The sequence below is a fragment of the Excalfactoria chinensis genome, chromosome 15 (genome assembly GCF_039878825.1).
Source record: "Excalfactoria chinensis isolate bCotChi1 chromosome 15, bCotChi1.hap2, whole genome shotgun sequence".
In the NCBI taxonomy this organism is placed as follows: domain Eukaryota; kingdom Metazoa; phylum Chordata; class Aves; order Galliformes; family Phasianidae; genus Excalfactoria; species Excalfactoria chinensis.
The window spans coordinates 9,420,158-9,654,612 of NC_092839.1; the positions used below are offsets into that span (position 1 = coordinate 9,420,158).

Consider the following 234,455-nt stretch of genomic DNA (forward strand, 5'->3'; position numbering starts at 1 on the left):
GCGGAGCCGTGCCCAGGGGCCGTCTGGTTCCCACACCACGCAGCCCAGCCGCCCGCTGGGCTGTGCCTGGGAACGCAGCACCAGCCCGGGGAGCAGTAAGGAACCCAACCCATCGCTGCCCCACAGCACAGACCCCGGCATGGAAACCTCATCCCCGATGCAGCCAGCCTGCTTGGTGTTCCGCTGGCATGCAGAGGGATGGGTGCCCCCGTGCAGGAAGGAAGCAGCAGGGCTGTGTGGGAGCATGGCCCTGAGGGTGATCCAGACTCAGCGATGAAGGCTGCACCCTCAGCATCGCTGTTCCCCACTGGGATGGGATGGGGCAGAGCTCTGGCCGTGGCCCTTTTCTCTCCCTGCCCTTCCTCCCCCCGCTCACTGCCGGCTCACTGGGTGGCCTGGCCCCGGCCCACTCATGGCTGGGACCACACTGCAGCGGGTGCTGGCGTGGGAGCACAGACCCCTAGCTCTGGGCAGTGCTGCATCACCATGTGCTGCTGCATTGCCATGTGCTGCTGCATCGCCCTGCTCACTCTCCTTCCCCTCCGGGGCTACCAAAGGGGTCACAGCACCAAGAGACCCCCACAGGAGGGGAGACTCACGGATGCTGACTGCAATGAGAGCACACCAGATTAGGACCCTCTCCATTGCTGTGGTGTGACGATGACCCACGTGCCTAGGAAGGCTGCAGGGTGGGGGTCTCCATCACTTCACGCTGAGTCTGTCCACCCCGCATCATCCTGCTCTGGGGCAGCCACGGCCTGGCTGTGCTCATCTCCGGGTGCTACCACGGTAGGCAGGCTCTGTGCCACCCCCATGCTGCTGCGGCTGAGAACTGGCACCCACAGCACTCGTGGGCACCCGGGGCTGCCCTGCAGCTCACCCTGCAGCCCCCGTGGCCCAGGGCAATGCACGGCTCCTGGGGCCCAGACAGGAAGGAGACGTCACCACCGCGGAGCGTAACTCAAACCAGATGGGGCCGCGCTGTTCTCCAGGACCGCAGGGTGGTCACCGGCAGGAACTGGTCAAAGGCTGCCGGCAGGAAGCGGGCTGGGAGGGACGCCCTGGGCCCAGCAGCAACCCTGCCTGCTCTGCCTTAACCGCTTCAGGGCCGGCTATGGACGGAGGGTGCGGAATCCCACAGGTGTGAGGTGGGGAGCAGTGGGACTGCAGGAGCCTTTGCTTGGGCAAAGCATTGGCCGTGGGGCTGCTCTCAGACCTGTACATTTATTTACAAGAAGCCAAACGCGCCGGTGTGGGCTCTCCTGCGTCACAGCCCTCACCCCACGGCAAAACCCAAAGCTGCAGGGATGGGGAGCGCGGTGCCAGTGCTGCACAACTGAGGCTCATCATGAGGGTGATGGAGGGGACGAGGGTTGGGTGGGAAGGGGAGCAGCACCCGCAGCCCCAACACGGCCATGGTGGCGGCGGGGGGGACGCTGGCGGGCGGCAGTTCCTGTGTGTTGGTGGTCAGAGCTGAAGCAATCCTCCGTTGCGGGGGGAGCGCGGCCAGCTGCTCTGCATTAGGACGCCTTTATCTGGCGGGGACGTGTGAAGGAGCGGCCGTGCTGCTCCCCCGCTGGCAGAGCGGAGGGCAAGGGTGAGCAGCAACACAAAGGCTCCTTCTTCGCTTGCCGGCTCCCAGCTGGGGATGGATGCTCCTGGAAGAGAGCTCGGCGCTTCCTCCCTTCCTGTGCAGCCCTCCCGGCGAGCAGCAGCGCGGGGCCAAGTCCGGCTTCCTCCGGCGGGGAGGAGCGGCCGCAGCACCGGTCCTGTGCCAAGCGCCGGGGTGTGGGTCCCGGCCCGCTTTTGCATCCCCACATCGCGGCACCGGCATCGCTGCAGGAGAGGAGCCCGGCACTGCACAAGAGCGTCCAACGAAGCGATCACGGGGCAATGCTGCAGCATTTACAGGCGGAGCTGAGTGTCAAGCGTGGGTCCGAGGTGGTGGGGAGCGCACGGGCTGCCCGTGCAGCGGGGCTCATCCCGGGCTGCCCCAAAGGCAAAGGAAAGAAGCGCGAGCAGGGAGCGCTGAGATGGAGTGGGTGGGACATCGACGGGTGTGGGAACGGTGGCTGCACAGCCGTGGGAATGCAGGGGGAAGCATTGTGGGGATGGGGATGGCTCAGGCCATAAGGGTGGGAGCAGGCAGGGAGCACACAGAACCTGTGCTCCGAGCAGCCCCGCAGCACCCGGTACCAGCGCAGCGGCCACGAGGGATGCGGCAGAGCTGGAGCAGGGCCGGGGATAGAGCAGAGTCGGTGCCAGCCCTCTGCCCCACAGTGGGATGGATGCAGGTGGGGCCACCTCCATACAGATCCTGCTGTGTCCAGGAGCTGGACGCGGGCACGGCCCCAATCTCATAGTCTGGCCCGAGCTCACAGTGCTCAGCCCACACCCGCAATCAGACACCCAGCGCCGTCAGCGAGCCTGAGCTGGTGATCTTCTTGAAGCGGTTGGCAGCACAAACCCCAATGAAGTTTTTCTGCAAAGGAGAAGAAGAAGAGAGGCACCAGTCCCACTTGTGGCTGCATCCTGAGGGGCTCCCAGGGCTGGCCCAGGAACAACCCCCATGCACATGGGGGGAAACAGCCTGGGGACCCCCAAGCCTTCCCAGGCAGCACAGCGGGGTGACCTCAGCCCCATCCCCTCCCATCCCTGCTCACCTTCCAGCGCCGTCGCATGACGTATTTCTTGAGCAGCACCTGCGACTTGAGGCGGCGGTTGCAGCGCTTGGCCTTCTCTGCCAGGTTGGTGAGCCAGGGGTGCTGCAGGCACTGCCCTGCACTCATCCTGGCACTGTGGGGTGAGAGAGCAGCTGTCAGCCCACGGCCCCATCCCACAGACAGCCCCTTCTCGTGCTCCATCCACCAGCCCTGGTGTAGGCTGTACTCCAGCCACCAGCCCCGAGGACCAATGGGAAAAGGGGACCACCAATGGTCCCACTCATCTCACATGGTGACCCTGACAGGGACGCTGGTGGCTTTGGGGATGCTGATGGCCCCAGCACAAAGAGTAGCATGTGGGTAGAGATGAGAGCACACAGGTGGGGGGTTGCAGTGGCTGCTGCCAGCTCCGCACCTCTTCTCTTTGATGATGAGGTTGGAGACAAAGTCCTTGGCCTCATCTGAAACGCTCTCGAAGGTCTCCTCATCAAAGTACCAGTTGGCTGCCAGGACGTTGTTGAGTGTTTCGGTGTCGTTGTCACCCAAAAAGGGGGAGAGGCCACTGAGGCTGGGGGATTGGAGGGATGGTGAGCAGGGGGTCGTGTGCTGGGGCACCTCAAATCCCCTGCATGGAGCAGAGCCAGTGTGGGAACCACTTTGTGCCCAGGGGAGCAGGGGGGGTTCAGCCCAACATACAGCATGTAGGTGATGACGCCCATGCTCCACATGTCTGTGGAGTAGGAGACCTGCTCGTAGTTGACGACCTCAGGGGAGAGGAACTCGGGAGTGCCAAAGTTCACTTTCAGCTTCTCCTCGGGGTTGTACCTATGGATGGGGAGTGATTCAGCAGGGGGTGTCAGGCTGCTCCCAAAGCAATGTCCCCCCAGGAAAGGATGAGCCCTCTCTCACCAGGCTCTGCCCTTCCCATCCCTGTACCATCAGCCAGCGATCCCAAACCCAGTCCCACCCTGAAGGGTGGGAGCAGGCATGGAAGGAAGAAAGGAGCCGAGGGAAGAAGGGGAGCACAGCACCTTCGAGCCAGCCCAAAGTCGATGATCTTCACCATGTGCCCAGTGGAAGCAACGCAGAGGATGTTCTCAGGCTGTGGGGACAAGGACAAGGGGTCAGCGGGGGGTGATGGGGACATGCCACCCACACCCAGGGCACAGCAGTGCTCCATGTCAGAGCTGCCCAGAGCCCTCTGAGCCCCATCCTCTCCAAAAGCCTCGAGTGAACTCACCTTGAGGTCGAGGTGGAGGACGTGCATGTGGTGCATGAAGCGGATGCCCTCGCAGATCTGCCGCACGAACACCATGCAGTCCACCTCAGTCAGGTGATAGTCGTCATCAATGATCCGCTCAAAGAGCTCCCCACCTTCCACGCTGTGTGGGCACAGGTTGGTCCCTGGGTCACCCGGGGCTCCATGTCCTCCTGCAGAGCCCCCGGCCCCCAGCACCGTGAGCACAGCTGAGGTGGCACATTTGCATGCTGGGGTCACCCCCACCCCAACACAGCCATACACAGCGCTGCCCCAAGACAGAGGTTGTCCCCAACCCGAAAGCAAGAAGGAAGGTGGGACAAGCAATGCTGGGGCCATCCCTTGGTGCTGACCAGCTCTGCTTGGTGTGAGGCTGGCACATCTGCTCCATCCCCATGCATGGGCACAGCCTCCCTGCTATGCTGCCCCTCACCTGGGCATCAGGCACCGTGCAGCACAGCCCCAGAACTCACAACTCCATGAAGAGGATGATCTCCCGGGGCGTCTCGATGGCATCATAGAGCTGGATGAGGTTGCGGTGGTTCAGCTGGTTCATCACGTCGATCTCCAACAGCACCATTTCCTGTAGCAAGACCCCCAATAATAGAACTGCTTCAGACCCAGCTGATCCCCAGCTCCACCTGCCCAAAGCCCAGCTCCCATCACAGACCTTGTCCTTGGCTCCCTGCTTCCGGATGACTTTGGCAGCCAACTTGAGCCCCGTCTGCTTCTCTGTGCACGTGTGCACCTCACCGAATTTTCCCCTGAGGAGAGAGAGGTGTTGATGGCATCACGGCTTCATCCCGCTCCCTGCACCCATCCTGCAGGGCTCAGAGCCACCCCTGGGAGCTGAGGGACCCCTCAGCCCTCCCATCGCACTCCCTCTTACCCCCCCAGGATTTCCTTGGAGCTGAGGTTGTACTGGGAGCTGACGCTGCCCGTCCGCAGCGTGATGATGCGGTGCGCAAAGGGTGCGGGCGGAGGGGGAACATCGTCTGCCGAGAGAGGAGGGGAGTGAGAGCAACGCGACCGGGAGCATCACTGCTGGGACGCCCCGGCTGTGAGCATCCCGGCTGCTGCAAAAAGCACGGTCTGCCAGAGCCTGCCAGCAACCGCCCCAGCACCTGCAGCATCGCCCTGCTGCGTATCACCTCGCATCATCTCACCCTGCCGCATGCCACCCTGCCATGTGTCCTCTCACCGTGCGCCTGGCCACCATCCCACGCGTCACGCTCGCCCTCTCCAGGCCACGCAGCTCTGCGTCACCCTCAGCGGACCTCTCTCCTTCACGTCCCCCCTCTATGCCATCCTATCACTCGCTTCCCTCGCTGCCTCCGTGCCACCATTTCTGTGCCACGCTGCCCCTTCTGTGCCACCACGTCCCACTCGCCCACCCAGGACAGACCCCACTCGTGGAACCCCCTACGCTCCACCACAACGGGAGCCCCTTGAGCAGCCCCCACCCAGGGCTCAGTGCAGCCCCCGACCCTGCTGCGCCCCCAAGGACGCGGCGCAGGACATCAGGACACTCTGTCCCCCGCCAGCAGCCAGGCGGTGGCTGTCACTCCGGCCATGGGGACGGCTCCTGTCCCTCTGGGCAGCCCCGGGCAGCACGATGTGTGCCAGACTGCGGACGGGAGAAGCCTGAGGAGGGGACACGCCGCATTTAGCCCTGTTTACAGTGAAACTGGAGCTTGAAGACTGCAGAGCGGGCCAGGAGCCAGCAGCATGAGCTGGCAGCCCAGGAGGGCGGCAGCAGAGGTGTGAATACACCCCAGGGCTGCTCTGCACCACGGAGGGCATAGCACGGATCTGTGGCATGGCCTTACCCAGTATCTCAAAAGGGTCTTCCTTCCCAAAATCAGGGGTGAGGTAGGGGCTGGGTGGTGGCTCTGCCACTGTCACATCGAGCTGCCCCGTGGCCCCAGGGCCTGGCTGCTCTGCGTGCCCAGGGGGCTCTGAGCCGAGCTGGGGCTGCTCCTCGGCACCAGGCAATGTCCTCTCCTGTGGGGTGGCAGTGCTGCCTTCAGGGACGGGCTGCTCTGGGGGCTGCATGTCCTGCTGGGCTGAGGTGGGCTCTGCCAGACCCTCTCCTGCCAGTGCCATTGGGGTTTCCTCTGGGATTGTCTCCATCGCAGCCACCTCCAGCCCGGGCTGCTCCTCTCTGCAAGCAGGAGCAGGAGATGAGCATCACCCTGAGCCCAGCCCCCAACCCTGCCCCAGGAGGGGACCCATTCTAGGAGGACCCATCTCAGGAGGGTCCCCCCAAAGGCAGCAGGTACCTCTGGCAGGTGGCCGGGCAGCTCAGGCTCTGCATCAGAGCTGGACGTGTGGGCTCGGGCCCCTTCAGTGGTTGCTCCTTGTTTGTCTGCTCTGCGTTGGCCTCTTTCACCCCTTCACCCTGAGCTCCTGCAGCAGCTGGGGCCTTCTCCATGTGCTCCTTCCCTCCATCCTCAGCCTTCACTGCAGCTGGGGGCTTCTGTACAGTATCTGTAGCCTTCTCCTTTGCAGGAGCTGTGGCTTTCTCCTTTGCAGTCACTTTGCCTCCATCCTGAGCCTTTATCACTGTTTTACTCTTTTCCACCTTTGTGGGTTTCTTCCCTCCATCCTTTGCAGCAGCAGCAGGGGTCTTCTCCTTTGCAGGCTGTTTTGCAGCCGGGCTTTTCTTTGCTTTTGCAACATTTTTACCTCCATCCTCAGCCTTCACAGCAGCTGGTTGCTCCTTCTCAGGCTCTCCCTTAGCATGGGCTGGCGCTGCAGCTGAGGCTGTCCCTGCAGGCTCTGCCTTCCCTCCTTCAGCCTCTGTTGCAGCCGAAGCCTTCTTTGTGGGCTCTGCTTCTCCTCCAGCCTCAGCTCCTGGAGCACTCAGGGCATTCTCCTTTGGAGGTTCTTTCTGAGCCCCTGCTACAGCTGAGCTCTTCCCCTGTGCAGGCTCTACCATCTCTCCTTGGGACTCTCCCATTGGGGTTTTATCCTTTGCAGGCTCTTCCTTCCCCCTGTTGGTCTCTGCAGCCAAAGCCTCCTCCTTGGCAGCCTTCTTTTCCCCACCATCCGAATGCTGTGCAGCATTTGGGACTTTCTCCTGCTCAGGACCTGCCTTCCCTCCTTTGGTCTCAGCCTTCTCCCTCACTGCACCCTGAGCCCCAACAGCAGCATCCAGAGCCACCTCCTTCCCAGGCTCTTCTTTCTCTGCAGCACTTGGCACTTTCTCCTTCACAGGCTCCTCTGTCCCTCCATGGTTCTCTCCTGCAGCACCCACAGCCTTCTCCTCGGGCTCTTCTTTCCCTCCGTTCTGAGTCTGGACAGCATTGGTGGCAGCAGTGGGGTCAGGCTGTGCTGCGCTGGTCTCTGTTCCAGGGGGGGCCACACTTCCAGATCCCACCATGTCGGCAGTGCTGCCCTGCACCTCGTGCTGCTCCATGGGCGTGGGCTGCTGCCCCAGGTCGGCGAGGCTCCTGTGGGAAGAAGGCATGAGTTGGGGGCACCGGGGAGCAGCGGGATGCACGTGGCTGCCACACTGCCATTGTGCTCTGCTATCTGCCCCACAGTGACTGATCAGCAGCCTGACACCGGCACCTGTTGTGGTCATGGTGCCATGCGGGCGGCTGGGGCAGCTGGGGGCCCGTGGTTGTACATGTCCTGGTGTGACTGTCAGGTTGGCACTCTATGAGCCCCCAGCCCAGCACTACAAACTCCCAGCCCGGCAGCATATTTCTTCTTCCTACAGCCCTGACCATGCTTAACCACAAGCCCCATTCTCCCAGACCCAAAGTGCAGCTCCCCTGCAAGCTCTCTCAGGCAAGGGTGGCCCATCCCAGGAACAACAACCCTCCCCAGCAAACCCTTCAGGCACAGGGCTACTTTTACAGGGCTTCCCCCAGCCTCTGCAGTGCCTTGTGATCAGCTCCGTGCCTTTGTGGTTTGGGTGAACCCATGGCCACCATGGAGCTGGTGACCTCAGGGACTGCACAGACCACTCCATTCACCCCATAGCCCACGTCCCCCTTACCTGGGGTCCCCGGAGCAGATGGCAGTCAGGAGAGCAGCATCCGCAGTGTGGCAGAGCCTGGATGGAGCAGCCCCTTCTATACTGGGTGTAACGGAGCCGGATTAGTGCAGAGAGAGAGAGGGGTATCCTTTACATCAGCAGGAGCCGTCCCGCTTCGCCTTTCCCAGCACCTGTTGCTGCTGGAGCCCGTTCAAAGGACACGCCACTCTTCCATGTGTTCCCACCGGGCAGAACGCACACAAACAGCGAGCAGGAGCCGGCACTCGGCCCCCAGAGAGGGAGGGAGGGAGGGAGGGCTGGAGGTGGCCCCGTGCAGGGACTGCGCTGTGCCTCACCGCTGGGGACAGCCCTTGGCCAGGGTGTGCTGGATGCTGCCCAAAGGACCAAGAGCTTCCAAGGCACCCACAGGGAACACGGGGCTGTCACTGCATGGGGACGGCACTTGAGAACCATCCATGATATTGCCAAGGAGCTGCCGGTGGCTTTGCCCATTGGTGCCAGTCCTCAGGGCGAGCGGCTCTGGAGTGATGCCATGAGGTACCACGGGCATGGCCAGCTCTGGGCATTCTGCTGGGGACTGAGAAGGAAAGGGGGTATCTGCTGGGAGCTGCAGCCCACGTCCCTGCCCTTGGGAAGGAGGCAGAAGGCACCAACTGGATTCAAGTGCACGTCCGGAGCTCAGGGGCAGAAACAAAGACACCGGGGCTGCCGCTGGGTGCACCACGAACCCACGGTGCACAAAAGGGCTTTGGGGCTGATGGAGTCCCCAGGGCTACGCCAGCTCCCTGCCCCGCTCCCAGCAGAGCCTTGTTTACTTTAAACCTCTCTACCTAAGGTGAGGAAAGCTCTGCTCACAAGGGCACAGACATCCCCTGTCGCTCGGGTTTCTGCAGGGGGCGGAGGCGGTCACTTGAGGCTTTCAGGAGGAATCCCCGGTAACCGAACCCGGCCCTCCCCGCTGGGTTGAGAGCGCTCCAATTATAACAGCTCCTAAAGCCCGGAGCGCTGATTTATCACGCGGTGGCAGCAGGAGCATCAGCGCCCTGAGGAGGAAGGGCTCGGCCTTTTGCCTGCATTGCTTCTTTGAGAGGGGACAGCAGAGCTCTTGGCTTGGTGACATCATTAAGCGGAGGGAAGAGGGGAAGGAGCCGCCCCAAGGCACACGGGGCCGAGGATCTGCGCCTGGCCCCGCTCCAGCCACCCTGCTCCGTCCCCAGGAGCACCACTGCTGCTGCTCGGGCATTGCATGCAGTGCGGGTAGGGGATGGCCCAGTGCTGGTCCTGGGGGTCCCCTCGGAGCTGTGGGGTTGCCCTGGCATAATGCACACAAAGAGATGGGAAGGGGCTTCAGGACCATCAACACTGCTGTGCTTTTCCTCCTGTGGGCATCACAGGGCAAGAGAGCTCTGTTACACAGCAGTTTCTGCTCTCAGCACAAACCCTGCTGACAAAAAGAGCCCTACAACCAACCTGGGTGGGGAAAGCTCCAGGATAAGCCCTTAAGAGGAGCCCTGGGCCATGCTCTTTTTCTTAACCAACCTCAGTGGAAAGTGTAGAGTGAAGCACAACTTCTGCTGGTGCCAACGGCCTCATGTCCCACTGCTGAATATAGGAGCCCCACGGTGGGGCCAGCACTACTCTTCTTCCTGCCCCCGCTGCCAGGAGGATGCAACGCTGAAGGTGGGAGCAAAGGTTAATGCCAAGCACTGGCTGCCAAGGCTTTCCTCACCCTTCACATACAGAGGAGATGCTCCCAGTGAGCTGGCTGCTTGCAGGGCTGTGGGCTGGGGTCAGCCATGGTCTGTGCAGGGCATTCAGAGCAGGAAGACAGGTGAGAATACGGCCACTGCTAGAAGAAACCCAAAGGCCCAGGGTAGGATCAGGCAGGAAGAGCTGTGACCACCTTTGCTCCTGCAGAAGAGAACAGCAATGAAAATGCCCCTGCACCCTGCTGCCCACCCCACATGGAAGAGATGGGGAAAGAAGCAGTTTCTTCTTCCCCTTCACTGCTCAGCCCTGGGGTTGGGGGCTCAGGATGAGGTTTAAACAAAGAACGTGGGGCTGTGAGCTGCTTTGCAGGGGAGCTTGGCTCATTCTGACAGCTCTGTGTGATGCCAGAAGAACCTCAGGCATCTCCTACCACAACCACAATGCAAACAGCAATGACTGCTCCAAAGGATGCAGCCTCAGTGCAGCTCTGGCAGTGCAGGTTCAGGGCTGCAGGCAGCCAGGCTACGCTCACATGGCCGAGCTCCCCTCCTCCAGAGATCAAAGGCAGCGTCTGGTATTCAGCAGGGCACCAATGGGGTCACACAGGAGCGGATACGGCTCTTCCGCCACCCCATAAACGCATGACGGGCATGCTGGGACAGCGTGGGCACGCAGGGCTTTGGGCATCACTGGTATCCATGGCTCTCAGGGAGCGCAGCGGGGACAGAGCTGTCATTGCCAACCGATGGCCTGGCCTCCACACATTGGGCACAGGCACCTGGAGGCACCTCCTTGCAGCCACAGGCTCACAGCAGGTGCCACCTCTTCATGGCACAGCTGAGAAATGAGGGCAAAGGAAGGGAGCTGTGTCCCAACTCTGCAGGCCAAGAGCAGCACCCGGAGCACAGCAAGCAGCCGGTTCTTCCAATCTTCATCTCACATAAGAAACTGCTGGAGTGTGGGGAGGAAACTCTTCAGGACAAGGTGAGGAGTGAAGCTCTTGGAGAGTCCACTGTGAAGCCACAAACATGGTTGTCTAAAGGAAGAGTGTGCTGTGATTTGTGTTGGTGCCCCTAAATTTTGCAGGCACTGGAGCTGGATGAAGATGGCCATCTCACAAGGAAGATATGGAGTGCTGTAGGGAGGGCACAGCTGCTGCACACCAGGTTTGGGGCACAGTGCTCCAATCTCCGTGGCTCATAGAAGACAAACCAACCACCACTGGTGGTTCTCAGGCTGTAGGTGTTTTTTGCCTCCCCATTCAAGAACTCAAGCTATAGTCTACATTGACTGCAGCTGGAACACAGGCTGGCCCAGCACCAAGCACAGCCGTTCCCTAGCGACGCGGTTGTCACAACTCTGGCAGCATACTTTAACCTTTATGCTTTCCATGGGTGAGGAAGGCTCTTTGCACAGCCAAGCCCCATCCGTGCTCCAGGAAACCCAACACCTCAGCTAAATGGAGCAGCAGGGCCACAAACAGAGCCCACCCCACCTGAGTGCTGGCTGCACCGCAGTAACACAAGTCAGCCTGTCTGTCCCCACGGGGAGCAGCCCAGACATGTGGTCAACAGCTTCACTGCCTCTATCTGCACTGTGGGCTTCCCTGGGCGAGCCACAACCCTATCACATCAGGTCAGATGGAGGTGATAGGGGAAGACAGGGAAAAATCACAGCATCATCAAGAGATGCTTCACAAAGCTTCCAGCAGCTGAGAGCAGGCAGACAGAATCCAGGCCGGGGGTCTGACAGCGTAACAAAGCCATTTAGTCAGGATCCTCTTTGCCAGCTGATAAAATCCTCCCACTCTCAGCTACCCTTCAACATAAAGCCCAGGAAAACTTGGCCTTTAGTTCCAGTTCTAGCGTGAGTTCAGCAAATTACTCCACAGAAACAACAGGACTTGGAAAAACATCAAGATTCTGTACTAGAATTTCACCCCACTCCAGCTCTCCATCATCCCAGTCCAACTCACCCTGGTGAGCTTTGAGTTGTGTTTCTGCCTCTTCCTCCCCCCAGAGCACCCAGCAATTACTGCCTTCAAGCCAGAAGTGTTTTTCCAGCAGGTGGATGCTTTCCTCATAATTAAGAGAGCAGCTTAGGCTTCTACACCTCATCCAGCAGCACTGCCTGCTGCCCCACACCCTGTGCAGCATGGCTGCTCGGGGCCCTCTTTCACCAAGTTTGCAGTATATGGGGAATATAAGAGGCCATATCTCCAGGAAGAGGTAATGTCTTTTATTAGCCCCAGTGATATAGTTGGAAAAAACTGACAAGCTGTTGGGCATACGAACCCTTTCTCAAGTCCGAAGCAGAAGCCATGTAAGGCCGTCACGGAAGCGCAGTTGCTCCATCATTCATGGATTGATGTCTGCTGCAGCTCACAGCCTCGTTATCCTGCTTGCCTCTACATTCTTCCACAGCTCATCAGCATTCAGGTTTCCCTCTGCCTTGCCACGAATATTTACAGCTCCAGCAGCCCACACGCTGCCTGCTTCACAGGAACTGGCACTGGAGACTGGAAGAGTTTCTTGGTGGCACATTTTAAGTCCCAATTTCTCTGTCTGGCAGCTCAGATGGAACAGCTCCACTGCGACAGCAAGAAGCTTATGGCACAAGGAGAAATGTCTGCACACCTTTGGTCAGGTAGATCCATGCAGGTCTGGGCATTTTCAGGAAGATCTGATGAAGAGAACACTTAACACGTTCCTCTTGCTCCTACAGACCACGTGGCAACGTCATTCACCCCCACAAACAAACTCTTCTCACGTCCCTCAGTCACTTTCTAACTGCACAGTACTTAACAGAACACAGACCCACATCCAAATGACAATCTCCAGGTAGGGTGAAGGTTCAGCTTTCAGTTTAGCTCTCATATGATTTCCTGCCCCATCATCTCTCAAGAGAAAGGAAAAGCCTCCAGTCTTACATGCCTTGAACGCCTATCATGATGCTAAGGGATCATTCTCAGCAAACCTTAATCTGGATTTGATCATCTCTTTACAATGCTGGAATTTTTGTCCTCGAGCACCTGAGACCATTTGGTCTATATTTAGCTCTGCAGGCCGTGCTACACTGGCCAGGAGACAATGCATCTTTAGCCAACATAGCTGAGCTGGCACAAGCCAGGGAGGCAGCAAAACAGCAAGAGTCATTTGCCAGTTAACTGGTTCCCCAAATAGAACTTCAGCTACAAAACAGCAGGTTTAATGCTCTGAAACACACAGAACTACCTTAAAGCAAGACAAGACAAATATCAGCATTCAACTAAACATCAAGACAGACCTACAACACGCCGGCTTGTGGAAGTCTTGTATTATTCAACACAACTCAAACTTAACATATTGTAAAAGCCTAAGAGACGACAAACTGAAATCAATACTTCGGTGTACAAAGACAAGGCAGCTCTCCCAAACATGCACATCCCTGCTGGTTCAGTGTCCCTTCAGAAAAGCTCTCTTGCAGGAATGAGACTGAGCCTGCTAGCAAGAGACAGCGGTCAGATTATCATTTTTTTTTATTTAGTTAAAGTACACAATGTTCATATACAATATAAAAACCTGGTTTAGTCCTTGGAGACTAAGATGTCTAGATATAAAAAATGAGGCCACAGAGACCGTATGGCTCTCAGTATGCCGTGCCACTGCCACCTGCCTCAAATAGAGTTAAACCACTCAATAAACGATAACGGAGCCAAGTATAGGTGTTGAGACTGAGGGGAACCACATACATAAAGCTGCTCCTTCTCTGCATGTCAAGGGTGCAGAGCAGGATATGCTCTCCTCCTCCTATCGCATGGATGCATGTTAGCATCGGAATCTGTCCGAGAAGTTTGGAGATTTTGGCATAGTCAGTGGCTGTTCACTGGGTTTCACTTCTACGCTGCGGTATCGGCGTATTGGGTTTGCCTTGTGAACCTGGAAAAACCAACATCAATGTGAAGAAAGCGGTCGCATTTATAACAAAGCTGAAACATGCAGGCCAGATGTCAGTGGGATGCAGGCAGACACCTGTCTGCAGGATCACCACACTGCCTTGGTCACTGGAGTGAGCCACAAGGAACACACAAGACACCAAGGCTGGGGCTTTCACTAGGATTATTCCACTCCACACACGTACAGCTCCAGAAGCCATCAGTTATCTCAGCCACCTTTCTTATTTTTAGTTTCAATGACCAGCTGGGACATAGTGAGGGGTCAGTTTGTGACAGAGAAACTTGAAAATGCAGTCTTAAAGCATCTCAACATCGACATTAGCTCATTTAGTACGTTCACACATTCCTTTGGGCTTAGAATGAGCTCACTTACCAGTTCTTGCCTTAGCTTAGCAATTTCTTCCTTTTCACGTTCCTCTTCTTGCTGTCTGACCTGTTCTTGAATCTTCTCTCTTCTGGCTTCTAGGTTTGCCAATCGTTTTTCAAATTCCTGTCGTTCTTTAGCTCTTTTTTCTGTTGCCAGCTCAAAGCTTTCAGGAACTACAGAACCAGAAAGGCTCTCTAAGTTTAGAAATAGAGGGAATAACATTGGTGCAAAGGCAGTCCAGGTAAAGCAGAGCAGTACTAATATCAAAAAGAAGCCTCCCTCTGTGGAGTGCTTCGTACTGTGAGGGCAGTTAGTAGACACCACTGGGGTTCCAGGGAAAAGCTTACGGTTAAACATGAGTAGTACTAATGCAGACGTTAGCCATGCCACAGGTGTTCTCATAGGAGGGAGCAAACACAACTGTTAGTACAAACAAGTTTCTGACTCCCGTACCCTATGAAGTTTCTAGCTCCACATAAACTAAACTGTAGATGCATTCATCTCATTACGGATGGGAAGAAAAGACTGACAGCTGCTGCAGAAATGCCATCTGTCTCTACAGGGAGCTCCTTGCATACTATTTACCCTTATCCCAAGCTAGCATACACATCAATCATCCGCCAATTGTAGCATAGCTGTTAAATACAGCTGCCGTGTTAGTGTGGGCCAGGGGGGCAGCAAGGAGGAAACTCCCCCTCTCCCTAGGGAGGCAAGCTGTTAGGGAATTAGTTAAGTGCACAGCACTATTGGCCGCACCGATGAAGAATGAGGCATCAGCCAGCTTAAGCATCATTTCATTGCATCAGTTCTGAGTTACCAACCAAGCCTATGTAGCAAGTACTCTACCTGATAACACCTTATTTTCCTTTTTAGGTACAAAAGGCTCCTGGTACATCACTACATTGGGACGAGCTTTAAAGCATGCTGCCTCCTTCTGCTTTTTCAAGTCTTCTTTAAGCTGCGTGAGAAGAGAGCCCATCAAGTGCCAGGAATAACAAAAACACCATCTTTCCCCCACACAGAATCCAGAACTGCAGACACTGGAAAAGCCAGGTCGACTTCAGATTGGATCACTTGCACAGAAAACATGATTAAAGCCAAGAAGATGCATCACTTGTTGCCTGCCAGTTACTTTTGGAATTAAAAAAAAAACAACTTGAACAGTTTCAGATCACAGACCAGGATAATCTTCAAGTTTCCACTGCAAACTTGACATGAGAAAAGCAATATATTACTCACATGTCAATAAATCCTTCAGCACAGAGATGGTCAAAGGGATTCAGCAGCACATAGTTGCTGCTTAGCAAATACCCCACAGCTGTTCATGCAGTCATGGTAAGTCCCATCACCCACTGTAACGGGTGAAAGAAACCCAAATCACCAGTCCCTTCCTCATAGCACAAGTCTCATGCCAAGTACAGAACAACCCATTAAACTTAGATCCTGATCTCAGATGCTGAAGTTAAGCTCAACTCCAACTACTTTAAGCCTGTTCATGTCTGTTATCTTTGTTATCCTACCTGCTGCTTCCAGCTCTGTTGCTTGGCAGCTCCTCGTTCATCAATCTGTAGATTGAATGGCTCAGGCTGAGTTGGGTTTTTGACCTTCTTTTCTGGCAGCTTCACATGGTCAAAATAAGGTAGAGGTAGCGCCTTGAATTTTGGCACCTGAAAGAAATAGCTTGAAATGTTCCTTGCCCTTTCTGCAAATGCCTGAAGCTTTGGACGCTTAACAGCCAAAAGCAAGAAGCAAGTCCTGCAACAACCTTTTTACTCATGGGGTGGAATACAAGATAATTTTTAGCTCTTACCTCTTCCTTCTGCAATTCTTCTATTTTTTTCTCTTTTTGCATTAGCCGCTCTTTGTCACGGGAATCAAAAGAGAAGGGGCAAACTTCCACATGCCTCTGTTCTGGCATTTTAGGTTTGAAAGGCACTCCGTAGTGTGGCATAGGGTTAGCTTTGATCACAGGGGCAGCCTCCTTTTCCTAAAGGGATGGTAGTGTTAGCATCTGACACACAGCACTTTGCAGAAAGACTACAACTCAGGCCCCAAATTCCCTGTTGTAAGGCTCAGAATAACATCAAGAAAACACTTCTGATACTACTGGAAAACAAAAAACCAAGTAACACCAATTTACAAGCATCGTGAACCACAGGCATGGCTGGACAATATTTGATGCCTCATTTGGTTCTTAATCTCACTCTGGGCACATAATTGGAACCATCTCCTTCAGTAATTGGAGTGAGACAGTGACTAAGCTGCAAGGGAAGTTCAAGTGCAATATCTGTCCTTCTCAATCAAGTTGAGAAGGCCAATATCCTTTGTGCTCTAGAAGTGTAAGCAGTTTACTTTCCTCATTTGTAGAGGCAATGCATCAAACAGCCTAAACAGTGCCCTCATGTTTTAAAAATTATTCTGTTCTTCTGTAAGACAATCCATTCCCTGTAAAATGAGCAGCAGTAACTAAATCTTTAGCAAAGAATGGCACTAAAAGAGGTGCCCGCTGGGGGACTGTCTAGCAGGAGGAAAAGAGCTAGCCAAACCAGAGCATCACACCAATGAGCAAATGTATGACAGGATGGCTGAGGCAGCCACCACAGTGGGAGAGGAAAGCTTGACAACAGCACATCCACAATCACCTTTTCTTCATTTTTGCTAGTCGTTCGGGTTCTGCATTTCAAGGCAAAGACTGGAGACTTGGGAACAGTAACAGGAAGCACTTTCTTCTCTGGAACACCCTGTTCAAGAAAGACAGTCAACTCCAATCAACAAAAAAATGTCACAGATAAGTAGTCTGACATCTTGCACGTATCACACCATGCATTAATTGCTGTTCTTACTTAATGATAGGCATCACTTACTGAAGACAACCAAATATACAAAGAAACACAGCTAAGGACACTTGAAAGCTAGTTGTCACCTCAGTCATAATTCCTGGTTATTGCTAAACTTACCACAACATCCTCCAGGATTTTAGTTGGACAAGGCCTGGAATGGAATGTGAAGTGCTCTTCTTCCTGCTGTTTTTTATTTTCACGGTCCTGAATCCTCTTCTCTATTTCCAACTCAAAGCCAATTGGCTGTGTGAGTTCCTTCACAGGGGGTTTCTTGGGCAGGATTGGCCCACCCTCCAAAATCTTGTGATTGAGCTCTCGTGCCTTAAATTTGTGCCTACACAGGAATGACAGATAGTCACCTACACATCATATGAGGAAATACACAGCTTCTAGCAAATGGCTTTTCATGGCATAAGTCAGCAATATTTGGGTATGTCAGCAGTTGTGCCACACGTATACATTGCTTTGTGTGCAGCTTTAGTTAGCAACTCCTTTGCATTTTGAAAAAGCAAGATTTCAAGGACCACTGGATGGATTGCATTCTTAGAAATCCAAAACTTAGTTTACAGGGGAGCTTTCAGCTGCATGCAGATCATACTGGTTTTGCTTTATTAATCACAAACTGAATTCAACAATCATCTCTTTTTGAAGACTATCTCCTTCAAAATAAGTTGGCTGCTTTAACATCCTTACATTCACTACCATAGGATTGTGCATGACACCCAGAAAAAGCAGAAACGTTGTTTTATGCTACTCATTCTCTTACAGATATACACATAAAAAGGGGTCTTAAGACATAGTACTTTGTTCCAGAGACAAGCAGTTCTCTCTGAGGATCAGAACCAGTCTTTACTTACTGCTGAATTTTCTCAATTTCCTCTGCTTCTAACTCTGCTGCACTCTTGCAGGCAACAGGTCTGAAGCGGTGCTTCGTTTTAAGCACTGGTGTTTTAGGGTTGGTAAGTCGAGCTTTCACTGGTTTTGCTGGAGCTGGGCCTAAAACACAAGTAACAGAGCTGAGCAGTTAATGGCAAGGCCTGCAACAGAGAGACTGCTTGCCCAGCAGAGTAAGCAGAGCATCTCTGTGCAGCTTCCTGGCTGTACATGTATAGGTTTATTTACCTTCATCAGATTTCCTGCTTCTCAAATGGTAACGAGAGGGAGTGCGTTTCTGGAACGCTTCAACCTGCTCAGCAAGGGACACATACTCTGATGAGGTATCTTCGAGTTTCCTTTTGCTTCCCGTGGACAGATTGAAGGGTTTGGGCACAGTGGGTCCCTTTGGCATTCGCATCTGGAGACAAAAACAAATGGCACTTAATGACTGCAGTCTAACAGAAAGATATTGTGAATCAGAGAGCGAAGGAAGCTTCCATTCCTTCCCCTTATTTAAAAAGAGGACAACACAATATTGCACAAATCTCTGAGCATGCATGCTAGTCACATCAATAAACTGTACAAGGTAGAAGACTGAAGCACAACATATAGCAGCTCACGGATCTAACATGAAAGGTTCAGCTTTTCAAAAGCATTCTTGCGCAGTGCAAGGCATGCAGTAAGCTAACAGTTACGTATGCACAACTCTCACCTCTCAAGAATTTACCAGCTGAGAGATACCAGCAACACGTGTTGCAAAAGCACAACAAAGAAAAAAGTGGGGTGCAGAACTAGTCAGCTGAGTGCTGGCAATACTCAGGTTCTTACTGGAGAAGGAGGATGCTTTCTCAGTACTGCTGCAAAATCCACTTCCTTGTACTCCTTCTCAGGCTGGTTTTCCGCATGTTGTTTAATTCTATTCTCTGTGCAGAAATGGAAGTCAACTGGCTTCGTTACTTGACCAATAGTTCTCTTCACAGGTTGGCCTAAGGAAGAAGAGCGTGTAAGGACAGGAAACCTTTTGGGGTGCGATCAGAGGAAGAATTTTTTGGGGGGGAAGGGTAAAAAAAAAGAAAACATTTCTAATAGTTTTTGCAGTTTTTAAAGAACTCATCCATTACCCTTCAAACATCACAAAATAAAACCTTGTTTCCGAGAAGCTTAGGGGCAAATTTACATTAAAAGCCACCTAAACCATAACATGTAGCACAAAGTCTGGAATGTTTGCTTTCCAAAATACACTTGCACAGCTTCATGCAGCACTCTCCTAACGAGCCCAGAACAGGCTCAGCTTGCAATTTAGCTGGAGCTCACCTGCTCCAGCAATAGCTGCCTTCAGGGACTCCTCATTCTTCCTTCGTAGCTCCATGACCTCCCGCTGCAGCTGCTGCATCTTTTCCAGCTCCTGCTCCTCTGTACTCTTCAGCTTGCCAGCAGTATTGGTCCTCCTGCAGAAGCACATCAAAGACTGAGATCATACATCAATTGTCATCAGCAAAGACAAGCTTCAGCCACAGAAAATGACATACTTTAGCATTGTTGGCGTGGAGGGCATGGTCAGTTTGTTTTTCCCTCTTGCTGGGGACACATCAGGATGATGCAAAAGCTCTTTCTTCGGGGATGCATCTGTCAGCTTCTCCTTGCTGCTAGAACTGAAGTAACAAGTTGTTAGGGCAAATCACTGACTACTGTGCTCTAAATAAAAGATCACATGCAGCTCTCACCACATAACATCCCAACACCTGGTGAGTTAAGGTATGCCAGATGGGCCTTACCTCACCATGGGCCCAGGTACAGATTGTCTAGTTTTCCCTGGTACACTATGGCTGTAGAAGGGAAGATTATTTACTGAGTTTTGGAACTTAAGCTTTTCCTTCTGAGGAGGTAAACATACTGTAGTTCATCTAACTACGACTGTTGCAAAATTGGCTTTGGAAAAAAAAGTTGCATGGCCCCAAGTTTATCAGTAAGTACCATCTTAGCAGCTAAGCAAACCTGAGAAATATTCTAGCTGTGACTCTTCCAACACTTATTGGTGACCTCCTGTCAGACAAGTTAAGCCAAATTTCAGTTAGCTGACAGATACTAAGTAATAAAAAGCTTCAGAAATCCAAGTTTATTTCATTCACACCCCCACTTGCAAACAGAGCACTGCATTCATGTCTTACAGACATTTCTTCTCATCTACAAAACCACTATCTGAAAATCATGTTTTGGTCTCCTGTCCTTAATCTCCAGAACAGCTCTCTGTGAGAACCTAAGAACCCTTTCAGCCAAGTGGAAATGCTTTCAAAGGGAAATAGTTTCAATCCCCTTCTTAACCCCAAACAGAAGAACTCTGATGACGTACAGTCTCATTTTTTTCAGGGGTGGAGCCTCTTCCCTGTTAGCCAATGTAGCATCACTCTTCTCCACTTTGACTCGAGCTGGCTGCTTGTGCTGCTGTGCTTTTCTTTGCTTTGTAGCTGGTCTTCTACCCGCTCTACAGTGGAACAGAAAGTACAGGTTAGCTTTCCCATGGTGACCAAGAAGACACATGATCAGTACAACACCATGTCAGTGCATTACCAACTCTCATATGCTGTGTGCTTAATATAACAAGCCAAATGCAGCATAAATGACTTAAGTTTTACAATCCATAAATGTAATATTCTTTGGTGTATGCAAGTATACAGAACCCCTTGATTCATACCAAAAAGTTCTGCCCAGCTCAGGCAGATATAAACAAAGAAACTTTATAAGTCACCTCAGTTTCAGATATCCTCACATTCCAGAAGCTCCCAGTGCCATAGAGTCTCATTTGACAAGTATGAGAGACACTGCATTACATTTCCACCCCTAGAGATTACTCCTCCAGCTTAGCAAGCAGATCAGCTATCCCAAAACACAATCTTTGAGCTGGAGAGCATTAGTCCCTCAGGACAACCCTGAAACAGCTAGAACTGCAAACACAGAGTAAGGACCTGCTTAATCACACTGCTATCAATCTTCACACAAACTAAGTACTGATATTTCACCTTTGAGGGGCCTCATCAGGAGCACTAGCCCTCCATGTTGTCAGGGGTCCAACAGTACTCTGAGGAACCACATCAGTCTCTGCTACTTCTGCTTCATCCTTTCCACAGCTTTCACCTGAGAACAGCGACAAAGATCAACTTAGATATCTATCTATACACGCACACACACACACACACAATGGAGTGAAGATGGTCCCAAAATAGCTAGACTGAGGCTTTTTCATTCCCATACTGAAAAATAGGGGAAATTTATCAACCCCCCCCCATCCTGTGCCAACTTACTCTTTGTTATTCCTTGTGATGTGGCAGAAGGAAGAATGAGAGCAGGTTTTGAAAATGCAGGACTGCTCTGCAAGAAATTTGCCAGATTTTCTACAGGAGAGATATTCTCCTGGTTGGCTTGTTGGTCTGTGAAAAAAGGAAAGACTTTCACTATACACACTACACTTGAAGTTCATAGCAATACCTCTGAATAGCATTATGATGTTAACAAGTCACAGTTCATGAACAAATTTTGAATAAAAATAAAACAGAAAAATCCTAGTTTGATGAATAATGCAGTCAACAATACGACTCATCCGCTGGCACAGAAGCCAAACAAGCATCGCAGCAAGCCCTCACCCAAAGAGAAAACAGATCAAGGAGTTGGAAACAACTTACCAAACCAGGAGTCTGCATTGTGTACATCATCATCGTTTAAAGTTGCAAAGTTGATGTAGGGGTTTGGGACATCGAAGGAATAGCGAGATCCTGAGCGAGACATCTTCACACTGTCCTCGGGAGTCCTGCACCTGCACTTCTACAACCCTTCAGACAAGAAGCGGTCACCTGTTACACCAGACCCCAGCACAGGTGTCTGTTCCTGCATTGTTTTACAGTCAGATACTAGAGGTGTCCTTGGTACATTTTCCCATCTTGTAATTCACAGCCTTAGGACAGGAGGGCTCATAAGCAGCACAGGTTTAAAAACATCAAGACCAAGCTGCAAAAACTTTCTTTGTACCTGTCAGGGCTAGAAATGAATTTCCACAAGGAAGTAAAGCACAAAGGTTTTTCAGACAGTGACCAATTTGCTCTTTCCTCCATCAGAACACATGGCAAAGGGACTTCTTACGGTTACCAGATACCGATAATCAAATGTCAGAAGAGCCTGACAACGAGGTGGATTCCAGAATACAGCAAAGCTCTGCCTTTCTCCCTCTGAAACGCTACAAGCAAGAACTAATAACACAAAGAAGCTCCAATGCTAAGAATATTGATTTCCAAACCAGAAGAGAGTTCTGCAAAGTACTGCCATAGAGCAATAGGCAGGAAGAAGTCAGAACTGGGTTGCTGGCAAGTCCCACAGAACTCTGCTGAGAGGCTGGCCAGGCTATAAACAAACCAAGTAGTAGGAGAGTGTCAAGATCAGTCCCTGCAGTTAATTAGGAGAGCAATGACAGCAGGAGGAGTCCTTATGTCAACAAGTGTTATTAAACGCAAGGCAACAGGAATAAAGACAGCAACCAAGTCATAAATCTGCAAATTGGAACAACACCACCTTTCTGCAAAGGCCTTTTTTTAACTGATTTTATAACGTCTCAGTGAGCCACAAGGAACAGCCCTGGAGGATATGTTATAAAACACTCCCGAAGGAAATTCCCCGAACATTGCTTTTGGAGCCCAACCAACTCTAAAGCAAAATATTCATGTTCCACATGTCCAAGCAGAGCCCGCATAGCTCCCCCTAGGCAATAAGCTGCAGAAACAGGAGCTGAAGAGTAAATTAAGGCAGCATCTGGGAGGTATCGCTGCTTCCTCTAACCCACAGCCCTACACCTTCTGAAGGAGCTGCACCAAGAAGCCTGCAGTGCCCCGGCACAGCTATTGTAAGGGTAAGAATGCCATCAAAGAAGCAACACCTCCACAACTGAAGATGTCAAGGTAAGATCCAAAGAAGGGAAATGGAAGAATCTGAGCCAAAACCAACTGTAATCGAGCTCAAGCCATGGCTGGAATTGAATGCTTTCCTACCACCCTTAATCAAGATAGGGTTTCTGTCAACACTACCCACTTTTTTAAAAATCAAATGCGTCATCTGCATTCTCCCCTCACCCTCTGGTCATTCTACCAAGCTGGAGCTGCAGGGATCGTGTTTCACAGCTACTTGTTTCCACTGCTCACTGCTGCAGGGCTGCAACACCTCCCACAAGCCAAATTTTTACCAGTTTTTTGCTGCATGAAGCCCATATTCTTCCACAGCTCAAGCAATGCGGGATTGCCTCATCACTGAGCCCTTTTCCTTCCCTATCCCAGTCCGAACTGAATCATCAGCCATGAAAACAAGAGTGCACCAATACCGCAGTTTCATACTCCAAAGTCTCTTGCACGGGAGGAAAAGTTATTCTGAACTCTGAAGAGCCTGTGCTTCAGTCAGGTGAACTCACAGCATCCTCCTCACAACTCCCTGCACACCCCCCAGGTCTGAGGATGAGGAATTGCCATTACAGGGTGGCTCACAGCACAGTCTGTGCCTGGTTCATACCACCCTACCTCAAGAACAGCAGCACAAAGTGAGGCTCCAGTCCCCTTGCTTTCAAGAACAGCCCAAATTCACTTGGTAAAAGTGACTGCATAACTCAAATCTTAGTTCTCTTGCACTGTCCTGACTGACGTAAATAAGCTACACATAGACATGACCCCATACAGCTTCTGTGCAGAGCAGCAAAGCCATCTCTGAGATGAAGACCACAGGCTTCTATACACATCAGGTTTCTTTTGAGTAACTACACTTCAGCACGTTCCAAAAGAGTGCCTCGGCCTGGTTTGGATTAGTTGGCTTTGATAAAGGATTAAGCTAAATTGGAACAAGCATTCCTATCCCAGAATAAGCCTGATCCAACAGCAAGTGCAATGGGTGTTTTAGAATAACTTCACACCTCGCTCTAATCCAAATTAGCTTTAAAACGCTGACGTGGTTCCATCACAGATGTGCTCCGTGTCTTTATCTCATTGCAGTTGTGAATTCCTTGCCAGAAACGTTTTGGCTGGATGAGGCCAGAGAGGAGCAACTCGGGTGACACCTGCACAGCACTAGCTGCAGTACAGCACTAAGCATGTGCTAAGGGGATGCTTCAGCTACACAGCTGTGATCTAACCACAAGAGCCCCCCCTGTTTGGAGGGGTTCAGCACTGAGAGAAGGAGGGTGCAGGAAAAAATCTCTTCTTTCCTGCTGTCTTGTTCTCTGGGCCATTTGGAACACCACCATAAAACAGTTCACCACTAGAGCTTCATAAGCTCCAGATGTTTCTTCCTCTTAGATCCTACTAGGTTTGGAAAGACAAAAAGAACCCAACGCAGTACCAACATGTGAAAAGGACACCCTGAATAGCACCAGCAGCCAAACAGATTCAATGCATTCAAAGGGGAGTAAGCAGAAGAAGCCCCCTCAGGGCTGAGACCACCACACAGCACTTTGCTGCAGTGATTCCAGTGCCTTTTGCCATCCAACTCAATGCTGACTGCCATTTAACCACAGAACGCTGCACTAAAAGGGCAACTCCTTTAATTCAGCCTGGCAGCTTCTTCATTCTCCTAAAGGACAAACAGCTCCCCATGCTGTCGCATAGGATTGATAACCCAAAGTTCCCAGCTGCTTTTCACTGTCTAATATATAAAGAGGAGGGAGGAGAACAAGCCTTTCTGCAGCACAACCGGCACTGAACTCACCACCCTATAACCACAGCACAGAGCAGCATTAGCACCCATCATGTAACGCTGGTATGGAAGCAGAGAGCCCGGCTGGAGGCAGGAGGAGCCACATCCATCACCCCGAGGGGAACGAGGTGCCAGCAGCCCTTGCCCTTAAGCTGCCCCCTTTCCAACAGCCCAAAATAGAGCCCGGACACCTCACGCTCCCTAAATGAGGTCTAAGAGGAATGGAGATGGCACGGCCTAAGAATAGCCGCTCAAGGAACCAAGTGTTATTTTTAGGCAGGTAACCTCTGCTTATTATTAGATAAACTGACATTCAAACAACAAAGAACACAGAATAACGAGAGCAGACGGGACAGCACCGCCCTCAGGGACACCAACGGCCTGTCCTGATCCTTGCTTTTCTCAGCGAGGCCTCAATAGAGAAGCAGCAAAGCCCGTTCCTTTCCCCCATTAAGAAGCGGGTTTCTCCGCCTTTCCCCTATGGAGCCGTTCCTGCAGGCCGGGGCCTACTCCCAATAAGCGGACCAAGGGGCCCAAAGGAGAAGAGCGACCCGGGACGCCGTAACCGAGATACACTCAGGCAGCGGGGATAACGTGAGGAGGGGCAGCGGGCAGCCCCGGTTGCCGCCGATCCCCGGTAACCCCTCCGCTCAACTCACCTCAGCGCCGCAGCCGCCGAGCGCGGGGCTTCTGCCCGCCGCCGTTAGAGGATTTCAAACGGGACTCGTGTTGTCCGAATGGACCAATCAACGCTCAGCGCACGCCCCCGCTGTGTGCTGATTGGACGGGCTGCCCAGAGGCTAAAGAACCCGGATGAGCACTCCCGCCCCTCCCCCGGAGGCTGACGGGAAATGTAGGATCCGGACGCAGAGGAAACGCCAGCCTCAACGTCAGAAACAAACCGCAACTCCCAGAATGCACAGGGAGGGAAGGGCTTGGCCAATCAGATGAGACGGGGCTCTGAAACAGCCTATCAGCTGTTGGGGGGCGGGTCTCCCAGACAGGGCCGGTTCCGCACACGGCGCCCATGTCTGCCCTCTGCCGAGGCTGCCAGGAAGGCTCCCACCGCCCAGCCCCCCACGGCCCGAAGAAGTCAAGACCCCGCTCCAACCCCCCACACCGCCCTCCACGGCCATTCATTCATAGCAGCCCATCCATCCCTGTGTCACATCAACCTCAGGCCTCGGCTTCACCTCACCTCCGCGGGCACAGCACGGAGTGCTGCGGGGACACAACGTGCGGGCACAGGAGGAGCGATGCGGGCACAGGAGGAGCGATGCGGCCGAGAGCTGCCAGCAGAGAAGAGGCGGCAGCCGCCAGGAGGCGCCCTGCCCCAACCGTCCTCGGCGTCGTTGCGCTTGCGCACTGGCACGGCCGCCCAACGCACTCTCGCCCCGCCGTTTTCGCGCATGCGCACCGCACCTCAGGCAGGCGGCGCTGCACGCATGCGCGCTGCCCCCTCCCGCCCTCCCGCACCCCCCGGCTCGGCCCAGGAGCGCGGCGGCCGCTCGGTGGTGATGCGGCAGGACGCCGGGGACTGCTGAGAGGGCCGAGGGCCGCCGGGGCTCCCGGCCGTGCCCTGCGTCGTTGCCGGTTGCGCCCGCGGAGCGGGGTCGGTAACGGCCCGGACCCTCCACCGACCGCTGAGGTGAGGGGCGGAGCGGGGCAGGCCGTGAGCGACGCGCGGTTCCGCCAATGAAAACAGGCCGTTCGCTGGCTCCGCCCTCGCGGAGCTCTCGTGGCGCGTGATTGGCTGATGGCGAGGGGCGGGCCGCGTGCCCTGTGGCGGCCCTCGTGTGCGGGCCCCGTGCGGGCCGCCCCGCCTCTCCGCGCGTGTGGACGGCGGCCGCGAGGGGCCGGGGCGGCGCTGGGACCGGGCCGACACTCCCGCAGCCCCCCCGTGTCCGTGTCCGCTGCCCCCGCGGGTACCGGAGTCACTGCCCTGAGGACGCCGGGCTGCGGGCAGGCTGCGTGCCGAGCACCTCCCCTTAGGAGTCTTTGTTCACCCGCCGTGGGGGTGCAGCAGCCCGGGCGCTCCATCCTACCGCCAGCAGTTCAGTGCTTCATGCACTGCATTGCATTGCACTGCATTACATTGCACTGCATTGCACTGCCCTGCGGCCCTTGCCCTTACCTGTGACCCAGTCCTGCACCGCACTCTGACTCACTGACAGGCTTTGGCACGAACAGGAGGTTACAGCGAAACGCCATTTGCACAGCACATCAATTACTCAGAGCTTAACGCCATCGCTGCGAGCAGAGGAGCGGCCCCTGCTTCCTTCATAGATCCTACGCTTCATTGTCTGCCTTTCGGAGCAGGAAAAACTAAATTCGGTTCTGCTGGAAGCCCTCCACAACCGTGGGACCTCCCAGGCTGCTGGGGTTGGCAGGGCTGGGGGCACCAGGGGGGCACGGAGCCTTGGCACTGAACGGGAGGGAGGGCAGGAGGGGTGGAGTGGGATGAGAGCACCGTGGGAGGGCTGGGAGTTGCCTCCTCTCAGCGTCAAATTACTTGAATCCAACACTCTCAGCCAGAAGCCGGAGTGAGCTGCTATTTCCCAGCCCAGAGCTTTTTCTCTGCCCTATTTCTCAGGGGAGGGGGGGATGTGGGTGAGTATAGAACAACGACTCTGTGCTTTGTGCAGCCCTGCCTGCCCACCCTTATGGCTCTTCGGGAGGAGCAGCCCCCCTCCGTGCTCTCCTTGCAGACCCCAGGGTGGGATGCAGGCTGGCAAGGGATGCATTGCATGAAGGGTGCTGGGGTGCATGCAGGGACGGCAGTGCCTCGTGGGGAGGAGGGGCAGCAGGGGCTGCGAAGAGGAAACAGCATTCAAACGACTGCAGGGGCCACAGTTTAAATAACGTTACAAACGCCGTTTATTTTCACAGCAGCGATGGTTTCATCTGTGTGTAGTTGCTGGAAGTCTTTAGTTAAAGCTTCTCCTGGGGCTGTTTCTGTTCCTACCTTATTTCCAGCCATGCTCCTCTTACCGTGACAGCTCAGTGCTGCACCGAGCCCTGCGATTCCCTTCTCCCTCTGCGGTCGCGGGGAGAAACCTCCAAAGGAGACCCCCGCACCTCTTACCTGCTGCTTTTAAAGGGCACTCGGAGCCTTTCTCCCTCCCATTTCCCCACGCTGGGGGCCGTTCCGAGGGGCACGGGGCCGGGGTTAGCCACCGGGGATGGGAACGGGAAGCGGAGCCTGCAGCCCCGGCTCGGACACCGGCGGTCCCGTTGGGCAATGCCGGCGGGGGGCGCGGCCGGGCCCTTTAACGGGAGGGGCCGGGCGGGGGCGGTGCTGCCTCCGCCTCCGTGGCTCTCCGGGACTGACGGAGCGGAGCGGGGCCGGGCCGCCCGCAGCACCCGCAGCTCTCAGCCTCCGCCCGGTGAGCCCCGGCTCTGCCTGAGCCCGGTGAGCCCCGGGGCTGCGGGAGGGCTGAGGGTGACCCCGAAGGGGGGGATCCTTGTTCCGTGTGCGGCGTCGGTTCCCAGAGAAGCTGGGTGATGAGCTCAGTGTAACGTTAAGCTATTGATGTGCACGGCGCAGCAAGCTGTCGTGTTAACCGTTTCCTTGCCTCTCTTTTCCTCTCTGTCTGTCTGTGCAAAGGTCGGATGTGTTCGCCGGTCGTGAGGGAGCGCGGAGCCAGGAGCTGCTAAGTGTGCTTATCTGCTCGTGCACTGGACCATGGACTCATTGAGGGCGTTGCAGGTGTGAAAATGTCCAGCAGTAACCGGGAGTTAGTGATTGACTTTGTTTCCTACAAGCTCTCGCAGAAGGGGCACTGCTGGAGCGAGCTGGAGGAAGAGGATGAGAACAGGACTGACACTGCAGCAGAGGCAGAGATGGACGGTGTCCTCAACGGGAGCCCATCCTGGCACCCGCCTGCCGGCCACGTAGTGAATGGAGCCACCGTGCACCGGAGCAGCCTGGAAGTTCATGGAATCGTTGGAGCATCTGACGTGAGGCAGGCGCTGAGAGAAGCAGGGGATGAGTTTGAGCTGAGGTACCGGAGGGCTTTCAGCGACCTCACCTCCCAGCTCCACATCACCCCTGGCACGGCGTACCAGAGCTTTGAGCAGGTAGTGAATGAACTCTTCCACGATGGTGTGAACTGGGGGCGCATTGTGGCTTTCTTCTCCTTCGGAGGGGCTTTGTGCGTGGAGAGCGTGGACAAGGAGATGCGGGTACTGGTGGGACGCATTGTGTCTTGGATGACCACGTACTTGACCGACCATCTAGATCCCTGGATCCAGGAGAATGGCGGCTGGGTAAGAACTGCTCTCCCATAGGGATGGCTCCCTGCATCCTAGTTCAAGGCCAGCAGCGATGCTGGCCAGATCAAGCTGCCTGCAGTGATTGTGCTTGTGCTCGGTCTAGACCTTGCAGGGCAAGAAATTGGTATGTGGCCCTTCCCTCTGCGTTCTTAATGCTCTGCTGCAAGAGGGTCAGTCCGCTGCGTTGAAACAAAGAGTTAATGTTCTGATTTGTCCTCCTGCATCCCTTTTTCTCCTCCTTCTCCCTGGCTGTTACATAAGAGACCCATTTTCCAAGAGCCTGTGGAAATGTAATGTCAACCAAGCTTGTTCTTCAAATGGGAGCCCTTGCTCTTGGGCATGTTCCTCATGTCATTTAACAGCAGGGAGTGGAGCTTCCTCCTCTCTGTGCTCAGCAGTGTTCCAGCCTGGCCCTGTGATCTGGTGGGGTAACAGCTACTTCTTCATTCTAGAGATGGGACGATGTCTGCCTCTGCCATCGCAGTGCAGTGAATCCTGCAGCCTCTCTCTGTGGGTGGGCTGCTGGGAGCAGCCCCTCACAGCACGGTGCGGAGCAGCTCCGTGCCAGGGAGCTGCTGTGTCTTCAGCTGCTCCTTGCTTGGCTTGGAGCTGTATTCCCAGCCTCCCTGAGCAGCACACTGAGTGCTTTCAGTGGTTAGGTATTAACATGAATAAGCATTTCTTCAGGAAGCATTCTTTAAATGCTTGGTCTGTCTGTGCAGGACGGCATGGGATTGCCAGCGGGAGGTATATAGCCTGCAGATGTTTGAGTTTTTCTCTTTGCTTCTACTTCTGCATCTTAGTGATTCCCTGCTGATGTAACCTTTACTGGTGCCCACTGGAAGGAGTTCATGCTATCAATCCTTTGGCATTTAAACAGTGGGGTACTGCCTCCTTTGCATGCATGCTGTGGCCTTTTAGCCTTATACATCCCAAGCTCCCAGCAGCCCACCACAGGGCCGCAGGGCAGGATCCTGAAGGCCAGCTCTACACCTTCCTGGCAGCTGGGACACACTGGACCCCTCGGGGCCCCTCAGCCCCTTATGCTGGGCTGGCAGCACCAGGACCATGGGGAGTAGGTGCACCCAGGGAGGGAGCGGTGCACCCAGCGTGCAGGAATTCCTGGAATGTGGCCGCCCTGGGGCACTGCCTGGGTGGGGCTGCTCTGAAGCTTGGTTTCGATTAATAACCTGGGATCTGCTGGCTATTTTGGCTGGCTTTGTCTAGCCCATTAGCTCTCTCATCGCGCAGATAACACTGGCCAAATGCTGAGTTCCTAACCTCCCCCCCCCCACCCCCCTTCCCTTCTGCCTTTGGCTTTTAAAGCCACAGATTAGTCTTGGAATTGAGTGATCAAATTGAGGTTTCCAAGCTAGTGTGGCTGTTGCTGTTAGTGACGGATTGGGTTGTATCCTGGAGACCTAGGCGATAATGCAATCTGATTTTTTGTAAATGAACTCTCTGGGGGATTTAGATTAAATCACTGGTGGAAAATCACTGGTCTCTGCTTGTAGGGAATGAAATACCTCCTCCCTCTCTTCCCCACCCCCAGTCCACTATCACAGTTAAGACTCTTCAATTTTTTTGTGCGTCTGTCTCTAAATTCGTTGTTTGTAGCAAATATTTGTTCAAATAGATTGCAGAAGGGCCAGGACTGCCCTATCTGACCCACCCACCCGCTCTGCCTTTGAAGATCTCTGTTAGCCTGCTCCTCTCCCAGGGGAGCAGCCTTGCTCTCTCCTCCCAACCTTGACTGGGGTTCCTGACCTTGCTGTTGTGTGTGAAACAGAGCTGGGTGCTGCGTGGGGGCCGTAGCAAGGGGATCCAACCCAGCAGCCTTCAAAAAGCAATCTTATAAGCTCCCCTCAAGTATTGGAAAGCCACAGTGAGATCTCCCCGGAGCCTTCTTCAGGCTGAGCACCCCCAGCTCCCTCAGCCTTTCATCATCAGATGCTGTGCAGTGGTGCTAGGGCCACAGGGGCTCCTGAGTGCCTGCAGGGTGGTGCATCCATGGGGATGCTCCCTGGGCCCTAATGTGACTCCTGCTACAGGGAGCAAACTGCCCAGGGCAGAGCAGCCCCTCTTCTGCTGCCCTGTTTGCTGCAGGTCTGCTCCCAGCTTTCCCAAGAGGTGCAGTGGGTAAATACCAGGGTGGGGGATCAGCTGAGCAGAGGAGAGCAGAGGATGGCAGTGGGGGTGCAGGTTCACCTTCAGAGAGGACTGCTCAGGCTGCTGAGTGCTGGACTATAACCATTTTCTGGGCAGAAAGTAACAATAAATCTTGCTGTGTGATACCAACGTGGGTAGATTTTGTCATGTTTACTGGCCCTGCTTTGGCTTCTCCATCATTCCACAATCTGCTACTAGGAAAACAAACACACAAGAAGAACTTTAGGGGATTTTAATAGCCAATCCTGAGCTGAAGAGAACTGCTTCCTCTGTGACCCATCAAAACCAACCAGCGTGTGTTCTGGAAGTAGATGCTTTGACCAGGACTGAATCCCCCTGGCTGTGAACTTTAAACAGTGAGGCCAGTGGTGATCAGTGGCATCAGTGGGGTGTGGAGAAATGTGGTGAGAGGTCAGACACAGGAGGAGGAAACGCAAGGTGAATGAAAAAGTGCCTGACATGCAGAGATGCATTGGCCAACTCCATGATGTGTTAAGAGGAAGGGAGCTGAGCAGTGACAATGGTGGGTGTATTGGTTATTAACATACAGATGGTAACAAATGTACAGAAGGTATAAGTAAATATAAGTAAAGGAAAACTCACCAATGGTGGTGCCTTGGCTGAAGAAGCTGGGGCAGTCCTCCCTGGTGAGCGATCTCCAAGAGATGCTGCTTCAGTGGGAGTCAGCCCTTAAATGAGGTCTCCAGGGAGCACAGCTCCATCACTCTCACCTGTGCTCCCATAGCTGACCCCATACTTGCCTCAGCTGATTAATCAGAGGTTCAGGCTGTGATTACCAATCTCCCATACAGTGGGTGACTGTGTTTCCTTTGAGGTTCAATATATGGATCTGGGCCTACATCCAGTGTCATGAGGAGCCTGGGGGTAGGTCTGTGGACAGAGAGGCAAGGACAAGATACGTGGTGGAGGCCAGGGCTGAAAGCACGCAGGGTCTCTGTTATCAGTCTGTAATGTCTGACAGTCCAGGCTGGTCTGGAGCGGACTGTTCCCTGTGAGTCCCAGGCTATCAGTGCACTGTAGCCATCAGGGTTCCATGTGCTGAGATAGACACGTTGTGCTGCTCTGCAGTTGGACTGGAAGCTTATGGTTCTCTTTGGGGAAAACCCTTGGAAGATGTCAGAGTAGCAAACTCATTTTCTATTTTCTCTCTTTTTTTTTTTTCTTGAATGGTAGGAAATGACTCAGAGCGTGTCATATGACAGATTGCAGCTGGGATTTCATCCTGTGCTCTTGCTCCAACCTTCTCAATGGTTTCAGATTGAGAGCTAGGCTCCCATTCAGCTCTTCAGAAATGCTGTTTGGCTTCGTGCTGCTTGCCCGGGTAAACTGCACACATTTTCCCCCTGCACCCAGTGATGCTGGCTGCCCCATTCTGCTGCTGTGCCGCGAGATATTTGGGGGAGCAGCATGAGGTGTGCATGGCACGTGTAGAGGGGCCCAGCTGCATGTCGTGCTCTGTGGGGAATGCAGCCACCTCTGGGAGAGCACTGCTTTCCATAGTTCTGCTGTTTTGACACTGCCTGAATGAATGACTCTTAGTACACAAGGTTTTGGGATGCCCAGGCACTGCTGATCTTGTTTGAGCTCTCAGCTCAGCTCTGTGCATTGGCAGAGCTGGCTGCAGGATGTGACCAAGCAATAACCAAGGATACTCTCTGCTTTGCCTTCAGTGATTGTTCTGTGCTCTGGGACCCATTGCAGCTGAGGTGATGATCCCACTGTCACCTGCTTGGGGTGAAGAAGTGCTGTCCCCAGCCAAGTCCCTGCTATCCCTCACCAGTACCAGGTGCTGCTGAGGCAGGATGGCAGCACACCTCAGGTAGCTGGATCTGGAGCTCTGGGCTCTGCAGCACTGGCAGCTCCTCCAGCTGGCTGGGAACTGGGGAGTCTTTTCTGCAGTGCTCTCCAGGAAATGCCATTGGAATGACTTCCACTGCCGCTTCCTGCCCGGCCACAGCAGCATTCCTGCCGCTAGACCGTGAAAGATGCAAAGACGTGCTTCCAGAGCTCTGCTTTTCACCCCTTTTTGCTCTCCTTCTCTGGGGCCCAGGCCTGTTTTCCTTCTGCCCCTGGGCGTGTGGTGCAGTTTGATTACGTTCCTTAGATCTGTGATTACAGCAGGCGCCTGCAAGGCAGAGCTGCCATCTCTGGGGCTGGCACTGGCTGTGACTCGGGGCAGCCGCTTAACCCCGAGAGCTGCAGCACAAGGGGATAGCATTTCCTCCCCTCCCAGGGGAGCCTGTGGGAACTCACACTCGTAAAGCTCTCTGAGATGCTTTAATCCAAAGAGCCGCGGCTTTTAAAAAGCACCTGTGAAATGATTAACAAACTGTTTCTCACTGCTCTGTGTTCACAGCTGCTCTGGATAATGCCGGTCATCTTGATCATCCCACCCTTGTGTAGGAGGGATCTCTGTCCTTCCCTCTGCACAGCCCATTGTAGCTGCTGTGGGGCAGGAGGGCTGGGAAGGAGCAGCTCCTGTGGAGGCTGCAGCATTCTGAATGTGTCCAGAGTGCTCAGCTGGTAGCAGCGTGGTGTTCCTGTGTGTGTTGTCCACCTCCTGCAGCACTGATGCTCATACAGCCCACACCAGGCATTAGCATGGTGCTGTCCTCCAAGGCCTCTGCTCAAGCTTCTCTCATTTCTACCTACCTGCTGCAGGCTACAAGCATAGCCCCTTCCTGACAGCACAAGAAGTATTCCTCCAGCAGCTATTTCCCCACTAGGTGTGAAGCCAGAGCATTCCCAGAGGGAAGGGGAGGGATGGGTATCACTTGTAGAAGTGCAGCTGAGCCTCTGAACTGAGAGCCAAGGGGATTGATGGTGGTTTCTGACATGGCAGTGGGAAAAGGGGTGGGAGAGGCTGCCCTTCCCCTCTGGTGATCCCAGAAGGGGAGTCTCGGAGGTGCTGCCTTTCTTCCTGGATAATTCAGGGTGAAAGTACACTCACTGCAGGGCGACTGCTGGCTCAGAGTGGCAGGAAAGCAGCCACGTTCCTGCCCTTCTGAGGGGGATGTTGCCCTCAACCACTATTGTTCTGAATGACTAAAGATGAAGGATGATAAGAGGCATGAAAGGGAAGCAGTGTTCCTCTGTGCCAGGACACTCCTCGGCTGGCTGTTCTGCCCTCGGACAGGGAAAGCCAGTCCCTCCTCCCTGTCTCCACCTGGGAGGGCATGCAGAGAGGTGGTTGCTGCTGCAAGGTCTCTGAAGTTGTGTTTCAGGATATCCTGGGGACACCGAGGGTTTAATTAGAGGAAGCACTGCCGTGGCCCATGAAAGGTTCCCCTGCATGGGCTCGGCTGGTGCCCGTGTGTGGGGGGGCTTAGCTTGGGCTTGGGGGTTGTTGGCAGCCTCCAGGTGGGACATAGCACGCTCTGCAGCACAGTGAGGTCGTGGGGGCCGGCGGGGGCCAAGCCGTTAGCAGATGGCCCCAGCTGGGGTTACCAGGGAGCAGGTGTGGGTTTCGGGAGGCAGTGTTTGAAGAGAGATGTCAGTTGTGAACCCGGGGGGGGGGGCGCTGAGCCGCGGCTTGCACACCAGGGAGCTGTGACCTACTTGTGCTGTCAAAACGTTCCTTTTAGGGTTGTTGTTGTTTTTATGTGGGTTTTTTCTTTCCCCCCCCCCTTTATTTTTAGGTATTTTACTTATTTTATCTTCATGTTTAATTTAGTTAAGAGAAAATTCAAAATAAAAGCCAAAAATCCGAGGGCTGAGCGGTGCAGGGAAGGACTGAAGGACTGCCTCCAGGAGGGAACGCCTGCTGCAGCTCCGTGCAGCCAGCATCCCTCCTCCGCCCGTGCCTTCCCTCGGACACGTGCGCACGTGTACCAGCCCAGTGCTGTCTCTCAGGATCTCTTTAATGGGAAACCCAGTGCACTCAGCACGGCTGTGTGCCTCCGGGGTAGCGAGGGAGGGAGGAGCGGCCGCGATTCAGAGCATTAACCAGAGCTGTTCCTGCGGGACTGCGTGAGCATTGTGCTGTCCTGCTCTGCCCCCACTGCCAATGGAAGCTGGGGCAGCACGGTGTGGGATCTGCTACCAGCATGGCAGCAGTGGTTGTACTGGCTGCTGTCTTGATAGCCGTTAACACCTCGGGTACAAGGAAGGGCAGCGAGCTGTGTTCGAGCAAGGGGAACGTTCAGGGGTCTGTGATTCCCCTGGGGAGAGCTGCTTGAATTTATTGCATTATCCTCCTTCCTGCTCAAGCCTGCATTTCAGCTGTGTCTGCAGACATCGCTCTTGATTTAAGTAGATCCAATTAGCAGCTGGCTGCTGGCATTGGTTCAGGGCTGTCACCCTTGGGGTCAGGAGCCCAGGGCATGTAGGCCAGGCTCACCTACGGGCACAAGGCTGCCTGAGCTGTGCTGGGAGTAGAGCTGCCCCGCTGGCTTCTTGCTGCTGGAGCTGCTTCCAGCCCGGGGCTCTCACAGCTACCATCAAACACTCCAAAATGCAGCTGCCTGGCAGCACGCAGGGCTCAGAGCAGGAGCTTGCACCAAAAGGGAGACAAAAGCTGCTGAACGGTTCTGCAGGGCCACCCGGTGACACGATGCGTGCTGCCCATACCCCGTCCTGTCCTGCAGCTGGACTGCGTGCCCAAGGAGAGGTGGCTGCTGCTCAAAGGAGGATGGAGCTTTCCTCCCTGCTGCAGGGTGAAGGGCTCTTTGGACAGCCAAGAGAAGAGGCTATCGTGTAGCTGGCTGTGTTTGTGAGCAGCTAATGCTGTGCTCCAGCGGAGCAGGGCAGCTGTTGGTCCCATCTGCACATCGCTATGCTTTTATTACAACTTAAGCTGCAGAAGGTCAGGGACCTCATGAGCGTTGTGCAAGAGGAATGGCGGGTGGCAGGACGTGGCACTGCTGTGCATAAAGCTCATGGCCTGGGCTGGGACGTGCAGGCAAGGGGTGTGTGTGTGGCCTCAGGCAGTTCCAGGTGATATAAGGCTGATGTGCTGAGAAAATGAGGGGTTGCTACCTGTAAGTGGACAACCACAGTGGTGCTGTAAGTGCTTCCATCCTGGAATGCTATGGCTCAGGAGCGTATTACACTTGTCAGAGAGCTAATGTCTTTTATTAGAGCAACTGACCTCATTTAGAAGCTTCCAGTGCACCAGCCAGTGATTATTTCATGCAACAGCACATATGGAGGAGCCCAGAGCAGAACATAAAGTCCCCTTCTCCTGCTGCACTGTTCTCATACATTTGCTGCATCAGCTCTGTTCTCTGCTTCCTCCCCTCAAGTCGATGAGGATTTTGCTATAAGTGACTCCAAGGCCGGAATCATTTGAGATTTCATGTGGACTAACAGGAAGTGAAAACAGAATGAGCACATCTTCCTCCTCTTCCTGCTCCTCCACCCTTTCCCCTTTTACATTCAAGTGCCGTGTAAAGAATGCTGCAGCCCTGTGAGGCGCTCAGACTGCAGAGGGAAGCTCAGTGTGCCGCTGGGATGCTGGGGACAGGTGACTGCAGGCAGGACAGCCAGGGAGCAGGCAGTGTGGGGAGCAATGCGGCACTACTGAGAAGGGACCCTGGCTGGGGGTAGGGCTTATAGTGAGGTTAGTTGCTGGGGGGAGCTTTGAGGATCACACAACACCCCAGGGTGAGGAGAGCGTGGCTCTGCACCTGGGCACACGTGAGCACATTGTTGGCACAGGTTTCCACCCGTGCTATTTGGAAGAAGCAGTGACAAAGTGAAAATGGAGCTTTGTTCCCTGGGCACTGCGGGACCACTGAGGTGCTCTCCCTGTGTTCCAGGCTCACTCTCAGGATTCGCCATGAAATTAAAGCAGGAGCATCCCCTGCCCCCGGAGCGTGCCCCTCGCACAAAAGGCAGGCAGGCTGCTGTGCCTGCCGGGGCTCAGACACCATCTGTCTGCTGGGGAGAAGCATCAGAGAGAGACCGTCTTTCCTTGGACTGTTCTGCTTAATGCTCTTCGGAAAACAATCCCATTCCCAGCAGGTGCTAATCTCTTGAGTGGATCCGGCTCAGCCCATGTGCTCTTGGCTGTGCCTTTGTGCCGTGGGCTCCTGGCTCCCTGTGCCCTGTGCCCCGCTGCTGGCCTGGGCTCCTGCACCCTTGGGAGCCCTCAGCCCGGTGAGTTGTGGGAGAAGCAGTGATGAAAGATGGATGCAAGTAGATTAGTCACTCGCACCGTCTCCTGCTTTAATACACATTAATGTTTCAGCAGATTTCTGATATGGGAGAGCGCAATTCCCTCCCCTGCATCTCTTGCTGTGCGCAGCAGTCTCTGGGGCAGGGAAAGGGGTTACAGCTGTCTTATGAGCCCCTTTCATGTATTTGGAAAACGCTAAAATCGTGCTGAATGGTGTGGGGTTATTGCAGGTTCCCTGGAGCTGGTGATGAAACCAGTTTGACAGGAGGCTGCCGCGGCAAGGATTAGGGCTGGAATGTACTGCTGAGGGTTTGTTTCTGCTTAGGGGAGAGCTGGCCCCAGCTCCTGCGTGCGCTGAAGCCCTGCAGGTCCTTCGGGGCAGGGCTTGGTGTGGGGCTGAGCTCCTTGCCCCGCGGAGCTGCGGGTCCCTCCGCACGCACAGCCCCGCAGCTCCGCACCCCGAGCGGGTGGGTGGCATTCCCGGCCATTGTCATGGAGATCTGCTGCTGCTTCCTTGGAGGTCGGCATTTGCATAACACAGCCCCGGCCCTGGGGCGTGCAGCTGCGGTGTGTCCGTCCCCACGGCCCTTCCCCACCCCGTGTCCCATCCCCAGCCCGAAGCTGAGGGTCTGGAGGAGCTCAGAGCAGTGCCAGGATGGCAGATCTCCTTGGCAGGATGCGCTCTGGCCAGGGGACTCAGGCTGTGCTCCTGTGCTTCAGACAGGGCTGTGCCCCGTGGCACCGCTGCCCTCCTTTGCATCCTGGGCTGGAGATGGGGCAGGTCGGGGGCATCCCTGCTTGCTGGGAGCCTGGGGTTGAACCTTCTTGGATAGCGGGGCGCTGAGGACCTCCGGATGGCTTTGGCACATTCAGAGCTGCACAGGGACCTGCTGAGCTGTGTTTACAGGATCCCAGTGGCAGCCTTTGGGAATACTCATGTTTTCCTTTTTTCTGAACGATCTACACAGCCCTACCCCCCCCCCCCCCCCTCCCCAACCCCTCATGCTTCACCTACAGGTTTGCACATGCCAGTCCCATGCGGTGAGCTGGCAGCCCACAGGGGCTCTGGGAACAGGTTGCTGCCGACGCGGGGCTTTGTTCTGCTCTGCACTGAGCTGCTGCCTTTCTTTCTGCACGCCTGTCTCCTTTCTGAGCACAAAACTGTTCCCAGCATCTCATTAACGAATGTCTGTTTGCCCAGATGACTCCGCTCCTGGCCGTAACCTCTTAGCAGTAACACAGCTGTACTTACAGCTAAGGTACAACAGAAACAGAGCGCCTTGTTTGCAAGTGAAACATTGCCTCGTGATGAGGATGTGTGGATCGGGAGTCAGACGCTGTGGGTCACGCTGCTGGCTCATATGCAACCCCAAGCAGAGCACTTAACCTCGCTGCGCCGCTTTCAATCTGTCTGGGAGCAGCGTGGGTTTATCCCACAGGAGGTTTCAGAGAGCCTGCTCATTTTTCATAAAGCACAATAAGGATCTGGGCTGGGAAAGCCTTTTGTGTGTGCCGAGCTGGTTGCGTGGGGCTGTCTTAATAGGTGCAGTGCTTATGGGATGGAGCGCAGGTGGGAGCTGGGACATGCAGCTGGTGCTGGCAGCCGGGCTCTGGTCTGCTCCCTGCACACAAAGCACAGCCCTGGTGGGAAAGAGAGACCCCATCAGCTCTCCATCAGTGTTCAGGGCATGGGGAAGCCCTCTGCCTGCTGCCAGCATCCCTGTGTCAAAGCTGCCCCACGTGGCCCTGGCTCACTATGAGCAGGATCCTGGGCTCGTTGCTGCTGCTTCTCAGCACCTCAGTGCCTGCCTGCCACAAAAGGAAGCCTGGGATACCCAAGGTGCAGCTGCCCCTTCCCCTCCTTGCAGGGGAGCAGATGGGGATTAATTGCTGGCATCTGCTGCCTTCACCTCACTTCACAGCTCAATGTTACTGAATCCTCTTTCCCAAAGTGTTGCAGCTTATCTTGAAAGAGGAACCTGGTCTGTTTTGCTCACCATGAATGGGATCCAGTGAGCGTGGTCCCTGCTGTTCATCCTGTGCTGCTGAATGAAGGCAGCTGGCCTGGCATGTGGAGCAGCAGGAGTCTGAAACTCGGGCTCTTCCCCATTTTCAGGCCTGTCCTGAATGCTGTCTCAGCTCAGCCTTGAGTCTCCTTAACACGCTGGCAGACCCAAGACAGGGAGAGGTTTGAGTTGGACCCATTTGTGTTTCCCATTTGCTGCAGCCTGCTGGTCTGTGTGTGAAGGGCTGCTGCACCCTTCTTGGGGGCAGCATTTTGAGGTGGGTGGGTGGCAGTTTGGGTCACTCCATGAGGTCCTGTGAGCCCTCCGGCTGCTGGCCCAGGAGAGGCTCTGCGTGGGGCAGCACCGGGGTGCATGCATGCAGCAGGAAGCTGCAGCAAGAGAACAACAGGGCGTCCTTCCCCAGAGCTTCACAACTGGGGATTGCTTCACCAAGGTAAAACACGATGCTGTTTCCTCACCGCCTGGGCCAGAGCATCCCCTCCCTGCTGTGTGTGTCAGTGGGGCAGGGACAGGGATGTGATGGGGGTTGGGACAGTGGAACAGCCTGTCCTGGGACACAGGAGGCCTGAGATTGTGACACAACGTGCTGTTGCTACCATAGTCCTCCTTCTGAGCAACTCAGGAATTCCAAATATTTCCTCTCAGATAAAGGTGACTGGGGGAGGCCAGAATTATCTGGACGTGTCTGGACAAGCCTCAAAGTCCAAACACCGGGTCAGGATGGTCAGAATTGGTGCTGGGAGTGCTGGCCTTCAGGTGCGGAGTGGAGGAGGTGTGGGGCGGGGTGGGAACCCAGCAAGATGCCTTTCCTTAACCTTCAACCCGCCCCCAGGCTGGGAGAGATGAAGCTTCTACCTGCTTTTTCCACTGCCCTTGCTCCAGGATGGCTGTTCCCAGAGCTCACATCTGGGATCACAGCTGTGCTCAGTGGTAGGATGGGTCCCCAGGCCCCTTGCCCCATGCTTGTTCCCAGGGGAAGGAGAAGGGTTCTGCCCTCCCCCCCTCCCTTCCACACTCAGCTCCTGTCCCGCTCTTCTCCTCCTGTGGCACCCGATAGTTCACCATATGCATTTATCTCTTCTTCAGCAAACGCTTCCTTTTCTTAGAAACAGGCTCTCCAAAACGTGCTTCTTGGAACTGCCTTTCCCCAAGCTGCAAGGCATGTACCAAAGAAAAGGGAGCACCAAGCAATGAGACACCATCCTGTCCCTCTCTGCCCTGGGGAACCTCTCCCTGTGCCTCTTTTTCTCCCACCCTTATAGGAGGCTCTGCCTCAGAGGTGCTACCATCTGCCTAGCCCCTGGTACTGTACTGGGTACATTGGGGTCATCTCTGTGCCCCAGGAAGACCCCGAGGATCAGGGATGGAAGCATTTGGCACTGGGCTCATTGGGATCAGCCTTAAGGAACACCTGAGCAATAAGGCTTTTTTTTTTTCTAGGGAAAATACCTTGTTGTGCACAGCATCTTTGATCTGAGAGCAGCTGCAGCATTCAGTGCTTTGTGTGCAGCTGGGACACGACTCAGGGGATGGAGCTGGGGGCCCCCGTGCAGTGGGGCTGGTGGGGCTACTCTGTGTTTGCTGCCCTGCTCCCCTGTGCCCCCTGGTTTCCCATCAGTTCTGCTGCTTGCCATGTTCTGTCACCACTCCTCTGCTTGTCACCACCTATCAGCAGAAGGATTTCCTATGCTGTAATTAAAAATAGCCCCTCCATTGGTTTAGGCTCCCATCCATCGCTGTCTGTTTTCACAGCCTTCCTCCTGAGACTGCTGAGCAGAGCTGGGAGCAGCTGCTTTGGGCAGCACTTGCATGAACTGGTGGCTGTGGGCTGCTGAGTGGGAGAGCTGTGTGGCCAAGCAGGGGAAACAAGACAAGCTGCATGCCTTACAGTGCAGCACTTTGATGTGCAAGAGCTTGCTGTGCAATGCACACACGTGGCAAGGTGAAAGACCAGGCAGGAATGCTGTCCCAGCCTTGGAACGCTATGGTGAGGCGTGACAGCAGCACAGAACCAGCCAGGCTTATCTCTGCTTTTCCAGAGCAGCTGCTTACTGGAACTGCGTTCACTTATCAGGGAGCAGGGACCTTGCTGGGAAGATGGCTCAAGGTACAGCACTGCCAGCCCCTGGTCCCAAGGCAAGAGGGCGGCCTGCAGCCCTGGGGCTCCTGCTCAGCTCTGATAAACCAGGGCAGTGAAGCTCCCTGCAGCCTGCCTTGTCGCTGGCCACAGGGCCCTGCACTCGTCCTTGGTCTTGCAGAGGGATATCCAGGAATCTGGATATTCTGTTTCCTCTTGGCTTTGCAGGATCAGAGGGACAGCAGCACTTTGCTGCACGGTGACATCTGCCCGGTTCTGGCTGTGGCTGGGGATGCAGGGCTGGAGAGGCTGGCTTGGCTGGGCCAGGCTGGAGCAGCTGCATTCCTGGGCTGGTGCTTGGCCACGCTCCCACAGCCTGGGGGAAGGCAGGGCTTCTTGTCCAGCTTTGCAGCAGCAACTTGCAGAACCCAAGTGCAAAATGCAGAGTGTTGTGAGGTGACCCGGACAGGGGAGCAGAGACATCGCGAGGCCCTGAACGCAGTGATGCTTGCACTGGGACTATGGGCTGCAGCCGTGCTGCTGCTCCTCAGACCTCAGCAGCAGTGCAGCCTGATGCTGGCTCAGTTTTTCTCCTGCAACGATCACGCTTCAGTGCTAATTATAGAGCTTTGTGGTATTCTCCTTGCAAATCTTTCCTGGCATCGACTTCTCTCATGGCCAGTCCTGTGCTTCCCCCCCTGCCCTGCGTGCGTAATTCAGAGCAAGGAAGCACACGGCGTCCGTCATCCGCTCTGTCCCCACCAGTGCTTTCCTGCCTGTGGGAGCCTGGCAGCCTTTTCTGCTCCTTCCACCGTCAGGGCACTGAGGCCCTGCTACTGCTGCCCAGAGACCTGTGGGTGCCCCCATGGTTGGAGGATGGGGACCTGGGCAGCCTGAGCTGGGGAGGGGGCAGCCGACCCATGGCAGGGGTTTGGAACTGGATGGAGCTCTCCAGAGCCCCAGCCGCCCTGCTGCTCGCTGCTGGCACTGCAGCCTCACGCCTCCCCCCTTCTCACCTCTCTCTTCTGCCTGCAGGAGCGCTTTGTGGACCTGTATGGGAATAATGCTGCTGCCGAGCTGAGGAAGGGCCAGGAGACCTTCAACAAATGGCTCCTGACCGGGGCGACCGTGGCCGGAGTTCTTCTGCTGGGATCCCTGCTGAGCCGCAAGTGATCCGTGGTTGTGTCCCCTGGCACCACGATGGCTGCGCCTTCACCATCACATCCCGAGCACCATCACCATCACGGGGCACTCACCCAGCTCCACGGAGCTTCCTTCCTCGCTCCTCCAGCTCCTTTCCTTGTAGCCCCTCTCATTTACCGTTCCGTTGTGTTTTAAAGGCGCTGAGAGCGATGCAGCACTTCAGCCAACAGCTCCCAGCGCTGGGTAGATCCCGGCAGGTGGGAGGAATAGTGGCTAGAAGGTGTCCCAGCCCTGCAGGATCCTTTAGATCACTTGGAAAAAATAATAAACAGACTTATTTTTGCATGTGTGAGTGCGTGCGTGTGTGTAGATGTGTCACTAATATAAAGTTCCCCAGTCAGAGCAAGGATCTGGGCTCCAGCCTCAAGCAGGGCTCCCCCTACCAGCCCTGCCCCGCTGCAGCAGCCTGGCTGCCATGGGGACAGGGCTGAGCTTTGCCATCCCTGCCACGTCTCTTGATTGTCCCCTGCTCGCCTGGCACTGCAGGAGGCACCTGGGAGAAGGTTGATGGTGAGCAGCCCCAAACTTGCCCTGCAGCCCCAGAGTCTCTGTCCCCTGCACCTCCAGCAGGCACAGGGCTGTACCTCCTCCTCTTAACCCCCCCTTCCTCACCCCCCTCCCTCTGCTCTGAGTTGCTGTGTGGCACTGCATGCCCTCCTTTGTGCCCCATGTCCGTCCCTTCCCACACAACCCACGCCAGGATCCCGCTTTGCTGTTGGATCGGGGCCGGGATGGAGGCAGGGGAGTTAAGGAGCACTTCCCCTTCCCTCAGACACAGACAGGGTAGGGGTGGCACAAGGGGCTCTCCTGTGGGACCGCAGCATCCCAGCAAGTGCAGGAGCAGGGAGTGAGTGTGAAACAGGGATCGGGACCCCATGGGCAGCTGCTAGCACAGAACGAGGCTCTTCTACATCCCCAGGACCACAGTAGGGGAACAGCTGGGGTAGGCGAGAGCCTATGGGACCAATGTAATGTAGAAGCCAACCCCAGGGGGAGGAGCAGGGCCGAGCCGGTGGCAGGAGCTGATGGCTGGCGGCCACCCTCCCCCAGCTGCTGCTGGTCCCCATAGCGCAGGCAGAGGGGGGTCCCTGTCCTGCGGTGTGGCTGCGATGGGTGTGTGAAGTGATGGAGGTGACCGTGCTGCTTCCTCAGGAGCAAATCCTCATCCCTAGGAGACCAGCAGGGCTCCCCCCCAGCTGTCCCGGCGGGTTGGGCTGTGTAGGCAGCGCCCGCGCTCTGCTGTACATATCCGAGTAGTTTTTAATTCATATGTGAATACTCTAATGCTATTTTTGTTATCTGTATGTCTGTATTTATGTGCGGTGCCACGCTCTGCTGAGGGCTGGGGCCGGGCTCTGCTGCAAACGGAGCACTCGAGAGAGTGGGGTGTGAGTGGGGCTGTTCACCTACACACAGCCCCCTCCCACCCCTCCACCCCCCGGTCCCCGGCCCTGCGGAGTGAGCCCCGAACGCTTTGGTTTGCAGGTGGAGGTGAGCCCACAAATAAACTCTGTGATTGGAGCTGCTGCTGTGGTTTTTGACAGGCCGCACCGCGGGGCTTTACACAGGGCTGCCCCCTTTGGGAGGAGGGGAGGGGGGGATGACAGAGCAGGAGCTCTGCCCCCATTGGGGTCGGGGTTACAGCTGCCCTCGGGAGTGTTGGAGCGCACATAGGGCCGAGGCCGTGGGGATCCCACCTCGTCCTGCATCCCGTCCCTCCTTTGGCTTTGCTGAACCCCGTGCACGGCGCTGCGGATGGCGGCTGTAAGCCCGGCGCTGAGCGCTCGCTGCTCCCGGAGCCACGGGCACGGGCTCCCTCACGTGGGCGAACCGGGAGCTGCGCGGCCACATCGCGACACGAGAAGGGCTGAGGGACCCCCCGAGCACCGCCCCGTGCCGCTGCGACCGGGGGGGCCCGAAGGGGCCGGGGGGCACAGAGACCCATCCCCAGAAACGGGTGCAGGCGGCCCCGCGGAGCCCCGCGCGGTAACACGGTGCTGATATCCCGGTACGGGGCTGGCAGAGGGACCTCGTAGGGATAAGGCGCACACAGCCGGGCTGAGCCACGCTACCAGCTTTAATCCCAGCCGAGGGGATATGAGACCCCATCCTCAGCCGGGCTGTGAGGGGACGAGGTGCCGGTGGGATGGGGACAGGGATAGGGATGCAACACAGCACACATGGCCAGCATCTTCCCATGCAGATGAAGGTCTCAGGGCTCGTACCGCAGGTCGGTGGTGATGAGCATGAAGCCCTGCATGGAGAGAGGGGTAAGAGAAAGGCATAGTGGCACAGGGACAGGGCTGAGGGGACAGGGGTGTCACCCACCTCGTGCAGTGACAAGCGTGGGTGCAGCAGGGCGATGCCATGGGGGGTGGGCAGAGGGATGCCAGGACGGAGCCGCTCTGTAGGGAGAGCAGAGCTGTGAGTGGAGCGGAACAGGGATAGTGGGGGCTCAGGGGGATGGGGACACAGCACTCACTGTTGGCCCAGGGCACCCCAAACAGCCACAGCCCAAACTTCAGCGTGTTCTCCAGCTTCTCCACCTGTAAGACACCCATGAGCCCAGCTGGAATCTCACCCTCAGCCCCCAGCCCCATGTAGGATGTTGTCCTTAACCCCCTCCTCATCCAATTGTGGCCCCCTCACCACCATTCACCTGCAGTGGCCCCACGTGCGACATCACCTGCACCACTCTGAGGCTGAGGGGAGAGAGAGGAGTCAGCGTCAAGCACAGGGACAGGGCTGTCCCTTCCATGAGGCAGGGATGGGCTGAGGACTGGGACAGAGTTTGGACAGCAGGGCAGCTGGCACAGATGAGAATTGGGGGCAGGATGGTGTCTGAGCGGATGATGGACCCAGGGATGGAAATGGCCAGAGGTTGGAGTGGGGGGGCAGCTTCCTGGGGACAGCTGAGGGAGCCTGGACACAGCACGGGGCTGAGGACTCACCTCTTCAGCCCCACTGTGCCCCCCAGCTTGTTCCCAGCAATGGTTGGCTTCCCTGTCACATTGGCATCCTGCAACAAGAGGAGAGAGTCAGAGAGACTGGAGCAGCACCAGCATCACCACGCACGGCCCCTACATCACTTTGTGTCACCCAGCACAGCCCCAGCACACACAGATGCCCCAGCTCAGCTACCAGGCCCAGCCCCCAGCCCCAGTGCTGTGGCATCCTGGCACTCACAATGTTCAGCAGAAAAGCAGAGACTCGGGTGGCGTTGGGCAGCACCACGAAGGCTTCAGCAGAGCCGAAGAGAGCCCCGTGCAGGGCGTTGGGATGGCAGGAGAGCAGGGGCTGCCGGCGGGCCCAGAGGTGCAGCTCCATAGGATGACTGGGGAAGTGCTGCTGCAGCTGGTAGAGTGAGAGCAGAGCTGGCACCGAGCTGCCATGGCACTGCCAGCACCCAGCAGCTCCAGCAGTGCTGCAGCCAGGGAGTGACAACGCATCCCATCCTGCCCTCATCCCAGCTGCATCCCATCCTATGTCTCATCTTCCTGCAGCACAACACAGCTGTGTCCTGTCCCAGCTGCATCTCATCTTGAATCCCATCCCTCCCACATCCCACCCTATGCCTCATCCTGCCTGCACTCCATCCCAAGTGTCCCATGCCTCCCCCATGGCCGCATCACCCCATGCCCACCTGTGGGGCAAAGTTCCCCATGCTCTTTGTGTTCAGCTTCAGGGGAAAGCACCGTGGGAGCTGGAAGGCAACAGAGATTGATTGGGGTGCTGGGGGCACAGGGGCACCGTGGTCAGGACCCCATGGGATAGCAGCTCTGCCCCCATCCGTACCGTCTCAGCAGTGATGTTCCTGCGCAGAGCTCCAGCTGTGAAGTACGCAAAGGCTGCAGTGTTGGCGACGAACTCGGTGACGGCCACCAGCAACATGGGCTCCTGCAGCTCAGGCAGCCCCACAGGCTGCGCTGAGAAAGGGCTCTGCCACCGCCTGTGCACCCCAAAGAACTCTCCCTGCGTGGCCAAACAGATGGATGTTGGATGGACTGATGAATGTGAGGCTCAGCCCAGTTCCCTTTGTGCCAGCTCTACCTTGAGGTCAACGTCCCCGTGCTGCTTAGTGATCACTGGCTGTCCCACCAAGGAGAGGTCAATGGCAGCAAAGGTGTCAAGCTGAGCGGACACTGCAGAGAAGTTGGGGCACCACAGAATGAGCCTGAGCTTTGTGCCCCACCAGCCCCCAGCCCCACTGCCCCATCTCCCCACCTCGAACATTCTTCAGGCCGTCCTGCAGCCTGCTGATGCCCTTCTGGATCTCAACGCAGAGCTGGAAGTAGAGCAGGGCGTCAGGGAGACTCGGGGTGGGGGTCCCCAAACTCCTCACTGGGCACAGGGGCAGAGCTGGCATCACCAGCTGAGCTCACCTGCTTGTTGAGCTGCTGCCTCAGGGTTCTCTGGAGCAGCGGCACCAGGAGGTTGTACAGCCAGCTGTGGGGCACAGAGCAGGTGCTCAGCTCACCTCCCCAACCCACCCTTAGCAACAGGGGGAGCAATGGGATGATGGTCACCTCTGTCCCTGATGGAACTCCAGGTGCAGGTCGGTGCCACGGGCATCACAGCCGGCAGCCCACATGGAGGGATGGCCGTGCTCATCAGCTCCCAGCCCCAGCAGCACAGCCACCGCCAGGTCCCTGATACGCAGCTGTAGTGAGCCGCTGTCCTGCCTGGGGATGGCATGGCTGAGCACAAGGACAGAGGTGGCCCTGGCCCCTGTCCCCGAGCCCCAGCCCAGTGAGGGCTCACCATGCACCCAGCTGTGCTTGCCAGGTGGCATTGAGCTGGATCTGGGCACGATGCACTGTCAGCTGCACGCCCACGTCCTCAGCAAAGTCCACGGTGGAGTCATTCATCTGCAGCTCGTAGATGTGGATCCTGAACACAGCAGACAGCCAAGGCTCACAGCAGTGCCCCAGGGATGGGGAACAGGATAGGGATAGGGATGGGCACGGAGATGGGAAGGGGCACGGAGATGGGAAGGGGCACGGAGATGGGAAGGGGCACGGAGATGGGAAGGGGCACGGAGATGGGAAGGGGCACGGAGATGGGAAGGGGCACGGAGATGGGAAGGGGCACGGAGATGGGAAGGGGCACGGAGATGGGAAGGGGCACGGAGATGGGAAGGGGCACGGAGATGGGAAGGGGCACGGAGATGGGAAGGGGCACGGAGATGGGAAGGGGCACGGAGATGGGAAGGGGCACGGAGATGGGAAGGGGCACGGAGATGGGAAGGGGCACGGAGATGGGAAGGGGCACGGAGATGGGAAGGGGCACGGAGATGGGAAGGGGCACGGAGATGGGAAGGGGCACGGAGATGGGAAGGGGCACGGAGATGGGGATAGAGACGAGCACACATTGGCAGCTCTTACAGAGGCACGGTGTAGTTGAGTCTCCCCAGAAGCGGGGCCTGGTAGGAGCCCTGTAGGTTCACCTGATGCTCCTTCTGCAGCAGCGAGCGGAGCATCTCCAGCCCAAAGCGCCGTCCTGGTGCAGAGCAGAGGGCTCAGGGCTGGCACAAGGACACCCAGAGTCCCTCCAACACCCACCCTCAGGATCTGCACATGGTTCCTGGGGTCCCTCCCCACCAGCACAGCCTGAGCAGGATCAGACACCTACCGTACTCCAGAGCACTCCGGGTCACCCGGCCCTTGATGCCGGGGCTGGAGGTGGTGGCAGGCACACAGGCAGCCATCAGGAGCAGGAGGCACAGCCACGTCCCCAGGGTTGCACTGCTCAGCAGGTGGACACGGGCTGGGAGGCTCCCATTGGCACCAGGACATCTGCAGGACCCCGGGGCTGGAGCAGAGCACATGGCTGAGGGCACACAGCCGATGCAGAACCCCCAGCATCCCCATCAGCTCAGGCCTTATATCGGGGCACACCGTCTGACATCAGCTCCCGTGCGCACATCGGGGCCACCATGGTGTTCCAGCCACCAAAAGCCCGGCCTTGCCCAATGCGTGAGTCAGAGGGGAAGGCAGTTCCCCCACTGTTCCCCGTTTGTGCCTCTCCTGGGAGTGCAGGAAGGAGAAGGTCCCACGCGGCGTCACTGCCGGCTGTGGGCTGTGTGGGGATGGGGACACCACCACAGCACTGCCCTCATGTCCCAGCAGGAGAGGACAGCACATAGGGATGTGCAGGGACCCAACAGTGCTGCTGTGCCCTGCCTGGGGACAACTGGGGAGCAGGAGGGTGGGACAACTCAGGCAGGGGGATGCGGTGGGGTTGTGCCAGGGGATGGGTTCAGCCTTCGCTCAACCAGTCCCACCTCGAGGAAGGCTCTGGGTCACACAGGGTCACAGAACCCCAGCACCCTCTGGCAGCCCCAGGCGCAGGGTGACGGGAAGGCAGAGACAGTCAGAGCGAGAGCAGAACTCTGTGGTCCCACAGAAAGCCCCGGTGGATGGCGAGGAGCTGAGCTCTGAACCCACTGCAGGCGGGGAACAGCCCACCAAGGAAATAGCCCACAGCTGTCCAAGGAAACCCCCAGCAGGGATGGGGCAGGGGGCTGCATGGAGGGCGGTGCTGCTGGCCTGGAGACAGCAAGAAGCCAGGAGTGTGGACACACATCCACAGCCCAGCTGTAGCACACCCTCCTTGGGTCTGGGGTCCCGCTCTGGCACTGTATGGGATGCAGACCCCTGGCCGACCCCTGCCACAGCCCCACACAGTGTGCCTTAAAAACCTCTGCCCACTTCCTCTGGGCTCCTGTAGCTGCGTCCCCAAGGCCAACCCAGCCACCAGCACCATCCCAGCACCTCAGCTCAGCACCACTCTGCCCTTCTGACCCTACATGCCCCATGCCCAGCCTCACCGTGGCCAACAGCAGCAGCGGGTCCCATGGTGGGTCCACTTCCCATGTGAGTGGCAGCGGGCAGCAGGGCCCTGTGACGCCAATGTCCATCCTGGGGTGGACGGGCTGGTTGGACCGGAACATCACCCATGTCCTTGTGTCCCTAATCCCTTCCGGGATGAGTCAGGCTCCCACCGCAGCACCCAGGACCTGTTGGGTGCCCGCAGGGGCCAGGCCCTCCCTGGGGCTTTCCCACAGATGCCAGCTTGGATGCATCTGGCACAGCGGCACGTGGCAGCGCTCAGCCCAGCCCTGCCGGCCTCATCCCTGCCCTCTGTCTCTCCCCACGGCCGCCCGCCCCGTGTCCCTGCCGCACCGTGTCCCCAAGCCAGGAGGATGCCACGTGGCAATGGCACCGAGCGGGGTGGGAGCAGAGGTTTGGGGCAGTGGGACGAGGAGACACGCAGAGCTCTGCTCCCCACCGTGACATACAGAGAGATTACGGCCAGTCCTCCCCATCGGGCAGCACTAAACCCCTCCGGGCAGCCCCCGCGGGTTGGGCCGTGCAGTGCGAGCGGACACCGGGAGAGGGACCCAGCGCTGCGGGAAAGAAGCTCTGGAAAGGGGAGGCGCTGGATGGGGGCCGGGACAACGGGTGGCTGCCATCCCGGGGACCCGCATCCCCCGCTGCTGGCACCAGGTGGGCTCGGTCGGGCCACTCCCCGGTTCCCTGCGTTCCCCCCTGCGCTGAGAGGGGCTGGTTGTGCTGGAAGAGCGCACACTGTGAACGTGGCACTGTGCAACAGCACAGGGATGGGGCTGCAGGAGTGATGTGGGTCCCACATTCCCACTCCATTCCAGCCAGAGCGGGACACGCAGCCACCCCCTCCTCAGGGCAACACCACTGTACTGTGGGCAGGAACACCTGGAGCCAGCCCGGGGGATGCAGCCGGAGCCCCCAGAGCCCAGGTTGTCCCCCAGCCTGCTCTGGGATACACCGGACCCAGTGTGAGCACACAAGCCTCTTCAGTGCCACCACAGCCCTGAGGTTGCACAACCGTGTCCGATGCAATTTCCCTCACCAGGAATGTTGCTCACGTCCTGGCCCTGATCCTCGCGCTGAGCAGCAGCTGCACGGGCAGCACCACAGCATCCCGGGCACAACAGCTGCTGCAGCAGCTCCAGGCAGCACATGGGGGACTGTCCCACTCAGTGTCCCCTGCGCAGCTGCCGCAGTGACTCACAGGTGACGGTACGTGAGTCATGGGGGAGCCACGGGCATCCCTGTGGGGAAGCGGGCCGAGGGCAGGCCCAGGAGTTGCCCGATGATGGCCCAGCTGCAGCTCAGCCCTGCCCCGAGGTGTAGAACCCAGGTGGGCACGGAGCCCTGAGCCCGGCACCCACCTGCAGGGGGCAGCTCCAGGCCTTACTGCTGTTTCCCACGGCAGGAACGAGTCTCTTTCCCTCCAGCCCAGTCTCAAACCATGGCAGAACTCAGGGCAGATTGAGCAAGACGTGGTGATCTCAGGGCAAAGCAGCGGGCTCCACTAGCACGGTGCTGGGACAGGGATGTAACAACTACAGCCCCAGCCAGCACCCCAAACCCCCCCACCGGGAAGGCATATCTGCCCCGGGGGAAGCAAGGAGCCAGCCCAGAGCCTCCAGCCTTGCCAGGGGCACAGGAAAACCCATGGGCAGCTCAGGACCTGGATCCAGGTGAACCCAATGTGCTCCCTGCTCCATCCCAGGGTTCCCACTCCCCCAGCCTGCCCCAGGACAGCCCAGCACCAACACCAGCACCCAGCCCCAGTGCTCCCACACCACATGCACACAGCCCACACCAATAGGGTTTGATGCTCCGTGCCTAGACACCCCCGCAGTCCCATGCAGTGCAGCCACGAGGAAGAAACTCGCCTGGTAATCAGGGCTTGTTTAATAACAAAACTCCAGCTATTGTAGAACAATATTCTCCAGCATCATTGTAATATACAATACAGGGAATGCTCTCAGCAATCTGAGAAGGTTACGAGCCGCGGCCGTCGGCTCCGCGGGGGCGTCCATCCCGTGCACTTGGGCACGGCCCGCAGCTGCGGGTCCCGTCCGTGTCCGGGGGGCTCCGTTCGGCTCCGTGGAGGTCTCTCTCAGCGGCACAGTATGCGGTCGGCAGCGGCCATGCACGGAGCCTGCGGGAGGGGAAGAAGCGAGAGGTCAGCGGGGACAGGGCTGGCACGGCGGGAGGGGGCACAAACCGGAGGAGGAGCGGGACGGGCGCACGGAGAACGGGAACGAGCCGCGGGGTCGGGAAGGGCTCGGAGGGGCCGCGCTCACCTCCGGAGGCTCAGCAGCAGACGGGGGCCGAGGAGGGCCGGGCTGCAGCGCCAGCTGCAGGTCCCAGATGTAGTCGATCACGTGCTGCAGAAGCTCCACTTTAGAGACCCTCCGGTGCCGCGGCAACGTGGGCACCAGCGCCCGGAGCCGCGAGTAGCAGCCCTTCATGTCATACAGCAGCGCGGCGGCCGCCTGTTCAGCAGCGACGGCTCCCGGGCCCGGCCCGCAGCGAGCGGCTTCCCCGGGCCGTACGGCCTTCAGCGCCCCACCGGGACCGGCGGGCAGCGGCGACGGGGCGGCGGCGGCGACCTTCATCACGAGCGGCGGCGGTGGGACCCTGCGGGCGGCCGTGGGAGCTTCGCGCCGCGCCGCGCCAATTATAGAGCGCCGCCGACGGGGGGCGGGGCCTCCTGGAGAGCGGAGACCAATAGCAGCGCAGGGAGGGCGGGGCCAGTAGCGCCAGCCCCATTCATAGAGCGCCCCGACGGGCAGCGCCTTAAAGGGACCGCAGTCCGGAGAGTGGAGTGGGGAGGGGGCTCAGGAATGCGAGGGGGGCTGCAGGGGGTGCGGATGTTCTGGAGGTGCGGGATACAAGCTGGCAGCGCCCGACCCGACCCCGTCCCTTAATGTCGGCAATGGCCCCGCGGGCTCCCGCCGCTCTCTCCGCACCCCCCGGGATCCCCGCACCCCCCGGGGCCCCGCGTAGCCCCCCCCCCCCTCCTCCCGCCTCCCCAGACCGTTAGACGCCAGTGCCGTGACGTCACCCATTCATAAAACTCCGCGCGCTGTCAGCGCGGCGCCGTGCGGGCGGTGCCCATGGAGACGGGGGCGGAGTGGGGCGGGGGGGGGGGGGCACCTGCAGCCCGGCCCGGGAACGGGATACGGCCCCCCCCGTGGGGACTCGGAGACACCCAGCTCGGGGAGCCGGTGAGCGGCACCTGGGGCCGGTTGGGTGGCGGCAAACCTTCGTGCGGTCTGAAGACGAAACAGAAACCCGGTCCCTGCCCTAAAGGGCTTCCGATCTAAGCGTTAATTAGCGTTAATGATCGCTACCTTTAGCCCGCACCTGCAGGGAGGTGCGGTCACGGTTCAGCGGGGGCCGGGCAGCATCGAACGGGGCTGCCGCTCGGGGACCCCCCCGGCACAGCTGCGACCCCTCCGGGCACCGTGCGGGCAGCGCGGACACGTAGGTGTGAGCACACACGTCCACCAGAGGTTCACACGCACAGAACCTTGTAGGTGCACAGCCATGCACAGCACACACACACACACACAGATGCAGAAACATGCAGGGGCAGATGCACGTGCATCCAGCAGGGACGCAGCGCCGGGGGTCGGTGTGCAGGGATTGCTGTGGCTGCAGGGAGCCGTCCTGCCTCATGCAGGGGTTTGTTGGAGGTCACACCCCCCCACCCCACCCCCGGTTTCCATCCCTGGCTCCGTGTGGAGCAGCAGCAGCCTCCTCTGGCACGCAGTGAGCCGAAGGCCTCCCCTCATCCTCCCTCTCTGCAAAGAGGGGCAGTCCTGAAGAGCTCCGCACACGGTGGGCCTTTAACCCCATCACCTCCGGCTCTACCCTGCCAGCCTGGCTGGGGGAGCCGCATCCCCCAGTCCCTCCATCCCTCTGCCCCCCCACCCCCACCCCTCTGCCTTTGTGAGCACCTCCAGCCCCTCTGTCACCATCCCTCTGTCCCAATGAGGTTCCCAGGGTGGGCACAGCTCTGGGGTCACCCCCTCCATTCAGAGCCCCGCGGAGGGCCTGGTGCTGCCCGGTTCCCACCACGGCTCTCAAAGCCACTAATTAGCCCCCATCTGGCGGCGCTGGCCTGGCCGCGGCGGGGAGGCCGAGGGCATTGTGCACAGGAATGCCTTTCAGCGGAGCCGGGCGCCCGCCAGCTGCGCCGCCAACAATACGGCACGGCTGGGATGAGCCGGCCCGGAGCATCGGCCACCCCGGGTGGTGCGGGGACAGCGATGGGTGTCACACGGCCGCCCCATCGCACAAGGTGGCTCCGAAGGGACCCCCTCGGCACTTCGGAGTGCTGGAGATGCCAGCCCTTTGCCGCTGCTTTGGCCGCAGTTGGGAGCGGTTGTGCCGGTGTGTCTGCGGGGCAAGACGGATGGCTTCATTTCCATCTCAATTCTGGGAAAGGGGCACACGGTTCGGTAACAGCGGCCTCGGCCATATGGTGCTGGCGGGGCGCAGCCTGGCCGGGATTGCGGCTGCTTTGCGCCGTGTAGGGGTTGCCCAGCAGCAGAGCATATCAAAGGCTCCGGCCGTTCCCCCCCAACGCGGCACCGGAGGGACCACACAGGGCACAGCTGCACCGCCTGCGCCGTGGGGACGATGGGGACACTGCCACAGCCCCGCGGCAGCACCCAGCCCTGCGCAGGGCTCAGCAGCTGGGCTGCGTTTAGTGGGGTGGGGCTTAGGATGGGCTTTGCAGCCCCCAGCCCAAGCAGCAACGGCAGCACGACGGGCTCAGGAAGGACGATGGGCTCAGGAAGGACGAGACGACTTATCCTGGTAGCATGGATGGGGATGCAGATAACGTGGCTGAGCAGCACGGACCTGCATGGATGCACAGAGCTGCAGGCACTGGGATTCAGGCTGGGTGTCCTCCAAGCTAACGGAGGCCTCCAGCTGTGAATATACACCTCAAAACCCAGACCGGGGCTGTGCACTGCCTTCAGCTTAACCAGCCCAACACCTAGACCCCAGCATCCCGCTCTACCCTGAATCAGGCTCCTGGCAGAGCAAGGCGCTGTGGAGCCCCAACCTTTCCTCGGGGCCACCCGTTACACAGCTGGAGAAGGGCTGAGGCCTGAGAAAAGCTCCCCATGCGTTCCCCTCCCGCCTTCTCCCTTCCCGTTCCCGGCTCCATCCGCTGCAGCCCAGACCAGCTGGAGCCAGGCGGCCCTTCCTGGGATTTATTCCAGCTTCCTGCCCCTCCTCGCCAGCAGCCCGGGGATGGGGCTGCTCTCTCCTGCTTCCTCTCCCTGCTCCCAGCCGACGGTCAGGCGCCGACACTCCGTGGGACCCCGGCTCTCATCAGCAGCACCCCCCCAGTCAGCAGGCATCCCAATCCCCCAGTGCTGCAGCTGGGCTGGAGGGATGCTTGGACAAAGCAGATGCAGTGGGGTGCTGCATCCGGCACACATCCCCACATCCCAGCTGGGGAAGACACAAGGGTGCGAGCAGCAGCACTTCTTAACTCCATGTTTGGCATCTGAACCCCCTTTGCACCCACAGCCCACCCCACTGGGGCACAGGGCTGAGCAGCAACTGCTGGCAAAAGGAGCGGGTACCCATGGGCATCTGCACAGCTTTCCAACCCCAAGCAGCTCCACAGCTGCAGCGGGCTGGCTCTGTTCTGTCCCCCAGCTTCGCAGATGGAGGTTTCACACTGGAGCCGTTTGCATTTCCGTGTCCTCCCCCTAAGCCGGAGGGACCCTGCGGTGAAGGGAAGGTGGCCCAGACAGAGCGGAGCCGTGCAGCCGCTGCAGGACCCAGGTGCAGCTTGAACGGGTGAGCCCGGGGCCGCCCAGGCGCCAGCTTTGCTCCCAGCTCCTTGCAAGGCCTGAGCGCTTCCTTCCTCTGGGCCCTGCCCAGCTTATCGGCCGGGCAGGGCTGGGGTGACCCCAAACTCTTCCCCTCTCAGTGCCTTCCGCTCCCCGTGGGCCCTTAGAGAGCTCTCAGCAACCTGCTGTGCTCCTGCTGCCCTCAGCTCTGCAAGCAGGAGCAGGGAGCAAAGAGACAGCAGGCAATGCAAGGGCACGGCCTGGGGTACAGCATGCACCCCAACGTGATCCCACACACTTCGCTACCCTGAAAACTGAACGGAGACGAGCACAAAAGCATTGTGGTCCTATGACACCCCTGGTCAAAGCTTGGGAGGATGCAGGGCCCTATAGGACACGGTGCTGGACCCAGAGCCCCAGGCAGGGCGCTGCGCCCCGCAGCACAGCCCGTGTCATTTTCCATGGGACGCTGGAGGCTGCTGAAATCACATCTGGAGTCTAGACTCAGCGACTCCATGGGCCGGGCCTGTCGGCCGCACGGTGCCCAGGCCCTGCTGCACACTGTTTGCTTAGCTGGAGGTATTTAATTGGAATTAAAGTGGCCCCTCTTGTTTTTGCGGACGGGACTGTTGGAAAAGGAGCTGTAAGTCATAGAAAACATCTGTAGGAGGCTGCGAAGGGTCATTAGATGGCAGAACGCAAGGCGCCACTTTTAGTGCTCGCAGCCGACGTGGGGAATAATAGCTCAATATGGCTTTTGTGGAGGGGCTGCCAAGCCAGAGAGCACTTTCTATTTATTCTGGCAGAGGAGACGGTAAGAGATGCGGGATCCTTGCAGGCCCCAAGGCAGCCAGGGATGACACTGTGTGCTGTGAGTTGCCCACAGCTCCCTCCTACCTACAGGGCTCAGCACAGCAGCCGTGGCCCTAAACCTGGGCCTGTGGCAAGAGGCCAGGGAAGGGCAGAGCACTGCAAGGGCCCAGACCCCATAGGAAGAATAAGGCTGCTGGAGGGGTCGGGACTCCCATCCGTGGCTTATGCACCAGGTTCCAGCGGCCAAAAATGACCACCCCGTCCCCTGTCCTTCCTTTGAGATGGTTTAATATGAGAGAAAGCAAATGCACGATACAAAATTTAAAAACCGGCCTGTGGTTTGTCCCCTGCCTGCTCTGCACTCACCGAGGAGACAAAGCAAAGGGGAACGTGGCTGCACGGCCCCGGGGGGCAGCAGGAGGGGTGGATATGTGGTGTACATCAATACCCCACCTGGGCGGGCTGCTCCAACACACACAACACGATGCTCTGGCACAACTGCTTCGTCTGTCACTTGCAAAGGGTCTGGAAGGGCCCCAACCTGGCAGCACCAGGGCTGGTCCCTATGGGCAAGGTCACTTCTCTTTCTTGTCAGCTTCTGTCATCTCCTCTTTGGAGGCCCTCGGCACCTCCTTGGGGGTAGAGCTCTCCTCATAGCTGGGGACAGAGAGATGAGAGCAGAGAGGTTAGCGGGGTCAGACCGCCTCTGGGGATGGGCCTGCATCAGCACCCAGCCCAGAGCCTGGTGCATCCAGGAGCCCAGCACTGTGTGTTTTGTGTGTTTGGGTTTGTCTCACTATGGTGACCGAGGGGGGGGTGGGCTCGTGCCCCTGGACACAGGGAGATGAGTGCTGCCCCACTGCAACCATCCACAGCCATGGAGGGGAGGGGACACAGAGGGGCCAGGCCAGCTCTGCAACTGGGCCCTAATGGAAGAAACCCGGGAGCACACCAGGGCAGAGATTTCAGCCTTTCCTTTTTCATGATTTCCTCCCCCCCCCCCCACGACAAAGGAGGGGCAGCCAGCCCACAGCAGTGAGGTGACAGCTGCAGCATGGGGAAAGGGCAGAGCTGGAACAAGCCCCTACCTGGCCAGAGCGACAGACAAAGAAAGGGCACCACGTGCAATTGCTACATGGCACTGGGGCTTTGCTGCCGGCGTCGGCGGGGACAGGACAGATTCTGCTGCATGGAATCAGCAAGGCTGGCTGGCGAGCCGGACACGGTGGGGAAGTGGGTAAGCCTTGGTGTGTGTGGCAAGATTTCAGCAGAGGATTCATAGCTGCAGGAGACAGGAAGCAGGAAGGGAAAGGGGGAAGGACAGGACAGAAAGGAGAGGGGGGGAGAGAGAAAGAAAAAGCAGAAGAGTTTCTGAGTGAGACAGCTGCAAACCCTGTGAGGGCAGCACAGGATCCCCTCCGTCTGCTGGTACCTCCAGGCTGGCCCAGTGCCATGCTGCGAGGGCTGAGACTCAGGGAAGAGGCAGCTCCTGCTGGCATGAATGGAACTGGACAGCTGGAATCTGTGGGGGTATGAGCCTGGGTGCTGTGCTGGCAACAAGAGCAGCACAGGGGCTGTGTGGGAAGCAGACCCTGTACCTCATGTGGGGCTGGAGGACAGAGAAATCTTCCCACACCTGCCATCTGAAGACTGCAGAGCAGATGGGAGTGGGAGGCTCAGAAGGCTGAAAGCTTGAAGCTTAGTGCCAGCCAGCTCTGCTCCACTGGGACCCCTTCCCCAGGGCTGCGGCACAGAGCCACCTGCTCCACCTACCCTGCAGCATAGCCTGCACAGAGCCTCGCTGCCCTCTCCCAGCCACTTCATGCATGGCTGAGACCCCAGGGACTGACTCAGTGGAGCTGGTGTAGCACAAAGGTGTAGGAGAAGTACACCTGGGTGGGGGGGATTCCTGCAGCAGGGGCTTCTGATCTGCAGGTAGCAGCCTTGCCACATCCTGCTTTCTCTGACAGCAACTGGAGTGACTTCAGTGGGGAGCAGGCAGCTTTGTTGCTGGTGCAGCCTGTGCTCAGTGCTCTACGTGTCCTTATTCCCCCACAGGCAGCTGCCAGGTTCCCTGAGCACCGCGCTGACCCAGGGGCCAGCCCTGCAGCTTGTCTCTCCCATGCGTTTCCTGGCACAGAGAGGAGGTGCTGCTGCGAGCAGCTGAGTCACCACACACAGGGAGAGCGGCTGCAGGATCCCAGGTGCACAGGAAGGACGATCCCAGGACACTCAGTGCCTGCAGCAGCGTCAGAAGTAAACATCAAAGCAGAGGCAGGTGCTGCAGGGCTGTGGAGCCAGCCCAGCTGACAGCCCGGTGGGAACACGCATACCTGTGTCTCCCAGGGGAGGGGAAGGAGGCCGGGGGCAGCCCCGCTCCCCACTGTGCAGCTGCTACAGCCCAGGCCCCACTCAGGCACTGTTTTCCCTCTGAGCAGGGTGGGGGTCCTCCCCAAGCACAGGAACCCCAGCAGCCCTGGTGGGATGCTCCCTTCTCTACTTCAGGTGTCCTCAGGCAAGCAGCTGTGCTGGGGCTACCACAGAGCCCCAGGCACACAAAAGCCAAGCACAGTGGATAAAAACAGCTCTCTGTCAGCCTGGGGTGGGATTTGCTCTGCCCGGAGCAAGGGAACAGCATGCAGGAGACCAAAGCTGGCCTGTCTGCCGTCAGTGAGAAGCAGCTGGATTAAAACTGGGGAAGAGAAAGGCTGCAGCCAAGACCCCTTTTTATAGACCCCTTTTTACAGACCCCTTTCTCCATTTCTGCAGGCCCAGGGCTGCGAAGTGTCTCCTTTATCCAAGCAGAGAGGCTGGGATGTGCTTGAACCAGCCCTGGCTGCTCTCGCAGCTGGATCCAATTCCATTCTCCCCCACCCACGGGCCCTGGGACACAATGACCAAGTATCTCCGCACCAGGTGTGCGGTCCCACCCTCCCCTGCCTGCCAGCGCATGGGAAGAGCTTGTCACCAGAGCGTAAAGCAATACCAGATGCTGCCTGCCTGTTGGTACGGCACCAAGGCTCCCACACGGCTACGAGGAGGTGGCTGGAGCCAGGGCCAGCGTGTAGAAACACAGACCCACTCCCTCCGCCTACACACATGCACTCACACACCCAGAGCATGCCCAGATGAACCCGTCCCTCCAGCTGTGCCCAGGCATGGGAACATCTGCATGCTTCATGTGCTCCCAGTGCCACAGGCAAAACAGCTCCGTCCCCAGCTGAGGCTCACCTGAACATTTCAGTTACTTCTCCTTTTGCCAAGGCCACAAGAAGCGGGAATCCGATGCACGCGGGGACCAGGTACAGAAGAGCAGGCTGCCAGGAAGGAAAACAATTGTGAAACCAAACCACAAATTAACCCAATCCTCAGTAGGAGGGCAGGGAATGCTGGCCTTCTCCCTCTGCACCTGTGGCATCTGTCACAGTGGTTAAAGCTCCGGAAAGCTGCTTCAGGAGCAGCTCATTTCATCTTCTAACTTGGCCCTCACGCAGACCAGCAAAAGCACCCGCAGTGTGCACGCTCCCAGAACCTCCCTTGCTCTGCAGTTCAAGGCAGCTCGGCTGCAAAGAGCCCCCAAAGCACCAACCCAGATGAGTGACCCTGACTGCTTCAGCTGGGCTCAGTTCCAGAGCTCTGAGCAGGGAAAAGGCACAGGAAAAGCAAAGCCAAGAGAAGGAATGCATCTACTTTTTCCTGGCACGATGTGGGACACTTGTGGCCAGGCTGGCGTGTCAGACTGCATGCATCTGTGCGAGGCAGCAAAGCAGAGCTTACCTGAGCATGCTTGAAGATGTGCATGATGAATATGGTCAGGCCCAGCCCAAAGATGTAGGCCACAAAGCTGGTGTAGAAATACGTGTGCGTGTTCTTCTTTAAGCTGTAGGGAAGGGAACAGAGAACCTTGGGCTGGGGCTCTGGGGTGCCAGAGGCTGAAAATGAACCAGCCCAGCTATGCTATGCTATGCTGGGCACCTCCTGTCATGCTCTGTCCCTGCTCATGGGCCAGAACAGACACTGCCACCAGCACAGTCCCCAGTCCCATGAATGCAGCACAGGCCTGGATGGGTTAACACCAATGCATGGTGGTGGGAAAGGGAAGGAGATGCACGATCCTGCTGCTGGATGGCTGCAGGGCACAGGGGTCAGGGCTGGGACCCAGGAGGGGTCCCACAGCTGCTTTCCTCTGGCAACCCACTCCAGCACAGTGTTTTATCACAGGCAGGCTGCAGGAGCTGGTGCAAGCAGGATGTGGGTGGAAACACCTGGAAACACTGGCACAGACTGGGAGGGTCTATGCAACAACAACAGGAACGAGGCCACACCACGGCAGTGGCACAAAGCTGCCCATTCTCAGCTGCTCCTGAGCAGGAGACTTTCGGTGTGGGGTAACTGCTGAAAGCTACACCCTGGTGGCAGGTGCAGCTCCCTGCGTAGGAAGGAGCTGCGTTCCCCAGCATCTGCCCAGAGGCAGTGAGCACTGCCAGGCCTTGACTGGCACCCGTGTGAGCAGCGCGTCCCAGCTGCCAGCACCTCAGTTCTTTCCCACGCTGCCTCCTCTCTGCAAAGCTCCTGCACTTTGGCGTGTGAGCCAGTGAGGCCCCACAATGCTGCTGACCTGGCCCCTTCCCAAGGCTTGTCCTTCTGCCCCATGCACAGCAATGATCACCCCAACATTCAGGACTTACCCACGCCCCAGCCCTGCTCATCTCCACTTTTCCAAGAGCTTCCTCTTGCACCTCCTCTCCCACATCCCCACCCCAAGCCCCAGACGAGAGCACACAACTGTGCTCCCAGCTTCTCCTTTTCCTTTACAACAAACAGCTCACGAGGCTGCAAGATTCAACCTGTCGGGTCCCTTCCCGACCACCCACTCACCTGATGTCAAAGCGCAGCAGCAAGGCGATGAAGATCCCTGCAGGGAGAAGGGGAAATGGAGCCTGACAAAAGGCTGAGCAACCCCACTGCCCCCACGCGGCCATCCCTGGGCTCACAGTGCCCTCTCGTGGCACAAGGCATAGAGAAAGCATGGGGACAGCACTGCACAGTGCCTGGCCGTGGTGGGACACCTATAGGGCTCTAGCACCCATGCAGCATACAGCCCAGGTGGAAGACTGTGGGGCTCAGGCAGGACAGAAGGAAAGGTGAGGTGAGGAAGCCTCCTGCTCAGCTCCCCATGGCCAATTCAGATGCAATCCCGACCTCTTCCTCCCTCTTGTGTCCTTACCTGGAATGACAATGTCTCCCAGCCCCAGCATGGCAAAGTTGTCAGCCTCCAGGCCCTTCTCCAGCAGGTCCTGAGGGAAAACCACTACAAGCAGAGAGAAACAGTGAAGGAGAGAATGGGCTGAGCAAACTCAGCACTGCTGAGCCTGGCACAAAAGGGACAAAGGCAGGTCAGGTCCTCTAGCCCTACCCCAGGCCCTGCAGCTCCAACCCTGGGCACTGGAGTGGGAAACTGAAGGATTCAGGACCTGCCCCACATGCAGGTTTCAACCACAACTCCCAGGACCAAAGTCACTGCCCACCCCCAACCCATCAGTTCACCCCTCCGGTGCAGTTGTTGGGTTTGGGGTAACCACCACCCCTGGCAGTGATGGTGAATCCAGCCAGCTAAGGCCTTTGCAGTCTCTCCCCACTACCTGGCTGATGCAAAGGGCTGCTGACAGGGAGTCTTCTAGCAGCCCTTCCTGCCTATATCTTGCCTTCCAAACCAAATGCCTGGGGCAGAGCTGGGGGTAGAGCATGAAGCTGCTGCTCCTGCACACAAGGAACAGCTACTTACGTTTTATTGGGGCCTCAAACGATTTGGCAACTGTCACCATCACATTGGTACCAAAAACCTAAGGGGAAGCAGAGGAGTCCAGGGTGACCATGGCTGCATGGGGACAGGCACACAATGAGTGTCACAAAGCATTCCCACCAGCAGCACCAAGTGGATACAGATTGGGTATCCCAGCTCCTGGGGTGAGGGCACACAGAGCAAAACCCACTGGGCCTGAAGCATTGACCAGGCTGCATTCAGCCCCAGTGAGCCACTGTGATACAACATGCGAAACAATGCAGGGTGTTACCTTCAACAGCGACCAGAGCCCTTGTCAGATGAGCAACATTTTGCTCTGAGGTCATTTATCAGTATTGCACTGTCAGCTTTAAATGTTGGCATCTTTTGGAGAAAGGACCGTAAGCACACAGGTCAACCACCCCTACTTCTATTCCTTTCCAGCTCCCAGCCTCCAGTCTTGGCTACACCAGCAGTAAGCAAATAAAGCACATGCTGGTTAATGCTAGAGCTAGTGATTAATGAGAAGTCTGAAAGCAAGCACTCCCTTAAGGTGCAGCATGCTCTGCACATTGCCAGGAAGTGACAGGACTCTACACTGGGACCAGGAAAAAGCGTCATATGCAAGTTCTCCTCAGGGTTATGCAGGGACACCTTATCATTGGTTGACTGATTCCTCTTCCTTCTTGAAACCCTCCTTGGATCTCACTGCAATTAAATCCATGCCAAGATCCAAATGCCCATTCCCTGAAGGAGGGCACAGCAAGGGGTTCTCCACTTCAGAGAGACTGATCTGCTGGTGAAGCAGACCTCAATGGGCAGCAACAGGAAGCTAAGAACATGGAGCATGGTGTTTTCCATGAGGATGCTCACACCCCAAGCAGAGCACAAGGCATTGGTAAGGCTGACTGCTCCCAGTCCACACCGCTGGAGGAAGCAGCACGCAGACCAAGAAGCCGCACAGCTGACTCCTCTGACACAGGCAGCACTGGCCAAGTACAAAATAAGACACAGTAGCCAGGCTTAAACAGCAAGGGATTACTCAGGCAGCTGTAGCACTGCTGGACAGACCTCAAGGTATGCAAGTTTTAAGACTTTTGGAAACAGAGTAATTCAGAAAGTGGAGGCAGACAGGAAAAACTGAGGAATACAGACAGTAAACGGGACTCTGGAGAAAGGGATTCAGAACCATTGCAGAAAGATAAGGAAAAGCTCAGAATAAAGCCACTGGAGTGCTGCACTGGCTGAGGGAAAATGCCTGGAAGCATTCCAGTATTTAGTTCTCTGTGCAAGAGAACAGAAGGATGCTAACAATGCTGCCAGATGACAGGGCTGAGGAACTAATACAAGCAGGATCAGCGTATCCCAGAGCAGTCTCATCTTCCAGCCAGGCACAGGGCAGACCTTAGTTATAAATGCAGGTCACCAGGATGGGACATGCTCAACACATGGGCAGCCTACAACAGCCAGACTCCCAGATGAGATCCCTGCCCGCCCTGGGTTCTCCAAGCCAAATATTTTTTAAGATACACTTGCTGATCCACATTCTGTCATCACTTGATTCTGTCATCATCCCCACCACACCCTTTTGGGTTGAGGAGGTGGAAATCCAGAGCAAAAGTGTGTGTCCAGCCAGTATGCTGCCTCTGAAGAGGCACAAGGCCACACACGCCTTCTGCCAATGGCTGCAACTCGCATCTGTCCCATTTACCCAGAAGACGTCGTAGATGAAGAGGCCCCCAAGCAAGATGCAGCCAGTGCTGACGTTGTTCAAGTGAAGCAGCTCCACTCCATTGAGGGAAAATGCCAGCCCAAAGAGATTGTTGGCAATCCAGTGCTGAAAACAACAGGAAAAGGAGATATGGGTTTCACATCATGTGCAGAGCCACAGCCTTGCATCGCAGACCCCAGTCTGAGGCCAGTTCCCCCCAAGGAGAGTTGAGGCTTACTCACCTTCCTCAGCAGGTACCAGACCCCGACAACACTGCTCAGGGCCAGGCATACAAGATCCTTGGTATCAAACTCGTAATTCACTATTTCTGCAATAAAACAGAGAAGTCACACTTGAGGCAGTCCTGGCAGCTCTCCTTCCTGCGCAAGGTAGAGAAGGCCAAGTTCACAGCAGGGCACTAACACAGACCACAGCACTCCAACCCCAAAAGGGGACTCTCTCCTGGCCCACAGCCACACTCACAGTCATCACGTCCAACCTGCACATAAGCATGCAGCCCGCACTGGCAAGTCCAGACCTTCCTGTCAGACTCTGCCACATGGACAGCATCTGTGATGCTTCTGTCAGTAAGGAAATTGGATTCAGGCACCTCCTATGGCAGATCTTCTCACTCTTCCTGCACCCAGTTAACTCCTGCTGGTATCATTAGAAGTGTTCCTTTACCAATAAAGCTACTGGGCAGATACCTACCAAATCAGTCTACCAGTGCAGGGACTTGAGCCATCAGTACTACATTACCCAATGAGCTTAAAATGTGGTGCATTTAACATCAGCTCTCCTCTGTAACACTGTTTCTGGGGCTTCCCTGCCAGCCAGAGATAATCAACAGGGAGAGTGCCAGCCAGTGTAAGATCATGCACATGTCCGTGCAGAGCTGGCAGGGCTTACAGCAAGACACACAAAGCACAGCAAGGAGCAAGAGGCAAGTCTCTGAGGTTGTTTTAAAGGGCTGTATGTTGAAACAAGTGAGCAAGAAACAGAAAGAGAGTGGCAAGCTGGCGTACCTTCCTTGCTCTCCCCGGAGCCCTGGGTGAAGAGGAGCTGGTATTGTTTGTTGGGGAAATTTGCAGGGAAGAATCTGTTCATCATGGGGCTGAAATGAGAGTTGGAGAAAAAGGAAAGTTCTACAGAAATCCCACACGGGGCTTTGCCTTCACCTCTGCATGACAGCAGTGCAGCGTGAAGCGTCAGCCTCCCTGCAGGACAAGGAAGTCCCAAGTTTTGCCACGTCAGGGACCAGTGTAAGCCCCACCTTGTCACCAAGCATGGCAGCTCATCCTCCCCAGAGGTCTGACTTGCCTGCATGTGGCTGTCCCTAGAAACGCTCTAAGGAAACAGGCACAAAGTATCATGTGCAGGAAGCGAGAACCCATCCTTGGTGTGCACGCACTGGAGACAAACAGTCCCCAGGTACTGTACAGGTCTGCTCACCCAGAACTGACTACACCACTAAAAGACAGCTCTGCTACTGAGCTGAGAGCAAAGATGAAGCCTGAGCAGAACAGAAGCACTGCTCTAAGGAAAGCATCTGATCCCCAATGTCCCACAGCTCAGGAAACAGGAAACAGATTTTAGTTTATCTGTTACTGAAACAGCATGAGGTTTCAGCACTTTGCACCAAACACTACTGCAAGACACCAAGGATGGTGCCACAAAATCCAGCTGCCAGTTTCAACTGATCCAGAAAAGGGAACAAAGGTGTTGAGGAGCTCTGTCCTCCACAGAGCAGTGAGGACGGTTCCAGGCCAAAGCAGTTCCTCGGTGTGTGATGTTGGTGGGACCCACACCTCCAGGAGCTCAAGGCAGGTGGGACTCCTGAGCCTTTGGGATCACCTGGCTCCCCTAGGAAGGGATCACAACACACTCCAGACCTGCCTCTCCAAAAAGCTGTCCAGATCCACCAAGAGAAAACAGGCAGCAAGGCAGGACTCGGCTCTGCCACAAAACATCAATGCTCCAAAACATCCAAATCAGCCCAACACTCCACAGCCTTGTGACTGCACCCTACCTGATGGTGTGGGACAGGGCGAGGATCCCCAGCACAAAGAAATACATAGAAAGCAGAAGATTGATGTACTCTTGAGAGAATATCTGCAAGACAAAAACCACAAAGAGGTTACAACTGCATTCTCCCAGCATGAAGCATAAGAAAGTGCTTAATGTGGTAACTGGCAGCTGTTCTGTCCGTGCCCCAGGGAAACAGGAAGAAGAGTTGGAATAACCCAAATTCTCGCATTGCTGATATAAAATAAATTGGAAAGAGCAAAACAAGCACAACAGGCCTGTGAGCTGTTACATACCTATGAGATACTCAATAAAAAACGTCCTGTGCTGCAGAAAGGAGGGCAGAGCCTCCCCACTGCATCCCCACAGGGCAGCTGGAGCAGGGAGTGAGGCAGCACGCCACTCCCAGGGCAGCACTGTCTTCCCTGCCCCACTTTAGCAGGGTATTATTAGATCTCCTGCCCTCCAACACACACACACTCCCTTTCCTCAGGATCACATCCCTAATTCAGAACGTGCTAAAGCCCGCGTGTTCTCATAGGAGGAAGAACACTGGAGCATCAGAGCTTAGGGCAGGATGCAAATATTACATGGAGAAACCACAGATCACATAATGGTTTCCAGAACGTCATGCTACATATTCAGCGTGTCCTTTCCTGGTGTTTGCAGAAGAGGGTAGAGGCTGGGAGGGTCTGTGGATCTGGGAGCTGCTTTATTACCCCACCACCACCAGAAGCTTGGCTGATGCTCTGCTTTACTGCCCTAAAGGAGGAGCTAGCATGAGCTGGGAACCAGAGGTGCTTGAAGGCACCTTTTCCATATGGCCTAAAGCACCTGCTGCTGGTATTGCTTCCCTGTGATTCAAGAACTCATTAATTCATCCTGCTGGATCTGCACATCTAAGAGGCTTCAGCTGGACGCACACGGGTTCACTCATGAACTCATCTTCACCAGCAATTAGCCAGGACCACAGCTGAGATGTCTTCAGAAGCACAGCAAGAAACACAACAGACAACAGCATTTGCAATTCAAAAGTGCTTGACCCCCTTCGGTTTTGGTCTGTGCACCTCCAGATCACCCAAGGAGGCAAAAAAAATCCAGGGGTGAGCTCAGCTCTTAGCAGCTCTGAATTACCCCAATGCTACAAAGCCTGGGAAGAACTCTTGAGAACAGCCACAGCATGGAGGAGGCAGGCAGCAGGTTCATGGCACATCAACACTGTTTGCTCACTTACTTTAAAGAAGAGGTAGAGGCCCAGAAGGGTGCAACTGGCAACAATGGGAAAACGAGCAGCATCTCGGCTGGTAATGGTCTCTGGCATCTCTGAGGAGTTCTATGGAAGGAAGGAGAGGACAGAAGTGGATCACCTGGTGGCCCACGCTCTGGCTTTGTACCTGAGCAGTCAGTCAGGGGCTCTCAGGGCTGCAACTGGGTCACAGGCGGAGCCCAAGATGGAAGAAAGCAGAACTGTCTGCATTTGTCCTTCCAAGAGCTGTCACAATTCACTGCATTTTTCCTCTTGAGAAAGGAGAAACCCGGCCTCCCACACTGACATTTTTCCTTCTTTGCTTAGAACAACACTGCGCACCTTGCTGCTCGTGCCTGGCCATTCCCACAGCCTCCCCATCTGTGCACACCATATGTTGCTCACCCTCCGAACGCCATTTCTCTCCAATCACCTTCTCATTCCTCACCTCACTTCTGGGCCACTCCTTGTGCTCAGAAAACCCAGATTCCTCAAACCACTTCAGTTCCTGAAATAGCTCTGCACCAACACAGCCAATCTCCCCGAGCCACTTCCCAGGAGAGACCCTCCCCAGCTCTTTACCCATCACAAGGCACAGGGGCTGCGCTCTCGGTGCTCGAGGCTGCAATCTCTGGCAGCAGACACCCCTGTCCGTAGCTGCCCAAAGCATTTTGGCAGGAGCCGCTGTGCAAAGCGACTGTGAACGAACAGCAGCGTGGCAAAGGCAACAGCTGCTGCCCGAGGAGACGCAGCTCCCTGCGGTGTGCAGGAGGAGAAACCCCCGCAAAACCACAGCCAGTAACAACAGCTGACACCATTAAACTAAGGCACAGCGGCAGGAACGGCGGTTCAGAACAACAGCTCGGAGCGGGCTGTGTGCGTGTCCCCGAAGGTGTGGGCCCAGCTGCCGGGCTCCGAGCACCAGCGGTGGGACACGAACCGCAGCGCCGGAGCCCCGGGCCCAGCCGGGGTCGGGCAGGAAGCGGTGAGCGGCGGGAGGTTCCACCGCGAGGGGGGGGCGGGGACAGCCGCGCGCCGGGGGAGCTCCGGGGCCCAGCAGAGCCGTCCCGGGGCGCCCGGCCGTGAGGGGGCCGCGTTCCCGGGGGCGGGAGGCCCGGGGGTACCTTGCTCTTGGCGCAGCTGACGGAGCGCAGCGCCCCGAAGAAGATGGGCAGCAGCGCCATGAGGACGAGGCTGCCGTAGGCCAGGGCAATGCCCTCGGGGGTGGCGGGAGGCCGGGCGCTGGCGGCGGGCACGGCCTGAGGCCCGGCGCTGCCGTTCTGCGCCTCCGCCATGGCGCCTGCTCCCGCCGCGCGCCAGGGACACGTCCCCCCTACCGGCCGGAAGTGCGTCACACGGCGCCGCGCGTCAGCGTCCGGCAACAGGGGGCGCGTTGCTAGGAGACAGAGCTGCTCCCCCCCACAGCCCGGGCCTAGGCCTCAGCCCGACTCTGCGCCCCCAGGGCCGGGCCCGGAGCTCCTGCTTTCACCCCCCAAGGCCCCACTCCGTGTCTGGATCCCTCCAATGAGAGCCTTAATCCCCCCCCCAGTACCGTAGAAGGATGTCACGCTGTGTCCCTTAGCGGCTGTCCCTTTGGAGAGCACGGGGCAGCACGGCAGGGGGCTGTGGTGGGGTGTGCAGATGGAGGGTTCGCCTCCTGGTTGAGACCAGTGAGACCACTGCAGGCCGAAGGGATGGAGAGCAAAGGGAGGTGGATTCGTGCAGCAGGGTCTGGGGGATCCCGATGCCCTCCAGGCAGGGGGAGCGGATCGCCCTGAGGTTGGTGGGATGGAAGACTTTGATCCAATGATCCTCATGGATCCCTTCCAACTCGGGACACCCAATGGCTGCAGATCCCATGGCATGAGGTTGGTCCCGCTGATGGATTGCAGCGCTGGGACACTGCGCTGTGTCAGCTCGGACATGTTTACCCCACTGCGAGGATCTGAGCTGACATCCTGCCTGAGAGGGGAACACGGCGGCGGTTGCCTAAGTATGGACAGCATTTTGTGAAGGGAGACAGAAGACGGGACGCAGGACAGAGCTGAGCCCATACCACGTGTGAGACAGGTCTGGGAGTCCCGAGCTTCTCCTCCAGCCCTGGGCTGGTTGTGTGCTCTGCCCTGCTGCACTGTCCCCTGCACACCCTCAGCCCACCTGTTGTGCTCAGCAGAAACCTCTCTTAGAGAAATGCCTTGTCAGTGGAATCAAACTTCCTGTGCTGCTGGACAAAGGCCAGAGTTCTGATGGAAAACTGGCCAAAACTGTGTTTTCTTTGTGAATATTCCCTCCCTCTGAGCTGCTGGCAGCCCGGCCATGTCACTAAGCCACCTCCTTCTTCTCAGTGCCATCATGTCCTCCTCTCCATGGCTGGGATGTCCCACGGTCCCTGGTGCTGCCCGCACCCATCACCACAGCCCTGGCTTGGCAGCCGCTTGCTCTAAAGCTCAGCAGGGAAATCTCTTCTGTCCTGTTGTGGAAAAGAAGGATTCACCCAGCGTAAACCAGCTCTGCACATTGTTATGGGGTGAAATCAGCCTCCAGAGCCTGTGGTGTATCCCAGCCTCCGTGATGCCGCTGTAGTCCCACCACATCCCCTCCCCAGCATCTGGTTTGGGGTTCACAGGTGGCAGTGAGGGCTCCAGCGCGAGGAGAGCCCAGAACAAAGGCCACAGGGCTGTGATCCACTGCTGACCCTTCAGCATGTGCTGTTAGTCCTGCACCCAAAATAGCAGCAGAAATGCTACCACTCCCGCGTATCCCACTGCCGAGTCTTTTATCAAAAAAACCTTCAAAAGACCTTTACAGCCCTTCTCCAAAGCAGCCCAGTGGGTGTGAAACTCCACTGTGAACCCCCCAACCCCCCATTTTGCTCTGGCACTGGGCCAGGATCCCACCACAGTAGCATCTTAGCAATCCTAAGAGCGCTTCCTAGTGCTGCCGAGCCCTGGCTACACCTGGCCCAGGTGAGCCCCCAGCTGGGGACCACAGGCAGCCCCTGTCCCCCAACAGCACCTCCTCCCTCTGTCCTTCCCTTTCCCAGCGCCTCTCTGCAGCCCCCCCCCGGCCTCTCCTCCCACCCTCCAGCTCAGCTGCATTTTTCTGTGTTTGAGCTCATTCTTTCCACTCCCCTCACTGCTGGCTGCCAACTTTCCATCCCGCCGCCCTCCCCTCCTTCCCCCCCCCCGCCTCCCGCTGCAGGGAAGCATTGGCCACAGCTGCAGGACAGACTCACAGCATCATGTCCAGCAGCACCAAGAACTGGGGCACGGAGCAGCACCCGGAGCCAAAGCAGCAATAAGGAAAGCACAGCAACTCTGCAAACATTGACAAGATGGGGAGCGCCGAGTGATGCAGGAGAGCCCAGCTTTCAACAGAGATGGGAAAACATCCCCTTGGGCCCTTCTTGGCTGCACGATGCTGGCTGCTGGTAGCTCCCCGTGCTCAGGATGCAGAGCAAATGGAAACTCCTGACCTGTACAGGGTAGGAGGGCACCGTGGAGCCTCCCTGGCACTGGGCCCAGGCCTGCCGAGCAGGCTCCCCCACCACATCCCAGCCACTCGCCAGCAGCACAGCCCAGAAACAACTGACAGAGCCCACACGGCCCCAGCGTCACCTTCCTGTGTGCCTGGGGTCACTTGCTGCTCGCTGCAGCCCGGCACGTCCTTTCCTGCTGTCGCTGTCCCTTCCCAGGGCACCCAGGGGCCGGCTCCTGGCTCAGGCTGCGTCTCCCAAGAGGGTCCCAAATCTTGCACGGAGGCTTTAAATCTGCACCATAGTAACTGGAAGTGGTGCCAAGCCCTTCTCTGAGGACTTTCTGGGAAGAAAATGGTGCGGAGGGCTTCTGCCATTGCAGGAGATGATGCTGCGGCTGCTGGGTAAGGAACTGATGCTTCAGCCAAGGGTGGCTGAAGAAAAGTGGCCAGAGGCGAAGGCTGCTCCTGCCCTGGGGTGTTCAGGCTGATGAAGCTGCAAGCTCATGCAGTCTGGCTGCAATAGAACATCTGCCCCGGTCAAGGAACCTGGCTCCCTGTAGCAGGGACCCAGCAGAGACCAGCATGTCCCAGACGTGGTTTATTCTGCAGATCGAGGGGTTCCCCCATTGTACCAGTACAGAGACAGCAGAAAAACCTCAGGCAATGCTGGTTTCAGGGAGACATGGCATGAAGCTCTGGCATGGAGGGGCTGGGGGTGCCAGATGATGTTACCAGAGCTCCCCCCAGCCCCTCCTCCAGCCAGGCTCCTGTCCTTGAGGTGGGCACTCACTGCTCTCTGCTGCCCTATGTAGGATGGGAGCCACGAGCAGCACCAGCCTCACTGCCAGCAGCCCCGCAGGGCCACAGCCTCACCTCCATCCCCACAGGAGCCAGGCAGCCACCCTGATACCCACCCCACACATGCAGCTCAAGGGACCCAGCCCCATTCATCCCCCTTCTGGAGGAGAAGCAGCCAGATCCAAAGTACCCTGGGTGTCCCCCAGCAGCTCCATGTCCTCAGCATCACACTGGCCCCATTTGTGCTCTGCTGACACCACGCTGCTGCTGGCAGAGGGCAGTCCCCAGCCTCCATGTCCAGTGGGATGGGCTTGTGGCGGCTCTCAGAGCACAGACAGATCGTGGCACGACTTGGAGCGGGCTTTGAGGGTCACCTTGCTGCTGTTCCTGGCCACCAGCCTGTCGAGGAAGCGCCGGGCCTTCCTGCTGAGGCTCTCCTTGCGCCGGTGGCTGGACGCAGGATCTTTGCCCTCACGACGCAGGCGCAGCTGCCTCACCACCCCCTCGAACAGCTCATCCACGTTGTGCTGCAGGGCTGCCGACGTCTCGATGAACTTGCAGTCAAACACTACGGCACAGGCACGGCCCTCTGCAAGGGGGAAGCATGGAGGGGGTACGGCCCTGCTGGCACCCTCTGTACTGAGGGATGTAGCAGAAGCCGTAGCGCAGGGTATGGGGACAGACATGGACATGCTCACCTTCGATGGAGACCTCGCGGCAGCGCACCAGGTCGGATTTGTTCCCCACTAGGATAATGGGGATGTCCTCGGCCTGCCGGGCACGGCGCAGATGGATACGCAGCTCCGAGGCGCTCTCAAAGCTGCTGCGGTCCGTGATGGAGTAGACGATGACGTAGGCATTGCCCATCTGCAGGCACTGGCTGCGGCGCCAGCTCTCACCCTGCCAACACATGGGAAATGGCACATCACTGCACTGCAAGGGCTGGGGGCACATCCAGTGGCTCCTGGTTTGTCCCAGCACGGTGCTGGGGGTCTCCCAGCATGTCCCACCAGCACCAGCACTGTAGGCAGCACATGCACGGCTCCATCAGTAAAATACAGCTTCTGGTTCTGGGGCACGTTTCATTTCCCTCCTCTATCAGCAACAAATTAAGGCTGTGGGCTCAGCCTGGGCACACAGTCACTCCTAAAGCACCTTTTGGCCACGCAGTGCCAGCATGGTGGGCACAGCATTGTGAGCTACACAATGCTCCCAGCTGGGCAAAGTGGGATTAATCAACCATGAACATAAAGGGCTGTTCTCAGGGCAATGCAGTGCTGCAGCACCTCTGGACAACACGGGCATTTGCACAGAATGCAGCCCCAGCCCATAGTGTTACTGTGCCTGTGTGCAGCCTGGGGGCCAGCTCCGTCCTCGCTCCCAGGGACCCATCGTGACACTCATGGAACCCCAGCACAGCCAGAGGGAAGGGTGGCACAGGGGGAGGGAGGCAGCAATGCTGCACTGGGATCTCTGGCAGAAAGAAGCCTCCACTGCATGGGGCAGAGGGAGTGCCCCACGCCACGCTCTTGGTGCCACAGCTCTGCTGAGAGCACGTGCCCTGGCTGCCAGCGCTGCCTCACGTGGGTTTGCTCCTTTTAGACCCACTCCCGAGCCACTGGCTCGCACCACACTCCATCCTGCAGCCCCTTTGTCCCCCTGCACGAGGGACATCCCATGGGATGAGGGACACCCTCACAGTCCTGCTATGCAAGGCTGTTCCTGCACTGACGGGGCCTTGCTGTGGGAGCCCCATCAGAGAGGCACCTCTCAGCCTCCAGCACAGCAAGCAAAGAGTGTCAGAGAGGCTGCTCCAGGCCAGAGGTCTGACCTCGGGATTCATCATTCCTCAGCACTGCCAGCCCTAAAGGCAGCTGGGACTCATGCAGCACCCAGCCCAGGTTCACAGCCCCACGTACCCTCCGCTCTGGCTCCCAGGTGTCCATCACCAGCAGCGTGGTCTCCTCACCATCCACCAGCAACGTGCGTTCATAGGCAGCTTCTGCAAGACACCGGGAGAGCTCGGTTGGTGCAGCCAAGACCCGGAGACAGTCCCCTCACCCCAACGTGCTCCTTTCTGCATTGCTTATGACTTTGTCCAAGCACGAGGTGCGTGCTGCACCTCAACACACCCCACTGCCTCCTCCTGGCCTTGCAGGAGGTGACGCTGCTGCAGAAAGCCCCCGCCGCCACGCAGCACCCACCTCCGTGCTGCTCCAGCACGTCCCGCTCCTGGATGCCCGCAAAGGCATTGGCCAAGCTGGTCTTGCCCACGCCGGGGTCTCCCAGCAGCACCACGCGGTGCTCCCAGCAGCTGGAGGAGGCCGAGGACTCGGAGGACCAACTGCCCCGCGGTGCCGCGGCTCTGGCACCCGGTTCGGACGAGGACTGCCCGAGTTGGGGGTGGCCGAGCTCAGCCCGCGGCGCGGCAGCCGGTACCCGCGGCAGAGGGGTGCTGGCCCTCCTCCGCAGAGGGCTCTTGTTCCCGGGCTGCGTGTTCAGGGTCATCTGGTGCTCGGCGGGCAGCGGGGCTCGGAGAGGCAGCCCTGATGGGACGCGGTTCCCTGCAGCCCCCCGGCCTTGCAGCCCCGAGGCCACGAGCGCGGTCCCGCACCGGACGGCTGAAACTTTCCCCAGGCCGGGCTGACGTCCGCCGCCCAACCCCGGAGCTGCGAGGCTTTAAAGCCCAGGAGGTGGAGCCCCCGCCGCCGCCGGTCCCTCCCCCGCTTCCCTGCCCGATCCCCCCCGCCCGCCCGTAGCGGCCCCCGCCGCCCGGCTCCGCGCACCCCCGGGGCTCCGTCCGGTCCCCGAGGCTCCCACGGGGCTCCCGGTGCCCCCGCTATGGGATTCGGAGACATTCCCCTCCCAGGGCTCCCCGGGTGCCCGCTCCCGTCCCGTCCCGGGATGCCATCACCGGAGCAGCGCTGGGGCGGCCCAGGGGCTCCGCCGCGCTCCTGTCCCGCGTAGGGTCGGACCCCCGCGCCCACCGCCCGGCCCCGCCCGGCCTCATGGCGCTCCGGGGCAGAGCGCGGCTCCGCCGCTTCGCCAAGTAAGGAGCGAGCCGTGCCGAGCCGCGCCGTGCCCGGTGCTGCCCGGAGGGGCGGCGGGGCTGGGATCGGCGGGGCTGCGATGCCCCTGTTTGGCAGCGCCGGCTCCAGAACCGGTAACAGCGCGGGGCAGAGGCGCGTTTTGAATAGGGCTGTTTTTATTTGAACCTGTGTGCGTGCTCCGGCCCACGAGAACAGCTGGAACAGCAGCCCGGTCCACAGCGAGATGTGCTCACCTCGGGGCACCCCTGGGGTACCGCAATGGAGTCTTGGATCTGCCTTTGGCTGCAGCCCCGCTGGGGGCAGGTGATGCTGCGGGTGTGAGGTCAGGTGGCACAGATATCACGGGGCTTACATCGTGCTTCTTACAACTCAGTGCAGCTCTATCACCAAAGACCCTCCTGCCCCTTCTAATTGTGTCCTCACAGCGGCTGAGTGGGGCCGGGAGGAAGGAGTGCTGCATTGGTCGGCTCCTCATCTGAGCACTGCGGGCACCGGGGGAGCGGAGTCTCCTCTGTGGGGCTGAAGAGGACAACCTCGGTGTCTGGTGTGCACCTGAGCAGAGAAGGGAGGCACAAGGGACAAAGGAAAGAGCAGTAATCAGCAGCTGCGCTGAAGGAGCAGTGGACAAAAGCCCTTTAAAAGCAGATGTGGGGTTCTGGGGCACAGCACGAAGCAGAGCGCAGCACAACTGCCCAGCAATCCCCATCCGGGACTCTGAGGGAGAAGAACAAAATCAGCTGCCCCTCTGCCCATCCCAAAGGACAAACAAAAGCAGAGAAAGCACATCAGAGCAGCCGGTTCCATCTGCTTTCTCACCCAGAAAGGACAAACACAGCAAGCTGGCCTTGCTCAGAGGTGTGCTCATCTGTGTGTGTGTCAGGCCAGGATAAAAGGCACTAAGAGTGCCTCCAATGCAGGACTCCACGCTGCCAGCAAAACCCACCTGGGATCCCTTGAAGGAAGGGGGTTTTTAAAGAGGGAAGACTGAAATGCAGACACAAGTGGGTACACGGGGGCTTACAGCTCCTCCAGGCTTCATAGGTGTTGCCAGCAGCACGCAGGGAACCCAAGGAGAGCCAGCAACAGTCCTGCTTTGCTGGGCACCCTTGCGCTTCCAGGCTGAGCACAGCTTACACCCGATTTTACTCTTTCAAGAAGCAAAGCCAATGTCTGGAAGAAAAGGGTTAATTGGAAACACAGCCGGCTGGGGGAGTCGTGTGAAAAGTTGCAGGGAGGTCAGTGGGAATCAGAGGGGAGATGGCTGAGAGGGCTCTGGCACGGAGTGCAGCCTGTCAGGGCGGGTAAGCACCGAATGCCTGACTTGTGATATTACACAAACTTTCCACTTGGGCCTTCCTGCTATTTTTAAACTTTTCTCCCAGCCACCCTCAGTAACTCCAACCCCAGCAGCTGCCGAGTCCAACTCGTTCCTTCTGGGTTCTTTTATCATCCTTTTATCGGAAAAAAAAACCACATATTGAAGTTGTCCTCATCCATCACGCAGCCGCTCGCCTCTCCCACAGCCTCCTGACACGTTCCAGCCTTCCCTCCTGCTTCACATCACGCCCTTGCAGCCATACCTGGTGCACTGTTAGAAACCAGCACGGGAGATCCAGCCCCGCTGGAGAGGAGAGCCTCCCTTAACAGGTATCTCTGTGCTGTGAGCAACGTGTTTAGCTGCTGCAAATAAACACATGCGTGCACGAAGTACTGCACGAGGCTGCAGGTTGCAGGTTATGTCACAGTCGAGATTTAAACTTATCTGACTGGTTTTTGGACAAGTTTATAACCCCGATCAGCTGACAACATAGAAAGCTGAGGCACTCCACTGCTCTAAATCCTCTGTGCTCCGAGCAGGACCCCAGCACTGCGGAGCAAGGTGCAGCATCAGCCCTCCAGCTCGCTGTTTGCTGGGATGGACTCCCACCATGGCTATGATGGAAAATAACCTGTCACAGCGGGCTGCTGGTATAGCTCAGCATACAGACTTGGCCAGCCTGTCCCTCGGCCCTGGAGAGGATAGCCCCGTGGTCCCGTGAGCCATCTGGCAGAGCCTTCTCCCCATCAACAAACAGCAAGGATTCTCCTTGCCCTTCATAACTGTAATATCCAGCATAAACACTGTGCACGCTGGTAGGAGGGAGTGGAGATTAACCACAGCCTCCGTTCTGCAAGTAATCAGCTACCAATGAACAAGGGCAGGGGAAAGAGCGCTGGGAAAGACAACAAAGTGTTGCCTTCTTGCTGCCAATGAATGCCTCAGACATCTTTGTTTTTAACACATTAGGGAAATGGCTGCCCATCTTTGTTCCCACAGAGCGCTCGTGCCATTTCACACAGCCAGCAAAGTGACTTGAGATGGGTAAGTCCTGCCCTCCGCAGGAGCTTGGCCACCTCCCTTTAGTTTTGCTTCCCAAACACAGAGAGAAAAGAACAATAAAGTAAGAACTGATGTAATCACGAGGGCCTTGAAAAGCTCTGCTGCTCCTGCCTGTTCCTGCAGTCAATAATTATCGCCACTTACAGGATGGACAAAAGGAAGCCTAGAAGTGAGGTGAGACGTGAAGAAAGCTGACAGCACACTGCTGTTATTTTGGCTGCTTCCTAGCTGCTATTAGGCAAGACATGAGACCCGGCAGCAACCTTTCCCAGCAGGACAACTGTAAGCTGTGAGTTTATATCCCAGACTGCGTGTAGGTTTGACAGTGGTACCTGTGGCAGTTGCACTAAGGCTCAGCACCACAGACTCTTGCTACCCGAGGCCACAGACGTGCGTGCCCATTGACCAGCCTTACTTCTCTGGGAATTCACTGGCTTACTTTGGTCTGTGGAGAAAAACATCAGCAAAGATCATCTCTCTTGGGTCTCTTGCACTCTGGCGGAGTGTCTGGACGTTTCTTTTCAGCTCGCTGATCTCCTCTTCCAGGTCTTTAATAATCTGAATGAATGACATTCCAAAGAGTTCTTTATTTTTACAATAGAAGCAGTAATTAAAGTTCTAGAGATTACAAAAAGCAGAGCTAGAAAACATCCCTCCTGCAAATGAGTCCCCTAAGAGGACATCCTGAGGGTGAGCAGTCCAGCAGGCACTGCAGGCAGTCTAACAGCCTGCTGGCTCCAGTGGAAGCAGAAAGCAACAGACCCCACCAGGGCGCACAAAAACCCTCATAAAGGGCAAGGACTGAGGGTGGCTGGCTCTGCCTTACTGCGCTGGCTCTCCCCCAACTCACTCACCTCTTTTTGTCTTTTTATTTCACGTCGAAGAACGTGATTGTTGATGACCATCTGCTTCAGCCCATCCTGGTGCAGCAACACCTCCTGTGTGGGAGAAGAGAAGAAACTCACAGGAAGTACAGCATGGGACCCTGCCATGGTCAGATGCCAACCCTGGCTGCATTTAGATGCATTATTCTTCTTCAAGGAAATATTTTCTGCTTGAATAAGGTTTTGGTCCCAGATCTACAATGAGGTCCCATTGGGCTGATCATAGAACAAGACTGAGCAACTCAGGAAATCTGGTTCAGTTTCCCAGGGAAAGCTTATTAATACTGCTTGGGTTACTTGTATAACCTGTACGTACAAAGTCACCTGTAAAAGCAGACAGTGGTCCTGCATCAGAGCAAGCTGAAAAGGGACTCAGTGATCGATGTTTTCTCAGTGCCCTCAAGCTGCTAATCCAGAAAAAGTGCTAAGCAAACCATCCATGCAAGCAGAAACTGTACAAAAGGAACTCCTCCTGTTCTGAGGTGAGCTGCCGCAGCAGTGTCCCCACCAAGCAGTTAGGCAGCTGCCTAAGTAACGTAATAAAGCAGGGTGAACGTTGGCTCACGTGGCAAACTCTCAGGGACGAGCCTGAGGTTATTTCATCACATGAGAGTGGCAACTCAGAAGTGCTTGTCGTGGACACTCCCAGCTGACAGACAGCTCCAGTTTGGAGCGGAGCAGCAATGTTCTGCTGTTCTTTGTGTGCCAGCTAATGTCCTATTGCTAATGGGCGACACCTAGAAACCCCTCAGCTCCCACAAACTGATCCCCTCTGCCAAGGCATCGCGTGAATTGCACAAACCTCCACGACTTTCTGTAATATCTCCTCTTGTTCTAGTTGTGTTTTCTCTTCCACTTCATCCAGGATGGCCTTTCCCTTTTTTTCTGCCTCATCTATCTCATCCTGAGAGTGGCAGGAGGCAGCACACAGAAACAACAAGAGCATTAATTAAGACAAGCACTGCATTCCTTCCACCCTTGCCCTCTCCTGCCTCCCTAGCGATGGTGAAGGGTAGAAGAGGTCTCAGCACCTGCTGTTTCTTCTTCAGGTTCTGGATGTCGGACAGCAGAAGGACTATCTGCATAGCTTGACTTAGATAATTCACCTCTGTGTAGTTCCGAAGGCTGATGAGCTCATCCTGGAGATCCTGTACTTTTGATGTGACTTCACCCAGTTGCTGCTGTAGCTCTAATTGGAAGTCAAAGCAGAGAATGTCATTTCAGGGGTTCCAGAGGCTGTCCTGCATCCACCTGAGTCAGATGCCACACCATGTGGGAAGCAATCTGGATTAGAGAGAGTGCACTGGGAATGAATGGCCACTCCAAATCAGACCACCTTGACCAGATCCTGCCCCAGTGGAATGGTGCAAACAGTTGCCGAGGAGGTGACTCTCCCCACCCCCTTACACACAGGCTGATGGGTGCCACAGAGCTCTGCCCCTCCTGACAGGAACATTTCCCCCTCACAACAACTGGAAGATTCATGTTCAGGAAGTGAACAGTTTGACATTTATAACATCAGCGCGGTGTCTTAGGCCTAACAAGATGGAAAGCAAAGGTAACACGGTTACATAAACCGTATTTCACAGTAACGAGAGCAACTCACTTCCCAGATTCTTTTCCATTGTTTTTTCCATTTCCTGGAGCTCTGCCCTTGCCATATCCAGCTGGTTCTGACTGATGGCCTGTGTCATTGCCTCGATCATCTGCACAGAGAAATCCAGACACTGACCATTCCCCAGAACTATCAAATGCTCCCATGCAGCATCCCTAATGTTCCCCTCATGCTATTGCATGTTCTAGCAGCACAGATGAATCTGCCACCATGGTTAGTGCCAGCTTGTGCAAGGCACATGTGCTGGGGATTGTCCTGGGGCTTCCAGGAGCCACCTTCCTCCACAGAAGGATGTATTTGGGTTGTTAGAGGGCTGACTACTCTTGCTTGGGACAGTAACCCATTAGGAAGCTCTTGTGGCTTTAAAACACAGGCACAAAACAAGAGCATCTCACAGAATCTTTGGGCATTGGAGAGCTCCTCCTAGCTCTGGGGATGCTCCAGTCTGTGAAAGTGATCATGCAGAGTCTGGCCATTCTTAAGTACTAACAGGAGCAGTGGCAGATTTCTTGTTCTGCTCATGCTGGGCCGTTGGCCAACTCTAAAACCTCACCTGATACAATTCATACTGATGTAGCAAGTCTCTGGCTTGCTTGGCAGTGCTATCGTCAGTGTGCTGGATGTCCTTCATCAGCCAGCAGTTGGTCTTTGCCAGGTGGTCACTGCATTGCTTCAGCTCCTCTATGGCTTTTGTCTTCAGCTTGGTCAGGTGCTACAGGAGTTTGTGAATTAAAGGACTGCAGATTCCATCAGTACCACCTGCCCCAAGTTTGCTCACTATCACCTGTCACCCCTAGGATACTCCTATCCCATGCAACGCCCTGACCAGCTGGGTATCATGCAGCAAGCTTCAGCCTCATTGCCAAGGCACTGACTTCTCCCACCCAGTCAAGTCCTGCTTCCACATTCCTTACTGCCTGCTGCATGATGGGCCGTGTCCCCCACCTCAACCTTCTCTTTGCTAGACTAAGAAATTCTGGCACCAACAGTCCTTCCTAACAGGTCACATTCCCTAAACCTCACCCCCATCCACTGCTACAGCCTGGACTCTCTGGTTTTATCTCCAGTTTTCCTTAGCAGACATCAAGGTTAGATTAGACCAGCACCAAGCGTAGCACCATAATTACCTCCAGTGTATTAATAAATAAATACGTGGCCATTTTGCCACAGGGAGTCAGACTGCTAGACTTTCCTCCACAAATACAACCTGGGTAACTGCATGGATTGGCTCCCCACATTCCGGATACCTGTCACACGTACCGTTGTCATTTTGATCTCTTCCAACATTTCAGCTAATTCAGCTTCCTTGAGCGCCGCTTTCTTCTCACTGACCGTTCCGTATTTCTCTTGGGACGATGCCTTCAACGCCAGCGGGCTTGTTTTACTCGACACAAACGCAGCTGTGGAGACAAGCAAAAAACCCCACGTGTGTTTACACCCGTCTCACAGCCACCCCCTCCTGTCACATGTGGCTGAAGGAAAGAAGATCAACTATAAGGCTGATATGAGGCCTCCTGCAGCCCCTCTGAAGTAGCTCACATTCACAGCCCAGGAGCAGAGCCCACAGAGCCTACAGAGCCCACAGAGCCTATAGAACCTACAGAGCCCACAAAGCCTACAGAGCCCACAGAGCCCTACAGAGCCCACAGAGCCCTACAGAGCCCATAGAACCCACAGAGCCCATAGAACCCACAGAGCCCATAGAACCCACAGAGCCCATAGAACCCACAGAGCCTACAGAGCCCTACAGAGCCCACAGAGCCTATAGAACCTACAGAGCCCACAGAGCCCTACAGAGCCCACAGAGCTTACAGGGCCTACAGAGCCCACAGGGCCTATAGAACCTACAGAGCCCACAGAGCCTACAGAACCCACAGAGCCCACAGGGCCTACAGAGCCCACAGAGCCCACAGAGCCTATAGAACCTACAGAGCCCACAGAGCCTACAGAGCCCACAGGGCCTACAGAGCCTACAGAGCCCACAGGGTCTACAGGGCCTACAGAGCCCACAGGGTCTACAGGGCCTACAGAGCCCACAGGGTCTACAGGGCCTACAGAGCCCACAGAGCCTATAGAACCTACAGAGCCTATAGAACCTACAGAGCCCACAGAGCCTACAGAGACCACAGAGCCCACAGAGCCCACAGAGCCTACAGGGCCCACAGAGCCATTCCTGGTCTTTCCCAGTCCTCCCTCTTTATTCTCAGCCTCTTTTTGTGCCTTTTGATGGATGTCTCCTGGTACGAAGCACAGGGTGGATGCAGAAGTGGCCCCACGGGGTGGCAGTGACGGGAAGGCAGCAGATAAAAGGAGATCTCTCCTAACCTGGCTTGTTCTTCTGCCCTTTCTTCTTGTCTCTGTCGGTGATCGGTGGCAAAGCCAACTCGTGGGCCGCAAGTTTCTTCTTCTGCCACGCGCTGCCAACCTGAACTCAACACAACACAAAGGATGAGGAGCCAGAAACACCTCCAAGGCCTTGCTGCCCTTCACCAGCACCCACCTGACAGGGCCGCGGCACTCCAAGCGCCACAGCCCCGTCACGAACACCACACTTACTCTTCCCTTCGCCTCCCCCGCAGCACTCACGCCCTTCGCTTCCATCCCGCAGCCCCACGTGTCCCGCTGCCGTCCCGGCGCCGCTCACGGGCCGCCTCAGGCCTCGGGCCGGCCGGGCCGCGCTCGGTCCTCTGTCACCACGGCAACCGGCGGCGGGCAGCCAATGGGAGCGCACCCTGAGGCCTCAGCCAATGGGCGCGGCCCCCGCCGGGCAGCCCGCGGTCTCCGGGGCAACAGCGCCGCTGCGCTCCGCCATTGGCGCGGGGTGGGCGGCAGCGGGGAGCGGCGAGACGGGACGGGCGTGAGGGCGGCGGGAGCGACGGGTTATGGAGCATGTCGGAATGCGATGGGAACACATAGAGCTACGGCTCGACAGCTGATGGACCCCGAAACGTTGTTGTGCGCTCAGCAGCGCGGGGACGGAGCCGTCCAAGTGATGGAGGAACGCAATGGACGGCAGCGAACCGGGAGCGGGGGGTCGTGGGGATGGAGAGCTCGGGGCGGGGGGAGCCCGCAGTGCTCGGAGCGGCACCGCACGGAGCGTCCCCGTGGGCAGAAAGTAAAGGGGCTGATGGAGCAGGAACGGGGGGGTGACCGTCCGAGGGGGCTGGAGAACGGCGGAGGTGCGGCACTGAGCACGGACGGGCTGCGGCCGGTGTCGGGATCTTAGAGGGTATTTCCGACCGCAATGACCCCATGTGTCTAATGGGGCGCGGGGGGGGTTGTGGTACCCGGGAGGGAAGCGGGATCCCGGTGCTGGGGTGACGCGGGGCTACGGCGATGCTCGTGCCGGGAGTTGCCCCCCTCCCCCCCCGCCCCGGGTGCGGATAACGGGGCGCGCCTCGGTGCCGTTCTCTCCAGCAACCTCTCTCCGGTGGTCGCCCATTGGCAGCGGGGGAAATTCCCCCCCGCCCCGCGTCCAATGGGCCGGGGGGGGGCGGCGCCTCCCATTGACAGAACCGGCGCGGCCGTGTTTACCGGGGGCGGGGCGGGGCGGCGGCGGCTGCTGCTATAAGAGCGGTACCGGCGGGCGAAAGGGGCGTGTGGCTTTAAGACTGCCCGCATCGCCCCGGAGCCGTAACCCCGCTCGAAGCGAGCGCATCCCCGGACCGAGCGCATCCGCGGTGCGGAGCCGACCCGGAGCATCCCCGGAGCATCCCCGGAGCCGGAGCATCCCCGGAGCGCTGCAGCGCCATCCCCGAGCCGCCGCATCCCGGGGTCCCGCCGGAGCCGCCCCGCAGCCACCGCCCCGGCGGAGCCGTGCCCCCCCGGGTCCCTCCGCGGCCCCCCGCGCCCCGCCCCGCCGCCGCCGCCCGTTCCGCACAATGGGGGCGGCGCGGCGCGGCGCGTAGCGGCCGGCGGGGAGGGAGAGGCGGCGGTAACGGGGGCGACATGGTGCAACGAGCCACGCGGGGAAGGGGCTCGGAGGGGCGGCGGGAGCCCTGCGCCCCTCTGGCCGCCCACGACGCGGAGCCCGCCTGGTGCAAAACGCCCAGCGGGCACATCAAGCGGCCCATGAACGCCTTCATGGTGTGGTCGCAGCACGAGCGCCGCAAGATCATGGACCAGTGGCCCGACATGCACAACGCCGAGATCTCCAAGCGCCTGGGTCGGCGCTGGCAGCTCCTGCACGACTCCGAGAAGATCCCCTTTGTGAAGGAGGCCGAGCGGCTGCGCCTCAAGCACATGGCCGACTACCCCGACTACAAATACCGCCCTCGGAAAAAGGGCAAAGTGGGCACCGCCACCGCCCGCCCGCGCCTCCCGGTGAAGATCAAACCCTCGGTGCTGGGCCGCGGCCCCGCCGCCCGCAGGCAGCCCAACAAGCCGCCCCCCGAGCCGGGCACCGCGCAGCGCCCCCCGGAGCCGCCCGCCGAGGAGCGCCCCGGCACGGCCACGTGGAACGCGGTGCCCACCGGCGAGCGCGGCCCCGCGGCCGCCACCGACCCCGAGCCGTGCCCGGAGAGCGCGTCCCCGTCTCCCGCACCCGCCGGTTCGCCCCCGTCCTCCTTGGGTTCCTCGGACGAGGAGCTGGACGAGGAGCTGCTGGGCGCGCTGCCCCCTCGGGCGCCGGGTGGTGCGACGTGCGGGGCGCTGGACTGGTCCGTCCTGGACAAGGACCTCGATCTCTTCCCGCGGGGCGCGTCCTCGCACTTCGAGTTCCCGGACTATTGCACGCCCGAGGTGACGGAGATGATCGCTGGGGACTGGCTCATGTCCAGCATCTCGGACTTGGTCTTTACCTACTGAGTGCCGCGCTCTGCAGGTAACTCTCTTCTTTTCTCACAATCAGGTCGCCTCAAAAAAAGAAACAAAACAAAACAGAAAACAAAACAAACCAGCTGTTTACATGCAGGAATCAGGTATTTAGCCTTGAAGCCGCTGGAAGGCAGAGCTCCCTGCTCCCCCCCATCCCCCCCCCCCCCGGGCACACACCCACTCCTCCTCCATCCATCCATCCGCCCATGGCGGTGCGGGGCTCAGCCCTCCCCTCCGCATGGCACGCTCCGTTCGCTGCCGTTTCTTCACCCATGAAAGGCGGCCGCCCGGCGGGGTCCCATTGTCGGCACCCCCCGACCCAACCCCTCCCCATCCCACAGCTCCATCCCTGCCTCGCGCTGCTCCATTTTCTCCTCCTTATCTCCCCCATCCCTTGCAGAACAGCCGATCCTTTTTCTCTCCTTTATGATCACGACGATGATTCTTTTTTTGCTTTTTTTTTTTGCATTGCATAGAAAGCACGTCTTCGATTCTCTCCCGTTCCCCCATAGCAGCCCTTTGGGAGCGCTACCTTTGGCCGCGCCGCCCCCGAGGCTCTCCGGGGTGGCACAACCCATCTCAATCCCTCCCTACCTGCCGCCCTGTGCTGTGGGGTCCCGGCCTTTTGGGGTCGGGGGTCCCTCAGGGCCGGTTCTCTCCTTGCGTTTTCGCTGCGCCGCGCTCTCCCCGTCACTTGGTTTGGGGCAGAGCGAAGTTGCACACACACACACACGTGATCCGCACGTGGCGCGGGGAGGCTGCGTTGTTCCCATCTCCAGACATTTGTGCACAGCCGCCCTCACCGTGGGCCAACCTGCCTGGCATTAATGCCCCGACATGGGGATGCCCATTGCCTGTATGAGACCCACTCCGGGTTCATCCCCCCCCATGGCTGGCGGAACCCGTGTGCTGCAGGAAACCTGCCTTAAGCTCTCGCATGGGGCCACCGCCAGCAGCAGCTGATGCTGGTGGAGATGTGGGGTGCGGATGGTGCTCCGGTGCAGCCATCCTCTGCGGTGCACCCAGCGTTGGCTCTGAGAGCCTGGGCTTCACTGCAGAGCAGCGCTGCGGAGCTCCCCAGCAGGGCAGTTCCTGCTGCAATGCTCCTCCAGCCGCGTTTGTCTTTGCTTTCCCCAATGGCTCCTTCCTGCAGCAATCCGCCTCCTCCTGCTGTCTGCCAGCACGTGGCCGCGGTGCCGGCAGGGCGGGGGACGCGGGGCTCCATCCCACGTCTGTGTGGCACAGATGCAGCCTCTGAGCTCCTCAAAGTGGGAATCCGGGCACGAAGGATCCCCCCCCCCACCCCGACCCTACCCGTGCCAGGGGCAGCCGTGCTCCCTCCCCGCTTTGGATGGGGGGGGGGGGTGCCGCTTCCTCCGATAGCACACAGCCCCACCCGCACCCATTGCAATGGGGGTGGATGGAGCCGCCAGCAGGGCGTGCTCAGCCCCTTTGTCCCCCTCTATGGGGAGCGATGTGGGGCTGCCGGCGTCGCCGGAGGTGCCGCAGGGAGCGCCGTGTCCCCGTTAAAGGACACCGAGTGCCCTCCTGCCCCCGGTGGCCGCGGGGCTGCGGAGCCACGAGCTCAGCGTTATCGATGTGTAGGTGTGTAGAGGTAGCTGTGGTGTGCGTGTGTCTGGTGTTGCTTCCCGACCGTGTTTAGTAGCCCTGGTGCGGGTGCGATCCTGCGAGGCAGGCGGGCGCCGCCCACGTGTCCCCATGTAGAGAGCATCCCCCCCCCCACCCAGACCCTCTTCCTTCCGCTCCAACCCAGCAGCAAAGCCAAATGCCGAGGGGCTCCACGCACAAACCGGGTTTGGGGTTCATTGAAGGGCTTCCCCCGGCGCACAGCTCCCACCCAACACCTCGCTGCCTTCTGGGGGCATCAGAGCCCCCTACCGCCGCCACGTCCCACGCGGGGAGACAAACCCCAACTACCGGCAGGGCCCGATGCCGCGGTGCGGGGCCGCATCCCCGGCGTTTCCTCAGGGCAGGCTCTGGCTCAGCCCAACCCCCCTCCCCGAGCCCGGCCTCAAGCACAACACCGTGCGCGTGGTCCCCGTCCCCCCCCCCCCCATCCCGTCGTGGCCCCCCCTGTGGATGTTCTGTGCCATGTGGTTGTAGTGCGTAGAGCCCCGCGTCCGTCCCGCCGAGCCCCCCCCCCCCCATCCCCTCCCCCCCGGTGTGCGAGCGAGTGTGCGTGCGCCATCCTCATCGCTAGAGACAAAGCGAATCGTCGTTAATAAGTGAATAATAATAATAATAATAAACCAAACCTCTCTCAGGAAGAAGCCGCCGCGTTGGTGGCATCCCAGCGGGCCGGAGCTGCCGTGAGCACTCGGGGTTCCTTTGGTTGTGTTGGGGAGGGGTCCTGCAGCTGTCGTCCTGGGCTGGTGGAGGGGATGTCCCACCCGCGGCCACCCCGACGGCACGGCCAGGGCCAGTGGTGTGGAAGCTCGGCTAGTGGTTATCCCAGTGTTGTGACTATGGAATAAAGTGTGTTGGTCTGCTCCACGTGGCTCTGGCTCCTCCTGCGCCGCTTACACCTCCCCAACCCACACGAACACAGGGACCCCTCGGGGATGTGGGGGGCTCTGGGGGTCAGAACCCAACTCCAGCTCAGGCACAGCAGTGCCCACATCGCTCCACGGGGTCCCAATACCAACCCATGGGTCCCAGGCTGCTCCATGGGGTCCCAATACCAACCCATGGGTCCCAACACTCCAGTGTTCCAATACCAACCACAACCATGCTGTGCGTCCACAAGCACTGTGTGCTCTGTCTGTGTGTTCCATGCATGAGTGTGCTCGCACAACCCCATGGGCTCCATAGTGTGGTGGCAGGCACTGATTCCACCCCACTGGATGGGGCCGCAGGGGGAGGGCACACAGTGCTTGCATCACTCCTCCCCCCCCCAACCACCTCCAGCTGTTGCCACGGCAACAAGGGAGCCTGCAGCATCCTTGGGTACCACAGCATCCCTGGGTACCACCTGCCTTCCCATCCCTGCTGGGGGAGGGGCCGGGCACTGGGTTGGCACTGCTGAGACCCCCCCCACGCCCACAGGACAACACCCACTGTGGGACATGGAGGTGACTCTGCCTGCAATCCCGGCAGCACTGAGCAGCCTGGCTGTGACCCAGGCATGTGGCAGCCCTCGGCTGTGTGTCTGGGCTCCTGCACAGTGACCCCAGGGCACAGCAGTGTGCTGGGATGCCCCTGGTCCATCCCGGCCTCACCAAGCACCCGGTGCTGCCCTCACAACCACGTGTCCCCACCGCCAGCCCCGCTCTGAGTCACACACAGCAGCAGCTCACAGGCACTGTCGGCTCTCAGCCGTGCAGCAGGGAGTCACGCTGCCCCCTCCCCATCACCCCGAGCCCCCCTGGGAAGCAGGGACCGTGCCCAGCACTGCCTCACATCATGGGGTCCCGGCTGTAGGATCCCACACGGAGACGGGGACAGCAGAGTGAGCACTGCTGGTGACAGCGCTGGGACAGAGAAGGATGTGCTGAAACCCCCTCCAGGTAAGCAGGGAGCGGGTAGGGTCCCGGTAATGGATACCCAGCGTGTATTGGATGCAGGATGGAGGTCCAAAGCCAGGCAGCACCCCCTGCATGCAAGAAGAACCCTGTGGCTTCACCGGGGCGGTGGCAGCAGGAGGATGTCCCCAGCACTGGGGAACTGCTGCTCCCCCCCGCGAGGCCTCTCCGGTGCCAGGCTTTGTTCAGCATCACAGCCCAGCACCGAAAGGGTCCCACGCGTCATCCCCCCCCTCGCACACAGCGCGCTGCGGGGACGCGGTGACGAAGGGCTGAGCAGGCAGTTCCCATGGCAATGTCCCTACGGTGGCGGGGAGGGACACGGCGCTCTGTGGCTGCGCCTCTGCACGCAGCAGCCCCCCCCCAGCCACGGGGACACAGAGGAAGCCAGGTCCCTCCCTGCCGCCGCCCCTCCATCCCCATTGCCGCCTATTGGGCGCTGCGGGTGGGCTGCTGTGGGTCCCGATCCTGCCCGCACAGTGCTGGGTCTGTGCCCCCTCCCGTTTTGCTTCCCGTGGGGAGATGGGCTCCACTATCCCAGGCAGAAATGGGAGTCCCAATCAGTGCTCCCCAAAATGGGCAGGGGGCACATCTGGCACCAGCACCCCATCTCCTGCCTGGTGCCCAGAGAAGGGCAGGAGCTGGCTCAGCCCTGTGGCTGTGGGGAGGGCTCTGGTGTTGCCTGACTCCCCTCACGACCCCCCAGGTCCGATGCCCGCCCTGCAGCCCTCCTGCAGCTGCAGCCGCGGCCCCAGCGTGGCACAGGGGAAGTGGTACGGGGTGCGCTCCTACCTCCACCTCTTCTATGAGGACTGCACCGGGGCTGGCCCTGATGGGGACACAAATGAGTCTTCACCGCCCCATCCCCACGCTGTATGGCCCTCTATTATCTGGAAGGTAAGAAACCCCTCTCCCCCTAAAGTATTTCTTCCCTCTCACCTTGTGTCGAAGTACATCCACTCATGGCACCCCAACCCCTGCCATGCGCTCTAGGCTCACCTGCTCCCCATTCCTGTTCCCAGGTGACCCTCTCCACGGGCACTCTGTTCCTGCTGGTAGGACTGGCTGCCCTGACCACCGGCTGGATGCTGCCTCCCAGGCTGGAGGGCATCGAGGAGGAGGAGCTGGTGGTGCTGGACGTGCAGGCCGTGCGCTATAACCACGTGCTGGCTGCGTGCCGCCTGCTGGGCACGGCGCTGTGCATCGCGGCGGCAGCGCTGGGTGCTGTGGGGCTGCTCTGCTGTGTGCTGGGCAGAGCTTGGGGGGGCTCCCAAGAAGAGGAGCAGCAGCTGTCACCCATCCTGCAGAGCAGCACCCAGGGCCCTGCAGTGCCCTTCGGTGCCTCCCAGCTCTGTGGTGTCCAGCCCCGGCAGGAGGTGTGAGGCTGGGTGCGCTGCTGCTGCCAGGTAAATAACATGTTGGGAAATGCCCTGTTTGAGGCTGTGTGGGTGGGAGGTGGGCAGGGTGGGAGGAGGGGAGGCTGTAACTCAGCTCACAGGAGCGGTGGGGCTGCAATGGGATGGGATGATGGAGAGGGCAGCTGCCCAGCACAGCCCAGAACCAGCCTGGACTCAACCAGATCCCACCTTGGATCCCAGTGCCAGCCCCCCCCTCCAAGGCTCCTGTGCACCATCAACCACCACCACGTCCCAGCCTGGGACATCCCAGCATTGGACTGCAGCTCCTCCCCCTGCTCCCCAGCCAGCCATACCTGATGCTGCTGGGTGCTTGCAGTGGGAGCTCTGCCGCCAGCACAGCATCCTGCCCTGCAGCCCCTGGGACGGAGCAGACATTCCACACTCACCGTTGGTTTCCTTCATTTTGCTCTTGCTGGGCTGAATAAAAGCTGTGTGGCTGTGGGCTGTTCTTGCTGCTGAGGCTCAGCTCCGGGGCAATGAGTGCTGTGTACGGGGGATCATCACAACAGGGCAGGGCTGTCACAGCACAGAGGATGCCAGGCAGACACCCACCTGCTCCTCACTGCCCCCAGGGTGCTGCACAACAGCCGGGATCATTTTCCTTCCTTCAGTGGAGACAACTGAGTACAGACCAGGCTGGGAGCAGCCCTATGCCAACACAAGGGGTCCGTGCAGCCCCCAGATGCAGCTCTCCAGCCCACAGAGCCCTGAGCGCTCCTTGCTTCCCCAGGGAAAGGGGCCGCAGGGCAGCAGGCAGCGCAGGGCTGTGCTTTCACATCCCTTCTGAAGGGCTGAGGGCACCATTATGAAAATTGCTCCTCCGGAGGAAGTCAGAGCAAGCTAAAAATAACCCTGGCCGAGCTGCTAAACACGGCCACCGGCCTCATGCAGAGCGCAGGGACACCACGGAGGGGCACAGTGCCCAGCAGTGTGGGATCTCCTCCTGGCCGGGCAGCCAGCCCCAGGCACACAATGGGCCGCTGGGTCAGGCTATTTCCATCCCTGCGCTGCCAGTCGTGCTGGGAGAGCCAAGGGCAAAAGTGCACGCTGGCATTCCACAGCCCTGGGCAGAAGGAGGGCAGCAGCACAAAGGCACCAGCTGGCTCCTGCTCCTCTTCCCACGCTGCCCTGGCTGCTGCAGGATGGGACAAGGCTCCAGAGTGCACAGCAGTACCAGCCCCTGGAGGCACAAGGGGAGGAAAACGTTTAGTAACTGTTTATTTTACAGCGATAGTGTTTGTACAAATCTGCATTTACACAGGTATGTATAAGTTTGTACAGAGTCACTGGAGCACCCGAAGAGACCACCACCTCGCTCACCCTTCCCCCAGGCAACGCAGGAACTAAAGTGCACGGTGGGCAGAGAGCAGGGGGCTGCAGGAGGGCACGGTGCCCCACACACCCCTCGGCTGGGGGCACCTGGGCACTGCACTGCCCAGGTGGGGCACGGGACCCCCAGCAGCACCTCCAGCTTGTGACGCAGCCACCACTAACTCTGATACCACCAGTATCTAAAGTGCAAAGTCACAGCCTGCTTCCCTCACTGTTACTGCCTTGGCAGAGGCTGCTGCCGCCCCATACTGCCGGTCCCCACACATGCAGGAAAGCAATCTGCCTTCAGCCATGGAAACAGCCACACAGGCTGCCACCAGCCCTCAGGAGAGGCACAGGGAGCCCTGCTGTTGGCACCAGTAAGCGGCACGGCCCTGAGATGCCAACACAGGTGAGGGACCAGGTCCTGCTTCCCTACCTGCATCACAGAGCGAGGGCCCACGGGGCAATCCAACACTTGCAGGGATGTGGTGATGAATGGTGTCAGGGACAGGAGGGTGCTGAGCCTTGCAGGGCCATGAGCTTCATTCTATAAGCAGAAATCTGCAACTCTTTGACCAACATCTGCTTCTTAGGTGTGCAGCCCTTGGGCACAGCACAGATGGCTTTGGGCACAAGACAGCAGGGGCAGGCAGCTGGGTAGGAACCAGTCAGGGCAGGTAAGGGCACTTGTGGGAGGTTTAGCAGTTCAGGGGGGAGGTAGAGGCATCGAGTGTCTATTGGCTTTGTGTCAGGGGGATACGGAGCTCGTGAGCACTATTTGCTGCTGAGCTGTCCTGGCAGGCAGGGAGCAGCAAGGCTGGGCCAGGTGGGGGATGCAGCATCAGGGCCGGCCTTTCTGGGAGATCCCTCATCTGGGTTGTTCTGAGGGTTGTCACTGAATCCAATCGGCTCGTGGGGGGAGAATGGTGACAGATGTCTGCAGCACATTTCTGTCCTGTGCAAACTGTTTCTAACTGTAAAAACGAGCCTTTCTTTGCTTTGGAGTCTGCTCCCTGAGCTGTGAAAGTCAGCAGTGAGTGTTAACGGCTCCACTAATAGTGATGTGATCTGGCACAGGCAGGATGAACAAGGCTTGACTCACCTCACTGACCTGATACACGACCGTGCTGCTGCTGCTGCTGCTGCCAGCAGAGGACCCCGCTGGACCTGTGCCCTGCATGCTGACCAGGCCACAAACAAGAAAGTGGAATCACTAATTGTTATGCATTGGAGATGACCTCATGGCAGGGTGCTGACAGGGGCTTGGTACAGGTTTGATTCTACTGAGAGGCTGCCTGTAAGGAAAGAGAAGGGTCAGAGCACTGGTGAATGCAAATGGAGAAGGCAGGCTGCCCTGGCAGCCAGAGATATGGAGCCAGAGGGCTCCTCCACTCCTCAGGAGCTTGTACAAGCCCCTCACCCCTAAGCAAGCCAAACCCTGCCCTGACACTGTGCCCCAGGTGAGCACCTGCCCTCGCTCCCACTGATTATCCCCAGTAGAGGATGCAGGATTGCCTCGGCACAGCCCATGCACAGCTCACCACTCACGGTCACTTGCACAAGGCTGGAAGAGTCAGACTCATCCACACAGTGGCAGTGTCCATCCGCTTGCCCCTGCACGGGGAGGAGAAAACAAGGTGAGTGTCACGTGGGGAACAATCCTGCTGGACTGGATCCCATCAGTCTCTGTCACAAAGGCCAAGAGCGTCCCGGGACGCAGCAAGAATAGAGAAGTCTTCAGGCAGGTTGCTTCCAGACACGTTGCTTCCAGACACGTCCTTCCAAACATCACGTCGCTGTGGGACATGACGACAAGAAAAGCGCTTCCTTTGGCTTCAGGGGAAAATCTGCAGTTCAAACTTGGGCGCCCACTCCAGTGCACTCTTCACCACGGCCAGGGCAGCTGCTCCCAGCGCGACCGTCAGCCCCATCACTGCCAGCTTGACAAAACGGTTGGTCCTTGGCTTTGTCAAAATGGATTTTGTCCGTTCCTCCCCTCGGAGCCTCTCCCTGAAGCGCTGCCTCAACACAGTGTCTGGTCTCTGCTGCACCGATGCCAACTCAAAGTCCTTAAAAGTGGAAGCCGCGGTCCTGCAAGAGAAGAAATGGGTCAACAAGTGCCCTAGAGCCTCCTGTGCAGGCAGTGAGACCCAGCCAGGCCAAGGTGCAGAACTCAGGCACAGCTTCTATACCAGGAGCACGAGGTCACCCTGCACTCACCGCTCAGCCTGCTGCTGCGCCGCCTCCCTGGCGAGTTCAGATGGAGGAAACTGGACAAAGAGGTCCCCTGCTCTGCTGATCAGAGTCTCATACGGAAGGTCCTGTGGGATCTGGGACAGGAGGTGGTGCACTGAGGCCATGTCACACTCGCAGTCCAGAACTTCCTGCTCCCGGTAAAGCACAATCTGCAGGGAGGAGAGAGAGCACTGAGCGCAGCCAGGGAAACAGGGACGGCTTCTTGTCACTCACTGACACTTCAGGGCCAGAAGAGAAAAACACTTCAGTTCTGTCTGAAAGATCTGCCCCTCCTCAGGGGATACGCTGCAGTGCAACAGTGCCCATATGGGAAGGGAAACGCAGAGGACAGCAAAGCACCAGCACTGTCAGACCCTCTCTGCAGCTCCCAACTACCATCACCTTGCAATGGCTCATGACATCCCCTGCCACCATTCCAGCCAATACGTACCACAGCAGCAAAATAAATGGGCATCAGTGGATGGCAAGCCAGGAAGAAGTCGTATAATCGCACGACGTGCCTGAAGTCAGACAAAACGTGCCCGAACCACGTGATGAGCCAACTGAGAGCAAAGATGGTTCCCACTTCCGCACTGCACAGACAGAAAGCACGGTTAGGTCAGCTGCTGCTGAAGCACAGCCAGCTCTTCACATTCAACCCTGAAACTCAGCGTTGTTCTGGAATCTGCAAGTTGGACACCTAAAGAGATGCTGGCCATGAAATGCTAACAGATAGTTGTCCAGAAAAGGACTCTGCACGGACCCTTCTGACTTACCTCCTCACTTCTATCCACACTACACTGCTGCATCCCCGCTGCACAACCCTGCAGTTATCCCCAGAGCTGGCAACAAACCAGAGAGATGCAACAGCAACCCCAAAACTGGGCACACAAAACAGCTGCAGCAGTTTTGTATGACACAGAACGCAAAGCAACTCAATCCCCACAGCTTTTCCAATGCAGGCAGCTGGGGTGAAGATAGCACCATTTAAAAGCCCCCAGGACAGGCAGCACGTTCGGGTCTGCTTGTAAGCAGAGTGCCACGTGGCTCTGGATTGCTGCCATGAGCTGTGGGCCAGCTGTTGACTCTGAAGAAGCCACCGTGGTGCTGGGGATGGGAAGACACAAATGGCCCCAAGAGCAGTAATGTGAGAGAAGCAGAGCAGAGCTAGGAGGCTCTGAGGGAACGTCTGCATACCTCTGCATGAAGTCATGCACCTCAGGGTTCACCTGGTCTATGATGGGCATCAGGTAATTCAGAATGTGCTTGGTATTATCCATCGTTGGGTCCATGAAATCCCTGAGAGAAATATGTAAGGAGAATTCTGTCAGGAAGCAACATCAGTGGGTTCTCCTCCAGGGAGGCACATAGAAAGTAAATACACGTACTTGCAACAAACAGCTTTGCTGGTAGGGTGGCTCCCAGGGAATTCTGTCTGTTTGCAACAGCTCCATTGCTACCAATGTGGGTCACAAAGAGCTCGTGTGCACACAAAACCTGGACCCAGACAATCACGGTGGTGTCAATGGACACTTCTTGCTTTGCTGTACACACGAGCCCTAAAGCCTTTTCAGCTTGTCACATGGGAAAGGAGGAAAATCCCTCCAAGGCACTCATCGACTTGAAGGCTTGCTCTCATTCCATCAGTACAGAACTTCCCAGGGCTCTATAAAGGCTGACTGGGAAGCACTATGCTGAGCCTTAGGAGCCAGGGAGGCCCTGACAGGACACATGACCAAGAGAACCATGAGTAATGCATGTGTGCTGCCTCTTCATCTTCCAGAGATAATACAAACTAACTGACAGCCCTGGCAGCCCTTCCCCAGAGCACAACTGCCTGCAAATCCACGTGCCAATCTCCAGCAGCACCCCTTGAGTGCATGAACACAGAGCAGCCAGCTCTAACTGGGGCTCTGCTTCAGGACAGGCCGCCCCTTTGCTCTCACAGTGACGGCGCACACAGCAGCTCCTCTCCCCTGGCTGAGTCTCTGTGAGTACCTGAGATGATGCGTTGAGAGCTTCTCCACCAGAGCTGTGGCCAGCCTGTCCCCGACCACCAGGAGGAAGGTGACCACGATGTCGTGATAGCCCTGGTAGTAGTGCAGCTGTGGGTTGCGCTTCAGGACGTGGAGGATAATATCAATGAGCTCCTCCTGCAGCCCTTCTCTCTGGTCATCCGGCATCCCTATGGGGACAAGGCACCGGTGTGATGGGCTGCATCGCCTGCTGCTCCCCACCTGCACGTTTACCAACCATCTCGATCACAAAGGATGTGGGACAACAGGGAACAGGCTGAGAAAGCTGTGAATGACCCAGGTTCCTAATGCTGCTCCTGCTGGCCCCGGAGAAGCCAACCAGCTGTGAGGAGCCTGCTTAACCTGCAGTGGCCCTACCTGCCAGGTAGTCATCATGGATGACAGCAGTGGGCTTATGGGTGCCTGCACAGTGCTGTGAGGAGCGAGTTGTGCTGCACATCCAGCACCGCTCAGGACATTTTAATCATTTTTAATTTCCCAAAGGCTCTATAAAAAAAACAGAAGTGAACCAGGACGTGTTTGCACAGCAGCTGTGCCAGCTGCATCAGACTGCAAGGCCTCCATCACCACAGCTTCATATTGCTGCTCTGCTCACAACATGTGTTCAGGGACAGGATGTCACGGGGAAAACACTGTTCCTGCCATGCACAGCTGCAGCTGTTTCCTTGGCAGTCCCCGTCAACAGAGAAAATGCCCTCCAGCCAAGCAGAGCGTCCCAGTGGAGATCCTGCAATGACAAACTTCTCCTTTTCCCCCTGTTTCACTGATGCTTCTAAAAATAGGCAGGAGGAGGTTGCCATTCAAGGGCAAAAACAAACAAATGAAGCAGCAGCAGCAGCAGAGCCTGCAGGAAGGAGGCAGAATCTGTGCTCAAAAGAGAAGCGGAGTGAATCAACTGCTTATGCAAAATAAAAGCAGCAGAAGGGGGGGATGCAGATCCAGGCCAGGAACAACGGCTGCTCTGCAGAGTTAGATGGCTGCTGGATTACTTGCTTTATAAATAGCACAACAAGGCATCAGCCGCCCATCAGAACTAAACAACTGCAGAAAGCTTCTGCTTCTAAAGGTTACTTCTCCTTCAGTTCGGTGTAAAACAGTTCTGCTGTTCTGCTGTAAAACACTGTTTGCTCTGCCCACTAACAGAGCTGCCTTCCACATATTGGGCATATTCTCCTGGCTAAAATACACTGAAGCAAATGGTCAGTTTCCATCAATCCTCATCTGACCCTGCTCACAACAGGCGAGGGCTGCGCAGGATCGGACACCTCTGTGCTGACACCATTCAGCTACAGAACACAGAGGGGCTCAGCATGGACAGGGAAGTGTAAGGTGGGAGAAAAGCACCAGGCCAAAGCCACAGCCCAGGCGGGGGCTGGAGGAAGCTGCCAGCTGTGGAACTGCTCCACTGTGCAAAGAAGCTGCTGTGAGCTGACACAACAAGGCTTTCGAGAGGTCAGGCTCCCTGCAGGGCTGGTCAGGCTCTCACTGTGAGCCCCTCTCACCTGGTGGGAAGCGCCGCAGGGAGCGTCGTACGTCCAGTAAGACCTGCTGGTAATCCTTATTGTCCTCCCGCAGCTCCTTCCCTGCTGAAAGAGGCAGTAGGTTATCGTGGAGTAGAGCAAAGGTACCAGGAAGAGAGCAGGGAGATGGAACTGCCCATGAGGATGAAGCCACACAACACCCCCATCCCATTCTTTGTACGCCACACACCAGCCCTGTCCTCTCGCTTTCACTGCTGCACAAATGGGGACCCAGTGCAAGGAAACGAGGCTATTATTTAAACAACGTATGTCAAAACACTTAAACCGACACCACTCCTGGATACATCTCAGCTCCACCATCTTGCTGTGGAATTCACAGCATGCCCAGCAGCGGCAAAGCACGACATGCTGTGGAGGCAGCGAAGAATGGGCTGAAAGAAAGAATTCAGAGGGAAAAAAGCAAACGCCCATTGGTAGCTAAGAGAGAACCAACAGAAGAGAAAAGAATTTGCTGGCACACCACCGATGCTGTCACATGAAACGCCACGTTGTCTTCCAGCGGCTCTGATCACCTGCCGTAATCCAGCTCTCAAGTGACACGGGCATACGGGCACTTCTGAATGGCCACAAATTCAGGAGCAACAACAGAATCTGCCCCCAGTGGCTGGGACAGCTGCAGGGCTTCCATTAAAGATAATGACACCTCCAGAGGACAACAGAAATGCTGCTTCAGGAAGCCCTCTGTTTCCTGACCTGCCATCTACACAGAGCACACAGCCTATGGTGTTCACTACACAGCACAAGGTTCCTTTCTGTGTAAGCTCAATGGAAGCACTCCAGCACACAGAGAGAAAACCTAAAGCTCATCAGAACCCCCTTGGGGCTGCCCTGTACCTGGCAGGGGGGGCAGGTCGTCTGTGTTCACACTCAGCAGCTTCGGCCACACTTTGCAGCGAATCTCATCGGTCAGCAGCCCTCCTTCACTGATGGCCATTCGTCTGAGCGCTGCCACGTCAATAGGGTCGCTGTTCAGGGCCTGATAAATTTCTGCCACTTTTCTTTTCTTCTTAGATTCAAAGTCTGCAAGAAAAGCATAGAGCAAGATAAAGGCTCATGTCAGCACAGGCCCTGCTGGGACAGACCACAGACAACCCACGTTGTGACCCAGCACAGGCTCAGCACTGGGTGTCCCACTGACGCAGAAGTGCTGCTCGTCACCCCCATCAGCTCACAGCTCCACTCAGGACCATTTTACAACTGCTTGTGCTCCAGGAAGGGCTGACTCAGCCCCAGCTCAGGTGTCGTGCGTTCTGTAACACCTGGGCCTCACATTCCTGCTGATTCCTGACCATCAACCCAGGGAGAAGCCTGAACTACTGACAGCAGCTGTCCCAACGAGGGTCACATTCAAACCAGTCCCACACATGGCAGTGTACTGACTTACCTCCCAACAAACACAAACTTGCCAACTGTTAACATAAAACTGTTAACATACAACTGTTAACATACAACTGATAGCTTTATGCAGGTGAGCTGCTGTTAAAGGAGCTGCTCTGTAGAGCACAGGGATTGTGGGGCAGGGAGTGAACAACGCACGCAGTGGGTGGGTTTGACATGGGTTATATACACAGCTGGCATACGGGAGCATTGAGTGCGGGGCTGAGGAAGGGCTCTGCTTCACCCTGCCCACAGTGCAGGTCAGCACAGCCGCAGGTGGGCAGCAGGGAGGCAGTTCGGGGCCGCTCCGTGCAGCACGCAGCTCACAGGCTCTGCAGGGCCGTGCAGGGTGAGGCCGCCCACACCGCCCTTCCTCACAGTGTTTTCCCAAGGGATGCGGCTCCCGTTGCTCACGGAACCGCCGGGACCCGCCGGGTGAGGAGCTGCACAGGATGTGGGCCGGGAGGAGCCGGTGGGGCAGCCGGTCCCTGACAGCCACAACCTGCTGCCCCGCGGGGTTCCGGTGCACGCAGGAGCCGCACAGGTCAGTGGTGAGCAGGATGACACCGCAGTCAGCCCACGGCAGAGCTCCGGCACACCGAGCACCGACGAGCCCCCGCTGGCCGCAGCTTCCCTTCCCTTCCCTTCCCTTCCCTTCCCGTTCCCTCCCCCATTGCACACACAGCACGGCCGACTCCCCACCGGCCGCACCCCGCGTTGTCCCTCTCGGCCCCGAACGCTCCCGTCCGGCCATACCGCACCTCCCCCGTCCCGTCCCGCCCCGCCACATGGGGGCGCACCGCCGGCGACCCCTCCCCGCGCCCGCGAGGTGGCGCTGGAGCAGCCGCAGCCCACCCCCCTGAGGGAGGAGGCGCTGCCCCCGCCGCTATAGGCCCGGCCGGGCCGTACCGTGGCCGCCGACGCCGTTGCGCGGCGGGCTCCGCCGGGCCATGATTCGCGGTTGCTGCGGCTCATGCCGGGCCGCGGGCCGGGCCGTGTTGGGGCCGGGCCGTGTTGGGGCCGGGCCGTGTTGGGGCCGAGCCGTGTTGGGGCCGAGCCGTGTTGGGGCCGGGCGCTCCGCACCGCCCGCTCCGCTCCCGTCCCTTCCGCGCCCCCACCCGCTCCCCCTCCCCTCCGCCGGCGGCGCGCGGGTGTTACGTCACGGCGCCACAACGCGCAGGCGCGGCCGCGTGGCGGTGGCGTGTGGGCGGGGCGAGCGAGCGCATGCGCGGACGAGGCCGGGAAGCACGTGTGAAGCTGCGGGCCCGGCCCCGATCCCGCAGGGCTTTGGGGTCACGGCCGGCAACGCAGCGAGACACACGGCAACGGGCCGCAAAGCCCCGCAGCCTCCTGCCCACAATCCGAAGGCGAGCGGTGGGAGAGCGCCCAGACACGGCACTGCATGTGTGTGTGTGTATGAGTGTATATGTAACACCGCCCCTGAGCCCCCTACACAGGGAACTTAAATCTAACCTCGATAAATAAAACCAAATGTTTATTTACACCAAAGAATTCCAACACTGGATCTTTCACATATGAAGGACAAAGTATATATACACAGCAAGGGGTAGCAGGGCTGTTAACAGGGGGTTTATCTTTGTTTCTTCCTTGTTGTCAATGATAATATTTGTCCACAATGACTGATCTACCTTCTGGCTTTAGGGCTGCTCGGCTCCTTCCTCTCAGTGCGTATTTACAAGACTGTGAGGTAACTGGTGTTCTCACCACATGGCACGTGAGGGAGGGGACGGTGGGTGAAGATGTTCTTATCTGACTTGGCGCACTCTGATTTTTGTTGATCCAGCTTTTAAAGTTGCCACCAGCTCGAAACCCAGATCAACGATTTCAAACCAAGAGACCCAAGAACAAACTAATCGCGGAGATCCAAGCCAAGCAATGGCAGGAAGCCTCTCTCTCTCTCTCTCTCTCTCTCTCTCTCCCCTCCTCGTGAGGAAGGTGCTGATCAGAGGACGGCTGGAAAGCAGCACCTTGAACAGGAGGCGGTGAGGGCTTCAATTGGATCGGTCACTTTAAAGACTAAAGTTACATGCAAAGGGGGTGAGTTGGCATTTTGGTTGGCTCCTAAGGAGAGATGATGATCAAAACGGGGTTTTAGATGTTACCTGCACTTCTTTTAAGTTTATACCACCTCTCCGTACTGGAATTGTCTCCTCATTGTACTGAACCATCTGCAGGCTGGTGGGGTTAAAGTGAGTGAGTGGGTACTTAAAGAATCCCCCTCCCCTGCCTCATGAAGACTTGGTTTGGTAGCCTCTGGAGAACAGCACGATCCCCCCAGGGTGGATGATGCTTGTGGAGGAATAATGGTGGAAACATGAAGAGATTTCCAGCAGGATGCAATAGTTTGGAAATGCTGTTGATTCATCTTTGCTCTTAAATGAAGAGTACTTTCTCTTTTGGGGTAGGGGGGGGTGGGGGGGGGTGGGGAGGGGAGGGAAACTGTCCAAGAAATCTTCCATCTGTAGGTATTTTCAGGGAATCCCCTGAGTTACGAAAAGTTCAAGTAAAAAAAGAAAAAATCAGCCTATAATAATTTTGTATATAATGACTGAACTACTATAAATCCACAAGCAACAGTTCAGACACGGTGCCTCCAAAGCGTTCATCCCCTCCCTTCCCCTGCCAGGCACGAGCTGCGTCCTGAGGAGAGGCGGAGGGGGAAACCTCTTCCCCACCTGACTCAGCTCAGGCAGCAGGAGACAGAACCCATCACTACTGCTGAGCGCCTGCAGCAGCTGGAACGGGCATCCCCAGGGTGGTGGTGGCAGAAATGACGGGTGAGCCTGCGAGAGGTCCAAGGGGTGAAGGTGTTGGCACTGAAGAAATCCCTGAAACAAGAGACAGGTAAAGCAAGAATTAGAGTGAAACAGGTGCACTGATATCCAGGCCAGCTCTGCTGCTTCTTAAAAGGACGAATCATCCTCGCAGGTCACTTTGTTACATTTTCAGAGCTACCAAAATAAGCCGACAGGAAAGATTTCTAACTGCTCTCGGCAGCCTCTGAGAAAAAGCTCAGTTTATGTACGTTGAAGTGTCACCAAAGGGCAGATGTGGCAGTGTCGCCGTCCTTCCAACTGCTGCCAGATATTCCACCTGCAAAGCACCTCATAAAACAACAAGACCAGAAAAGCAGGTCAGGCTGCAGCGGGGCCTCTTGTCCCTCTCTCCCACCCACGTCTCATCGCCTTCATCATCAGTTCCAGGACATGCCCTCATGCCCCACCTGCAGGACTCGCCCTCCCACAGACACTCACAGGAACACTTTACAACATCAAGGAGAGTCAATGGCAGAACTGACCTGACATCATACTTGCACTGCTGACAGGAGTGCTGCCACCCGGCATGTTGGACGAGCCCATCCGAGCCTGGTCTTTCACAATGGGATCTAGGAAGAGCACACTACCCTTAGGCGCCGTGTTGTCAGACAGCAGCTGAAGCGCACTGCCTGCCTGTGACCTCAGTGCACTGCCTGCCTGTGACCTCAGTGCACAGCCAGTGCTGGCAAGCTGCCTGCGTCAGAAATAATATCAACCATCACCTACTGGAACACAGAAGTTTCCATCAGTGCCCCTGGAGAGCAGCCAAGAGGGTACAAAGGTAACGGAACTAAGAAATCCAGGAGTTGAAGACAAGACGCCCAGATTACGTGGAGATCAGCAGGATTGCTCAGTGCTAACAGCTGGTATTATGGCAGAGTTATTTCCTTTCTATGTCAGATGATTTCATAAAACTAAACCCAGTGAATGAATGCAGTGAACAGAAACGTCATCGCTGGTGATAACAAAGAGTGTCTCCAACCACACGTGGGATGGGAACTCTTAACAAGGTCCGAGCAATAACTGCTGCCTTCCATAAGATGTCTCCAATTTGCTCACTGCTTTCAGCTGCAGGTAAAAAAACCCACTGCCATCAGAACTGTGACATCCCCTTCCTGCTTTCCCAAGCCTTCTGCAGCAGACAAAGGAACTCCAAAGCTTGCCTTCCCTCATGATGCCTTCAGTGCAACCTTTACCTCCATCCAGACACAGATTGATCTTGCTGTTCCCCAATTCCCTCTTTCATGGCTTTCAGCTTTGCTAACGCTCATGTCTGCAAAACGTTGCAGCTGAACATTGGCCACAAGCATAATACTGTTGTTTGTTGGTTATACAAGTCAGCTCAGCACCTGAGCAAATATATTTGCGTTGTCGTACAGCTGTTCTCACAACCCTCAGTATGGAGGTTTCTGAGAAAGCTGCAAGCATTTAAACATTAATTTGCCATGTTTACCAATGCCAGTTTCATTTTTTTCCATGAAAATAAAACAAGGCCTCAATACACCACTGGCTATGGCACATATTTAGCAACAAAATGATTTCAAAGGGCCTGTTTGTCAGCAAACCAGAGTTACCTGGTTTTATCAAACACAGGAATCCTCATGCCCAGGAAGCTGCTGAAATTAGCACAGGTTAAACAGCAAAGATTTTTTCATGCAGTGCTGCTGATTCACTGCCCTGACACAGACACACAACGCTGCTTCCTCAGCTGCTGCAGATGGCAACGGCCTACTTATCCACCTCAGAGACAAGCAGCCTCAGCTCCAGCACAACTATTTGCAGAGAACTGGCTCCTGAACGTTGCAGTTCCTATCTCCATCTGTACAACCTACTCAGATGGAGATTTCCCAGAGGAAAGACTGCAGAGGAAGAACTGCGTGAACAGCAGGCGGTCGTAAGATCTGCTACTTACAGAAGTAGGGGTGTTCCATGGCTTCTCTTGCTGTGAGGCGTGACTGGTGATCATATCGCAACAGCTTGTCTAAGAAATCCAGAGCTTCAGGACTCACCAGATGTTGGTTCTCGCTATGAACAAAGCGCTCCCATCGCTTGCGGGAGTGTCTGCAGAAAACAAGACGCTGAAATGAGGCGAGGCAGAGCACACAGGAGCCAGACTTCCTCTTGTTTTTAAAGGTAAGACTGCAACAGATGCCCATCTCGAAGGCAGGTCACTGCTTGTTGCAGCAGTGAGGGGGCTGAGCAGAACTGGAGCACGGCACAGCAGTACACCGTGCCACCACACGGCGGCACAGCTGCCATGGCGCATGACAGCACAAGGTTAGAATGAATGTATAGGCCTAAAGCCTCAAGTTCTGCTCTTCCGTTACACTCTGAACATCGTCTCCTTGCAGCTCTAGTACATGTCACATGTGAAATAACTATGAGGAAAATAATATGTGAACGCCACCAGAAGCAATTCATTTCCTATGTGACAGTCTTGAGAACCATAGGTGCTCTTTTTTCTGCATTACCGGAAGGAGTGTTGGCCCTTCACGCTTTATGCTCTGGCAGTTCAATTATTAACCTAGATGACATTTAAAACTCTTTCCTCAAAATCATCTGCATATAAAGGTGTATGGGAAGTACAAGCAAAGGGGAGTCAAAAGCTCAAAGTAACAGTTCTCCCTAAAGCAAAAGTCTTTGTTTACGACAAGCTCTGACTCTCCCAAGAGCTCATGAACTTCTGAACTACTCCACAGCTTGGCTCACCTGCCCAAGATGTCATTGAAACGTGGATCCAGTTCAATGTTGTATTTGTCAATGTAGTCATACAGATCTTCCGTTCCCAGCACCTTGGCTATCCTCACCAGCTAGGAACAGAAAAATAAGTCACTGCTGTGAGGGAATAATAACGTCATAGTCAGCATAAAGATAGTGCAGCATATTGCCCTGAGAGCTTGAATGAAGTCTCAGCCAGCAGACATGGGGTGATCTCACAGCTCCAACTGCCCCACATGTAATTGTGGGCACCAGAAATGTGCTCCCACTCAGTCAGGGCTTTGCCTCCAGGCTACTTTGAATTACAGCTGCGTGCCCTAACATAACTAACACTAAGAAAATGGATAGGGAAGGGGCTTTCCACATAATATAACCTCAGGAATAGTGGATCTGTATCCCAGAACACACCAGCCTTAAGAAAAGCAAGGTTGTAACTTTTACCAGATACACACCAAGGAGCTCAAAAATACAAAGTATTACAACACTTTTTCTATTTACTGTATTACATCACCTTGCATGGTTTAAAAAAAAAAAAAGAGGAAAGGAACATGGCTTCAAACAGCACAGAAGCCATTAAAGAGATGCTTAAATTCTTCTTTGGATCCCTTGACAGAAGTGTAAGCAGAAAATCTTCATTGTGAGAAGAGAACAGAGATCGTACATGACCAGCTCTCACCTGATCATAGTTGTCATGGCCATGGAAAAATGGCTCCTTTCGGAATATCATACTAGCCAACATGCAACCCAAGCTCCACATATCCAGACTGTAATCATACATCTGTACAAAACCAGAAGGACAATTCAATTTCTACAGAATTCAGCAGAAAGGACTCCCGAAACTCACAGGTTCCCCCTCCCTCCAGAAATACAAACATGGCCAAATTACACCAGGAACAAACATGTTAATGCAGCTTCATCATCAGACCACTGTTCGGCTCACAGTATGAGCAGTCCACACAGTGTTAGCTACCCTCACAAGAACTTTGCTTCATTTCTGTTCCTTACTGCACAACCAAGCTTGATTAAAGAAAATCAATGTTTGTATTCCAACATCCATGATGAGAGGTCAGCTCTTCGAGTCCTCATGACTCACTGCTTTAACTCAGTGGCTTTACAACCATTGCTTTCTGTGTGTATTTGAGAACAGACCACCTTCAGTGTCTTAATACTTGAAGTTCTGGTTCGCTACCTGGAAACGTCAAGGTTTCCTGCATACACGACAGTGATAAATCCTGGTAATTCTTACCTGATAATCTACAAGGAGTTCAGGTCCTTTGAAATATCTGGAAGCCACTCTGACATTGTACTCCTGGCCAGGGTGATAGAACTCAGCCAAACCCCAATCTATTAGTCTAAGCTAGAAATGGTAGAAAACAATGAAAAACATCAAGGGATGTGCCAGCTCTCCTCCACTTACTGAATCACGCTACGAGTTTACCTGAAAGCTTCACTTAACGAGCTTTCTCTTTTCAGTTAATTTGAAATTGATCAGATATGTTTAGATATTCTCCACACACCGAGACCATCAACCACTCTAAATCAAATATCTCCTTACCAACCCAAGCACAACACGTAACCCATAAAATCTTAAGCGGCTCGCAAGACTTCAAGATTCTCCATGTGATGGAAACACAGTTCCACCCTATATACCCCCCTAAAAGATGTCTGCTAATACCTTTACATGGGAATACCAAAAAACGAATCCCTGTTTTGCCAAGAGAAAAGTAGGACCCTTCCCTGCCCTGCAGTACCTTTCTGTGCTCATGATCGATCATGACGTTGTGAGGTTTGACATCTCTGTGCATGATTCCCATGCTATGGCAGTAATCTAGAGCCTGTAAGTGACAAAGAAGCAGATTTAGAGTTGTAAAAACCTTTTAAGTTCAGTCACGTTCAAAAGTATTTTTGCATATACTAATGTTAACTAGGCAGTATGACTTGACTGCTCAAAGACACGTTCAGAACTACACTCACAGACCACAGCAAAGACATCTAGAGGCCCCTCTCAAAGGGAAGTCCCAGCAAAAGAAGTGTCTGGTTTTACCTCCTGCGTTTAATCCCAAAAGAAACAGATTTCTGGAGTTCTCAGTGTATCCAGATGAGGGCTTTGCTATCCTCAATAAGGGACTAAAAGTACTTGTGAAAACGTGGCTAAATAATTGGCACTGTACTGATTTGAGGTCTTTCAATTCTTTCATAGGCCTTCCCTTCCCCCATTAGCAACAAGATAACCACCCCTAAAGGACTGGATGAATACAAAGCTGAGAAACAAATCAACAAAACAAGAAAACACCAACTTACCTTCAAAATCTCATACATGTAGAATCGAATATCATAATCTGTTAATGTCTGGTATAATTGCTGTGGGAAACAAATACATCCCATCAGTGGTCAACACCAAAGAAAAATATCACAACTGCAGCATTTCAGAGCAACCCAGTTCTGTCCTCAGCTAGTGTGCTTCTCCAAAGCCATGGACATTTCCCAAGTTACTCCGACTCCACAGATACTCAGCCTGTTCCTCTCCTGCACAAATCACACACACAGCTTACATCCAGCTGTGCTCTGGGTCCTGTCAATAACTCCCTCAGCACTAGGCCTACCAACTGCATGATTTGTTATGCCTACAGCTGCAGACCGAGTCTAAAACAGGTTGAGGTGCTCCAAGCTCAAGTAAAGCATTCACAGGCATTGGTGGTCTACAAGGTAACAGATGAGTTTGTTCTTAAGGTTAGAATGCAACAGGAATCTGGATCTTCACCTTCTAACATCTGCAGCAAAATGGTACTAAGGAACTAAATACGAACTTCTACCCAAGTGTGCTCATCTTCAGAGATAGCTGGTATGTTGGAAGGAAATGACTAAATAACCTGCCTTCCCTCTGTGTACTAGTTTCTTCCTAGGACATGACAAGTAGCTTCTAAACTGAAAACATAGAAGGTCAGAACTCATACTGTACCTTAAAGTCTGTGTTGTTTACATGTTCAAAAACCAAAGCAGGGGTCCGAGACTGAAACAGAGAGAAAAGTGTTCAGCCTCATTGAGATGAACTGTTTGCATTACGATAATGCATTAAATCATCTCAGATCCTAAAATTCCTAAAAACCCCTCTGCTTCAGGCATAGCTGCAATTCCCCTCAGAGCCTGCAGCCCCCTGCAGTTCTGTCTGTAGAAGAAGTGAACACGTCTCAGTTCACTGCTGCTTCCTTACAGTGAGGGGCAGAAGTGACCTGTGGGGGGAAAGGCCTCTGAAAGAAGTTAATCAGATTAAGAGCTGATCTCATTAAGGGATTCAAAAGTGGGATTTAAGAGCAGAGGAAAACAAAAATGTCAGATCAGAGCTGAAGTGAAACACAAACTTTACCCACAAACCCAAGGTACTCTTTACATTCTGTCCATACTCACCACAGGATCTTTTACTATATCTGCAAGAGTGATTATATTGGGACCGCCTCGCAAGTTTTCTAAGATCTTGATTTCACGCTTGATTTTCTTCTTTTTAACAGGCTGAAGAATAAAACACCAAAGCATAAGACAAAGTGGCCCATAAAGAGAGGCAAATAGATACGACAGATGACAAAGGTACCCAACTGCAAGGTAGCAAAACACATCAGCACCTTTCCAAGTTAAGTTCCAACAACTACACTTCGTTGTTACATATGAGTTGTTCCAGTAAGAACTCACATCTCTGAACATGTTCCAACAGTCAAAAAATCTGTTAACTGACATGTGCTAAACATACAGTTATGAGAAGCCCATCAGCTTATCCAAAGGCTGCACTAATCAATGGTATTTCACCAGTCAAGGCTGTGGAACAACCAGCCTCCAGGAGACCTTAACTCAACCTGGAAGAACGTTACATCTGCAATGGAACATGCAAAGCAGAAATTAAAAAGGTTAGCAACCACTAAATTTTATGATTGGCTTTAAAGGACAACAATCCTGTGAGCTTATAGGCTTAATTCCACATAAAAGCATGACAGGGTTCTGGTAGTTAAAGGAGGTGAGAATTCTCTAGTCTGCTCTTGAAAACTTTTCTAGCCCCAAGTAAAAACATGTTCAGAAATGTGTTGCACATCAGGACTTCTTTAAGAGCAAGGTTAATTCCTTACAGGCAGAGATTTAACTTAATAACCAAGCATATGGTTTCTTATTAAGAGGTAGCCTATGTCACTGAAGAGAGACTCTAAAGCCAGACGTTATGGATTTCAGTTTTAGAACACAATACACTTTAGACCAAATGCTGCATTTTCTGGCTTCCCGATCACTTAAGGACCAATCTCATGTTTCCCCCAAACCCCTGCTCACCTTGAGAATTTTAACAACTACTTTTTCATTATTTGTAATGTTGATGGCTTCAAATACTTCACTGTATTTGCCTCGGCCTAATTTTCGAACTAGCTGGTAGTCATCTTGATTTCTGTGGAGATAAATAGGTAAAGAATTCCCAATAGCTCAGACATTCCCATCAGAATTTACAAGGTGCTCCTTAACACTGAATCATTGCCTCCCCCTTCTTCCAGACAAGGTGAATAAACAAACACCTTCAGTCTACTGAAGGCCATGATTACTAATTGAGAGAAGTAGGGAACTTCTCTTTGTCCAAGCACAATTCCACTCAGAAGCTGTTTCTTCTGCAGTAGCTAGGAAAACATCAGTAAAGCTATCAAGACCAAAAATTCAGTGCTAGCCCACTTAATAGCAGACCAGGCACAAGACACCACTTCTGCTCAGTACAGCATGCATTCCAAAAACCAGGAACTGCATCAAAGCTGAGGACAGGGCTGTCTGGGCCCTGCCCACAAAAGCAGGAGCACAGAGCCAAGAAGCCGCATCACTGCCATCTGATTCTTGGACAGTTCAGTCACGAGCTCAATTTAGACACCTCCTTCCTTCAAGAAGCAGCATAGATGTCTTTTGTAGTCACTTGCAGAGAGAAGAGCAACAGGTCACAAAGAGACATGTACCTATTTCAGTTTGCTGAGTCTCTTCACTCCTCCAATTCAGAACCATTTTTCCGGCCCAACTCCCAGTGCCATTTAGCCTGTTTCAGATAAAAGACTTTCTCCCTTCTGAAAGAACAAATCTCCTGACTATACATCAAAAGCTATTCAAACCAAAGCCTTAATGGAGACACTAAAAACGTTCTTGTGCTGAGAGGGATTTAAAAATTTGACAAGAGACCATTTCAGATACCCAACAGGCTATTGCAAAGAAAAGCTGAGATCCTAACTTACCATATACACCAACCATCTACCAAAGAGCATGAAAAGCCTAAGGCAGCACAGGTGTTGCAGTTCCCTTGTACCACTCTGCCAGGCCCTACATGGATCCTGCCCAGCCTGGACACTTACCCCCACTCAACCACATGCGACTCGTAGTCCCAGTACTCCCGGGGTCTGTGTGTGTTCACATCCGTGTAAACCCTGGCCCTGCTCGGCACGGGTCCCGACATATCAGACAGGTTGGCAGGTGGAAGTGATGAGAGATCTGAAACCAGAGGCTATCCAATCTCCAAAGTAGGACAGAGGAGAAAGGCCTCAGACAGGCCTCTGGTTCTTCCAACTAAAGAGAAAGAAAATAAACCAAAGGTTAAAATCTCAAGATACTGTAAAAAATATTTAAGTTAATAATTAAAAGCTGTTGAGAAGAAGCTGGAGTTCAGTCACAGACCTGGGATCATTTGTCAGGACCTGAAAACCATTTGTCTGCTTTCTGTCACACAAGACAGGACCATTTGCACCCGACAGCAAATCTAACACCCCATACACTCCTTGCAACTTCCAGCACCAAGTATCTAACTTATGGCAGAAAAGATAACTTTCTATAAGGGAAGAAAAATAGCATGCTCTCTATCAGCAGACAGGCTCCTCCCTTCAGCTCTGCAGCAAAAGCAACAGCCACCGACTGCAACCCTTCCCCACCCCAGGCGAGTTCATGCCAGTGCAGAACCAGAACCCTTCACTCACTGTGTGCTGCACATCCTGCCTCTCTTACAGAGCACTGACAAGCCGTGCTGCCAACAGCAGGCAGACTGACAAGGTCACCTGTACAACCTAAGTTAAGCACAGCCCCAAGTTTCAATTTCTAGAAACACAATCTTCATTTAAAGCAGAATTTCAGGACTGCAAGTCTTCAGTGGACCTCATCAGATGAGTTTTATCATCTCCGCTTCTTTGAAATGGGATTTTAATAAACCTCCTGTTGACCAGTTGAAGTAAATGTGCAGGAAGCTGCTGCTCATCAAACACATGCTCTAATTTCTGCATATTTAAGACAAAAGTAACCTACTCTAAGAACTACATTTATCATGCAAAACAGCTCTGTCTTCCAGCCTGCCATAAGACCTAGCAGTCACTACTGATTTCTCGCTCAGTGACTGATACAGGGGAGTTTCTCAAACCCCTGCAGAGGAATTTTGGCCGACAAGTGTGCTTCTTAGCACAAATGAGCTCCTCGGTGCACAGGCAAAACCTGTTTATGGAGCACATTGCTTCCTCAGGCCTGGTGAAAGGATGCAGATAACACCAAGGGGACCTCAATCAGCAGGACAGCCATCACATCACCTCCCAGCCCTAAGTCAGACTGTGCTTCCAATACTGTCAATACACACTCACTGCATGGGCTACAACACCCTGAAGTGTGGGATGAAAAGCAGCATCTACAGGTGATCCTACCAATATTACCCAATAGAATTAGAATGCACAAATGTTATGGTGGCATAAAAGCTTCAAGTCAATAAAGACTGCTCCTGTATAAAAACCACATTGTTGAGACTCTGGACCTCCTGGTATTTATAAATCCAGGCTATCTATTAACAGCACGCTGCTAAAGGCAATAAAGCATGCTTAAAGACTCATACAGAATGTTTATTCTTTTAAGTAGGCCAGCAGCAGGCAGAGGAAAGCTTCCCGTTCTGCCAAGCATTAAGTACTATGATTTTATACCGGACGTATTGTCCTGCCTCAATAAAAGCAGAGCCTTGCACCCCTCAAACCTTTCACCACGAGTGAAAGCTGACATACTTTTAAACATTTAAATACAAGAATGTCTTTGTCAGCTTTCAAAATAACTTTGGAGGAAGGAAGCTGTACCAGAGTCTGAAAGAGCATTGTTTGGAGTGCAGCATAAGGCAGAGACTGCACGGCTGCAGTCACAGAATGGCCCTCCGTGGGTAATGCTATAACCTAAATGAATGGGAATTATTTGCTATGCGATCCTATCCCTTCATACAACTACTACACTGGAGGAGGGAGTAATAGCACCATTAATCAGAAATTAATAAGACCTAGAAATCTGCTCAGAGCCGTTAGTTCAGGCTACCAGGATGCATCACGCCAGCAGAAAATTCCAGAAGTCAAATCCTGTTCTGCTGACAGTGTCCTGCCCACAGCTTTGATGTCTGCAGCTGGGAGCCCAGGGGCACAAATCCTCCTCCTGCACTATTTCCTACAGCTCCACCAGCAGCCGCCTGCTTTGGACACAGGAATGTCTGCAACATCTCTCCCTGGTGTGAGCTAAGCAAACCTTCTCTAATAGCACAGTCCGTGGTAACGTGGGTTATTTTTTGACCTGGTGACACACCAATGCTGTCGCAGGCAGCTCCAGGTAGGCAGGGGAGCAGCCATCCAACCCCCAAGCTGAGAAGGGACACAGCACTGTTCTGAAGTCTGCAAGAGGTGTGACTGACTTCTGGCAGCAAGGGGACAGTCACATCCAGGTAACAGCATGAAGTATAACTGAAAAAAAAAAGCCTACCTATTCCTGGGCAAAATGTTTGTTCCTCTACCAAAACACAGGCTTCAATAGATTAGACAGCAATCATCTCAGACCTCAAACCATTTCTGTGGCGTGACTCAGCTGCTCAGAAAGTCGATGTGTATTCCGAACCTTCATCAGCAGAACACACAAGTTCACTCCAATGCTCTCAGCACTGTGCAGTTAATGTAATTTCCACGTTTCATCGCTGTGTTTTTGTCTCTATCTCCTCGTGCCTCCAGCAGGTTTTCCACTTGCTTTCTGGTCTGCTCAGCACTGCTTGTGTGGGACCTACACGTAGAATCAGTATCTGGAGTTGGAAGGGTCCTACAAGGACCAAGTCCAACTCCAGTCTCCACACAGGCAACCTCGTGTCTGAGATGACTGAGCAATTCTAATTTTGAAGTCCAATCCATATCATCACAGAACATGACTGTTCCACACCAGCCAGCAAGATCACTTTTGCAGCAGGCAAAGAAAAAAAATATTAAGAAACCAATCTTGTTATCTAAAGATAGATCAGTTTTCACTGTAGATATCCCCCTTGTCATGCAGCTGTAAGCCTAGCACAAGCTCTGTTGTAAGACTGCTCAGAGAAGGTTTTCTCAGGAAATCAACTGTAGCTTCTAAGAATGACACACAGAGTGCCTAATTATGAAGGTAGGTATTACCATCGACTGCTTTTTAAGTGGAAAGGAGAGAATCTGTGCAGATCATTTGGTTTTACATCAAACAAAATTACTTATATACACAAACTTACCTCACCTGCAAGCTTCTCACTCCCCCTACTCAAACTAAGGAATACGGATATATTTTGCATTCAGCATCCCTGTGGAGGGATAATCTTGCAGTGAATCCAAATTCTTCAACAGAGGGGACAAAGAGGGATAAATAACTGTCACTCAGTTCTAAGGCAGAAAATGCACAGTACAAGTAGCAATTACAGCTAGATGAGTGTCCTGAGCTTATTAAAGAGGTTAGACTCTATTACTGCGGTCAGAATCCAAACAGAATTCAGGCAAATACATTCCCTTCAGAAGCAGCAAAGAACCTGCACCAAAAACAGACCAAGTCCTCCATCCACAGAACCAAACCCATGGTGTTGTGGCAGTTCCTATACCAGAGTGCAATGAGTGCAAAGTAGTACCTGCTGCACCTAAACAGAAGCTCTGCTGTCATCAGTCCTCTGCTAGCAGACAGGAACCTGGTGCAAAGTGCCACCAGCTGGCTGACTGTGAGCTGGAGCTAACTTTACTGCCTCCATATGACACTGAAACATTTGGGGCAATAGGGCAAGCAAAGCAAAAGCATTCAAGGACTCATGAAAACAAAACACACCTCTGAAAAAAACCTGTTATGTCTCTGCTAAAGCTGAAGCGCGTAGCTAAGAAACAGAAGCACGAGTCTGTTGGCAATACAGCAGGAACACAAAGCCTACAGTTCCTGCCTGGCACTGGCTGTTCAGCTCTCTGCCTTGGCAGTGCAAGGACACAGAGCAGCTATTCTGCCCCAGCTGTGCTGCTCCACCGCCTGCAGCAATCCCCTTGGGCAGATGTTACATGGTGGTAAACCTAAACAGGTCCAGCAGTTGGTTTTTGCACACAGGCCTGCCCTTAACTATGGTCTGTCGGTATTAGTAAGCCAGCAATCAGCTCACCCAGCACCACAGGGCTCTGCTTATCCTGCATGCAGAAGAACAGTGAGAACAGGATCAAACTCCACACTGCTGATAAGTACTCCATAGGAGTGCCTGAGAGTCAAAGTCAGCTGTGCTGCCACCATAAAGGAACGTCACTGCCAGCTCTACTAATTAAGAGAGACCTCTTATTCAGAGCTTGGATTTCTCTAACAGCAGCTTGCTGAGCTACCTTTTGTGCCTGAAGTTCAGCAGAACAGCCAAAAGATTCTCAATGTTTACCTTGAATTTGATTATTTTTTTTTAACTTTTTAATTCTTCAATGTAAATCACTGCTAAAAAACTCCCCTCCCTTTTAAGAAGGGAAGCTGGCATCTAGGCAGTGTTACTGTAATCCCTATGGCAACCCCTGTCCCTGTGGAAAACTTCATTTCTCATGTAGTATCCTCCCCTAGAGCACCAGTGCACAACTAGTATACACATTTCCTTTGCCTACCATCCTCCCAACTGCATCCCTCTGAGCAATGACACCAAAACACAGGTAAGGAATTATACAGATGAACAGAAACACACCTACCTAACCTCTAGTAAAACACATTTTCTTTTTTCAAGTCAGAAATAACCAAGGTACTGTTTTTTTTTACCCCTCCTCCTTTTAAAGGCAATGCTTTTAACATGGAGTGCCTCCCAAGTACACAGCTACCAGAACCTGAAACCTCGAAATCTGCAGCAGTATGACGCAATGCACACAGAGACTCCCAGCGAGCTGGAAGCCAAGAGCTTCCCAGAAGACTGTTGTCCTGGGGAACTCCAAGTACTACCCAAGTGATGACCTTTGTGGAGAAGGCTTGGAGTATAAATAAGGCACCCACAGACAGAAGCATCACTTGACACTGGTCTGCCTGCAGGCTACCGCTCGCAGCATAGCCAGCTCTGGTTGTCCCAGCAAGCAGCACACTGCTGGCTGGTTTGGTGTCACCCAGATCCGATCAGAGAGAACTCGGTCACCTCTGTTCAATATCATCAAGTCAGTGCATGTGACTCAGATGAACTCAGGTGGAGTCAACAGAGAGCATTCTATCAAAGGGGTAAGAAGTCCTGAGCTGCCCCACACCAAACCCAAAGAGACAAGAAAATATTTCTATCACTTGGCTTATTGCAGACAGACCGGGCCAGACCACCTCGTCCTGTCACTAAGTATAAAGCTGGATGCTCAGAATGGCCATAAGGGTCTGCAGACTTTCCTCTCACTTCTGCTTTCCCCACGTAAGCTCATTATAAGCTGCAATTGCGACTAAGTAAAGCTGTCAACAGGCTAAGACGGACAACAGCCTGGGGAAAAAAAGCCCTCAACCAGTCAAGGACACTATTACTGTAAGCAGCCTGGAAACAGAGGTTATACTGCTCCTTTATTCCTGGTTACCAGAGAGACATTACCTTTCAGAGAAAATGGCTTAAACCCAACTTCTGAAATGCTAAGTATAGAATGTGCTTTGTTAGTGGGAGGAAACATTCCAATTATTAGATAAAATTGGTTATAATCTCCTTCACATAGCCTATCTACCCTTTGCCTGTGAAGCCTCCCAGGAAGGAGCACTCACTTCCTCAGTGTTTGGAGAACATCTAGTACTGGGTAGATGCTACTGAAATGAAAAGACCAGGATATACTTCAACACTATAATACAACCTACTGACAGCCAACATTACTCAAATCCCAGTTTAAGAAGAAACAATGGTAACCAACTTGATAAAAAACATATGTTCTATCTCACGACAGAAATCTGATGTCTGTATCTTCACAATACTGGAACTGCAGCAATGCAAGGATGGAACAGATGACCTCCAGAAGTCCCTTGCAGCCTATATTTCTCTGATTTCATAGCTGAAATAGAAATGAGCCTGGATTAACAGAACCGACATTTCACATCCTTTCCTGAAACCCATTTACCTACTAAAGGGACAATATCGACTGAGCAGCAGATTTTTAACACCTAATTGAGTTGAAAGAAAGCTTCAGTTTGAAACCAAAAACTTTTCTCTTGATATTTTTTTGGAACAGGGCAGCCTGCTCTTACCACATGTTTCCAACAAAATTATTTTCCAGATTTCTTTTAAATAGCTGCTTGCGTCCGGCTCCGGAGAAATAATAAACCTAACATCATTTTAATCACAATAGGAATAGTTGTGATTTAATTCAAGGTAGGACATGACCAGCCATTAGAGAAAAGAAAGGACAGGCTAAGAAACATCTTGGAGCAATTCTGTGCTAGCGATGTTCTAACACTGAGACCGGCTCTTCCTTTACCCATGTTACTGATCCCTCCCCTGAATTCCTTGCAGCTTCTGCCAACAACGAAGTAATCCCTTGTAATGTGGGTCTCAATCAAATGGAAGTCATAGGACCAATCACTGCAACTGTTTCACTGCGACTCCACAGTGCTGGGCACGCCTCAGCTCTCCTGCTTTACAAACAGCACAAGCAGCATCCCACGTCTGATAGGCCCCAGGGCGCTCCAGCAGCTCCATCACCGTTAGCCTTCACTGTTGTTCAGAGCCGTAGCAACAGAACTTTAGCAGAGCTTACGCAGATCACCTACAGGTTTCCAGAATCTCAGCCTAGTTGGATAAGCATCCTTTGCAAAACTCCTGCGTTGGCAACTGCACATATACCTGGGCCAAACGAGCTGGGATGTTCTCCAGCAGCAGGAGGCTGCCAATGACTGGAACGTTCCTCACCGCACCTCCTGAGGGATTCCATACAGAACAGCCAGTCAACCTCACAAGTTCTTCTCTTCCCACCCATCCCATCAAATCACGGCCTCATATCTGAAGAGCTGAGCTAGTTCACAGCACAAAGAGCAAAGGGAAAGCTTTTCCCAACACAAACCCACCATTCGGAATGAGCTGCAGCAGTCAGCAATGCGGGTGAGATTTCTGGGCCCTTACAGCAGAGCATGAAGGGCGGCAGCTCCTCCTGCTATGGCTCCCAACTCCCTCAAACAGGGCGGGTATTGTTATTGCCACCACTTCACATTCACGACACAATCAAATAAAAATGGCCACATGCCTAACTCAGAACAGACAGCAAAAAAACAACAGCTCCAAGTGTAGCCACAAACAGCCAAACCCGTGCACACTGCAAACCAGAAAGTGGTGACAATCCTCTGCCGCCAGCAGCTCTTGACACTTGGGTAGGCTGAAGAAGAGGAGTTCTCCTTCACCATCAGGACAGCCGAGGCTGTGTGCTACCTGGGCCACGTGACAGGCTGTAACACAGAATATAGCATTTATTTTGTTTTTATTTTGAGCATCTCAAAGCAATTGCTTGCAAGGACTTCAACACAGAGTGAAGTGATTCTATCTCTTCTAGGTGAGTTCCTGTAAACTGAAGCTCCTACTGCTGGAGCTTTGGGCAGTATTTTCCTATAAGTCAATGAGCAAAGTTACCACTTCTGAGGTCTTGGCAAAACCAGGGACTTTTCCTGAAAGCTCAGAAAGGGAATGTTTCAGCATCACCACAGGCTCTTCCCAGCTGACATCAGGTCAACTGGCAGCACCCTCCGGAAAGTTCTTCCTTTGTAATTGCCACTAAGTGACACAGTTGTTTTCCACATTAATTAGTATGCAGAGTACTGACAGTGCCATGGCTCAGCTGATTTGACTCCTGCAGTTCATATGTGGCATGATTTAGCTAGAACTCGGCAACTAAACGGAACCTGCTGTCTGTAAAAGTGATTTGTTTTTCATCAGTCTGGTCAGGTGAGTCCTAGAGGCAGGGAAAGTTACCAAAGCCAGAGGGTTAAACCTGTTTGTATGACATGCAACCATTTCTTCGGGAAGTCTCTGTGATCAGCTGCTCCCATCAAGCAGGCAGTGCACCACAGGCCATCTTTGCAGCTCAGTTGGCATCCAAAGGGCTGGGGAAGGGACGCTCAAAGCAGCTCCATCTGAAATAGTCCCAACATTGTTCTGCAGAAATTCGATGCTGTTAGCATGAGACATACCTAGCTACAATCACTCAGAGAATCAAAGGGAAACAAAATCACTTCTTAAACTCCAGAAATCATTCTCTATCATGTACTGGCTACTCTAACACAACACATGCTCAGTTTATGCAGCTACAACCAGACACAGCAGCTCTCCTAGATATGGCAGGTGATGTCAACACACAGACTGAGAAGCATGCCATTAAAACTTTGTATTTTGCACCAGTGCTTTGGAGATTAACCGGCACCTCATGGGCACAGCATTCACCACCCTGTGTAACCCAGCAGGGATATGAGTGCTGAATCTACCTTTGCCACAATAACCAAACCACGGTGCTGGCAGCCCACGTAGGGCCAAGCCTGTTCATCTCCCAGCATTGCTCTTCACCCCTTGCAATGGCCCAGTAAGGCCACTGGGCAGCATTAAGTCGTGGTTTAGGAAAAGGATGAGTTGTTGTGTCTTATTAGATGCACCCATACATTCTGGAATGCCAGAACTTCTAGCTTTTAATTTGCAACTTAGTTGAAGTTAAGCAAAAAGACCTCCTCTTCCTTCTAGAATATCATCAGTGCTGTAGAATCTGCAGAAGGTAAGGCTGAAATTTAACAGCACACCAGCAACAACTAGAGAAATCTGCAACAAAACTTGGAAGGAGCAGTGCAGAAGCTCTCACTTTTCTACACTAGAAATTAATTTGTTGTGTGCATCCATGCTGATCCATTTTCAGAACACTAAAAATAAAGACACAGTGATGGCTCCTGTGTGCAGGGCTGTGCTCGCTGCACAACCGCCTCCTCCAAGACAAGGAGCCCATGGGAGTGGTTCTGTATATCACCCTGGACATGCAGGAGGACTTCTGGAGGTACTTCACCACGTACTGTGACCTCTCCCACCCAGCCATTAGATCGAGTAGCTGGGTGGCCTGCCTCAGAAAACGGTCATATTTCATAAAAATCTATTAATCAATCACAATAAGGTCACAATGGACACTCAAACAGAAATAATTTCTGTGGATAATTAAAATGATTGAAATTAGAACCTTCCAAATACAAGTCTGGGCTAGAGCTGGCTCGGGTTCACAACGAACTCCAAGGTCTCTCCCCCGCTCTTCAGTCTCATAAACAGCAGCAAGAAGTGCACAGTGAAATGATCTGTTGGAATGAAGCTGCCCAGAACAAGCTGGTCAAAGCAGCAGGTACAACTTGCGTCAGGCTCACTTCACTGCTCCTCCATTGCTGAGGTCAGACCAACAAGAGATATCCTTGAACTGCTGATCCTATAAGAACATCAACAATCCCATTTCTGATTATCCTTTCCTATTGACAGACAGGTTGGGCACCTCAATGGCAAATTCAGATGGAGTCTGAGAAACAGGCTGTAAAACACACTGCTTTCATCACCAGAACTAATGCCAGCTCACACAGCTGCAGTCTCCTTTTCAAAGCGGGTTTTCTAGATCCAAAGGAGAACATCTTTCCTCTAATCAGTTTCCAGCCAGGGAAGTCAGCTCTTAGAAGCCCCTGGAAGGAGATATCCAAGCTCAGATAAATTATCCAAGACATCTTCCAATCAAAAGTAGGTAACAGCTGCAGTGGAATTAAGACCCATCTGATCTTAAATCCTGGGGTGTTTATTCTCTTAAGACCCTCAAAGGACAAGAAAACCCAAGATGGCATCAACCTTACCTCAGTTCACAAACCAGACACCTCAACACCTGCAATTCAAAACTGATAAGCCATGGAGGTGACAGCTCTGGCAACCCAGAAATAAAACCCTGCCCCTTCAAAAATGTGACATGAAATTTATCACACCAGCACAACGTCACCCATTTGCTTCTCCTGCCTTCCTTGCCATTAGAGGACATGAGGAAAGATAGTCCTTATTTCTGTAAGGAGAAAATGCAGAAAACACGTTTGAGTGGGAATGGTAAGGAGACTGACATTTCATACAGCTGGGAGAAGTTACCTCCCCATTCCTCTCACCATTTTAGAAACACAGCTTCTCCTCTACAACTCCACCACTCTACTACCATCTTTTGGTGTCTGACCTCCCACTATTCCCACCAGGAGCTGTTTTAAGCATTGAAAAACACCTGAAATCTCTTATACTGATTTTGTTGCACCTTTGCAAAGCTGTATTTTTTTCAGATTCTTCCCCAATAATCCCCACTCCCTTTGCTTGCCTTATTGCTTTCGCTTTGCATCACCTTTTCCTCCAACAAATGAATACCATGAACTGACACCTGAAAAGACTTCACTAAGTTTCATGAAACACTCCTCGATCCAGCCTCCTCCAAATGTGCTAGAACCTGCTGCCGAGTTCTACCAGCCCTCTTCCAAAGAACCATCATTTCCAACAGAACCCACTTTTCCTCAAGCCATGAATCCATACAGCCTGCCATATCCAGAACCTGCTCTGCATCAGCCACATCTATATATGTGCTTTCTTCTTCAGCATCACTCATCACACCCTTCCACACTCCTCAACCATGGCTTAACCCCAGCACAGTACATTACCTGCCTATCCAGTAATAGCTTCTACATCCTTCCAGGTCTTGGTAACAGCAAAGGACAGAACAATGTTGCCTCCCTCACTCAATGGTGCAGACCCCAACCCCATTTCAACTCCTCACAGGGGGGTACCCAACAAAGCAGGTTCAGCCATGCCACCTGCAGGACACTGAACTCTGTTGCTGCCCACACTGGGACCAGAAGGCAGCGAGGTTTCACCAATACCAAATAAATGACACAAGTAACACCATCAGGTAACAGAGAAAGAGCACAGAAATCTCTCCAAGAACAGGTTGTATGGATCACTGCCTACCACTGGAGATCCAGGGTGATCCAGGGTCTCTAGAGCAGTATCTGTATGATAAACCCTCCTCTGCCAAAAGGCACCCAATGTGGGGGACTTCCAGCTACCTATTCCATCTTTTTCTTGCTCTAAGTATAGACACAGTTTGTGCCTCCACAAAGGATATCTCACTGCTGATGTGCTTTACTTTACAGCATTGTGCTATAAGAACCAGCCCATTACCCTAGTTCTAGAGCTAATTAAGGAGCTGATCAAGCACTCTCTGCTTCACACTTTCCTCAGCTCCTGCGTATTGTCCTCTGAAACGCAGCCTCCCCACTCTGAGCAGCTTTGCCCTTTTCTCCAACACGAACATACAGAATGAGTGAGTTCACTGTTCCTACATATGCTGCAGCCAAATCCAAGCCACTAGACTCACCTCCAACACCTAAGCTGACTGGCAACACAGCATGAACACCGATTCTCTTCAAGACCAAATATTCTGAGCAACTATTAATGTTTTAATAAGGCAGCCTTCTTAGCAAAAACTACAACATTATCTGAAGGGAGCATTACTGTTTTCTCCAGATACCCAGAGAAGCCATCAAGGCCTCTACAAAAACACGGCACCAGCGACCTTCAGCAGATGCCAGCTTCCTAAGACCACACAACCAACTTCCCAGTGCACAACTACGCCAGCACAGCCTCCTCTGGTTCAAGATACCAGCACAATGCAAAAGCCTGCCCTGCAACACAGACTCAGGTCCCATAAACACAGCCTGCAAAAGGGACGTGAATACCCTTTATGAGCCTCAGCTTATATCAACCACTGCTGCCAGGAGAAAACATATCAGTGACTGAGTGTTTATCATCCAAACTTTATTGGTTGCACCCAAAGCCCTTAGTAAGAAAGAATAATCTAATAAATAGCACGCATAAGATTTCATAATCTTATCTGCCCTTTCATTTACAAAGCATATTTTACCAACAACAACGCAGCCTGTTGCCCCAAGGCGAACTGAACTAAATTACAGCAAGGGCAAGACTGACCGCTGCTGCTCCAGGAGGAGGCCCCGCTCTGCGGCCAGGGCTGCCCAGAGCCGAGCTCCTGTGCTGGGAGGAGCAGACGGGCAGCCGTCCTTGGCCCCTCGCATCCTCCCACTCACTTTAGCCAGGCAAAAGAATTAAAAACGGAGCATTTTAGGTAACGACCACCTAAACCGCCAAGGCCGGGGGGGGGGGTCGGGGGGGGGTGGAGGGGGATGGGAGGGCTGGTCTCCCACAGAGCCCTGCCCACTCCGCGCGGGAGGCGGCGGCGAAGGGGGGGGGGAGGGGGAGGGGGAAGCAAGGACCACGGGCCGGCCACAACCGGGCAGCCCCACACCGCCCCGGGCCCCGCGTTCCCCGGAGGCACGGAACCTCCCCGGGCGGCAGGGCCGGCCCTCCCTTGCCCCTCCCGCTTCGCCGGGCCGTACCCGCTCCCCCCCCGCCCTCGCTCCCCGAAGCGGCGCCCAGCCGAGCCGCCCCCCCCCCCACCCCGCGGCCCAGCTCTCCTCAGGGGCGATCCCAGCCCCTCGGCCCACACTGCGCCCGGAGCGGGGCGGGGAGCGCGAGGAGCCACGGCGGCGGCCTATCCCCCGCCGTCCCATCCTCTCTGCCCGTCGCAGAGCCCGGGGAGAGGCGCCGGAGCTGCCGGGGCCCGCCGGTACCTGCTGCGGCCGCCCGCTCACCGCCCGCCCGCCGGCCGCACACAGACAATATGGCGGAGGCACAAGGCTCGGCCGCCAGCCGCAGGGACCAGAGCGAGGCGCGCCGGAAGCGGAAACCCCACCACCCGCTGGCGCGCGACGTGCCGCGGAAAGGAGGGGAGGCGGGGAGATTTCTGCGCGTGCGCGAAGCCAGGCGGGGCGCCGCTAAGGGTTCTGGGGGCTGTAGTTCGTAACGGAGATAGGGAGACCGGGAGGGGTGAGGCCCGCGGCGGGGCGGCCGGGAGGCGCGGGCAGGGCCGGGGGATCCTCGCTCTGATCCCCGGCCGTCCCGCGAGGTGCGGCGGGGCCCGGCTGTCATCCCCGAGCGGCCTCGGTGGGGGGCGGCCTGGAGGCGGGCGGTCCTTCCGCGGGGCTGTGCTCGGGGCCCGCCGCCAGGTGGCAACTGCGGCCCAGCGCGGCCTAGCGAGAACCGGGAGCCGGACGGGGTCTGCGTGCTGCCACGGGGCCCTCCTTGCACACGGAGCCCTCCTTGCACACGGAGCCCTCCTTGCACACCGAGCCCTCCTTGCGCACGGAGCCCGTGTGGTGAGCGCGGCCCTATGGCGGCCCGGTGCTGTGTGGGAGCCCCGAGCCCTTCCAGCGCACACCGCGGCTTTGGCTGCACGTCGCTCAGCTCTGAGCAGCTTTGGCCATACGCTGCCATCCTGCAGCCCCGGTGCAGGCTGAGAGCGGGAGGAGGAAACGCATTGAGATCCATCCCATGTACTGCCCGCTCTGCAAGCACCCCACACCTCCACGCACCCGGGGCAGCAACGCACCCCAGCTCACATCACCCCATTGGAGACACGTGGCTTCATGCTGACCCCTGCCATGGGGGCCAAGCACTGCAGCCCCCTGTGAGCCACCCCACAGCTGAGAGCGGCTCTGAGTGAGCCGTGCCCGCAGCCCCCCGGCCCTGGGGAGCTCTGTGCTGCCTGCAGCCCACGTGCCTGCACCCCCGTGGCCTGGAGCTGCACTCTGCTCTCCCTGCGTGGGAGTCTCAGTGGCGGGAGGAGCTGCTGGCGGCTGCTTGCCCAAATCCCACAGCCCCCCAGCCCAGGTCACTCCCATTAGGTAAAGGAGCAGCTCGTCTTGGCGGTGGTATCTCCCTCTTGTGCTTTCCTTGTATTGTACGGGCCTGGGTCATCGAGGAAATCTTACAGGTCCTTCTGCTGCCGAGTGGTCACTGGGGAAGCCCGGCCCCCTTCCCCCCATTGTCAGCAGCCAGGCTGTATCCTCGCTCCGAGCCCCGGCCCCTAAAAATAGCTCTTTGTCAGGCGATTGTTCCGACACCTTCACGGCGGCATTGACGTGGGCTGGAGCAGGACAGAGATGGGGTAGGTGGAGGGGAAGGGCTGGAGGTCCCCCCTGGGACCGCTCTGAGTATTTGCCACTGATAACGGCTCCTGTTGGGGGAAATGGGCTCCAGGCACGCGGCTCCGTGCCGAAGGCCTCCCTACGTGCTGCTGCCTGCCCATCACCTCTCCCCCACCTGTCCCTGCTCCGTGTTCATCCTGGATGCCCAGGTGACCCTGCTGCATGTGGGATCAGAGCCCTCCTAGGTCTCTAGCTGGGATCCTGCAGCAAGGTGCTGGACCTGGTGTGAGGTCCAGCCTCACACCCCCAGACCATTACTGCAGGGTACCCCACATGTCCATTGCAACGTGATCGCTGCAGGCAGGAGTCTGTCCTGTTGGGGACTGAGGGGGAACAGAAGCCGGCCCAGATCCCACTATGTTTTGGCCGAGCTAACCAAGCCCTACAGAGCTGTCACTGTTGGTTAGGACAGAGTGTGCTTCGTGGTACTGCCAGGAGCTCCTGGCCCTTCACCCTGGAGCCAAGATGCCACACTGCTTGGAGGGGTCCCTCACACCAGGGGGGGACCCCACTCCCTTCTGCTTGTCCTCCTTTGCCCCCTGCTATCTCACTCCCTATCAGCTGGAGGTGGCCATGCCCCAGGGGACCTCCCCTGCCCAACCACGCCAGCTGCAGAAGCAGTGTTTTATTTCCCATGAGCTCGAGCAGGTCTGGATTAAAATAAACTGCTGGCCCAGATCCCTTTTCTGGTGTCACGGGAGATGCTGTGCTTGCTGTGAGCGCTGCCTACAGCCCCGCTGAGCCCTGACCCTCAGACCCTGTGTGACAGTGGGGGCTTGCCCAGCTCTGGAACCCCTCCACTTGCCCACTGCCACCATCCCTATGCCAAGCTGAACCCTCTGGGACTGTAGGGCAGGGCACAGGGCCAGCCCCACACTGATTACCCCCAGCGCTTTTTCCTTTTTCTCCCTTAATTTACTGAGTGCTAAATCCAAATATTACAACTTCCCCTCCATGCTGCTGGTTACGCAGGCGGCCCCCGGCCGGGCATTGTCTTATTGTTTGCAGAGGGAAGCTTCAGCGGGAGATTAACCTGGCGTTCACCCCGCACACAGCTTCACACCCTGTCCCTGCTGGGGGGACCTGCACCCCAGGGAGCTCACGGTGCATGGAGGGTCATTGGACTAGTGGTTCCACAGGGGCTGCTGCATGAGGGCAAGGGGATTGGCTGCAGGAGGCCCAGGGTGTTGGAGCAACACCTTTGGCTCCTTCCTTCCCCAGGGAGCTGGTAGGGTGCTGGGGTCTGCAGAGAGGCAGAGGCTGCCCAGCACCCAGTGTAGGGCACTGTGGTGTGTGCATCTCATCTAATCTCATCCCATCCCACCCCATCCCAGTTTATATTGTGCCCATCTGTTCCTGCTCCTTCCCTGCTGTTCTGTACCCACCAACAGCTTGGGGCCACTTCCCATTCGCCTTCCTGTCCCATGGGTGCTGAGTCTTGGGCTGAGGTTGGTACATCACACATGGGCAGTGGCTGCAGTAACTGCAACAGGGACATTTACCGTGGGCAAATGCCACTTAAGACACAGGAGCTTCACCTGGGCAGAGCCCAGGGAGCACCCACGGGTGCTGCCAAATTGCAGGGATGAGGAAAGCTGGACGCTGGGTGCTGGGCCTGAACCCAACTCTGCTTGCATGGCCACACACACGTGGGCATCAGAGGTGACTCAGTCCTGCTTCTCTATGCAAGCACCGCTCGCCCACTGTGGGCTCTGCAATGGCCCCGGTGTGAGCCCCAAGCTGAGACCCCATGGGCTGCAGCAGCTCTGTCCTGTCTGAGCCCCGCTGAGCTGTGGGTGCAGCCCCACTGCATTCCTACCCTGCTGGCCCAGCAAGGTTAAACTGCGGAGAGACTGAAATATTTGGGAGGGGAATGGAGAAGGGAAAAAAAAAAAAAAAAAGGTCTATAAAAAGAACGTTTAAAAACACAAGTTAGAGAAAAAAATACCAGGCGCGGAGTGCAGCTGCGGTTCTGGTTCCAGTTCCCAGGTGATGTCAGGCCTGGAGCGTCTCCAGCCCCGGCCCCTCGGAGACGGTCTTTGTGGGTTCAGCACTGAGTGTTTTTCCTTCCTGAGACTCGGGGACACCTTCCTGTCTCAGAGAAAGCAGCCAAAAGCCATTCCAAGGGTGTCCGCGCACAGGAAGGGGAGAGGATGGGAGGGGAGCTCGGGAGGCAGCGCGGCACGGCGCGGCACGGGGACGGCAGCATCCACGGGTGACCGGCCATGGTGGTCCTGTGGTGCACACCCTGAGGGATGCCTGGCTCCCAGCTCCTGTGCCTCTGAGTCAACATTTCCCCCTGGCAGCATTGGGAGGGTTTGGAATGCACTGAGACTTACAGGCTTGGCACTGGGACCCATAGGTTTTGGCACTGGGATGTGCTAGGGTGCACAGCACCTACACGGGGATTTGCTGGGACCCGTGACCCCAGAAGTGGGACATGCTGAGATCTGCAGCTAAAAACTGGGACCTGGTGAGATGGCCCCAGCATTAGGACACACTGGAGTGCACAGTTCCTGCATTGAGAGATACTGTGACACACTGGGACCCATGTTCCTGGCACTGGGACATGCTGGAACCCATGGTCTCAGCACTAGGATGTACTGGGATGCACAGCTCCTGCACTGGGGTACACTGGGACCAATAATCCCAGCAGTGGAATGTGAGGGGACACACTGGGACTCGTGCCTCTGGCACTGGGACATGCTATGTTGCCCAGGTCCTGCACTGTGACCCACTGGGACTCCATCCTCAGCGTGGGGATGTGGGGGATGCTGCAGGACTGTGTCCCATCACCAGGACCACCGGCACTGCTGGGGCTGGGGCTGCACAGGGGTTTCCCAGCGGCTTCAGGAGGACAGTCCCTTTCATCTACGGGTCAAGCTGTTTGCAGAGTGAAGCCCCCACCCCCAGCCCCTGCCCCCCGATAAACCCAAGGGCAGGGATTCTGTGTCTGGGGATGTTTGGAGAATCTCACGGCTGTTTATTGGGGTCTGGGACACATTAGACACGCTGAGAACAAACCTCTCCCACCCACCCCGGTCCCTGCCTGGGACTCGCTCTCACAGCTGCGCTGTGCTGTCAGCTCCATAAATCAAACCCGAGGGAAAGGGGGGCCGGGGGGCCAGCATGGCCTGGCCACACGGGGGGCCAAGGGGTCCCGCCATCGCTTCATCCCCAGGGTGGGCGAGAGGATGGCACCAGGATCCTGTGCTCCCCTCCTGCAATGGGCTCTCGCCCTGCAGAACCCCTGCAGGTTCGGCCCAGGGCCCTGAGGGGGGGGCACACCAACAACCCCAGGCCGCCTCATCCACAGCTGTTTCAGCTCCATGGGATGCAGGAGCCCCTGGGAGCTGCATGCCCCCAAGCCCGGCACCTTTCCCAGGCTCAGCTCCCTGCAGTGAGCAGGGGGGCCGGGCTGGGAACCCCCACGTCCCTGCCTGACCCTGCATCTTAAGTCCTATATGGCCATTCACAGCGACAGTGGCAGCTGTGGTGGCAACAGTGGGAGTCACTGTGGTCACAGCATCCCAGGCCATGAAAAAGATGCAGAAACAGAGATGAACCCCAAAGCACTGCATGAGCACCCGAATGTGTCCCATGTGTCCCATACGTCCCATGTGTCCCATGCATCCCATTGCACAGCTTGAAGCTCTCCATAGCCCAGACTGTCATAGGAGCACAGCTGCCTGCAGGGCTTAGGGACATGGGGACATCTGTGCACGGGGTCTCACGCTCTTAGGGAGAGCAGGCAGTGTTGTGGTTGGGACCTGAGCATGGCACAGAGGCACAGGGACTTTGGGACACGGCTGTGTTGAGGATCCCATGCCATGCAGTGGGAGCAGCAGGCAGGCACCCACCCATCAGAAAAATAAGGTTTATTTTCCAAGTGGCTGCACGTGCACCAACAGCGCCTGCGGGGCTGTGTCGCCATCCCCCCCCCGAGCTCATCGACGCCGGCCGTGTGCGGGCTGCTCATCCCAGCCCACCCCATTGGACCATCCCAGGGGTGCGGGACCCCATCTCCCAGCCCTAGTAGCGTCCTCTCGCCGCGGTGCTGGTGCCGGTGCTGGCGTCGGTGCGGTGCCAGCCCACGGCCCTGCTGTGCCCCATTGCCTGCGGCTGGCGGGCAGCTCCCTCCCTCCCGCTGCGGTCTCTGGGGCTGGCTGTGACAGGCTTTGCCGCTGTTCTCCTGCAGAAGCTGGTGGCCCCGGTTCATCTCCGTGCCACCCGCAGTGGGGTCACCCCCCTCACCTTCAGGCAGTTGGCCCCGAGGTCCCTGCGGCCGCCCTGTGGAGAGAGGAGGGGAGAGCTGCGGGGTGCTCAGGTTGTCCCAGTGGGAATAGCCTTGGGGACACAGGAGTGTGTGGCACCAGCAGGGTGAGCGTGGAGGAACTGCACTCTAATGGCCTTTGGGGTGCTGAAGTGGCAAGGATGGTTCGGTGCTGCCCAGGAGGGATAAATGTGTGTATTCATACATGGTGCTGCTGGGTTGGTAGCCTGGATCCTCATGTCCACGTTACAGGGACACAGCCCCAGCATAGCCCTGCCTGGGGACAAGGGGCTTGGACACAGACACTACTCAGTGCAACCAACCCAGCCCAACCCAGTATAACCCAGTACATCTCATCAGAGCCCAGCTTGGCCCAGCATAGCCCAATACAGCCCATTTCCAGCCAAGCCTAGTTCCTGCCCAGCCCATTTCCAGCCCATTTCCAGCCCAACCCAGCCCAGTACATTCAATTTCCAGCCCATTTCCAGCCCAGGACAGCCCACTTCCAGCTCAGCTCCAGAGCCAGAAGGTGCGGAGGGGCCCCAGCCCAGCTCTTATCCTTGCCCCCAAGGTCCCAGTGCCACCAGGGCTCCTGGCCATTGCAGGTCTCAGCTGGGGATAGCTCTGTCAAGGACTGGGGCAGGAGGATGCTCAGGAGGGGCTGGGAAGGGGTGCAGAGTTTGGCCAGTCAGCAGTGGGGGGGGACGGAAGTGGGAAGAGCAATTAAAAATGGAGCAGCAGAAACCCAAAGAGCACCGAGGGCTGAAAAATGCTCTGCAGCCACTGCTCGGATGGTGACAGTGATGGGTCCCAAAGGGATTGGGACAGGTCTGGCAGCCCCAGGGCTTGGCCACAGTAGGTGGTCACTGTTCCTATATCCTGATACAGAGGCACCTCAGCATGGCTGGTGGGATAGGCTCAGCGTGGAGACTGTGCCCCTCACCTACTCTAGGGTCACTCTGCAGCCTCCAACCCTGTGCTACCACCAGTCCCCATCTGGCACCACGCTGCATGGGGCCTTCCTCCTGCTGCTGCAACTGTGGGAGGCTCATGGGGCGTGGGAACAGGGTCATGGGGATGGGATGGGGATGGCAATGGGATGGGGACCAGGGATGGGATGGGGACAAGGGATGGGATGGGGATGGGGCCAGCCCGCTTGCTCCGCGCTCCCTCTTGGCACAGCCACGTGCCCCAGCCCTGGGGTGACTGTAACCCCCCGAGAGCTCCCGGCCCGGATGGACGTGGGGGAGCAGCCCGGCCCTCTGACGCCAGCAGGACTGTGGGCGTGCAGCTCCGAGCAGCATTTGGCCGGGAGCTGCCAAAGCCTCCAGCGGGGGCCAGAGCTGGAGCCCGTGTGGAGCTCACAGGGACGAGCCGATCCTCCCAAACTCCCGATCCCAGGGACGTGCTGACCCTCCCCCCCACTCACCCCTTTCCGCTGGTTGCTGAGGCAGAAGGTGCAGATGCTGCGAGGCTGTTTGCTGTCCAGATCGCCCTTGGCCCCGTAGATGGCACTGAAGCAGGGCTGCCCGTCCTCGCAGCCCTCGCCCAGCAGCAGCACGTTGGCCAGGTGCGAGATGTAGCTGGAGGCCAGGCGCAGCGTCTCGATCTTGGACAGCTTCCGATCCACGGGTTCGGTGGGGATGAGGGTCCGCAGGGCCGTGAAGGCGGTGTTGACGCTCTGGGTCCGATCCCGCTCTCTCGCGTTGGCCGCCTGCCGCTGCTTCACCATCACCATGGGCCCCGTCTTCCTGGGCACCTTGCGCCGTGCCTCCGCTCCCTCGCAGCAGCCGTAGGACTGGTCCGACGTGTCGCTCTCGCTGCGGTTCTCCTCGTCCTCCGACAGCATGCCGATGTCGGGGTAGAGCACGCGGGCAGCCATGGGACGCAGCATGGTGAAAGCCATGGCCGGAGCCCCCCGCCCCGCCGCGGGCAGCCCTCGGGCTGCGGGCAGCCTTTCCCCGCTGACACGCCGCTGCCGCTCCGCTCCTGCGTCCGAGCGGGGCTGGGACGGACGGCTGCGGGGGGAATCGTGATTTATACGGCCGGGGAGGGGCTGGTGTTGGAGCCCACCCCCAGCCGGCCCCCAGCTCGGGGCCAGGCAGGCGGCCAGCGGCCAGCCCCAGCCCGGCCGTGTAAATCACGATTCCCCCCGCAGCTGGCTGCTGGCCTGGCTGCGCTCCGATGCGTGGCCCCGAGCAAAAGGTGCCTCGTGGGTACATGGTGACACGACCCAGTTGTGCCGCCTGTCGTACCAAACCGTGGCATGGACTGATGACCCGGCCATAGGGAGTGCCGCAGTCCCCAGAGAGGTGCCACACGCAGCGTCCCCAGTGTGTCCTCAGCCCTGTGTGGCTTCAGCCACCAGTAGGTCGCACTGAGTGGCATAAGGTGCGCAGGAAAAGGGATGGGGCAAGGAGAAGGGTGGCACTTGGAGGGATGGCACCACATTTGTTCCATGGAGGGGAGAGCGGCTCTTGGCCAGGGGATGTGCTGCCTTGCTGGGGCAGGGGTGGCCAGGCTGAGCCCTGAAGCACCTTGTGCACAGGGCTGGCACCCTGCGTGCTGCCACGAGGCAGGATGAGGATGTAAACATTGGTCCTGACAGCACAACAAGGCACTGCCAGGCTGCCAGGAGTGCTTCCTCTGCTGGAGGGAGGTGTGTGCCAGCAGTGGAAAATCCAAGTCCCTTCCTGCAGAGCTGAGCCCTGGAGCTGCAGAGCTGCAGTGTCCTGAGGGCTGCTCTCCCTGAGCGGTAGTGGTTGCCTCCCCAACCCTGCACTCAGGGAGAATACAGGGCCAATGAAGACACAGGGCAATGGGGGCAAAAAGGGGATGTGCTGGGGGCTTGGAATGGTGTCTGTGGGCACAAGGGATACGCTGAACAACCCAGGGCAGGGCAGCTGGCTGGGTCCTGGAGCACAGATCCATGGGATGGCATGTCACCATGTCCCTCCTGGGGCCATCCTCCTGTGTAACAGGAGCATGAGTCCTACCAGGAGCAAAAGGCCCCCCTGCCCCTTGCTGCGGGGCCCTGACCCTGTTTGCCTTCACCATTTGTCCTCCTGTGCAGAGCCTGTAAATCACACTGCAGGGGGGTGAGGGCCGCTTCAGGGAACCATGGGGATGGGAGTGTGCAGCCTGTGGGGCTGGGGGCTGCTTTGGGCTTCTGCATAGACACAAATACATTTCCCTTGTCAGCTCCATGTCCACAGCCCCTCATTGAGCTGGGGAACGTGTGCCCCCCCACCCCCAACTCTTTGTGGCACAGACCAGAGTTCATCTTCTGCAAATGGTCCCCTGAACAGCAGAGCTGGAGACAGGCAGACCCTGGGCATGAGGTGCAAGGAGCAGGCAGGTGCCTGCAGCCAATGGATGGTCCTCAGGGGGACACAGCTTCCTGCAAAGGGGGTGTGCTGCAGGGGGCTACTGGAGGGGGGCAGGGGGAAGGCAGCCCCTGTGCACCCCGCTGGGTGCAAGCTGAGGCCCCCCACCCCAGCACTGACAGGCAGCAAGACGGATGGCGGCGGCTGTGTACTCAGGTGCAGCCGCCACACATGGCCACCAGCTGACGGGGACAAGCAGGGGGAGCCCTGAGCTCCCAACACTGCAGGGCTGCACGGGGGTGCATGGCATGTCTGAGGGCACCTCCATGCATGGGGTGCTGGTGTGCCTGCATGTGCGTGTGTGTGTGCACATGTGCAGCGGGGGGCTGCGGGGAGCAGCGGATGCTGCTGAAGCGTGGGGATGTGAGGCAGCTGCCTGGCTTTCCTGTGCTGCTCAGCCAGTGTGCAGGACAGGATGTGTCCCCTCCATGCATGGCATGCTGTGTGCCACAGCTGAGAGCAGCCCAAAGAAGGTCTACAATGGGGCACTGGCAGCCCCCAGGGCTGCGTTTCCCTCCCGTGTGCTGGGAAATGCCCCCTGCCTTCCCACTCTGGAGAGCATTTATCTGAGAGGTGATACTTAAGTGTAAGAAAATAAACATAGAGCAGATGGCACAGGGGGCCGGATCTGCTCCCTGCCACTCTGTGCTGCTACAGTCCTGCTGGGAAAACACTGCTTCTTGCGAGGCAAATGGATTCCAGATCCCATGGCTGTGCAGAGCATGTGGCTGCCAGGACAAAGAGCTGATCCTGCTTGGGGCTGGGCAAAGCAGTGCTAGCCTGACCTGACTCATCCTGTACCACCTCATGCCATGCCATGCCACATCGGCCTATCCCATCTCACTCCATCTCATCCCACTCCCTCTGCAAGCCAAGGGGATGCTGACTCTACTTACAAATACGGGGAGACTTGTGCTATCATCAGCTGCCTCTGGTCTGTACCTGAGTGACTGGGATGGGGACAGTGGGATGGGGATGCTGGGATGGGGCTGATGGCAGCAGTCCTGGCAGGTCCCTGTGCCGGTGGCTGTGCCCGGGGCATTGCGGGGTTCTCGGGCCCCTTACAGGAGCCATACCTGTGGGCTGGTCTGGAAGGCATTACACGGCTGTCGTGTGGGGAAGTCTGTCCCAGTTCCGGAGCTGAGACCCTCCCAGCCAGCCGAGACAGAGCGGGAGGGAGCCCACAAAGCGCCTTTGTTCCTGGCCTGGAACGAATGGATTGGAGGCAGCTGAGATCGGCTGTCAGCCGACGACACCGGAGACCCTGCAGGTCAGGCAGAGGGAAGGAGGACAGGTGGAGGGATGGATGGACGGATGGATGGACAGACTCAGGGATGGCTGGCTTTGGCAAGGCTCATCCCCATGCCAGTCGGGAGCTGGGAGTGCTCCTGCCATGGCACTGACCTGGTGCTGAGTGTCCCCCCCTGTGAACACTGGACATGCAGAGCCCTGGAGAGATCCCCACGCTGGTGACGCTGCCTGGGGCTGAGCAAAACCCCCTCCCTGCTCCAGGGTCCCATTTCTGTGTGTGATGTGATCTGTGCTGCAGAAGGAGCTGCCACCTCCTCCCTCCCCCCGCGCCCGATGGAGAGGAAACTTTTTAGCACGCCACAATTCTTCGCAGCAATTTACGGCCCATGAGGGAGCCGTGCAGCAGGGCTGCTCTCTCTGCACACGCTTGCAGGGTTTCCTCCCGGCGGAGGCAGCTTTGATGCGACGCATGCAGCCCAGCAGTGCACACCCCCAGCCCCTGCCCGACAGCCCCCAGCCCAGCCAGCCCTTCCTGCGGAAACTCAGTAGAGGCCAAGTGTGCCCCGAGCAGCAGGCAGCACCGTGCTGTGCAAAGGGATGGCTGCAAACCCCTGCAGAGCTGCCCGTGCCCTCCTCCCAGCTCTCAGCCCTGGCCCATTCCTGCCCTTGAAGAACAGGATCCAGCTGGCATGGATTGTGGCCAGCAGGCAGAGTGTCCGGACACGGTTCCTGTCCCAGTCCTGCTGCTGACTCACGATGCAATGGGGTGAGTCAGTGGCCTTTCCCCTCCCCGGTTCCTGGCTCTGAGGGATGCCGGATAGCTGTGGGATGCTCAGTGTGGTTTTTCCAGCTTGCACATGGGGTGAAGACGTGGCGTTTGCAGAGCTGACAGCATCCCAGCATGATGCAACTGCACTCAGAAGCAGAGTAGAGTCAACCCCACGGCAGCATGGACTGACCCCATATTTGTCCCCATCTGAGCACCCAGCTCCCAGCACAGTGCCTGTCTGCTGGCACAGCACTGGGTACCAGCACAGCATCCATCCCCATCCCACACGTCTCTGTGCCCCATCTCACTGCTTCTCCCACACCCAGCACCAGCACACAGACCAGGGGGTTTGGTCACCTTTATTCCCAGAGCAGCGGTGGGTGTCCCTTGGAGACAACCCTATTGAGAAGGGGCTGTGGGATGCATCTGAGGATGGAGCAGGCAGCTCTGTGGCAGGCACAACTTGGGGTGAGCCTGGAGTGGTGGAGGGAAGGCTGGGGTTGGTGTGCACCTCGATACAGGATCGTCCTGGTTTGTGTGTGTCCCAGTTCGGCGGTGCCCTGGTTCGGTGGTGCCTGGGTTTGGCTTTGTCCTGTCCCAGTTCCACATGCCCCAACTCGACCCAGTCCCTCCTGATTCAGAGATATTCCGGCTCAGCTGTGCCTGGTTCGGTGCTGCACCGGTTCGGAGATGTCCCAGTTTGGAGATATCCTGGTTCTCAATGTCCTGGTTCGAGATGTCCCGGTTCGGGCAGTTCCCGGCCCTCGGTTCGCAATGTTCTGGTCCGGTCCCTCCCCGCCCCGTTCCCGCGGCACACGGTCGCCACCTCCCGGCCGTGAGTGACACCCACCGGCACCGGGACCCCCCCCCCCCGCGACCCAACCCAACCGCAGCGCCGGGGACAAGAGCGGTACCCGGCTCAGCCCCGGGCTTGGGGGGGGGTCTGTCTCAGCGCAGTTCGGGCGTGGAGGAGCCCAGGTAGGTGCGGAGGTCGCTGAGCGTGGACGGGATGATCTTGGCGGGGATGGTGTCCCGGCGCAGCTCGCGGTGCGCCGCGTAGCGGTGACACCCCCCGAAGGAGTAGAAGTAGTCCCCGCCCTGACTGCCCTTGATCCATAGCACGTCGATAGGGGGGACACGCTCGGGGTCCTCCTGGAGGGAGAGAGGGCGAAGGAGAGAAGGATGGAGAGAGCCACGCTGCTGCGCGCTTCCTCGGCAGTGCCCCGGAACCCCCGAACCGGGGCGACCCGACCCCGCGTCGCACTGACCCCCGAACCTCCCGGCACCCCGCGTCCCTTCGGCACCTCCGACCCCTCCGCGCCTCATAGAGCCCGGCATCCCCGACCCCATGCACTCCCGGCACCTGTGACCCCCCCGGCACCCCGGACCCCTCGATACATCCGACTCCGCCGTCTCCGCACCCTCCCCCCGCTCCCTGCCCCCGCACCCACCTGCAGGGTCCGCACCAAACTCCGCACTTTTTCCGGCTCCAGCACGGAGGGGATGGGCCGGATGAGGACGCTCATGGGCACGTTGTGTACGGCGGCAATGTGCTGCGTGTGGATACTCCCGGTGTCACCGTTCCCCTCTTCCTCGGCCATGGCCACCGCCGCCACCTCCGGCCGCCGCTCCGCCGCTCCGCGCCCCGCACCGCCTCCCCCCGCCCCGCGCAGCGCCGCTCCCCGCAGCGCCGCCCGCCCGCCGCCCGCCGCCATCGCCGCTCTTTGCAGCGTCACGGTGAAACCGCGGAAGGGGTTGGCTCCGAGCCCCGGGGGCGGCGGTGCCGTCGGGGATGGGACACTGAACAGCTCGGGGTCCGTGCGCTGAGGAGCAGAGTGGGGTCATTGCCTGGAGCTGCGTGGATCCGACACGGATAGCGCGGGGGGGGTGGGGGATCACGCATGGGAGGGGGGAGAAGGAGGAGTCGGGGTGGGCTTTAGCCGTGGGTCTGTCTTCGTGGAGCTGTGGGATATTCCGGGTGAGAAGGAACACGGGGCACCGGGTCACCGGGTCCGGCTCCTGGTTGGGATGGATGTTCTGGGATATTTCTGGGTCCTTTCTTGGAATCAGTGTCCCCAGGGGTGGAGAGGTTCTGGGGAAGAGTTTGGGTCCCCCACGCCCCCTGTTCCGAGTCCCCCACAGCCCTGCTCCAGCTCCTGTACACCCCCAGATGCACGGTTCTTTATCCCCAGTGCTGACTTGGGGTCTCATCCCAGGGGCAGCGACCCACACAGTGCTGGGTGACCCCTCTGCCCTTCACTGGTGACGGTGAGGATGAGGAAGGACAGCACAGCAGAGCCCCATTGGTGGATTCGGGATGCAACACCCAGTGATCCCAGCTAGGAAATCCCCAGGATCCCCACCCCACTGCTGGGATTCTTTGCTTTGCTTTCAGCTCTGCTGCTCCCCCTGGTGCTTCTTGCAAGCGGGGTGATGCTCTGAGAGCAGGATGCAGGGCCACTCGGGGTGCAGTGCTGATATAGGGGTGCAGTGCTGATATAGGGGTGCAGCGCTGATATAGGGGTGCAGTGCTGATATAGGGGTGCACTGCTGATACTGGGGTGCAGTGCTGATATAGGGGTGCAGTGCTGATATTGGGGCACAGCACTGTTTGCAGAGCTTGCACTGCAGGTGCCACCACTGCCCTTTGAGGATGTGCACGGAGCACCTGCTGCCCACCCAGCGCTGTGTGCACAAACAGCCCGAGACACACCTGGTAGTGGCAGAAGTCCCTTTTATATCCCTGAATTGCATTACAAGTAATACTGCGGGCGGTCGGTTCTCCTCTTACCGCGACCTGTCCAATACAAAACCTGGCAGAAAAAGAAAAGCGATCATGCACGGAAAAAATTATTGCTGTGGTTATCCTCTATGTACAGTATAACACACGGGGCAGCCCCGAGGCGCTGCAGCTCGGGTTGCCCACGGGGCTCAAAGCGACCCTGGGAGCCACGGGCACGGCGGGAGGAAGACTGCGGTGGGAGGAAGACGGAGCAGGAAGACTGCAAAGAGAGAGCCGGGCTGAGCCCCTGCGTGCCGAGGCCCGAGGTAGGAGCGGCTCGCTGCGGGACGGGGGTTGCATAGAATCGCTGCTTCGTCCCAGTGCAGGGAGCAGAACGGGACCTGGCGGTGTGGGGTTCTGTCTCTTGGGGCTGTGTCCCCATCTGTGTCCCCGTGGCTGTGTCCCCGGCACGGCGATCCGCCTCCGGTCTTGGCAAATAAATAGTGAAAAGCAGAAGGAATAAATAATATAAATAAGAGCATCGATTCAATAGACTCACCCGGGCTCTGCGGCACCACTGACCCCCTTCCCGGGGTGTGCGAGGGGGGAGGGCAGAGGGGCCTGGGGTTGGCCAGGGGGGAGAAGGGATGGGAGCAGCCCAACAGGGGCTGAGGGCTCGGGTCTGGGTTGTGCCCCAGGGGCCGTGCCCGTGTGGGAGGGGGCGGCGGGGAGGGAGGGGTCCGTCAGTCCTGCCTGGCTCTTCGCCCCGTGGTCCTGTCCTTGCTACGGACCGGGTGAGTGTCTTTTCTCCCCGGCGGTTCCTGGGAGGAGAAGCAGCAGCTCTAAATAAATAATAGGAATAAATTAAATAAATAAGGGTGAGCATCGCGAGCTGGGAAAGGTCTGGCCCGGGTGCAGGCGATGCTCCCGGGGCAGTCCCTGCAGAGAGACCTGCCTGGCTGCGGGGACTGCATCCAGCCCTTCCCAAGGGCCGGGGGCTCCTTTGTATTTAGGGGTGTGGGAGATGTGGGAAGCATCCTCCAGCCCCGTAGCGGCAGCTGGCATCAGGATGGGGAGGGGTGGAGGTGGTGGGGGGGCTGCGGTGGGGGCGGGGGGGAGGGGGGGCACGGGGACTAGTTCCCTATTGCACAGCTGTGTTCGGAGCCCTTGAAGCAGGCGGACTCGTAGTGCTTGTTGAGGTACGACTTGAGGGCGAAGGTCTTCTCGCACTGCTTGCACTTGTAGTGCTTGAAGGCGGAGTGGGTCTGCATGTGGGCGCGCAGGTTGGAGCGGTCGGCGAAGGCCTTCCCACAGTGAGAGCAGCCAAAGGGCTTCTCCCCGGTGTGCGAACGCATGTGGCCCTGCAGCAGCCAGGGCCGGCTGAAGGCTTTGCCGCAGACGTCGCACTTGTGCTTGAGGTTGTGGGTGAGGACGTGCATGGCCAGGGCGGGCATGGAGACGTACGCCTTGCCGCAGGTCGGGCATTTCCTGGCCATCTTGCTGTCCAGGCTGCGGTGGGTCTGCTTGTGACGGCTGAGGTTGGAGGAGGTGGCGTAGGTCTTGCCGCACTCGGGGCAGGAGTGACGGTGGCTGCCGCGGCGTTGGCTCTCCCCGCGTCGACGCGACCGGCCGTCGGTGATGAAGAAGGCGTCCATGGAGTAGCTGTCCGTCACCGCCGCCTCCCCGTTGAAGTAGCGGGCAGAGAAGGTGGACTGGGGGCTCTCGGGATCGCTGTACTCCTCTTGGCTGGGAGCGTAGGCCGGGTCTGGCGGTGCCGGCGGCAGCCCCTGCTTCTTGTCGGGGTTGTAGCCGGCGGGCGCCAGGCAGTGCTGCAGGTACCCTGTGGGGACGACACATGGGTCATCCTCCTCTGGGTTGGGATCTGCCCAGCAGTGAGCTGAAAATACCCAGAGGTCACTGTCCCTGCACATCGGAGCTGCCTCGTGTGCACAGGGGATGAGCCTGCCCTGCGTCCTGGCCTGATGGGATGCAGAGGTGGTGGGCTCAGCTCCTATCCCTGTCTCCCTGTTTCTAGGAATGGGGTGAGAGAGCAGAGGTGAGCACGAAAGGGCCCAGAGAGGTGACCCCATGCCCCCCAGTATGGTGGCACGTGGGGACCGGTGGCACTGGGGGCATTGGGCTCACACTGAGGACAGTGACCCCTAGGCCCCAGGAGCAGAGGGGGCTCAGGGCCATGCTGGCAGCGTCACCCCACGTGACACTGATGCAGATCTGCTCATGGCTTTGGGTAATTGACTCTTGACCCGCGCCAGAGCAATGCCATAAGTGACTCCATCCCTCTGCTGCCAGCATGCGATGGTCACTGCACTGCATGCTCCCAGCGCCTCCCAGCTGGGCCAGCAGCTCGGGGAACACACAGTGGGACACGTGGCCACCCAGGCTGCCCTACACTGGTCCTGGCAGTCACCTGCTTTGTGCACAATGGCCCTTGCCAGCTGCTCCAGAAGACTCATCCCTGCTGCTGGTGGTGATGGTGAGGGCTGTTAGGGGGCTCAGCACACTGCCACGCTCACTGGCACTGATGCATGGCTGTGGGGCAGGACGCACACCACACCCCACAAACAACACCCCCTAAATGCAGCCCCTCTCCCACCTTTGGGATCCCCTTATCTGGGCCACCTGGAGTGAGCTGCAGCTGCGGGGCCCCTATGCTTTGTTCCATCGAGGCTGGGGGGGTCCCTGCGTTGCTGTGGGGAGGGGTCTGTGAGGCTGGGGCATGGTGCAGCCCCCCCCGCTGCCCGCGCTGTGCTGACAGTGCGGTCGCACGGGCTGTGCAGAAAGCGCTCTGCTCAGCAATTTCTCACGCTGCCTCCAAGCATGCAGCAAGGTTATTTCCAGGAGAGCAGCGTCGGCAGCTTCTGCCCAGCTGCAGTGCATCCCTCCCCCACCAGCTCCTACTCCCTGTAGGGTGGGGAGGAGAAAGGGACCCCCGGGTTTGCTTGGGCATTGCCCCCTGCCCGTGTGTTGGGCGGCAGAAATGAGGACACGCAGAGCAGCGTTGGCTGCATGGGGCTGGATCGGGCCCATCGCTGCACCCAGCGCAGCCTACGGCTCCAGGAGCAGCCGAACCGTGACCTGCGAAAAAAGTCCCCATCGCCGTCCCCTTCCATGGCACACACCCCCCCCCCGCTCTCCCCGTCGGGGGTCTCTGCTGAGCGCAGGTGACCCGCACAGAGCCCGGTCCGGTGTCACCCCGAAGCTCGGGGAACTGGGGGCCCTGCCACCCTCCTGCCCACCCTTCGTACCTCTCCCAGTGCCAGGGAGGGGGCTGCCCCCACCCCCCTCATTGTGCCCAGGGAGGTGACAGCGCGCGCGGAGCTGTCGGAGGGGAGCGGGGCTGCGAACAATGAAAGCCGCAGGCACGGCGAGCAGCCCGGCCCCCCCACCCCCCCGCCCCGCTCCCGGCTGCTTCGTGACCCCCAAAACTTGAGCTGAAAGGAGCCCTCCTCGCTGCCCCCAACCGCGGGGAGAGCGGGGTCCGCCGTGATTCCATCCCCTGCGTTACCGCTGTCACCGCGTCCCCAAGGACCAACTTCGGCAGGGGCTGGTGGCGCTGGGGAGGAGGATGGGGGGTGGGGGGGGAACCCACAAAGGCGAACAAGGACGGGACCCGCGGGACGCAGCGTTGGGAACCCCTCGTCGCCCTCTTCCTGCCCTCCCGAATCCCCCCGGCCTCGCTCCCCCAGTATCCCGGTACCCCCCTGCTGCCCCGTCGGGCGCACACAATGGGGTGTGGGGGGGGCGTTCCCCGGAGCCCCCCGCCCCGCACTCACCATCTCCGGCAGCGGGGCCGGGCAGCGCGTAGGGGGGCTCCAGGGGGGCGTAGGGGGGCGCGGGGGCCCCGGCGAGAGGGAACGCGTCCGCCTTCAGCTTCTTCACCAGGAAGGAGCGGGGCATGGCGGGGCCGGGCCGGAGCCTTCAGCACTGGACAGCTCCGGCACCGCCACCGGCCCCGGTACCGGCACTGGCCCGGCCCGGGGCGGCCCCCGGCCCCGCGCTGCGCTCCGGGCCGGTGTTGCGGGCTGCGAGGAGCGGGGAGCGGAGTGCGAGGGGCGGGCGGCGGGGAGGAGGAGGAGAGGAGGCTGAGGAGGAGGAGGAGGAGGAGAGGAGAAGGGGGAGGAGGAGGAGGAGGGGGAGGAAGGCAGGCGGCGGGGGGGAGGGGGCCGCTCCGCCCGGCCGCGCCCCGAGCCCCCCCTCCCCGAGCCCCCGGAGCCCCCCGGAGCGTCGTGGCAGTGTTGGGTCCTCGCTCCCTGCTTCCCTCTGTCCCACCCCCCAGCCGCGGACAATGGGGACATGCGGGGACATGGGGCGGGGGGGGGGGGGGGGGTTGGGCTGGGGGTGTGCTGCCTCCTGCTGCCTTTGTCTCCCTGCCGCCAGCCCCCGGGGCTGAGAATGACGGGGCGGGGGTCCAGGCGCTGTCGCTGTTCCTATTCTCTGTCCCGGTTCCCATCCCTTATCTCCATCCCTGTTCCTTCTTCCTAACCCCATTCCACGTCCCTCTCCGTTGTCTTTATCTCTGTCTCCTGTCCCTTTCCGATGACCCTTTTATTTTTCCCTTGTTCCTTCCCTTGTTCTCCATCCCCATTCCTGCTCCTCGTTCCCAGCCTCTCTTCACTGTCCCATCTGTCCTCCCCCCCAATCCTTTCCCGCTGCCCCTTTCCCCTGTCATCATCCCTCTTCCCTTGTCCCTTTCCCCACCTTCTGCCCTTTTCCCATGTCCCTATCCCTATCCCTGTCCCGGGGGAAGTCCCGTGACCTTCGCAGCCCACAACAATAGCTGGGCTCGTGGCGGTGCATTGTTCCCTCCCGGAGCCCCCACTCCCCCTCCTCCCTTTCCTGCACTGAGCACGCGGCACAGCCGCTCATGCTGCTCCCCCCGGGCTCCCCCCCCCCCCGGAACAAGATGAAGCCCTTCTTGCAGGCAGGCCGTGGTCCCAAGCTGGCTGTCCTTGCAGCTGGCAGGTGACAGTGGGGACCAGGCTGGAGTGCTTCTGCTGCCCATCATTGCTCCCACTGCAAAGCCAGTGCCCTGCAAAATGAGCTGGGAGCTGCAGCGGGAGCTCTGGAGCAAGCCCTTGTGCCAGCTGGAGGTGACAAAGGGCTTGTGGGGCACGGTGAGCTGGGGGACCCAGCACAAAGAACCTGCTTCCTATGAGCCTCTGCTCTGCTACCAGCTTGAGAACCTCAGCCAGCCTTGCCTTGCTCTGCAGTCCCCTGGAAGCCGGTGCTCCCTCTGTTGCACCGTGAGCATCCCACTCCTCTGTGAGCAGCTTGGGAAAGGCCATGCTGTCCCCAAGCCCTGTGCTGCACTGAGGGCACTGCAGCACTCAGCCCTGAGCAACCCGAGGTCCTGTGGGGTCCTGATGGTGCCCTTTGGCTGGGCACACAGTGTCACATGCAGGGGACAAGAGCAGCACCCTGTGGCGTCACCCTGATCCTATTGCTGCCTGTGGCACACTGGTGGCCGTGTGCTCCTTTATCTTGTGCTGGGAGCTGGGGGCATCTCTGCTCTGCATTTGTGTGGGGCCAGCAAGCATACACTGCTTTGTGTGGCATCCCATAACCAAGGGTATCCCATGTTCCACAGCACCCCACAGCCCAGGACATCCCCTAACCTGAGTTACCCCATGTTCTATAGAATCCCATAACCCAGGACACCTATAGACTGGAGTACCCACAGCATCCTATAGTTTAGGACACCCCATAACCCTGGGCAGACCATGTCCCATCGCATCCCACAGCCCAGCTCATGCTATAGCCCTGGATACCCATAGCACACAGCATCCCATAGCCCAGCACACCTCTCATCCCAGTGGCACCCCACAGCCCACCCTACTCCTGTTCCCAGGCTGGGGCTCCCCCCACAGCACTGGGGCTCGCTCCCCCCAGCAGCACTCGCTGGAGCCACAACATGAACCCCATCTGGCCCTGCAGCGCAGCCCTGACGTCAGTCCAAGTCCAAGGTCACCTCTCCCCAAGGTGCAGCCTTAGGGTCGGCCCCAGCATCTCCATCCCTGGGCCTCCGGCTCCCAGCCTTGCGCTCCTTTATTTATTTATCTGTGTGTGTGTGATCACTTTTCTTGAAGGCACGTTTGCAGAACGGGCGATTACTTACGCCCTAGTTGGGCCGAGCTTGCCTGCCTGCCCGCTGCCCTGTGATTTTTTCTCTCTCCAGGCTGTGGTGTAATAAGGGAGGTAATTAAGTGTAAAAGACAGGGGGAGGGAGGGCTGGGAGAGGGGGAATAGGAACTGGCTCCTTTCAGAGGCAGGGGACTGAGATAATGTATGTTAATAACCTGCAATCAGTCCTGCGGAGCTGTGCTAATATTGCTGACTGCAGCACGGCTGGCCCCCCCCCAAACCTGCCCCCACCACGGCAGGGAGGGGGAGAGCCAGAAGAAAGGCCCGGGCGTTCTCCCGGAGCGCAGTTGGGTGATGGCTGCATCCCCATCCCTGCCTTCCCGAGCAGCTGTATGGAAATAATTCCTGCTCGCTCGCAGGGCTCGGAGGCGATTGTTCCCCAGTGCCGTGCTGGAGAGGGAGGGGTTGGTGGGGGTGCACAGTGCGAGGGTCTTTGGGGACCTGTGCGTCTGGGATGGGCAGGAGCATCCTCGTGCGGGTGTGGGGGATGGAGGGCTGCATCCCTTTGGCTCACGGTCTCACTGCAAGGAACGTGGGACGTGCCCCGCTCTTGGGATGGGACGGGCTCCCCGCGGTGCCCCCGCATCCACCGCTGCTCCTCAGCGCCCAGCTCTGCCCCCGTCCCCACTCTCCCCCTGCACACGGGGGTTGCGTGGTGCTGAGCCCAGGCCGTGGGACCCGTGCGGAGCGGTGGGCGATTAGCAATTCCAACCGCGTCCTTCCCGCAGGCGGCCGGGACGCAGCCGGGGCCGGGGGCTGCTCGGCTCCGCGTCGTTAAGGCACAGCAGAGCGGGTCTGTCGCTGCTGCTCCCGAGGGGAGCAGATTGCCAGACAAAGAGCCGGGGACAAAGGCCCGGCTGCCTCGTGCCCCAGGGAAGGGGCGCAGGCGCGTGCAGCAACCAAGTGCTGCTCAGCCTGGGGGCTGACGCTTCCCCCCAGACCCCCTGTTGGCACAGCCAAGGTGCAGTCGGGTACCAGGTGGCACAGTTCTGCCACCCCATGCCGTGTGAGAGCCTTGTGCTGCAGCTCTGTGCCCCCACCCCCTCCCAGTACAGCCAGACTGAGTGGGGTGCAAGGCAGTGGGGAGAGCAGAAAACATTGTCAGAGCCCCAAGTAGGACTCCCTAGGAAGGTTACCCTCATCCCACTGGGCCTGCGTACCCTTCTGCTGCTGGTTTTCCAGGGGGGACCTTTGTCTCCACACTCTGAAGATGGCTGCAGCCCCCCTGTTCCTGGGCAGCCGTTGCTCTCCACTATGGCAGGAGCACAGGAATGAGAACAGCAATGAGAGCATGAACAGAAGTCCCAGGGATGCTGAGCCCCCGGTGCAGTAGGACGAAGTGGAAAGCAGCAGGTCTGGGCACAGGCCAAAGTGCTGAGCAAACTCCTTCTATTTGTTTGAACGCAAGAGGAACGCTGTGCTCATAGCGGGCACGGCAAGCTGCAGTAGTCGGCAGATTGGAAGAAGCCATAAATGTTGACGAGGGGGAACATGAGCAGGGCACCCAGCAGGGATCCCAGCTGCTCCAGTGCCCCGTACCACACCAGTGCACTGTGACTGCGGCTCCGAAGGATGACCCCGGCCATCACCTTCACGTAGGAGAGCGTTCCGGTGAAGAGCACCCAAGAGAGGATCTGGTGGCACAGGAGAGAGGGGTCAGCGGGGACAGTGAGACCCTTCCCGAGGGTTGAGGGACCCAAAGACTTACGATGATGGCGTCACCCCACTGGGAATGCTGTAGGAGGGGACACGGGCTCATCACTGCTATGGCCATGTTGTAGGCGCCGAAGCCTGTGCCTGCAAGGCTGAGGGTGCCCAGTAGGACCAGGGACCTGCAAGGGACAGGTAGGTGACACCAGGCAGCGCTGCCACCCCAGCACAGAGTGAGGCACAGCCCCATGGTGTGGGCTGCCCAGCGAGCAGGCTCCATGCTGGCCCCATCGTCCTTCCTGGGTGTCTCTGCTGCCAGGGCACGTGCAACCTGAGGACACCCAGCTTCCTGGGACTCTCACCCAGCACCCCAAAATGGGGCTGTTTTGGGTCCCCCATACCTACCTGCTGGGCAGGACCATGGCCACGATGCAGGCGAGAGGGTTGGCCATGGAGCTGAGCGTGGCCGAGAGGTGATACGCGGTGTTGCCATATGGCAGGCAAGAGTAGGACTGCACAGATGGCAGGACCCCATTTGTCAGAGAGCTCACCCAAGTGATAAGGAGGTAGATGAAGGCAAGCTTGGCCACAGAATAGGAGACCTTCTCCGGGTGGGTCTCCATGGGCCGCTTGGTGCTCTTTGGGCATGAGTAGCCTTCGCCTCGTCCCGTGCCACCGCCATCCTCAAGGATCTGGTCAAAGGAGTTCAGTATGATGGTGCTGGGACACAACTGCTGCTGGGAGAGCTCCCATACCTTGGGCTGCCTGGTCAGGAAGAAGAAAGCCACCAAGCAGGCCACCATCATCGCAGTCATGAGGAGGAAGAAGATGAAGGTAGAGAAGCGGGCTGGGAGGTAGCGGGTCTCCATCTGGAAGATAGTGTCCTCCACGGTCTGGTTGTCAGAGGTGATATTGACCAAATGGCTGACATTGGCACAGCTGGAGATGCCGGAGCCCTGGCCCAGGGCAATGAGAGCAGGGATCAACCCGCTGAGTCCTTCACCTACGAAGAAGGTGGTGAGGTATTGGGCCTGCAGCTGCATCATGAAGGGCAGGAAGGTGACGGAGGAAGTGCAGTCAACCAGGGCCAAGAAGAAGGTGAGGATCAGGAATGCAGTGCTGCGGGTGGTCCCTGCGATGGGGGATGTGTAGTCCCAGAGGAAGGCCAGCAGCAAGCAGGCCACGATGCCCACAGACACAACCACATAGATAACCACCACCTCCTTCAGCGAGCCGGGCCAGAAGCGGTGCATGAGGGTGACGAAGAGCGGCCCCACGTTGGCCATCTGGATGATGATGGTGATGTAGGAGGGCAGGTCCCACTGCTCTGGCAGCACAGTCACCAGCAGTGGCAGCTCGACCCACAGCCCGTTGATGGCCACCCAGGAGCCCGTGCCAAAGACACAGGCGAGAAGGTGAGTGAGCAGCGCCATGGCTCAGGGCTGGGTGCCACCGTGCTGTGGGGAGAAGCTTCATTCAGAGCTGGAGCTCTGTACCCCAAGTCCCCACAAATGCTGCCTACGTCCCCTCTCCCACAGGCAGCCCCAGCTGCTTCTCCTGCAGCACCCAATGAGTGCAGGACTGGCAGCGAGGGGCCTTATGCCACCACAGGGACCCCCTCAGTGCCCCACCAGGCCCCCTGCTCTGAGGCACCCACCCTGCTTGGGCACAGAGACTGGAACCAAATGGCGTGCTAGAGCTGAGCAAGCTTAGCATGGCACTGCCTGGCATGGCCTAACACAGCTTAGCATGGCATGGCCTAGCATGGACTAATACAGCCTGGCAGGACAAGGAAAGGCCTAGCATAGCATGGCCTGGCACAGCATGGCATGGCCCAGTAGGGTCTGGCATGGCCCGGCCCAGCACAGCATAGCACAGCATGGCACAGCATGGCACAGCACGGCCCAGCATGGCACAGCATGGCACAGCATGGCCCGGCCCAGCATGGCACAGCATGGCACAGCATGGCACTGCATGGCACTGCATGGCACTGCATGGCCCGGCCCAGCCTGAGGCACTGTTGACTCTCACCTGGGGGCTGTGTGTTCTATGCAGCCACTCTCCCTGTACCCGAGGTCTCTCCCTTCCCTCCGCATCCACACGCAGCTCCCAGCAGCTGGTCCCGTCCCGCCGGCCCCGCAGGCTGCAGCAACCTCCGGCCCCGCAGCTCCACCTGCCAACAGGCCCCGGCTCATACCTGCGGGCTGACTCAACCGCACACACGCTGCCCTCCCCGAGCACCGGCCGCCCGCCCCGATCCCAGCGCAGAGGGACCCGCACGGCCCCGCGGGGCGGATGGGGGGGGTAGAAATGGGGACGGGATGCGGGGCGGGTGACCCCCCGTTGCGGGGCTGAGTCCCGGTGGAGGAACGCCGCGCTCGTGGGGCCAGAGCCGGCCCTCAGCTGACCTCATGGCGGCAGGGAGGTGTTGGGACTCGCCGCCGTTACGGAGCGGAAAAGGGAGGAGGGAGGAAACAGGGCCCGGGTGGGAGCGGGGCGGAGCGGGGCGGCATCTCCGGTTCGGAACTCACTGCGCGGAGCGGGGCGGGCGGCACGCGGCAACGCCGGTCCGGGCTGCCGGGCGGTGACGTCAGTCGACCACGTGACCGCCTCCGGATGCTGATGGGTGCAGCCCACCCCCAAATGACCGGGGTGGGGGGAAACCGGGAGGGGGTCACGTGACCTCGTGCCGTGCCGCCGGGCTGATCGGCGGTGGGGGCTGAGCTGGGGGGTCCCGGCTGGTCCTTGTTGGGGAGGGGGGGGTTTGGGGGGTACGTGTGTTGTGTCCCGCCTTGTGTTATGTGAGCGGCAGGTGGGCTGTTGGAGTGGGGTGGGATGAGACAGTCATAATGACAATAACAAGGAACGTGCTGTGGGTTGGGGGGGGGGTCTTCTTCCTAAGGGAATTCCCAAATCCTTGTGCTTTGGGGGGGGGGGGCAGAGTGACTGCAGCCATCCCATTGTGATCCCATTCCATAAGGAACAGCTGGAGGGGCTCGGGAACCCACCCCCCTCCCACCCCATTCCTCCCTCCCCTCTCCAGCACACCCAGCTCCCCAGTTTCAGCAGCACAGCTCCTGGGTCCCATAGACCCACTGCCCCCCACACCCCCCACCTCAGCCCCAGGTTCTGGCTGGGACACCCCAAACTCAGCCCTAGTGCACAAAGTTCCCCCCTCCCGCTCTGTCCTTGCCCCCCCCCCCCAGGACAGCCCAGCCCCTCCTGTCCCCACGTACCACCAGGGTCAGCCCCAGCCTGCTGCTGCCTGGCTGCAATGCCAGGTGCTCTTTGCAGTGCTGTTGCTGAACCTGCACACCCTGTCTTGGCCGGGTGCCGGCAGTTATTCCTGGCTGTGACCCGGACTTTGCCCTTGTCCTTAACAGATCCGTGTCCCACCTATTCCAGGCTGCACCTTACGGGTGCAAATGTCACCGTGCAGTGCTGGCTGGGATGGGATGGCTGCGGGGGTTGAGCTGCATGCCTTGGGAAGGCCCGAATGTGGCTGAGATGTGGCTGTTCCTGCAGGTGTGCATCGTGCACAAACACTCCTCCAGCCCCGCTCAGCCAGCACAGGGTGCACGGTGACTGTGGGACGTGACCGAGCACCCAACCGTGCCTTGTGCTGCCACATGCGATGCTTGCACCCCTCAGGAGCTGGGAGGGAATGCAGAGGGCACAGCCAGCTGGGCCTTGTGGCAGCACAGCCTGGCACGGGCTCGTCCCAGCACCCAGCTTCCCCCTCGGCAGCTCTTCCCCCAGCACCCACTGGGTGTCGCTGGGAGAGCAGGCTGTGCTGCTCTGCTCGTGCAGTGCCTGCCTGTCCCTTATTGCCTTGCAGTGGTGTTGAAGCTTTAGGGTGTGTCGGGGTTCTGCATCTGAGTGCCCTGTGTTGCTAGGAGGCACCGATACAGCTGAGCCTCTTGCTCCCCATGGGGATGGGGGCAGCAAGGGGACAGCGGCTGTGCCTTGTTCATCCTGCAGCACAAAGGAGCCCGAATCCAGGACTAATTGGCTGTGGCACAGGGGCCGGGGGGCACAAAGGGTTGATGGGCACAGGACTGAGTGCTGCTGCACGCTTCTTGCCCCAGCCCAGCTGACACGTGCTGCCTGCCGTGCAGGGGGAGGCTGCCCCCCACCCCGTGCTGCACCGCACGGCAGCTGAGACCCGGCCCCTCTGCACCCCGGCAGATGCGAGCAAAGGCCCCAAGGCAGATGGCAACATTTGGTCAACGAGCGGTCCCCGGCCATGGGACTGTGCTGGGATCAGGCAGGCAAATGGCCCACCAGGAACCACCCCCTCCCGTGTCCCCAAATGCAAGGCCATGTCCAGCGTGGGTGAGGATGCAGCAGGGCCTCTTGGGTGGGGAGAAGCAGGTGATGAGAGCAGGGCTCCATCCCTCATTCCGCAGGCCCTTCTCACACTGAGGGTCGCCAGTAAGGAGTACAACCCACCAGTGGGACCCCAGCTGTCCCAGTGGAGGGGGCCCTGTCATGCAGCCCAGCCAGAAAGTGGGGACCAACAGCGGGTCGCTGCCCATGGCCCCTTCCTCCCCTTCCATTCTCCTCCTCCTCACAGCTCCCCATCACCATTTGCATCCCATTTCCATGTGAATGGAGCAGGTCAAGTTGAAAGTTGAAAGCTGGCGAGGGGCGCCTGGGGAAGGGGCCTCTGCCAGAGGTGAGAGCCCAACAAAAGGGGCCGCATCCCCAGGGCACTGCGCTCGCATGGCTGCGGCCACGGCCCTGGCCCCAGCACAGCCGCCCTTCCACCATCTGCGGGTCCAAGTGCAGCCGCTGCTGCTCAGACAAAGCCCTCACACCCGGCACGTCCCCATCTGTCGGATCCCCTGCACCCGGGAGCTGTGCAGCTCTGGCCCTGAGCAAGGCTGCTGTCTGCAAGGATGCGCACAGAGGGATGTGCACGAAGGGATGGGCAGCATCCAGCCGGTGGGCATGAGGTGAGGCTGTGCCCGTAAGAGCACCCCTCACTCATCTTTGTGGTCTCCAGGGAGCTCCCTGTAACCCAGAACAGCCATTCAGCATCAGGGAAACTGAGGCAGGGAGTGGGCAGTGGCTCCCCTGGGTCAGGGCAGAGGCATTTCCCAGCTCCGAAGCTATCTGCAGCGTTGTCTGGGTGAGTGGAGGTGACTGAAGCCTGGAATTAGCGCCCACCAAAATCAGCATGGTGGCTGGAGGAAGGTCTTATGGAAGCTGCCAGCACTGGGGAGGGCTAAGGTGAGCCAACACTTCTGGGCTGGACCTTGTGCCATGGAGCTGCAGCCCTGTGGTGTGATTCCAGGCACCCACAGCCCTCCCCACCCAATACTTACAGGGAGGATTTGGCCTCCAAGCTTTTTTTCTTCTACACTTCCCAATCTGCATTTCACTCCTGGGGGGTCCTGGAAGCTGCACGTGCAGGGAGCCAGCCCCGAGCACCTGTGGGAGGCGAGCACAGAGCCAGCCCCAGAGCCCATCCACCCCGGGGCTGCGGGACGGGTGCTGAACTGGGTGCTCAGGGCGTGCTCCTGCATTGGGCTGCCCTCCCCAAAACCATCCCTGGGTGCTCCTGGGGAGGGTGAGGCTGCAACGCCCTGCTGAGCACAAGCAGTTGACGTGCCTGGGCAGCTCCAGCTGCCTGCCTGCAGCCTGCACCCATCCCCTGCAATGGGGGTACACGGCCTGGCCACCCTCAGCGGGCAGATGCCCCGTGGTTCTGCATCACCAGGCAGTGTTTTTCCAGCTGTAGCCATCGTGTGGGTCCACCTTCTGCTGCAAGCATGGCCCAAATGCGGGATGGCTCTGAGCTGGGGCTGTTTGTTTTCCCAGCTTCACCCAGCCCTGCTCCCCCACCAGCTCCTTGTCTCACTTCCAAGAACAGTTTGAAAAACGCGCTGCTATCCCTGAGCTCTGATTGTGTGCTGTGTTTGTGCTGTGTTTGCCCCAGGAGCTGCAGCCTCACTCAGTGACCTTGTTCTGCTCTGTCACCTCACCCTGTGCCATTGGTTGGGCTGCTTTGTTTCAAGCATGGGAGTATTTTGGACTTTGGGACTGCAGGAATGCTGGGGGCTGATGGTGACCTGAGGCTGGAGGGTGTGCAAGGGACCCGTCCCCTTGGGAAGGCTTTGAGAAGGCTCTGCTCCTTGTCCCAATGAGGGCAGGGTTGATCTGGTGCCTGCAGTGCGTGTTGCTCCAGCTGTACCACCACAGCCATGCTTTTCCATCCCCACTGACAGAACTGTGGGTACATCCACGCTGCCCGACCGGCGCTGCCGGCTGAGCTCAGACCCACAGCAGGACGTCACCGGCCACGGCCACGCATCGTGACGCAGCCACAATTAAAGTGCAGCCTGATGTGGGGGAAAGCCCTGTGCCTGTGCACACACGTTGGCAAGGAGAGGTGTTTTCGATCCCATCTGAGTGCTGGGCTGCCTCGGAGGGCGTCTTCAACCAGCGGTGACTCAGATGGAGCCGTGAGCCGCCCTGCTGTGCACAGACCTGCTCCAGCACCCTGAAACCAGCTGCACTGCAGGGAGCAGGGGAGGCAGAGGGCACGGGACGGCCAGGACACTGTGGGACGAGCACAGGGAGCAGCAGCACAGCAGCTGAGACAGGCCAGGGAGGTTCCTACAGCACAAGGCAGAGGTGGGTAGTTAGAGGTGGGTGCTGGGTCACTGTGGCTGGGCATGGCAAGCTGAGTGCCAGCCCCATTGCCTGGACTGCCGTGCTCCACTCGGGTCAGCTGATAATGTCACTTTGCTTTCGGGCTGTGGGAGGACGGCTCAGTGAGGGCTGGGGCAGCCATGCCAGGCTGGCAACTCTCCATCCATAGGAATGCAGAGCAGCAGGTTGTGCCCGGCCAGGCTGTCCTTGCTGACAGGGACAGGAGCCCACCCTGAGCACTGCTGGCTACTGGGGGGCTCTGCACCCCCCATCCCCATGCATGGCAGTGGCTGCAGGGTGGCTGCTGGCAGAGTGCTGAGCTCAGGCATTGCACAACACTGGTAGATGCCCCCCACAGCACCGGAAAGCACCCAGAGCTGGGTGAGTCAGTCCCTCGTGTCCCCTCTCCATCAGAGCTGGGTGACACAAGGCCTTGGGAGGCTGACGGTGATTTCCCACATTGGAGGCTGCAGCACTGCTTGCCCCTGAGCACCTTCCCTTCATGCTTCATTGCCCTTGAGCACGGGGCACGGCTGCTGTGGTGGGGCCCTGCCTACCCCGTCCTTGCCTGGCACGGACACCGGTGCCCTGCTCTGCCCTGTTCCCAGCTCACCGCCCGCAGCCGATGTCGTGTTGTGGGCTGTACCCAGGAAGTTGAGCAAGGAGGTGGGGGAATGGCCGCAGGTGGCGGCAGCTCACCGGGAGGGAGGCAGCGGGGCTGTGCCGTGCCCGCTGGTGGGCTCCCTTGTGCCCTAAGCTGGGCAGTGAGGGGCTGGGGGGGCTGCGCTGAGCAGCTGCAGTGATTCCGGTGTCGGAGCACCGCCTGGTCGGGTGAGTGGCACAGCCCCAAACGGGGGGAGACGGGGACCCTGGGGGCTTCCCAAAGCAGCTCGGGGGGGGGGTTGGTGGGTGCCAGCCCCCGGCTGCTGATGGCAAGTGGGGTCGGGGACTCGGGGCTGCTTTCAGCCTCTCCGTGGGCGGGCTGCTGCCGCTGCGCGACCGTTGGGGCGGGCGGGTGCTCGCTGTGTTGGCGGAGCCCCAAGGGAGCGGGGTTCCTGGCTGCTGGAGAAGGCGGGCTGAGGAAGCACGGCTGGGATCCGCCAGGTGCTTTCCGGTGGCCCATAGTGGGAGAGGGGAGTGCAGGAGTAATAGCCCTGGGGGCTGCACACACTGCCCTACCCCAAAAGGCAGGGGGCCATCGGGGCAGGCAGGCAGGATGTTGGCATTCCCCTTTTTTCTGTGTCAAGGAAGAGGATGGGGGTGCGCTGCATGGGGGGGAACTGCTCCTGGGGCTGAGCACCGGGGGGGCTGCAGGAAGCAGGGCCTGACATCCCAGCGCAGAGGGCTGGGGGGTGAGCGGGTCAGGCAGAGCACCCCGGGCAGCGGGCATCGCTGTGGGGCTGCAGCCCTTCCCGGGGCTCCCCTCACCCCAGTGTCGGGGTGCCCTCCCCGCGGCCCCATTGGCCGTGCTGCCGTTTGAAGCGGGCTTGCACCGCGGATTGGCCGCGTTTCGTTTCGGAGACGCAGCCGGAGGCGTGGTCCCTGCCTTGAAATAGGAAGCCCGGAGCAGCCGGCTCAGACAGCGCGGTCGGTTCTGCACGCCCCGCGCGGCGCTCGGCCCTTTGTCCGCCTGCCTGCGGGGTCGGGGTGCGGGCAGGGGGTTGTCACCGCCGTCCCCTGCCGCCCCCCCTCATTGCGGTCCCCTCCCCCGCAGCCTGCGGCGCGTGGCCCCGCTGCCGCCCGCACGATGCCGGTCGAGGCGCTGCACGCCGGCGATGCCATGAAAGGGATGGCGGTGAGGACCCCGTTCACCTCGGCCATGCCCATCCGCATCCTCAACAAGGGACCCGAGTATTTCCGACGGCGAGCTGAACCGGCTGCCCGAAAACCCAGCGCCGTGGAGAGGTTGGAGGCCGACAAGGCCAAGTACGTGAAGAGCCAGCAGGTCGCCAGCACCAGGCAGGAGCCGGTGAAGCCTCCTCTGCTCAAGCAGCCGCTCTTGGTGCCGGGCGTGCGCCGCGCCATGCTCACCCCCAGCCGCAAGACGACGCCGGGACCGCGCTCAGCAGGCAGGGCCAAGACCTCGCTCAACCTGGAGATCCTCAACCACCTCATCAACGGCTGCGACAGCCCCAAAGCCGAGAGCCCGCGGGTTGGGGAGCGGCACGGCGCGGCGGAGGTGCTGAGCACCAGCAGTGTCGGCAAGGCGCCGGGGGGCCCCGCAGCACCCAGACCCCCCGGGACTGTGGCGGTGCGCAGGGTGGACGTGCGGCCCTGCGGGGCTCTGCCTCCCGCCGTGCCGGGAATACGGGTGTTGTCGTCGCCCTCCCCATGCGCAGCACCCGCAGCGCCGGCTCTGAGCTCACCCAACCGCCCCGAGAGCGCCCGTCGGCAAACCCTGCTGCACCGCTCCAAGTCCGACCTGAGCGACCGCTTCTCGAGGGCCACCGCCGACCTGGAGCGCTTCTTCAACTACTGCGGCCTCGACCCCGAGGAGGTGCAGGACATGGGGGCCGAGCGTTTTGCCCGTGCCAGCTCTGACATCGTGTCCATCAAGTTTCACAGCGTCAGCACGGCCAGCTCGGAGGGCGGGCGCTCCCCCCACAGCACGGCCACGCCGGAGGGCCGCCCGGCTGAGCGCATGCCCTACGGCATCTCGGTGGTGGAGCGCAACGCCCGCGTCATCAAGTGGCTGTATGGGTTGCGCCAGGCCCGCGAGACCCAGCAGGTCTCCAACGTGTAGCCAGACTGCTCGGCTGCATGCAGTGCTGATGTCGGGTGGGGAGGGAGCACCATCCCGTGCCCGCCAGGAGGGCAGTGGGGTCATCCTGGATCCCTGAACTGAGCCCACTGTGCCTCATCTCCCAGAGCATGGATGCTGCGTGTCCTCCTGGCGAGCACCTTGCTTCCTGATGGACTCAGCTCTGCAGGACCCCCACCATCATCTTGGTACCCCTCAGACCGTGGAGCTCAGGGGACGCGGTTGCACCTGGTGGCGTGCTGCTGGCTGGGCTGCAGGTGCACGGTGCCTCCTTTGGGGTCCCAGCTCAGAGGTTTGCATTAGCACTGGGGTCTCCTCTCAGTGGCCATGGGTTGAGGCTCTGTGCCCCTGCAGCTTCAGCAGAAGGGGACGATCCTGGTGGTCCCCATCAGAGTGCTGAGCATCCTGAAGGGTTTGGGTGGATAAACCCGAGATCTCCTTGGAGAAGCTCAAGCCTGTGTGTGTGTGTGTGTGTGTGTGTGTGTGTGTGTGTGTGTGTGTTTGTATCCCCCTTTTTGTACGCCAGTGAGAAAACCCCGGGCACAATTTGCCCTCTTATTTATGAAGAAGGTTCTATATCAATATCTTCCTACTGTTTTTCCTCATGTGTCAACTGTAAAAATAAAAGTGACAGTCATGCAGTCGGTTTTATTAAATTTCAGTGCTTTGGATGCTCTGTGTGGTGTTGTCTTCAGGTGTGGTGGGGAATGAGCTGGGGCAGGCCCCCAAGAGCCTCTTCTCTGCCAAACTCAACAACGCGATGAGCATTGCATCCCACTGTGTATTGTAGAGCACGGTGCTGTGCCATGTGGTTCCATGCTGTGCCAGCGTGGGGCCTGGTAGATGCAGCAGGAAAAGAGTTTGCTCCTGGCAGGTCCTGGCAGGATTCCCCTCAGTACCTCCCCAGCACTGTGCCAGGCATGCTGCTGGGCTCTGCTCTGCTCCTGCTCCAGCAAAGCACCCCAGAGCTTGGCCGCATCCCGGGGCTGTGAGATGGGGAGGAGATAACAGAGACCTCCCAGGCACTGGGGAGGTTTGAGGATGAAAGATAATGCAGGGAGCGCTTTGAAGATGAAAGCGCCGTGTGCTGCACTATCACAGGTGGGTGTTGGCTCCTGCAGCCCCCTGGTCCTTGCAAGGGGAAAAGCAAAGCACCCCAAGATGCTGCTGCAAACTGTGACCACCTGGGCTGCTGGGAAAGGTGGCACCCAGGCTACCAGTGCCTGCACCCAGCGCTCCCCCCATGGGGCACAGGCCTGCTGCTGTTCATACCTCATCCCTATTGTGCAGGACCCATTGGGCTTCAAGAAAGGAGCCAGGCAGGTCTGGGAGCCCCCACCCAAGGTTGGTGCAGGATGTGGTGGGGAGGATGCAGGACAGCACCTGGCAATGAGTCAGGGAGGAAGCACACGCCCAGAGGATCCTGCAGTGACAGCACACAGGGAGCTGGTGACTCCCCAGGGAGCCAGATATGGGGCTCAGCCCCCAATGCTTGGTTCTGGTGTCCTGCATAGGGCTGCACAGCTGGGATGTGTGGTGGCTGCACACAGTATGCACAGCCAGCCAGGTCCTGTGTGCTCACACGGTGCACATTTGCTCAGGGGCACATGTGTGCATACGTGTTGGTGTGCATGTGTGTGTGCAAGGACAGGAAGGACCACGCTCCCAAAGCATTCATCCATCCCTGCACAAACCCCCAGCCCAGACATATTGAGGAGCCTTGTCCCCCCTCAAGGGATGCCCCCATGTCTCTGTATCCCTCTTGGGGATAGGAAGGCAGCCCTGTCCCTGCGTTCCCGATCACTTTCCTTGGCAGCTGCCTCCCTGCCAGCTCCAGTTTCAGCACGGAGCCACAGCTGAGCCCGCAGTTATTTATAGAGAGGAGGAATGACCACGGGAAGGTTTCCATTGCCTTTGTCCTGCATACTCCCATATCCCTCGTTCCACGTTTCTACATGGCTCATCACAGCGCTGACCCTTAAAAGGTCGTTTTCTCCTCCGGTCACTCATGAAAAGGGCCTGGGGATCACATCCCACCACTTCACCCCCAGCCCTCCTCAAGTGCTGCATGGAGAAAGCAGGGAGATGAAAACCCCAGAGCTTGGGGTGCAGGGAGTGGGTGGGATTGGGGGGGATGGAAAGGTTCACAGCAGCACCAGGATGGCCATAAGCACAGTGCCTTGCAGGTGATCCCACCTTTAATGCTGTTCCCATGTTTCAGTTATTAAGCACAGCCTGATGAGCACCTCGGAGGAAGTTGCCAGCTGCATCACATGTTTTAATCAGTGTTAATTAGCAAATGCCTTATGAATGGGGGGGGGAGGGGAAGGAGCAGGTCTGCAGGGTGTCTGAGGGATGGGTGCTGGGGTCGGGGGGGGGTGGCAGCTCATGGCCTATGGCAGAGCTGCTGGGGATCCACTAGGGCACAGTTTCATTCCTGTCCCCCATGGATGGGGATGCTGTGCGATGCCACCAGGCTGTGGAGGACCTCTAGTGGCAATAGGGTCAAGGGGGACAGGGATGGCCCACGATAAGATGGGAAGTGCTGTGGAGCTGGGTGTCACTGAGCTCTCATCTGTGCTCTGAGCTCAGTCAGGACTCAGTGGGTCAGGATGGGACTGCACCCCCCTGAATGATGCAGACGTAGCAGGGAGACTGCTGTGCCACTGCACAGGGGCCAAGTGCCCCACACCTCTAGTGGCACCTCTGTCCCCTCATGCTGTCCCTGTCCCATTGGGATGTGCATGGGGAGAGTGCATGCAGGAGGGGACAGCTGTGTCCCCCTTCATGGCTGTGCAGGGAGGAGGGATGCCTTCTGCTCATCCTGCAGGAAAAGCAAAGCAATGGGGAATTTAGGGCAATTCTCTAAAATATATAGAAAACCAAAGTGTGATCTGTCTGCCCCTGTGTGACTCGTGCAGGAGGTCTGGTGGTCCCAGATGCACACCCCAACACAGCATGGAGCCCGGAGCCCTGCAGACGTGAGGGAAATAAAGAGAAACCAGGAGGGAATGGGATCCATGTGCTGCAGCTTGCAAGGCTGGGGCTGGCTCAGAGTCAGTGCCGAGATCTGAGAGAAACAAGAGTGAGAAAAAATCATGGGGGAAAGCTCTGCAGGGGCTCCATCCTCCCGCTGCACCACTCCGGCTGCCTAGAAGACTGCAGGCCGTATCAGCATGCGGGTGCCCTTCAGTGAGTAGCTGGGTCCCTGGAAGTAGTGCCAGCGGATGCCGTTCAGCTTGCGGACGTTGTGCCGTGCCGGGTAGTAGATGCCGTTCAGGTTGGAGAGCCCGCAGGCGTCAAACCACCACCCTAAGGGAAGGAGCAGGAGGGTGGCACCGGGGTGGGCACCGTGCGGGGATCCCAGCCCAAACCTCTCTGCTCACCTCCCGACAGCATCTGGGCACACTTGCAGAGGCAGTTGTCATTGTCGGCGTCACGGGTGCTGAAGTTGGTGCCCTGCATGGCCAAGCCGCTCTGCTGCCCGGCTGTGCCGCTGTAGTCCTGCAGTGAGAGCCTGCGGCCACACGTGCCATCGCTTCCCTTCTCATTGAGTGGGACTGCAGAGCCCGATGCCCCCATCCTCCCACCCACAGCCTGCCTGACATCCCTGTGAGTGTGCACTGTCCCCATTGCATCTCCGTGAGGACATTCCTGGGGACAAACTCAGTCACACGAGCACTGCCTCACTAGGATATGAAATCCTTCAGCCTTATTGCAATTTCATGCATCTATTTGGGGAAGAGCCCAGGGAGAGGCGGAGCAGGCAGTGTAGCAACGGCCCCATGGAGGAAATCTGCCCCCATGGGAACTCTGCAGCTCCTCAGGCAGACAGCGGTGCCAACCAACCTGGGGCTCAGGGGCAGCAGTGCCCAGGGACAGCTCAGTGCTGCTCACTCACCTGTAGAGCTGCCGCTCACTGTCCAGCTGAAACCTCCCATAGTGGGCATAGACCTGGCTGCCCTCCCAGTCCTGCAGCTCCACGCGCAGCACGTAGGGTTCCCGGCTCGTCAGGAGGTGCACGGCTTCATTGCCCAGCCAGTGCTCCCCCGCCGCATCCCCAAAGCCCTGGAGGAGCCGAGGGAGGGTGAGCATGGGTGGTGGGTGCAGGAGCGCCCCATCCCCATCCCCATGCAGACCTGCTTGTACTCCCTCCAGCCCCGCTGGAAGCTGACGCTGCCGTTGGTGCGGAGCTGGATGACCGTCCAGCCGCCGCCGTCTGTCTCCATGTCACAGAACGCCTGCAGCGGGGAACCCAGCAGCTCTGAGTGGGGTGACAAATCCCACTGCCAGTGGAGTTGGCTCACGGGTGGCTGAGGACATCCCACTGCTGGGCCCTGTGATGCCACCGTGGGAACCCTCTGTGGGCTGAGCTCACCTTCCTGGGCTCGCTCAGGTTGGTGATGTGCAGGGTGTACACACCACTGGCATGGCTGCCGGCCCGGAGCACCTCGGTGCAGTCCTGGAAGCGCTGCTCCTCACTGGGTAGCACGGCTGGGCAGAAGGGATTGCAGCTGGAGGGTGCTCCAGTGACCCTGCAGGTCCCACAGCCCCGCTCTTCCCATCTCCCCAGCCCTGGGGATTTGCTGCATCTCAGGGCACAGGGTCGCTCTTGGGATGCAATGTTTCTAGCTCACCTCTCCCCTCTGCCACGAGGCGCACCAGGCTCTGCACCGACTCCAGGAGCTGCATCTGCTGTCGCTGCAGCAGGCTGGCGTTGGCGTTGGCTGCCAGCAGAGACTTCTCCAGCTCCTCGATGGTGCCGCTCTGCCGGCTCACCAGGTGTTGCAGCCTTTCCTTCTCTGAACGGATCCCCGCCAGCTCCGCCTGGTGCTTTGCCTCCATATCCAGCACCCGCACCTCCAGGATGCTGCAACGGGATGCACGGTGGGGACGGGCAGCCCCGGCCTGGCTGTAAGTTCCCCAGCACCTCTGAGCTGCCCCTGTCTCCTACAGGTGGCACCTGTGGGATGTGGGCGATTTGTGGGCACATTTCCCCACCCAAAGGGCTGTAACGAGACCTTGTCACCCACAGGGACCCCTGATGAGCCCTGGAGGGGCTCCAGCTCTCCTGCAGAGCAGCCCCATCTCCTACTTGTTCCTGCTCTGCAGCCGGTGGATCTCGTTTGTCTGCACCAGCAGCTGCTTCTCCAGCTTAGTGGTGGACAGGGAGTTCTCCAGCAGCTGCATCTCGATGCGTGACGTCTGGTTCAGCACCTGCATGGGAACATCGGGAGCGTGGGCACATACAGCAGAGCCCCTCCGTGTCCCCAGTGTCCCCAGGAACATGACTACATGAAACCAGCACCCCTCCGGGGAACCGCAGAGGAACTTCCCTACACTGCAGTTCTGGGGGCCGTGGGGCCATGGGGACACGCGTGCCATCGCTGCCCACCTGTGCCTCCACGTCGGTGAGCTTGCGGCTCTGCTCAGCGCTGCGGTTCAGCAGGGAGCTGCCGATCTCCAGCACGGTGGCCGTGTGGTTCTGCACAGCCGTCTGCCGCAGCCGCGCCATCTCCGGCTTCATGCTGCTCTGGATGGAGCTCTCCAGCTGCAGACGACAGCGAGGATGGGGTGGAATGTCTCAGCCAAGGAACTCATCCCATGCCCAGCCTCAGTGCTGCCTCTTAGGCACCGTGAAGCTTATAGGGAGGACGAGACGTGCTGCCTGTGGCTGCAGTGCTGTGGGGGAGCCCCGGGCATCACCGCCAACATTCCTCATCCCACGTCCTCACACTGCTCCACTCCTACATGTCTGGGCCAGGAGAACGGCTCCTGCTGCCTGCCAGCACTGCGGCTCACCCTGCTCAAAAGCAGCAGCAAGGTGACACAATGGGAACAGCTCGAGGCAGCATCCCTGGGTGTATGGAGGGGACACAGCTGCGGGGTGCACCGGGCTGGTTGCAAATTTGGGGTGTGGCAAAGCAGATCTGAATGGGTTGGGTGGGATTTATAGCCACGGGGATGCCTACAGTCACCAAATGGGACTTTTCTCTTGCTGAAACAGGTGTGTGTGTTCATGGATCTATTGTTGAGCCGGGACTACTGACCAGCCAGGGAGGCATTTGCATCAGCCAGGTTCCCATGGCCACCAGCATCCCCCCACTGCTGCCTCATCCCGGTGAAAGCAGCTTTCCCGGTGCTGGCTGCTGCCCTGCTGCAGGGAAGTAAGGAAGCAAGGAAGGGCTGGGAAGCAGCTGGCTGTGTCCATGGCTCCAAAGTGTCTTCCGCTTTCCCAGCCCGCGGGGAACAGGCACTTCCCAGTGGGTTTCTATTTCTGGCAGCTGCCATGAGGTTCCCATTCATCCCCTCTCTGGGGTGACAGCCTCGGCGAGGGCTGTGGCCCTGGGGCCACTGTGCAGGGACTGCGGGGAGCGGAAGGGATGTGCTGCAGCCCACGCTGGGAACACTGCCCCATGGATCCCACTGCCCCATGGATCCCACTGCCCCATGGATCCTGCTTTGCCCTCTCCAAGTGGATCTCGTGCTCTCTGAGCCGCTGCAAACCAAGCCCCACCTCACAGTGCCATGTCTGGAAAGCAATTCTCCAGCTGAGCGATTGCTGGAGAGTTTCCTTTTAACCATGTCATTAATCTTGCTGCTTCTCAGGGCTCCGGAGGTTGTTTCTTCCTCCTGATTTTGCCTTTTTTTTCTTCAAAATAAACATATCTCTGGGCGAAGGGCAGCACATACCCATGGAAAAGGTCGGGCTGGCACAGGCAGGGCTGAGCGTGGCCCTGGCTGCTCTCTGTGAGTGATGCTGGGGCCTCTTCAGGAGGTCCCTGCCCTTCCTGGGGGGAGCGTGAAAGCCTCCAGGCCCCGGCCATGGCTCTGCTGAAGGCATCAATCTGGCAAGGGCTGCGGGGAGCTGCAGCATCCCTAGATAGTGTGGACCCATGTGGGGACTGCACAGCTGCAGAGAGCAATGAGGGGACCCTCCCCAAGAGGTTCACCTCCGGAGTCTCCCCAGAGCCTGCAGCCGTGGGGCCATCCCCACAGGGAAGGGGCTGGGGGAGCAGGGCAGGGATGGGGCCACCAAAGCCAGGAACGCGGCAGGTTCTCTATTGCTGGTCCCATCCCTCTTGCAGTGTTACACTGGGGGGACGCTGCTCCAGCAGCTCTCTGACCTCAGCTGAGCCCGGCTTCAGCCCCGCGTTGTTTCCTGGGCCAACAGTGAGAGCTGCCAACATTTGCAGCCTCCACAAGAATTTCTGCTCAGCAGCAAAACCCCGCGGCGAGAGGCCCCTGGTCAGCAGCACAGCACGGCCACCCCAACGTCCCCATGCTGGAGACCCATTGCAAACAGTTGGGAGGTCCCATTGCACCAGGCACTGGGGTCACAATCCTTCCTGCGCACAGGTTTTGTGCCCCACACCTTGTCACCCCCCAAAGCAGGGACCAGAATGGTGACACTGAGAGGTGCTCGGTGCCCATATCCTCTGCAGCACCACCATGCAGCCCCCCTTGGGCAAAGCCCCATGTGCCCTCGTTGTGTCACTGCCTGCCCCTCCTGGTGACAGCGTGCCTGGCAATGTGGGGAGGGTGACCAGGCCCCCAGAGGTTTGCAAGCTGGAGGACAAGGGTCCCAAAGGGGCTGTGACATTCTCCTGGCCCCGGGCACAGCCAAAATCCTCTGCTCTATGGACAGAAAGGGATTTGGGGTTGTTTACAACCCATCCTCAGGCCCGGTGCCTCCTTCAAGCCCAGTTTGTTTGTTCAGGCCTGGATCCCAACCAAAACAATCCTCCTAGTGCAGTTTCAGTTAAATTAGGAAAGCAAAGAAACTGGACACACACACAAAAAAAATAAAGACCTGGCTGCGAGCTGCCTGCAGCAGAGGGGCCATGCTGTGGGGTGGGACGGACACCAGTTGTGCCCCTGCTTATGCTGTGCAGCCCCACTGCGTGCAGCTGCCCAAATGGGCACACACAGCCAGGCTTTGCTCAGCGTATCCCTGGGGCTCAGCATCCTCCCAGCTTTTGAGGAATCTGTGGTGTGAGTCAGCTGAGGAGAGGACAAGGGGCAGCCCTGTGCGTCCCTCATGTGCCCACTGCTGTCCCTATGCGGTGCTTGCAGTGCCACTCAGTTCGACTGGGTGACGGCTGGGGACAAGCCGTGGGGACTGAGGTCCCTCTGTGGGGACGTGGCCGCGGAGGAGCTCTTCCCTGATGCACAGATGTGAGGTCAGGAGGTGTCGGGTGAGACCTCAGAAAGGAAAGGCCGCTTCCTGCTTTGCCCTGCGGGGCTGGGAATGGGGCAGCGCAGCGAGGGATCCTCAGGGTGGGGATGCACAGGGTGCCCTCCTCCCTGCTTTGCCTCTGCTGTGGGTCTGAGGCTCCCAGTGCCCCTATGGGGCTGGCAGAAGAAAAGCTGTGTTTCCCATGCCGAGTCTCACCCAGTTCCAGGAACATTTGCACAGCCCATAAGCGGGAACACAACGAACCCTGCCCTTCCGTCCCTCACCCCTGCTGCATGCAAAAGTCTTCCCAGCAGCTTCCCAGCAGCGCCTCATCCTACCCTGCACAGGGAGTGCTGAGCACTGTAAGATGCCCGAGACCACGGGCAAGGCACGGGCACAGGGACAAGGAGGGGACCCCCTCCCCATTGCCTACCTTCAGCAACCACCGAGTGCTGTTCTCCAGAATCCTCTCCAGGTGCTGCAGGCGCTGAGCAGCCCCGCGGGCAACGTGCCCGCTGCCGGAAGGTGAATCCCGTTGCAGCGCGTTGACGGGACCGGGGGCGGCGAGAGGGCACGGCGACGGCTCGGCCTCGGGCAGCACGAAGGTGTAGCTGCAGTGCCCGTGCTGCACGCGGTGCCAACGCCGACGGCTGCCCACGTCCAGCGCCCGACGCTGGGATGCGGCCGTGCACAGCGCTGCCAACGCCACGAGCCTGAGCGCACGCATGGCGCGGGCACGGGGCGCACGCAGCTTCCCCCCCCAACCCCGGAGCTCCGGTGCGCTCCCCGAGCACTCAGAGAGCGCAGCGCTGCGGGACCGGCATCGCCTCCCGTTGCTCTCTGAGCCGCCTCCGGCCGCCCCGCAGCCTTTTATCGCCAGGCTGAGTCCCGCGGCAGCCCTGGAGAGGGAAGGGAAAAAAAAAACACACACAGACCAAAAAAAGCAGGAAAAAAATCTGTTTCAAAACAATACTTTTATCTCTTTTTTTTTCTCCCCTCCCCTCTGAACCCACCGCGGGGAGATCAAGTTTCACGCGTCATCTTTGCGTATCTCACACACACAGCCCGGATACCCCCCATCCCTGCGCACCCCCAGCCCCACTGTACCCCCCTGAACCTCCCACCCCGCTCCCAGCAGCCCCAGCTCCCACCCCCGGGGCCGCGCTCCCCCCGCCCACAGCTATTAATAACGATGGGGGAAGCGGAACGCTGCGTTTAGCTGCCCGGCCGTGGGATGGGCCCGTGGGGACCGCGGGGACGCAGTGGAGCAGAGCGGGACCCGGCTGAGCCCCACATAGGGCTTGGGGAAGTGCCGCTGTGGGGTCACTGGGGATGACCGGGGTTCACTCAGTGTTTTCCTGAGCTCAGCCCCGCATTAAGGAGCTGTTGTGGTGGCTGAGCTGCATGGAATGGTGACCCATGGGCAGTGTGGGGTCCTGGTGGTTGGCACAGAGCCTTTGGAGCCAGGCTGTGCGATGGGCTGCTTGTAGGATGTCCACGACAGGGCTGGCAGTGGGGATAGGGTAGCATGGTGATAGGGCTGGCCATGGAGATCAGAATGATCATGGGGCAGGTTAGCCATAGGAAAAGGAATGGCCATGGGAACAGAGTGGCTGTAGGGACAGGGCTGGCCTTGGGGACAGGGTGGTCATGGGAGAGTGGTGTTCCCCAGGCACAGGGATGCCCAAGAACCTCCTTGGGTTTTCTGCCTTTGGCTGCTGTCTCAACGTCCCTGCAGTAGCACCTGGGGAAGGGACAGGCTCCCATTGATGCAGCTGGCTGCTCACTGCTCCCTGCTCCCTGCTCACTCCTACTGCTGCCTCAAAAGAAATGGCAAAAACCCACTGCTGTGTGCTGCAGGGACAGAAGCTGAGAGTGACCCCAGCAACCCCTGACCCACGATTTCTATAGCAGTGCTTCACAGAAACTGTTTCCACAGTGCAGGAAAACAGAAAGGCTGTGGATGCCAGAGGCTTTAATAGTTTATTTGTCCATAAGCAAACAGAGGAACGATGCTCCCGGCCGGCTCGATGCTGACACCCAGTGCTCTCCTCCTGGAAGGGCCCCACAGCCCCCATCTGTGCTGGGAGGAGGAGTGGGGTGGCCAAACTTCAAACAGTTGCAGAGATTCCCACGGCGAGAGCAGCAGTTGGAGCAAAGTGCATCGCAGAGGTGCTGCTGTGCTTCTCCACGTGTCCCACATCCCTTGGATGGAGACAGGGATGGTGTTTCCCTGCTCGTGTCTGGAGGGGGCTGTGGGGCTGCTCTCCAGGTGTAGAGGGCTGCTGTGATGCGGGGTGCACTGGCAAAGCCCCCTCCCCACATTTCTGTGCTCACATAGGGCAGCTGTGAACCCACACATGCCATTGGTGCTGAGTCCTGCAAGACCCCCCAACACAGACAGGATCCTGTAGGGATGGGACATCTCTGTGCCATGGGGATGGGATGGGGCACCCATGGCCTGCAGCACGGTCAGACCCACAGCAGCCCTATCCCACCCAGCTGCAGAGAGGGGGAGAGAGAAGAACAGCAAAATAAGTGAGCCACCCCCTGCCCGAGCCCCTGGGCATTGCTTTGGACACTGCAAATTAGATTTTCTGAAAAGGAAATGTTTTACAGGCCATAAATTGTCTCAAAAGAAAGGGGGAGGTCGGGGGTAGGGGGGTAAGGGGGGGAGAAAATTGTGCAATTTTCTGCAGCTGAAAAGCTGGGGCAGCATGGGGATGGGGGGGGGGATGTCGCTGTGTTAGGTGCCCGCGTCCTGCTCTGTCCTCTGCTTCTTCTGCCGCTTTTTGCCTTTGGATTTGGGTTTGGTTTTCTCTGGAAGAGAAAAAAAACAAAGGAGAAAAAGAGGGGTCGTTCAATGGGGATGGGCAGCGGGGCTCCTCCTGTAGGTGGGTGAGTGCTGCCACCTGGATCCATCCTGAGTCCCTTCTGTGGGATGGGGGGATACAGGGCTCACTCTGGAGTAGTACTGGGTATGTGGGCACGGGGACCCATTGCCAGACCCTAAATCCTTAATGTCCCCAAGCCGCCAGGTGTGTATGATGGGGTCAAAGCAGTGAGACTTGCCTCTGTGCAAGGAATGAGGAGGTGGGAGCAGGTCGGTGGGACATAGATGGCACATAGGTGGGACATGGGTACATCTATGCCTCCCCCAAGCATCCTTCCAGCTCCTGAGTCTGCAGGTTGGTGGGGACGGTGCTGAGACCCCAAAAACAAAGGGGGATGCAGAATGGGACCTGCAGGATCCAATGGGGCAGGGAACAGTTGGGAGCTGCCCAAAATCCAGGTGGATTCACCGGGCCACGTGGGCACACAGAGCATGAGCAGCACGGCGGCGCGTTCCAGTGCTGGTGATGCTGCTTCTTTCTGAGGGCTCCATCTCTTTTCCTTCTCAGCTCTGTTTCTCTGCTCTGATCTCCCAGACAATTGCCACCCACAAAGGAAAGGGCACAGCACGGATGCCAAGCGTCTGGAACGGAGCGCGGCGGGGACACAAGGCAGATTTACAGCAGCGTGGATGGTTTTGTGCCTGGGCCAAGAGCCGATGCTGCTGGTTTCCAGGGGCTGGCTCAGAAGTGGTAGCACAGATCTCTCATCACGCAGCGCGGCGCTGGGATGAGGCAGTGCCTTCCTCCGGCTCTCGGCGCGTCGAGCGAACCCTCTGTCCCAAAACATCTGGATCCCATAAGGCAGCGCTCGGCTGGTTGGGACAGGAGCCTGGGAGCGAGGGTGGGCGCATGGGGATGAGGAGCAGAGGGGCTTCTCCTGCTGCTGGGGCTGCACGCAGCTGCACTAGGGGCTTTCTTCTATTGCAGGGAGAGACCCGGTTCCACAGCTGATCCACATCAGCACCCAGCTGTGCCCCGGAGATCATCCCCACAGCCTCGGGGATTGCAGGTCACCCCATGAGATGTGCTGTACCCAAATCTATAGTCACCACACAGGGATGGTGGTGGGGGCACCGAGCTGTGCACACACACCTCCAGCACCTGTGTGGAACTGTGCTCCAGAGCAGAACGTCCCACAGCCACCAGCTTTGAGGAGCCGAGGGCAGTGCAGCCATATTTCCCCACATCATCGCCACTTGGCACCCCAAAGCTGCTTTAGCAGGGCAGGATATCAGCTCCTCCACACTGCCAGCACGAAGCATTATTTATGAGTGATGGGGCACTGATGGAGTCCTGCTCTTGGCTCTGCAGCCCTCACACACCTGGCTGCAGCTATTCCCATCTTCCTCCAGCCCTTCCCTCCTGCTGCCACCACCTTGCACGATGCACAGCCAACCTGCAGCTCCAATATCTGCAGTGCCAGGGCCAGAGGCTCAGATCTCCTTCCAAGGCTCACAGACCGGTATCTCATGCTATCTGCCTTTCTGCCAGTTATTAAGCAGAGATTTATTAGAGCAGCTTTCAGTCCAGCTAGTTGCATCCAAAAGTGACATCAGCCGCTGCCCGGTTCCCATTGCCATCCCAGTGCCACTGGGCTGGGTGCTGGGAGAGATGGCAAGGAGCTCCTGCACTGTAGCCCTGAGTTGCAGAGCCCCAAATCACAGAGCTGGGGAACAGCAGAGGGAGGGAGCCCAGGGAAGGAGGCTGGATAAAATCAAAGAGACCACCGAGCAGGGCAGGACGATGCCTTATCCCAAGGATGCATCCCGGAGCAAAATGCGGACTTGGCCGTCACATCTCCCCCAGGTGAAGCCCTCCGGCTGTCTCTGCATTCCTGGTATTTTGCAGATGGTTGCAGTTTTTTTTTGCAGACTTTTGCAGGTAATTCCCCCCTCCCCAGCAGCTCAACCCTCCCCGTTTGCAATTGCAAAGCAGAAAGCCTCAGCGCTGCCTCTCCCTCGCAGGCAGGGCAGGACGGGGCCGGTGCCAGGGGCTGCTCAGCACATGTGCTTGGGAAGGCGGCTTTCTCCAGAACTGCACGGTAATAACAGCCACCACCGACCTCCGAATGCTTGGGAGATGAGATCCTGGCTCACCGCTCACCGCTCCGCCGGACCCCACAGCGCTCCTTGCTTTTAGGGGCCGGAGGGCTGCGCGGAGCCAGAGGGTTGCGGGGGGCATCCAGGGCTGCGCTCACCTCCCGGGCAGTGCTTCCTCAGGCGGCACCTGCGGCTCTCCAGCAGCGCGGGGCACGCAGCCCCCTCCTCCCGTGGGGTGCCCGGCACTTCGCGCACCCGCGTCTCCAGACCCCATTTGCAGCCGCAGGTCCGACCCTCGTGAGTGCAGGCGCTCCACTCGCTCCAGGGCCCCGGCTCGCATGTTTCTGTGGGATGGGGGCGCGGGGAAGGGACGGTGACCGTGCCGCGATGGGACGGAGCGCGGGGTGCGGGGTGCGGGTACCGCTTACCTTGGCACTCGCGGGTGCCGGGCCGCGCCGCGGTGCTGGGGGGACACTGCCGGAAACATTGGCCTTTGTGCAGGTAGAACTTCTCCTTGCATTTCATGCAGAAGTCTTTGCTGAAGCAGCTCTCGCAGCTGGGCGACCTGCACTCTGCCGGGGAGGGGGCTGTGAGCGGAAGGGCGAGGACGAGGCCCAAAACCTCGGGGACCCATTGCAAACCCATTGGGCAAGGGAGACGGGGAAATCCATGCATCCCAGCCACCTCATTTCCAGCCAATGCCCAGGGTCGGACGTTCTGGGGATGCTCCGGGGAGCAGGGGGACCCCGGGGTGCCAGCAGGCTCGGCAGCGCTGCTGGGTGCACCACGTACTTGTGCATCTGTTGACCTCCAGACCCCGCACGCCGAAGTAGCCGGGGGGGCAGGTGTGGACGCACACCCCGTACTGGCGGATGCCGTCCCTCCAGATGAGCAGGAAGAGCCGGTGGTGGCAGGTGATGCAGCCGTTCTCCTCCGAGCACAGGACGCAGCCCGTGCAGTTCTCCAAGAGCCCGGCGCTCACTGCGGGGACAAGGACAGGGGCTGTCGTGGGGGGGGAGGGGACAGGACGGCAACGGCATCTCCATCACATCCCAATGGGAGTGAAACTGAGAGCGGCCAGCAGGTAGAAATGCATCCTGAGCCACTTTAATTAGCTGCTGCCTGATGTGTGTCAAGGGAACAAAGAGCGTTTTGGAAACATCTGAGTGGAGCTGCAATAAGGATCTGTCCATTGGCTCTAGAGCTGCCACCGCTTTCCTTTGCCCCACTGCCCTGATTTACACAAAGACAGCAGCCCCAGGGGGCTCTGCTCACAGGGACAAGGGCATGGACACGTGGATGGGGCACATCCCATAACAGCAGGGCATCTCCATACCGGGCCCTCCCTGGCTTCTCTGTGCACACAGCGAGTCGCCTCCGCAGCACTCGGTGGTGTTGGGAAGCATTCCCTTCTGGTTTGGAGCTCACCCTTCGTGTCTCTGAGCAGGAGTGCACGCTGAGCAGTGGCAGCAGTGCCAGGAACACAGCAGTGCACAGCGCCCAGGTCCATCCGCTCACAGCAGGTCTGACAGCATGGAAAGGGGATTCTCCACATAGCAAAGCCCTGAGGAGGAGGAAACCCTGGGCACATGGAGTGGGGCCAGATCTGCATATGGGCTAAAAGGAGCACTTGGGTAGTGGCACAGGTGGCAGCGCCATTGTAATTGTGATCCCAGAGCCCTCCTGAGAAGTAAGAGAGGGAGCGCAGGGCTGGGGGAGCAGTGGGGAGATGGAGGCAGAGGGAGCCCTGCAGCCCTACAGACCCACAGCCCTAGTCCTACAGCCCTACAGACCTGCAGCCCTACAGCCCAAAGGTAAAGGATGACCTGTGGTGGTGCCACACAGCTCTCCCTGAGCCGTCCCCTCCTGCTCCTCATGCCAGGGCGCAGGGACTCAAGCAGCAGCACTTTGCAGCCAGGAGGCTGCGTGTGCTGGGAGCCCGCTAACGAAGCACCTTGGATCCATTAAGTTGTTATGGTCTCTGTTACATATTTACCAAACGCTGACAACATTTGTGTTCCTGGCTGCAGCCTGAGCAGCTTCCCAGGAGACGCGGGGATTTACGAGTGTCTTTCCCTTCCCCAGTTCTTTGGGATGATTTTCTTTGCTGCCCTCCCTCCATCTCCTGGCTGGGCACGGAAGGCGGGGAGCCGATACCAGGACAGGATGGGATGTGTTGAGTCAATATCATGATGCCCACCTCTAAAAACAGCTCTGTCTGCACATCACAATGGGGCTCCATAGCACTGGGAATGGGGAAAGCTCCTGGGTGCCCCTCCCCAGGTGTGGTGGTGGCAGATGCAGATGGGCACAGGGATTGCACAGGGGGAGGACTCCACCATGGATGCATGGAGCTATGCTCAGACCCATGGATGCTCCCTCTCACTCCCCATAGTGTCGGCTCACACCACCAGCCTTTGGGGCTGCTCCCACACAGGGTACATTGGCAGCAGCCTTGCCACCCCCATAGACACATCTTACAACCATGTACAATGAATGCTGCCCGTTCTGCAGCCCAAGGCCTCCAAAAAGCCCTGCTCTCACAATATCCCATTCTCAACCCAGCACCGGCCAGTCGCAAACTGAGCATCTCATGTCACAGCCCAGCAGAGGGGACACATCTCAGGGCACCCTGCTCTGGGTCTCTCCGCTCAGGGGAAGGATGGAGCAGGGGATGGTGGTGCCTCTGAGCATCCTTCAGGATGTTTTGCTCCTCGTGCACTTCTTGCATCGAGCTGGGAACAGAAACACCGGCAAACCCGATCCCTGCACGCACCGCACCATCCCTACCTTGCTTCTTCCATCGGTTCTGCGAGAGCATTTCCATGGAGCTGATGAATAACAGCAACATGAATATTATCCACTGCATCTGGGCAGGAGGAGTGGAGGGCAGGGAGGAACTCAGACCATCCGAGCGGAGCTCACAGCATCGCCCCGGGCACGGCACAGCGCTATGGGGGCATGGGGCGGTCAGCGCAGGGCAGCGCCAGTGGGCTCTGCCTTTAGGACCACTGGCAGCTCCTCGCTTTTCCCCTCCGGAGAAATGGGGAGAAGGGAAAATATGCCCCCGAGGCACCGGCAGGAGCGGCGACGGACGCGCTGCGGAGCCACGGCCCGGATCGGAGCGTCCCGCTGTCCTGCTGTCCCGCCGCCCTCCGTCTGTCCCGCTGCCATCCCGGCCCGGCGGGGGCACGGCGAAGCCCCCGGCTCTGCGGGGCGGGGACAGCCGGGTGGCTCCGCCCCGGGACGGCCCCGCTCCAGTCCCGGTCGGGGGCGAGGGGCGCGGGGTCCTGCGGCTGGATCGGCTGTGCACTGCCGTGCCGTGCCGTGCCGTGCCGAGCCATGCCTTGCCAAGCCATGCCGAGCTGTGCTATGCCGAGTCAAGCAGTGCAACGCTTTGCCAAGCCAAGTCAAGCCGAGCTGAGCTGGACCGATCTGAGCTGAGTGGAGCCATGCTGAGTTGAGCTGAACTGAACTGAACTGTGCTGAGATTTTCTGAGCCGAGCCAAGCTGAAGAGAGTCGTGTTGAGCTGAGCTGGTCGCAGATGAGTGGAACTGGGTCTTGCTAAGCAAAGTTGTGCTGAGCTGAAGTGAGCTGAGCTGAGCCAGCCTTTGTTGAGCTGAGCAGAGCTGGGCCAAACCAAGCCAATCTAGCTGAGCCAAGCTGAGCTGCAGCTCCCAGCAGCTGCCTGCACCCCTCACCCCGTGCACAACCCAGTGGTCTCAGCACACTTAGAGGGAGCCCTGTGCCCACCTTGGGCATCGGCAGGGGCAAAGCGTGTGTGTGGGATGCTCTGATCTGTGTGTGGGATGCTTGGCAGCAGTTCCCCACTACAGGTCAGAACCCGGAGTGAAGGCCGCCCCTTACCCAAAGCAGGGACCTGGGATGTGCTGGGCCTGCTTTATTTGGGAGGGCACAGGTCAGGCTGGGGGACCACTGAGCACCAGCAGACTCACTGCAGCTCAGGGTTTCTGTCCTTGTTGCCTCCATTTCCCACCTGGATTTCTCCCTCCTGCTCCCCCAGCCCTCCCCACATGTCTCTCTCTACCTCTCCCATCCCACACATGAGCATTTCATTCCCGAGGAGTTACGATTCAGACAACAAAGAAACCACTTCAGACCCCTTTGGCCTTGCCCATAGGAAACCAGGAGTAATCATGCTTGGGATCGCTTTCGGTTTTTTCTCAAGCCATTGTGAAATAAATTGAAAAATTACCCATAAAACACAGGTTTTCAGCATCTGGCACAGCACTGCTTTCCATAAACAAGCGTGCCTGCAGGAACGTGCCCCTGTTGTGGGGCTGGTGGGGCCCCGTGTGTGCGTGGCACTGTATGGCAGAGCAATGTGGGATCGGGAGAGTCCGTGTTTGTTTGTTTCACATGCATTTGATGTATTAAAGTCCCCCAGCAGCAGCCAGCCTCTACCTCACTCTCCCCAGCCCTTTGTCCCTTGTAAATGGAGCTGCTGCTGCCCCAGGAGGTGCGGATGCTGCTGGCTGCAACTTTGCCACCCCGCTCCAGTTATTGTTGCCCTGATCCCAGCATCGCTGCTCCCAGCATCACTGCCCTCCTCCTGGCACCACGCTGCATCCGAGGCCAACCCCCGTGCTAACACGTGCTAATTGGGTGGCTCTTGTTAGCGCTGTGTCCCTGGGGCCGGCACACAGCAGGTCCCTCAGCTCATCCCTCAGGCTGTACAATGCCCGCGGAGGCTTTGCCAATGACAGTGATGACACCATTCCCGGGCTGTGCCATTTGCTGCTAACGAGCCCGATGGGCGATGAGTGCTTGCGCAGGAGCAGATCAATCCCGTTCGTTTCCCTTAACGTGGTCATTTTATGACTACTCCTCCTAAAATTGCAGTGGGAAGGGATGATTTGCTGTCCGCTCATTAATCAAACGCCTGTTACCTCTTTGTTCTCGGCGGCGTTTCGGGGCGAGGTGCCCGGCTGGGGCCGTGGCCAGGGGCTGCACTGACTCACGGTCAGCACCAGAGCGCACAGAGTGGAGCCCGCGGGCGCCCTGGCAGCTCCCCGCTCCCTCCCACAGCTCCACACCGTGCCAGCGTTGGGGGAATGCAATGTTCCTCCTCTGTCTTCCAAAGCACCGGGGAGAAAACGGCCAGAGAGATAATTCAGAAAGTTTGTTTGACACTTGAGTGTGCTTTCATCTCTGGGAAACGTTGGGGGCCTTCCAAGGCTGCACCGCCCAGGGGCACCACACTGCGATGATGTGAGTTGGGGATGCCAGGAGTCCAGAGGGAGCCTGCCGGGATGGAGGGATGAGGTGGGATGGAGGGAGCCCAATGGGATGGAAGGGGCCCAGTGCTCCCTGTGGGTGAGGCATTGATTCCTCCCAGGTCTGAGCCCTGCGTGCCGTGCTGGCGGGGAGGAGCGGCTTTCCGAAAGCATCGTGCATCCAAAGCGATGAATATGGGTTTGATCAGGGGAGGATTTCGACGGATGGTAGTGGATAAGGAAGAAAAATATTTGGCATTCTTCTCCCATCATAACAAGCCCAGATGCTTGGACGGTGGCAGCCCACTTCCCACAGGAATGGAAATTCACAGCTGCTCCCCACGCCAGCTCGGCAGAGGCCCTTTCCTTGGCATTTATGAAGTGACGGCCCCACCTCATACCGTGCGGGGCATCCCGCAACCTCCATCCACATCCCCTGCATTGCTGGTCTAATCCCATAGCACAGCCCCATCCCATGGCACAGCCATGTCCTGTACTCTGCGGGGTTCATCCTATGGCACGGCTACATCCTGCATGCTGCTGGCCTTGTCCCATGGCATGGCGATATCCTGCGCTCTGCCAGCCTCATCCTGGTCTCCTTCTGGCCTCTCCCATGTGTCCCGTTGCCCTGTGCTGGGGAGGCTGAGCTCTGTGCCCTGTGGGCAATGCACTGGAAGCAGTGAACTTCAGGTCAATCACCCTTGCACCAGCTGAGAGCATGGAACATCCTACAGCATCCTTATGGCAAGATGTTCTCCTCCTCCTGTCATGCCCTGGTCTGTGCCAGCTCCTCTTTGTGCATCCTAAGGGTTGCTCTGAGGATACAGAGCTGCTGAGCATGGAGCACGGGGTCAGCTGGGCAGGAGGAGGGTTGGCTTCACCTCATCCTTAGCCCTGCCAGCACTGCAGCTCCTCTAGCCCTGTCCTGGCTGCTGCAGCAGCTGTGCAGTGGTGGAGCCAAAACAGAAGCACACGCAGAGATGGAATCGGTCTGGAGAAGTGATGAAGGCAGAGGGACAGTGGGAGAAGGGGAACAGAGAAGGAAAGGGAAGGAGAGTGAAGAGGTGAGAGGGGAAGTTTGGTGTTGGAACCGAATTCCTCACCCACGCCAGCAGAGCAGATTTCCAAGTGTTTATTTTATCTCCTTTAGCTTAGCCCTTTAGAGGCAGAATATATTGAATGGCTTGACTTTATATAATGGAAATAATTGAAACAAGACTCCTGGTTCCTCGCTGTAGTTTATCGTGACATGAGCCAAGTGTTACAGCCTCGAGGTGTTGGGGACAGCCACCCTCAGCTCTTGTTGGCTGGTGATAGCTGACACATGTCAGCATTGCTCCCAGGTTCTGTACAGCTGTCAGTAATGGGAACAATGTGATGGCAGCTGCCATGGGCTGGGGCTGGGCATCACCTGCAGCAGTGGGGTTCTGAAGGGAGAGGGGAGTTTGGGGCAGCACTGGGGATGGGGATGCAGGAAGGATGCGCTGGTTGTGAGTGTGGTGTGAGCCGTAGAAAGATGGAGGGAGAGGGATGTGGAGGTTGAGGGCTGTTGGAGATTGTGTTATTTCCTTAGGAGTGGGAAAGCAGAGAGCCCAGCACCTCTGCAATGGGCCCATGCCAAGGGTCCTTTGCATGCCTGCTACCCAACTCTTGCTCCCTCTGCTCAAGAAGCCAGAAAGCTGCAGAGCTGTTTGGACCGAACAGGAGTAAATGCAATGTTGAGAAGTGCCCCGTGTCCAACTCTACCTCATTCCTCTCCACGTTGGCTGCATATTTGTAGGAAAGAGTGGGACAGAGCTTAAAGCAAAAGTGAAAGCCAGAAGAGTGCTTCGGGGAACTGCAGCACTGTACAGGAATCATCAGAAAGCTCTTTCTGCCTTCAGGGCATTCCCCCAGCTGCGCTGTGCTGTGGTTTGGGAAAGACTCCCCTGAGATAAAGCAGGGAAATGGGCTGCAGGGTGATGGATGGATTTGCAGAGCTGGGGGCAGCTCCCACAGCGGGGTCTGTCTGTGGGGAAACCTGGGGACGCAGTGCAGGGCTGTGCCAGGCACCAAGGCATCACTGCAGGCAGTTTTACTGCTGTCGTTCCCCCAAAGTGAGGCATCCACAATCTCTCTGCTGTTAAGCCACACCATGGAGCATTCCCTTATCTGCTGGGTACGGCTATGGGCAGCCCCTGGCTCACTTTGCAGTGCAAGTGTTATATGTGTTAATGGAAGGGAGCGAGGCAGCAGTATGTTAGCAGCTGGCCCTCTTCTGTTCGCCTAAGAATCATTTATGCCAAATTCCAATTGAATTTCTCTTAATATTTCTGCTATTTAAGGAAAGTATTGGGAAAGACAGATGGAAGCATCAGTCAGATGCATGCTCCTGGCTCCGTGTGATTCAGAGCTCAGAAGTCCTCTCCTTTTTCAAACTACGTCGCTCCCTCTCACCCGTCATTCCCAAGAGGGTCAACCCTCTGACTGCAGCCGATGACTCTCACTGGGAGGAATTCAGCAGAAGACAAAGGCTTTGGGCAGGAGCTCCTGGGTGGTGGCATCCCCCTGGCAGCCACAGTGCCCAGAGGGATGTGGCTGCAGCTGCAGCACTCGTGGTCCCCCCGTGCCACCATTCGCCCTCGTCATCCCAGTCATGTGCTGGTGGCCAAGGGCTTGGCACAGCAATGGGGATGGTGGCTCTGCTTCTTGGGTGGCCAAGGGGAAAGCAAACCCCAGTGGAGCTGAGAGCGCGATGCCAGAGCTGGAATTGCCTGGGTGCCACCCTGCCCATGCACAGCCCCAGTGGATGCCACACAGCTCTGTTAGCTGCAAACCCCTCTCGCTTGCAGCCTGCCCGGGGATAGGATCCAATTTGTACAGTGACCAAATCGCATGGCTCCCTGCTTCCCCTCCTCCTCCCCGCCCTGGCTGGTGCTGAAAGGATTTGCTCATGGTTTTGGGCAGCAAGTTAGAAGGAAATAGCGTGTCTTGAGGGCCCTCTGGGCGTCAGCCCTTTGCTTGGATGTGCAGCACATGGCTGAGTGCCCCCAGGCACAGACACGCAGCACTGCAGTGGCTGTGCACTGTGGGGTCAGTGCCACTGGATCCTCCCCTCCTGCTCTCGGTCAGGCTCAGTGTCACACAGCTGAGTGAAGAAACAGCCACGCACCTGCTCCTTGGCCATCTCAAAGTGCCGTCTGTCCTTGTCCTCACTCCTTGCTCCACGGGCCAAGTGCCACCAAACCACCCTGCGCAACCCCAAGCAATGGAAGTCCCCAGCTCCATCCGTGGGAATGAGGGCTGTGGGTTTCCATAGGGATGTGGGTGCTCCTCTTCCTCTCATCCCTGGGCACAGTCACATCCTGGGGTCGCTCCTGGCCCCGCTCCCATTACCCCAGGGGTTGGGGACATGAGCGTGTCACCCCCAAGGGGCCCGTCAGTGCGGCGCAGCCGTGAGTCACAGTGACCCATCAAGTCTTTTCTCAGAATGAACAGCAGCAGGGACACAAGCTTTAATATTTCAGAAGTGAAAATGGAGTGATAATTATATTTTGTCGATGTTCAGGAAAATTGCTACCACCTGGCAGGCGGCAGCCGGCCCTGCTCGGGGCTGACGTCAGGGCTGCCACCAAGCAGCAGGAATTTGGGGTGGAAAGAGGGAAAAAAAGAACAGAAACCAACCCAAAAAGAAAAAGAAAAGGAAAGTGCAGAAATGGTGAAGTTTTGTCCTATGGAAACCTGGAGCTGTGGGAGCAGCCCCATAGCATTGCATGGAGACAAGGGATTCAGCCAAGCTTCCCCAGGTGCTGGAGAGCATCTTGGTGTGTTGCAGGGGAAAAAATAATCCACTACTCGTCACCGTCCCAGAGAAGGGCTCAGCCTTGTTGAAACATCCTCAGCCCTGCGCTGGCATTGGGGCATCCCATTCCCCCTGCAAATGTGGGGGACAAGAAAGGCAGCGGGTGAGCGGCGTCTGTTTGCCATTAGGAACGAGGTTTTAATAAGGCACAGAATGCCAGCAATGTGGTCCTCACCGGTCGCCTCCTTCATCGCAGGGAGAGCCATGGAGAAAAACACTTCTCACTCTTTTTTTCCCCCCTCTTTATATCCTGTTTATGCCGCTAACAAATTCAATTTTCAGGAGCTGGAATCACAACAAAGCCGGCGTTAACACAGCTGAGCTGCTCCAAGCGCTGCTCTCTGTGGGCAGCTCCTCTCCCCGAGCTCATAGAGGACACTCGGCTCCTTCGTCATCCTCCGAAATGCTGAAATGTGGGAGGAAAGGGCTGGGGACTTGAGAGTGCTGGAATGGGTGGTGGTGGCACAGGGACGTGGCTGTCCCTGCATCTGCTGCATGTGTCGCAGGAGGGATGCGGTGGAGCGGCCCCGTTGCCCGCAGCCATGGTGGGAGCAGAGCTGCTCTGCAAGCTCCGGCTTATGGAAAGAATTCTCCACGTGGGAATGTGAGCAAGAAAGATTAAAGGAAGGAAAAATAGATGCCAGAAAAAAAGCGCATTTCCAAATATCCCCTCTCCGCTCCCTGCCACGCACTCAGTCTGGGCGCTCCTGGTGTGCCATCCGTCCTACCCACAGCATTTCAGGGACTTCCATGGGGACAGACCCACCCCAGCTCCACGGGCACGGCGGCACAGAGGGACAGTGCCACCCGGTGCTCTCACTTCTGCCTGGCTCTCAGCAGGGTCTGTCCAACACCATAGTACTGCAGAGTGGGAGAGTGATGCATGGCATGGCCTCCTTGGTGCAAAACGCTCCTCTCCAAGAGAAAGGGGATAATATGAGGTTATCGATGCCTCCTGCTCTTCTGCATTGCTGCTTTGCTCATCTGAGCCTCCTTGGAAGCCACATCCAGACAGGGGCAGGATGCTGCAGGTAGGATGGAGCTCAATCCCAACATCACTGGGATCTGGATGGCACTTGGTGCTCAGCCAAGGCACTGGGAGCGAATTGCAGAGCTCTTGGTGCGTCTTTTCTTTACCTAGAACAGATCAAGAGCTGAACTCCGCTCTTCCCTGCAGTCCTCTCTTTTCCTTTTGCCAAGCTTTCCAGCAGTGCTGGGAGAGTGGAGCAGAATGGGGCTGAGTTGGATGCAGCACCTGGTGGAGTTGGAGGGGTCTGCATGGCGAGGGATCCAGGTGCTGCTTCCCTGCATCTTCACATCCCTACATCCATGCATCCTTCCTTCCTTCTCTCTTTCCCTTCCCCTTCCCTTCCCTTCCCTTCCCTTCCCTTCCCTTCCCTTCCCTTCCCTTCCCTTCCCTTCCCTTCCCTTCCCTTCCCTTCCCTTCCCTTCCCTTCCCTTCCCTTCCCTTCCCTTCCCTTCCCTTCCCTTCCCTTCCCTTCCCTTCCCTTCCCTTCCCTTCCCTTCCCTTCCCTTCCCTTCGGCACTGGCTTGCTGCTGCCATGTCTCTGTGTGTAGATGTCCCCAGAGAACTGGTGGCTTTAGGATGGTGCCATCCCTGTCCCCGTCCCGGCGCATCCCGGGGGCGAGGGCGGCAGCCGGCTGGAGCGAAGCAGCAGCAGCGTCAGTGGACAGCCAGTCCCCAATTCACACCAACCCGAAACAATGACGATGACAGTGACAGAATATAAAGAGATGAAAAATGTGTCTGCGATTTTAACGAGCGGGAAACACCCAGCGTGGGGGACACGGGGGGCAGGAGGACGGTGCGCAGAAACCACTGGTGGGGGGACGTGGGTCCCATTTGTCCCTTAAGTCTCAATGCAGGGCTGCCCCGCTAGCAGCCACCCAGCTCCGATCACACCCGCACACCTTGCAGTGCCCTCCTCCTTCCATCTCTGCTATCCCATCCTACTTTGAGCGTTACTTTTTCACTCCTCTTCCTTTCTTTTTTTTTTTCCTCACCGCCCTTTAAACCCCGTAAATATTTAATACAAAGGAAACCGAAATAAAAGAAAGAAACAAAACCAACCCCCAGCGGAACCGCTCTCAAAATAATTTCACAATCCTCACATATCCCCTCGGCAAATTCAATTTGTAGGAAATAAAGAACAAAACGCGGCCATAAAAGGCTTCTCAACAAATCCTAATGCTTTACATGTGTAAGCACAGAACGCCGTGCCTGCGTGCAGGAGGTGGGCGGAGGTGGGCAGAGGGCACCAAGGGGCTGCGTGGGAGAAATGGGGGCTCTTTGCAGCCCTTAGAGTGAATGCAGGGGAGCCCATCCCATCAGGGATGCTCCATGCCCTTCTCCCTCGCAGGGATGCTCTGCAGCTGTCTGTAGCCCCCAGCTCTGGGCTCTGGGCTGTGCGCTGGGGTCCCTGCAGTCCCCACTGTATCTCTGCTGTGTCCGTTTCCAGCTCACAGCCCCATTTCCCCTCTGCTATTTCCCCCCCCCCCCCCCCCCCTGTTCCTTTAATGTACCTGGCACCTCGGGGAGAATGTTCCCTTTAAGCCTTCCCGTTTTAATAACTTTGATTCTATGTCTTAATTAGTGACCTGGAAAAGACATCCATTGTTATACACCATATGGAGCCGCTACCTCGGGCTGCAAGGGGAGGAGGATTGGTTCCAGCATGGAGTCCCTGTGACCCCGGTGCAGAGCTGGGGGCACAGTACGGTCAGCCCCTGCTCTGTCTGTTGCTGGGAGTCATGGGCAGAGTGGCTCCATCCCTTTGCCGTCCACAGCCCCCCTGTACCCACACCACGCCATCCCCACCCGGGGGCCATGTGCCGCCGGCTCTCTGCAGCATGGATCGGCCACACGCTGCTGGCGGGCAGGGTGCTGCCCTCTGCGGCCGCTTTGATGCGGGGTTCCCTCTGTGCACAGACGGAGCCGGCCCTGCCCGCGGGCCGTGGCTGCATGAAGCAAGGCTGATTGATGGCCTTGTTTTGTTCCTGCAAAGCCTGGCCCAGGCCGTGCACATCCACCGTCACCCAGGAGCCGGGGAGGGATGGCGGTGGCTGCCTGGGCTGTGGGGTGTGGGCTGGGGGTGTCAGGGGGTGCTGCCCCCCAGCTGCTGTGCCTCAGTTTCCCCATCCCCACTGACCCTATGGTTGAAACCATCCCGCTCCTCTCAAGTACGCGGCGCATCCCTGGAGCTAAGGCAGACACAAGGAGCACAGGAACCCCATTTGGGATAATGCTCATTAGGAGTCCAGCAAGATGACCTCCAAAAAATGGAGCTGAGCTCCAGCTGATGAGTCACGGCCATGCCTGCATGATGCGCTCCTTGCAAGCGAGGTTTGCAGCACGGAGCTAACAGGCTTTTCTGGGAAGCACTGGGGCTTTGCGCTTCCTAATTATGTTCAAAGGCTGCTGGCAGCTCGGCTCAGACGGGGATTATGCCTGCTAGAAGCACAGCACTCGGCCTTGTTCAGAGGCCTGAAAGTGCTAATTGACTTTAGGTCTCACGTCGCTGTTGAGAGCCAGCTCCATGCAGCCCAGTCCCTCCTCCTGCTCCTGCTCTGAACCCGCTGCATGTGGTTTGAATTTCTTCTGCAGAGAAAAACCTCCTTTCTCCTGCCCTGGTGTCATCTTACCCTGGAATTTTGGGGGAAATAGAGAGGAGCTTAAATGCTCACAGAGGGACTGCCTCCCCTCTCTGGGAAACAAAGAAAGAGAGGGGCGAAAGTCATCTCGTGGGCACCTTTTGCTGATGCCCTGTCCCATCCAATGTCCCTTGGCACAGGGATGTTGGCACCTCCAAGTGGCTCTGTCCATGCCAGCAGGCACTGGGTGGCCAAGCAGAGCATGAAGAGGAGGATTCTGGCTGAGCAGCACCACTGGCTCAGCCACAGGGATCCCCCCCTTCGGGATGACAGCAGCCTGTGATGCTTCGGCTGCTGCAGGGAATTGCCCATGGCTCCTCTCTGCCTTCTCTCTCTGGATCCTACGCCAAAGGTGGTGTACGTGACACGGCACAGCACAGTCAGCCAGCTACCCTGGCTGCCATTCCCAGCATGGAGGGCTCATGGGCCGCGGACGATTGGGAAATCAGTTTCCTCTTCTCCCCGTTACGACATTGCAGTGGGCGCCTCCATCGGGAGCTGTGAGGCAGCAGGAAAGTATGAAGGTCAGGAAGGCTGAGGTTTGTGTGGCGGAGGTGAGCCCTGCCCGAGGCACCCCTCCACCTGCCCGTGTACCACTGCCGCATGCACCCCGCTCCTGGGTGCTCCCCATTCCCAGTGCCACAGGCAGGAGGGCTGCTGCCACAGATCCAGGCAGACACATTCAATGAACGCTCCCTACATGCTAACTTACCCCATTCCTACTCCTATCTTCTATTTTAAAGGCTGCATGGTTTTCTGGAAGTTGATCATCTCCGTTGCTCCAACACCAGCACTGTTGTGACGTTCTTGCCTTGCAGCACTAATGAGGCCGGCCTTGCAACCCTCGTCACCTCGTTAAGGATGTGGCTGCCAGCCCCAGCTGTGCTGCCCGCTGCCTCCCACTTTGTTTGCAGGCTGCAGGACTGGTGTGAGAGGAGCCACTTGCGTTTGGCCAGTGGTTTTCAGCACCAAAGAGCTACAGAGCCAGCCAGATGCTAGGACAGGAGCTGAGTGGAACAGGCAGTGGCAGCAGGAAGCACTTTTGATACGAGGAAGGGAAAAGAAATGAAGTTGCAGTGCAGATGTCAGGTCTCGTGCAGACCCTGCCTGTAGAAGGAGACCCCAGGTTGATGCAAGGCTGGGATCAGCGCTGCATTTAACCTCAGCCCTGTTAAACCTGTCCAACAAAATGGAGCCAGAAACTCACTGCATGGGTAGGGCTGGACTCACCCTGCATGGCTCTGTCGTACCATCTCATACCACAGAGGCCTTCTATGGAGCTGGGACTAGCAGGACCATTCGCAAGAGGTGCAACATTTCCACAGCCAGCAGGGAGATGATTCACTAACGGGCAGCGCTGAGCAGCAGGACAGGCTGCGGTCAGTTGTTCAGCTTCAGTGACTTCTTGAGGGGGAAATGGAAAGAGCGGACAGTGCAAGTTAATGAATAGACGCATCGTGAAGTCAATATGAATCAGAGCATCCCCAAGGAGCTGCAGATCAGATTGGGAAAGCAGCAGATGATGCTTTTCCTTGGCACAGGGCTCCTTTGTCCAGACAATGGCTCATTGCCGTGCAGGTAACAAGGGAAGTGCTCAGTCCAGGGGTGCATGAGAACACGGCTGCAGGTTCTTTAGACTTTTATTCACTGGGGCAGTAAATGTTTTGGTTGTAACACTTCTGGTGAGAAAGAGCCCGGGCTTATGGAGCAGGAGCCGGGCAGCAGGGCAGGAACCGGCACATGGACCGCAGCGAGCCCCGCCACGTCCAACAGGCCGCCCCCGAGAGGGAGCAGCGCTGCAGCCCAGCCGTGGAAACCCAGCTCTCCCCACCTCCCCCCGACCCGCCCCCGGCGGCCATTTCAATTCAGCCCCCCCCACCCCCGAGGCCTCCGCCGGGCGCTGCGCAGCAGACGGGAGCCCCCTAGTGAGGGCCGGCCCGGATCAACCGGGGACGCGGCTCCGGCCCGGCCTGGCTCGGCGTAAGGGGAGGGCCCGGCCCGGCCTAGCCTGGCCGCGCCTGCTCGGTGCGGTGCGGAGCGGCCATGGCGGGGTTGGAGCTGCTGTACCGCTCGGCTCAAGCCGGCATCTCCTGCTCGCAGGATGCGTTGGTTTGCGGCATCCATTGGGAGCTGATCCAGCACGGCTACCGCTGCCTCGGCGCCGGAGAGCAGGTACGGGGTGGGCAGCACCGCTTCCGGGCCTCGCTAGGCCGCGACGATCCTCGGCCTTTCCTGGCGCCTCACGCCGCCGCCGCGCGGCCCGACCCGGCAGCCGGAGGGAACGACTCGTGGGCCCTGTGGATTGTCCCGGTACCGGCGGAACCTGGAGATGGAGCGGCCGAGCGGTGCGGCTGCGATGTAGTGCTGGGGTTTGGTGCTTTGGGAAGGCTGTGGTTACAGGGGTACCAGAGCTGAGATGGGGGGTGGGGAGCACGGGAGGGGTCCAGACAGCGCCCCCCCATGCTTGGGAGCTATGGGGGTGATGAGTGATAGAGAGCAGCATCTCCTGGTCGGGGTCTTTGTTGCCTTCAACTCAGCAAGAGCTGGCTGTGTGTCCTCCTGTTCTAGCTGCTAGCAGGTCTCACTGTCTTGTTTGTCTTCTTGTAGCCAGGTCCTGATGAAAGGAAGTCAGAGCTGCTGCCTGCTGGTTGGGAAACCAACAAGGAGGTGTATACACTGCGCTACAAGTCCACAGATGATGCCAGAGAACTGCTTCTGAAGGCCATTGTGGTGGAAGACAGTATGATCCTCAATGTCATGGTGAGCACCCAAACTGATTGCTGTAGAAATTAGAGTCCTTTCAGATGCAGCGTCTGCTACTGTCCAAAATGTGAAAAACAGTAGAGCCAATTCCTTAAATATTTTGCTGCTACTTTTTCTGCCTTCCAGTATCATTTGTGCCCTAGGGATGATTGGATGGTGCAGACCAAGGGCCCATTAGGGGCTGCAGACCTATCACAGCAGCAGCAGATGTGGCCTGGCATGAAGCTAGTCAAACACAGCCACGTCTGGCCATGGATACAGTTCTTCTTGCACCCTGGCCCGATGTCCCTTTGTGTGCCCCTTTTCCAGCTGAGGATGTGTTTTCACATCACTTCCCAATATTCACATGGCTGGGATGTTTTTGCCCCATGTCATTTCTTCCTGACTTTGGCTGTCATGGGATTTTGGTCCTTCACAGCCTGGGCTGGGGGAAGCAAGCAGGGAGAGCTTTGCTGCATGTTGTATTTTTGTTGTATTGGGGTGGGTTTTTTTTTTGCTGCTGGGGATTTGGGCACTGCACAGGGACACAGACAGGAAGCAAGCAAGCTTGTTCTTCATGTCCTGACCTTCCTACCTGCTTGCTCCCTCCCTCAGTCCTAGCTCTGCCTGGCTGCTAACACTGTGCTTCTCCTTTCTTTACCAGGATCATGCTTCTCAGAAGGTGGCAGACGTGACCTTGGCGGTGGCTGACTACATCAACCCAGAGCACCTGAATGATTTCCACAAGTAATCTCAGTTCTCTGACATCTCCTGCAGGAGAAAAAGTCTCACCAGCGTGGGGAGGGGGACAGATGGGGTCAGGGATCAGGTTGGGAGGAGCCTGGAGGACTCTTCTCTCCAGCACAAATTCAGGGTGCCAACTGGGTACATGTTTTGTGCCAGGGATGCCAAAAGAATGGCTGTCCTCTCACCACCCCTGTCCAGCATCTTTGTGCCTGAGTGCCATGGCCTTCCTGTCCCACCACACTGCCTCTCCTCCCTGCAGGGTGTACAAGAACATGGAGGAGTTGAGGACAACGATTGTTTCAGGTATCATCTCTCCCCTCGGGGTTCCCACAGAAAAGGCCAAGAAGGAATCCCAGGCAGAGAAGAAGGATCCTGTCTCACCCCAGGATTATAACCCCCTCGGGATCCCTCCCCGGCACCCTGCAGGCATGAGAGCACCATCCTGGTGAGTGAGCAGCTGGTGTCCGCTGAAGGTCCTGCACAAACTTTACCTCTGTATTGGTTGAGGGACCATGGGGGCTTGGGGGCTGGTGGAGCGGGGACAGCAGGGGAAAAGACAACGCTGTGGTATATGGCAAACAGGTTCTCCCCTCTGTTCCCCTGCAAGCCTTTGGCTGGAAGTCAGAGATGCTGTGGTGGCTCTGCTGTCTGGGGAACTAGCTGTAGCTTCTGCCTTGTGTGTCACTTCTTGTTTCTTTAGCCTCACTGCTGTCTGCTTGAGCTTAGGGTGCGAGATACTCCTTCCAGCCAGCAACACAAAGTCAGCCCTTCACTGAAAGTCTTATTCACTGTGTGCTGTTTCAGGCCTTCTCCTTTGAATCCCTTCGCTGTTGGTGGGCAGGACCTGGACCCTTTGGGGTGAGTATGGCTGGGGGAGGTGGCGCTTCGTATGTCCTGGGAGTGTCACCCAGCTCTGCCCTTTACTGAGGGATCTTCCCTGAAACAGCTGCAGTCGGTCTGGCTCAGGCATTGAGCAAAGTGTGTCTGAGTGCGGGTGGCAGCGGAACAGTTCCTCATTACAAATTGCAAAGGAGCAATTGACAGTTGCTAAACCTCAGTATGGTTCTAATATTGTAATAAGATCCCGTCGCTTGCTTAGATGATAGGTTGCAATCTGCGTCTGTTTAATAATCAGCCTGTATTCATTTAACATGCGCTAATTCCTTCAGTAAATCAAAGCTGAATACATCGTTAAGTGAATGTAAGTCTCTAATTTAAAATGGTACCAGCTGCTGCATTTACAGTCCAGCAGGCTTAAAGTTGAGTCCACAGATGCCCAAGTCCTGATTGTGAGCCTCCTGGCTTTTTGGGGCACTCAAGAGCAGGGATGCTGGAGAAAGCCTGAGTGGAAGCCGGGCTGTTTGGAGGATTGATCTTCCCAGATGCATCTCTGGGTCTTTGGTTTGGTTGGGCAAGAAGAACCTGTCATCTGCCATTCCAGATAAAAGCACATCTTCAGACATAAAACAGTCCTTGGAGTTGTTGCAAAGCGCCTTGCAGCCCAAGGGAGTCCTCCTTAGAACAGCTCTCCAGTGGGGATCACATTTTTTCCCTCTTGCGAGACTTGATTCTCTGCGGGTTTGGCTAGAAAAGGGCCGGCTGGAAACATCCTGCCCTACTGGAAGGAGAAGCTGGGGTGACTGGAAGGAAACCTGATAGTGTGAGGAAAAGGGGTTCAGTTGTGGGGGGACGACTTTGTTTTTCCCACTGCCTCCAGCTCTCCATTGACAGTTTCTCTGTAAGTGACCAAAAAATGACTGTAAGTGGAAGCAGATTTGTGTGCTGACACCTGTCAGCGCTGGGGCCAGAGACCCAGACTCCCAGGCTTATGCTCATGGGGCCTGGCTGTCCTGGGGCGCTCTGGGCAGCCAGCCTGGCGTAATGGAACTCATTAACGCGGTTGTTAATGACTTGTATGATGGCAGTGCTGTCCAGAGACTCCAGCCGAGTTTGCATAAAGCCGACGATGAGGAATGGCACTCACAGCATGGGGCAGCTCTGAGGAGCCGCCGTGGTCAGTAAATGACTTCCAGGCAGTGCTTTGGAAAGGTTCACAGGGTCTGCAGGCTCTTGCAACACCGTGTTCCCCTAGGGGAGCAGGGATGGGGACTACAAGTGGCAGTGAGGGCCGGCAGCTCCGATGCATGGTCAGCAGCCCACTGGGGACTTAGCAGCCATGGCTTGTGTTCTGCCTGGCTCCTTGCAGGAACTTAAAGGAAGAGGGAGACTGCTGCTGTTGCTTCCTTCTGCATGTCTCCAGCTAGAATGAGAAGTTGTCAGTATGGTGGTGCCTTGGATCTGGATATTTGCTCATGCCCTGGGTTAGGTGTGCGTGCTGCAGCCATAGGACTCCCATCTCAGCGTTATTAAGCTACAGTTAACACCCTGCGCTGAGCATGTGTTGTGGTGCAGCATGGAGAAGGGTGCAGGAGTAGTTTGCTCTTGTGTGCCAATCTCATCTCATTTGCTGCCTTTCCTCTCGCCAGAGGTCGGAGCGGTGGAATGATCGTTGATCCTCTCCGGTCTGGGTTCCCGCAGCCTGGCATTGACCCATCAGCAGGTCTCCCCGGTCGCCTTCCCCCAGGAGCAGTTCCACCAGGAGCCAGATTTGACCCCTTTGGCCCCTTAGGGGCTGGTAGGGCCGGGTAGGTGTTCGGCCATGCCTGGGCAGCCATTGCAGCCAAGTACCTCAGCATGCTTCCAGTCTGCCCCTGCCCTGCTGCTCCTTCCAGGGTTGTGCTCTTGCTCCTGATTTGACTTTGTTCTCAATTGCTTTCTAGGCCAGATCCTGACCACCTCCCACCTCCAGGCTATGATGACATGTTCATGTGAGGAGTCACTGAGTGGTTTCTCAGCTAGCTGCGGCCGGAGCAGCCTCCTGGAGCGAGGAGCACTTTCCCTTCTTCATTCCCCTCTTTGGTGGGCTTTGATCTTTTCAGCAGCGATTTTCCTCTCCCTGCTCCGGGCCACGCTCCTGTGCTTCAGACTGGCTATAAAGGTTTCCATATGCACAGAACAAAAGAGGAGGCAGTAGGTCCATTTCTTTCTCTACTCCTCCAAGAGTAGCTGGCCATGGGTACGCAGCAGACATGGGCCTGCCCTGAGCCAGGGCAGTGTTGGGAGCAGCGTGGTGTGCTGAGAGCAGCCCTGGGCTTTGAGGTTTCCTCCTCTTCTTCTCCAGGGTGGCATAGCTTTTGCTGCTGGGATTATGCATGCAGTCAGTGGTGAGGAGGGAGTTGGCTTCTTGCCACTCCCATGCTGGGGAGCTGCAATAGTCTTCGCTGAAAGCTTCAGCTGGAGAAGGCTTCCCATGCAGAGATGGTTTCTCTCTGCTCTTTATCCCAACAGAGTGCTGATCAGCACTCTAAAGCCCATCTCATAGGGTCTCTGTGGGCAGACCCCCAATAGTGGCTCAGGTGGGCTTCTGCGTGGATATGCACACTGGATGTGCAGGGCTCCAACAGCAAAGCATGAAAAGAGACGTACAGTGAATTCCTGGCATTACTTGGCCCCCTGTAGTCCTTCATTCCTGGGGATGTGTGCCAAACCCACAGGCGGGTTGGAGGGCTGCCTGTTGGGCACTGTGTTGGGTTGGGGTGGAACAGAGGGGGCTTGGGTGCCTACTTGAACTCTGGGTCCAGCACAGTCTCTCTGTGCCTGGTGGAGCTGAAGGATTTAGAGCTTTGCTTTGCAGCAGGTTTATAGGAACATGTTTCGCTGCTGTCAGTCCCATGGCATGAGACTTGTGCCCAGCTGGACTCTGTGCTGCCACCAGCGAACAGCTTGTGGAGGAAGAACAAGACCTGCATGGGACATAGGATTCTCAGCTCTTTCTGGGACCCCCTCCCTTTCCTGCAGCTCCCCATGTCAGATAATTTTGAGGCTGGAGCCTACAAAGGAGTTCAATATTTTCTAATCGTGGTTTGATTTCTTGGAAGGATGTTCATGAGTTTGAAATAAACATCTGATAACAGTGTTGTGTTGGCAGTTGCTGGGGGTGATCCCCCTGCCCCAGTTGGCCACCTCATCTCCCCACACAAGAAGAGGAGCCCCAAAGCTGCACTTAGGAGCTCTGTTCTGTCTGTGCTCGCCCTACCTGGGCTGGTGGGTTTGAGCTGGAAGCCGGCTTTGTTCTTTCCCTTCAGCATCAGCGCTATTCTGAGATGATGAGACTCTTATTAAGAAAATTAAGCGGAGAATGGCCCAGCCCTTGTTTGGTGGTAATTGGCTCTCCAGGGCACTGAACGCCGTTCTTACACTGCATGCAGCTGCATAGGCATAAATAAAAAGGGGAAGTGCCCCCCTCTCTCCCTTTTCCCCTAAGGCTTTTCCTTTTAAACCCCTTTTGCCTACAAACGTAGCTGATAACAGCTGAGTTGCAGTGTATGTAACCCGGGACTGCGTGCGTGTGGGAGAGGGAGGGCTGGCCATAGAAATATGGCGCTGGGTGAACTGGAGCAGGGTGAGGCTCCTGTTGTGTCCCCACTGTTCTCCCAGCTCCTGGGCAGCCCCGACCTGGCTGTGTGAGGTTGGGATGTGCAGCTCTGTGAGGAGAGGAAGTGGTTCTGCCTTATCAGAGAGGCTCTCTGCGGGAGACAGCTGCTTTCTGCTGCCTGCATTAATCATGTGCTGCAACCTTTCAGGAGGGAGAAACACAGCCTGCTTTGATGGGGCTAATTAAAACGATCCAGCGCCAGGAGAGGCTGTGTCAGGTTCTGATAAACAATCTTTTGTCTGCAGCTCTTAACCCCAGTGGGTTCGCAGTGCCTTGCAGCTTGGGGGAGCAGGTGGGAGAGGAGGGGATTGAAAAGAGGATGAGTACAGCCAGAGCTGGGGTAGCTGTGGGCTCGTGGTTGAGCCTTGGGGCTGCTGTGGTCCAGAGGGCAGAGGTGTGGGGAGATGTGGATCCTGCACCAAGCATGGCCATCAACACCAGCACTAATGTGAGCAACTGAAGCTGTTAACATGCAAGGGAGCAAGGAGCATCTTGAGCTGATTTCATGGGGGTTTGTAAAGAGTGGTTGGGGCTGGAGTGTGCGATCCTGGCACAGGCACAGCCCTCACTCCTCCCGCAGTGCCAAGGAGGTGCTTCCACATCACGGTTGAAGAAAGGCACTGGATTATTGGCAATGGCTTGATGTCCCTGGAGAGTCCTTCAGGCCATCTGCCGGCCTGCCCAGCCAACAGCACCTGCCTCTCATGCTCCCAATGGCAGAGCCCTCGTTCTGCTAATTACCCTGCAGATGATGCTCTGAGCCAGGATCCTGCATGCCCCATAGACGGTGTGAGGGAAGAACCGGTGGATATTGCACAGATGGGGAAACAAAGCAGCCTCTGTTGTAGAGGAGTGAGGGAGGTGTATGGGGCTGTTCCCTCCTGCACTCCAGGACCCTGAAGATGGGTGCTCAAGAGCTCTGTGCTGAGCCAGCTTCTCCATTGGAATGGCTTTCCAATGGAATGGCTTTCACTGTGCCTCCAGGGGCACGAGGACTTTTCTAGGGGCATCCCGAAGCTGCCCCAACCCACCCATTAACAGCTGCACAGCCCCAGGGTGCGACACTGGGGCCGAGGCCTCATCCTGCCCACACTGCCCTGCTCCAGCCCACCTCACTGGGGCAGATTTCTCTCACCACCTGGTAATATTTTGGGTTCCTTCCTAAATAAATCATCACTTTGGTTCCGTATTTCCAGCCTACTGCACTGCTCGCCTCTGGTCCCACTGCTACCTCTGGTCCCACTGCTGCCCCTGTGCAAAATCATTCTCCAGTCCTACAGGTCTCAGTGGGGAGCCTCTTTAATGGCATTCCTTCCTCGACGCACTTCATTCACCTTAAATATTTATATTTCAATCCGGAGGATTTTCCCCCAGTCCTCCAGGCCCTCCTTAAGGGACAGCACAGCAATGTGCTGGCACAGCGATGACAGCCTATTTCCATTAACACCCCGTCCGACAGCCCCACACTCTTAACACAAAGGAGAATTTCTTTTGCCCATATAACGCAGGTGTTCAGCAGATGCAGCCTGCGTGAGGCCATCTGAGGATTCCAATACTAAACACAGAGCACGGGTGGGTGACACAGGGCCGTGTGGTCCTTCACAGCACAGAGGAATGGACACCATTGTGCAGGATGGGGATGGCTGCAGGCTGTTCCCAGCCATGGGAGTAGTGGGAACACCAAAGGATTCTATGGGAGCCCTGGGACAAGATCTGGCCCCAGTGATTGTACCACCGCTGTGGGGCTGTGTTTTCCTATGGGACAATCCCTTGCCTTTCTCAGCATCCTGCTCAGGCCGTTTCTTTTTTCTCTCCACAGAACCTTGTGCTTTAATGATGCTTCATGTTTAATTCCCGAGATGCAGTGTTACCTTCGTGCTGCAGACAATGGCTCTTGTGAGCAGCACAAAGGCACCCCAGTGGGGCAGAGCTGCTTCTCTAGAACAGGCGAAGAAGGACCACGCTGCTCAGGGCGAGTTATCCTCTCTCCTCCAGACAGAGCACCCTGGTTTCTGAGGCCGTTGTGGGGCTGCTGGTGGGACGCTGGGCACGGGGGGGAGGGTCCCAGCCTTCATCCTGCTCTCGTGGGACATGAAGGCTGCAGGTCAGGAGGAGGTGGCCCCGTGGATGGCGGTCACGTTGAGGTCCCCTTCTCTTCTGCCCAGAGTGGTGCAAAACGCCAGCTCTACGCCACAGAGTTTTACAAGAAACTATTGCTACGAAAGGTTGCTGATGGCAGAAAATCAGATGCTACATCCCAAAGAGGAGCTCGGCCTCGACTCCAGCCCGGCTCAGGGCATGGGCGTCTCACAGTGCCGTCAGCCCGCTGCTGGTGGAAGGCGGTCCCGGTGCTGCGGGACAGGACCCCGTCCCGGGAGGGGCAAGGAAGGTGTCCGATAGCGAAGCCTCCCCGATGGCATCGATGTTGCGGTGCGGCGAGGGGGGTGCCGGTGTGCGGGGCTACGATCCGGACCCCTCGGGGTGCTGCTGGGGTGGGGGGCTCAGCTGGCTCTCCAGCAGCGCCTGGGCCCCCTCAGCCGACACCCGCCGCAGCCGCAGCCGCACGGAGCCGTAGGTGCTCCCTGCACGGCGGGCGGCACGGGCCCGGCGGCGGGCGGCGGCGGCGGCCAGCAGGAGAGCGGCGAGCAGCAGCCCCCCCAGGGCCAGCAGAGCCAGCCCGGCCACCGTGCAGCGGTCGAGGCGGGCTCGGAGCCGCGCCGCCCTCTCTTCCAGCCGCTCCATCTGCCGCGCCGGTACGGTCGGGTCGGGACGCGCCGCCCGCGGCACAGCCCCCGCCAGCACCACCAGCGCTGCCCCGCTCAGCGCGCAGCCCAGCGCCAGCGCCAGCCCCGGGCCCGGAGCCGGACCGAGCCCCCCCGGGCCGCCCCCGTCCGCCGCCGCCGCCGCTTCGCCTGGGCTCCGCAGCTCCGCCGCCCGCGGGGACGCCATGGAGCCGCCGCCCTGCGAGGAGAGAGGTGAGCGGAGGAGCGGGCTGCATCCCCCGTACCGCCTGCCCCAGCCGGGATGAACCCCCACCCTTCACCCCCAAACCCGGCCTCCGGAGCGAGCTGCTCCCGCCCGAGCCCCCGAGCCCCAAGGACCCGCGTCCCCGAACCGGGCTGCTCCCTCCCTTGCCCCATCGGCCCGAACCTCCCCAGCCCCCGGGACCCACCTCCCGAACCGGGCTTCATCCCGCGTTCCCCCACCGGGTTGTCCCCTCCTCCCTCACCATCCCGGGAGCCCGTGACACCCCCGGGCCGTCTTCCCCGGTTCGGGCTGTGCACCCCGCTCCACGTCCCGGACCTGCCGTTCCCTCCGCTCCCCCGGTTCCCTCCCCGCACCGAGCCGCCTCTCCCCGCACCGAGCTGCGTTCCCTCTTCCTCGGTCCCAGCCGCCTCCCCGGTCCCGCCCCGCCGCTGCCCGCACCGAGCTGCCCCCCCCGGCCGCCTACCCCCGCCGGGTCCCCGGTGCCGGTGCAGCAACGGCGGAGGGAGGGGATGGCGGTGGGACCCCGCGGTGCTCCCGGCGCTGCACGCACACACGTGCAAACGTAGCGGCGGCTGCCCCAGGGGTACACACGTGCACACACGTGTGCATACACACACACACACACGCACGGCTGCACACCGGCACCGCCCGTGTAATGCATCACCTGCAGCGGAGGGATCCTGGGGTGGGGAGTTTGCAGAAGGAGGGAGTGAAGCAGCACTGCAACACGGAATGTGCCCAGGGGGTGTCCCTATAGGGTGCTGGCCATGCACCCCCCAGCCCACCAGCCCCAATGGGGCCACAGAACAGCACCAGGCTGCAGCCTCACAGCACAGGGAGCTGTTATTCATTCCCTTTTCCCACTGGCACCGTCTGCACACGCTCTGCTTCTCTTTGACCTGAAACTGGACCCAGGCCCGAGCCCCAGCAGTGACCTGCTGGCAGGAGCGTGCCTTGAGCCGTGTCGTTAATGAGACGTGTGCTATTCCTGCCTTTGGAGCTGTGCCTGGAGATGGTGGTGAGGATGTAAATCCCGACTGATAGCGGGTGGGCTGCTGAAAGCTGCCGGGAAGATCTGTCCGTCACATTGCCATTCCCTTCAGCACATTTGCATGCCTCGAGCACCTTCACCAGCTCACATATGACAGCGTGAGGTGATGCTCAGATGCTGCTGGCAGCACCAGGTGGGCTCACACTCCCGCTCCCTGCACCCCAAGCCCCCCAACACACCCCACTCCCCCATGAAACAAATCCCACAGCCACTCTCAGCTCCATCCAACCCACAGCACCGGAGCAACGTCCTTCACAGTGACATCAAACAGCAGCTTGCTACCACCGCATCAACAAGGACTTTTCAGCCAAAATTCAGCCAAAACCAAAGAGGTTCTAAGAGGGTGCAGAGACAAAGGGGTGCACGTGGATTTCCGTGCAGCTGAAGGCTGTGCACATGCAGGTGCTGGTGAGGGCCGCTTGGCTCTGGCCCTGCTGCTCAGTGGGGCAGCGACGTGTGACAGCTTCATCCTTCTCTCAACACCTTCTGCATTAAACAAAAGGCGATGTTCAAATTAACCTCTGGATCCTTGTATTTTTAGCTTTTTTCCTTCCGTTTTTAGCTTTAGTTTTCCTCCACGTGCCCTGGGAATGCTTTCTGCCTGGATTCATTCCTTTCATTTTGGCCGATGCTGACTTGCTCCTCCCAAAGTGGGTCTAGGGGTCCCCCACCTCTTTTGCTGCCCTATGGATGCACAGCACCCTGTTTTGTTTGCAGGGAGGGATGTGCGTGCTGTGTGGCTGTGACCTCCCTCCCAGCTCCTCTCTTGCACTGTGTCGAAAGGCAGAGTCATCCCAGCACAGCATCCCTGGGGATGCATCCAGAACCGGGCTGAGAAAAGAAAGGTATTAAAAATAAATGTAAGTGCATCCTGACACGTTAACCACATTTAGAGAGGGCTTCAGTGCCAACCCAACCCGGCGCATGGAGACAAGTAGGTCACAGGACACAGATTGTCCCGAATCAGCAGGAAAGGATGGATGTGGAGCAGGCAGGGAGGAGGGAGAGGGGATGGGAGGAGAGCTCTGCTGCCTCTGCCACTCCTATGTCCTTGGGAGGAGCAGAAATAGGGATGGGACACCCGGATCCCATACTGCTGAGGCACTGTGTGGTCTGTGTTAGATGGGGCAGCAGCCATGGGGCTGGTGGGCCTGCAGCCATCTGGAGGACATCACGGATAGATGAGGGGAAGGGGACCTTGGAAAGGGGTCCTGCACCTTGCTGCATTGGCTGTGCTGCTACACTGCATTTGTAGGATGGGTGTTGTTGGGATTGGGATGTGCAGCCCCAAATCCCACACCGTGTTGTTGGGATTGGGATGTGCAGCCCCCAAACCTGCAGCCCCAGATCCTGCCCAAGGTTGGCAGCTGCCTTAAATCTACAGCTCCATATTCTGTCCCGGGCTGGTGGGGCTGCAGCATCCCCCGGGGAAAGGAGAGGAGGGATGGAGACGGCACAGACCGGCTCAGGAGCACAACGAGGGGAGAGACAGCCAAGGTCAGAGACGGCTCTGCCAAAATGCAGCACGAAATCTGCGGGAGAGCTGGAAATAAATGGAAAGAAGAGGGAAGGGAGGGAGGGAGCGAGGCAGGGATGGGACGGGGCTGAGGGGACAGGAGGATGGAGGAGGGACGAGGGGACCCCGCCGGGTGATGGGGGGGATGCGACGGGAGGGCTGTGGCGGCGGGGCCGGGGCTGATGTGAGGGCGGGAGAGCGGGACGGGCCGCCACCACAGCGCCACACGGAGCCGCGCCATCAGCCCCGCCGCTCAGCGCCTCTCCTCAGGGCCATCCCGGGTACCGCAGCCCCTCACTGCCTCCTTACGATCCCCCTCAGCGTCATGTAAAGACCCCATCCCCTCATGGCAGGGCTGGGCAATGCTGTCCCCTCAGGGCCCCGTGATGACCCCATCCTGTCAGGGCTGACAAGGTCCCCCATCCCCTCAGGGCCCCATGAAGCCCCCCATCCCCTCCTAGAATCATAGAATCATGCCCCCACCTCCCATGGCACTCACACTATCCCACCCCATGCACCTCCCCGGCCCCCCCTTTGCAATCCCCAATCCCCCACCTCTGTTCCCCATCCCCATGTCGTCTCTCCATGTGCCCGCAGGTGCCGTCAGCTCCAACCCACAGCTCCAGCTCCCTCTGAACCCCCAGCAGACATTCTCCTCGGGACCTTCAAGCCCTCAAACAGCCCAAAGGAGGAGGGCAAAGCTCAGGCAGAGGCACTGCAGGAGACCCAGCAGACCCACACACCATGTCCTACATGCATTTGCTGGTGAACAAGCGTGGGCCTCTGGCCAAGATCTGGCTCGCTGCTCACTGGGAGAAGAAGCTCACCAAGGCTCATATCTTCGAGTGCAACTTAGAGACTACCATTAAAAAGATCGTCTCACCAAAGGTATGTTACGAAGAGGGAGAGCATCTCCTGGTGAGCCCTGAGGTGTGAGTGATGTAGTAAGAAGCATCCGTGGCTGCTTCAAAACTAGTGTGAGGCAAATCCCTACTCTAATTTTATTCAGTTCTGACTCAGATAAAGTCTCGGTCCCATTAAATGGTAATAATGGAAATATCTTGCTTGTTATTTTACTCTCGGAGGTCTGTGGAATGTACTCGTTTACAGAATAAGAACGTTTTTACTGTAGCATTCAAACTGGGGCCATGAAGATGATCAGAGGGATGGAGCACCTCTGCTATGAGGGAGCTGGGGGTTATCAGCCAGGAGAAGAGAAGGCTCTGAGGAGACTTCATTGCAGCCTTCCAGTGAGCTGCTGGCACAGCTGCCTATAGAAGCTATGGGAGCCCCATCCCTCCAGGCATCCAACCTGGTATTCAAGGCCAGGTTGGATGGGGCCATGGGCCCTGTTCTGATAGTTGGCAACCCTGCCCATGACAGAGGGTTGGAACTAGTTGATCTTTAAGGTCCTCTCCAACCTAAGCCATTCTATGATTTTGTGAGATGTATTTTTCCATTGATGGAGCTCCAGAGAGTGCCCTACAGGCCTGGGGACTGCTGCGTTGGTCTGAGCTGCACCACGACATGCCATGGACACATCAGTGCTGTGCCACTGGGCTCTCCTCAGAGATCTTAAGCTGCAGATACACAACATAACCTGGGAACTGCCAATATCTGAGGAAACTGTCCCAAAAAACAAGTGAAGTCAGTCGCTACACCAAAATCAAGGGAGTAAGAAAGCTCCTATAAGGTTGTACGCAGACATTTGAGGACCATTTTTTGCTGATGTTGTAGTAAGTAGCTTTTGACATATAATAACTATCCTTGTGCTTTCAGTGGACTCCTTCCAGACTCCCCGTTATAAGCGGATAAGTATATAAATAAGCATAATTAGAGACTCTTATGAGAGATTCTGCATGAATCCTTTGTGTATCACAGAGAAGTTGTGACTCAAACAAGCACAGATGCAGGCAGTATCCATGACTCAGTCCTTGGCCTCTCAGTTGCAATTGCAGTTGCCTCCAAGGGAACAGTGAGAACACTCTGCACTGTCGCTAATCGATGGTGAAAGAGATCCAAGGCTTTCTGCTGGTGCAAGCAGGAATTTTTCCCCATGAAAATACCTGTTTGATAGTGTAAATCTCATCGTCTATCTTCCGTGGGTTGTGATTAATTGAACATAATTGGTTTGGGACTTGGGCTTCAGCACAGCAATGCTTTGGGCCAGAAGCAATTAGAAACACGTAGCTCTGAATATTGCTTTGTCTCTGATCCTCTGTAGCAGGACAAAGCTCTCTCTCGGTTAGTACTGTGCAATACTTCCATCTTAAATGGTGTTGGTTGTTGTTTGTTTGTTTTTTTTGCCAAACCTATGAACTCCTGAACAACTTCTTTAAATCACCTTTAAAGTTTGCCATAGCTCTGCGCACCTCTGGGCACTTACTGCTGGGAGTGGTGCGGATCTACCACAGGAAAACAAAATACCTCCTGGCAGACTGCAGTGAAGCTCTGACAAAAATGAAGACAGCCTTTCGCCCAGGTATGTGCAGAATTCTGCATCTTCCCACCTGCGTTGCTTTCTGCTTTTGTTAACTCTGGTTGTTTCAGTTACGCACACGTCACTGTTCACAATGGACGTTGCATGTGTTGGTTCATACTGCTGATGGTTGGTCTGGCTTAATTTAATGCAATTTCAACTCTTTGACTCCTTTCAAAGAAGCAATATCTTAAATGGTCCTACAAGAAGCAGCTTGAATTCGGCTTCCATTGCTAGATAATAGATTGTCACCACTGATGACTCAAACAACATGTCTAAGAACATGTTAGTGCCAGATCTGACTGTGTTTTGAGCTCCAGCCACAAAGCTAGCAAGAAGGGAACTGAGATGATGGAATCCTTTCCAAAGAGTCTGTGTGCTTGTCATGTTAAGGTGACAAATGGGGAGGCACTGTTGTCTAAAAAAAGACTTAAAATACCAACATCCATTGCCAGACTTAATGTGCTTTGTGACCTAGATTGCTTGCAGAATATTAAATACCCTCTCTATGTGATTTTCAAGGATGCGATTACAATCAGTTAATATTTGTATATGTGGAAATCACTAGAAGAATCGCTTGCAATAAGTATGTAGTGCTGTTTATAGTGGGTGCTGTAGCAGCTTGTAAGGGACTGCATAGCACAAGAACAGAAGGCAGCAGTCACAGCTGCAGCAAGGGAAACTCCAACTAGCTGCAGGAGGGGAACAATTCACACTGGGAGTAGTAAAATGCTGAAACAGGCTGTCCAGGGATGCTGCAGAATCTCCATCATCAAAATAGTCAAAAGTGATCTAGCTTAAGAATTAATTCTGGTTTGAGCCAAAGGTTGGATTAGGTGACCTTCAGAAATCCCTTCTAACCTGAGTTGTTCCAGCATTCTCTGACTGCTAGGTATTTGCAGCCAGTCTTTATGATTATTTGATGCTGGAAAATAGTGTTACACAGACCCCAGATAGAAAATCAAAGCATAATCACCTACCTGAAGTTGTAGTGACTTTACATGGCTGTGCATACACACAATGTATTTACAGTTCTTTAAGAGCTGTACCAGTGTCCAACAGCAGCATCCTCTTCTCTGCCTGTAAAATACGGCTCCTAATGTATATGCAAATTAAGTATTTTAATTCCAATTTGGAGTCTTGTTGACGAATTGCCCAAGCTTTTTGTTCTCTATAATGACAATAGACCTTTCTGACAGGTTTATAGACTTATTATATCTACGTGGGAGATACTTTTGTGTTATTGCTAGTTATGTCATTTTGTTTTCTGTTTCTTTTAGGACTTGTTGACCTTCCAGAAGAGAGCTGTGAGGCTGCTTATCAGTCCATTACATTACCTGAAGAATTTCATGACTTTGAAACAACGCTACCTGATCTAAAGTAAATTCTTCCCTACCTTCTGTTCCTTATTTCACTGTTTTCAGAAGTAAGAGACATCCTTACATTTATCTGATCAAGACTTGCATGGAATTGTTTTGATTTGACAACTTGATCTCTCCTAAATTCGGAGCTGAACTATACAAGGCAGCAGTCACAACACTGCGTGCTGTTGTAGGGCTCCTCCAGGTCCATTTAATCAGCAAACTTTAACAATAAAATAATACCTCGAGCCCATACTTCCAGACTTTCTCATTTACAATTTTCTGAGTGAACCCTGCAAAGAAGTTCCTGTCCTTGAGAGGAGATGTGAAAGTTAGCCTTAACAATGTTGTAAAACCATGGAGCCTGTGGTTCGTAGCCTCACAATGTCGTACTGTTCTGCTGTGTAAATGCTTTTCATTTCTGGTCCCTTGTTCTTTGGGCCCTGGGTGTTTCATCAGCTCTAGGAAGCTTTGCTCCCAATGAAAAGCCAATATGTTTCTTTGGCTTTTGGGAATGAATCAGCACTAATGTAGAAAAAGTGATAAAAGCAGAAGGCTAAGATGTGCTTCCACGCCCCAAAAGAGCCCGGATAGTGGACTTTAACAGAGATTTTCTCTGCACCTCACCATAAATGCAGCTTGAGGGCATCTGTAAGCCTTTAGTGTTTTGTAAGTACAGCTGGGATGTAATACTGGTTATTACAGTTATTATGACTCCCAGACATCTCCCTGCCTACCATTTATGTTACAACCATTCCAGATTCAGTCTTCATCATACAACGTACATTGGAGACTGCATAGGGGGCCTGGCTAGCAAAGAAAGCAGCTGCCTACTTGCTTAGAGGTAGCCCTCATAACCAACAGGCAGCACCTGTTTTCCACATGCTCATCTTGAGCTTTTAGAGGAAATTCAAAGCAGTGTTTTTTATGAATCAAATCTTAAATAGCTTGAATGCTAATGGCTTTGGGAGACAGTTGTTCCATCTCCATGGAAATGAAGGTCAGGTGGGGGTACTTTCAATGCCATAGGAAACAGGAGTTATCTTGTGGGGTTTTTTTTCAGCAGAATGTCAGGTTTGCAGTCTGGTTAGCAACAAGTTTTCACAGCGAATGAGTTTCAGTTCATCCTGTGTTTTGTATAATGTTTCTTTCATCAGTGCCATTGATGTTGCTGAGCATTTTACCTTGAATCAGAGCAGAGCTGAAGACATCACACTTAAAGAGGATTATGAAAGCAATGTACTCCTCTGTGATAGGAACTTTGGTGAGAGAAGTTGAGAAATTAGAAATATTCCACAAGGAAATGTATGTTTTATGCAGACTGTTGTACAGTGAGTAATTTCCCTATGTGAAAAAAATATCACTAGAAGAGTATTTGTTCGTGTTTGTGCTGACTGACCCATCATATGGTCTCATGCTTAAATTTCCCTGTAAGTACCTTGACTAAGTAATAGAATGTGATGTTGGAAATGGAGAATCAAACCCCAATGTTCGGTGTTAGATGAAATTGACTTTTGTCCATTCCATTTGAGGCACGGGATGTCCTACGACCTTTTGAAAGTTATTTGAACAACTCAGGAGATGGAGAAATACACGTTTCCCATAAATCTGTGCAGAAGGAGCCTAAGACTTTCTGTGTTTGTCCAGATGAGGAATCAGATGCACTGAGAAAATGGAGCTACTTCGATGTGAGCGTTCTGATGAGCAGCTGCAACCCTGTGGCTGATCACAGCTCTGCAAGCATGAGTGGAGACAAGCCTGCTGCGCATGAGGGCTCGTACTGCTTGGAGCAGGACTGCTTCGGAGATGAGGAGGCTGGTGCAGACATGATTGGTAGAGAAACAGAATTGCTTTCTTTCAAAACGTTTTGATTATTGCAGGAAAACAAATGAAACCGCATGGAAGTCTTTGTTTGCAAACAGAAATTCTTTCATCTTCTGTTTTTATACTGCATTTTTTGCAACTTGTCACTGTATCTGTGATCATTTAGGTGTCACTAAGTAAAAATCAAGGCTTTTAATTTTCTTTTAGAGTTAAATACATTTGATTTATACTTATTTATAATTATTGAGTAATTTGATTTATATTTCTTCTGAGTTACATTAGGCTATGTCAGGCTACTGCATGACGACTAAGGTCTCAGAATGATTCAACTGTGTGTCTTCTATTTAAGAAATCCTACTGAGGGACGAACAAAATGGCCTAACTAATGGCATTCTTGATATGGAGGAAGAACTTTTCCCTTTGTCACAAGGCCTGCGAGAGAGCAGCACAGCAGGTGAGTTGGCAGCACCTCCTCCTCCTGCCTCATGTGAACTCTGCTACTGCATCAGTGCCTCAGTTACTCCCATTCAGCTTTGTGGGCAAGGATGAATGTCCCAAGCCTTTTTCCTTTGTTAGTTTCCTTTTCTTTCAGATATGTGTCATTCACCATTTTAATTGGACCTAGGAATTCCAGCTACGTAACTTGACAGTGCTTACAAACACTTCTGTGTGATACCCTGAGATCCACACTGTAGCTTAGGCAGTAATATCTCTTTTGCAGGGGAAAGGAAACAGAATGAAGTAACTTTGAATGTCACCTCCCAATATGTCTGACTTTGTATCTCAACCACAAATGGCTTCTAGTAATTCATACAGGTGTTCTTAGTCTTGTTTTGATTTGGTATCAGTCTGCTGATATTCAGTTTGTTTCACTACCTGCCCCAACAGGGTCTTGTGTCAGAAGAATGTAAGCAGCAACAATGCAGGTGTGCTGGTTAAGGTCGTTGTGAGATTACAGACCAAACCAGAGTTTGCAAATTCGAAGCTTTCTTTTGTCTGCTGTCTTGAATGTTGTGGGATGGAGAATTTATTCCATCCTGTCAACTTTTTGATCTGGATTATTTGCTGGGTTTTCTTATAGCCGAGTTCAACCATTCAGACTCTGCAGTGAAGACAGAAAGTCATCTGATGAATGGAACAATGCTTTTGCTTAAAGAAGAAGAAGAATTTGTGCTTGAGCCAGTTGATGCTACAGGTCAGAACTCCATCAGTTCCTTGCTGGCTGTTTGCGTTGCTGTGTTTGGTTTTCTCCTTGTTAGTGTAAATATTTGCAAAATATTATTTTCACATTTGTTTGTTCCTGCTGTCAGAGCTCTGTTCTATGACCATTCTCATATAAAACCAGCATCAGGTTGATCAGCATTATCTGATCTGCTCAGTTCTTTGCTTACAGCTCCTTCCCCACACCAAACCAAGTGCTGCTGCTCTGCAGTTCTGCTGGCAGTGCAGCCTGCTCAGCAGTGTTACCAAAAGTTCAGCTGAGCTTTTATTGCCAGTGATACCTCCGTGACTTCTTGTGTGTAAAACAACAACCTCATACTTTGAGGCTTTAGGACCTCTTGTCTTTATTAAGATTAAAAAGCAGAAATGCCTCTTTTCATCTGTGTGTAAATGTAAACCTTAGCTATTCTGATGGTGGCTATTAGCAAATGAATGAGTTGATATTGATGATATTTAGAATACTGGCATTTTCCAGACCGCCAAGGCAAGATTCAGGAAGCAATGGCTGTACAACCAATCAGCATCTCTATCTTGTGTTTACAATCCACATCTCAGTATAATTGCCAAAGTATTAAACTGACAAACACAGATATTAATTATGAGCTAATGAAACCTGTGGAGTACATCAGGAGTTCTTGGAACAATTAATTCCTCCTGGTAGATTAAAGATAGCTTACTCAGACCTGTTCATGTATCATGTGTTCTCATTAAGTCATTGTGTTCCTGATTCCTCAGTACAGTATTCATGCCTTCTGTAATTAAACACGTGTGGGTTTCCTGTATAAGAACACAGATAGTAAACTTTACAAACACTTTTGGGGGAATGGGCCATCCTCTTCAACTGTGTGAAGTCATGAGGTCTCCAGCTGTCCATTTACTCTCAGTGGTTCTCTTCACACTTAAGTTTTCAGTGGACAGGACCTTATTTGTGTATGTCTGTTCTGTAATGGCTATTGAAAAATGTGCCTTGATCGGACAGGAGGGTTGAACAACTCCTTGTCAGCTTTGAATACTGTAATTCCAAACAGCGAACATGTGGCTGAAGGGGACAATTAGCTGAGGGTCTTCAGCTGTCCCCACTTCTGCTAGTCAGAACTCCAGGTAGGTGTGTCTGTGACAGAGGCCAAGGATCACAGATTGTTAACGATGGGAGGGACCTCTTGTGACCATGTGTTCACTGAGGTCAATGCTGTTTTATTTTCTGAATACTTGATCTCTTTAGATTTCAACCAGAGGAAAAACAATAAAAGGAAGAGGAAGTTGCTTGTGGATGTAGAGAAGGAGCTCAGCTGCAATGCTATATACCAGCAGCTTAACAACAGCAGGGATACCCTTGTTACATTAGACCTTGCCCCTCCAACTAAGCAAACAATGATGTGGAAAGAATCAGGAGGAGCGGAAACACTCCTGTCCCAGCCTGCACAGCATTTGTTTCACGCTGAACTACAAATGGTAAAGATTTCTTCCTTGTTGGTTTGTGTGCTGCTGTGTAGGTGATGGGACTGTTACACATCTGGGGAACTGTCTGGGGTTTGCACACTTGGTTTTATGTGAACCCCAAGGCAACTGCAGGTGCATAGCATTGCAGGAAGTCTTGTGTCACAGCACTGTTCCATTGGATACCTGATGGTTATTTGCATACTCATCACTAATTGCTTCAGCAGAAGGGCCATCAGTACAGCTCCTGGTTTCAATCTCCAGTAAGTTAAAAATGATAAGGAGAGCTTGCCTTTCAGGTGCTCCAGAGGTTCTGCTTGCTATGTCCCAAGGGTGAGGAAGGCAGGTCAGAACACCCCTTCCATGCTCATAGACCTTGCTGCTCTTTTTGTGCAAGGGAAATATTTGCTTCATAGGAATATGATCTGTCAAATCCTTCCATGCCCCTGTGTACTATCTGACAAATCTTTCAAAGAAGTGGTGAGTTTAGGGGTGATGATAAAACAAAGAAAGATCAACTCGTATGCAAGGAGGTGGAGAAAGGTGCAGTGCCAACTCTGCACAGCAGCCTCATGTTAATTACACCGCATTCCCTCTGTTGGGTCTGCAGGCAAACAGCTCAGCAGGCTCCATGGAGCAGAATAGCTTCACCTCTTAGAGTCGAGACGCACAATTACAGCTTGTTCCATAGCTGTTCCTAAGACATTTCTTCATAGAGTTTGCTGCTAAAGGGCTACTCCTTTTTAAAAGATGCAGATTTGAAATGACCTGATGCAGAGCTCTGGGATGAGGTAGTTAACATGCAACTCATCTTCATAGCTTTGCTTTGATGCTTGTGAATAATCTGACACTATATTCTGACAGTCAACAAACAATAATAATTGCTTCCAGCTCTTTGCAAAATGCTTCAGGAGAGGTAGATTTGAAATGGGAAGAAATGTAACACAGATGGAGTCTGAAAGGGACAGAACAAGGAAGGAGCAAGATGCCGCAGGTAATGCTTTAATTCTGTTGTGGCAGAATTAGCTGTTAACAAATACCTTGTTTTATGTGTTGTTCCAGACATGCACAGTGTGCAGTAATCTACAAATCAAAGGTCAAAACATTTCAACCATCACCAAAGCCGGCTGTATTAATGATAAAAATGTTTGTTATTTTTTGAAGGACAGATGAGCACTCACTTCACCTTAAACCTTGTGTTTATTTGTTGATGCAGAGGTGCTGATAACAGATGAACTGAGTTACCTGCAGGAGCTGGACTGCTCAGAGCCTGAGAGAAAAACTGGCAATGATTTGTTCGCACTGACAGAATGGAATAACAGCAGTGAAACTGTGAATGGCTTTGGTGAAACCCTAGTGAGCAGTTTCCTTATGTTTTGCAGACCCAAATGTACTTCCTGGTTTCATTTTGTTGTTGGGGTTCCTTTTCAAACTGGTTAAGAAACTGTTAACATTATGTTTGAAAAGCCTTTCACTTCGGGAAAGTTTCTTTAGAAGCATTTTAGCGGACTCTCACAATGAGTGAGCCATTAATTAAAATGCTTATGAATTGGTATAGATTACTGGATAATCACTAAGCATGTCTGTCTGTAAGCAGAATTGTTATACAGCACAATAATGCATACATTGCAATAGCGATTGATCCACCTCCCTGTTCTGACAGCAGGATGAAGCTGCTTTCTCTGAGAGCTCCATGCTGCTGAATAATTCAATGGGCAGAGAAGCTCTGGTGCAGCAAGCTGAGACAACACACGTATGTATACTTAAAGCTGACGGTTCTCACACTGCAAAACAGAACTGCATTATATCATGGAAATATCTAAAAAACAACAGTTATAATTCCATGAATTTACAGTGGGTTTTGGTGTAGCACCAATTTCTGACACATTTGCCCTCCTGTTGTGTTTCCCATCAAGGAGCTGGAAATGGAAAACAAAGACAATGAAGAAATTAAGTGGAACAGAAGAACTCTTCAGTTATTAAAAACCTTACAGGTAAAGGTGCTGGATTTTGCAATTAGAAGCCCAAACCAGGTATTGATCTCCAGTGGACCTCCTGCTTCCACTGTGTAGCATCACTGTGTGTCATGTGCACAGTATAGCTGCATTTTGTTGGGTGGAGGTGGAGGAAACCAGGATTCTGAGTGCCTGACATCACGTCCGCTCTCCAACAGCTGCTGGAATTGCTAGCATGTTCAGCACTTCTGTTTGCAGTGCTTGCTGTAGCACTAACACCTTGTTCTCTTCAGCATCCCTACAAAGCCCATTTCCTACTGCCTGCAGGTCTGCAGGATCTTTGCTGTGCGGTGCAGGGTGCCTTCATTTGGCTGTTCATCTACTTGAGCTCTTCCTGAGATGAAGGCTATAGAAAAGAGTGGTGGCTGTGCAGAAATAACTTCAGGGCTGGTGAAGCTGTGTGATAACCACATGCCTTATCAGCAGGAACATGGCAGGCACCCTGGGAGGCAGCACAGGCTGTCCCAACACCCAACATCCCAACCCTCGCTGGGTCATCTCGTTGCTGAGCTTCTGCCAAAGCAAAGCACACCAAACCCTGTTCCCAAGCCTGGCTTTTCTCCATAGCTTGAGTTTGGCTCTGCAGCCTTCTTGGTTGTTTAATTCTATGCACATCTTTAAAAGGTTTTGTGCGATACCTGTAAATAACTACATATGTATATGTGCAGCCATTAAAAAAAACAAGCAGTAATGATGCTGAGTTAGCTGAAATTGCTGGTGTTCTGTATCCCAAGAACAGGGCATGCAATGATTTTTATTGGTTTGCATCACGAAAGCCATTACAGATAGGCTTCTTCGTATGCTTCAGTGCTCTTTCACTGAGTTCAGTGGAGTTAGTGTAGATGTTAGGAACATATGTAGGTGCTAGCAATATTACAGCAATCAAATGTTAAGAGTCACTGTGTGCCTGCTAAGATCCTATTCAAGGCCTTCGAGCAGGAAATAGTGGCTCCGAGCAGCACTATTCAGTTCGGACTTGATCAGCTCTGGTTTTCCATGACCCAACTGCTTCTCTTTTCCCTCCTGCAGCACCTGAACAAATCCGGAGTGAATTCCTTCAGCTTACAGGAGCTCTGTCAGAAGAATAACAGGAAAGAAGTCGCAGTGAAGTTTTACATCTTCCTTGTTCTGCAGAAGCAGATGGCTGTCGAGTTGGTTCAGCACGCTCCGTTTGCAGACATCACAGCCACAGCCGGCCGAATGTTCAGTGCTCACTGAAATCATGCAGCAGTCAGATAAGCTCATGGAAACACCGTTCTGTTGTTTCGGTTTTGTTTTGCACCAGAAAATATTCTTCTTTTCCTGCAAAAAGAAAGGAACTCTCATCAAACCACGGTGAACTGAGCGGAGTTCTTTCATTCCTGTGCCCTTCTCAGAACCACACGGTAACGAATCGGTGCCGCTGTGTGGCTGCAGTGTTGGTTAGCAAGGTGTTCACTGTGTGTTCAGTTTCATGATATATATGTTTATAAGACAAGCTGTTACTCGCTCTGTTGATAGTAGCTTGCTAAAATACATGCTGCCCCTCAGACGTTTACAGCGTGAGGAGTTGATGAGAGATCTTTAAAGCCTTTCTTAGAGTTCAGCATTTATCTAATTTATTTAATGCCTGTACCGGCGTCCTGTAATGCTGGTAATTTTCACGTGATGCAGCACTGAGTGGTTGTGTGCATTTGGTGCTCCGAAACACCCCAGTGCTCTGGGTATGCTGACACCTCTTGATATGGAATCAATAAAAGTCCAACCAAGATGTTTCCTGTGCTCCCTGGATCAAAACTGGTGCCACCTCGCTTTCGTTTGGGCTCACCTTGGTGTTTGCTGTGATCTTCATGTGTCACAGGGTGGATGATGTTTCATCCTGACTCTCCAGACCTTGGTGTTGGTTACACCCCCGTGTGCCCAGCCTTGCTAATGGCGGTGCTCAACTCCACGAGGAGTCAGGAGGGAAACAGCACAGAGAACAGGCCAGGGAGAGGAGGAGAAACCATTCCTTTCCCATCAAGGCACCTGAAATGAACGTACATTGCAGCAGAGCTGCTGCCTGCATCGCGTTGGCCATTGCCATACCAGGGAGAGGAGCTCTGGTAGCAGCCAATGTGAGAACTCATTAATCTGCTATTTCAGAGAGTGAGGCTTTGCACCGGATTCACCAGGAGCTGCAGAAACAAAAGGAGGCTGGAGTAGAGCAGAAGGCGAGCAGGAATAAACCAGAGGCAGGTTGGCAGGATCTACACGCACTGAAAGCAGCCTGTGTGGCAGAATAAATGAGGTGCAAACCTCGCTGCAAATAGCAGAGGAAGAAAGACGAGCATATTTACAAAACAGGTTTGTCAGAACTACAAAATAACCAGCTGGGGAGTCACACATGGAGCCTGCGCAGGCAGAGGGAGCTCGGCCCGCTGGCATTGCTCTTACGTGTCCATGGGCTAAACACGGGCTTGATTTTTCTCCTTGGTCAGGAGTGCCCCGGGCTCAGCAGAACGGAGCTGCAGCAGCGGGCTGTCCCCGCCGGTGGGCTGCGGCGATTGATGCGTGCCCTGCTGGGAGGCAGAGCGCAGCCTCCCGGCCCAGGTGCAGCTCCGTACATCGTTAGAGAAGGTTCAGCCGGCTCTGGGTGGAATCGTGCGGGTTGCACCGTGAGTAACCACGGACCGCTCCGTCCGAACGTTTCCCGTTGCATTGAGTGCACCTGCCCGGACCCCAGCCCGGCTCGCCCCGCAGCCCCGCTCTGCTGATCCTCCCCGCTCCAGCTGCCATGAATCGAAGCTTTTTTGCTTTACTGACGTGCGCCGTTAGCGGGGCTGGGGGGGGGTGCGGAGGGGTCTGGAAGCCCGGCTTTTGATTTATCCTGCTTTTTTGTTGGGGGGGGGAGTTACCATAGAAACCAGGGAAACCCCGCGGGGGGGCGCCCGGGCTGCCGTCGCTTTAAGAGAGCAGAGGAGAGAGAGGCAAATTACGCAGCTGCGACGCTCATCCCTCCCTCCCTCCTGCCTCCATCCCTCCCTGCCGGCTCCATCCCTCCCTCCCTCCGCCGCCGCACCCATGGAGGCCGGCGCAGGTGATGGAGGCCGCGGGATGGTGGGGGGGGTCCCGGCCTATCTCCGTGCCCCCCCGCTTATCGCCCGCTCTCTCCTTTCCCCTTCAGGTCGCTGAGCCCGGCGCTGCCGCCCCCTGGAGCCGCGGGCCCCGCGCAGGTGAGCAGGGAGGGGGCACCGGGGGTCTGATCTGGGGGCTTGGGGACGGGGGGAGCTGCGTGTGCTGGGGGGGTTGAAAGGCAGAGGGTGCTCGGGGAGGGCAGTGCACCAGGCCTGCAGCACAGCCCATGGCACACACCGGACACACGTCATGCGTGCTCCAGCCCTGCTCTGCATGCAGCAGCCCCGCACTGCACACACCTGCACTGAGCCCATAGAGCAGCCATGCGGGCACTGGAGCCTTACTGCATGCACCGGGCCCCTGCAGTGGGAATCACACGTATTGTGGTGGCTGGCCCTGCAGTGCACCCCCACCCCATGTATCAGACCCACCCTTGATGCATCGTACCCATATGATGTGCGTCATACCCATATGGCATGCACCAGAACCCCACTTATGCACCAAACCCACTCTTCATGCACCAGAACCCCACTGGGCACATCAGCCCCATCCTCCGTGCACCAGTCCCACACCATATGCACCAGACACACCCTACGTGCATGCACCGGACCCTCCTTGCATGTCCCAGACCTACACCTGCTCCATGCAGAGCCCAGTTGTGCCTCCCAGCACTATGGGGCACTGCAGGAGCTGGAGCTGCTGTGCAATTGAGATTCGATTACTTAATGGCTTAAAGCTCCATCTCCAAAGGGATGGAAAGCACGCGAGCAGATTGATGAGCTGTGCTCTCCTTTCCTCTTCTCCCTGCAAGGTCAGTGCTGCCTGCTTGTCACACACAAACCCACTGCTGTGCATTGGATGTGCCTGTAAAACAGCAGTGCTCCCACCTTGCTCTGGGTAATGCATGGGCTGTGTTGTGACCTTGTGCAGGGAAGCAAAGGTGATGTCTGCAGGGCTTTGGGGTCTCTGCTTGGGTTCAGGGAGGGCAGTGCCTGCAGATGTGTGCACGCAGTGGGGGGGGTTGCAGCAGAATGGGACAGGAGATGGGACACTGCACTAAATGGGATGGTGCAGAGGCACGGGGACCCTATTTGGGGTGGGTGGGGGTGAGGGCAACCCCACCACTGCCACGTTGCGGCTGTGTGTGTGCTGGGAGGGAGGGGTGTCTGTTGTGCTGGAGGATGGACCCATCGTCTGTGTCTCTGCCTTCCTGCCCTGAAGGAGGGTTTTCCTCTCCCTCCCATGCGGGTGCATGGGGTGGTGGGAGCACTGGGCACCCACAGCTGTGACCGTCAGGTCTGGGTCGCAATGCTGCTCTCACGGTGGCTGCTGCAGGGTTTGTCACGATGCTCTTCTCATGGGAGGGATGAGCCGCAGAGCGTGGCATCCAATGGCCTCTGTTTTCCTGCAAACTCTGGGTGTCAGCTCAGCGTTTTGTAACAAAACAAGGGAGAATGAAAGGAAAAAAACCCATGTGAGGGACCGGCTCGTAGCAGGATTGATTTTTCTGGTGGTGCTGAGTAAATGCTCCACGCGTTGTGTCTCTGCTTGTGCCCTGAGTGCTCCGCTCTGATGTGACCTCAAGCTGCATCCGTCTGTCTGTCTGTCTGCAGGCTGAGGTTGTGTGTCCATCCACCTCTGCGTTGGCCCCACATCCACCCAGCTACATCCCAGTCCCTTCCATCCCTGCCCTGATCCTGGCACTGCTGCTGTTTGCTGGGCCGTGGTGTTCCATCCCAAATCGAGTCTGTGGCTGTTTGCTGTTGTTTTGCACTTCCTTTATTTTTAGCGTGAAGGGAAAGCAAAGTCAGCACAGAAAAGGCAGTGAAGGCTCCTCCGGAGGCGGGTTTGTTCCTTGTGGAAGTGGAGCTGTGATCTGCCGCCCCTTTTTGTTCTCTGCATTCATTGGGGATGTCTGAGGGGGGCTGACGTGGCCCTGGGGGGTCACATTGGGACAGTGCTGGGGCTGCTCAGGGTCACCGTGGCGCAGCATTCCCATGCAGAACGTGGCAAGGGAAATGAGGAGGTTGGGGATTTAGGTGGCTTCAACTGGGGCCTGGTGAGGTGTGCCAGCCCCAGAGTGTCCCGTTAATGTGCTGAGGGATTGGTGCTGCTTATGGGATGGGCCCACATGAGGCCACATCTGCAGCTATTTGTGGCTCTGTGTGACACACGGCAGAGGCGCTGCATGGAAGTACGCCTGGTGGCTGTCCCAGATCGCCAGGAGCAGTGGTGGGAATGGGATGGACCCACCTGGCAGGTGGGCTGGGGGCATCCCAGAGCATCCCGTGGGGTTTGGCAGTGAGCAGCCATGGGAACCCCAGCAAAAGAAGCAGCAGATGGGGAAATCCAAGTGGATGGGGAAGGCTGCTTGCAGCAGCCAGGTTAGTGTGGAGCCTGCTTGCCTCTGTGTGCTCCATGCGAGGGCAGGATGAGCTGGTGGGGCAGGACATGGCCGGTCATGGGGGAAGTGGGCTATCTCAGGAATGTGCAGAAGCAAAACCCCTGGAGGAAGGAGCTGAGGGTCTTCAGAGGCAATGGGCACAGGAGTCCTGCTGCATGCAGGAAGCTTAAAGAGCAATGACAGTCCAGCCATAACGGTGTCCATCCCTGGCACAGCCTGGAGGAGCAGCACTGTTCCATCCTGATGTGTTTCCCTGCGAGGCACCGACCCCAAAACCAAGGCTGAGCGCTCACCTTGATGGGGGAGCCCTCCCCTGTAGCACGGGGCTGAGCTGTGAGTGCTCTGCCCGCCCTCCTCACTTCACTCCATTCCATTACGTGGTCTCTGAGGTGCTGTGCCTGGCACTGCTGCCCGTGCACTGTCAGCATGGAGCAGAGCGCTGCCCACTGCTGAGCACAGCAGATACAGAGTGCTACCAAAGCAGTGATGGCTGAAAGCACCCGGTGTGAGAATGGGGGGAGCACTGGTGGGTGTTGCAGGGTGCTGTGGCCTGAGAGCAGGGTCGTGCTGGGAGCTCAGTGGGGGATTTTGCTGTTGGTTGGTGTGTGGAGGCAGCACTGGAGCTTGCAATGGCAGCCCCATCCCGCTACTCCCCAGGGCTGTTTTGGCACAGGCACAGCTCTGGTTCCTCTGCACACCAGCGCACCCCGAACCCCCCAGCATCGCTCCTGGTGCCCTTCCTCCCATCCCTCATCCTGCAGGAAAGATGAAAGCAAAGCAGAGGAAATCAGCACCCAATTGGGGTCATGGCAGCAAACAGATCCTGCAGGAACCCCTCGGGTGCTCCGGATCTGATTCCCCTCCTGCTGCCCCAGCTCCTGATGTTCATTTTTAAGGTTCTTGGTGTTTTGCTGCCATACCCAGCTTGGATTGCTTCCCACCCCAATATTTTTAGGGATCTCTTTTTCCTGCCCATCCTCACAGCTTTGCTTTGACCCCTTCCAGGAGTCGCATTTATTGGGTATTTTCCCCCATTACAGCAACCTGCTCCTGATCCCTCCTTGCCTCTCCCCATTCCTGCTATTGTCTTCCTGGCTGGAGAGCGCACGGCGCGCTCGGGGACCCTCTCATTTATCTTTGAATGCTTTCCATTTCCTCTCTGTGTGTTTTTCCTAATGCCTAATGGACGAGCAGCCAGAGCTGCTGCTGTGGGCTGTCTGCCACGCTGGGAAGCTCCCACCCAGGCTGCAGCTCAGCGTTTCAGCTCAGGCCAGGATGTGGATCCTACCAGCAGAATGGCACCTCCATCCCTTTGCCGTTTTCCTCCCGAATCCCTGTTGGACTCTGCAGCAGAGCTGCCAGCAGACACTAAGCACGCAGCAAGCAGAGAGCTGTGCTGTGTTTCCCTCTGTTGTGCTTCAGATGGGATCAGATCACCTCGCCTTTCCCGTTCCTTGGCGGTGAGGTTCTGCAGCTGCTCATCCGGGTTCACACGACTGCGCTAATTGCGAGTGCAAATAAGCAATTACCTCCGCCCTCAGAGGCAAAGCGTAGCAGTGTACGTGGGAAGGATGCGCAGGTCTGTCTGTCTGTCTGCCAGACCTGCCCATCCTGGCAGCCCGTGGGCACGGTGTGGCTTTTGAGGAGATGTAAAAGCAGCCTATGGGTTTCCTGAGAACAAAGAGAGCGCTGCTTTATCACCAGCAATGGGAACCAAGGCGGGGCGGTGCAGGAGGGCACCCAGCAGCCTGAGCAGGGGGAACGTGCGCTGGGTTTGCGTGCACCCAAGGGCTCCCTCCTGAGCTGAGCTTTGCTGTGCGCTAACGGGGAATGGGAAAGGCAGGAGTGAGAATGGGAGCTGCGATGGGAAGAGCAGGAGCCAGCCTGGCGCTGTGGGGCAGGTACGGATCGGCACACAGCGCTCGGGGCGGTGAGAGGGCGAGGAATTCACCTCTGTGGCTGCAAATCCCGCAAAGCTCGGCCCGAAGGCAGCACGGTGGCGATGCATGGGGCCAGGCTGTGCTGCAGCACGCGCTGCCGGGGGCCGGGCTCTGCTGGATGCTGATTCATGCTGCTGCATTTGCAAAGCCCCGCAGCCGCACGCCGCTGATCCGGGAGCTCTGATCCTGCAGCACAGAGCACTGCTGCCCCTTCCCAGGGCTTCCTCCCATCCCTGTGACCACCGGAGCCCAGGGACTGGACCCTTCGGTGTAGGGCTGCTCTGGCTCCCTGAGCTCATTGGTACCCTGTGCTGGGATACAGGCAGGTATGAACCCAGGGGAAAGGAGAGCACTCTGAGCATTGGACAGAGTTATCCTTGGGGGAGACAATCTGAGATTTCTAACACAAAAGGCTCCATCAGGGCTGGCAGAGCTCCCTCCTCCCCTCTCACCCCACTTCTCTCCCTGCCCTGGCCCAGAGCCCAAGCAGCACTCAGCGGTCCCAACCACCCATCGATTATCAGAGGGTCCATTGCTGGAGCTGCTGAGATCTGGGACAAATGTAGCTGGAATGTGCAGGATGGGGAAGGGGAGCCCGTGCAGTGCCCAGCCGTTCCCAGCACGCTGTCAGTGCCATAGGGCAGCAGCACTGCTTGGTGCCATGGATGTGCAGAGCTGATGCTGTCCATAGCAATCCTCCTCTGCAGCAGTTCCCATCCCCACGTGGGCCCAGAGCTGCTGCCTGCTGGAGCTGCAGACCTCGGGATCTGCCCTATTTATTTTCAGGCAGATGAGATCTGTGCTTCTCATGGGATTAGCAGCTGCTGCCGCATCAGGCAGAGATCTGTGCTTCCTCACCTGATGTCACTGATGAATGGGCAATTCGGGATTAATTAATGAGAGAGAGAACAGCAGGTGGCCCATAGCAGGGGCAGCAGAGTGGGGCGGGATGCAGCAAGGGGCAGGAATGGGTTTTTCTGCCTAAGAAACGTATGTGCAGGTGGTTGGTTGTGCTTTGCCTTATGAAGGAAGTAAAGCTTCAACCCTGGGCACTGCACTGTGATGCTGCTGGGCCATGGGATCACGGCACAGTCCCATAAAGGTGACCCAAGGAGTGCATCAATATCTCACACAGCAGCTGGTGGGCTCCGATTTCCCCATTTGATCTCCTCTTTCTGTTGCTTTTCCCCTGCAGTTCCCCTGTGCCCAGGACCCGCGGCACCACGGCCATGTCTCTGCCGGGGAGCAGACGCTCATCCACCGGATCACGAAGGTGAATACGCACAGAGAGCAGCAGCGGTGCCCACCCAGGGCCACGGCAGGGCAGGAAGCAGCCTGGGGATGCAGCTTTGAGGATTCGGGGCATTGCATGTCGCTGGATGCTGCCCACAGCTCCCCGACCCCGCATGGAGCACCCCCAGCACAGCACCCGTCCGTCTCTGTATGTGTCTGCCGCAGTCGGCACCAATCTTGCAGTCCTGGGATCTGTTCCTTTCCCCCAGGATCCACTCTTGGTCCCATCCTCCTAAGGCGGTGTTGGTGGATGCCCCCTCCCCACGCAGCCCTGGGATTGGGCAGCGATGCCCAATGGCCCTTGGTCCTTGAGCTGCAGCAATAGCAGACAATAGGGAAAAATAGAGGGAGGAAGCATTTACTCCCCTCCGAGTGTTTCCATACCCTGAGCTGCACTTCTTAAGTTCCTGACTGCAGCCATCGCCAGCAGAGAGGGGGCAGATGTGCCCACGTGTGGGTGCTGCCCACCCCATCCCGCTCCCAGGACTCTCTCCTGGGGGTTCCCAGTCCCTGAGTATGTGGATGCCATGCAGGTGCCCGTGGATTGGAGCGGGTGGGTTTGGGCTCCCCTACCCCCACCTTCACAGCCGTCGCCGTCTCCGTGCCATTTTGATCCCCGCTGTTTGTTCTGTCCTTTTGTCTTGTGTGTTCTCGGTGCGGTGGTTGGCAGTCGCGGGCTTTATGGACGGAGTGGTTTTGCCTCCTTCTTTAAGTCGTCAGCGCCCTCAGCCACTCGGCCTGAGACACAGCCTCTTCTCCCTGCCTCCAGGCGCCCCTCGCCCCCCGGGAGGGACACCTACGGCACCTCCTCGCTGAGCAGCAGCAGCAATTCTGGCTCCTACAAGGGCAGCGACAGCAGCCCCACCCCAAGGTAACCCCTTGCCCGCAGCCCCGTGGGCACTGTCCCCCTGGGGGTACCCCGGGCAGGGGGAGCAGCGCTGGCCCTGGTGCCTACGTGCCATGGGGTAGGAGCACAGGGGCTGCAGGATGAGGCCGTGCTGCTGTGCTCGGAGCTGCCGGAGGGGCTACTGAGCCCCCACAACTCCTCTATTGCTGTCATTATGTCTTCTCTCCGTTGTCACCTTCCTGCCAGCTCCGTGCCCATCCCTCCTGTCCTGCCCTGGCTGTGACTTGTGCGCTGCATGCGTTCCTGCCTCTGCTCATTGCTCCCCAGGAACTGCCTCTGGGGCTTTTGGGGCTGCCCACACATTGCTCTAGGCAGTGAGGCTCATCCCTGGGCTGGGACTGACCCCACCAACTGCGTTCCAGCTGCCAGAGGTGGTGTTGCATCTGGGAGGAAATGGTGGGGTCAGACAGCAAACAGCACTGCCAGACCACCATCCTACCCAGCTGCTCCTGACACATTGCTTCTCTCTGCTCAGCACTGCAGGGCTGCCTGCATGATGCCTGGCAGCTTTGGGCTGTGCCACAGCAGTGCGTGGGGGCTTTGCTCTGCTGCAATGCACAGAGTGTTCAGACCACCCTGCTGTGCTGGGGCTCGGTGCAGCCTGCTGCAAGGCATGAGCATCTGGAGCCGTGCACAGCTCTGTGCCTGCTCCCTTGCCAAGCATGCAGCCATGGAGCAGCAGCCTCTCTCCTCCCCTTCCTTTCCACCCCATGCTTGTTGAGCTGCCCTGGGCTGATGCCCAAAGACATCCATCAACCTCAGCTGTGCTGGTGGCAACACAGAGAGGTTCCAGAGCTGCAACAGCAGCCTGGGATGCATGGGAATCTCAGACCTGCTTCACCATAGCCCACCCCACTGCCCACCTCTGGTGGGACTGACCCCAATCTGGGGTCTCTCTGCTCATGGTACATCCCCCAAGAGGTTGCTCTGGGCAACGTGTGTGTGGCGTCTCCATGGGGAGCACAGCCCCGTGCCAGCAGCTGGGTGACAGCCGTGTCCCCGCAGGCGTTCTTCCAAATACAACCTGTGCAGTGACAACCATGGCATCAAACCACCCACACCGGAGCAGTACCTGACCCCACTGCAGCAGAAGGAGGTGTGCATCCGACACCTGAAGGCCCGCCTGAAGGACACTCAGGAGCGGCTGCAGGACAGGTAGGTGTGGGTTCACAGGGCTCCTGTGGGCACACGGCTCTCCCTTTTTAATGTACTTCCAATCTGAATTCACTGCCACAGCGTGGAGCAGCTGGTGGGGCTGCAGAGCCTGGCGTGCTCACCGGAGCTGACTGTGCTCCTCCCTTCATGGCTGGTTTTTCTCTCCCACGGTTTCTCTGAATGTCAGCATCACACAGTGGCTGAGCTCCATCTGCTCCTCTGAGGGCTTAGGCACGTCCTCACCATCCTGCCAGCTGCCAGCCAGCCACCGTGGGCACCCGGTGTCCCCACACAGCCCTTAGAATCACAGTCACTGAGCTTGGAAAAGAGCTCCAAGATCCCCAAGCCCAACCCCACTGTGCCCATTGATCACAGTGTCGCATCTCCATGGATCTGGAGCACCATCTGGTGAGCTCACCGTCCCCCTGGGCAGCCTCTGCCATTGCATCACCACTCTTTTGGAGAAGAAATTTCTCCTAATGCCCAACCTGGCTGCACTTTGCTCCAACCTCCTTTCAGGAGCTGTAGTGGGTTCTCCTTGAGCCTCCTCTTCTTCCTCATGATCGTAGAGTCATCAGCATTAAAAAAGAACTCTAAGATCATCAGCCCCAACCACCAGCCCATCTCCACCGTGCCCTCATGGAGTCACTGAGATTGGAAAAGACCTTCAAGGTCATTGGATCCAACCATCAACCCATCCCCACCTTAGGAGCTGCCTGTACTGCCCTTAGGAGCTGGTTGGGCATCACTGCTGGCATCTCTGGGCACCTGGGCACAGCCCTGTGTCCCAAAAGTGGGTTTTCCTGGATGCTTTTACCCTAAATCACTGCTCTGAACCACTGTGGGAACTGCAGAGCCTCCTGCTCCTGGTGCAGCGGGGGCCCAAGGTGATGCCAATGTGCCCGCCCCCATCTCGTTGCAGGGATGCTGAGATCGAGGACCTGAAGACGCAGCTGTCGCGGATGCAAGAGGACTGGATCGAGGAGGAGTGCCACCGCGTGGAGGCCCAGCTGGCGCTGAAGGAGGCCCGCAAGGAAATCAAGCAGCTGAAGCAGGTGATCGACACGGTGAAGAACAACCTGCTGGAGAAGGACAAGGGGCTGCAGAAGTACTTCGTCGACATCAACATCCAGAACAAGAAGCTGGAGACGCTGCTGCACAGCATGGAGGTGGCACAGAACGGTGCGGGGCTAAAGGAGGAGGGGGCTGCTGAGTCGGCGGGGGGGTCCCCGGCGAGATCCCTCACCCGCAGCTCCACTTACACCAAGCTGAGCGACCAGGCGGCCGGGGAGCGCACCGCGGGCGGATCGCAGACCATCTCGGTGGACGAAGGGGCCGACAGCGGCTTTGCTGGGGGGGACGAAGCCCCCGGTCGCCCGGACTTGTTAGAAGGGGGAGAGCCCTGCGGGCGGCTGCCCCCCAGCTCCACCTACGAGAAGCTGCTGGGGCTGCGGGGCGGAGTGGAGGCGGGCGTGCAGGCCAGCTGCATGCAGGAGCGAGCCATCCAGACGGACTTTGCGCACTGCCAGCCCGACCTGGACACCCTCCTGGAGAAGGTGATGAAATCCCAAGCGTGCAGCTTGGGCAGCCCCACCTCCGTTTGGGTGTCCGAGATGGAAGACGTGGCGCCGGGCTGCGAGATGCCGAACCCCGCCGGGGGAATGGACCTGGAGCCCGAGGACGGGGAGGTGCCACACAACCCCACCGTGCAGCAGCCCCCCAGCGCCGGCCCCTCGGTGGCCATCGCCTACGCGCCCGAGGAGGATGCGACAGCGGAGCAGGGCTGCGACGGCACAGCGTCCAAGAGCTATTGGAGCCGCCACTTCATCGTGGATCTGCTGGCCGTGGTGGTGCCGGCCGTGCCCACGGTGGCGTGGCTGTGCCGCTCGCAGCGCCGCCAGGGCCAACCCATCTACAACATCAGCTCGCTGCTGCGCGGCTGCTGCACCGTGGCCCTGCACTCCATCCGCAGGATGGGCTGCCGCGCCGTCAGCAGCCCCAACCCCGGGGGCGGAGCGCAGCCCTGACCCCCCCCTCCCTACCCCCCCCTTCGCCCTGCGCCCCGTGCTGCCCCCCCCGCCCACCCCGTGGAGCCGACGGCTGATTGTAGAGCCCCGCGCCGGGGGACGTGGCGCTCCGTGCGCTCTGCTCTTCGTGCAGCCCCCTGGGGTGGAGTCCGAAGGGGCACGGGGTGGGCGTGCTGCCCCGAGCCTTTGTCCCCAAGGATGCCGAGGGCTGGGCGCGGTGACGCGAGGCTCTGTCCCTGCACGCAGCTCTGCGGTGCTGGGGGTGTCACCCCGCGGGCACTTCGCTTTCTTTTCGGTTGTCCGCACACGGACCCGGGGACGTCGCTGCAGCGGGAGGTGGCGAGGAGGCACCCAGCACCGGGGTGGGGGCTGCGATGGGTGCTGCCCGGCCCCCTCCCCAGGCACACTCCTCGCTCTGGGTGCAGCGTTGCACAACGGGACGTGCAGGAGGACCAGGAGGGAACAGCCTGGACACCGAGGGTGGAAATGGGATGGAGTTGGATATACCTCACACCCGAGCAAGGCTGAGCCACCCGCAGCGCCGTCCGTTCCGTTCATTCATTTGCTTTGCACTATATTCACTTTCATTTCCTTTTGGTAAAGCTGGGGCTGTGGGATGGGGCACCCTCTTGGTTTGGGTGCATCCTTGTCCACCCCTCTCAGCCCAAACCCTATTTTCTTAGGGGGGGGGGGGGGGCAGGACACACAGACTACTGCAAAATGCCTTTTTTTTTTGGGAGGGGGGGAGGGTCGGGTTGTTTTATTTGTTTTATTTGATTAGAAAAGCAAAGACAGCAAAGATTGGTCACAGCAGGGGCTGCCCCCGGGTGTACCGAGGGGTCCCGGCCCCCACCGCGAATGTCTGCAGCTTCCTTGTGACTTGAAGCAATGGTGTCCCCCCCCCCCCCCTGCCCCCACCGCAGGACGCTGTGCTCCCGCAGCCCCCCCCATATCCGTGGGGTGGGGGCTGGCACTGCATGCAGTGTTTGGGGGAGCAGCAGTGGGAGCGAGCAGCCCCGGGCTCTAACCTCTCGTGCAATGTATTTCGTGGATCCGTGTACGCGTCTGTCCGACTATCCAAAGCTTAGCCAAGAAATAAATGTAACGTTATATTTGAAAGACAAAACTATATTATATATTTTTTAAATACAGAAGTGGAAAAAAAGAAAAATAACCCAACAAAGATGTAAACCTCCTCCCCTTCCTCTACCCGTCACCCCCCATCTCTCGTTTCCGCTGTCCTGTACTGCAGTGGATGTAATAAACGTGGCTGGGTCTGTGTCTGCTTCGCTGGAGACGGCCTTGGGCATCTGCCCTGAGGGTGGATATGGAGGGCATGGGGGGGATATGGGGACAAGGAGAGGCACTGGGGGCAGGGGCACGTTCCCCAACCCTGGTCTGTGTGCTGAGAGCTGGGGGACATGGGATGGTGTTGCACCAGTAGCTCCCGTGGGTTCTTTTTGGGGGGCTGAAAGGGGACCTCCAGCATTTCCTTTGGGTCCCCTCCCCTCTTCCAGGCTTGGCCGTGGGGGGGCTGCACTGGCGTGTGCCCCTGGGTGCTGGAACAGCAGTGATGGCATCAGAGGTCGGGGATGGAGTGGTCCATGGATGACTTCATCTGTCCCGGTGACAGCCTGCACACGGGGAAAGGGGTCAGGGGGAGCCCCAGAGTCCCCTGGGGGTGCTGTGGGGCTGGGGGGGGTTGATAGGAGACAGGGAATAGGGGGAGCATGGATCTCACCGTTTCACCATGTGCTCATAGATGACAGCAGGGATGATGGTCAGAGTGATGACGTTCCCTGCGCCCGCCAGCACCTCCATCAGCTGCTTATCCTGTGGAAGGAGGGGGAAACACGAAATGCTGTGACACAGCCCCACTTTGCATCCAGGGTGACTTGGGGATCCCCGCACCTCTCAGGGCAGCTGCACCCCCATGGCTCCAAGTCCCCCATCTGCACCCAAAAACCCCTGCACCAACTGCAGGGCTGCCCTCACTGCAGGCAGTTGTGCCACGGGGACAGGAGTGGGTGACACAACTGCGCCCATACCTTCATGCCGATGACGTTCTGACCATTGACCTCACAGATGTAGTGGTGTGTCAGGAGCCCATTGCGGGCAGCAGAGCTGTCCTTGGCCAGCGACACGATTTTCCCCTTCTTCACCACGACACCCACATGCCCGGTGCTGTCCTTGTGCACGGTGACGGTGCGCTGGAACGGCCTGTGGGGACAGTGGGGTCAGAGCCAGCCCTACACACAGCAGCACTGCACACCCACACACCCGGCACCGCTCACCTGTCCCTCACCACCATGACAATCTTCTCCGGGGACGCCTTCTTCAGTGCCCGCTGTGCCTTGTCGCTGCTCCAGCCTGCACAATTCTTGCCATCAATCTGCAGGATCTGGTCACCAAAGCGCAGCCCCACCAGCGCCGCCGGAGAGTTGGCCTTCACCAGCTGCACAAAGATACCCTGGGGACACAACGAGGGGAGAGATGGCACGGAAATGGCACCGGGAGCAGGTGGCCGTGCTGAGCTTTGTGCCATGCGCTATGGGCCATGCAGTGGCACACCTCACCCTGCTACACGGTGCCACGCAGTGGAGCACCGCAGCCTCCCACCAGCCCAGCCCTCACCTGGTCGACGTTTTTCAGCTGCAGCCCCGTCTTTCCCCGCTCATCCTTGCAGAGGTGGATCTCCCGCACGCCTGGTTTGATCTCTGCCCGTCGCAGCCCTGCACTGTTCCCACTCAGTGGGGCGACCAGCTGCCCCGGCTGGGGCCCAATGGGGGTCAGCGCCTGCAATGGAGCCGGGGATCAGCAGGGACATGGAGCAGTGACACAGGGTCACACATCAGCCCTCAAGGGACAATGAGTCCCTTCCCCAGGCAGGATGCGGTTATGGGAGGGGACCCCCAGCCCTCAACCTACAGTGCTGCTGTCTGGGAAGAGGTTTTTCTGGATCTCTTCGCTGGAGAGCGCCAGCCCCATGTAATCCTCCAGCTCGGCCAGGTTGGGGTACAGCGCAGGTGGTGCTGAGGGCACTATGGATATGGAGAGAGACTCATGGGATGAACCAAGAAACCCCCACCCCCCATCCCCTACCCATGCACTGAGTTGTCGGGGACCTCAGCTGAGCCCCCACCATGTGGACACCCCCACATCCCCACCCCAACCAGCCCCTCGGCACCACACCCCACATTACCGGTGCTGGAAGTGACCTTTGGCTTCTCCGGGAGCTTCGGCTTCTCGGTGAGCACCGTGGTGGCAGGGGTGCTGATCCCAGCAGCTGCCTGAGCCTGGGGGAGATGGGGTTTGTTTGAGGTACAGCCCCTGCCCTGGGGTCACCATGGGCACCCAATGGGTCTGATCGCCCCCATAGTGCTGATGAGCAGACACTGACCTGCAGGACCTGGTGGCCCTTCATGTCCTCCAGCGAGGGGTAGAGCGTTGCCATGGCTGTTGCTGAGGGATGGGATGAAGATGGGATGAGGACAGGGTCAGGGCTTTTGAAGGCTGGGTGCTGTGCCCCAAACACCCCTCAGGGACACACAGGGCCAGGCTTTGTGTCCCAGCCATCACCTGCAGCCTGGGACATGACTCAGGGCCGTGTCACTGAGGCCACCACCTCCATCACTTCCCAGAAGCTGGAGCACGTGCTGGGCACGAGCACAAGCACGAGCATCCCAGCAGCTGCCCTGCTCCAGGTGTGACATGATGGCTACCCCAGGCACCCACGGAGGCTCTTCTAGTTTCCCCAGACTCAGCTGGGGGACATTCCCATGGCAGATGGGCAAATGTCCCCATGGCAGATGGGCAAATGTCCCCATGGGCAAAACCTCTCTGTCACTGCTTCCTGCTGCCCTAAGCCCCCCTCCATCTCCCTCCACCCCATACCTGCACGGCTCTGTGCCCCAAAAAGCATCACTCAAACATCAATGCCCACCTCCAGCCTCTGCTCCAAGCACCACTAGAGCCAGGAAGGATCCTGCCTGGTAGCAGCATCCTGAGGTGGGGGGGATGATCCCATAAACCCAGTCTCATCCCCCAGCCCAACTCCCTCCAGACTCACCTGTGGAGATTTCCAGCTCCTGTGTGCTGCCCTTCACTTGGCCCCGTGCTTTTATAGCAGCTCCCATCCCCAGGGAGGAGCCCAGTGGACTCAGCTGACAGACACCTCCCCGTGCCAGGTGGAGCATGGGGGAGGAAGAGGAAGGTGAAGGCAAAGCAGCTGGGCTGGCCCCGGGGAGGAGCACACAGCAGCAGGGATGGGGGCACGGATGGGGTCACTAATAGAGATAGGGACATGGATGGGGACACAAACGGGGATGGGGACAGCTTTCCATGGCTCTGAGCATCCTGGGGGCCACAGGGATGGGGCCACGCATCTCCAGGGTGGCCTCCACCCTTCCCATCCACACAACCCCCAGATGCCACCATCACGCTGCTCAGAGTCACTGCAGCCCCAACCAGAGGCCACCACAGCCCCCTGCCCAGCGCAGGGTGGGCGCAGTGGGTGCCCTCGGCCCCATGTGGGTGTCTGTCCTCCGTGACACCTCTCTGCGTGGGGCTGACGTTGCCACATCCCGCATCCATTCGTGATGGCCCCGTGGGAAAACTGAGTCAGGGCTGCAGGCGAAGGGTGTCACCCCAGCACTGAGCCACACATCCCGACCTGTGTGATGCCATCAGACCCTGTGTCCCCACGCACGCAGGTTCTGTGGGTGCCCGTGGCTCAGGGCCAGCCCTGATGCAGGGCATGGCTCAGCCCTGCGTGCCAGCAGGAAGCAATCTGTTTTACCAGCATTATTTTTAGCCTGCAGTGCCCAGCTGCCCTGGAATGCAATGGGAGCAGCAGACAGATGATAAGCACGGCTGAGAGTGAGCACCTGGTCTGCTCTGGAAGGATGGCACCCATGGCAGCAGGGCTGCACCAGCCTCATGGATAAGGAGTTGGGTGGGCTCAGGCACAGAGAGAACACAGACAGCACTGGGACTTTGCTGCCCACTGCAAACACAGCACATGCAGCCATGCACACATGCACACATGCAGCCATGCACACATGCACTGCATGCCCAACATCTGCACACAGATGCTGCCATGAGCACAAACGCAGACCCTGCTCAAGCACATGTGTGTGCACATAAATACACACTCAGCGACCATTTGCAGTGCAATGCCGTCCTTCAAAGAAGCTGCTGCAGAGCCCTGTGGACAGACATGAAGGCAGGAAAGGGATGATGGGTCGTCTGCCCCCAGAGCAGGAGGTGCAGCCCCGGGTCTCCCCAGCACTCCCCAGTCTTTATCTCCAGCCACAAAGCCGTGGCACAGCCTGGCACTGGTTAATAATTAAAGCGAAAGGCTCAGCAGGAAGAGAAACCCAAGCTTACAGGGAGGTTCTGCTTAGGAGCAGCTGCAGCAAAGGGCAGGGCAGCTCCCTGCCTTCCTCCTCATGCTGCCAAGCTGAGGGTCCTGGAACAAAGCCTTGAGCCCGGGGGGGCCCACAGCACTGCCCCAGCCCAGGGATCACCTCACTTCCAGCCCACAGCATCAGAGCAGCACACACACAACATTCCCAACCCAGGTGCTGCAGGTCCCAGCCTCAGGAGCGCAGGGTGGGGAGCACAGCTCACAGCTCTGCACACTCCCAAAGGCACCAGCCCCATCCAGCCTCGTAACGTTCCCCTTTAAAACACAAACTTTGAACCCGCCGCAGCGCAGGGTTTTGCTGCAGACACGTTATTGATCTCGGCCAATGAAGCAAAGGCTGTTTGCAAAGAAGCCAGGTGTTGGCACAGGGATCCGAGCAGCACGGCTGGGGGACCTTGAGCCTTTAATGCTACTGTAGAACCCACACCCTACAGCTGGGTGCTGAGCCGGGCTTTCCAACACAGCCAGTAAGAGCAGCACCCACACGCATCCCCCCCCCCTCACCATTCGGTGTGTAGACACCAGCAGGAAAGCCCAAAAGTCACAGCTGTGAGCTCTGACACCCAGGTGAGAAACCACAACGCAGCCACGGCCAACCCTGGGGAGGAAGGGCTGCAAAGGAGCAAAGGCACTGCTGGAGAGAGCAGGCACCACCATCAGATCACTAAGGCACCAAGAAATGCAGATGTAGGACAGCCTTACGGTCCCACTGAGCACCGATCCGTGCACGCAGCCCGCTGGATGTGCGCTTTCCAGCCTCCAAAAGGGGGTATAACAAATGGAGATCTGGTCCCACTGGAGTGGGAGGGATGCAGCAGGCTGAGCCACGGGGAGGCTGAGGGCAGCGCTTAATGGGTTTGCGGTAAGGCAATTAGAGCAGGTCGGGCAGGTCGCTGTCCCACATCCCTCCTGCCCGGCGCTGCCAGCCCTCCCCACCCAGGGAAGAACCTCCAAGAGACGGGGCTGAGAAAAGCCAGCAAAAAGCGTCTTTATTGCAATCATCGAACTGGATACCTTAACGCGGTGGAGAAGGGAGTGAACGGCGGCGATTTCTCTTCCCACGTCACAAGGCAGAGCTGGGGGGGGGCGGCTGGGACAGCGGCGGGGGAAGCGATGCGTGGCGTGAGAGCAGCCAAGCGGTGATGACCAGCATCAGGGGCAGGAGAACGGGCGGCTGTGCTGAGCCTGGGGGCAGCCGGGGTCTGATGTTTCCTTCCCAGGGAGGGCAGAGGGGATGGGGGGTGTTTTCATGCAAGCTCCCCCCCCCTCCTCCACCAGCTCCTGGTAGCACCTCCCATCCGTCTGCTGTTTTCTTTTTTGTTTTCAAGCACAAAATAAACCTCAACAAACTGAATTTCCAGGGGGCGGGTGAGGCTCCGACAGCACAACCACCCCCACAAACCCAAAGGTGAGACGGCAAAGGGAGGAGGTGGGAGGGGGGGAAGAGGGCTGAGCATCCCCCATCCCAGAGCAGCCCCGCGATGCTGCGCTTCCCCCAGAGCACAGGGAGAAGAACGCTGCTCACCCAGCACCCCAATTCCAGGTAACTACACACATCCTAACACTACGTTGTTCTCCACATCCATCCAGCCCCGACAGCCTCACTCTGCTATGGCTTTTGCAGCAGCAGCAATTTCTGGTTTTCAAACACCGTAGAGATCTGCACCAAAACAAGGAACTAGCTACCAGGTTTCCTTTTGTTCCAACGACTCCTATCTAAGCTCAGCCCGTCCGCGTGCTACTGACAGAATGCAGCCTACACCTGGAACAAAAAGAAGATTAGGAACGTGACCCAAAAAGAGTTGAGGTTTACGGCGTATAGTTTAAAAAGACATAAAAACACGATACAAGGAGGAAGAGTCAGACGCAAAGCTTAGTGACCAAAGGCATTCAATCAAGGTGTAAGGTTATACAATGAGTGTAGTGGACTATCAGGAAAAGCTCCGTACAAAGTCATGTGCACTCTTCTTGAAGCTGAGATTCTGGATTCCTCCATGTGCCAAACCTGTTTGGGGAGAGGAGAGGCACCGTGACACAGGCAGCCGCAGGGACCGGTGCAGGAAGGAACGTGGTCACAAAGGGGTGGTCCCACTGCCTGCTGCATGGTTTGCTCCAAGCAGAAGTCAAATTCTGCTGATGTGGGGAGTGAGGCACCATCCTGCCCACCACAGAACCCATAGAGTAAGAGCAGCGTGGAGGACTGAGGCGCATCCAAGCAGCACTGTGCCACCTCTATGGCAAGCTCTGCTTCTATCCCACAGCAATCCCCAAGCCTCCAAAACCAGCCCACAGCCAGAAACCTGCTCTCCATGCCACTACCACCTCCATCCCGCCTCCCCCCAAGGCAGACCACAGGAGCTTGAGCCTCCCCCACCCCCCCAGCAACTCCCCCTCCTTACCCGAGGTCGGGGCGTTGGGGTGGGTCATTCCAATTTCATGAGCTCCACGTCAAAGATTAGAGTGGCGTTTGGTGGGATGATCCCTGGGTGGCCAGTGGAGCCATAGGCATAATCTGGGGAGATGGTCATCTTCGCCCTCTGACCAACGCTCATCTGGGAGGAGGAAGGAAGATGAGGATGTGAGATGCACACCAACACCTGGTGAGCGACAGCAGGAGAAACACGGAGCTGCCCCCACTCCTTTCCCAGTGATGGAATGGAGCAGAGACCAATGCTGGGCACAAGCAGAGGGGACTGATGAGAGATAGGAAGGTCATCGGCAGGGAAAAGCAGGCAGCAGAGGCTGGAAAAAGGAGCAGGGATGCTGCAGAGGGAGCAGAGCTGACGATGTCCTTCACGCAACCATTTCCAAAGCCCGCCAGGCTGCTCGCTGCAGACAGCAGCATCCCCGTGCTGCAGCGTGGGCGCAGGCTCCCAGCAGCACAGAGCCCACTGCAGTCACGCTCCCTCCCCACCCCCTCCCCTCCCCCTGGGCCCACAGCCACCTCCAGCAGGAGCAGGGGGCCTGAGCTCCCCACGGCGCTCGCTCAGAGGTGACTCAGTAGAGAAATGTCAGCTCTGAGTCACCGACGTGCTGTAGGTGTTCCATGGCCCGGCCCTGCTCCGTTCCTGCCATCTGGCAGGTGGCAAATGCAGAAGGTGAGATTCACACCCACGTCTCCCATGATGGAGGGGGTGGAAATCTGAAGGGCTGTGATTTCTGCCCACAGATCCCCACAAGTGAGAGGGATGCCGGGCACCTGAGCAACTCCTTCCTCCCAGCCGCGGATCACCTCCTGCTTGCCCATCACGAACTTGAAGGGTTTGTTCCTGTCGCGGGAGGAGTCAAACTTCTTCCCATCCTCCAGCATACCTGGGGAACACAAAGGGGAGGGAGGAGAGAGGCTCGTGTCACAGGTTGTTACCCAGCAGGTGTGACGGTCACCGTGGGAAGCTCACGTGGCCCTGAGTCAGTGGGATTTCCCAGCTGCTCTGGGGAAACACCTGCACAATGGGGGGCTTCCCCAGCAGCACCTCCTGCTGCAGAGAGGAGGGCAGGAGCAGCCCTCGGGTGGGCAGCATTGCTCCTGCCAGTCACAGGAATCACTGCATCCCTGCTCTGTGCTGTTTGCATGCAGAGAAGCCCTCCTGAAGGCGAGGGCAGAGGGCAGCCAGCAGACAGGGGACATCTCTCCTATCCCAGAGCACCAGCATTCTGCACGGCAGCGTATGAGCCGGGGCTGGTTTCTGTCCTCGAGCACACAAAATGCAGTCTGGGCTGCTGGCCTCCAGCCTGCCCATTCCCAGCCATGAGCCAAAGTGCCCGGGAGTGATGGTGCCAAGTAGGGGCCACACCTGCCCAGGGGAGCCCCCGTCCCACAGCACACACCACATAGCGCAGGCACAGCGGCATCGATACCCACAGGGCTAAATATAACCCTCCAGCACGAGCGAGGAGGAATTTCCTCCCTTCTCCATGGTCCCTCCCTTGCTCCCTGCGTGACCTTCTTGGGGAATCTCACTGCTGGAGCTGCCTTAGAGGAGCAGCGACGTTACTGGGAACACAGCCCCGCTGGGAGCCGTGCTGTACCTGGGGGTTTGTACCCGATGCACAAAGCCTGACAACGGGCACAGGCAGCAGAGTGGCCTTGGTTAATGAACAGCACCAGAGGGTTTGTAATTTCAGAGCAACTGCTGCATATGGTTCTCCCTTCTCCACTTCCCCAAAAAGCCCAAGAACTTGTTTTTCTGGTTGGAAAACTCTCTGGTCTGGAAAAACAAACCCGTTGCCCTGTCCAGCAGCACATGGGCAGCGGTGGTTTTGCAGCATCACTGCCCAGGGGCAAGGGAAAAGGCAGAGCACAGGATGCACCAGGCAGGCTCGTGCTGCGGTGAGCAAGGTGCATGGACAGCAGCAGGCGTGGTGAGATGATGAATGGAAGGCGTGGGAAACACACGAGAGCAACCAGCACCAGGGGCAATGAGCAGTGCCCATGCAGTCACCGTCACCCCGTGGGCCCAGCATTGCACCACGGAATGCTCAGATCACACCACAAAGCACAGCAGTGCTGCCAGCAGTTGCACAGGGCGGCCAGGCTTGCTTGCACACAGAACGGGGCCACCGTCCCATTTCTTTTGGGGAGCAGAACAAAGCTTTTAATGTCACAGAAAGCAAAAATCTCCCCTGCAGGGCCCCCAGCACCGAGCATCAGCACCAGCTCAGCTGGTCACCCTGCAGCCCTGGACTTTGGAACAGCAAATCTGGGGTTTTCCTCATTTCCCCCTTCCAGGATAAACCTCTTGGTGCTGGGCCTGCTCCCAGCCCTGCCTGGCACCAGGACAGCAGGAGCAGGGATGTGGGCAAGGGAAGGACAGTGGATGCAGGCAGCCCCATGAGCTGGGCTGCAACAAAGCAGGGCAGTGCAGCAGAGGTCTGTCCCACCAAGGGCAGAGGTTGTGGCCATGGTTTCTGCAATTTGACCTAGATGAAGACAAACCATGGCGTGCTGCTGCTACCACAATGTGTGGGGAAAACAGAGGCCACCCCCTCCCCAAACCCCTTCCACATTCTGGCACATGGAGCTCGCCCCGCTGCCCAGCACGCAGCCATGGGATGCCGTGAGGTTCAGCCACGCCAACAGTGAAACAAAAAGCTCTGAGGTTTTCGAGATGGCATCTTCATCTCTGCAGCTTCCTCTGCCAGAGAGGCTCCCAGGAGACTTCTCCAGCCTTGGACAAGTAGAAGCAACCATTTCCTCCTCCCTACCATCCCCAAGCGAAGAGATAACAAGACCTTAAAGCTATTAGTCAGGCAAAGCATCCTCTGGCTAGAGGCAGAGCTCCAGACACTGCAAACAGCCGGAGGCCAGGAGCAGCCGCCAGCCCAGGGCACATCCCAGCTTGTCTGAGCTCCGTGCAGGGCAGCGTGGAGCTGGGAGACCCTGCAGCACAGCCACCCCACTGCCAGCAGCTCCTGGCACTCGGAAACACAGACATCAGGGTGTCTTGGAAAAAACAAAGCGAGGGGAGAGGCAGGGCCTTGTTATTCCAGGGCAGCACGATACAGGAGATGAGGGGCTCTAGAGAGCATCCCCAGCTCCACTTGGGGCTGGCAGCAGGGCTATGCCAGGTCTCTGCCACACTTGGCAGGCAGAAGCTGGGAGATGCCGGCTGCAATGCACGACTTGGCAGCAATCCCCTTGCTGGGAAGACAGCAGAAAGCAGAGACACAGGAGTAGCCCCACAGCCAATCTCCCTCCATCCACCCTCAAATACCAGCCCTTGAGATGCAGGCACAGAGCAGGCAGACCCCTCTGCTGCAGCTGGAAGAAGGAACGGGATTGGAAACCCTTCCCACTGAGGGTTCTGCTGAGCACTCACCAGCCCCACAGGACATGACCAGCATGGGATTGGGTGCTAGGGGAGCTGGTGCTGAGCTCTCACCCAACTGCTCGGCAGTTGCACAGTCGGTAGCAGAGGAAACATCTTGCAACCACAGGCTGCTGTCATACGAGTGCGGCAGCATCTAGAGAGCAATGCTGGGTGCTGCACAGACAGCAGGAAGAGTCTGTGCTGTGCCAAGCCGTGGCTGAGGCTGTGCTCAGCTGCACAGCGACATGCAGGTGCTGGGGGAAGAGTCCTGCCCGTCACTGCACTCCTGCCAAAGGAAGCCAGAGTTCTCCAGCATCTCTCCTTGCACTGCGTCACATCAGATCCGCTCCAGTCCTGGTGCTCCCCAGCATAGACACTGCAATTCTGCATGGCCAGCTGGTTCCCCATAACCCACCCACTCACTGCTCCCACCACTGGGAAGGATGTGGTCTCAGTCCTGGCTGTGCTGTGGGATGAACAAGAACAAAACCCCTGCTCCAAGCTGGCTGCACAGCCCCAGGAGCCCAACGCACACAGCATCAGGGCCGCTACCCACCATCAATGCACTTCTGCACTCCGAAGCCATCCCCGCATCGCTCTGAGCATTGCTGAATGCATAAGAGGACTTTCCCCTTGATTTAGTTTCCTTAAGAGCCTTTTCCATCAGACCTCACATCAAAGCCTTTTCCCAACGCCCCACTGCGCCAGCTCTCCAGCAGTGCTCCTCCATCCCCCTGCGGGCTCAGATCCTGCTGGGAGCACCGACACACCCAAAGCACTGCTGAGGATTTTCTCCTTGCCTGACCTGGGAGCAAAGGAGAATTAAAGGATTGCCCCCAAATCCCCCCCCTACGTGTCCTGTTGCCACTGGGAAAATCCCAGCGTGAGCAATTGATGCTTCCCAAGCAGCAGCACGGAGGATGCTATGCTCTCTACCATCTTCCCCAAGCGTTGCCCTCTTGTGCTCCCACAGCAAGGCTGTCTGCCCATCCATCCATCCGTCTGTCTGTCCACCCTTTGCAGTGCAGGGATAACATGGCTGCTCTCACCAATGCTGGGCAGCACTGCAGTGGGGCAGATGAGCTGCACAGGGGTAGGACATGTGGGCTGTGGGGCAGGGGGACAGCAGTCCAGCACCTGCTCTATGCCTGTTCTAACAAAGCAAGCAGACATGGAGCACCTGAGGAGGAAAGGATTAGGTGTGAACCAGGGGGTTTTGACTTTAGCTGCCTGCCAACACAGCAGATGAGGGCTGTGGGCAGGGGGAGGCAGAGGGGAGACACTAAAGGCCAAAAGGAGACAATAACAACAGCAAACAATATCAAAGTGAATCAGAGAACCACTGCCAAGCCCAGCTTGCTGCTCGCTGCTGCCAGGAAGGGTCCGGCAGGAGGTAGATCCCTGCACTGCCCTTCACCCTCCCACCCCAAAAGCAAAGTGTGTGTGTGTGGGGGGGGCAGGAAATCAGCCCCAGCGACCCCCCCAACAGCTGCAATGGGGCAAGGAGCGGCTGTGCCCCTTTGCTGAGGCAGGAGCAGGGCCGGAGCCGTGAGCTGCAGGGCTGGCAGCAGCAGGGCTGGCCCACCGAGAGCCACTTGACTGCCTGCCAGCATCCCTTTGTTCTTCCCCCGGCAGAGGAAACGGGGCTGCCGGCAGAGGAGGTGGCCGGGAGAGAGTGAGCAGCTTCCTCTCCTCCAGAGCAGGGAATTAAAAGGGATAGGGATGGGGAAGGGAAGGGGGGGGGTTGGGAGGGAGGAGAAGCAGATGGGCTGGAGGGAGAGCTCAGACAGCACTGCGGGGCTCTGGGGGCTCCTAACAGACTGGCACCTCACCCCGTGCTGCTGGGAGCGGGGACAGGCAGGTTGGCTGCTGTATCCTGGTGGGCTGCAGCCAACGCAGTGAGCTGGAGGGGCGGCTGGTGTGTGTGTGTGTGTGTGTGTGTGTGTGTGTGTGTGGGTGTGTGGGTGTGTGTGTGTGTGAGCCCCCCACGGAGCCCTGCAGGCATTTTCCACGCTCACAGCACACAACGTGCCCAACTAACGTCACCCACCTGGCTGCGGGCGAACCCGGTTGGCTCGGAGCACGTCGGAGGAGCGCTGCAGGGTGGGGAACCCCCTCAGCTGCGGCCACCGAGCGGGGGCACTGGGGTGGGCCGCTCCTCCGCCGCCCCCTCCCCGCTGCGGCCATAGGAGGGTCCCAGCGGGGCTCTCTCACCCGGCTCCTCCCGCTGCCGTGCCCCGAGGGTCGCACAAGGGGAGGGGGGGGGGGAGTTCATCCCGCTGGCCCGGGCCAAGCCTCGGGACCCCCACCCCAACGCGGGGGGGCGCTGGCCGCACACCGACCCCCGGTTGCGCCTCGGGTTGGCCAAGGCCCGGCTCCCCGCCCGCGCTCCCGCAGGCCGCACAGCGGCGTTGGGGCAGATCCCGCCCCGCCTCCCGGTACCGGCCCGGCCCCGCCCCGCACGGCCCCGCGCTCACCCGTGTAATGCACCACGCACGTCTGGCCGCGTTTGGGGAACGTCCGCCCTGCGGGAAGATGCGCACGGTCAGCGGAGCGGCACCGAGAGCCGCACCGGAGAGAGGAAAGGGGGGAGGGGGGGATAAAGAGAGAGGGAGCGCGGCTCACCGTCGCCGGGGGCGATGGTCTCCACGTGCACGCCCATGTCGCCGGTGCCGCCGCCGGTGCCGGTCCGTGCGCGCCCGCAGCGCCCGCAGCCCGACGGAGGGAGGGAGGAGGAGGAGGAGCCACGTGTGCGCAGCCTCCGCCGCCATCGAGCCCGCCCCGCCCCGCCCCCCGCCGCCATCTTGCCCGCTCCCCCCTCCCGCGCGCGCTTCCCGCCCCGCCGCCATCTTGGCACCGCGCGGTTGCCGTGGAAACCGCAGGGCCTTGAGGCGCCACGCGCGCTCCACACGCACCCGCTGAGGCCGCAGCGCCGAGATGCGACACGAGGCGAATAAAACCTCGCCTTGTCGGCGTTAAAATGGGACACGACGCTGAAAAGAGCGGATAATGGGCTGAAGCAGATCTTAATTGCTTCTGCTCCTTGCCTGTGTCCCGTGCTTCGTGTGGGGTTTTTGGTTTCCTGCTCTAAGCTGTACCGTTATTTCTTGCATTAATCTGCGGTGCTTTGTGTGGTCTGTGAGGTTCCTCAGGCCTCATCAATAGGGGAAGTGCACGAGGCCTGAGGTGGGAGAAATGAGGGGTGAGGAGATGGGGCCTGCAGGCATCATGGAACCATAGGCATCATGGAATCAACCCCTTCCGAGCTGGAAGGGGCCCATAAGGATCAATGCATCCAGCTCCTGGCATTGCTGCCCCTCAGACCCGGCCATGGGCTTAATGCTCCCAGGAAACAGCCTTCAGAAAACAAAGCAGGGAGGAAAAAGGGAGGAGGGAAAGGAAGCCTTTGTGTTGCCGAGAGATCCGAAGGCGTCCAGGCTTTGCAGGTGCCCCAGTGCGTCTCTGATGCGACCTGTCCCATCCGTCGTGGTGTTGTGCTGCAAGGCGCAAGGTTTGCATTAATCCAGCGCACAACCAGAGAGTGATTTGTTCAGATCCTGCCAGTGTGCACCAGGCTGGGAGAGCTGCAAGGTCAACCAGCGGTCACGCACTGCTCCAGCCCTAAAAATAACCAGCTTCGTTGAGGCTGAGCACAACGATGCTGCCTGCTGGCAGCAATGGCCAGTCCCTCCTCTCCTCCCCTTGCTGTTGCCAGGAGAGACGTGCGGGTGCTGAGATCCTGCTGGGGGAGATGGAGCTGTGGGATGGGGTTGGGGAGCAGATGAGCTATTCGAGATATCCTGCCCTAACCTTCCATCCTGACACAAGTGGGGATAAATGAGAGCCCACAGCTGCCTCCCACCCTGTGCTGCAAGAGCTATATGTAACTCCGAGCTTGAACATCACTCGTGTTCCAAGAAATTCTAACCTAAAAATGTGGGTCTCTCTGCAAAGTAACCCCTGTGCTCTTTGTGTGGGCACACTGCTGGCTCACAGCCACCCCTTGGCCACAAGGGCACCTGGGTCCTTCTTTGCATCACCTCTGCTCTCAGCTTGTACTCACGCGTCTGGTTGTTCCTCCCCAGCTGTAAGACCTGACACTTGCTCTTGTTGAACCTCATCAGGTTCCTCTCTGCCCAGCTCTCGCTGAATGGCAGCACAGCCTTCTGCTGAGTCAAACACTCTTCCCAGCTTTGCATCATCCTTTCCCTCTTCTGATAAGCCTCACTCTCGTGGTTCACATCCTTCAGTCTTAAAATGTACAGGCTGCACCAGGCTTCAGGTAGCTGTGACAGTGGAAGCCCAAGCAGAGAGAAACTGCAATAGCCAGCATCCAGGGCATCCCTATGGACCAGATGGGACAATACAAGGAACGTTTCAGCGTGGAGCAAAAGGACCGATGGCAAAACCTCTATTTTACTTGGCCGTGGTTGGCTTTAGCAAACACTGTACCAAGCCTCGAGCATCTGGCAAGCACCCAGCAGCGACCTCCAGGCAGGGGCCCAGCTCCTTCCTGCACACACAGCCAGAGTCCCTGCACCGCAGAGCTCCGTCCCCATCCTGCAGCATTAACCTTGCACCGCTGCCGTGGAGCACTTGGGAGTATTGTTTGCACAGCAGTTCCATTTCTAAAATTACCAAAGCTTTTCTCTGGGTTTGGAGGCAGCTTTTGTTCCCTCGATGCTCGCAGCGGGTAGAGCAGCGTTCAGCACATCTCTGCCCCTTGCACTGGTAAGTCTGCAACAGCAGCACAAGGCAGAGCCGTGCTGTGAGAGCGTTCTGAGCCTGAGTCACACGCTGCACACCCCCGCAGTCCCGCTGAGCGCTGTGTGGGTGCAGGGCTGAGCATGCACGTGGAGAACACGTTCCTGTGAGGATGCAGCACCCTGGGATGCTGACCCTACCCTGCTGCAGTCTGCAGTGCTCTGCAGCATTGCTCCGTCCCATGCAGTTCAGCACCTTTGTGCCCACCTGGAAGCACAGCTATGTCCTTTGGGTGTTCCTTGCCCCAGGCACTGATCAGAGCAGGATGAGGTTTGACAAGGGAAGGTGCAATGAGGTTGGAAACCAAGGTGCATGCAGCGGTGTGGGATAACAGCTTGTGGGCTTTCTGCAGCCACGTGGAGGAATGCAGTACGCTGCAAATATCAGGACCAGGTCCAGTGCTTCATCCCTGACCGCGGGCTGCTGTCACATCGATATCTTCAGGGTATGGTGGTTGGTCAAGCTCCAAACCACCCCCCCAACCACTGTCATGTGGAGCCAAATGTGGGCATGGAGGGCAGCTGGAGCCACCAGGGAGCAAGACAAGGTGGGGGTTCTGTGTGTAGCTGCTCCTCATCCCCAAGGGTTGCAGGAAGAACAGGAGCCTCACTCTGTCTTCTTACCAGGGGCTGTGGAATCCCTGTCCCCTGCTTTGCCCTCCCCTTAATGGGTGCAAGGCACGGTGCTGCCCACACCCAGGACACTGTCACAGAAGTGTGGGATGCATTTTCCACTTTCTCTATTAAGCAAGATCCGTAATTATAAATCTCTTTCAGTTTGTGAGATCTCCCATAGCAGCGCAGACCCCACGCAGTGTGTTTGAGCTCAGTCACAAGTCATTTGCCATTCTGAGCCCCCTTCCACAGCCTGCGGAGCCCAGCAGTCCTCACGGCACAGCCACAAATTGCTCCTCCATTAGGAGCAGCAGGAGCCCAGCCGCTGCGTGGGAGCAGTTCCCAAGGCAGCAATGCTCCCACCACGCAGCTCCCAGCAAGCAAAGGCAGAAAGCAGCTGGAGGAGGCACATGGCAATGGGCTGGCACTGAGGGGCACACGTGGTCTCATCGCTCCGCTCCATAATAAAGAGCCTTTAGGTTGGACTCCATCGCTGCATGTCAGAGCACTGCACCGTCCTGGAGCATTCAACCCGTGCTGCCCCACAGCCACACCTGTAAGCTGCATCCCAGCGCCATTCAAAGTGCATCACGTCCTGCTCAGCCTCCCCTCGGCCATTGGGGGTTAAAGAAAAAATCCTGCATTTCACAGGCTGAGTCAGAACGTGGTTGAGGAGCCGCAGCACAACTGAGTCAGCAGCAGCATCTCTGCTCACTGCCATTTCACTGACATCCCCAATCACAAATATCGCTCACGCTGGACCGCAGCCAGCTCAGTGGGAGCCAAATCCTTGTTGTCTCCCACCGGCGTATCTAAGCACGCATCTCCATAAAGAAGCAAAATACTTCTCTCTGCACCCAAGACGAAAGGGGAAGCTTAGAAGGAAACATAAAACCTTGGGTTTCGGTTTTTTTTCTGGGTCATTTTGTACCCACTCAGCACGCTGTGCTGCACTTGGGCAGCACGAGGCACCTTTCGTAACTGCACTCAGCACTCAGCCCTCCGGCTCTTTGGCACTCATTTACTCTCCAGGTACAAATAGCTGCATTTTCTGTGTATGCACTAGAAAAAACAATCAACAGATGACCAACAGCCACTTCCCAAAGCAGCTGTATCTATTGCTCCATGGCTGATTCAGAGCACAATTCTCTCCAGCGCAGGAAAAGCTTTTATTTGTTCTCTGCTCACCTCCTCCTCAAACCCTTTTATTTTGCACTGCTCAGTGCCTTGTTCAAGCCAGCATTCCCCATGAGGTCTAGACAGGATGTCCCGATGGCTGCTGCAGCGCGGGGAGCGCGCATCCTGCTCTGTGTGAGCTCAGCCTGGTGCCAGGGGGACGGCTGTCAGCCAACTGCACTGAGCTCCCTGGCTGCTAAAGCAGGCTGGCAACGAGCTTTCTAAGAACGCTGCACAAGATCCAACCAAAGCAGCACATTGAGGAGCAAGAAGACGATGCCTCTTCTGTCTCTATGCTGATCTTATGCTAACAGTTGCTTAGAAATAGGTAGGAAGAGAACGCAGCAGTGCTGTGCCTATCCCCGTTATTCTGTTTTGTGAATGCTCTTTGCAAAAGGCTCAGAGAAGCCAAAGCTCTGCAGGCTCAGTAACAATGTCATGTTGGAAATTACCACAAAGGAAAGTTCCTTTCCTGAGAACCCCATTCCCCGCTGCAGAAACACAAGGTCTTATCTCTCAAAGCAGCCCAAGGCCCAGGAATGCCTCAAGCAGCTCCAGCGCAAGCCATCAGCTTCCTGCAGGGCACTACGACCAACAGTGGAAGGCAGCCCCACTGGAATAACACCCAAAGCCTGCAGTTGGGAATGCTTTGGCAGAGAAGTCGGTGGCAGCAGTTGGATGTGTTCCACTGACAAGTGCTCTGTGTGTGTCATCCCCCCCACAGCTGCTCACCCCATAGCACAGCTGCTCTCCTGGGGGGGGTACAGAGCTGCAGCCATCAGCACGTGACACTGGACAGAAGGGCTGCTGCCTCTGTAAGCCAGCAGAAGTTAATGTCATGAAGGATAATGAGAGATACCTGGATAAATAAGAACATATGGAATCTATTGAGGTTGGAAATGGCCTCTCAGATCCCCCCCAGCCCACCTCTCTGTGTCCACTGTCCCTCAGTGTCACATCACAGTTCTGGAGCCTCCATGGCAGCGGGCTTTAAAGAAAGCCCTGTACATCATCCTTTATGTGGCTGCAGCACAATCCCCACCAATCCCTGTTCTCCACGGTAACTACATTCAAGGAACATCAGCTCAAGGTCCTTGTTCTTGATAACAAAGGATGGAAAGCAGCGCTGCTTTCAAAGGAAAGCACGTCCCAACCGAACATCTGAAATCACCCCAGGAGCACCTGACAGCCTTTTAATCACAGCTCCAAATAAAGGCAGCTGAGAATGGTTCAGCCGCACAAGGCAGGAACACAGCAGTACCTGCACCTCGATATGGGTGTGCCTACAGCAGAGCACCAGGGCACTCCCTGAGCACAACCTCTGGGTCTGCTCCACATTTCCTGCCAGGAAACATCCGAGAGTGAACTCAGTGTTGCTGCAGGCAGGCAGAGTTCCCAGGAAGTTGTACAAAAGGGCTTCGGAGAGGAAATGCAATCAGAAGGCACTGCTGTGGGACTTGGCAACGCAGACACGTGAAAAGGAAGAGGAGGAAACAACAAACTACGTAGGATGGGGAAGAACAAAACAGAAGGAAGTCCTACCGATAGCGGCCTGGGGAAGGGAAAGTTGCTAAAACACAACGTTCTGCAAAACAAACTCCGTTACGGAGAAGCACAGTCATAGAGCTGAGCTGCATCTTACGTGGCAATTGAAATGCAGCAAATTTTCCCGTGAAATGCACAGCTCTGCCGCAACATCGGGGTGTGGAATGAGACAGAATGAAGTCTTTTAACGGGGGAGGAAGGAGACAAAAATGATCCCGAAGCGAAACAGTTCTTGAAGCAACGCGGAGTCCCGGGGCAGCGCCGTGCCCGGAGAGCGGAAAGCATCTCCTGCTCCGGCCTCGGCAGCACTGCCACCATCCGGCCCCTTACAGAACAACCCCAAGGCTTTTAATCTCATTTAGCTGAAGGCATCTCCGCGCTGGGAAGGCTGCTAGATGGGAAACCCAAAGCTGTGAGAATAGATGGCAGCACACGCGTCATCCAAAACAAGAACAGATGGTAGCCATCGTTAGAAAGGGTCAGATGCTGTTTTCCTGTTTTCTGGGCCTTTAATGGTTGTTTTCATAATAGTTTACAAATATGCTGTTACACACGCTGTGTGTCCACTTAGTAATGAAAAATCTACGTTAATTCCACTTGTATAGAAAAGCCCTTGCTGAGCTCTGCTGCCTGCAGTTCTGCATCAGTACACCCAGCCAAGCGAGTTCCTCGTGCTGAACCTGCCCAACCTGCCAGCCCTCCAGCTGCATCACCCAGAGCTCACTCTGCTCACAGCAAGGTGAAGCTGCAGAGCACAGGATGTGCTCCCAGCACAGCAACCACACAGCTCCCATCTGACAGACGCAGGGAAAGAACAGGACTGCACCACAGCTGCAACCCAACCTTTTCCAAAGGACAATGCAGCTCCCAGCTAGATGTTATCTACATGCTTACAGCCTTCTAAAGTTCTACTCCAAAGCACAGGCCTGGGATAGAAAGCGTGTTGCAGAGCAGCAAGAAGTGCCGCGGCACAACACTAGATGGCAACTTGCACACACAATGCTGTACCTGCACTACCAGACCCTCGTCCACGAGCAGCGAATTCACCCACAGCATTCTGTCCAAAGGAAAGAAATGGAGACCTGAGTCCC

The 234,455-nt window shown here is 57.0% G+C and overlaps 25 protein-coding genes across 50 annotated transcripts; 7 read left to right on the top strand and 18 right to left on the bottom strand.

The window, feature by feature from the left end:
• Positions 1-2,401: 2,401 nt before the first annotated feature.
• Positions 2,402-7,342, bottom strand: MYLK2 (myosin light chain kinase 2). The gene is made up of 11 exons (XM_072350437.1): positions 6,204-7,342; positions 5,751-6,085; positions 4,811-4,916; positions 4,592-4,685; positions 4,395-4,504; positions 3,904-4,045; positions 3,695-3,765; positions 3,360-3,488; positions 3,079-3,231; positions 2,664-2,796; positions 2,402-2,482 (listed from the first exon to the last, which is right to left on the bottom strand). Exons 1-11 carry the CDS (start codon positions 7,340-7,342, stop codon positions 2,402-2,404), a joined length of 2,493 nt encoding a protein of 830 aa, XP_072206538.1.
• Positions 7,343-11,858: 4,516 nt separating this feature from the next.
• Positions 11,859-26,608, bottom strand: TPX2 (TPX2 microtubule nucleation factor). Of its 7 annotated transcripts, none has more exons than XM_072349972.1 (18): positions 26,506-26,608; positions 21,335-21,481; positions 20,957-21,082; positions 20,675-20,789; positions 20,008-20,139; positions 19,433-19,483; positions 19,187-19,309; positions 18,972-19,105; positions 18,486-18,643; positions 17,904-18,075; positions 17,639-17,777; positions 16,899-17,115; positions 16,584-16,682; positions 15,752-15,928; positions 15,462-15,608; positions 14,788-14,899; positions 13,948-14,135; positions 11,865-13,557 (listed from the first exon to the last, which is right to left on the bottom strand). In XM_072349972.1, exons 2-18 carry the CDS (start codon positions 21,435-21,437, stop codon positions 13,447-13,449), a joined length of 2,304 nt encoding a protein of 767 aa, XP_072206073.1. In that variant the 5' UTR covers positions 21,438-21,481; positions 26,506-26,608; the 3' UTR covers positions 11,865-13,446. The 7 variants fall into 7 exon arrangements, with proteins under 7 accessions (XP_072206075.1, XP_072206073.1, XP_072206072.1 ...); XM_072349971.1 differs by lacking the exon at positions 26,506-26,608 and adding an exon at positions 25,570-25,704; XM_072349973.1 differs by lacking the exon at positions 26,506-26,608 and adding an exon at positions 25,031-25,162 and having other exon boundaries at positions 13,948-14,114.
• On the top strand, positions 25,881-43,782 carry BCL2L1 (BCL2 like 1). 3 transcript variants are annotated; one of them, XM_072349979.1, is made up of 3 exons: positions 25,881-26,019; positions 27,979-28,640; positions 42,094-43,782. In XM_072349979.1, exons 2-3 carry the CDS (start codon positions 28,089-28,091, stop codon positions 42,229-42,231), a joined length of 690 nt encoding a protein of 229 aa, XP_072206080.1. In that variant the 5' UTR covers positions 25,881-26,019; positions 27,979-28,088; the 3' UTR covers positions 42,232-43,782. The 3 variants fall into 3 exon arrangements, with proteins under 3 accessions (XP_072206080.1, XP_072206081.1, XP_072206079.1); XM_072349980.1 differs by lacking the exon at positions 25,881-26,019 and adding an exon at positions 27,627-27,757; XM_072349978.1 differs by lacking the exon at positions 25,881-26,019 and adding an exon at positions 27,659-27,783.
• A 588-nt stretch (positions 43,783-44,370) lies between these two features.
• On the bottom strand, positions 44,371-49,220 carry LOC140259311 (bactericidal permeability-increasing protein-like). Its single transcript, XM_072350500.1, has 15 exons — positions 49,091-49,220; positions 47,893-48,072; positions 47,646-47,760; positions 47,023-47,151; positions 46,788-46,943; positions 46,644-46,707; positions 46,486-46,546; positions 46,312-46,403; positions 46,057-46,233; positions 45,905-45,964; positions 45,448-45,615; positions 45,213-45,280; positions 44,921-44,963; positions 44,590-44,683; positions 44,371-44,515 (listed from the first exon to the last, which is right to left on the bottom strand). Exons 1-15 carry the CDS (start codon positions 49,218-49,220, stop codon positions 44,373-44,375), a joined length of 1,680 nt encoding a protein of 559 aa, XP_072206601.1. The 3' UTR covers positions 44,371-44,372.
• A 1,764-nt stretch (positions 49,221-50,984) lies between these two features.
• On the bottom strand, positions 50,985-51,737 carry ID1 (inhibitor of DNA binding 1). The gene is made up of 2 exons (XM_072350411.1): positions 51,398-51,737; positions 50,985-51,252 (listed from the first exon to the last, which is right to left on the bottom strand). The coding sequence occupies exons 1-2, from the start codon at positions 51,710-51,712 to the stop codon at positions 51,211-51,213; spliced, it is 357 nt and encodes a 118-aa protein (XP_072206512.1). The 5' UTR covers positions 51,713-51,737; the 3' UTR covers positions 50,985-51,210.
• A 4,260-nt stretch (positions 51,738-55,997) lies between these two features.
• On the bottom strand, positions 55,998-67,853 carry HM13 (histocompatibility minor 13). Of its 2 annotated transcripts, XM_072350456.1 has the most exons (13): positions 67,621-67,852; positions 66,485-66,583; positions 65,255-65,337; positions 64,251-64,339; positions 63,468-63,553; positions 63,226-63,351; positions 61,518-61,575; positions 60,960-61,043; positions 60,611-60,647; positions 59,510-59,612; positions 58,964-59,049; positions 56,821-57,014; positions 56,002-56,389 (listed from the first exon to the last, which is right to left on the bottom strand). In XM_072350456.1, the coding sequence occupies exons 1-12, from the start codon at positions 67,789-67,791 to the stop codon at positions 56,864-56,866; spliced, it is 1,173 nt and encodes a 390-aa protein (XP_072206557.1). In that variant the 5' UTR covers positions 67,792-67,852; the 3' UTR covers positions 56,002-56,389; positions 56,821-56,863. The 2 variants fall into 2 exon arrangements, with proteins under 2 accessions (XP_072206558.1, XP_072206557.1); XM_072350457.1 differs by lacking the exon at positions 56,821-57,014 and having other exon boundaries at positions 55,998-56,389; positions 67,621-67,853.
• A 2,595-nt stretch (positions 67,854-70,448) lies between these two features.
• Positions 70,449-73,474, bottom strand: REM1 (RRAD and GEM like GTPase 1). Its single transcript, XM_072350030.1, has 4 exons — positions 72,976-73,474; positions 72,691-72,773; positions 71,470-71,671; positions 70,449-71,360 (listed from the first exon to the last, which is right to left on the bottom strand). The coding sequence occupies exons 1-4, from the start codon at positions 73,277-73,279 to the stop codon at positions 71,095-71,097; spliced, it is 855 nt and encodes a 284-aa protein (XP_072206131.1). The 5' UTR covers positions 73,280-73,474; the 3' UTR covers positions 70,449-71,094.
• Positions 73,475-74,091: 617 nt separating this feature from the next.
• On the bottom strand, positions 74,092-81,420 carry C15H20orf96 (chromosome 15 C20orf96 homolog). Of its 2 annotated transcripts, none has more exons than XM_072350028.1 (10): positions 81,257-81,420; positions 81,026-81,125; positions 79,961-80,100; positions 79,254-79,412; positions 78,692-78,791; positions 78,192-78,274; positions 77,888-77,989; positions 77,056-77,139; positions 76,641-76,759; positions 74,092-74,373 (listed from the first exon to the last, which is right to left on the bottom strand). In XM_072350028.1, the coding sequence occupies exons 1-10, from the start codon at positions 81,299-81,301 to the stop codon at positions 74,241-74,243; spliced, it is 1,065 nt and encodes a 354-aa protein (XP_072206129.1). In that variant the 5' UTR covers positions 81,302-81,420; the 3' UTR covers positions 74,092-74,240. The 2 variants fall into 2 exon arrangements, with proteins under 2 accessions (XP_072206129.1, XP_072206128.1); XM_072350027.1 differs by having other exon boundaries at positions 78,117-78,274.
• A 1,197-nt stretch (positions 81,421-82,617) lies between these two features.
• Positions 82,618-84,101, top strand: SOX12 (SRY-box transcription factor 12). Its single transcript, XM_072350029.1, has one exon. The coding sequence runs from the start codon at positions 82,649-82,651 to the stop codon at positions 83,504-83,506; it is 858 nt and encodes a 285-aa protein (XP_072206130.1). The 5' UTR covers positions 82,618-82,648; the 3' UTR covers positions 83,507-84,101.
• Positions 84,102-86,909: 2,808 nt separating this feature from the next.
• Positions 86,910-88,911, top strand: NRSN2 (neurensin 2). Its single transcript, XM_072350327.1, is given in 5 exon segments — positions 86,910-87,042; positions 87,764-87,954; positions 88,080-88,418; positions 88,421-88,463; positions 88,611-88,911. Coding segments are annotated over 4 exon segments (858 nt in total). The 5' UTR covers positions 86,910-87,042; positions 87,764-87,768; the 3' UTR covers positions 88,901-88,911.
• A 757-nt stretch (positions 88,912-89,668) lies between these two features.
• On the bottom strand, positions 89,669-98,100 carry TBC1D20 (TBC1 domain family member 20). Of its 4 annotated transcripts, XM_072350524.1 has the most exons (9): positions 97,996-98,100; positions 97,888-97,963; positions 96,436-96,621; positions 95,563-95,646; positions 94,023-94,209; positions 93,222-93,323; positions 92,476-92,617; positions 92,010-92,194; positions 89,669-91,880 (listed from the first exon to the last, which is right to left on the bottom strand). In XM_072350524.1, exons 2-9 carry the CDS (start codon positions 97,928-97,930, stop codon positions 91,625-91,627), a joined length of 1,185 nt encoding a protein of 394 aa, XP_072206625.1. In that variant the 5' UTR covers positions 97,931-97,963; positions 97,996-98,100; the 3' UTR covers positions 89,669-91,624. The 4 variants fall into 4 exon arrangements, with proteins under 4 accessions (XP_072206625.1, XP_072206628.1, XP_072206626.1 ...); XM_072350527.1 differs by having other exon boundaries at positions 97,888-98,086; XM_072350525.1 differs by having other exon boundaries at positions 95,563-95,643; positions 97,888-98,065.
• A 352-nt stretch (positions 98,101-98,452) lies between these two features.
• On the bottom strand, positions 98,453-120,550 carry CSNK2A1 (casein kinase 2 alpha 1). Its single transcript, XM_072350277.1, has 13 exons — positions 120,417-120,550; positions 107,888-108,098; positions 106,842-106,953; positions 105,939-106,040; positions 105,493-105,543; positions 104,835-104,894; positions 104,285-104,368; positions 103,780-103,890; positions 103,210-103,311; positions 102,525-102,625; positions 101,728-101,876; positions 100,298-100,384; positions 98,453-99,827 (listed from the first exon to the last, which is right to left on the bottom strand). The coding sequence occupies exons 2-13, from the start codon at positions 107,986-107,988 to the stop codon at positions 99,712-99,714; spliced, it is 1,176 nt and encodes a 391-aa protein (XP_072206378.1). The 5' UTR covers positions 107,989-108,098; positions 120,417-120,550; the 3' UTR covers positions 98,453-99,711.
• A 5,156-nt stretch (positions 120,551-125,706) lies between these two features.
• Positions 125,707-128,099, bottom strand: TCF15 (transcription factor 15). The gene is made up of 2 exons (XM_072350400.1): positions 127,535-128,099; positions 125,707-126,122 (listed from the first exon to the last, which is right to left on the bottom strand). The coding sequence occupies exons 1-2, from the start codon at positions 128,009-128,011 to the stop codon at positions 126,048-126,050; spliced, it is 552 nt and encodes a 183-aa protein (XP_072206501.1). The 5' UTR covers positions 128,012-128,099; the 3' UTR covers positions 125,707-126,047.
• A 3,756-nt stretch (positions 128,100-131,855) lies between these two features.
• Positions 131,856-133,243, bottom strand: SRXN1 (sulfiredoxin 1). Its single transcript, XM_072350315.1, has 2 exons — positions 132,963-133,243; positions 131,856-132,663 (listed from the first exon to the last, which is right to left on the bottom strand). Exons 1-2 carry the CDS (start codon positions 133,224-133,226, stop codon positions 132,460-132,462), a joined length of 468 nt encoding a protein of 155 aa, XP_072206416.1. The 5' UTR covers positions 133,227-133,243; the 3' UTR covers positions 131,856-132,459.
• Positions 133,244-134,229: 986 nt separating this feature from the next.
• SCRT2 (scratch family transcriptional repressor 2) lies at positions 134,230-138,285 on the bottom strand. The gene is made up of 2 exons (XM_072350267.1): positions 138,028-138,285; positions 134,230-136,073 (listed from the first exon to the last, which is right to left on the bottom strand). Exons 1-2 carry the CDS (start codon positions 138,149-138,151, stop codon positions 135,367-135,369), a joined length of 831 nt encoding a protein of 276 aa, XP_072206368.1. The 5' UTR covers positions 138,152-138,285; the 3' UTR covers positions 134,230-135,366.
• Positions 138,286-141,767: 3,482 nt separating this feature from the next.
• Positions 141,768-144,602, bottom strand: SLC52A3 (solute carrier family 52 member 3). 2 transcript variants are annotated; one of them, XM_072350219.1, is made up of 5 exons: positions 144,577-144,602; positions 144,077-144,218; positions 142,451-143,502; positions 142,104-142,227; positions 141,768-142,029 (listed from the first exon to the last, which is right to left on the bottom strand). In XM_072350219.1, the coding sequence occupies exons 3-5, from the start codon at positions 143,476-143,478 to the stop codon at positions 141,817-141,819; spliced, it is 1,365 nt and encodes a 454-aa protein (XP_072206320.1). In that variant the 5' UTR covers positions 143,479-143,502; positions 144,077-144,218; positions 144,577-144,602; the 3' UTR covers positions 141,768-141,816. The 2 variants fall into 2 exon arrangements, with proteins under 2 accessions (XP_072206320.1, XP_072206319.1); XM_072350218.1 differs by having other exon boundaries at positions 144,454-144,582.
• Positions 144,603-149,319: 4,717 nt separating this feature from the next.
• Positions 149,320-152,098, top strand: FAM110A (family with sequence similarity 110 member A). 2 transcript variants are annotated; one of them, XM_072350333.1, is made up of 2 exons: positions 149,320-149,371; positions 150,420-152,098. In XM_072350333.1, the coding sequence occupies exon 2, from the start codon at positions 150,453-150,455 to the stop codon at positions 151,446-151,448; it is 996 nt and encodes a 331-aa protein (XP_072206434.1). In that variant the 5' UTR covers positions 149,320-149,371; positions 150,420-150,452; the 3' UTR covers positions 151,449-152,098. The 2 variants fall into 2 exon arrangements, with proteins under 2 accessions (XP_072206434.1, XP_072206433.1); XM_072350332.1 differs by lacking the exon at positions 149,320-149,371 and adding an exon at positions 149,383-149,536.
• Positions 152,099-153,845: 1,747 nt separating this feature from the next.
• Positions 153,846-160,566, bottom strand: ANGPT4 (angiopoietin 4). The gene is made up of 9 exons (XM_072350113.1): positions 160,079-160,566; positions 156,862-157,017; positions 156,562-156,683; positions 156,104-156,336; positions 155,845-155,960; positions 155,606-155,707; positions 155,368-155,534; positions 154,853-154,983; positions 153,846-154,778 (listed from the first exon to the last, which is right to left on the bottom strand). The coding sequence occupies exons 1-9, from the start codon at positions 160,370-160,372 to the stop codon at positions 154,618-154,620; spliced, it is 1,482 nt and encodes a 493-aa protein (XP_072206214.1). The 5' UTR covers positions 160,373-160,566; the 3' UTR covers positions 153,846-154,617.
• Positions 160,567-161,647: 1,081 nt separating this feature from the next.
• On the bottom strand, positions 161,648-167,778 carry RSPO4 (R-spondin 4). The gene is made up of 5 exons (XM_072350282.1): positions 167,369-167,778; positions 165,371-165,559; positions 165,007-165,150; positions 164,737-164,922; positions 161,648-162,465 (listed from the first exon to the last, which is right to left on the bottom strand). Exons 1-5 carry the CDS (start codon positions 167,445-167,447, stop codon positions 162,392-162,394), a joined length of 672 nt encoding a protein of 223 aa, XP_072206383.1. The 5' UTR covers positions 167,448-167,778; the 3' UTR covers positions 161,648-162,391.
• Positions 167,779-179,177: 11,399 nt separating this feature from the next.
• Positions 179,178-184,791, top strand: PSMF1 (proteasome inhibitor subunit 1). Its single transcript, XM_072350005.1, has 7 exons — positions 179,178-179,501; positions 179,937-180,089; positions 180,736-180,818; positions 181,078-181,263; positions 181,623-181,676; positions 183,305-183,463; positions 183,599-184,791. The coding sequence occupies exons 1-7, from the start codon at positions 179,373-179,375 to the stop codon at positions 183,648-183,650; spliced, it is 816 nt and encodes a 271-aa protein (XP_072206106.1). The 5' UTR covers positions 179,178-179,372; the 3' UTR covers positions 183,651-184,791.
• Positions 184,792-184,938: 147 nt separating this feature from the next.
• Positions 184,939-188,709, bottom strand: TMEM74B (transmembrane protein 74B). The gene is made up of 2 exons (XM_072350006.1): positions 188,675-188,709; positions 184,939-188,274 (listed from the first exon to the last, which is right to left on the bottom strand). The coding sequence occupies exon 2, from the start codon at positions 188,260-188,262 to the stop codon at positions 187,774-187,776; it is 489 nt and encodes a 162-aa protein (XP_072206107.1). The 5' UTR covers positions 188,263-188,274; positions 188,675-188,709; the 3' UTR covers positions 184,939-187,773.
• A 2,793-nt stretch (positions 188,710-191,502) lies between these two features.
• On the top strand, positions 191,503-202,975 carry RAD21L1 (RAD21 cohesin complex component like 1). 2 transcript variants are annotated; one of them, XM_072350004.1, is made up of 13 exons: positions 191,503-191,756; positions 193,221-193,350; positions 194,628-194,727; positions 195,866-195,972; positions 196,356-196,541; positions 196,882-196,986; positions 197,614-197,727; positions 198,976-199,205; positions 200,082-200,184; positions 200,407-200,546; positions 200,854-200,943; positions 201,107-201,184; positions 202,235-202,975. In XM_072350004.1, the coding sequence occupies exons 1-13, from the start codon at positions 191,613-191,615 to the stop codon at positions 202,421-202,423; spliced, it is 1,716 nt and encodes a 571-aa protein (XP_072206105.1). In that variant the 5' UTR covers positions 191,503-191,612; the 3' UTR covers positions 202,424-202,975. The 2 variants fall into 2 exon arrangements, with proteins under 2 accessions (XP_072206105.1, XP_072206104.1); XM_072350003.1 differs by lacking the exons at positions 191,503-191,756; positions 193,221-193,350; positions 194,628-194,727 and having other exon boundaries at positions 194,759-195,972; positions 200,857-200,943.
• A 692-nt stretch (positions 202,976-203,667) lies between these two features.
• Positions 203,668-215,313, top strand: SNPH (syntaphilin). 10 transcript variants are annotated; one of them, XM_072350210.1, is made up of 6 exons: positions 203,668-203,841; positions 204,351-204,399; positions 209,841-209,918; positions 210,609-210,809; positions 211,851-212,000; positions 212,923-215,313. In XM_072350210.1, exons 3-6 carry the CDS (start codon positions 209,875-209,877, stop codon positions 214,025-214,027), a joined length of 1,500 nt encoding a protein of 499 aa, XP_072206311.1. In that variant the 5' UTR covers positions 203,668-203,841; positions 204,351-204,399; positions 209,841-209,874; the 3' UTR covers positions 214,028-215,313. The 10 variants fall into 10 exon arrangements, with proteins under 10 accessions (XP_072206311.1, XP_072206310.1, XP_072206316.1 ...); XM_072350209.1 differs by lacking the exon at positions 203,668-203,841 and adding an exon at positions 204,173-204,263; XM_072350215.1 differs by lacking the exon at positions 203,668-203,841 and adding an exon at positions 204,173-204,263 and having other exon boundaries at positions 210,708-210,809.
• A 133-nt stretch (positions 215,314-215,446) lies between these two features.
• Positions 215,447-218,536, bottom strand: SDCBP2 (syndecan binding protein 2). Its single transcript, XM_072350217.1, has 9 exons — positions 218,097-218,536; positions 217,428-217,489; positions 217,230-217,323; positions 216,956-217,068; positions 216,662-216,823; positions 216,322-216,497; positions 216,076-216,247; positions 215,769-215,860; positions 215,447-215,661 (listed from the first exon to the last, which is right to left on the bottom strand). The coding sequence occupies exons 1-9, from the start codon at positions 218,221-218,223 to the stop codon at positions 215,607-215,609; spliced, it is 1,053 nt and encodes a 350-aa protein (XP_072206318.1). The 5' UTR covers positions 218,224-218,536; the 3' UTR covers positions 215,447-215,606.
• A 1,883-nt stretch (positions 218,537-220,419) lies between these two features.
• On the bottom strand, positions 220,420-228,038 carry FKBP1A (FKBP prolyl isomerase 1A). The gene is made up of 5 exons (XM_072350202.1): positions 227,891-228,038; positions 227,743-227,790; positions 222,655-222,767; positions 221,855-222,007; positions 220,420-221,460 (listed from the first exon to the last, which is right to left on the bottom strand). The coding sequence occupies exons 1-4, from the start codon at positions 227,925-227,927 to the stop codon at positions 221,879-221,881; spliced, it is 327 nt and encodes a 108-aa protein (XP_072206303.1). The 5' UTR covers positions 227,928-228,038; the 3' UTR covers positions 220,420-221,460; positions 221,855-221,878.
• Positions 228,039-234,455: the final 6,417 nt, after the last annotated feature.

Coding starts and splice junctions, on each gene's coding strand:
- SCRT2 (XM_072350267.1), bottom strand. CDS start 138,151: ATGCCCCGCTCCTTCCTGGTGAAGAAGCTGAAGGCGGACGCGTTCCCT. Junction 136,074..138,027: donor CGGCCCCGCTGCCGGAGATG/GTGAGTGCGGGG, acceptor TCGTCCCCACAG/GGTACCTGCAGCACTGCCTG.
- C15H20orf96 (XM_072350027.1), bottom strand. CDS start 81,301: ATGGAAGCGAAGGGCGTGAGTGCTGCGGGGGAGGCGAAGGGAAGA. Junction 76,760..77,055: donor AAATAAAAAGACAAAAAGAG/GTGAGTGAGTTG, acceptor TCATTCATTCAG/ATTATTAAAGACCTGGAAGA. Junction 74,374..76,640: donor GTTTTTCTCCACAGACCAAA/GTAAGCCAGTGA, acceptor TTCTCTGCTCAG/GTGCACACCAGACACCGAGG.
- BCL2L1 (XM_072349979.1), top strand. CDS start 28,089: ATGTCCAGCAGTAACCGGGAGTTAGTGATTGACTTTGTTTCCTACAAG. Junction 28,641..42,093: donor TCCAGGAGAATGGCGGCTGG/GTAAGAACTGCT, acceptor TTCTGCCTGCAG/GAGCGCTTTGTGGACCTGTA.
- SLC52A3 (XM_072350219.1), bottom strand. CDS start 143,478: ATGGCGCTGCTCACTCACCTTCTCGCCTGTGTCTTTGGCACGGGCTCC. Junction 142,228..142,450: donor GCCATGGTCCTGCCCAGCAG/GTAGGTATGGGG, acceptor TGTCCCTTGCAG/GTCCCTGGTCCTACTGGGCA. Junction 142,030..142,103: donor AGTGGGGTGACGCCATCATC/GTAAGTCTTTGG, acceptor CTGTGCCACCAG/ATCCTCTCTTGGGTGCTCTT.
- ID1 (XM_072350411.1), bottom strand. CDS start 51,712: ATGAAGGTCGCCGCCGCCGCCCCGTCGCCGCTGCCCGCCGGTCCCGGT. Junction 51,253..51,397: donor CTGCTGCTGAGCCTCCGGAG/GTGAGCGCGGCC, acceptor CCCCTCCCGCAG/GCTCCGTGCATGGCCGCTGC.
- SOX12 (XM_072350029.1), top strand. CDS start 82,649: ATGGTGCAACGAGCCACGCGGGGAAGGGGCTCGGAGGGGCGGCGGGAG.
- SDCBP2 (XM_072350217.1), bottom strand. CDS start 218,223: ATGCTCCACCTGGCACGGGGAGGTGTCTGTCAGCTGAGTCCACTGGGC. Junction 217,324..217,427: donor AGGGCCACCAGGTCCTGCAG/GTCAGTGTCTGC, acceptor CATCTCCCCCAG/GCTCAGGCAGCTGCTGGGAT. Junction 216,248..216,321: donor GTCATGGTGGTGAGGGACAG/GTGAGCGGTGCC, acceptor CTGTCCCCACAG/GCCGTTCCAGCGCACCGTCA.
- SNPH (XM_072350206.1), top strand. CDS start 208,536: ATGGGAAAGGCAGGAGTGAGAATGGGAGCTGCGATGGGAAGAGCAGGA. Junction 208,607..209,840: donor AGCCTGGCGCTGTGGGGCAG/GTACGGATCGGC, acceptor TTTCCCCTGCAG/TTCCCCTGTGCCCAGGACCC. Junction 210,810..211,850: donor GACAGCAGCCCCACCCCAAG/GTAACCCCTTGC, acceptor GTGTCCCCGCAG/GCGTTCTTCCAAATACAACC.
- MYLK2 (XM_072350437.1), bottom strand. CDS start 7,342: ATGGAGCAGCACGAGGTGCAGGGCAGCACTGCCGACATGGTGGGATCT. Junction 6,086..6,203: donor TGCCCGGCCACCTGCCAGAG/GTACCTGCTGCC, acceptor TCCTGCTTGCAG/AGAGGAGCAGCCCGGGCTGG. Junction 4,686..4,810: donor TCCAAGGAAATCCTGGGGGG/GTAAGAGGGAGT, acceptor CTCTCTCCTCAG/GGGAAAATTCGGTGAGGTGC.
- FAM110A (XM_072350333.1), top strand. CDS start 150,453: ATGCCGGTCGAGGCGCTGCACGCCGGCGATGCCATGAAAGGGATGGCG.
- CSNK2A1 (XM_072350277.1), bottom strand. CDS start 107,988: ATGTCGGGACCCGTGCCGAGCAGGGCCAGGGTTTACACGGATGTGAAC. Junction 101,877..102,524: donor TTCAATGACATCTTGGGCAG/GTGAGCCAAGCT, acceptor TGTTTTCTGCAG/ACACTCCCGCAAGCGATGGG. Junction 100,385..101,727: donor CATGGAACACCCCTACTTCT/GTAAGTAGCAGA, acceptor TGCTCTTCCTAG/ATCCCATTGTGAAAGACCAG.
- PSMF1 (XM_072350005.1), top strand. CDS start 179,373: ATGGCGGGGTTGGAGCTGCTGTACCGCTCGGCTCAAGCCGGCATCTCC. Junction 179,502..179,936: donor GCCTCGGCGCCGGAGAGCAG/GTACGGGGTGGG, acceptor GTCTTCTTGTAG/CCAGGTCCTGATGAAAGGAA. Junction 180,090..180,735: donor GTATGATCCTCAATGTCATG/GTGAGCACCCAA, acceptor TTTCTTTACCAG/GATCATGCTTCTCAGAAGGT.
- TPX2 (XM_072349972.1), bottom strand. CDS start 21,437: ATGTCTCGCTCAGGATCTCGCTATTCCTTCGATGTCCCAAACCCCTAC. Junction 19,484..20,007: donor CCCCTGAAAAAAATGAGACT/GTACGTCATCAG, acceptor TCCCTTCTACAG/CCATAGTGTACCAGGGAAAA. Junction 19,106..19,186: donor TCCACGCCAACAATGCTAAA/GTATGTCATTTT, acceptor GTGCTTCTGCAG/GAGGACCAATACTGCTGGCA.
- SRXN1 (XM_072350315.1), bottom strand. CDS start 133,226: ATGGCGGCGGGCGGCGGGCGGGCGGCGCTGCGGGGAGCGGCGCTGCGC. Junction 132,664..132,962: donor GTTTGGTGCGGACCCTGCAG/GTGGGTGCGGGG, acceptor CTCTCCCTCCAG/GAGGACCCCGAGCGTGTCCC.
- ANGPT4 (XM_072350113.1), bottom strand. CDS start 160,372: ATGCGTGCGCTCAGGCTCGTGGCGTTGGCAGCGCTGTGCACGGCCGCA. Junction 157,018..160,078: donor GCACTCGGTGGTTGCTGAAG/GTAGGCAATGGG, acceptor TGTCGTCTGCAG/CTGGAGAGCTCCATCCAGAG. Junction 156,337..156,561: donor CGGCTGCAGAGCAGGAACAA/GTAGGAGATGGG, acceptor ATCCCGTTGCAG/CATCCTGGAGGTGCGGGTGC.
- HM13 (XM_072350456.1), bottom strand. CDS start 67,791: ATGGCGGAGGCGCAGAACGGCAGCGCCGGGCCTCAGGCCGTGCCCGCC. Junction 66,584..67,620: donor TCAGCTGCGCCAAGAGCAAG/GTACCCCCGGGC, acceptor TTCCTTCCATAG/AACTCCTCAGAGATGCCAGA. Junction 63,352..63,467: donor TCTGGTACCTGCTGAGGAAG/GTGAGTAAGCCT, acceptor TGTTGTTTTCAG/CACTGGATTGCCAACAATCT.
- RAD21L1 (XM_072350004.1), top strand. CDS start 191,613: ATGTCCTACATGCATTTGCTGGTGAACAAGCGTGGGCCTCTGGCCAAG. Junction 196,987..197,613: donor GCGAGAGAGCAGCACAGCAG/GTGAGTTGGCAG, acceptor GTTTTCTTATAG/CCGAGTTCAACCATTCAGAC. Junction 197,728..198,975: donor TGAGCCAGTTGATGCTACAG/GTCAGAACTCCA, acceptor TGATCTCTTTAG/ATTTCAACCAGAGGAAAAAC.
- RSPO4 (XM_072350282.1), bottom strand. CDS start 167,447: ATGCAGTGGATAATATTCATGTTGCTGTTATTCATCAGCTCCATGGAA. Junction 165,560..167,368: donor GAACCGATGGAAGAAGCAAG/GTAGGGATGGTG, acceptor TTGTCCCCGCAG/TGAGCGCCGGGCTCTTGGAG. Junction 162,466..164,736: donor GAGGAAGCACTGCCCGGGAG/GTGAGCGCAGCC, acceptor TTTCTCTTCCAG/AGAAAACCAAACCCAAATCC.
- LOC140259311 (XM_072350500.1), bottom strand. CDS start 49,220: ATGGGTGATGTTCCGGTCCAACCAGCCCGTCCACCCCAGGATGGACAT. Junction 46,944..47,022: donor CAAGCACAGCTGGGTGCATG/GTGAGCCCTCAC, acceptor TGCCATCCCCAG/GCAGGACAGCGGCTCACTAC. Junction 44,516..44,589: donor CACGCTTGTCACTGCACGAG/GTGGGTGACACC, acceptor CTCTCCATGCAG/GGCTTCATGCTCATCACCAC.
- TMEM74B (XM_072350006.1), bottom strand. CDS start 188,262: ATGGCGTCCCCGCGGGCGGCGGAGCTGCGGAGCCCAGGCGAAGCGGCG.
- REM1 (XM_072350030.1), bottom strand. CDS start 73,279: ATGACCCTGAACACGCAGCCCGGGAACAAGAGCCCTCTGCGGAGGAGG. Junction 72,774..72,975: donor CGTGCTGGAGCAGCACGGAG/GTGGGTGCTGCG, acceptor GGTGTCTTGCAG/AAGCTGCCTATGAACGCACG. Junction 71,361..71,469: donor CCGCGAGGTCTCCATCGAAG/GTGAGCATGTCC, acceptor TCCCCCTTGCAG/AGGGCCGTGCCTGTGCCGTA.
- TBC1D20 (XM_072350524.1), bottom strand. CDS start 97,930: ATGGCCCGGCGGAGCCCGCCGCGCAACGGCGTCGGCGGCCACG. Junction 96,622..97,887: donor CAACGGCGTCGGCGGCCACG/GTACGGCCCGGC, acceptor CTTTTCTTGCAG/ACTTTGAATCTAAGAAGAAA. Junction 91,881..92,009: donor GCGCAGCAGCAGGCTGAGCG/GTGAGTGCAGGG, acceptor CTTCTCTTGCAG/GACCGCGGCTTCCACTTTTA.
- TCF15 (XM_072350400.1), bottom strand. CDS start 128,011: ATGGCTTTCACCATGCTGCGTCCCATGGCTGCCCGCGTGCTCTACCCC. Junction 126,123..127,534: donor TCAGCAACCAGCGGAAAGGG/GTGAGTGGGGGG, acceptor CTCTCTCCACAG/GGCGGCCGCAGGGACCTCGG.
- FKBP1A (XM_072350202.1), bottom strand. CDS start 227,927: ATGGGCGTGCACGTGGAGACCATCGCCCCCGGCGACG. Junction 222,768..227,742: donor GTGCGTGGTGCATTACACGG/GTGAGCGCGGGG, acceptor TGTGTTCCCCAG/GTATGCTGGAGGATGGGAAG. Junction 222,008..222,654: donor GGGAGGAAGGAGTTGCTCAG/GTGCCCGGCATC, acceptor TCCTCCTCCCAG/ATGAGCGTTGGTCAGAGGGC.